The 237,100-nt window shown below is 39.4% G+C and overlaps 3 protein-coding genes across 21 annotated transcripts; 1 reads left to right on the top strand and 2 right to left on the bottom strand.

Moving 5' to 3' along the window:
* Window positions 1–10,396: 10,396 nt before the first annotated feature.
* Window positions 10,397–167,118, bottom strand: AK8 (adenylate kinase 8). 4 transcript variants are annotated; one of them, XM_020973470.2, is made up of 14 exons: window positions 166,790–167,118; window positions 165,001–165,085; window positions 156,926–156,975; window positions 142,437–142,550; window positions 133,573–133,641; window positions 104,018–104,099; window positions 103,834–103,905; window positions 102,212–102,270; window positions 102,070–102,112; window positions 97,328–97,459; window positions 93,958–94,047; window positions 65,997–66,138; window positions 12,813–12,893; window positions 10,399–11,461 (listed from the first exon to the last, which is right to left on the bottom strand). In XM_020973470.2, exons 1-14 carry the CDS (start codon window positions 166,871–166,873, stop codon window positions 11,221–11,223), a joined length of 1,344 nt encoding a protein of 447 aa, XP_020829129.1. In that variant the 5' UTR covers window positions 166,874–167,118; the 3' UTR covers window positions 10,399–11,220. The 4 variants fall into 4 exon arrangements, with proteins under 4 accessions (XP_020829131.1, XP_020829129.1, XP_020829128.1 ...); XM_020973468.2 differs by having other exon boundaries at window positions 10,401–11,461; window positions 102,070–102,270; window positions 166,790–167,117; XM_020973469.2 differs by lacking the exon at window positions 133,573–133,641 and having other exon boundaries at window positions 102,070–102,270.
* An 863-nt stretch (window positions 167,119–167,981) lies between these two features.
* On the top strand, window positions 167,982–181,779 carry SPACA9 (sperm acrosome associated 9). 5 transcript variants are annotated; one of them, XM_020973476.2, is made up of 6 exons: window positions 167,983–168,128; window positions 173,256–173,433; window positions 176,815–177,017; window positions 180,461–180,608; window positions 181,285–181,344; window positions 181,709–181,779. In XM_020973476.2, exons 2-5 carry the CDS (start codon window positions 173,290–173,292, stop codon window positions 181,294–181,296), a joined length of 507 nt encoding a protein of 168 aa, XP_020829135.1. In that variant the 5' UTR covers window positions 167,983–168,128; window positions 173,256–173,289; the 3' UTR covers window positions 181,297–181,344; window positions 181,709–181,779. The 5 variants fall into 5 exon arrangements, 4 of the variants coding, with proteins under 4 accessions (XP_020829133.1, XP_020829135.1, XP_020829136.1 ...); XR_013484719.1 differs by having other exon boundaries at window positions 167,982–168,128; window positions 180,461–181,344; XM_020973477.2 differs by lacking the exon at window positions 181,285–181,344.
* Window positions 181,780–183,133: 1,354 nt separating this feature from the next.
* TSC1 (TSC complex subunit 1) lies at window positions 183,134–224,098 on the bottom strand. 12 transcript variants are annotated; one of them, XM_020973452.2, is made up of 28 exons: window positions 224,014–224,098; window positions 223,272–223,401; window positions 219,566–219,725; window positions 215,537–215,672; window positions 214,963–215,025; window positions 211,769–211,845; window positions 211,313–211,393; window positions 209,172–209,353; window positions 208,680–208,783; window positions 207,443–207,595; window positions 205,359–205,503; window positions 204,028–204,182; window positions 203,482–203,555; window positions 202,686–202,861; window positions 201,846–201,958; window positions 201,222–201,333; window positions 200,802–200,914; window positions 200,472–200,541; window positions 199,797–199,901; window positions 198,953–199,508; window positions 198,265–198,308; window positions 197,447–197,613; window positions 195,228–195,410; window positions 194,757–194,867; window positions 194,024–194,146; window positions 190,795–190,982; window positions 190,529–190,687; window positions 183,134–188,963 (listed from the first exon to the last, which is right to left on the bottom strand). In XM_020973452.2, the coding sequence occupies exons 8-28, from the start codon at window positions 209,275–209,277 to the stop codon at window positions 188,444–188,446; spliced, it is 3,477 nt and encodes a 1,158-aa protein (XP_020829111.1). In that variant the 5' UTR covers window positions 209,278–209,353; window positions 211,313–211,393; window positions 211,769–211,845; window positions 214,963–215,025; window positions 215,537–215,672; window positions 219,566–219,725; window positions 223,272–223,401; window positions 224,014–224,098; the 3' UTR covers window positions 183,134–188,443. The 12 variants fall into 12 exon arrangements, with proteins under 12 accessions (XP_020829111.1, XP_020829113.1, XP_078006101.1 ...); XM_020973454.2 differs by having other exon boundaries at window positions 223,272–223,407; window positions 224,014–224,086; XM_078149975.1 differs by having other exon boundaries at window positions 224,043–224,077.
* Between the last annotated feature and the right edge of the window lie 13,002 nt (window positions 224,099–237,100).

Raw genomic sequence — 237,100 nt, 5'->3', positions numbered from 1 at the left:
ATATGCATATGTATGTGCTTAAGTATTTTTAAATGAACTTAATATAATGCCAGGTAAATTTATAAAACTTGGATAAATGTCTCCAACCCTGGATGGAGCTGGCATGTGGCTCAGTGAGACCTGTCATTTTCCAGAAATTTCATCAGACTGGACTCCCTACTGTGTTTAATCACTATTAAATTAGGTTTTTAAAAGAAAGAAAAAAAACATTTAATTTTGAATCTCTCTCTTAAGCAGTTAAAAAAAGAGAACATACTTGCCAATTGCCTTAGCCCAACTCATCACACTATCACATTGGTTAATGAGATGCTACCTTGCACTTAGGGGGATTAGAGGAGGAAATGGTGGGTAGCAATTTCCCCTTTTTTCAGCTTAAAACAAGCAAAAGTCCTAAGTGTATAGGAAGAAAGGGTAATGAGGTGGGTCAGGACATAGAAATGCATTTCAGTCACTAGCCCTTTTACCTGAAATTCAGAAATGCCTCACCAGATATCAGATTGTGGCCCATGTAGCCTAGGGTTAACTGTTATAGAATGGCACCAAAGGAGATTTTGTTGGGAAGACTATGGTTTTCTGTGATGTTAATTTCATAATGTTAGGGCATAGATTACAAAACATCCTGATTTGCCTTAGTAATCATAAACTACATTTAACCAGCTTGTAGTCACAAATATATTTAACCTGCTAAAATGGAGGCTTACTATTCTGGGTAGCAGTGACTCTCAAAGTACACTATAATAATTCACATCTGTAGTGCCTTTATCACAACTGCTTTGTGAGGCAGGTCACACATAAGGTGAGGCTCAGTAACATTAAAATATTTGACCATGATCACACAGTGTCAAATCTGGGATTAAACTGAGGTCTAATTCCAACCCCAACACCCCTTCCCACTCACCATCCTGCCTAATGATCTGTGTGTATCCTCTGGGTCAAGAGTTCTTAACCTGGAATCCACTGATTGCATAAATTTCAGGAGGTCTACAAATGTGCCACAAACTGCTAGCTGAAATTTTATGTTTCTTTCAATGATTTAAAAACTTGATTCTGAAGTGGAGCCAAGATGGCAGATTAGAAGCAGCCACCCTGCTGAATTCTCCCAACATTCCTCTCCAAACAACTTTAAAATAACTCCTCAAATCAAATTTTGGAGCAGGAATGCCAACAAAAGGTCAGTGAACATATTTCCAGCCTGAGACAACTTAGGAGGGCCTAAGGAGAAGTCTGTAAAACTGTCATGAGAGTTGGCACAAAGTGGGGCAGCAGCACCAGTGGTGGGCCTCAGAGGTGGCTGTGAAAACAGCCATAGAAACAACAGCTTCAGGAGCTCTCAGCCCAGAAACAGTAAGGGGGTCTGGTGACTGGTAAGAAACAGATTACAGGGACCCCATTGCTGGCACTGGTTGCAGCTGGCACTGATTGGCAATTCTATTGCCCATACACAGTTCTGAGTTGCACTTCCAGGGCTAGAGAAGAGCACTGGTGGTCAGTCACAATAGAGCAGGGGCCCAATCTAAGCTGGAGAGAAGCACTAGAACTTGTAACTTCAGGGGAGCAAAGTAGACCAGAGTGCAGACCCAGGAGAACAGTGACCACACCTCTCCTCAGATCATGCCACCTTGGAAGCACTGAAAATGTTTAGATCTCCAGAACTAGTTCTGAAAATAGCAAAACGAAAAAACCTAAATCTTGGGACAGTGCCTCTCCACTCCCAGGTGAGCAGAGCCCAACTTTAACAAAGTTCAGAGTGAAGAAATAGGCTAGAAAAATGATCAAACAACCAAAAAATTTTAACCATAAAAACCTACTATGGTGCCTGGAAAGGCCAAGACATATACTCAGAAGAAGACAATAATATGAAAACAGCTAAAAGAAAAGCCTCAGAGAAACTACTAATTGAGCCAAAGCCCAACAAGAATTCCTGGGAGATTAAAGAAATAGATAAGAGTGATACAGGAAAAATTGGGAAAAGAAATTAGAGCAATGCAAGAAAATTATGAAAGGATAATTAATAGCTTGATAAAAGAGGCACAAAAAATAGTGAAGAAAATAACACATTAAAAAACAGAACTGGCAAAAGAGGAAGAAAAATTCACTAAAGAAAAGAACATAAAAAAACAGAATTAGTCAAATGGAAAAAGAGGCACAAAGAGTCACTGAACAAAATAATTCCTTAAAACTAAAACTGGGCAAGTGGAAGCTAATAACTCCATGAGACATGAAGAAACAATAAAAATCAAAAGAATGGGGAAAAAAAGAAAATGTGAAATATCTCATCAGAAAAACAACTGGCCTAGAGAGATAATTTAAGAATTATTGGAACACCTGAAAGTCATAATTAGGAGGGAAAAAAATAGCCTAAAACATCATATTTCAGTAAATTATCAAGGAAAACTGCCTTGATATCCTAGAACCAAAGGGTAAAATTGAAATTGAAAAAGATCCACCAATCATCTCCTGAAAGAGATCCCCAAATGAAAACTCCTAGGAATGTTATAGCCAAATTCCAGAGTTGCCAGTCTATGGTGGCACCTGATTTAGCTGAACATCTTGACCCCAAATCTAATGATTTTCATTCAAAACACCTTCCTCACCAAAAGCAAACAAACCAACCTGTGAGGTATTAACTGTGCCATCACTGTATTGACCAAGTGCTTCTGCTCCAGTGTCCTGGTGGGCTGAAAGAAGAGGCAAGCCTACATTTTCAGGACTAATAAAATCACTTAGAATCTCAGTGTTTGGAAGGATTTCAGAGGATGTCTAGTCTACCCAATACCTGACTAAGAATCTCTCCTCCAGCTTCTACTTCAGACTGGGGTGGGGTGGGAGGTGAGGGGCTTGGAGATGGTATTAGACCAATACTTCCTAAAGCATATCATTCTCCTAAGTAGTTGATAAGTTTCTCCTCATCAATCCTCAATCTGCCCCTCCCAATTTTGCCCATTGTTACAAATCTGCCCTTGGGGGGAATCAAACAGAACAACTCCAATCCTCCTTCTCAGTATCCCTTAAAATGCTCAGAGATTATTCCACTCTACCCCTAAGCTTCTCTTTCTAGACTCAACATCCCTAGTCCATCGATTTAAAGCTGGAAGACATCATAGAGAGCAGCCAGTCCCACACCCTCATTTTACAGACAAGGAAACTGAGGCCCAGGGACGTTAAATGATTTGTCTGAGCTCTGAATCCAAATCTAGTGCCTCTGCCTCTTTTCCCATCAACCTGTTCTTCTAGAACATGGTCTGCAGTCCATTTACTATCCTGACCACTCTCCTCTCAAGCATCCATCTTGTCAATATTCTGCCTTATAATGTGGCACTCAGAAATAAAGCATACCACACATGCTCTGACCATGGCACAATATGACAGGGTTTTTATTTCTCTCCTTCTGGACATTATCTATTAATGCAGCCTAAGATTGCATTAACTCTTTGGCTGCCATGTCAAACTTCTGACTCATATTATATCTGCAGACCACTAAAACCCCAAATCATTTTTTGTAGGAACCATAATGGAGCCATACTCCCCGACCCCCATCCTGTACTTGTACAGTTGATTTTGTGAAGCCATGCACTTATCCCTATTACATTCTTCTATCTGGCCTAATATCCTACCACAGTGGGCAACCTGCAGCTTGAATGCGGCCCTTTGACTGAATCCAAACTTAACAGAACAAATCCCCTTAATAAAAGGATTTGTCCTGTAAAACTTGGACTTAGTCAAAAAGCTGTACCCAAAGACCTAGAAGGCCACATGTGGCCTCGAGGCCACAGATTCCCCACCCCTGTGAGACAGACTTAGACTGTTAGGATCTTTTTAAGCGATGATTTTGTCATCTAACATGTTAGCTAACCTTTGCATCTTTCTTTGCATCATATTTTTTATTCTTTGTATCATCTTCAGATCTTATAAACACATCATCTATGCCTTAACCCAAGCCAAAGATTTAAAAAATATTGAATGTCATAGAGCCAAGGACAGATCCTTGGGGCACTCCTCTAGAGACCTCTTGTGAGGTTGACTTCAACCTGTTGATTCTTTAGGTATGGGTATTCAACCAGTTTTTGAATCACCCTTAAAGCCCAGTTATCTAGCTCACATCTTTCTCATCCTGTCCACAAGGACAACATGAGGCTTTGTTAGACGCCTCACTAAAAGCCAGGCATACTACACGTAAACAGTCTAGAACTTTTGACACAAACTCATAACTGGTAGTAGTTAAGACAAAAGTATTCATCAAAGGTCCTTTCTATCTCTAAGTGTCTGATACCACGTGCTCAGAACCATGCTGGAATTATAAGGAATAATAAAATGGAATAGATGATAGAATTCCTGACTTAAAAGTTTGCTACCCAGTCTGAGGGACAGGTAGGCAGTTAGGTGGTGCAGTAGATAGAGCACTGCGCTTGGAATCAGGAAGACTTATCTTCCTGAGAAGGAAATGGCAAACTGCTCCAGTATCTTTGCCAAGAAAACCCCAAATAGGGTCACAAAGCATTGGGCATGACTGGAAAATGACTGAACCAAAACAACAACTGAGGAACAGGGTAGACAGACAGGGAGACAGATAGGACAAACAGACATAGCTACATATAAATGAAACAACCAGAGAGGAACACAACATAAAAAGCATACATGCAAGTGCTACATTGTGGAGTATAGACCATAGAGGATTTAGAAAATTAGAGAAAGGAGAGGTCACTTGGAGCATAATAAGGAAGTGTCCATGGAAGAGGTGAGACTTCAGCTGAGCTCTGTAGTATGAGAAACATTTGGTGAGGAGTAAGGGTATGAAGAAGGGATTCTGGGTGAGGAATATGACATATAAAAGGGCACAAATTAGTCTTTGGGTTGGGAGGAGGGATAGAAAGGCAACTGAAGTAACTCAAAGAGGACTCTGCTCAAGATTAACGGGAAATAACTTTAAATCAGGGCAGCTAGGTGGTGCAGCAGATAGTGTGCTGGTCCTGGAGTCAGGAAGACTCATCTTCCTGAGTTCAAATCTGGCCTCAGACACTTTTTGGCTGTGTGACCCTGGGTAAGTCACTTAACTCTCATTACCTCAGTTTCTTCATCTGGAAAATGAACCGGAAAAGGAAATGGCAAACCACTCCAGTATCTTCTTTGCCAAGAAAACCCCAAATTGGGTCACAAAGAATCACACGTGACTGAAAAACAACTGAACTACAACAAAACTTTGGATAGGTAAGGCAAGACTAATTCTGTAACACAGTGTTAAAAACTGTTCTTCCAAGGTCAAAGAATATTAAGTACCTACAATGTCAGGTACTATACTTGGTGCTGGAGGGGTAGGGTAGAAAGACAAAAAAGAAATTGTCACTACCCTCAAGTAGTCTACATTTTTTAGAGGGAGATCATTTGCGTGTGCATGTATTCATGTATGTATGTGTGTATGTTATCTACATAAATATAAAGCACATATATGCATTTATATTAGTGTGGAGATGACTTTGGGCTGTTGTTAGCTGTTCCGTTGCCGCACAAGCTCTGGCAGGTTCTGCCATGCTAGAAAGACCTCACAGATGGTCCCAGGAGCAAACTGTTTTCCAATAACCAGTCTACCTACTCACAGAGGCACATAACTAGTAAGCTGACCACTTGACGATAATTTTTTTTGGCCACAACAACCTCTGAAACAAATAAAATTTAACATGGCCCTTGACCTTGAGTACCCCTCCCCTTATGCTTCACCATCCCAAGAAAGAGGGCAGAGGAGGATGCTGCAGATCATAGTTTCTAAACTGTCAGCAAACTTCTCATTTTCAAATGAGAGAATTTTGGGAAGACACTGGCAAGAGCAGCACAAGATGCTCAGGCATAGATGGGTTGCCATTTACAGCAAGTGAACTCCTGGACTGATGAGATCAAAGAACACTTTGAGTACAGAATATATTTTAAAAAACACATAAAGGTTTTTTGGGGAAGGCACTAGCAAGACCTAGGGGGTTCAGGAAAGGTCTCCCATAGGTGGTGACACCTGAGCTGGGGGCTGAAGGGAAGCTGAGGTGAGGAGAGAACACAACTCCAGGCATAGGGGACAGCCTGTGGGAAAGTAGAGAGACAGGAGAGGCTTGTCACATGAAAGGAATAGCAGGACCAGTTTGTCCAGATTATAGCCTGCACAAAGATGATAATGTATAATAAGGCTGGAAAGGAACTTTGGAGCTAACCTACAAAGGGCCTTAAATGCCAAATAGTCGTTTGGTTTTGACCCTAGAGGTAACAGGGGGCCAACTGGAGTTTATTGAGTAGCTGTTAGCTGTTCGTCCTTTGTTCTCAAAGTGGACGGTGGCATCAGGAAGGTGATGCCATGATGTGCAAGTGAATTGGAGTTAAGTGAGGAAGGGCTGTGCAGTGAGGAAGGGTTGTGCAAAGTCACCAGCCTCACTTTCTCCTCCAGAGCCACCTGGCTCCAGTGGCAAGCTATAGATCAAGATAACTGGAGATGGACCAGGCTGTGGTGGGAAACCTTGGCCTTTTTTAGCTAAAGTCATACTCGTTCAGTGATTAAGGCTGGGTAAGAAATGAGGCGAAGAATGGCCTTTTTTACTTAGTCAAAACAAAACACAAAATCAATCTGGGAGGGGAAGACCCTCAGGGTTTCTGGCCAAAACAGAAACAATTTCTATTTACACTCACTCTGAGCTATCTGCCCAAACAATGACCTACCGAGTAAGGCCTGGGCTGGGGACCTATTGCTGGCCGATCAATGAGAGTCAGAGTGATTTGGGTTTAAGGCAAGTCCTTAAAAAAGAAATCTAGCCCTTAAACTCTAAGATATCTTGCAAGGTTTCAGGGATCAAAATTCTATTCCTTCAGGCAGAGCACCCAAAGATAAGGGAATGATTCCCTATGTAGACAGAGGGAGAGGAAGGAGGGAGTGGAGAGAAAGAAAGAAGGAAGGACAGCAAGAAGGAAGGAAGAAAGGAAGGAAAGAAAGGAGGAAGGAAGGAAGAGAAGGAAGAAGGAAGGAGCTGGGTTGCCCAACTGGAACTGGCCAGTCGGGTACCCAGTGGGACAGCTACTACTACTCACAGATTGTTGTTTGTCTTTTTGTTATCGAAGAGAGCCATGACATCAGGAAGATGATGCCATGACTTGCAAGTGAATTGGATTTAAGTGAGGAAGTGCTGTGCAAAGTCACCAGCTTCATTCTATCCTCTGGAGCCTTGTGGGTCCAGTAGCAAAATATAAATCAGGACAACTGGAGATGGCCCTCTTATTGAGTACTAGAATGACATGATCAGACTTTTACTTTAGGAAAATTGGTATGTTAGCTATAAAAATGATTGGAGAGGAGAAGAATTTGAAAGGAGATTATTTTGGGGTTGGGGTTCAGGTGAAAGGTAATGATGGCCTGAACTAATGTGAAGTTGAATGCTTAATAATAGAATTTACTGCTAATTAAGCCTCTTGTGAATTTTAACCATAGCCAACTAATCTAGAATTTAGCCAATTTAGCCAAATTTTAGATTTTTGATCATGACTGTCAGTGTCTCTAAACCAGTAAGTTCCCTGGGTCTCCAGTTCCCTTTCATCTGTAAAGAGATGGTCACTTCCCCAGCACTTTGGCCAGAAATGGATGCTAATAAAATCCAGTAAGTCTTCCAAATTGGGTTGGAAGCAGAGGGATCCAATTATAAGAACCTAATTCTTTCTTCCATCTCAGGAGCTGGTCGGTATTAGGCGGCTTTACTATGCAAAGTGCTATGAGGGGCTGATTCATTTGCAGTAATTAAATGAATGTCAATTGTTTTAGTTGTTTCTAAGGGAGCATTCTACATGAGTATTAGCATGTTCTGCTAACCCTGACGCTCTGCACTTCAGGCCCCCGACAAACCCGTGGGGGATGACCATTGACCTGAGATTCTATACACAGCCATGCCAAATGCATCTCAATGAGCCAGTCTTTTGCTCTCTTTCCTCAGTTTCTATGGAACCAACGAAGCGGAACTAATATCAAGGCTGCATGCAGATGAAAAGAACAGAGAACGAAGGGGGACTTGAGGGGTGGGATTGGGAGGTGGGGGTTGTGGAGAGAAGACGTTTATAGCTAAGTTTGTTAAAGAGATACCCCTCCCTAATGAGTAATGTTTGGTTAGGGGATGGCAGAGAGAGCACCAGACTTGGTCTAGTATTCCTCGGTTCAAGTCAGCTCTATCCTGAACAAGTAGCTCTTCATCCCTTCTCTGTGAAATGAGGGAAGTTCAGTTAGACGACCTCTAATTCTCTTTCAGCCCTGACATTATGGGATTCTCAGCCCTTTAGCCATTAGTCCTCCCTGTGAACCCCTTTTTAGCCATCACCTGACAAGCTTATCACCAGAAAGGCAGACTTCTGGAACGGACAGAACTCCCTAGGCTATCCAGACAATAAAAGGCTTCACTAATAGATAGGGAAGGTAAGTGTTCGTCTAATCAAATATAGCAAATAGAGGCAGGTGGGTGGCACAGGGAATAGACCCCTGGGCTCTCAAATCAGGAAGATCTGATTGCAAATCCAGCCTCAGATAGCTGTGTTACCAACCTCTGACTCAGTTTACTCAAATGTTAAATGAGGATAATAATAGTGCCTACCTCACAGAGTTGTGAGGATCAAACACGTGTAAAGTGTTTAGCACAGTGCCTGGCACATAGTAGGTACTTCATAAATTCTTCATCCTACTCCTATATTCTGGATTATCTGCATAAATGGGCAGGAATTGTGGCCCAGACAATTTGTAACAATATATAATCTAAAAAAGTTATGACCATTCTATTTTGGGGTGTATTATGATTTTTTTTTGCTAAAGATTCATTTCAATCAATAAATAAATGTTTATTGAATTCTTCAACAGGCACTGTGGTACTTGCTAGGGATATTAAGAAAAAGCAAAGTGGTCCCTACCCACAAGGAATTTATGTCCCCTAATGATGATTGTTTTTTTTTCAAAATATTTTGAGTATATTGTGGGGAGGGAGGCCATCAGCCTGAGTTTAAACATTAGGTGAGTCATCAACAAGATAGAAAATCCACACACTAATAATGGCTAGAGGGGGTGTAGTTGGGGGCCCCACTCTCTCGCTAAATGACGGTTCTGTGGACAGAACTCTCAGTGCCAAATCGGTTTGTACAGAGTTTCACTAGGCTGTGGCTGTCAGAAAGAAGCCTGTGTGAGGTAATAGAAGGTGCATTGTAGGGACAGGCATGGTCAACTGAAGCTGAGAACACAAGACAAGGGGCTGCCTGCAGTAAAGTGGACACCCCTGAGAGTGGGCCTATGACCCCTGTCATGAAAAATGGTAAGGAAATCTGCAGCCCAGCATGGGATTTGTCTCCCTACTGAGGAAGGCAAGAGGTTTTTCTGAGGAGAGTAGAACCTGGGGTACTTCTGTCTCAGGTGGGCCTGGAAACCTGGCCCTGAGACTTATATAAACAAGGAGGGCATGCCAGCATACATCAGGAAGCTTGTATCTTCTATACTACTAATAATAAACAGAATAGCTTTTTGTTGTTGTTCAGTTGTTTTCAGTCATGTCTGATTCTTTGTGACCTCATTTGGAGTTTTTTTGGCAAAGACACTGGAGTGGTTTGCTATTTCCTTCTTTTTACAGAAGAGGAAACTGAGGCAAAACAGGGTAAAGTGACTTGCCCAGGGGTCACACAGCTAGTAAGCATCTGAGGCCAGATTTGAACTCATGAAGATGAGTCTCCCTGATTCTAAGCCCAGTACTCTATCCACTGCACCCCAAAATAATAAACATAATAACTTACATTCTTATAATTCCTTCAAGTTTACAAACCACTTTCTCTTCCAACTCTGGATCTATGAGCCTGTGACCTTCACAACTACACTGTGAGGTAGGAGGTAGGTAGAAGGCTTACTGATAACTGTGTTGGGGGCTGATCTTTCAGGTGCCTGACAATGCTGGGCTTCTGTGGCTCCAAGGCCCATCTAGGGGCTTAGGTCCTCTTTGGAAAGGCTCTGCACATCTAATTGGGGTAAGGGAATCCAGGACCTGAAACTTTAGAGTTATAGGACCAGAAACTCCTTGGCCCTCTAGGATTCCAGATTGTTCAAGTGTCAGAATAAAGGATTCACATTCTCTCTAGTCTGGTTTTAGATGGAGACATCATTGTGTCTGTATGTGACTGGATAACAGTTTGAAACCAGTCATTAATTATATCACCTTGGGCGAGTCACTTCCTTCCTCTATAACTTCAGTTTTCTTACCTGTCAAATCAGCATACTAATCCCTATCCTACCTATTGCATAAAGCTGTTGTGGGAAGGAAATTAAACAATAGTTAAAATATATAGCACTTTACTCATATCTCATTTGACACAAGCTATAATTTGATTATAAGATCAAATAGCTTTAATTGACCTTAAAGATCACCTGGATGAGGAAACTGAGGCTCATTGAGGTTAAATGACTTGCCCAAGGTCACAAAGATGGTAAATGACAGAGTCTGGATTTGAATCTAGGTCCTCTGATTAAAAGTCTTGGCTTTTTCTACCAGGCTATGCAGCCTTCCAAGTCCTCTCATGGCATTTCATCAGAAGAGGGAGGTCATCCTGGGTTCTCAAAGGTTCTGAGGTGAAGTATAGTATCTGGCAGGACCTACTAAGTTAGAAAAGTCTTGAGTATGGGCCTGACCATGGATTTTGATACAAAGACCAATCCAGTTAAATTTAGAGCAGTTCCTTACCAGGTTAGTCACAGGACGTTAAGCTACAGGAACTGATGAAGACCATATATTAAAGCTTGAAGGGGTGACATTCTTTGAGGGAGAGAGGATATCACAGGTCAATATCAATGAAATTACAGGTCCATTAGCATTTGCTATGAAAGACAGTGGGCATGAAAGTCCTCCGAAAGGGCTAAAGCCCTATCAAAATCAAGGTATTATTATTAGTGCCTGCCAGGCATTCACCCTATAAGCTTTCCTTCCACTTACTATGCCCCACAGTAAGGTTTTTTTTTTTTTCTGGCTACTAAGTTCTTAGGAAAATCAAAACATCCCCATACACTTGTCTTCCTCATCTATTTGTTCTCAAGTCTCCTAAACAAGGGCATTTCCAGTCATTTTATTCTGCAAAGGAGTGATAATATGCACTATTTATTTAATTTGCCATGGCTCTAAAATATTCAGGGAAATTAATACATATTCTTGTGGGACGTTACTACATGAAAGTAAAACCCAGTAGTTTTTCTGCTTATAATGTGACTTTAGTGGGCAAAGGCAAAATGATCCCACTCTCTATGTACTCAAAGACAGTGTAAGGATCTTGATCCCCATTGACATAAATGACATCATCAAAGTAGTCTTCCAGCAAAGAAGAATTTCTATAGAACGAATCTATTTTGAGCTTCACTTTTTCCTCTGTATCCTCTGGGTGCTGCATGAGACGCTTCTGGATCTGCATGGTTGGAGGTGGCTTGTACATGAGGTGATATCTACAAAAGAGCAAGCATATGGCACAAGAAAGCAGAGAATTCATTATTTCAGGGGGCACTGGGAGATTTGGTCCATATTCTCAATGCATACTGAGCTAAAAGCAGTATATGGGCTTCAAGAGGACCCCAAACCATGTTCAGCAGCAGCACCAAACATTTACTTACCACATACAGAGCTGGTGCTAAGCCCTGTAGTGGCAAGGGCTAAGACATTGCCTCCCACCCTTACGTAGCTTACGATCATCAAGGTGAGGAAAAAAGACATGAACATAAAAAAGATAAGTGACAATACAACTGGTAACTTCTACAGTGTTGTAGAAATTCCAGAGAGAAAACATGGTGGGCTGAGGAGCTCAGGGAAGGGGAGGGGCTGGGATCTGATCTGGACCTTCTATAAGGTGATTTGGATCCAGATGGATGAATTAAGTTGCTGATGGGACCAGTCTCTCCAGGTGGTCTATCTACCTTCTGGTTGGAGCTAAAGCATTCATTACCAAAGAGGAAGAGGATGTCAAGCTGTTTTCTTGTAAGGGCAACTATAGAACCTGTCCTGTCTTCCTTGAGTCTCTAAACAAGGAAATGTGTCTTTGGCTGTCAGAGAAGACAGACAAGCCAATACTTTGTTGAAGGGATATGAGTCACCTTAAAAATGAAAATCATACAAGGGACCTTAAGAAATGAGAAGGCAGGAGACAATTCAACCTGTAGCTCCTGATAAGCATGGAAATAAAGGTTCAAAGCTATTCTCCTTCACTCTAGAAAAGGAGTTCCCCCCACACACACAGCTACAGATGTTACCAATCACTGGAAGACTAAAATCCAAATGGAAAGCAGCATTTTTCCCAGTTCTTAATTTCATTCCAGTATCCCCATTTCACAATAATGAGGAAGAATATTGCCCCCTGGAATGGAATTTATAGTCCTAGACCTGCCATTGATTTACTGTGTGATTTTAGGCAACTTAATTACTTTTTCTATGTCCCAAACTAGCTTCAGCCAAAGAAGGCCAATAAAATTCAGATAGATCCAAGGCAGCTGGTCTGGTGAATTCACTTGTTTAAGTCAGCCATCAACATTCAATAGGACTTTCACTAGGATAATTTGAGACTTCATCAAGTCAAACCTATTTTCCTTTCTTTAGAATTCAGATTAATGAAAGAGGGTAAGGTGGGAGAGGGAGAGAGAGGAGGAGAGAGTAGGAGGTGGGGGAGAGACAGAGAGAGGCAGAAAAAGAGACAGAGACAGGAGAGAGAAAAGAGGAGAGAGAGAGAGAGAGAGAGAGAGAGAGAGAGAGAGAGAGAGAGAGAGAGAGAGAGAGAGAGAGAGAGAGAGAGAGAGAGAGTAAACTGACCTTTCTCCTGTGGCTGGATCTGTTCTTCTTAGAGTTAACCGTTCAATGACAGAATCATATGGTACATTCAGAAAAAACACCCTGTGAAGGAAGAACAGGCCAACCATTAGCATGTTAGTGGATTCATAAGAACATGACATTCTCCTTCCACAGAAACCAAAAAAGGAGTTGTTCTTTATAAATGTCAATGACGGCATGAAATCATGAACTATACCTTAGAGACCTTAGGTCTAGTCTTATCTCCTTTTTTTCTATATGAAGCTCAAAGAGGGCCTGCAGGGCCCAAGCCTCCTGCCTCACTTTTTGCACCACTCTACAATCACTCCCAAAGTTCATTAAAAATAATACTACTTCCTTCTAGCAAATGTTTGAAGTCATCCGCTAGTAAGTGCCAAGTGTTTGGTCTGAGGCCGCAGTTGAACTCAGGTCCTCCTGACTTTAGGGCCAGTGCTCTATTCACTGTACCACCTAGCTGCTCCTGTCCCTAAGCTTTTAAATGAAATGTAATTTCTTCTTTCAAGAAAAAGTTTCTTCTATTCCTCTTCTCTCTCCTCTTCCCTTTCTATCTTACTCTTTCCCTCCTTCCCTAGCTGCCTTCCCCTCTCACATCTCAGCATGTAATTCACTGACATTTGCCTTTGCAGAGTCACCAGAGAGCTATTTTTCTGATGTTGGAAGGGATCTAATCTGATGAGAAGCCTGAGCCTTCCCTCCATGTGCATAGAGCAGTTTACCAGGCATCCTTGCAGGCCTGAACGTTATGAAAATCAGATAATCCCTCTTCAAATGTTCACAGATAATGATTTCCATTCACAACGTGCTGCAAAGTAACAGCCTCCAAATAAAACATTCCAGATTGGGAAGATTCCAAAGACAAAGGAAGCCAAGTTGTCTCCACATTCTTTCATCCCTTACACTCTGAACATGTTGTCCCCCCCCCCCTTTATTTGTGTGGCCTACCAGTTGTACCAAAATGTGACTGTCAGAACAGCTAACGCCTGCCGAAGCCTCTCCAGGTGAATATGCTAGTAGAAAGGAATCTGGTTTGGAAACCCATGATAATTGATGCCATTTCACAAACAAACAAAACCCCATTGAAAGAGTTTTAACCCAGCATATCAAGACCTCTTGTCGTCATTCTAGTGATTGGGCTCTGGGAGGATGGCGGGATTTGAAGTACAAGGACACAAAAGTGGTACTTGAAACGCCACACTTGGAAAGCGTTGTTGGAGAGTGACTCTGTTCTTACATGAGCTGGCTCTGATTACCCAGGCTCATGTCACCATTAAAGGAAGGTGTCTGTGTAAGATGGGGGAGGCACCAGCCTTCTCTGCCTAGATGTGAACATCCCTCTCTTATTTTCCCCTTCACAGTAAGAAAGTAGGAAAGACTGTACTAGGAAAACTAAGGAAAGCAATCACCTTTGAAGTTGGCCATGTTGGGAATCTGTGGAGTAGAGATTGGGGTGGGGCAGGGGTGGACTCAAAAAGGGGAAATGCTACCTATTGTTGGAACAAGAGTTTGAAAGTTGGCAGGGATTTCAGAGGTTACTTAGTCCAAACTCATTTTACACATTGGGAACTAGAAGCCTAGCATGGGATACAAGGGACTTGCCGACAGTCATATCTAAAGACAAAACACTAGAAGATTCAGTGACAAGAGTACTGGACTTGATGTCACCAAGATCTTCATGTTTATTTTTCCTACCAGTGTCCGCTCCCTCTTCCTTCTTCTTCCCTCTCCCTGCTCCCAAATGTCTTAGCTACTCATTAGCTTTATGATCCTAGAAATGCCACTTATTGCTTCTTGTCTTTGGTTTCCTCATCTGTAAAATGAGGAAAACATTAATGATAGCACTTAACTCACAACAAATGTCAGCTTGAAAAAAATACAAGACTTAGATTAGTCTCTTGGCTTTCTTTCCAACACCCTACATTTCATCAGTATCTGTTCAGGGAACAATGAAAAGATTTTGGATTCTAGAATCATGACACTGACATCTTGCACCACAGCTTCATTTTTAAAATGAGACCTCTCCCCATGTCTCTCTGGGCTAACTGACCTCTGAAGATCTCCAAGGAAGATGTAGTAACTATACAGCCAGTAACTGGAGTTACTTTCCTCTCTAGAAGTGGAAGGCTGGCCTAAATGACTCCAGCCTTCCATACTGAATGAGCCCCCTTTTCTATGAAATACCACAGTCAGTAAACATTTCCTAAGTACCTGCTATGCACCAGGCACTGTGCCGAGTGTTGGGGATACCCATAAAAAAAGGAAAGACAGTCCCTGCCCCCAAGGGGCTTACAATCTAAGGGGCAGGGGAGGCAAAACACAAAAGGAAGTGGAAAAGCAGAGGGAGAAGGGGAGGAGAAGGTATCCAATGATGGGGCATGGAGAAATCTCAGAGTAGTGCAGACAGGTGAGAAATGAGGAGATGTCTGAGATGAGCTCTCTCTTTAAATGGAGGTTTGGAGCTCATGACCTCACTTTCCAATAACAGAGGCAGAAGGTCATGATGAGGTGGAGTACAAGGGCTCACAGAGGTCTTATACTGTAAGCAATTATAAAGCCACTGTGGGGCATTACTTGGTAATGTGAAGGAAACACATTATTTGGCATTAGGGAGCTAGTGATCAGATCAGAATCTGAAGCAATTAAAAATATACAAATAGGCACCTAAATAAAAACAGAGGAACCATTTACACAAGTGACAGCTATGTTGTTGTTGTTGTTTGTCCTTCAGGGAGGTGATGCCATGACATGCAAGTGAATTGGATTTAAGTGAGGGACAGCTATAAAAAGGCACCAGTCTCACTTTCTCCTCTGGAGCCATCTGAGTCCAGTGGCCAGATACACATCAGGGTGACTGGAGATGACCCCAGATGCAGTAGAAGACCCGGGTCTTTTAAAGCTGAGGTCTTTAGCAGGTCTCAGTTTGACTGAGGCAAAACCTGTTCAGTGATTAAGGCTAGGTAAGAAATGAGGCAGAGAGTGGCCTCTTTTACCTAGTCCCCCAAAAAAAATCAAATTGGGAGGGAAGACCCTCAGGATTCTTTTGACAGCTACGTAGACGTGAGTATAAGTACTAAGCAAAGGCCCCTTCCTATCCTAGAACTCTATAAGAGGATACATAAATTGTGATTTCTTACTCCAGGAAAAATGTTTCTTGAAAACAGCCTTTAATAAACTGATTCCTTCAGAACATAAAGAATTCTTCCGTGTGTGTATGTGTGTATATGTGTGTGTGTGTGTGTGTGTGTGTGTGTGAGAGAGAGAGAGAGAGAGAGAGAGAGAGAGAGAGAGAGAGAGAGAGAGAGAGAGGGGAGAGAGGTCTAGAGTCCTACTTAATGGCAATACTCCTACCTTTGTTTTCAGTTTTGCCTTGGCCTCTCTGACACAGGGCTAGATTCAGAGGCAGAAATCCCCAGCACACTCATTCTTCATAACTCTAGCTGTATTGCAGTCAGGGTTGTCTTATGACAAGAGGAGTTTTGCAATGGATGCTACTGAATAAGGGAGCTGGACAGAATGGAAGAAAGGAGAAGGAGCTTCTGATAGAAAGAAAAAAAGAAAGGAGAGGAAGGAAGGAAGGAAGGAAGGCAGGCAGGAAGGCAGGAAGGAAGGAAAGAAGGCAGGCAGGCAGCAAGGAAGGAAGGCAGGCAGGCCACACTAGAGGAGCTTCTAGGAGAGCCTGTTTAAAGGCTGTGAGCTTCACTATGCATAAAGTGAACAGCCAGGAAAACAGACAGGTTATATCATATATTTAGTTACTGACAATTTTCTTTTCTTCTTATACTATCTGAGGATTACAAAGGTGCAACAAAGTAGAGGGTGCTATTTTTTTCCTAACTGCCAGGACAAGGTCTCATTCTGTATGTTTTTGTTTTTGTTTTTGTTTGCTTTTAGGCAATTGGGGTTAAGTGACTTGCCCAGGGTCACACAGCTAGTAAGTGTCAAGTGTTTGGTCTGAGGCTGGATTTGAACTCAGGTCCTCCTGACTTCAGGGCTGGTGCTCTATCTACTGTGCCACCTAGCTGCCCCCAGACAAGGTCTCATTCTAAAAGCAGAGATCTCATAATACCTAGCAGACACTATTTGGCTGGGGAGAGGGGGATGTGGTATGGCTGTGAAGAAGGTTGTTAGTGAAGGGCTATTCTATGTGAAAGGGCTAATGAGGTTGGAATTTTTTAAATTGAGTTCTACTCCTTCAGCTTTTTAAATCAGGTTACCTGTTGTAAGGTTAATTCTCCTTAACAACAACAAAAAAATTATACCACTTTATAGTTTACAAAGCACTGTCCTATACATTATGTCCTTTAAACTTGACAACTGTCTTGTGAGATATAGTCCAATATTCTATTATCCCTATTTTACAGATATGGAAACTGCTTGGTTCAAGGTCATATCCTCTTCTCAGCTGCCAGACTTATTTTCTTTTTTTTAAAAATTTATTTTATCAATTTATTTTGATTTATCAATAATCACTTCCATATGCTTTTAGGTTTAAAATTTTTCTCCCCCTTACTCCTTACCACCCTCCCCAAAATGGTGCACAAGATGATATAGGCTATACATTTACATTCTGATTAAACATATTTTCACATTACTGATGTTGTAAGTAAAAATTAAAACCAATAGGAGGAACCATCAGAAAGAGGAAACAAAACTCAACAGAAGAGAAAAAAATAGCAATTCAACTTCCATACTTCTTTCTTTGGATGTGGATAGCATTTTCCATCATGAGGCCTCTGGAGACGTCTTAGATCCTTGTATTGCTGGGAAGGGTTAAGTTTGTCACTATTAGTCATCACACAATGTGGCTGTTATTGTGTTCATTGTTCTCTTGGTTCTGCTCACTTCATTCAGCATCAGACCATACAAGTCTTTCCAGGTTTTTCTGAAGTCAGCCTGTTCATCATTGCTTATAGCACAATGGTATTCCATTACATTCATATACCACAACTTGCTCAGCCATTCCCCAGTTGATGGGCATCCTCTCAATTTCCAATTCTTTGCCACCACAAAAAGAGCTGCTATGAACATTTTTGTACACAGACTGATTTCCTTAAAGTTCTGACCATGTCAACTTCCTTCCCCTCCCGCCAGTTATTCCATTCCAATATATCTCTATTGCCATCAGCATCAAATACAGGGTATCTCAAAAGTATTGGTGAAACTTTAAGCTATCATTGGCTAAAACTGCACTACAAATTTGGGGATACCCTATATAAAGTCTTCTGTTTGGTATTTAAAGCTCTTCACAACCTTGTTCCTTCCTGTCTTTCCAGTCTTCTTTGCTGCCCTCTTCCACATGTCCCCCCTACTCTATGATCTAACCACATTGTCCTGCTTGCCATTCCTTGTACCACCCTTACCTAATTGTCTGTTCTTCCTACATGACACTTCATCTCCCATCTCCATGCCTTTGCAATGGTGTTCCCCCATGCCTGCATTACTTTTTCACCTCATTTCCATCTCTCACTTTTCTTGGCTTCCTTCAAGATTTAAAGCCCACTTTCTGCAGGAGACCTTTCCTGTTACTCCCAGATGATAATGCCTTCCCTTCTGAGATTGTCTTCCATACAAACTTTAGATATACTCTATATGGTATATGTATACATACATGTATATACACACATATGTGTGTATGTATGTATGTGTGTGTACAGTTTTTACTCTACAGTGTATAGATAGCTATAGACTGTGTATGTACTCTGTGCGTGTCTAGTTATTTTCATATTTGCCTCCCCGAAGCTCCTTGAAGCCAAGGGCTTTTTGTCTTTCTTTGTATCCTCCGCATTTAGCACAGTACCTAGCTCATAGTAAGTACCTAATAAATGCTTCAAATCCAAGTTTTCTCACTTCATGCTAGAGTTCCTTTTCTACCACTACTTCCAATCTATCTAGTGATTCAGGAATCAGTTATATTTCCTCTGGGACAAGTATAACATCTGGTAAAATCCAAAGGTGATTTGTGTAATTTAATTCAAGTACTCCAAAGTAACATGAATAAAAAAGTTGTTGTTCGTCCTTCATTCTTGAAGAAGACCATAATATCAGGGAGATGATGCCATGACAAGTGAGTGAATTGGACTTCAGTGAGGGAGGGCTGTGCAAAGTCACCAGCCTCACTCTCTCATCCAGAGTCATCTGGATGCAGTGGCAAGAAATAGATCAGGATGACTGGAGATGACCCTGAATGCAGCCGGAGACCTTGGCCTTTTTAAGCTAAGGTCTTTAATAGGTCTCAGTTTGACTGAGGCAATGTCTATTCAGTGATTGAAGCTAGGTAAGAAATGAGGCAGAAAATGGCCTCTTTTATCTAGTAAAAAAAAATATGGGAGGGAAAGACCCTCAGGGTTTCTGGCCAAAGCAGAAACAGAGTGAAAAAGTATTGTATAAATGAAAGAAGCTCTCTCTTCAGAGTCTGAGGACCCAGATTTAAATCTTCTCTATGATGCTTACAACCTTTGTGACCTTGACAAATCACCAAATCTCCCTGGGCCTCGGTTTCCTCTTCTATAAAATGAGGGGGTTAGATTAGGCAGCCACTGAGGTTTCTTTCAGCTCTACGTCTATGATCTTATGATCAGTATTCTTTGCCCTTCATCAGACTTAAATCACAGTGTGATCAAAACAATCCAGGATTTGATATCCAAGTATATAGATAACAGAATTACAAAAGACCAAAACCTGTTCCCCAATAGACAAGCAGTCAGAGTATATTAACAGTTTGCAAAAGAATTGCAAACGATTAATGATCATATGAAGCATTACTGAAAATCACTAATAATAAGAGAAGATGCAAATCAAAAATTAGAAGAAAAAACTCTCAGCTTTCACTTTTGTATCCAATAAATTAAGGTGACAAAAGATGGTAACAGCTAATGTTGAAAGGATTGTGGAAAGATGGATGCATTAATGCATTGTTGGTGGAGCTATGAGTCGGCACAACCATTCCAGAAAATAATTGGAATTTTGAGAAGAGAATCACTAAAATGTCCACATCCTCCGACCCAGAGATTTCACTAACCGGTATATGCCCCAAGGAATTCAATGACAAGAATAAAGACTTCATATATACTTAAATATTTATAGTAGCACTTCACATTTTTTTATTTTTTCAACTATCAAGAATTTTTTTTCTTTCTGCATATCCCCCTCCCATCAAAAGAAAAAGAAAAAGAAAATGCTTGTAACAAATATGCATAAAAACCCAAATTGGCACAGTCGGGCAAAACAAATTCCCATATTCTCATTTCCAAAAAATGTTGATATTCTGCTATTTACCCCATCACCTCTCTGTCAGATGGTGATTCTTCATCACTGACCCTCTGGAAACATGGTTGATCAGTGCATTGATCAGACTTCTTCAGTCATTGAAAAATGTTCATTTTACAATGGTGTCATAGTATAAATTGCTCTGGCTCTAGTAATACTTTTTATAGCAGCAAAGAACCAGAATCAAAGTAGATGTTCATTGATTGGGAATGCCGAAACATGTGTGATCCATGAGTTTAATGGAATATCACTGTGCTACAAGAAACGATAACTGTCATACATACCAGAAAGCATAGGAAGACATATGAACTAATACAAAGTGAAGTAAGCAGTAGCAGGAAAATAGAATACATGATGACCACACCAATGTAAAAGGAAAAACCAACAGCATTAAAACAATTGAAACTCAATGCTGTGAAATTAGAATGACATAAGCCCGGCCCCGAAAGAAGAGAAATGGGAGGGCACCTGTGCCCATGTCTTTGAAGAAGTGGAGGATTATGGGTGTGAAGCACTGCATACAATCTCAGACTTTCTGGATGCATTGGTTAGTTTTGCTGAGCTTTGTCCCTTCATTTTTTATTCCATGATATTGGGCCTAGCTTTTTGGGAGGGGGAGAGAATGGGATACATTGGGAAATGTAGATGATGTAAAAACAAAGATATCAATAACAACTATTTTTTAAAATCTAGGATCACAGATCACTTAGGTACAGAGAGGCAGGGGAATGGACTCACTGACCTTTAAAGGTCCCTTCAAGATTCTAGGGGAGGAGTGGATAGGTGCCATTTACAAGGCAGGGCATTCAGTTATTAGTTTCCCAAAGTGAGAGTCTGAAGAGAAGAAACTCTGGGGATGTGAGAAAATGTGGTGGTAGAATGAATCAGATGTTTGCCCCACTTGGGGTCTAGAGAATGTTTGCACAAGGAATGCAGACTTTCCCATTCCCAGATGGCCCTGTAACTTTAAAATCAGAAGGCCATACATCTCATACTTCTTTTTAAAAATGTCCTACGTATCTTGCTCCCTACACTCAGGTACCAGCTGCACTATTCCCACTCTCTCCACTACTTAGAAAGAGAAGCTCCCGGCCGGCGATTTCTTGTTTAAAACTGTGCATAATTGATAGAGGCAAATCTCCCCCAGCTGTGTCTAAAACCTCTCCAGGGGCATGAAAAACACTTTCTATGACTGTCATTAAGTACTAAATTAGCAAGCACTACTGGCAGTTTACAATACATCCTACAAAACACATCAGTATGGTTTAAGAAGAATGACCCAGGGATCAAATTCCTGCATAATCTATAGCCATTTTGGAATCATCCTTAAATTACTGCATGCTCTACCACCAGGAAGAAAAAGAACAGTCCTGATCAGCAGAATCAAAACGCTTACCCAGACAACATCTGAAATGCAAATCATGGGAAGCTAAAAAGTCCTGAAAACTTTCCCCAAAGAGGAAAAAAAAAATTAAAGTACCAAGGAGCTAAATCTCCTCTTACATTGATCAGGTGCATAGAAGAGCTTTCTGACCCATTCCAGATGGTCAAGATCATGGTGGCTACAAAAAGTGAAGAAGGATCAAAGACAAAGTGAGTGCCAAGCCCTTTGTAGCCTCCTGTAGCAGGTGATTCAATCACCTGAGCAGCCCCCTCAAGTAGGGAGGATTTACCATGTACACTTGAAAGTGAGGGGATCCTTATAAGTGAGACTAGAAACACGGAAAGTATGCATTATAAGAAATGTCAGGACATATATATGATGCAGACAAACACATCGAGAGAGGAAAATGCAAGACCATTACCATTTTTTATTACCATTTTTAACTGATGGGCTGCCCCTAATTATTAAACTCCTGAATACCAAGGGTCCACATCTCATATGTCAAATAACTGTTCAGATGATCTTTTATTTTGTAAAGATCAGATTCCATTTTGGTTACCTTTGATGAATGTAATCAAGGTTGACATTAAATGCACTCCCTTCCTTGTAGCTGCAGAAGGATTCTATTTTTTGGTGTAATCAGTGAGAATGAAGAGAAAATTTATTCAAACACCAGTGTTCCCCAATAGTTTGTTTCCCTATTCAAATTCTTATTCAGAAGATGGGGGGGGGGAATTCAGTAAATACACATGCTAAATACTAATACTACAATATATACATTATTTCACACCTATATTGGAGAGAGGTAAATTTTCCCATCTCATCTTTGAGACCAAACCTGGTTATTATAATTACAGTCTGTTCACTTTGGTTCAATTAATCTATGTTGTTGTCATTATATTGGTAGCAACATAGAAAAATACATTACAATAAATCAGAAATACTAATACCCCACCTGCTAAAAACATTTCAGTTCAAATAGTGCTGACCATTAAGGTATACAAACCCCAAATGTTCAAGAAATGAATTAAATATGCGAATACTTTTTTTAAAAAAATTCTTATTCACTTAAAAGTAAAATGAGACAGGTCACTTGGACAATGAGTTTCATTCCTTTTAAAAACTGCATATTCCTCACTAGTTAGCACCTCTAGTGTTTTATTCCTATAGAGATCTTTTTGATGGAGACAGTGCCAGAAGGAAGATTTGGCCAAATAAATACCCCAACTTAAAGGAATCCTATTGGAAACCAGATTACTAGGAGACACCTGGTCCCTGCTCTTGTGTCCAATAGAAAATCTTAAGACAGGTATGTCACAAAGAAAGAAGAGGAGATAAAGAGCTCTGCAAATACTTATTCATAGCTTAGAGGTAGCCAAGCCCTTTAGAAAGAGAAGGCTGAGATAACAAATAATTTTCTTAGTGCCCATTACCAGAGCTGCTAGGAATAGAACTGATTCTAAGTGGGGCTTCTCATCCTGGAGCACAAATGATTTGCTATAAACTCTGGGGGAGCACCACAGACAAGTTTATTGTTCAACTTAAGTAAATGCAATCCGTTCACTAAGAAGTGATTTGTCAGATCCTCACTGATGGTAAAGATTCTGGTTCTGACTTCTCTTCTAATCAATATCAGATGGATGTGATGAAAAATAAAAAAAATAAAATGGACATTTGATTATTTTTACAGCAACCATCTCAGATCCATCTGCTCTCTGGTACAGATTACTTCTTTTTAAAGAGACCTTAGCCTCTCTCCAGCTACAAATATTTAAAGATATTCTACTGTTGTTGTTCAGTCATGTCTGACTCTCTGTGACCCCACTTGGGGTTTTCTTGTCAAAGATACTGGAGTAGTTTCCCATTTCCTTCTCCAGGCTCATTTTACAGATGAGGAGACTGAGACAAACAGGGTGAAGTGACTTGCCCAGGGTCACACAGGTAGTAAGTGTCTGAGGCCAGATGTGAACTCAGGAAGATGAATCTTCCTGACTCCAGGTCCAGCACTCTATCCACTGTACCACCTAGCTGCCCTATTCTACTGTACTTTGTGTGGTGTGTGGTTTGTCCTTTCTTGTCGAAGACAACCATTACATCAGAGAGATGATGCCATGACTTGTAATTGACTTTGATTTGAATGAGGGAGGGCTATGCAAAGTCACCAGCCTCACTTTCTCCTCCAGCATCATCTGGGTCTAGTGGCAAGATATCAATCAGGACAACTGAAGGAATTCTTAAGGGTAATTTGGCCTATATGAGATTTTTGCCTTACTTCTTGATGTTTGAATTTAACTTTCATGTAAGATATTACTATACTGTAGGTGGACAGTTTTGAGTTAAGCCTGGGGATGAAAATACTAAAAAAAAAAAATTAAACTGTTCCTACCCTCAAAGAGCTCACATTCTACTGGAGGGAAAGGGGTTCCCCATAAATACCAATAAGTACAGTACAAGAAAAATCAAAGTGGGAAAGAATTTAGATGATCAAGGAAGACTTTATGGAGGAGCTGGCATTTTGGTTTTGCCTTGAAGAAAATGAGGATTCTGAGAGGCAGATGAGAGGAGAGAATATATTCTAGAAATGAGGAACCACTTCTACAAATGCCCAAAGGCAGGAGGTGCGGAATACCGCTGGACTGTAAAACAGGATTTGTGCAGGGGGGTAGTGTCACATAAGGCTGGAAAAGGAGGCAACGAGGAGCCACTGAGGATTTTAGAATGAGCAAAGTCATGGTGAGATCTGTGTTTTAGGAAAATCATCTTGGTAAATAAATAATTTTTGACAAAATTATTTTGGTGTGGTGAATAGATTGGAGAGGAAAAAGAACAATTTGGAGGCTATTGCAGTCGGCTGCAGGATGGTGGCTATGTGAATGGAGATGGGGTGGCATGTGAGCAATGTTGTGAAGACAGAATTGACAAGACCTGGCAACTGATTGAATATGAGGGGTGAAAGAGAAAGAAGAGTCGAGGATGACTTCATGGTGACAAACTCAGGTGACTAGGAAGATAATGGAGCCCTAAAAATAAATGTGGAAGCTTGGAAAAGGGAAGTTATTTTGGGATGGGGGAGGGGGGGGCGTGGTGTGGACAATGAGTTTCATTCTCCCTAAAGGCTACACATCCCTTCACTAGTTAGCACCTCTGGTGTTTTAGTCCTACAAAGAGTCCCACGGTGGGCAGGGAGGATAGAGCTCTGGATGAACTTCCACCTTTGCAGAATTTGGATGATAAAGATTATTTTCATGATCCAAGCTATTTTTCCTACTAAAGGCACGTAGTCAATGACTGCCAGGCTGCTAAGGAAAACCCTGGATAAGAAAGAGAGAAAAGAAACAGGGATAGCAGGGACACTGTCTCCTCTCCCTCTCAGAATCCTTGTTTTCTCTGAGGCAAAACTAAGATACCACCTCCTCCATGAAGTCTTCCCTGATCATCCAAGTTCTTGGTTCTCTTTCCAACCTCAATTTTTCTTGTACTCTTCTTATTGGTATATATGGAGAACTCCTTTCCCTCCAGTAGAATGTAAGCTCTTTGAAGGTAGGAACAGTTTGATTTCTTTTTAATTTAATTTAAATTTAGTTTAAATTTTTAAATGAAATGTAATTTTAATTTAATTTCTTTTTTATCCCTGTCCTTTATCCCTTTTTTATTCTGAAGATAGTCCCTTATATAAAAGAACAAGGGTGTTAATAAATTACGTATTCAAGGGGGCAGCTAGGTGGCACAGTGGACAGAGCACTGTCCCTGAAGTCAGGAGGACCTGAGTTCAAATCCGGCCTCAGACTAAGCACTTGACAGTTACTAGCTGTGTGACCCTGGGCAAATCACTTAACCCCAATTGCCTAAAAAAAGAAAAGAAAAGAAAAATAAATAAATTACTTATTCAAAAGCAAAAGTAAATGCCCAAATAAATAAAAGAGTTGTTCCCATCCTAGAGCTTCCCCATGCCTATTTTTAGTCCCCAAGACCTTTGCCCAGATGTCAGTTCTTGCTGTTTCCACCAGGTAAAGCCACCAGACACTATGTGGATGTCACATTGCCTTACATATCTTGATGGATGACCTCCATGTGGGCAAATCTTTTGCAAGAATAACCAATTTTACCCCAGGCAGTGGAATTGAGTACTCAGCCAGCCTTTGCTAAGAGAATCAGAAATGGTAGCTATTTTCATTTAGCATCATCTTGGAAAAGAGCCTTCAGCAGCTCCAGAAAAGAAGTATAGGCAAATAAGTACAAGTTTATGCCACCCAGGCTGAACCCAGCTGCCAGTTCTCACCCCTAAGAAGGAGAAGCAGCAACATGATGTACAAGAAAAGATCATCAGATTGGGAGTCAGGAGACCTGGGCTCAGGGGCTATCAGCACCACTGCATTGTACGACTGTGGGTGATGAGGCTCAGCAAATATTTCTCAAGTACCTGCTCTGAGCTCAACACTAGGGACACACACAAAAAAAGAAGAAAAAAAACGGTACAGAATCTGTCCTCCAGGAGATTAGGAGGATAAGGCCACACACAAGCAGCTAGGATACAAAGGAAAAGTGATAGATGCAAAGGAAAGATTTAGATGAAGTTACCTTAAAAACCTTGAGGACAAAAACCCTTTCAGCAGAGGGGATGAAGGACGGCTTCATTTACAAGGTTGCAGAAGGTGAACTGGGTCTCAAAGAAGAGAAGGATGTTCAAAGGCAGAGATGAGGGAGTGCATTTCAGGGATGGGCTGCATGGATTCGAGACAGGGCAGGATGAGATTCAAGAAACAGCTGAGTGTCCAGTTTGGTTGTAACACTCAATGCAGGGGGAAGGGCAGTGCGAGTAAAGGTGGGAAAGGTACACTGGAACCAGATTATAGAGGGCCTTCAAATGCCAGGCTATGGAGATTGTGTTTTATCCCGTGGACAACTGTGAGCCAGTGAAGGATTTGAACAACTGGCAATGTGCACATTAGGAAGATGATTTCAGAAGGCGTGTGAAGGATAAATTGGAGAGAGGTGAAACTGGAGACCACTGAAGAACCTATTTCACAGAATCATAGAATTCTAGTGTTAGAGGGCACCACAGCAGCCATCTAGTCTAACCCATAATACCTTAAAAAAAATTCCCATCAAAACAGATCTGGCAAATGGGCATCCAGCCTCTCCAATGAGGGTGGGGAGTGGAATGGACCCACCAGCACTAGATGTATCCCATTCCACTTTTGGATAGCTCTGATTATTAGGAGGGGACAGCTAAGTGGCAAAATGGATAGAGTACCTGGCCTGGAGTCAGGAAGATTCGTCTTCCTGAGTTCGAAGCTGGCCTCAGACGCTTACCAGCTGTGTGAACCTGGGCAACTCACTTAATCCTGTTTGCCTCAGTTTCCTCATCTGTAAAACAAGATGGAGAAGGAAATGGCAAACCATTCCAGTATCTTTTCCGAGAAAACTCTAAATGGGATCATGAAGAGTTGGATGCAACTGAAAAAACAACTGAACAACAGAAAATATTAGGAAGTTTTTCTTGATATGGAGTCTAAACATCCCTCTTTGCAGTTTCCACTTATTGATCCTGGGTCTGCCCTCTGGGGCCAAACAGATGGTTTTCCTCTTATACATGACAACCTTTCAAGAACTTGAAGCCAGTTATCATGTCTCACCTCCCCTATCCCTAAGGCTTCTCTTCCCCAGGCTGCACAGCTCTGGTTCCTTCAGCCTAACCTCATATGACATGCACTCAAGGCCCTTCATCGTCCTTATTGGCCTTCTCTGCATATTCTCCACTTGAGCAATGTCCTTTTCAAGCTATGAAGCCCAGAACTGAACACAAAACTCCAGATATGGTCTGATAAGGGCAGCGGACATGGATACTATGGCCTCCTTATTCCTGAAAGTTGTTCCCCTATTAATGCGGTCCAATATTGAATTAGCTTTTTGGTAACCAATCATAGGCAGCTAGGTGGTACAATGGAGAGGGGACCAGACCTGGAGTCAGGAAGGCCCGAGTTTAGATCCACTCAGACACTTAGTAACTGGGCCATCATTTAATCTCTGCCTTAGTTTCCTCATCTAAAAAATGGGGGTGACAATAGCACCTACTTCCCAAGGTAGCTGTAAGGATAACATGAGGTAATATTTGTAAAGCACTTTATAAACCTCAAACAACTTTATAAACTACTCTTTAAATGCTAGTTATTATCATTATTTCATACTGACTCATACTGATCTTGAAGTCTAATAGAACCCCCAAATTGTCATCCTATTATGCCTACCGTTTATCTCAGCTGAAGTCATGTGTAAGACTTTATATTTATACCTATAGGATTTTATATTTTATTAGATTCAGCCCAATGATCTAGCCTGTCAAGATATAATGTGTTAGCTATCCTTCTCAGTTTGGTATCATCTGGAAATCTGATAAGCATGCCCTCTCTGCCTTTATCCAAATCTCTGATAAATATGTTACAGAGGTACAGGGCCAAGCATAGATGCCTAGGACACTCCACTGGAGACCTCTTGCTGAGCTGACATCAAACCACTAATGACTATTCTGAGTCCAGTCATTCAACAGTTTACTACCTATCTAATTGTATTAACATGTAATCTAAATCTCCCCATATTTTCCATGCTTTATCAAATACTTTGATGAAATTAGTGGAAGCTCTAGCTAATAGCATTCTTCTGACTTGTTGGTTTGAGTAACTTTGTCAATAAAGGGAATAAGCCGAACCTGTTCCTGGTGGGGTTATGTTGGTTATCGGTAATCAGTCACCATCTCTTTCATGTCCCATTCTAGAATTTTCCCCAGGAATCAAGATCAAGCATATTAGCTTACAGTTTGCAGACTGTTCTCTTCCCTTTTTTGAAAATTAGGAAGTTTACCTTTCTCCAGTCCTCAGGTACCTCTCCTATTTTCCATGATGTTTAATAATAGTGGCTTAGCAATCACATCTTCCTGTTCTTTCAGTACCTGAGGTTATATAGTTCACCTGGGTCATGTGGCTTGCTTTCATTAAGCAGCCAAGCAGGTGGTCTCTCACTATCTCCTTGCTGATCTTGGGAAAACACTTCCTGCTAGCCCTTTTGGCTTCGGTCAATTCCAGACTGAAGTCCACCATCCTTCCCAAAGAATACCGAAGCAAAAGAACTAAGCAGCTTTGCTTTCTCTCTGATGTCAGTTACCATCATTTCGTCCATCCTGACCGTCCCTTCTTTGATCTCCCTTTTCTCCCAGTATTTCTAAAGAAGCCCCCTTTTTGGTCCTTAGCTTCACTTGCCAGCTTTAGCTCATCCTGAGCTTTAGCACTCCTAATGGTATTTTTATGAGACCTTGCCACATTCACGGTCATGCTGTTGCCTGTCCCTGATTTCATCTTCTGTGCAGATCTCTTTTTTAAAAATCTAAGGTGCAGGGTAGCTAGGTGACACAGTGGATAGAGCACTGGCCCTGGAGTCAGGAGGACCTGAGTTCAAATCCAGTCTCAGATCGGACAACTGACACTTACTAGTTGTGTGACCCTGGGCAAGTCACTTAACCCCAATTGCCTCACCCCCCCCCCAAAAATAAAAGTCTAAGGTGCCTGATGAGCTCCCTATGTACCAACATCAGTCTCTTTGGAAAATGCTTTCTCCTCACCGGTACTGTTTCCCTCTTTAAGCCAATTAATCAATAAATATTTATTAAGCACCTAGTAGGTGCCAGGTACTGTGCAAAGTGCTATTTAGGTCTTCAGAATTTCCTTCATCACTCTGGGCTGACTTCCCTTGTTGAATTTTAGTCCATGGGATTCTCTCCATCCTCCCTCTGAACTCTCCAAAATCTGTTTTCCCGAATCTAGGGTACATGTCTGCCCAGTTTTCCTCTCCTCTATCACACCCCAGCCACCATTCCACTTTGCTAGCAAAAATCAGATCCAATTTAGAAAAAAAAATTATCTCCCTGTTGTTTATTTCACCTTTTGAAGGATGAAATTGTCATTAAGGCAAGTCAATAATCAACAGGAGGGCCAATTCACCCCTCCTAAGCTCCATTTTCCCATCTTTAAAATAAGGGGTGCTATGCTACATAGTTTCCAAGGGCCCTCCAGCTCCTAGAGATCGTGTTTCTAATCCAGCAAGTATAAAATGTCTTCTGCACAGACAAATGCATGTAACTCTATTGCCCAGCCTAAGCTAACAACCCTAAATTCATGGTTTAAACATTAGTTTGGTAGGGCTAAAATGCAACTGAAATCCAAGGTCAGAGTCTGCTGGAGTCAGTTCCATCTTTCTCTTTTGAAAAAGACATCATACAAAAAATGATCCCACATAGGATACTGGGCAGATGTCCTGTTGGGGGGCCCTTTGCTCTAAGGCTCTGCAGGATCAGCCATGTGACAGATTCCATAATCATTTGCAGTGAAGCAGACCAGGACAAGGGCTTCAAGGACCAGCAGGCTTAATTTAATTTAATAGAGCGGTTTTAAAACAAATGATAGACCAGTGTGTCCTCAGATTAGTCACCTTGAAATGGGGAAAGCAAACGTATGTATGTGTGAATCAATTCAGAAGTTTTTTCCCCCAAAGCTATGTATTTTTATATGCCACAAATGCAGCATAAACAATTATCCATGGTGTAAATGTTACACAAGCACATTCTACCATTCCACCAACCCTTGGCCACCGCCACTCTTTTCATCTCACCCTCTCACCAACACCCTGAGTTCTCACACTTCGATTATCTACTTTCTCTGCTTTCTACAACTGATAGGCTAGAATTTTCACATTTAAATCTCTCCACTCAAGTCCATTTTGGACTTCATTTTTTATTCTTTGCTTCTTCCTTTCTTTCTTCCCAGATTTAATCCCTCTATACCACACTCCCAAGACTGTTGTGAACCTGGGGGGCAAGGGGATGAAGAGCAGCTTCAGAACATTTCTGTTTGGATTATTCACTTCTGCCAGTGTCTCCTCCATTCCACAGTAGAAGAATCAATCTCTCAGCCAAGGTTCCAACCTGTTCCAAGTCCTCCATCTTGTTAGAGATGGCCTGAGTTCCTCTAATGCTGGGCTTCTTTTCTTAATTTGCTTTCTTGGGACAAGTCATACATACTTCAGATTCCCAGGGTTAAAGGTGAATAAGCTGTATTCCAAAGAACCCTTTCTACCCTCATCGCTACTTTGCTGAGGAATCAGTCTGTAGCAGCAGCAGCACCTTCATTTATTAAACCAACACTTTAATTACTCCAAAATTATGTTAAATCCTGGAAGCAAATATTGAAGCAGAGTCCTCTGAAGAATTTCATTATACTGACAGTTGCAGTGAAGAGCAAATGGTTATAAGTAACAGCCAAAACGACACATAAAGATATATATTGTTTTTAAATTTTTAAAAAAGCAAGCAGGTTATCATTTGTTGGATCACCCAAGTGTCAAAGGAAAAGAGTTTCATAATAGCAGAAATTTTCCATTTTAAAAGACCCAAGATAAAAAAAATGCCCTTCAGCCCTCCAATCTAATAGGGTATACTTCTGGAAAAACCTAAACCAAATGAAATATTAATATATAGTGGTATTAATTAAGGGGGAAAGCCCATCAAGAGAACCCCAATATGTTTACAGTGTCCCCAGGAAGCTGGAAAATTTCACAATCAAGTGTGTAAATGTTCTAAAAAAGGGTCCTGAATATTTTATGAATATTTGTCATAAAACAGAAATAATAACCACTGTGCAGAGCTATTAGAATTAATATTTATGCTGCCAGCCATGAAATATTCATGGGGACAGAGAAAGGGGGGCCGTAAGACAAGAATTAATTTACATTGGGCTCGGTTTACCCGCTGGCTTGATGTTTAAAGACGGGTTGACAAGCCTCTATATGAATCCGCCAGTCACTTTCAGCAGTAGGTGGAGTGGAAGGGGAGGGGAGGAGAAAGGAGAGAAGGGGGGGAAATGGGTCCAAGCTGCTGACAGCTCACAGATTGAGTTTCTGACAGCCCTTAAAAAACCTAAACGGCCCCCCACCTTTTTTTCCCTTCTTCCATTGCCCAAGGCGCTCTGTACTGCCACCGTTCATCCGATCTCCCCTTCCATCTGCTGAAATTAACGAATTAATGAGAGCTATACGCTTTACTGTGGGGCCCTGTGAATGTTTACAGGCGATTAAATTATAATGCCACGGAGCTGTATAATTCATGAACCAATTAAAGGAAGTGTTAGTTGATTTGATGGGATGAGGACGTACAAAATGCATTTAACTAATAGGGAACCGTGGGCTGCCGATCGGCCGGGCGGGCTCTCTCGGATTACGCGGCTAATTGCTCTACTTTATAGGGCTGTCACAGATAGCCATGCATATTTCATTGTTCTCAAATACTTCAATTGTTTGCTTTCGTGTCGCTGCTGTAATATGTAGAAGCCCAGCCAAACTTCAGTGTAGTTAAGTACCATGCCACCAAGGCAGGCCGGCTGGGGCACCCAAAGTGGGGGGGGGGGCAAGGGTGGGGGATGGGAGGAAGGAGGGAGAGAGGGAAGGAAGTGGGAGGGAGGACCTAACCTGAGCTCACCGCCTTAAATGTCACTCTACAATTACATGATTAGAAGGCTGAGCATTCGATCCTCTTTTGTTTTTACAACTTTAGGCCACTAATTCCCTATGCAGACTTCTTAACAATGAAAATATTAGTCAAGTGGCAGCATGATTTGGTGAGAGAGGAGGGTGGATGGCCGACGTGCAGTGGTCCGAGGAGGCTGAGTAAGTTCCCTTAATTGATCCCAGCCCATGACTTCTTAGGCCTGTAGGCTGTTTCCAGCAACACCAGACAACTAATGCAAGCTGTCTTTTCTTCCCACCAAGAAAATGCCCCTTTCCTCTCTTGCTTACCTCAATTTGCCCATCTGTAAAGTAGGGTCATCGGGTGCTTCACAATCACATCTATTAAAAACTTATTCATGACAAGGACACATACTATTATCATCAATTCCCTTGGTTTGCTACAGGGAAGGAAAGAGCTGGGAGGACAAAGAATTGCCCTGAGAGACAGCTGAATTACCCTGGTTCTCAGGGAAAATATATAATGCTTTTACTTACATGACTCCATATGCTGAAGTACATAAGAGATGAAGGCAGCTGATTTCCCAGCTGGGAGAACGTGGGATGTCTAATTTAGAGAGCTGCCACATTATGTTCGCTCTTTATACCAACAATTTCAGTTTACTCTGCAAGGAACAGGGAACTCGACAGCAGGCTGTGTTGGGTTTTTTCCCCCAGCACGTCCTAGACTGACAGACCCCAGCATCGATAAACTATTAATTTCAATAACACAGTTAACTCTGATCATCTGGGCTACTGGCATCTTCCTTTCAAATGGTTATGCTCTTCAATAAAAAAAAAATCAAGAAGTAGTTACAGCTAAGAAAATAAGTGTGGCCACCATCATCAATTCCCTGGGTGCAGGTGGGATCTGTTTTCCTCCTCATACACACAGGAGGCTAAATATTCCACAAGATACTACAAGTCCCATCTAATCTGAGCAAGGAGGCTGAGCTACTTTTCTTAAAACTTCATTTATTTCTCTTCAGGAAAATGCAGGGGCTAGAGGATAATCTCTAAGAGCTCTTCCAGATTTAAATCTATGATTCAAGTGATGTATGAATGCTATGTAAAAGTGGTTGAGGCCTAGAACTTCTTTCTTGTTCTTTTTTTTTTTAATGTAATACTGCCAAATTAGAAATCAGTCAAGCCTGGAAGGATTCCCTCCTACATGGTAAGGAATATATGTAGTTACAACAACTTAGTTGATCATCAACTTGAATATAACTATATGGAAATAAAACTTGTATCATCATCTTCACCACAGGTGTAAATATTACCAAAGCAGTCTCTGAATGGGGTGGGTGGTGGTCCATGAAAGGAGGTTTTATTGACAATGAGCAAAAGTTGAGGAATCCCATATCTATATCTCTGGCTTGAGGATAACTGAATTTAGATCTATACTATGGTTGTAAGAAATAGATTGAACTGTGAGGGTTAAAGTCATTTTTAATACACTTTGGTTGGTCAAATGGTATTAGAACATATTACATAGTAGTCTTAGTTTGTGTGAGAATTAGCATCTATGTCAAGCACTGTATTTTTGGGTGATATTTTGGGAGAATATGAATGTATGGGACGGTAGGGACATTTCTTTTTTTCCTATGTCCTCTATCTTGCCTGTACTCTTCCTATACCTTTTCCCCACCCCTACCCCCATCCCAATTCCTTTCCTCTAAGTCTTCTTATCTAGGCCACAGAAAGTAATGTTCTTTAAACTAGACCAGCTACAAGCAAGCTGTACTTTTTCAGGCCAATTGTATTAAGCATGGGATTATAGTTGAATTCATATCATCCTCAACTACTGACCTAATATCAAAGGTCCCCCGAAAAAGTGTACATGCTAAAATAAACATTTCACTCTATGATAGTGTACAAAGTAGATAAGGACACGATGAATGTCTGGCTGCCCTCAGAGAAACTGTTTGAAGAAATGCATTCCCAATACTAATTCCTAACTTAGCGCTCTCAACGTGTAATGTCCTCATGGGTGCTAAGGATGAGTGAGAGTGACTGCAAGCAATTCAATACCTCTACTAACAAACAGTTCATTCAAATAAATGGAGAATGAAACTAAAAGCCAATAAAAGTGAAAGCCCCTGAAATGTGTTGCTAAATCATCATGTGAGCATCATGGATGAGTTTTAAACTTGACCTGATACCCAAACTACAAAAAAAAATATCTAAATAAAAAAAAGCTGTTTATACTTCTATTGTCAACTCTAAATCCATGTTCACATATTCATGGTGTTTAGTCTTTGTTACATTAATTACTACTCCAGAGAGGGGTGGGGGTGATATGGGGAGTGGAATGATTTGTTGAAATTTCTGCAAATGTCTGATTTTTACAACTTGTAATCCACAAAAGGCACCCAAGTTCAGTCAAAATTTTCTTACAAAGTTGTGACTTGAAAAGGTTTGATGAGCGATTAGCCTTTTCAAAAAAAACTGAACAAAGCCTTGATTCATGAATTGGTTAATTATCCTTTTTCATTTCAGATATTAAACTTCAGTAGTCCTTAACTGTACAACAATTACATGTATAATAATATACACGTAATTTTGTATGTGGTACAGATAGCATATATATAAAAGCATGAGATAACTGAAAATAATTGCCCTTTGTGCTTAAAGTCTCATTCATTCATTCATTCAAAGTTTTCACCACTGGTAGAGGTTTCAATATGTGCTCAGGTAAGTCTGAAAAGACCAATTTATGACTAATCACAGAAGTAAGCACCATAGAAGAAATGTGATCTTTCTGGTTTTGGTGGTTTGGGGTAGGGACCTTTTTCTCCTCTCTTGCCTTCTGCCCCCCTCCCTCCCCATCGAGGATGAATAGAACAATCCCAAATAATCAATGTGCAGACATTTAGGCTGCTGCCACAGCTGTAGTTACTAGGTAGCTCTGTGTGTGTGTGTGTGTGTGTGTGTGTGTGTGTGTGTGTGCATATACATATTTAGTAACCAATATTAATAATTTGATATTTGATTTTCTTAGGTAATGGGGAAGTTGGAAAATTCCCACTTTTAGAATTTCCCTTTGGGATACACTCTACAGTGTGTAGGATACACACTTTGGGATATACTCTACAGCTCAAGGTGACTTGACAGGAATTTTAAGGACAGTCTTTTTAATGATGAGTTGTGGTTTTTAAGAGATGCTTTTTAAAAAAAAAAAGGGATGATGCCAAAGGTGTATAATTAGTTTTCTAATTTACCTAGGATTTTATTTAAGTGTGTGATATACAAAAAAGAAATCATAACTATATCTGATGCAGATTTTCAAAAGGGCAGAGCTGTCAACAGTATTTATGTGCTATTTAGCACCTATCTTCTTTCTCCTGTATTGTCTACCTCCTTGATCTTCTTCCCCTTCAACTTCTTCCCCAGTCTACCTTCTGTTCTCAATCCATCTTCTGTTCCTGTTCATCTTCTCATCAGCCCAATCATCTGCCCACCCCTTTCATCCTCTCAACTTCCGGCTCTCTCAGATGCTAATGAGCAGCACCATCAGTCAAAGCTACACCTCCCTTGTCTCCTGCACTTTGAAAAATTACTAACAATTTGCTTAACTGGATTGTTGTTGTTATAAGGGCAGATGCTATGGAGATGACTGGGAAGTGGTGGTGGTATAAAAGGCAAAATGCATTAATAAAATATCAAAAGTCATTACCAAGTTTTCATTTCACAAATGAAATCATCTCTATCCCCAACTTTCTAAATACAACACATCTCTTTTATTACACAGCTTATTGTAACAGATTCAGGTAGGTTACAAATCAAATTATACCTCCCCAAAACACAACTCCAAAAAACAAAGGCCTGTTATAATGTAGCCAGCCTACAAGGTAGGTTGTTAGACTTATCCCCGATAATAGCTTCATAAGTTGGTTCCACATTCCGCTACACAATCCCTTCCTTTTTGAGACTTAGCATGCCTAGAACTTTAGTGTTGGGGGTGAGTTACTAATAGAAATGAGAACAAATTGAAACTTGAACTAGATTCTTTATCTTCAGAGTAAAACTCATCAGAAGGATAAAGGACACTAACTTTTTGGCTACTCCAACCTGACACTAATTCAATGGTCTAAATGTGCTGAATGAAAACTCAACTAATGTGCTGGGGAAAAAAATACTCAAGGTTAAACTGTTTATCAAGGCTATACTTAGGTTAAACTTCTTAAGTGGACACTGCCTAGGATCTGAAACCTGAATTTGTAGATAAGGCTTTTCTAAACTTTCAACTGGACAGTCAGACTCGCAATTTAAAACCAAGGCTCTTAGTCCAGAGCTTGAAAGTGATGACAGTCTCCAAGGACTGTTATTTGAAATCAAACTGTGACTGCCTTTCAGTGTTATCAAAGCTGGAGGACTTTTTGACTAGATCTTTCCCACTGAATCTTCATTGTATGTATCACTTCAGATAGTTGGGCCTATTTCTATGTGTCAGGCTCATAGCAGGCAATGTTAGTATGTGCCAGCAAGTCCACAAATTCATGTACCTATTTGTATAGGGCAGCCCTAGGTACAAAATGGAGCCTATTCAAAGGCCAAATGCTATTTGTTTTAGATTACCCCATGGGCATTCAAAAAAGTGTTGCACCTACCCAATGTAAGTTGGCAAAGCAGACTGGTGTGGTTTCTCAGTCACATAGGTGTGTCACAGTCCTCCAAGACATTACAATGGTGGAAACACCATAGGGAAGTACAAGTCCAGATACCCCTGGGGACAGGGGATTTTGGAAGGCCTAAAAAAGCATCCTCACTTTTTCTTTCCTTGAGGCCAACCCCTTACCTCAAGAAAAGGACTCCTAGGCCTCAGCAGAAGAGCTAACTAAGCTGCAATGGGGGTTAGTTCATGGCCTTGAAGAATCCATTCAGCACAGCAAAAACTGTGTAGAATAAAGAAAAGAGAAGATGGGTAAATTCACATTGAAATCTCTGTTGGCAACAGCTGACAGGAGACATCAGAATATGGCAATGTCAGAGAATCAGAAGCACAGCACGAATTATGTTCTTTGATGCTTTTGAAGCACCTTGGATATATTCAATCACAAAGATGTGTTTCGGTTCAGTATGGAAATGGCTATTTGCATTTCAATATGTTGGAGCAGGACTGCCAATACAAACAGGGACCCATGAAGAAGAGATCAGCTTACTGGAGTGAAAACCACAAGGTGACATCTAGGAGACCTTTAAGATGAAACAGAGCCCAGCTTGTAACATTTTTTGTTGACTTACCAATATTTCTGAATGATTGGGTTTTCAAATGAGATCAGTCAGCATGCAAATGAGGGAACAGGATTAAGACATCCTCTCTATCTGATTGGATGTGGAGTTTATCAAAAGACTCTTTTTTGTATCAAATTTCCATCACAAAAGGTCAAACTTTCAACTCCCATTACTCTTGCTAACTGCATTTCCTGTGACTGCTGGTTTATTCCCGATGGTGTTGCACAAAGGCAAAATTTAACAAAATGCAGACCAACACACACACACACACACACACACACACACACACACACACACACACACTACCGCATCTGTCAAATGTAGTGGACCGACATTTTCCAATCTGATTCCATTTTTCTCCAAACCATAAAAAAAGGCCTTACAGCCAAAACATCACCTCTAACCTGATTAGCTATTCCCAGCTGATATTTTTATCATCTCTTTTCCCTTTTCAGCTGACAGGAGCATTCACTGTAGTGCCAGAATATTTGGATTTTACAACTTGGTCATCTAAAATATTTAAAGGGTTTTTCATAGTTTCCATGTGTTAAGGACCTAGAGCAGTATCATGTCTCTGGCACTTCATGAATTGTTCCCTTGGCCTACAGCTCCTTTCGGGGGCCAGTCTGAGGTCTTGGGCAATGCTCTACCAGGAACAGTCAGAATCACCCCAGGAGAGACTGCTGCAGGTCTGCCTTTGGCACAGGATTGCAGACTTGCCAGGTAGTTTGCTAACCAAACACTTCCTAATCCCCTTCTCACCAGCCGGCATAGGTTTTAAAGAAATGTATTCAGCTGGAATATTGAGAGCTACAAATCGTTTGCTAGACTAGCAACAGAATAGGATTCAGGGAATCAAAAAGGACCTTTAGGAATCACCTAATTTTTTAGGCCAAAGTGCATTCCAATCATCCCAGAGGGCAAGCTGTCTCTTATCCTTAAAGATTCCCAAGAAAGAAGATTCATTCCACCAGCTCCTATGGTAGTTATCTGCAGTATCTCTCAACCATTTTAGGCACTACCTTTTTTTTATGTCTAATTTGAATCCCTTTTGGTTCATTTTATGCTTCTTTCCTATTGTTCTGTTCTCCTTGGAAAGAGAGAAAGAACATCAGCTCCCTTGTCCTCCATATAAAATATATTCTATGTATAGTGTCTTATAAGATGCATATATTGGATGCATGTATATATTTTTACATGTATGTATACATATGCAAATATATGTGTGTATATGTATATATGTGTGTGTGTATACACACACACACACACACACACACACATTCACCTGTAAGGGTATGGGCAGAGGAATTCTCTTCCTGTATTCTCTACAAAGGTCTCTAGACCATATTGTTCATGAGGCAGGCATAACACAGTACCTTTTCTTACCCAAATGAAATGTTCTTTCATTGTCCTGAGCCTAACTCTATCTTTGTAGGTTCAAACCAGAGGCATAAATAGGTGATAGAAAGATTACTACTTTCTTAAAATAATCCCATAACTTGTTTTTGGCTACTCCTAGGAGATTCAAAGAACCAAATCCTTGATACAATTTCTAGCTCTATATTTTCCAACTGCCTGACAGCTTCTCTGAAAAATGCATCCCCACTTAGTGGGCCCATGAAACTAGCCCCACTGGGTACAATGATTGGGGGTCAATGCCCAATTAGGTGTCTGATAAATGATATCAAATGACTGACCAACACCTTACTCCAAACAGTCCAGTCTACCCTTGTCTATAACCATGCTGTGCAGTCATACTACGGTTTTGAAAAGAACTCTGAAGGTCAAATGCTTGGGTCTTTGGCAAGTTATGAGCATTTGGTTTTATGCAATGAAGTTATTAATGTCACAAGCAAAAGTCTGCGTAAGCCAAATTGAAGTCAGTACGCTCATAAAATGGCTCTCTCAATATCATTAACATCACAGCATATATAACTCATCAGATTAGTACCTAGAGATTTCTATTCATCTGATTTTCTCTGTTCTTCTTATTACTCAACAACTAAATGTTTCACAAAGTCATTTCCTACCGAAATATTTATGTTCTCAAATGTTTATTATCCTCTCTATCATGATCAAGATTTTCTGAGCACTGTATACCAACTGTGAATTAAATGCATAATTTCGGATCCATCAAAATCCAGTTTGGCACTCTGTTTGTCTGCATTATATAGCAGCTGCAATGGTCTCTAGACAGATTATAAGAGAACCAGTCTGGACAGAGCACCCAAAACAACTGATATTTCTGGCCAGGAGGCTTAGTGGTCACCACTGTTAACTGGTAATAAGGAGAGAATTCATGGATTCCGCTGAGTTGTCAGAGACACTGTGTGATTATAAAGAAATCTTTTGATGGAATTTATAGCCAAAGATTTAGGTAAAATTTCTCAACAGCAAGAGAAGAGGGGGGGAGGGATACAAGAACACTGACATCCTGTGTCAACTAAGGGGCCACTTCCCAGTCCTCTATATTCAATCCAAAGGAAAGAGAGAATCTGCCTGCTTAACTGTATAAGTCAGAATAAATCACAACTTTTAAATATACAAGAAAGTCTAGGATTTTAACTAAGATACTTTTTTCTATCTGATGTTCAGGGTTAACTACCCCCAGAGAGCCACCAGGTCTTTACTTGGTGACTGTGGACTTGAAGCTCATAGAATATTAGAGCCAGGAATGAAGAATTTGAACATAATACATAAAACATTAGAGCTGAAATGAAGGAGCTCCTAGCTGGAAGACCTAGGAGGGACCTGAGAAAATGAAAGTTATCATATAACAGAATATAGAATACAGAATATCAGAACTGGAAGGGGACTTAAAAGATATCTAACCCAATGCCTTCATTTTACAGATGGAAAAATTGGCCTAGAGAGGTCAAGGGATTTACCCAAGGCCACAGCAGTGGTCCTTGGCCTAAAGACTTTCCCTGATGACCTAGCACCATAGGAATTAGCCAGCCTTATTTGGAGAAATGGTTTCACTTTGAAGATGTTTTTGCTTCTCCTGGATTCCCAGAACCATCTTTAGGTGATGCATCTTAGCTAGTTGTTTATTTATTTTTTTAATAGAATTTCCATGGCCTTCTACATGTTGTCAGACATGTGAACAATTGTCCCAAACCAACCTCCATTGTCCTAGAGCAGAGGTGGACAAGACGAGGCCCACACTCCAGATTAAAATGCAATTGAGAAATATTTAACAAAATAAATAAAAATACTATAAGACATAGATAACAATACATTTTAAAACTAAGTCAATATGTGGCTTAGTGACCCTTTTTTTATTTGAGTTTGAGACGTGTCGTAGAGAAAATAGTGGGGTCTAGTGGAGAGTGGTGAGGATCAAATGAGGTAGCTGTGGAAAGTGTGTTTTCTCTTGGAGTTGAAACTATTGATCTAAATGCCATCACAATAGCAGGTCCCAGATTTCCACCTAACAGAAGAAAATACTGTAACCACAGGAAAGCTAAGTGACTTTCAACTTCTTTCTTTTACATTTCCTAAGGAAGATGGTTGACGTGAGTATGACTTGCTTCCTTACCAGTGAGCATTGTTATTTTCCAGTTTTATTCAGCTACTCAGAACACTAAAAGATCGTAAAATATTCTCAAGCTGAATTCTAAATACAAGTTAACTGAGAGTCCCTGCATCACCCCAATATATGTAAAGATATGTTTAAGTGGCATTAGCATTCCTTTTATGAAATGTGTACCCTATGGTTAAGTTTTGTATAGCTCCACATCTGGAGAGCATATTTCTCAGTGTTCAAATTCTTTCATCGGTGAAGTGGGTTTATTCCATGACCATGCCAAACCATATATGATTCACCATCCTTTAGCACAATCCACTGGGTCCACCAATAGAACCTTGATTTCTAGGAGACATTGTAAGATATCCTGAGGCAAATGTTTAAAAGACATTTGTATTTCAGCATCTCTGGAAGGGTCAAAGTGAGAAAGATGGTATGAGAAGAAGCAATATTATTTTCTTTCTCATCAGATGAACATATAGGACTTTCATTCCATTTTGTAAAGAACACATTTCTACCTACAGAGCTAGCTTTTCATGGAATCATGGAACGATAGAGTTGGAAGGTGCTTTAGAAATTAGTGCCCAAAGAAGTGATGTCAGAAAATACCCCACTCCTTTCCACAGTTGTGGTACACTGCATATATTTTCAGACTTTAGTGGATGTATTGATTTGTTTTAAAACAGTTTTGTCTCTTCCTCTTTTTTTTCTTTAAAATATGGTATTTGTTATATGGGAGGGCTCTCTAGAAGGGGGAAAAAGGGATTCTGGGAGAAATTCTATAAATTCAGATGTTTAAAAAATGCACAACATATATCAACAACAAAGAAAAAATGTTTATAAAAGAAATTAATCCATTTCTATCATTTTATAGATAGGAAACTGAGGCCCAGAAAGGAAAAGTGACTTTCCCAGAGTCACCTAGCTAATGGACAGGAGAATAGAAGAGTAATAAATGTCAATGAAAGGGGAAAATTGGCTAGGAGTCCAAGAAGATAAATAGGTAGCACTAGCAGTTAATTTATGGGCCCCACGTTACAACAAGTATTTAAAATTATAAGAGGCACATTATGGTGTTTGGATAGAGGATCTACCTCTATCCACTCAGGAAGATTTGGATTCAAGTCCTGACCTTTCACACCTATTGGCTTTGTGACCAGTCCTGAGCAAGCCTATAACCTCTCAATGCACCTACACAATTCTCTAAATCTATAAGTTGCAGAATAGTTGTTACACAGCTGGGTAGAAGAGTCTCTTCACTGGGACTTCCCTATACCAATGGAATCCAAGGTATAGTTTAAAAAAAAAATCAAACAAAGGAAGAGGTCATAGGTCATTTAAAACATGAAGATAACATTGAAGTCAGAGCTGGGAGGAACCTCAGAGATTATCTTGTTGGGGTGCTTGGGTGCTTATGTTTGGGTGCTTGTACTCAGACCCCAATTTCTCCCTAGCCTCAGAAACACTGTCCCTGACAGTTTCTCTCCAGCCCAAGGACCCTGTGCCTAGCAGTTACTCATGAGTGCACCCCAGCAAGACCCTTATCTCTCTCCCTGGTGCAGTTCCAAACAGCACCTGAAGGATTTATTAGTTTAAACTGGCTTTGCACTGGGTCATAAAGACATTCTTACCCATTACTATCCTATCCTACCGCCCTACCTTATTATCTACATCCTGGGCTCCTCATTAACTGTATTCTAGACTTAAGACATGTGTATACTCCCTACATCTATCTTGTCAAACAAAACAGTGATTGGTGGCAAACTGGACAACTCTCAGTTACCCTGAACTCTAGTTGACTTAGTGACGTAGCAGGCCTAAAACCACACCTCCATGTGGCCCCCCTTGTGGGATTTTCCTAGTGAACTCTGGGTAAAACGCCTGCGCAGTAGGTACAAGAAGTGCATGTTCTTTTAAGAACTGACCACTCCTTAACCACTCTCTAATCCCACCCTAAATCCCCTAGTTAGCATATTTGGCACATGTTTTATTGTATTTTATCCTATATAAACTTTAACTGTACCACTCTAAGGCTGCAGGATCCTTAAGAATCCTTGCCCGCTGAAAAGCATAACAATAAACTTTGCCACCTTGGCTTAAAGAATGCTTGAGTCTGTGAATTCATTCCAGATGACCCATGTACTTCAGTCTTTGAGGGGTCACAACCTCTCAACCTCTCAGCCAGCAACAGTCTCACTAACCCCTACTAATGTTAGGACAAGGAAGCTGTGAGAGGGGCAAAGAAATTTGCCTAAGGTGACAGACAGTGGAAGAGCTGTGCCTGGGCAGAGACCCCAGACTCCCCATTATTGTTATAGAATACTCTGAAATGCTTAAAGAGCCTAAATTAGCAACATGAAAAATCCTCACAAGATATTTTATATTGGAGTCACTTATTTCTGTCTGTCTGTTTTACTTTCCCTCTTCCATACCTGTCACACCCAATCAGTTCACAACTCCTATTGGTTGTCTTACTAGCTGTGTGACCCTGGGCAAGTCACTTAACCCTGTTTGACTCAGTTTCCTCCCCTGTAAAATGAGTTAGAGAAGGAAATGGCAAACCACTCCAGTATCTTTGCCAAGAAAATCCCAAATGGGATCATGACTTGTCAGACATGACAGAAAAATGACTTAACAACAACAAATTGGTTTTCTGCCACATTTATTGTATTCATTCACTCCCTCCCACCCATTTTCAGGGCTACCTTCCTAGTCCAGGGCCTTTATAAACCAATGGGGATGAATTTTTTTTTTAAACTCAACAACCCACATATTAACAAATCTTCCTGCCCCCATTCCCTCCCCATTTTCCATCATCCATACTAAAGCCAAAAGAATATTTCTTACATGTCACTTCTCTGCTCAAAAATCCTTAATGGCTCCCTCTCAAGTGAAGTCTAGATTTTTTCGCCTGACATTCAATATCCTCATTAAGAAGCTGACACCCTAACCTTTCCAGGATGATTTCATATTACTCCCCTTCACGTAGTTAATGTTTTAGTCAAAATTAACTCTTCTTCAGGCCCCTTGTCCTCCCTCTGGATGGTCCCCTGTACTAGCCCACCTCTGGTCCTTTTCTCATTAGAACCTTCATGCCTAGAATGTCTCCTTTCCTCTTCATTTCTAGAATTCTTATCTGGTCTTTAAAGCCCAGTTCCTTGATTAAGTCTTCCCTGATCTCCCCCAGTCAGTAATGACCTCCCTCCCTCATACAGCCTTTAGTTTTGAGCTTCTTAATGCACTTACTGGATAATGTCCCCTATAGTTGTATGTATTTCTGTCATTCCCCTGCTACCTCCATGAAGGCAGCAGGGAATGGGTCTTATCTAATCTTTGTATCTTCCTAAGTGCCTAGCAAGGATTCTAGGTAGGGTGCTTACTAAATGTTAGGTAAATGTCTGTTTCTCTACAGTAAGGGACAAGTCCCTAAGCACACCAGGAAACCTTAGCTCAGTAAAAGCATTCACACCTCCAGAAATCAGCAAATGCAAATCAGGGCTTGATGCACTGTTCTGCTGATTGGCCAAACTTAAGAAACTGATGGAGACATTGAAAACTCAAAAGAGGATCGTGCATACACTTCCTCCTTCCTCCCCTTCACCCCAAGAGCTGGCTGTTGAAATTATACCAGCACACCCCTGCCTCAGAGGGTCAGAAAATTCTCCCTATTTATTTCTCCCCTAAAGTCAAAGTCCTAAGTGGGATCAAAGATATTCATACACTGTAGGGTCAGAGGAAGGGGATGAACACCAAGAGCTTTTCTCAAAATTCCTCTGAAGTGCTGTAAAGGAGAAAGCCAGCAAGGCAGCAGGGTTTGATCCTTGTCACAAGACATGTTTCAGAATCAATGTTCTAGATGCGTTGGAGGGTTACTCTGTTAATGACAGAAGGGAAAGGAGTAACAGGGCTGGGTGCACTTGGTACAGCACCTGGAATGGACTGCACTCCACACAGGTCCTTGCTTTATAAATTCATTGGATAAAGCCAGAGCGTGCCTTTTGCAGAAGGCTGACATACTGGAAACTGCTCTGGACTTGGAGTCAGCAGACCTAGGTCCTTGATCTAGCTCTGACAAGCTAGCTGAGTGACTTTGGGTCAATCATTGAACTCCTTTAGGCCTCAGTTTTCTCATCTGTAATAGGGGAAAGGAATCAAATGGATGAATCCTAAGGTCCCTTGCGGCTCTAAAATTCAAATGTAATAGTCAACAATAGAAATGCTGGGTCAGCATACTTACATCCTGATCTGGACACAATGGGGAAAATTTTTTAGCAAATGAATATATATATATAATATATATATAATATATATATATATATATATATATATGTGTGTGTGTGTGTGTGTGTGTGTGTGTGTATATGTATGTATGTATATATATCTGAGGTATGGAAACTTTCAAGTAAAATTTGAAAGGAAGATGCTTTTGCAAAATATAGGATTTCAAGGTGATCATTGTGATCATCAGTTCTGACATGGCCATAAATTATCAAGAAAATTAGTACTGTTCTCACATCACTCATTTAAAAAAAAAAGCCAGGCCATTCTGACCGACTGCCACTTGCCATGCCTGCTAGGTAATCAGATAGCTGTTAATTAATAAAGCTGTCAGGTGAATCACCCTACTCTGGTCATTATTATCCATTCAGTAACAGGATCCTGCCATCACCACCCCTATCTGCCCCATAGCTTCCAGCTCAATTAACTTAATGCTATGCAAATGAGAGGCTCTCCTCATCATTAGCTTAGAGTCCACGAATGTTAATAGCATAATTGGGCCTTCAACAGGGTAATTAGACACGATTTCTTCCATTAGTCTTACAAGGCTAATTATTGTTGATAGGAGAGAGGGGACAAGTCCCAGGGCTGCATGCAAAGAGGGGCATCTGGTCAAAGCAAATATAGACAAAACATCAACAAGGTAATATAACAACCAGAACCCAAGGCAAGCTAGGCAGAAGGGAAGGAAATAAAAAGGAAGAAATCTTACCACCATGCACAACGGTCATGGCAATAACAAGAAGAACTGGGGACAGCTAGGTAGTGCAGTGGATAGAGCACCAGCCCTGGATTCAGGAAGACCTGACTTCAAATCTGACCTCAGAGACTTGACACTTACTGGCTGTGTGACCCTGAGCAAGTCACTTCACCCCATTGCCTCACCCTCCCCAAAGCATACCCCCCAAAAAATAAAAATAAGAACTTTTAGAGAGTTTTACAGTTTGGGGAGTTTTCCTGGCAAGAACCTTTTGGTCTAGGGATCATACCCACTTTACAGATGAGGAAATGAGGTTCAAAGAATAAAGACAACTTGATCATGACTAGCAAGATAGAGAGTTAGGACTAATAGCTAGCCTTCTGACTGTTAAGTCCAATGCTCCATCCACTGCACTGCCTCAAAGAAAGTGAATAAAGGGAAAATTAGATTAAACACCAATATGAGAATTCTGACTTGTCCTTTGAAAGAATGAAAAACCTTATGGCATTGAAAAATGAACCTGAGAGAAACCAGGCATACACCAACATCTCACGCTGTATGCCAAAATAAGGTCAAAATGGGTACACGACTTAGACATAAATGATGATATCATAAGCAAATTGGGAGAGTATGGAATATTTTACCTATCAGATCTATGGATAAGAGAAGAATTTATGACCACACAAAAGCTAGAGAGCATTATGAGATGTAAAATGGATAATTTTTATTACATTAAATTAAAAAGGTTTTATATGAACAAAACCAATGCAGCCAAAATTATAAGGAAAGCAGAAAACTGGGAAACATTATTACAGCAAGTGTCTCTGATAAAGGCCTCATTTCTCAAATATGTAGAGAACTGAGTCAAATTTGTAAGACTATGAGTCATTCTCCAGTTGATACATGATCAAAGGACACGAACAGGCAGTTTCCAGAAGAAATCAAAGCTATCTATAGTCATATAAAAAAAAGGTTTAAATCACTATTGATTAGAGAAATGCCACATTAAAACAACTCTCAGGTACCACTTCACACCTATCAGATTGGCTAATATGACAGAAAAAGAAGATGACAAATGTTGGGGGATGTGGAAAAGTTGGGACACTAATGCATCGTTGGTAGAGTTGTGAACTGATCTAGCCATTCTAGAGAGCAATTTGGGACTATGCCCAAAGGACTATAAAACTGTATATACTCTTTGACCAGAAATATCACTATTAGGTCTGTATCCCAAAGACACTTTTTAAAAAGAGAAAAAAAAACTTATACATACAAAAATAATTTATAGCAGCTCTTTTTGTGGTGGTAAAGAAATAGAAATTGAGGGGGCAGCTAGGTGGTGCAGTGGCTAGAGCACTGGCCCTGGAGTCAGGAGGACCTGAGTTCAAACTGGGCCTCAGACACATAATACTTCCTAGCTGTGTGACTCTGGGCAAATCACTTTACCCCAATTGCCTCACTAAAAAAAAAAATAGAAATTGAGGGGATGCCTATCAATTGGGGAAACTGAACAAGTTGTGGTACATGATTGCATTTGAATACTATTATGCTGTAAGAAATGCTGAAGGGAATGGTTTCAGGAAAACCCGGGAAGACTTGTATGAACTGATATAAAGTGAAGTTAAGCAGAACCAAGAGAACATGGTATAGAGTAACAGCAACGTTGCAATGAAGATCAACTGTGACTTAGTTAGCTAATACTCTGATCAATAAAATGATCTGTGGCTCTTCCAAAGTACTCATGATCAAAAATACTACCCTCCAGAGAAAGAACCGATCAGATTCTGAGTGCAGATTGAAGCGTATTTTTTTTCTTGTTTTTTTTTTTTTGCAATGTGGCTAATGTGGAAGTATTTTGCATGACTTCATATTATAATTAGTATAGCATTTCTTGCCTTCTCAGTGGGTGAGGAAGGAATGGAAGGAAAGAATTTGGAAGTGAAAATAAACATTTTAAATAAAAAAAACCACAAGTAACTTTAGGTCCTGCGAGAACAGAATTCCATTTACTTCATAAAATGAGTTATACCTTTCTCATCTTAACCAATGCCTACAATTTCCTAACATGAACAATAAAGCCAGGCTGTCGACTTAGACATAAAACAAACAATAACAACAAAAAAACCCCACACTAATGCTTTTCCAAAGGTTCCAGGATTTAAAGTTTTACTTGACTAAAATCCTGGAAATAGAAAAAAGAGTGGAACTGGATTGGGTTACTTTTGATATAGCATTTAAGAATCCTCAAAAGAATCCAATGCTTCTTTGGCTCACTGCTGAGACATTAATTTCACTACATTAATATGCATTTTTAATGTATGTATGATAATGTACTGGGCATCAATATACTTTTTTATGTTCTGTGTTGAAATCTATATCAAATAATACAGCTTAGACACCACTGTGATGTAGGCAAAAACTGTCTTCAGGGGCCCTAACTTACAAGCAACAGATCCCCTTACGCTTCTTCCAATTGTCCGAAGAACATTGGAACTACTTTCCTGGACATTCTCCAATATTCTCTACATCCAGATTTCTCTGCCTTATGTCTCACTCCTGAAGCTACCAGATGCTCTGTTTCTAAAGAGGTATTAGGTTGATTTGCGAAGGATAGCCCATCAAGCGTTTGTCCCTTCCGAGGGTAAAAATATTTGTGGATTTTTAAAGGATTGTAGGAGGTATCTGGGTGGTTCAGTGGATAGAGTACTGGGCTTAGAAGCAGGAAGACTCATCTTCCTGAGTTAAAAGCCAGCCTCAGACACTTACTAGCTGTATGACTCTGGGCAAGTCCCTTAATTCTGCCTCAGTTTCCTCATCTAGAAAATGAACTGGAGAAAGAAATGGCAAACCACTCCACTATCTTTGCCAAGAAAACCTCAAACAGGGTCACAGGAATGTGAAATGAAATGACTGAACAAACAAAAAAGGGGCCTTCTAGACTCAATGTCTTTCTCAATAAATGATCCTCCTAGACAATACATGATTATCAGTTCTTATGAAAAATATTGAAGGGAAGGGAGGATGTGATAGTGGCCTTCAAATACTCTTAGGGCTTTCAAGTAAAAAAAATAAAAAGACTGGACTTGTTCCACCTTGCCCCAGAGGACAGAAATAAAAGCAGTAAGTTACAAAGGGGGAAATGTGGCTTAACTCACTAATGAGGAGAGCTGTCCAAAACTGTAATGGACTGCCCCGGGAAAAGTAAGACTGAAGTGATATTTCTGAAAGGGTATGGGGAGGAAGTTTTCACAATATCAGTGATATTTAGGAAAAGGCTTTTCAAGGTTTTAAACATCTGCAACCTGCATCTGGCAAAGCTCCAAGCTTTTAAAGAACAAAGCAAGGTTCAGCAGTTCAGTGCTTTATTTATGCCTCTGAGGAAAATGGGAAATTGAAGTACAGTCTGAAGTCTCCCCAAGACTCCTATGGGTAAAGAAAGACAAATATGATTTCTCCAAGTCATCTCTGCGTCTTAGTCCTTTTGCCTTTTTCCAGGAAATGAGTTTAAGTTAATGGTCTGGCATCAGGCTTGCTAAAAGTAGTGACATCTATTCATCAGGGTTTGAATCAAATGCCAACTATTCTGTGCTCTGGCACTGTTAAAGGTTACTCTGTCATTCTCTACCCAAGGAATAAAGAAGTCTCTGAATTTACTGATTCAGCAAGTCCAGGGATCAAATGTTGATTTTCTCTCATTCCTTATTGGTTTGTCTTTAACTTTTACTGCTGGATACAACCTATTGCTCTGCTTAAGATTACAAATGAGTAAGAGATCATATGAATCAGTATTCTGAACCCTGAAGAAAAGAAGGAAAAACTTTCAGAATACAAAAGTTATAAGACACTGAAACAAGTCATTGACAAAATCTGTCCTAGGTTTGAAGATCTAATTTCAAGGGTTTGGTGATCAAGCTCTTCCATCTATTCCATGACACTTAGCAAATGCTCTCTAAATGGATAGTTAAGTGGCAAATATTACTTCTGTGCCACAAAAAGGTGACAGTGAGATCTAATATATAATCCACATATATTTCAGTGGGTTTCGTTAATTTCATTGAATTTTTTTTTAATTGAAAGACACTGTGCATACCCTTTGACCTAGCAACAATGCTACTAGGTCTATACCCCAAAGAGATCAAAGACAAGAAAAAAGGATCTATACATACAAAATATTTATAGCAGTTCTTTTTGTGGTGGCAAAGAATTAGAAATATTGTATTGATCAATACAGCAATCCATACCAGTTCCAAAGGAGTCAGGATGAGAAATGCTATCCACTTCTACATAGAGAACTGATGGACTCTGAAAACAGATTAAAGCATGTTTTTTCCTTTTATTTTTCTTGCTATTTTTTCTACAATATGGCTAATACGGATATATGTTCTACATGACTTCAGATGTATAAACAGTATCATATTTCTTTCCTTCTCAATGGATGGGGGAGGGGTAGAAACAGGGAAAGAATTTGGAACTGAAAATTAAAATTTTAAATAAGGAAAAAAAAAAGAAAGCTATGCAATAGTTGCCTGGATCTTGGATGGATGGTGAGTGTAGGAAACATGAAAGCTCCTGGGACTCCTTCAGGTGGTACTAGTTGAGGAGCTCACCTTTTCAGGCTTGTAGAGTTCCTGGTCCTCCGTGAGCGTTCAACGTAACAATATAATACTAACAAAACCAGCAAGCATTTACATAGCACTTTGAAGTTTGAAAAAGCACTTTACAAATCATATTTCATTTAATCCTCACAACAACCCTGGAAGGTAGGTGCTATTATTATGATGCCCATTTTGCAGACTTTGTGAGGGTTGCAGCATGAATCTTCAATGGCAATGCACTTTGATCCTGGATCATTCTTGCTTGCATAGAGAAAAGATTCTGCTTCTGATGCCCACTTTTTTGACCAGTCTCATAAACTGAGGAATGCCAGGTGGCCAGGGCACATAGAACTCCATTCATGGACAGTCTTTTCCAAAGTCACGATTGGTCTCTTGGGCAATTTGGCCTTAGAACACATTCAAGACTCTCAACAGCTTTAGATACAGGTGGCTGATATATGGAGGAGAACCTGTGATGGGAAGGTTTCCATAATTAGGCTGAGGTCAGTTAGGCATACAGTCAGTGACCTTAAGAGGAAGTGGTCTTTCTCCGAGTAGACAGTTCATTCAGTTCAAATATTAATGATTATCCCTAGACATTCTTGGAAGAAGTCATTGTTATCTTATGAGTATGTGTGAAGGAGAAAGGGGGAGCATACTCATTTTCTTGCAAAAGTCACATGAAAACAAAACATTGGACTTTTAGCATGCAAACTATGAGATCAGAAGCACCTATACTTCAAAGAAAACTATGAACTCTTTACATGCAAGCAAGAAGGATTACAATAGACTATCCTTAATACAAATGCTTCTTCCACTTAAGAGTTGCCCAGTATTAGGATTGCACTTGCATTTCAGTGTACAATAAAAGCATCAGATGCATTTAGCCTTACTTCTACTGGTGACTATTTATCCATCACTAATACCTCAAATCAGTAAGTGGATCGCAGGGATTAGATGGAAGGGAATAAACATTTATTAAGCACCTACTATGTGCCACGCTCTCTGCTAAGCACCTTACAAATATTCTCTCATTTTAACATGGCAGTGACCACAAGACTATGGCTAATAAAAAAAATCAACCTCAGGCAAGAATAGAATCTTCTTTTTCTTAATGAAGAAATGTTTCTGTCCTTAACAGTCTGCCTAAAGATAGGATGATAAACTAAATGCCCTGTGGAGGTCTCTCAGATCAATGCTTTTGGGACAAGTTCAACTAGATTAAAATCTCATAACTAGGGTATACCACACCCAATGGAGTGTTACTCACAGAATTCTTAAGAGCATAATACCACGGAAATTAGAAGTATTCTCTGCATGCACCAATACCTATGATGATGATTCTATTTCCTGTCATCAGTCTTTAAATGGAAAAATTGCTTTACAAGAAAATACTGAACTGAAACTTGTTATAAAGCGAACTTCTACATATCCATGGGTGTCTTCATAAAAATTAAACTGCCTCATCCTTTCTCGCAGGTTAAAGCAGCCTACCTTCTACAGGTAGCTTCTCTCAAGAGTTCTTATTCTTATTCTTATCAACTCTCTTACAGCTAGGTGGCACAGTGGGTAGAATGGAGTCAAGAAGACTCAGATTCCTGAGTTCAAATCTAGCCTCAGATGCTTACTAGCTGTGTGATCCTAGGCAAGTCATTTAACCTTGTTGGCCTTAGTTTCCTCACCTGTAAGATGAGCTGGAGAAGGAAATGGCAGACTGCTGTGGTATCTTTGCCAAGGTCACAGAGAGTCAGAAGTGACTGAACAACAACAACAATTCTTATTAGCTCTCCCTGAAATTTCTTTCTCACAGCATTCTGCATCTCTCCAGATCCTCAGTGCAGACAAGATGATCTTGGTTGGCAAGGGGAAATCTGCAGATGCCCTGGGGTCTCCATGGAATTCACTGTATTTTTCTACTCTCTAAGATCCTGGAGACTGCAGCCAAGAGGTTCAAAGGTAATGTACATTTTTTGCTGTCTTTGCTTCAGAAGTAATTGCTATTGTGCTCTCAACGACAGACAACAAACCTAGTAACAGACTTTCATAAACTAAGTTTTAACCCAGGGAGAGTAAAGCTGACCTTCCACATTTGCTCAGAATAATATTCACCAGACTTTTTCTTACACAAACATTAGAAGTAAGTGGTAAAATGTCAACAGTCCCTAGGCAGGAAGATAATGGAAGAGATTTCCTTTTTCCTTTCTAGTTCTTCTTTACTACAGGATTAAAATGGTACAACTTCATGAAGCACATATTGCTAGCCCTCGCATCACCAGCACGGACTTTAAGCTCCGAGACTTGTAGCCGCGGGCTCCAGCTGACTGTTTGACGCCAGGCCCACTACTTGCCTGTCACTACCATCTTCATTTGCAGCCTCTGAAATCACATTAGAAAATGCTGGCTTCTTCTGCAGAGGCCCCAAGAACAGGGAAAATGGCAGAAGGTGAAAATACCTATTTTTAAGACTGGCTATTGTCCCAATATAAATAGATATGCGTTTTCAGGTCAGATATTTCAGTTTGCCACAGATATTCCCTTTTCCTATCTGCTTAAAGTATCATTCGCATAGCACATGCAAAAACCCTGCTAGGTGATACCAGACATTTCAAACATCTCCTTTCTTAAAGCCAACTTAATTGAGAGCTATTGGTTTGTCATGGTAGATGCAAATTATGCCGCAGAAAGTGGACAGCTCTTTTCAGACTGGGATGGCTCTAACTTGAGGGTCAAAAGGTTTCTTTTCATTAAGACCCAAGGAGATAATACTACTCAATGGGCATATGAAATGAATAGGTGTGGATCCAGTGGTTCAGTCAGATGCCACCTCACCATCCAATCCATAGAACTCTGTGGGATGCCACATACCTGATCTGTTGAAAAGGACATCAGTGTCCTTTTCTGTTTGGTTTGTTTTGTTTTGTTTTTGGTGAAAAGGACATCAGTGTCCTTTTTTGTTTGTTTGTTTGTTTGTTTTTGGTGAGGCAACTGGGGTTAAGTGACTTGCCCAGGGTCATACAGCTGTTAAGTGTTACGTGTCTGAGGCTGGATTTGACATCAGTGTCCTTTTAAGGGAAATAAAAAGATATATGACTGCAAGGCACTCATAGACATGAAAACCCATAGGAAAAAAAAGGCTACAATATCCCTTTTTAGCATCATGTATCTATGGGGTTGGGGCAGCTAGATGGCTCAGTGGATAGGACACTGGGCCTGAAGTCAAGACCTGAGTTCAAATCCAGCCTGAGACACTTAAGAGCTAAGCAAGTTATTTAACCTCTCTTTGCCTTAATCCACTAGAGAAGGCAATGGCAAACCTCTCCAGTATCTTTATCAAGAAAGCTGCAGGGATGGTATGGTCCAGGGGGTCATGAAGGGTGAGATATGACTGAATGACCAAACAACATCATCATCTATGGGGTTGCTTTTTGGGGCAGATGGAAAGGTCTTCTTTACGAGAAAAAGATCATTTTTTTCTGTTATTTCTTGGGCAGTTTTTTGTAGACAGACTCCCATACAGGTCTCATTGTCTTTTTTTCAAAGGAAAACACTTTCACTAAGTTTAACCCTTGAATCCAGATGTGCTTGACAAACTGATGACTATTTCAAATAACTGGCAGGTTTAAATCTGAAGTATGAAAAATTAGAAATCACATTTGTTCGATGACATAAATGAGCACACCAGGTGTTTGCTACATCTGTTTTCCTGGAACAATTCAGAAATGATACACCTGGGATGGCTCACAGGATCCTTTTAAAGACAGGTACCTGGCTGCCAAAGGTAACAAACCAACGTTAAGAGGGGTACTACCTAAAAAAAAAAAGTCTTTTCTTCCAATATAAAAGATGCATCTATGGAACTATGATATGTATTCCAGTCCATGTCTGGTAAACTCTCAGATAATAGCAGCGTGGTAGGGTCACTGGGGTTCTATTAGCTCAATTAATGAGGAGTAAGATAAGGCTAACACCCAGCTCTTCAGATGGCTAAGGAATAGAGCTGGTAGTAATGGAGTTATTAACCTGCGTCAGCCAGTAAATTTTGCTGCTGATTCCAACTCCATTTCCTAGTTCAGGTCTCCATTAATAGGCTGTTTATTATCTCTAATCCGCATAAGGATCAGCTGCTGAAATGTGAAAGCTTCCTGGAAGGACCAAATGGTCCCCACCCACCTACCCAAAATCTCCCTGCTTTGCATTTTAATTTTCCCCTTGGTCCTGTGGACTTCCTCTTAGGAGACTGTAACATCGATTTCACTTTTAATTACATAGGGCTCTATAGCCTACTGAAAAGAGAGTATCACAGGTACCTAAAATAAGGCTCTTATAATCCAATCAGGTGGCTCTGTCGTATCTAGAATGGGCTATTTTAATTGCTGATTTCATACAGTACCACTGTAAATGAGCATTTGTTTGTCCTCAATAACTAAGAAATTCACTAGAATTTAAAAACTAAGATTAGCAAAGTGGCACGATGTAGAACTTCCACTGTGGGAGTAAAAATGTCTCCCCTAAAAAAAAAAGGACAAGAAAAAAAGGCAAAACAAGTGATATTTAAGGAATAAGTCATGCAGACATTTAGGATGTCTATGTTATTTATATGATCACATATGGAGTCAATATAATAAACATGAGTTGACATTCTTGTGACCAGCCATTCTTCTTCAAATCCTGCTTCTGAAATCCTTCAATGCTCAGCTCAGGGGCCCTTGTCTCGGTGAGGCTTTCCCTCGTGTCATCACCCTCTAGGTGTTGGTGTTCGGTCCAAAATTTTCCATGCACCATACATGTTTGTGTATGAGTTGTAAGGTATAGTTAAGGCAGGTTCTCTGTTCGCTATGCCATACTCCCTTGTGCACATACTAAGCACTTAATTTGTTGAATTGACAGCAGAAAGAGCACTTAATCCTGGGGTCAGAGGATGTGGGTTCAAATCCCACATTGGATAATTACTACCTGTGTGGCTTTGTGCAAATCTTAGCACCTCCTTGGGCCACAGCTTCCTCCTCTGATGAGGAGAATTGGGCTAGTTGAAATTCTGCGTTCCCTTCCAACTCTACATATATCATCATCTACGGTCCTGTGACCCAAGAAATAAAGGGTATCTCCATTACATTAGCTAGTTTTATTTATTGTTGTTGAGTCATTTCTAGTCATGTCTGACTCTTTGTGAACTCAGTTGGAGTTTTCTTAGCACAGATACTACAGAGGTTTACAATTTCCTTAGGCAGCTCATTTTACAGATGAGGAAACTGAGGCAAACAGAGTTAAGCGACCTGCCCAGGATCAAATAGCTAGTTAAGTGCCTGATGCCAGATTTGAACTCAGGAAGATGAGTCTTCCTGACTCCAGGTCCGATGATCTATCCATTGTACCATCAAGCTGCCCCATAGACAGTTTTATCTCCATTACATTAGAGTGGATTTCAGTAGCCACAATAGAAGCTTTATTTTAATAAATAACCATTTTCATGCTTCTTAATCATGGATACAAACTTGTAATAGACCCATTTTTCTTTTCTAAATTGTGTATTTGGCCTTTTAGTATTTGAGTACAAGACATAAAAGACCACACTTGGTTTTCTGAACTACTACATAGAGGTAGTATGTAAAAGAAATCATTAACATACAATTCCAAATGTTTTTGTTCAAAGGATTATATTGGGCCAAATTACTTCCTAACTGTGGTATTTTAAAATCTATATTCAACATGAACAACCTACACACTGATAGGTCTAATGTGACTTCTGGCTTACTTGTCTGTTGATGAGAAGACACCCAGCAGAGATTCTTAGAGCAACAAAAGGCCAGACACGTGTACAGGTACACACATAAGCAAATACAAAATAAATCCAAGGTAATTGAGGGTGGGGAGGGGGAAGCCACATTGGTAGTTAGAGAGACCAGGATCATGTAGAAAGAAGGTAGCAACTGGGCTGAGCTTTAAAGGAAATTAGAGATTCCAAGAGACAGAGGTGAGGAGGTCGAGCGTTCCAAACACGGAGCAGAGCTTGTTCAAAGGCAGGAAGACAGGAGACAGAATGTCCTGCAGCAGGAACAGCTAGAAGGCCAGTTTGACCCAACCACAGAGAGTGTGAGCCAGTGCTCAAGAGAAAGAGCAGCTGGGAAGAGGAAAAGAAATCTTCTTTATGTCACCACCAGAAAAATTAATGTTTATATAATGCTTTAAGGCTTATGAATCACCTTCCCAATGACAACCTTTTAAGAGAGGTCATATAAGTATCATTATTGCTCCCCACCCTCACTTTTTTAAAAAGGAAACAGATTCAGAGAGGACAGCATTTGGCCAAGAAAAGATAGTGAAGAAGTAGAAGGTGAATGTCAAAATTACAGGTAGCATTGAATCAAAAGGCTGTTGTCGTCATTATTGTTCAGTCATGACCCCACTTGGGGTCTTCTTGGCAAGGATACTAGAGTGCTTTGCCATTTCCTTCTCCCTCCCATTTAACAGATGAGGAAACTGAGGCAAATAGTGTTAAGTGACTTACCCAGGGTTATAAGCTGGTAAGTGTCTGAGGCCAGATTTGAACTGATGTACATGTCTTTCTGACTCCAGGCCTGGCACTCTATCCACTACGCCCCACCTAGCTGCTCTAAAAGGCTATAATACCATTAAAATAACTTAAGCCATTGGTTGCAGAATCAAGATTAATTGCCCATGTACTAAATGACAGTACTAGACTAGTCTAGTAATAAGAGTACAGATACAAAGACATCCTCTTGTAACAATTTTGAAGTTGTTTGAATCTCCTTTGCTTTCAATACTTTTATCTTATCCTGGAGACCTTGAGCTTTTATGTTAGTTTAATGTTATATGATTTAACATCACAAATTAATCTTTGACTTGTTTTCTATTTCTGCTAAATAAATACTCTGTCCTTGAGTTTGGTATTATAATGCAAGATATATATTTATAGATAACTGCCTGAAATTCTCTAGAAGTCCCCAGAAAGGTATATAAATCCTCAAGCTTTTTTTGTTGGTTAGCATTCATGGTTGGTATGGGGAAGGGAAACCATGTCGGTCAATAATAATAATAGCTAACATTTATATAGTACTTACTATATGTCAGGCACTGTGCTAATCACTTCACAATTATTATCTATTTGATCCTCACAACCACCCTGGGAAGTAGGTGCTATTATTATCCTCATTTAATGGATAAGGAAACTGAGGCAAAGAGAGGTTAAGTGACTTGCCCAGGATCACACAGCTAGGAACTGTCTGAGGCTGGATTTGAATTCAGGTTGTCTTGACTCCAGGCCCAGAGCTCCATCCACTAAGCCACCTGGCTGCCTCCTAATAATAATCTTCCTAACAATGATTTAACAAATTAATATATGTGTTTCTAATAGGTCTGATCCCCTAAGCCACAGTGTGATTCAACTTACTTGCTTCAGTAAACAGTAACAATCATCTGTTTTGGAATCAATTTGGAGGAAACAGTGACCATCCCTTCTCTCTCTCTCTTTTTCTCTCTCTCTCTCTCTCTCTCTCTCTCTCTCTCTCTCTCTCTCTCTCTCTCTCTCTCTCTCTCTCTCTCTCTCCCCCTCTCCCTCTCTCTCCTCTCTCTCTCTCTCTCTCTCTCTCTCTCTCTCTCGCTCTCGCTCTCTCAAAGATAAACAGCTCCACAAAAGACTGGCCAAGCCAATCCACCTCTGTCTCCAAAACATGCCCTTTACTCTCCCACTTCTGTAGCATTGTTCACTCAGCTTGCTATGCTTACATCCCACCATTTATTTGTTCGATCCCTATTCATCCTTTAAAGACCAATTGCAATGTCATTCTGGCTGGTAATGACCTTCCCCCTTGGACTTCACATATTGTTTTGTTTTGGAGTTCTCCTGTAATGTAATGTCATATACTATGCTCATCTATTTTTCTAAAATGTTATTCCCCTACTAACTGTAAGTTCTATGAAGGTAGGATTTGTGTCGTGTTTTCTCGTGCTTAAGAAACAGTTGATGAATGAATGGCAGAGTGAATTTCATAGCCACACTGGATTTGGGTTCAAAGGATCTGACCTTGAATCTTCCTCATCTATAAAATAAAGGAATAAAAATAATCTCAGTGTATCATCTTGTACCTATTACGCTGGTTAAAAGAATATTATAAATTAAGTGTCCGTGGGGCTGCAGAGAAGCATACCCTATATAATACATAAGTGAACATCAATCCTACATCACCAACTGCATATTGGACCTTTCCAAATGGATGGCCTGTGGGCATCTCAGTCCCAACATGCCCCAAACAGAAGCGATTTCTTTTCCCGCAAGCTCCTCCTCTCCCCTCCTCTTCTGAATGTCACTATTGCCATCAAGAAGACCGACATGCTTCCATTCACCCAGGTTTGCAGCCTTGGCATCATCCTCAACTCCTCATTCTCCCTTCACCCCACACATCCAGTCAATTGCCAAATTTTGCTGTTTCTACCCCCACCACATCTCTCCCATCTATTTCCTTTTTTCTGCTCACACAGCCATCATCCTGGCCCTGCTCATCTCACAGTAGCTTTCTAATGGATATCCCTACTTCAGGTCTCCCCATTCTAATCTATCCTCCACACAACTGCCAAAGTGATATTCCTAAAGCACAGGTCTAACCATCCTATTGCTCTGCTCAATAAACTCCAATTTTACTCTCCAATATTACTATGATCATACATCATTGTATTCTATATGTGACTATTATAAATAACGTGGTATACATAATTACATAAATATTCATATACTATTACACATAATTATCATCTTATCAAATATGAACCTGCTCTGTTGGACATCAAAAGGCCTTCACAATACGACTCTAATCTACTTTTCTAGCCTAGTTATTTATTATTCCCTCTTCCTCTTATTGTTTCTTACACACCATCCTCCATCATCCATCTTCATGCCTTTGCCTGGGCTGCCCTCCATACCTGGAATGCTCTCCCTCCTCACCTCTGCCTCTTCCATCACTGCTTAACCCGAACACCACCTTCCATAGGGGCCCTTTCGTGAACTTTCTGGCTACTACAGCTACTGAAGCCTCCTCCCCCTCCAAATTACCTTGTGTTCCGTTGGAGGTAATAACATGAGTATGCATGTTGTTATCCCCAGAAAAGCTTTCTGAGAATCAGGACTGTTTCATTTTCCTCTCTGTATTCTCAGCACTTAGCACAGTGCCTGGAATACAGTAAGCACTTAATAAATGCTTGTTTGTTGGTTAGTTGGCTGGTGGAAACACTTTGGAAAGCAACAAGGTTGCCAGGAAGAGTCAGAAAACTGGCCCATTCTTAACCCAGTGATTCCGTTGCAAGGATTTTAGTCTACAATATTACAATAAGGGAAAAAGGAACCCAGCTCTACAAAAATATTCATAGCTGTTATATTCCTAATAGCAAAAAATGGAAACCATATATCCAACAATTGGAGAATGGCTGAATAAATTATGGTATATGAGTTTAACAGAATATTATGGTACCATAAAAAAGATCAATATGGAAAGTGCAAGGAAATATGGAGAGACCTATATGAGGTGGTACAAAGTGATCTCAGCAGAATGAGAACTGTACACACACTGACTGTAATTCTACTTTTTTTTTTTTAAGGAAGAAAGACAAGATGTCCTGAAGTAGTAGATTTTCAGATGGCCCTGGAGAGGGACACAGAACAAAAAAACATTTTTAAAAACTGGTTTTTCGTTGAGTAATTTATTTGGTTCTATCTTGCTAAATGCTAATGGTTTTATGTAAGATCATTTTTCATTTGGTTTGTTTTATTATTTGCATTTTTGTAGTGGTTATCTTTATGTTTTGCTTTTAAATAGGGAATGGAGTAGACTAGATGATCTTTACCTCCTAGCTCTACACCTTATTATCCTATGACCCCAAGTGTTATTTACCCAATATTTCAGAAGCCATTCATTGTTGCTTATACAAGGTTCTGAATGAAAGTTCATTTGGGGAATGTAGCTCCAGTTACCTAAAGGGCCTTCAGACTCCCTTATCTGTCGAGAGGCACAAAACCCACAGCCCACTTTGGTGTGCGATTCCCCACTGCAGGGGTCCGTAGGTGAGGTGACAATACTCAGGATCTTTTAGATGGTTGGAATTTGCCAGCGTTTGACTTGCTGTCAACACTGTCTCTCCCTTGGAGGCAGCCCTTCCATGTAGACACCAGTTCTGCTCTCCAGCAGGCTGTTTGTGATAACTGTCTTTTTGTTTAGTGAGGACTGAAATAACCCTGGCATAGTCTAGGAGGCAAACCTAATGACAAGAGATCTGTCACAGTTTTCCCAGTGACAATGAAGATAAAGTTCCCCAGCAAATGTGGGTGTGGAGCTGCATGTCTGTCTTACTTGGGATGTCCTTTTAGGGCACAACCAACTCTGTCTTAGCCTCTTCCATTTTGCAATTTCCATTTTGAACCAGGGTGCTTGGAACACAAATTAGCTAGTCCAAATGGTCATCCTTGAGGGATTTATTTAGACCCACAAAAAAAAAAAAAAGAAAGTGGGGAGAAAGAGCCATTTTAAGGAAAATAACAATTATAAAATGCCTGGTAGCGCTCTGCTGTATTTGGCTGTCATAAACTCATCTAGCATTTTATATATATCTTGTACTGCATGACTCCTTTCTATTTTTCACCCAGGTACTTTCGCAGCCATGCCTGCTGAACTAAAATAAACAGGATTCTGTACCTGCTGTCGATGAAAGTCTCTGTTAAACCTTGACATAAGTAAACCAGAGTCTTTTATTTTAACCATCCAATTCTTGCAACCTCCTGACATGAGAGGTTTTAATGGTCCTTTTCTTTCTTTCTTTCTTTCTTTTTAATGTCCCCACCATGTGCCACCATCACTCAGAGACTATCAGAGAGATTTGGTTTCTCATTCACCTTAAAGGCTTCCATAATTCAACATAATTAAGATCACATCCAGATACCCAGCAACTTCAGCAACAGGGAGGATTTTCAAAACGAGTTTGCCTCCTCGTACCACAGACATAAAGGAGGCAAGATGACATTTTTGTCTGGTTCATGGCAAACTTACTGATGTCAATCTGAACTCTATTCTCTTTCTATGGTAAATATTAATTCTAAAGGAAAATACCATGCTTCAAATTTGCAGCATGAAATGAATTATTTTCCTGTTAGGCAGAGGGCAGAATTTTGGATGAAGCAGTGGATTTTTTTATATCATTATTACTGTGTTTTAACAAACTTTATAGCCCATATTGTTTGTTCTCAAATAACTTTTCCCCCCTTCTTTTCTGCCATCAATTACCTGGTTTGTTCCCTTCACTGTATGATGTTGGAATCAAGAGATTGATACTGCTCAATGGTATATAATTTAGGATTATGTGCATTGGGTTTATGCAGCGGGAGTCAGACAAAACATAGCATTTGAACAGTATCCATTTATTAGCGCTAAGAAAGAGATTTATACTGTGACAAGTAGACAATAACTCTGTTTTCTGATAAGCCAAAGAGGTCTGCTTTGGAATCCAATACACAGAGTGGCTTACCCTTTCACCAATAATTCTGTTTACTAGTGTGAGTATATTTTAATAATAAACTTGATATATATATGTAAATTTATTTTAATCTAATTTCATCAACCGAACCCTCCTAAAAATGAGCCTTTGTAGATTGTTTTCATATCTGAGTTATAGATTTCTGTATCCTATTCCCAGATTGATTTCTAGGCTATAATTCTGTCAAGATTTCCTCCTGGTGTCAAAAACAGCAACACCACAGCTAGAGTGTTTTATAATTGGCATCACACCTCAACCAGAATTATAGCCCTAATGTGCTTTCCCAGGGTGGGTGGTTTGATTTTCGAATCTCTCTTTTTCTCAGTCTATAACTGGACTTCAAGATTTTATGGCAAAAAAATTGTCTGCAGGATTAATCAGGAAATGTTTAATTTAAAGCATATGTTTGGGTGGGGCAGAGACAGGAGAAGGAGGGAGAAAAGACAAGAAAGAGAAAGCACTCTCTGAGCAATGTGAGAGAAATGTAGAAGAATGATTAAACACAAAACATATGAATTAATCAGGGTTGTAAGTGAATATTTTAAAATGTATCTGCCTTCCTTCTGCTCTGAGGTCAAATAAATTAAGTTGCTATTCCTTACTAATTCTCCGGGCACCAATCCTTACTACCTGGGCGAGTGGGCTCTTTGCAAGCCTAAATTAAATCAAAGTCATATTTGTGAAGTGCTTTCTTGTCCATTTAAAAATAAATACTCCACCCCAAACAGCAGGCCTGGTTCTTTGAAGCTAGCATAGTATGCGGGGCTCAGCAAATATAACATTTTGACCTGGGGTTTGGAAAGTTGGTAACACATACCTCCTCCAGCCCACATTGATTCATTTGCTTCTTCTACAGGTATGATTGTCTTGAATATATCCAAAGCGCCTTTCATCCCCAAACATTTCATGCACTTAAAATAAGGTACAGTCCGGTCATGATGAGATTACTCATCCAGCGTAGGAACAGAACAAAAAAGGTATTGTGGTCTCACAGAAATCATAGCTCCAGAATTTCACAACTCATGTTAAAGGTTAATAAGAGGGCCAATTTTAACAGTGAACAAAAGCCCAGAAAGCAACATTGCTTGGGAGTTATTATGGAAGCCAGAGAGGAATGAGGACTGATATGGGGAGAGCCAGCAAAGTTTAAATTATAAGGAGGCAAGAACAACAGGATATTTGACATGAATTACTGTAATCTATGGCAAAGTGCTCCAGAATAAGAATGGGGACATTGTTATTGGGAAAAGAGAGCGAGAATAGCAAAAAACACGGCCCTATGGGAGATACAAAAAAGTATGACACATTGGCCCAGCTTCTCAGGAACCTTACAATTTAGTTGAGGAGACAAGACATGTACAGAAAGTTAAATAACAGTACAAGAAATGTCATGAGGCAGGCTAAGTTAAATGCTACTCCAACAATTGTCCTGACTGCTGCTTTGAGGATCAAATGAATTAATGCATGTGAAAATGCTTAGAAAAATATTTTTAAAAAACACTTACATTGCACTGTGATAGCATACTGTAATATTAATAGTAATAATAACTTGGTGTTCTATTCTGAGCTCTCCACTCCTGAGCACAGAATCTTGGAAAAGTCAGTCAACCTTAGGCAGAATTTTCCCATTTTAGAAATGAGAATATTGTTTGAATATAGTATACTTGAGAATTACTTTAAGAACTATGAGGTAGATATCGACTACAGAGTTCTAATGAGACAGCAGCTACAATTTAGTCCTGGCTACTACAATACCAGGATAAGATAGTTAACTGGAAGTTTTTCAAATAAAAGAAAGGAATACATTGTACTGATATTGAAAGATAAAAGAAAAATAGCTAGAAGCTAACTAAAACTACATTTATTCCATATTCCTTTAGCCTCCATTATGATTTTCTCTGTGATAATGCTGCCTGTTCAGTCATATAATCCTAGAGGGCAAGGATCTTACTTATTTAATTCATTTAATACCATAACCTAAGGAATGCTTAATAAATATTTTTGAATAGAAAAAGGAATTGAGTGGGTGGAGGCTGATATTAGGCAAAAAATTTAAAGTGATGTTGTAAGAAGTAAGGTCCCTAACACCAGCCAGCTATGTGTGCTCGAGCAAGTAATTTCATTTCTCCCGTTTGTAAAAGGAGCAGGATGACTTCAGGATCCCTTCCAGCTCTAACAATCCATAATTCTATGACTCCGCATGCCAAGAGTGAGTGACCACTTGTAGTGGGCCAGTAATAGAGAATGTTGATGTGATTAATTTATAGTTTAGCAAATTAAGGGAAAGGATAGGCTGGTCCATTTTTGTAAGCCAGTAATTTTAAGAATTTACCTGCAAGACTGAATTAAAACAACTAAATGCACATTGATTAACAATGTATATAACAAATGCATTCACTAATTTGTTCATTGATTGAACAAACTCAGAAAAGATATGGTCAAAGCTTTGGGATTAAGCACAAAAGAAGAGTGAGAGCCAAACCTAAGGATAAGAAAGAAAAAAATAATGAAAGCTACCCATCATCATTATCATTATTATTCTTGTTGTTGTTATTGTTGTAGTTTTTCTCATCTCATGGGTACAAATGGTCCCAGGACCAGTTGATATCCTGCTATTATTCTTTTATATTTGATATTCTATAGATCAGTGCACTGGTGGAAAAAATGATAGCTTTTTGTAGTTGAATAAAATTATTAAAATGTAAGCTCATCCTCTGCAAGCTCACTGAAAGCATTCCTGATACAACACCAGTAGCAGACAGACAAGAGTAATGCTATTCACCTCATCCTGTTCCCACAGGATTTTGATCTCTTCTAAGAGGTCTCTGATAATAATGTCATTTATATAGCACTTTAAGTGTGTTATAAGTACTGCTTTATATTTTGAAAGTTTTAAAATCTTGATCTCAAGGTTTTTTTAGATCCTTGTTAAATCTACGTGATTATGAGCAACAGTTCATTCTGTGATGACGGTCCAGTTCTAATATAATTTATTGGTTGAATTCTCCTGAATAGTATTATTATCCTCCTCCTCCTCCTCATTATTATTATTAGCATTGCTCCACTAAAGTCTTACTCCGATACTTACCTCATGGTAGGGTGGAAGTGACCTTGGTATTTCCCAGGCTATACCAACAGAACACAAGTTATTGAGGGTCTTACATCTTACCAACACAGGAAAGCTTTGAGTGTGAGCCTATCTAGGTACTGTATCATTCAAGAACTTTAGTCTAACTAAGTTGGCCAGTAGGTGAGGATTTTTTGGACACAGAAACTCACTAAATTGCCTGCTAAATTATGCGGGTGGGGATGGAGTGGGGGAGAGTGGGGGTGTTGCAATGTGCGCTAATGGAAGACTCATAGAAATCCCTTTATCGCTCTGGGCTTCCGTTTCCTTGTAAGTAAAATGAAGGGACTAGACTAGATAATGTTTAAGATCTTTTCTATTCTATTCTGTGAATCCAAGTACTAATCATACTTCCTACTTGGGTGGTATTTCACAATTTCCATAGAATTTTCACATATTTTGTTGGATCTTCACAATAATCCTGTGAAATAGACAAAGGTTATTGCATCTATTTTATAGATGAGAAAACTGAAGCTCAGAAAGGTTCAGTGATTCACCCAAGGTCACACACGTAGTAAATGGAAGAATTAGATTTCACATCCAGGTCTTCTAAAGTCTTAAGTCCAGTGCTCTGTACTATAGGAAGACATAAGAGCTACAAGATCCTCCTCAGTATCTTTGCAGAGAAGGAACAGAACTCAACACGCAGAAAGCACTGAAAACTCATTAACATGAAGTAGATGAAAATATTCTATGACAGCTCTCCAGTGGGCATCGGAAAGTATAATTAGTTCTAGTTTTAGAGTCAGAAAACATGGGTTCAAAGCCTGACTCCATCACTTTCAACCTGTGTGTCTCTGAGCCAGTCATGTCTTCTGGACTTTAGCTTCCTCATCTGTAAAATGACAATGTTTTAACTTGGTCATTTATAAAGTCTCTTCTAGATCAAAATGCTGCATCCCAAACTGCAGGGAAGTCCAGTCATGGAGACACTCACTTACCAAGCTTCAAAAATTCTTGCTACAACCAATAGTGTACCTGTTGGGCATGAATCCCGCATTATCCAGGAGAGTTGCTTGATTTAAGTCTTGAGGGAAACCGTGAAGCACCCATCCACAGCGAATGCAATCCTGTTTACTGAGACGGTTTATCAGGACTCTTATGATGATTTGATCAGGAACTAGAAGGAGAAAAAAATGAAACCGTGTTTTGGACAAAAGTAAAAAACTGAGTTTATGAAATCTCTCTTGGAAGATTTATGTGAATTGATGCACAATGAAGTAAGCAGAACCAGGAAAGCAATATACACATTGACTACAGCAATTTAAATGGAAAAAAACAACCACAACCAAACAATCCAAATTGAATGCTGTGAAATTATAATGACCAGCTTCCTATTCTCCTAAGTGAATAGCACAGGGCTTTATATATAGCAGTCTCCCACGAAAGGGTGGCTGGACTTTATATGAATATATATATATACCTTTCTATTCAATTAAACTGAGGGTAGAGTCTGTATTTTATACTGCTTAGTTTTTCCCTCAGGTACTTCAAGTTTAGATTTATATTTAGATCTGTTGACTGATTTCAAAGCTTTTTCAACTATCTGTTTTGCTTTGTAATAGTTTTCAAGTTTTTTCTAGCGTGTTTGGTTTGCTTATACACCTCCTTCAGGGTAGGAATATATGTCATTCATTTTTAAAAGACTTACAACCATTTCAAGTTTGTAGATCTATACCCCAAGAAGATTAAAGAAAAAGAAAGAGGACCTATATACACAAAAATATTTATAGCAGCTCTTTTTGTGTTGGTGAAGAATTAGAAACCCATCAATTGGGGAATGGCTGAACATGTTGTAGTATATGAATATGATGGAATACTAACTATTGTGTTGTAAGAAATGATGAAGGGGATGGTCTCAGAAAGACCTGGGAAGATTTATATGAACTGATGGAAAGTGAAGTGAGCAAAATCAGGAGAACAATCTACATAGTAACTGCAATAGTGTAAAGTTAATCAACTGTGAAAGACTTAGCAACTGATCAATATAATGATCTACCACAACTCCAAAGGACTGATGATGTAAAATGCTATTCACTTGCAGATAGAGAACTGATAAAGACTGAAGTATATTTTTCCCCCTTTCCTTATTTTTCTTGCTTTTTTTTGGAACATGAATAATACGGAAATGTTTTACATGACTTCTTATGTATAATGGGTATCTTATTTCTTGTCTTCTCAAAGAATGGAAGAGGGGGTGGAAAAAGGAAGAAAATTTGCAACTGAAAAAAAATTAAAAAGAATAATTTCCAGTATGGCACCATGATGCACAATGCACAATCATGTAAATGTTTACCATACTTTTAATTACAGAAAAATCAGAGAAATGGCAATACTTTCCTCCTTAATTTAGAGAATAAAGATTATGCTGTCTGGTACACTGTCATATGCTTAAAGGTATTATTTTGCCATGTAAAATATTCACTTACATGAAATCAGTCTCATAGCTAATATGTCTCAAAGGCAGGATTTGAAGCCAGGTCTTCCTAACTCAGAGATTAGCTCTCTAACTACTGCAACATATTGCCTCTCAAATTACAGATGAAAAAACTTAACCTGAGAGGTTAAGTAACAACAACAATAATAGCTAAAATTTATATAATCCTTACAGGTTTATAAAGCACTTTACATATATCACTTCATTTAATGCTCAAAACAACCCAAACTCTGTGTGTGTGTGTGTGTGTGTGTGTGTGTGAGAGAGAGAGAGAGAGAGAAAGAGAGAGAGAGAGAGAGAGAGAGAGAGAGAGAGAGAGAGAGAGAGAGAGAGAGAGAGAGAGAGAGCGCAAGAGAGAGCCTAGTAACTTGCCAAAGGTCAAGCAGCTAATAAGTAGCAGAGATGGCACGTGAAGCCAAATCCTCCAACTCCAAATCCAGTGCTTTTTTTTCTTTATGCCACACAATATTTTCACACTACTAATACGTCTCTCATAATTCTAAGCATTTATGGAAGCAGGATGAATTTAGCATTAGAGAAGGCAATTGTTTCCATAATCAGAACCGTAAGCATTCAATTCAAAGGCATATACCTAAAACCAGAATCTCTGCAAACTCATGCCCACGAATAGCCAGATGCAAACACAGGTGAGAATGCCAGAGAAGCAAGAGGGGTGAGGGTGGGTTGGAAAAATTAATCACAGAACAGTAAGAACATTGAATGTGAGCTTTATCCATCCTCCCACTGGAGTTCTATAAAGCTATACTATGAAAGTTCTCCCAACACTTTCAATGGTGTTCAGAGAAGCACAAGGGAGTTCTGTAGCAAGCCCACAGATGAGACTGTGTTAACAAGCTTTCTGTTTTTCAATTAGGTGGGGGATCCCCTGAACTGGCATACAATTATTTAACAAGTTGGCCGCAGTTTCAGGTGTGTCAGGTTGCATTGGCCAGCCACTATAGGTTTTCTCTAAAGGGACACATCACACAGGATGACCCACCTCAGTTTCCAAGACTCTCTTAAATGTTATTTGTCAATCTATGATCTCCTAAAACTTGCTTTTCTCTAGTCTTCACCTCACATTCTTTTCTGATTCATATTTAGAACCAACTATTTCTCAAGATTCAATGTTTAAGGATAACTGAAGACTACAGGAAACGTATATAGAAAATGAAATATTACACTGAAACCTCTTATTTACATTGACACAACTGACATTTTCCTGAAATTTATACCTTCTCCCCCAGACTCATTAAATGTCCTATGTGGGTGATGTTCTGAGTTCCAGCAATTTGCACTGCATTCCCTGCAATTTGCACTCATTTTTCAGAGATGATTGGTAAATATTACCATTGTTTGCTGTGAAATTAGTTCTCAAGAGAAGATAGTTTCCTATATAGTTATTATAACTGACTGCTTCACACCTTCTTTAGAGATGCATAGCTTCCCTGATACAATATAAAAGAAAATCAAAAGTAAGTGCTTATCGAGGCCTTACAACAATGGGAACACAAAGAACAATAAAAACAAACCTGAATGTTTTGTAATGATAATGACCAAGCTCAGACCAGAGAAGGGCTGGGGAAGGGCACCTCCCTCCCTTTCTGGTAGACATGGGGAACTATGGGTGGAGAATATTGCTTGTATTTTCAGACATGGTTGATGCTTGTTGAATTGACGTTTCTTTTAAATTTCTGTTATAAAGGAAGGCTTGATGGATAGGGGAAGGAGGGAAGCATATATTCGGAAATGCACGTGATATGTAAACAAAAAGCACCAGCCAAAAAAAAATGCTCACGTACTTTGAGCTGGGCCTGAATGCTGGCTATTATTTCAATAGGTGAAGCTGGGGAAAAGATGTTACAATCATAGGGAACACTAAAGAGGGGCACAGAAATGGGGAGGTTGGGGAGATATTTGTAAAACAGTGAATAATTTATTTGTCAGAAACAGAATTAGTCTGAGATAAAGGATTGGAGCTAAATTCTGGTGGTTCTTGAACGTCAGGCTAAGGAGTCTGTACTTTCTGTTCAGGAGGAGGGGTAGCAGAAAGAGCCCTGTACTGGCATGTGGGATTCCTCCCTCGTCTGGGCCTTAGTTTCCTCCATTGTAAAATGAGGGCATCTAGCTCTAATCCAGTCACCAATGGGGAGCCACCAAAGGTTTATAAGGATGGGAGGAATGAAATCAGAGCTACCCACTAGCAAGGTTAAGCTGTCAACTATATGTAGGATGGCTCTGAGAAAGGGCTAGATTAGAGGCAGGGAGGCCTGGGAGGAGACTGAACTCTAACAGGTGACAACAGGAATAGAAGAAAGGGGATATGTGTAAGAAATACGGAGACAGCAAATTTAACATGACCCTCACTGATTGTACTGAGAGAAGGTCTCTTTGTTTTAAGAAGCAACATGTTTCATTCATAGCACTGATTTAAATATGTTGTTGTTCGGTCGTTTTTCAGTCATGTCCACCTCTTCATGACCCCATTTGGGGTTTTCTTGGCAAAGATACTGGAGTGGTTTACCATTTCCTTCTCTAGCTCATTTTACAGATGAGGAAACAGAGTTAAGTGACTTACTCAGGGTCACACAGCTAGTGTCTAAGGCCAGATTTAAACTCAAGAAGATGAGTCTTCCTGATTCCCAGCCTAGTGCTCTATCCACTGGGCTACCAGCTGCTTGATTTAAATATAGCCACCATCATCATAGAGGTTCTTTAAAGGTTAGCAAGAGGGGCAGCTGAGTGGAGCAGTGGATAGAGCACGGGGCCTGAAGTCAGGAGGACCTGAGTTCAAATCCAACCTCAGACCAAACACTGGACACTTACTAGCTGTGTGACCTGGGCAAGTCACTTAACCCCAATTGCCTAAAAGCAAAAAAAAAAAAAAGCTAGAAAGAACTGCGTCACAACTAAATTCAGTTCAGTTCTATGTACCAGGCAATGTACTGATGCTTTGGATACAAAGGGAAAAACCAAAGTCCCAGCCCCCCACTCAAGGAGTTTAATTATAAAATCAATAAAGAGTCTAAACCTAGTGCTAATCCACAAATATTAAATGGTGATCACTTACAATTTTTTAGGACTTGACATCACCTTTCATTCACTTTAAAAACTCAGAACCCACAATGTTCCAAGAGGATTGTGAAAGGAAAGCAACATGATATTGTAATTGAAAGAGGACCTGCCAGTCAGGTCCAATACTTTGTATAGTTGTTTGTTTGTTTGTTTGTTTTTAAATTGAATTGTCTGTGGACATCTTGTTTCCCTCAGAATATAAGCTTCATGAACACAAGAACTTTCATTATTATCTTTTTATCTCTAGTGCTCAGTCAAGTTTTCAGTACACAGATGGCGCTTACCACATACTTATTGAAAATTGAATTTAGTTTTAATAATACCAGCTCTGCAAGTAGCTGACTATATGAATCTTAGACCAGTCTTGGTCTCTGTTTCCTTCCTCATATTTAGAATGAGGTGTTAGATTCAAAAGCCTCTAAGGTCCTAGCTCTGACATTACATGACTATTACAAAGAAGCAGGTAAGAACAGATTGTAAAGATGATCTCAAATATAAGTGAAAATGTTCTTCCAAATACAATGGTGACAACTGTCTTTCCTAGTGGGAGAACTATATTAAGTGCAATTCTTTCTTTCATTCTTCCTTCCTTCTTTCCTTTCTTTTTAAACTCTCCTCATTTGTTGCCTTAGAATAGAATCATAGAACCACAGAATCCTAGAATCCATACATTTTAGCTGGCTAGGGGACTTGAGAAATCATCCGGTTCAAGCCCCTCTGGGCTACCATTCCCTCTACAACTTTCAGTTTAAAACTCAAACCTTCCATCTCATACCCATCAGACGGGTACAGGATGACAAAAGTGGAAAGTGACACATGCTGGAAGGGCTATGGGAAAACAGGCACATTGATGCACCATGAGTAGAGCCATAAATTAGTCAAGTAATTCTGGAAAACAATTTGGAGCTCTGCCTTCAAAAGTTACCAAACTATACTTGTCCTTTGACCCAACTATATAACTCCTAGTCCCGTACACCAGAGATCAGAGGAAAAGGACCTATACATACAAAAAAAAATTATAGCATTTCTTTTCATAACAGCCAAAGCTGGAAATCCAAAGGAGTACCTACCTATGGGGAAATTGCAACACAAATTATGATATATGAATATAATAGAATAAAAATGTGCCATGAGAAATTACTAAATGGCTGTTTCAGAGGAAACTATGAAGACTTCTGTGAACTGAATCAGAGTGAAAGAAGTAGAATTAGGAGAAAAAATTTAATGATGAAAACAACACAGAGAAATACAACTTTGGAAACTCTAATCAAGGCAAGGCTAAACCAATGCAAATCCAGAGGACTAACGATGAAACAGGCCATCTACCTCCTGCTAGAAATGTGAAGAACTTAAAAATATAGAATGACTAGGTGGCATAGTGGATAGAGCACTGGCCCTGGAGTCAGGAGGACCTAAGTTCTAATCTGGCCCCAGACACACAACATTTACTAGCTGTGTGATTCTGGGCAAGTTACTTAACCCCAATTACCTCACCAAAAAAAAAAAAACCCAGTAGAATGAGACATACATTTTAGCCATGGCCAATATGGGAATTTGTTTTGCTGTAGTATGCATATTCAGAATGAGGGTCTTATTTTTCAGTTTTAAAAATTGTTCAATGGTAGGTGGGAGGGGATTTGGGAAAGGCATATACAAAATTCTTGTTTTCAAAAAGAATTTTTAAAAAAGAAATCAAACTTTGATAATTCAACTAATAGTACAGAATATGACACATTTTCACACATGAACAGTACAACACAAATTTGTTTTGATTAACTATACTTCTTTGTTACAAGGGAGGCTTTTTATTTGGGATGAAGGGGAGAGTAAACCCCCTTTAAAAAAAAGGAAAAGAGCATCAATGAATCATCTAAAAATACACAGAAGAGAATAGAAGGAAAAAGGAGGCACAGACACCAGGGCAATGATTTTAAAGGACAAGTTGACATGTCATAAATTCATGATTTCAAAAACAACCCTCTTTTTCTGTTCTTCTTTCCATGCAGAAATACTCTATATTGTTCTGTTAATATTCAAGAATTAGAATAACATAAGATAGCAGAACCAAAAAAAGATGTTAGAGACCATCTAGTTCTTTCCTTTCACCTTACAAATGAGGAAACTGTGACTTATCCAAGCCCACTCTGCAAATGATTGGCCAGGCAAGAGATTCAAACCAAAGTCTTCTGGGAGCTGAAATAATGCACCACCTGCTTGAGTCAATTTTTAAAAAAACTGAGCAAAGATCAAAATGCTTTTCAGGTCTCCATGTATTTGTAGGGCAGATCACTAAGAGGTACTCTTCAGGCAACCACACAATAAAATCTTGTGAGAAGAGAAATAAGAAAACAATGAAAAAAGTTACATTAGGATATCAGAGCCCTTAAGAGACCACATGGTTCAATCCCCTCGTTTTACACAGATTAGAATTTTGAAAAAAAAAACATTGATTTCCCTAGAAGCACAGAATTGGTACCAGAATTGGTACCAGAACCCATGTCTCCTATTTCTTAGTCACTCGCTTTTTGCTCTATACAAGACTGCCCCTCATTAATGCCCCTTTCCCATAGATAGCCTATCTTATGCCAACTTTCTGGATTCACTCATTCCATCAACCAATCAACAAGCATTTTAAAAGTACCTCCTGCACTAGGCACAGGGGGAGAATACAACGTTTAGGTAAGACACTGTCTCTGACCTCATGGAGTTCATAGTCTAGTAGGAAGGATCAGTCACTAACTGTTGGAGGCACCTGGGGGGCGTGGTAAATAGAGTACTGGGCCCAGAGTCAGAGAGAACTGAATTCAAACCTGGCCTCAGACACTTTCTAGATGTGTGACCCTGGGTAAATAATTTTACCTCTGTATGCCTCAGTTTCCACATCTGTAAAATGTAAACTATAATAACAGCACCTACCTACCTCTCAAGGCTGTTGTGAGAATCAAATGAGATAACAATTGTTAAGTACTAGTGCAGTGCCTGGCATATAGTAAGTGCTATATAAATGTTTACTATCATTATTCTCATTAAATATGATCCTATTTATAAAGTGCTTAGCATATCATCTGGCACATCACAGGCACTTAGTGCTTTTTTCCTTTCCCTTCCTTATACATTTAGCATAGCATGCAATGATACTTGAGAGTTGCATGATTGTGGCACAAAACCAAGCACTCTGTGTATCACCAACTCGGGGGGGGGAGTAGCGGGGACAACTCATGGAAGAGGTGGCATGTGAATTGTACTTTAAAAGATGGCTAGAAATTCAACCAATTAAGGTAAGATATTCTAGACATATGACATCAGGGTTAGCAGGTGCTATGTAGCAAATATATGGTGTCTAAGTGGAAGGATGGATTGGATCCTATTAACACATCTTTCCCAGTCTCCTTAATCTTCATGTCCATGGAATGAAAGAAATTGACACTAATGGGCCGTTGCTGCATTTGTGTGCTATCATATTGTGCCTCAGATCCCAAATAAATATGGTCATAGTATGCCCATTTATAGCACAATCCATGAAGAATTAAAACGGCAGGTCATCCAAAGGCTGCCATCTGACTAGACGCATTATGTGGGTAAAGAGGTTGCAACATATTACCAGAAGCATTCAAGGATTGGTATAAAAGAGTTCATCACTAAGATGGCTGGAAAAGGAGGCAGGCTAGGATGATGGTGATGGACAGAGCAAGAGTACAAGATGACAAGCTGGCAGCCTGAGTGTTGAGCCGATATCCCTGTCTTGTGAAGAGATCTCAGTGAAAGTCCCCAGGATATTGGCAGAAGCCATAGAACAGGGTTTAGAAAAGAACACAAACAAGAACCCCACAGGATGAAAAACATATGCATGGGTTGTGACCTATACCATCGGAGAGAGTGCCCACATTGAGGAGATCATAGATTCATTGAACTATAGATATCAATTTACATCAATCAACATGTACTCTCTAGTGTATCTCACACGGTTGTTGTGATGAAAACGCTTCGTAAACCTGAAACCACTATGAAAATAAAGGTTATTGAGATCAACATGAATAAAACATCAAAATCATATGCATTGGGTGGCAAATCTGGCTGTGAAATCTCAGGTCTCGGAGCGGGATTCTAGGCAGTTCATACTAGCCCTTACCTATAGATGAAGGTAGCTAGGTGGCATAGTGTTGGGCTTGAAGTCAGGAAGACATCTTCCTGAGTTCAAATCTAGCCTTAGACACTTACTAGCTGTGTGACCCTGGGCAAGTCACTTAACCCTGTCTGTCTCAGTTTCCTCACCTGTAAAATGACCCGGAGAAGGAAATGGTAAACTACTCCAGTATCTTTGCCAAGAAAACCCCAAATGGGGTCATGAAGAGTCAGACATGACTGAACGACAATAATAGATAGAAGAGTGCTATAGCTACTTTACCTAAGCAAAAATGGTTCTACTCTTCTTAACCTCATTCCCCCAACATATATACTTCCCTTATCTGTGTCTATTCATTGTTCAGTTGCGGGTTGAACTATACAGTGTGTTTGACTCTGACTCTGAAGTAAACCCCACATTCCCCACCCCTGGGTATTTGCTAAAGCTCTTGGGCAAAGAGCCTCCAACCTGTGCATCACCAAAGAGCACTTGACAGGTGGATTGTTACTCTGTTCTTAAAGATCTCCAAAGATTGTGGCATGAACTGATGAGCTAGGTGAATTACAAAAGCAAAGTCAAAGCAATTCCTGTTTAACATTTTTCTCACACAACATTAGGGAGCTCCCCCATAGAGCAGTTCTGTGGCACTTATCTGGGTTGAGGTGAAGAGGGGTGGGAGATATTGCTAGAGGCTAAAGCAAATTATAGATGACTCTGGGTGCACTGACTTGAACTGTTTCGTCTGAGGTGGAGGAAAAACTCTTGCCAAATGAGCTTTTCTTCTCACCCTCTAGAAAAATTCCCTGAAACATGTGAGATCCCAGGATACGGCCCTGGAGAAGACCATGCATTTAGCTAAACTGACCAAAAAAATCTATCTCCTCTCCTATCTCCAGTTAGTGTGCCTTTACTCTCTTTCAGCCTCTTTTTTAAAAAAACTAACTCTTTTTTTTCCCTGTGAAGGCTATCGACTCATTTCTTCCACCTTGCCCTATCTGGCTGGCCAGTTCAGCACAAATGCACTTTTCGGAAAGGATCTCTGCTGTTGTGCTCTGCCAAAAGTTTAAAGTCCCCTTGATAATACTGCCCATTTAGCCTTTATCCTCTTCTCAGATAGAGATTTTTCAGCTTGGGTCTAAAGTCTTTCACCATTAATTCAGATGCCTAAGGCTTGATTTCAGTGCTTGACAGTTAACATCTTACCCTGAGCACTAGCTGCTGCTAAGGGCTACCTCCCCGGAATGTCCTGTCAACCCTAAATTTAGCAAAGTGCAAGATGTGAATGTCCTATTATTTTAGGAGGCCACACTGGATGACTTCACTTGCTTGCTCAAGATCTTCCATGAAAGACCTGAATCTTCACAATGACCTCAAAGTAATTAAAACTTCAATTCACTTGTTCCCTAATGGACTCAGTTACTGATTTAAATAGTGGCTTAATGTAGTTTATCATCATCGAGGCTAATGAGTCCTTGAGGCATGCCATCCAGCCTGGAATAGGGCTGTGCCTAAAGACTGGGTTCCCCCCAAACCAGGAGTGATCAGCTGGAAGTCTAATGAGGAAAAAGGGTCACTGGGATGGTCGCCACATGCCACAACTGACGGATTGTGAAAGGGCTCTGCCTTTTCACTCTATGCCAAGTCACAGAATGTGAGAAAGGGACCATCTTAGAAACCATCTCGCCTAACCCTCTAATTTTATGTATAAGGATCCTGATGCCCAGAGAGGGAGAGTGATCTTCCAAAAGTGACACACACAGGTTGCCGCAGTCTCAACCTGTGGGCTTTACGTTTCACCATGCTGCCATCTGTTGTAGTGTCTGTAACTAGCCCCTCCTCCCCCACTTACTTTCAAATGAGTGTCCTCTAGATGCAGAATAATTAGACATTAGAGCTGGAGGGGACCCGAGACCTGAAGGAATGTTACAGAAAGGGGGAAATACCATCCCCAAGGTATAGGAATTTGGGCAAAATTACCTTGTTTCCCTTCCTGGACACTACCTTCTCCTCTCTCTTCTAACACCCCACCCACCCCGAACTTTTCCTCTGGCTGGGCAATGACTCAAGAAAACAGTCATTTGGTGTTATAACAAACCTGGGGCCTATATGAATTTAGATTAATTCAATTCAACAAACAATTAGCTCATGACCCTCCTGGCTGCTCCCATCTGACAATTCTCAAAAAACTGTACCTCCCTCTGCTACAATCCCTCTTGTCAAGTTTCATTTTTGAGACTTCTTGTCCCCTTAAAGGCTGCCTCAATTTCATTTTTATGCTGCTAAATATATAGGTGCTGGTCGGGGTGAGGGAGGAATCACAGAATTTGACAGCTGGAAAGGACGTCAGGGGCCATCTAGTCCAACCTATACACTGTTGTAACACAGCCAACAAGTGGTCATCCAACGTCTGCTTGCGGACCTCCAAGGAAGGGGAATCCACCACCTCCTGGGGCACATCATTCTGCTACACTGACCCCTGTGCAATGTCCAGCCATTGCCCTTGGTTCTGCCCTTTGGGACCAAACAGAACAAGTCTAATCCTTCCCTTCATGTGACAGCCCCTTAAATACTTAACCATGCTCCTCCCCACCCAGTGACAAGGAGATGAAATAATCAATGTACCACTGCTAGTCACTTTCAACAGAGAGGCTAAAAACAAAGCAGAGTCTTATACACAAAAACATTTATGGCAGCACTTTGTTGTAGGAGCAAAGAATCAGGGGAAATGCAAGTGTTTATCAGTTGGGGAATGGATGAACAAACAAACTGCTGCACGTGAATGTGTTATGTATTGCCATGCTGTAAGAAATGATAAACAGGAAGAATTCAGAAAAAAAACTTGGGCAGTGCGAGCCAAGGGAAAAATACAAGGAGCACAATAATGTCAAGGAAAACTCCACTGAAAGACTTCAGGATTCTGATCGAGGCAGTGACCCAGCATGACGCTGGAGGACCGATGGCATGAAGTCAAGTGGGGCTGGATTTTAGGGATAAAATAAGGCACGCATTTTCAGACACAATCAATGAGTCTATTCCTCTTTGTTTCATTGTGCTCAGTTGTTACAAGGGACGGTTCTGTTGCTATTGTTGCTTGAGGGGGGGTGGCGATAATCCCTGGGAAGTGATCATAGTGTTAAAAAATAAAATATTTTTCTTGAAAGACCTAATGGTTATGTGTCCCCCAGTACCTCACTAATAACTCTGAGTTGGGGAATGCTGTCCTCTTCAGGCAGCTAGTTGGGCAGGTTACCATTCTTGGTAAGATCTTTTGGGAAGCGATGGGATAGGAGAATGTCAAAGATGGTAGTGATAGGGTCTTCTTTTTAATACCCCAAACCAACTGGTGCTTCTTAAAAGTGAGAAAAGGGAGCTCTAGAAAGCACCCAGCCTTTGCTTAGAGACATGAGGTTGGTCCCTTTTAGGTGACACCTGCTATTACCATCAAAGAAATTCAAGAAAATCTAATCCATACTCATTTCTTAAAGACTATGAGTGCGCAAAGCGTGGCATCGGTTCCTGGCAGTTGCCAGTGCATGCCTGCCTTCTTCTCAGATGTAACTGGAAATCATGACTGTCTTTCCAAGCACCTATAGCTCTAAAAGACAAGCAAGGGGGCTCAGCAGTCCTGCCATCACCTGGTCTTTCCACTGTTTGTTTATTATTTACTGCCACCTGCTGGCCAAAGGTATATCTTGCATGCCCCCAGTAGCCTACTCAGAAATGCACAGAGAATGAATTCATATAGAATTGTCTAGGAGGGCCAGGGAATAACAGAAGATGTTCTTTACCTTCCACGATCTGCCTTGGTTATACCCTGAAATTCTCCAAAGAAATTAATCTGACTTTCTGATATACTCAGGCCATAGGTAACAGAAACTCACACTGCTTAACAGTTTAACAAAAATCAAACAATTTTTTAAAAAAATCCCTCTCTATAAAAATACAGAATCAAGATGAGAATTTCTTAGGTATATATATAATTTTTTCCATTTACACGGCCCTTGAACCAATTAAAAGCATATTTAATGGTATTCCCTGAACCTGCTTTTTATAAAGAAGGGCCAATCCTTCCAAACCCCCAAACTTAGGAAATCTCATGTCTCCTCTCTTTGCTAATTCTGCCAAGGCAAAAGGCTTGGAAAAAGCCAAAGAAATCTAGTCCTAGAGTCAAGACCCCCAGGCCTTGTGGAATCCTTGCTAGCATAGCAGATAAGTTCCTGGGATCTCTGCCAGGGACTTTTTTTTTTTCCATTTGGACTGAATAATTGATATCTTTTTGGTTGCTGTTTTTCTGTTTTGCATTTTGTCAATATAAATGAGGCTCGTTCTTATTTAGGAACATTGCCCTACAAATGCTGTGAGATGAGGATGATGCTTTCAATAAGATCATTGAACTGCTGAAGATCTTGCAAAATGGAAGTTTGGATCTTTTCATCCCATTTTAACATAATTAAACGAAGCCTGATTTAATCTCCAGTACACAGAGTAACTTAGGAGGAACATAGGTCAGACGTAAGCAAGATGAACTGAGTTTTTATTTTTAGATTTTGATGCAGTTCCAAATGTAAAATTCCAAAACAGTATTACAGCTGTAGAAGTTTCATGTCTACTGGAAAGGTACAGTGCCAAATTTTTTTAAAAAATGGCTTGAACCTTTCCGGAGGCACAGTTCAAATATCACTCACTGAAGGTGGGAGAAGGGGTGTGGGGGTACTTCAAGTAACTGCCCAACTAACATCTCTACATGGTTAAGTGGGAGAAAAATCTCAAGCTCTATCCAGGACAGCACCCTGAACTAAGAAGGTCTCCAATTTTGGGTTCCATTCTGGTTGCCATTTAAAAGTAGCCATTTAAGACTAACAAATGCATATGAGTGTTCCCATGGTGATGTGAAATGAGCAGCTTTCAAATGGATCTTAAATAAGTGTGAAGCATGCAAGCAGACTTGCTTTTGATTTGGTGAAGTATGAGGGAGGGAGCTGTAGAAACCAGGCACCTGAGATCCGAGGGAAAAGGAGGAAAGAGTGTGAAAGAGTTAGTGACTTGGTATTCCAAGTAAAAAGGCTTCAAATTCATATACATAGATGGAAGAATCCATACATTCCCTCAAGGAAATGCAGAGGCCAGCTCCCTAGCTTCAATGTCTCCTCCCGGCCCTGCAGACATTCTTCAAGCTGCAAGTGGCCTTTTTGTTAATTTGGGACCAGGAAGATCTTGGGCTTGTAGATCTAGAGTTGAAAGGGGTCTTTATAAGCATACTCCATGGCTCTGATGAATAGCCTCCTCTAGAGGAAAGGTTGGTTCACCTGAATTCCTACTGAGTAACTTTTGTGGATGGAGCAAGACATTGCATAGAGCCAAAGCTTGAGATAGGGAGTGAAAGTAGAGGGAAAGAATTGGATTGGTGGACAGAGAGTGGTCCCCAAAGCCAAAAGACCTGGGTTCAAATCCTACCTCTGATGCATACTAGCTGTGTGACCCTGGGCAAGTCACTTAGCGTCTCAGAGCACTAGTCAGCACTCTAAAACTGTAGGTTACACCAAAGGCTGATACCAATGCAGGTAGAAGGAGTTTGCTCAAGTGGAAGTTTTCTATATTAATGAAATAAGAGGTCCAATCCTTATTCCTTATGGCTCTTCTTTTTCCACATACACCATCCCTATCCACATAACCCTAAACCACAATAGCTTCCTTGCTCCTGGAGATGTCAGGCCAGATAATAAATGGCAAATTCTCGTTTTCACTTTTAATAATGGGGAGGCTAATACCTCTCATTTGTTGTTGGGTCATTTCAGTCTGTCTGACTCTTCGTGACCCCGTTTGGGGTTTTCTTGGCAAAGATATTGGAGTAGTTTGCCAGTTCCTTCTCCAGCTCATTTTATAGGTGAGGAACTGAGGCAAACAGGGCTAAGTGACTTGCCCAGGGTCACACGGCTAGTGAAAGTCTGAGGCCAGATTTGAACTCATGAAGATGAGTCTTCCTGATTCCAAGCCCAGTGCTCTATCCACTGGACCATCTAGCTGACCCTAGCTTTCATTTATTATATTCTGATACTAGTGATAGTAAAGTTAGGTTGTATAAATATCCTGCCTACATAATTCAGGCTCAAATTTTTGAATATTATAAGTTACTTTGGTCACAATCGCAAATTCCAAATGTTTAAAGAAATGTTGATAATTGCCCATTCTTCCCTTCCCTTTCTTTTGTAACTTTAATGCTGTACAAAAGATTTTGGCAGTAATTACCTACTATTGTCCTCTACCTTCTAATATGCCAATTCATAAGTTTGTGAAATCACAATACTCCATGTATATTTACTAATCTATGTGTCTGCACTGAGTTTTCTACATAACATCTTCAGTGTCATCTTCCATTCAACAAGATCTTACTATCACTTTTGTATTCTTGAATGGTTCTACAGATGTAAACCCATTTTCAGAAGAGAAACCCCTTTGAATTTCACCTGCCTGGGACATTGTCAGAAGCCAGGGGAGTTTTAAACAAACCAAGAATTAGAAGTCTGAAAAGAGATCTGGAGGGCATCTTGAGGAAGGGCCTGGTGTCATATCTTTGTGCTCTGCCATGGGACTTCCAGGCTGGAGAAGACAGTATTTAGTCCTCTGTAGGCTACCGCCTGTCAAGACCAATTTCATAGCTGAATAGATTGGAATGATATTCTTTCTCCATAGCCACTGTGGCCGTGGAGAAAGAGGGAAGAATTTCCAGGGCATCTCCAATTAAAACAAGGAGAAAACTACATACTCATGGATTATTCACTTCAAAGGACCAAAAGTATGGCCGGTTGTTTCATGAACAAGACAATGGTCAATCGCTGCCTCAGTTTCCCCCAGCCAACGCTGATCTTTTTGATGACCATTCCTAGTAAATCACGATTTGAAGAAGTAAAGAAAGCAACAATAGAAATAGTCCAGTTAAAAGAATAGGAAAAGGACCATCCTGCCATGAAACAAGGACCTTCAGTTCATTAACAGAATTTTCAGCATTTAAAACATGCTGCTACTTTCGACTACCCTGGCCACAGATTTTCTTCAACTTGAAAAAAAAAAGACTCCTACCTATTTTCCATAAAGAAATCTTTGTAGCAATCCCAGTGGAAAAGTCAAAAGTTTGACTTGAAAAAAGAAGCTACTTCAAAAGCATTGTCAAACAGAGGTGAGGGTTTCTTTAAAATGCATAAATTAAAGGGGTGTATGTTAATACACCTATAGGAAACTTTACATTGGGGGTTCTGTCCAGGGGCAGGCAAGAGGATGTGTATCTGCATGTGTTGGGGAGGTGAATAAAATATATATTTAATAAAAGAGCAAATTAATCTGTTTATTACTTACTGTTTGGACTGCCTCTGTGCGTGTGTGTGTGTGTGTGTGTGTGTGTGTGTGTGTGTGTAGAAAAATGAAAGAAAAATGTAGAATTTTCTCAATAATAAAAAGGGAGTTGCACTGCGGGGCCCCTAAAGCTTGTGAAAAATTAAACTCGACGGATTCAAACTGTCCTATTTCCACTTCAAAAGAGAAGAGGCACTGAGCTCTTCCCAACTTATCTTCAAACGCCCAGCACCCTAGAAAGTTTCTTTAAAAAAATAAAGTCTCCTGTTCCCCCAAGCACTGTACCGGTTACTGTATCCACTGTCTCTCCCTCTTCTAATTATACCCATGTGAGTCTATTAATCAACTTGTAAATTATTTAGAGAGTCATGCGCTATCTTCAGCTAGTACAAACACGCTGCATGCAAAGACTTGCTGAAATCGCACAGAGGTCCCTACGGGTCTTCCTCCCGTGTAAGACAGCTTGCAGCTCGCCAATACAGCGCCGTTAAAAAACAAGGAATAACATTCAGCTTTACCTCCTCAGATAGAAAGATTTACTTTGCCTTTCAACTCAGCAACTCTTTGCAAGTTTTTAACAAAAGAGAAAAGCTGGCCTATTGTCGAATCTTTAGTTCGCATTTAGTGATGAGAATATTAATTCACCGTCAGAAATGAAGGCTTTGGCAAAGCGATAATCATTATCGTCCTAGGGGCTGGTCTTTGGGAAATCAAATTTGAAAACCTTCATAATCGTTCAGAGTTAAAATGCTCGTTTGGTTTTTTGATTGCTAGACTTGTAGCACTGGTGGAAATTAGGATATCCATTTCCCTTCACCACATTCGCCCCCCCCCTTTTGTGGGTGTGCCACATCATTAGGGACCCCTCTGATTGGAAATATCTAATAAATATAGGAGGAGGGAAGATATCTATTCTGGTTCACCTCCGAGGGATTTGAAACAGCGACATAGATCTGTTGATCTATTTTTCCATCTATCTTCTATGTGCATCGGGATCTGCATTTTAATGAGAAAAGCCATTATAGCAACTAAACAGCTGTTTTCCCAACCAAAAATAAGTATGTCTCTACAATATTCTCAGAGGAATTCAGAGATTTTTGTGATTGCCTTCCTTTGGATGAGGGTAGGGGGTGAGGGATGAATATGGGGGATGTGAGGAGGTTTGGACTAAAGACTTGTTGCAACCTGGCAAGAACAAAAACAAAACAAACAAACAAACAAAACTCAACAAACCTGTTTTGCAAGGGTATGAACATGTTGATGTTGTCTCCTGCTCAGCTCTTGGAGAAATAGATAATCTGTGAAAAGCCAGAGCCTAACTCAGAAATTCCTGGCTAGATGAATTCGGGCATTCTCCTGACCTTACTGTTTCAACAAGTTTGAAAGTATTCCTCTCATTAATAAAGACAAACATCTCACACACTCAGAGCAAAGACTTCAACCAAGAAGGACAAGATATGCCTTTGGCTGTTTTTAATATCTTCCCTGGGCAGCCACTCTCCAGAGATAGTCAAGCAAAGTGAGGAAGAGAAAACAATTACCACCGTTCTCAATGGAAGGTAACCTTTCTGAGCTAAAGAAAGGTTGAGGTGCAGCTAATTGGACTCAGAAATTTGAAGGTAGGGCTCCTACCTCCTAACAGGGTCTGGACCACAATTTATGGGTGAAACTCCTTGACTGTAAACTAGACTCATATCAAGGGACAGTGGATTTCTTTACGGTGTGGTGACCACAGTGTGATCTGGTAGATTATGTTGGCTTTTATACTCAGTACAAATAGAGAAAAAGAATTTTATGATTCAAGCCTTCACTCTCCCCTAGGAAAAGTGGAGTTAGGAACACAACACCCTAAAAGCAGCTGAAAGTAGAGCTCAGAAATGGCAAACAGAGCAAATGTTTGAGATGAGAAGATGAGTAGGACTCGATGACTAGGACATTATCTCCACTTCCAAGAATGGGAAAATACCAACTTGTGATATCAATAGTCCAGACTTGCTAGGAACCTATCAATGCCAGGAGCTTAATTTTAAGTGACACATAAACTGCTGAGTACTTAATTCTACCGAACACCTGGAGTTGGTATTAACTCTGCACTCTACCACTGTACAAGTGACAGAGATGTACAGCAATGAAAATTGCATGATTTAAGACTTAATACCATTATTCATATGCAGACCAAACACCTATCGACTTTAATGGGGATTGTCTGCATAAAGAGCATGTGCTTAAAGCCTTGGGGAATAAATTTGCTATTCAATCTGCAGCTATAGTCAGAATGAGTTTAGGAGGTCAGACCTATATATTTCAAAGTCTAGGACACACATACTCAGGAAAAGAAAAAAAAAACCCAACCATCCTTCAAACACTTTATCCACGCTGCTGTAGGTCCCATAACAGAAGATTTAAGACGAGGTTAAGGTAGGACCTTAGAGTCTTCTTGCCAAATAAACATGAAAACATGGGTAAGTGGTACAGTAATTAGTTTTTTAGTTGATACTAAGTTGGGAGGTATTGGCAATACCTATGAAGACTAAAAAAAGAAAAGTAAGCAAGACAAAAGAGGTCAGAAGAGGGTTATAACATTATGAGACCAAAACTGGAGGGGAAAGTAACAAATCTTTCTAAGGAGAATGATGAGACAACTGGTTCTATTCAGTAGCGGAAAAGATAATGATTATGGTGATGGTGGTGATGATGATTTTATATCTATATACACACACAAATATGCATGTATGTATATATACATACATTACAAAAATCAAGACTTTGTCTTCAGAGATGAGCTCTCAAAAGTTTATTCACTTAAATCATATAATCCTATGAGACCAGAGCTAGATGAGACCTTAGAAAATAGACTTATAAGAGGGGCAGCTAGTTAGTGCAGTGGATAGAGCTCTGACCTTGGAGTCAGCAGATCCCAAGTTCAAATCCAGCCTCAGACACTTAACACTTACTAGCTGTGTGACCCTGGGCAAGTCACTTAACTCTAATCGCCTCACCAAAAAAAAAAAAGACTTATAAGAACACAGAATATAACAGTATCATTTATTCACTCAACAAATATTAAATGTATTGTATTTATCTTGTTCACAGCATTGTGCTAGCTGTTATAAAAGTTTAGATAATGTACAATCTCTATCCTTATGCATAGGGTCTATAAGGGAGATAAGACACGGTACCCAAATAACTATAATATACAATAATGCAAAATAAGTTTTCCATTCAATAATGCAAAACAAAGTCTGAGGGGGAAGGCTGTTACCAATGGGAACAATCAGAAAAGACTTCATGGAGAAAAGTAGCACTTCACTTGGGCTTTAAAGAATGGTTAGGAACTCAGCAGTTGAAGAAGAATGTAGAATATATTCTAGGCCTAGAACAGCACGAACAAAAGGCACAGAGGCCAAAGAACAGCGAGGAATGTTTGGGGACAGAAAGTGATCCAGTATAGGATTAGGGTAGAGAACTTGGAAGGCCATACTATGAGATAAAATTGGAAAGGTGACACGTTGTGGAGACCCTTGAACTTGAATGCCACACAAAGGACTTTGCACTTTCCTCAGTGAGCAACAAGGAGCTATTACAGGTTTTAGAGCAGAGGAGTGAAGTGGAGAGATCTATAAGTAAAGGAGATTATCTCCAAAGTAGTATGAAAAATGGATTGGAAGGGGGAAGACAGTGGAGGCGGAAAGACCTGTAAGGTCCTGTGAGGGTCCATATGAGTGTTAATGAGGGCCTGTACGAGTGATGGCAGTGGAAAGAGAGGAGGGTTTGGATGTGAGCCGCATTTCAGAAAGGTGTGATGTGTACTAGTGATATCAAACTCAAATAGAAATTGGGGCCACTAAATCTTGCCTAAGCATCCTTGCAGGCCTCAGAGTGACTTTGTTTGAAAATGTGATGTTATCTGCATTTTCATGTATTTTTATTTTGCTAAATGTTCCCCAATTACGCGTTAATCTGGTTCAGGAGGTACTTGGTAGTATTACGGGATGCATGCAGCCCTTTGGCCAAGTTTTTGACACCTCTGGTCTACGAGACTGGGGAACGGGTTGTTTATGATAGTGAAGAGAGAGGGAACAGTCAAAGGTGACTCTCAAGGTTTTAAACATGGCAGAACAGGTGAACATTACTCTAGGAGAAAAAAATTGTGAAGTCAGAAAGAGGAGCAAGTTAGCAAGTCGGAGCGCTAGAAAAGAAGGTCAGTTGGACAATGTTAGAGCATAAACCATATAACGTTGCACAATAGAACATGGAGTGTTAAAAGCCAAATAGACCTTTGCAATTCCCTAGTTCAGAGATTCTTAAACTAAGGTCTGTGAACTTGTTGTTTGTTTTTTAAATACCACGATAACCATATTTCAATATCATTGGTTTCTTTTATAATCCTATGTATTTCATTTTATTCATTTAAAAACATTATTTTGAGAAGGGTTTATTGTTGTTGTTGTTCAGTCATGGCTGACTCTTTGTGACCTCATAGACCAATACTGTCCATAGGGTTTTCTTGGCAAAAATACCAAAGTGGTTTGACATTGTCTTCTCCAGTGGATTAAAGCCAATAGAGGTTAAGTGACTTGTCCAGGGTCACAAAGCTAGTGCCTGAGCCTGAATCTGAACTCAGGTCTTCCAGACTCCAGGTCTAGAGCTCTATCTACTGAGCCACTTAGACACAACCTTACCATGACACCCAGAAAAGCTTAAGAATCACACATGATACATACCACTTGGGGCTTAGTCTTGGACCCCACTTATTTCACAGACAAAGGAGCAATTCTAGAGAGGTCGAGTAATTTAATCAAGTTCACACAGATAATTGAAGGCAAAACTAGGACTAGAATCCAGGTCTCTTAAGACTCCCAGACTCTGGTATAGAGTAATCTAGAAAAAAACTAGAGAGTAGAGATATCAAAAGAGGCTGTGGTAGCAGGGAACAAAAATTTAAATATAAACATATGTAGTAGGATGTAGGAGACAGCCTTACTGTCATCAGGCCAGCGTCCTTTGCCAGTGGCAGGAAAAAGAGACGTTAGTCCTGGGACGGGGTGGAGAACTCAGCCTTGGAAGGGAATGAAACCAAATGGGTAAGTCCAGGTGAATTCACAGACCTAGAGCTGGAAGGGACCTTAGAGGCCATCTAATCCAACGCACCAGGTTTACAGGTGGGAAAACTAAAGCCCAGGTGGGTTAAGTGACTTGTGCAAGGTTACACAGGGAATAATCATAGAAGTCAGGATTTGAATCCACTGCACCACACAAGCACCTACTATGAACAAGGCACAGACAAAATCCAAAGCGACCTCGTCCGATAGCAATTTAGTCTCTCTTGGAAGATACAACTTGGATACAAGTAAGTATGGCACAAGAGAAATGAAGAAGAGGAAAGAACTACTAACAGGGGAGATGATCGGGAGGCTTTGCACAGGAGGTGGCAGCTGCATGGCGCTGTGAAGGAAGATAAGATTTCTGAATTACCACACTCAGTCCTCATTCCTACTGTCAGTTCTAGATCTGAAAGCACATTAGCAATTTAAAACAATGGTTGAGCAATCTCTTAACACAAGGCAGGGTTCAGGATTCTAGAGTTTAAAAAAGTCCATGATGTAAAGGGATTGCCTTGATGCTTTCCCCCCAAGTCCCTTCATCCCACAGTGGCAGCTAAAGAGAATTCATATGGGCCATATGACTGGGATTTTAGGAGAGAAGACTTTGGCGACTTCTCATCATCTAATGTGAGATGACCCTCAGTGATGCCATGGAAGAAAAAAGGGAGAAATGAGTCATGTGGAGAGGGAAATCTACTCTGTGACCTTGGGCAAGTCACTTCCCCACCTCAGGCTTCAGTTTCTTCCTCTGTAAGATGACAGAATTGAACCAGATGGTGTCTAAGGTCCCTTCCAACACTCTATATTCTAACCTGGTGCACAGCTCTAGCATTGTGATAACTAGGATCCATCAAATGTCTAGGAAGCTTGAAATGAACATGTAGCACGATCCATGAGAATGACTTAATTTTTCTATTTTTCCCATAAGCTAGCAGAGTAGTCTATGCATAGTAAATACTTAACAAATGTACATTTAAGAAAGAAGTAAATTGAATATTATGGAACAATGAATGAATCAGTGAACTTGGGTAGTAACTCAGGTTACTTACAGCAAGTACTCTACCTCAGTAATGTTGTAGTTGGTTAAATAGGTCAGCAGTTTTCAGTCTGACTTTCTCTTCAAAACTAAATTCTATTGAGGATTGTTTTCAACTTTCTTCCTGACTTAAATGGTAACAGAAAAGTTTCATGCCAAACGGATATTTTTCCCTCTCCCTCTCTTCTCAGCACATAAACCTTTTTAGTTTTCTCAAAGGCTTTTGTGAGGGCCACTAATGAGATCATGTTAGTATTTACTAATGTAAATTCATTCTTTGTTATTCCTTTGAGAGGAGGATTAGTGAAATGACAGAATGTATTGCAACTGTTACTGAGCTATGATAGTCGTAGTTTTGGTATCTTTAATTTTGTGGAGATGTACGGTTGCAATAAACAAGCTTGGGGGCACATTTTTAGCATAGAACACAAGGGCTGAGATTACCTGATTGCTACTAACATTTATGGAAAATGTTTCTTCGTGTTTCATTTAAAAAAAAAATACTATCCAACTGAAGCTCAAGTTGAAAGAACTACTCTGGATTTGCTTTGGAGAAAATTCAAGGAATCATGGGATTCCAAGACCAAAAGAGGTCCTCCTCCTCTCCCTTTTAAAGGTAAAGAAACTGAGCTTCAGAAAATTCAAGCAACTGGCTAAAGGTCACAGAGTTTGGCAGAGATGGAACTCGAACCTAAATTTCATGGTGATGATGATGACTAGCATTCATATAGTACTTCAATGTTTGCAAAGCACTTAACATTTGCTATCTCATTACAGATGAGGAAACTGAGGAGGAGAGTGGTTAAGTGACTTGACCAGGATCATATAGCTATAAATGTTTAAAGCAGGATTTGAAATCAGGTCTATTTGACTCTAAACTTAACAACCTTGGCACCACCTGACTGCCTCCAAGTTCACTTGATACCAAGTCCAATGCTCCCCCTCGCTTCCTCAAACCAAAGTAGTACATGTTTATTCTCCTTTAAAACAAGACATTTTGCTAAGACTAATCTATAAAAAGGGAGTAACTGGCAAATGGATTGATAATATAGAACAGAGGTTGAGTTACCAGTATTTCTACAAAGAGGTTCACAGCGCCCACTAAAATTAAGCAATGTATTTTGGCAATAGCATCAGGGAGGGAGGTATGATGTTTTCTTAAGTCATTGTGGCAATGAATGCAGTTTAGGGAGCTGTCTCCAAATAGTCCCATGGAACCAACTTTTAATTCATACTCCTATCTTGACTTCACCTTCCGTAGGTCATAACTTAGAAGATCATCTCTCAGGTTCAACAGCAGCACCAGCCAGCCCACACACCATTTTTCTCCTTACAATTTGCCTGCTCGTTGCAACCACCTTACAGTGTCCTTTCCTGGGTCAAATCAAAGGTTTTTTTAGATTTAAAATGACCCACTTACTTAAGAGAGAGGGGAAAAAAGTCAACTAACCACATCAGTAAGACTGAGGATTAAAAACCCCATGAGACCACAGGTTTTTCAAGGTCCGTAACGTCAGCAACTTACATACGGACGTTGACGTCTTTCATATCTCAATCATCACTCTACTGGCCTCACTGACGCTCTAAGGGTTTGAGAACTAGTGGCTGCTAATTTATCTCTTTTCTAAGAACTACGAGATAGACTATGAAATATACATGTGTAAAATAATTTGCTATTCAGGGATGTAAAGATCTACAAGTATGCAAGATGGGAGAGGAGGGAACAAGCTTTTGTTAAGTGCCTACTATATGCCAGGCACTATCTTAAGCATTTTACTAATAATACCATCTCATCTGATCCTCACAACAACCCTGAGAGTTGGTGCTGTTATGATCCCAATTTTACAGCTAAGGAAACCAAGGCAGACAAAAGTTAAGTGATTTGTCCACGGTCACATGGCTACTCAGCATCTGAGACCAAGTCTGAACTCAAGTCTTCCTGACTCTAGGCCCAGTGCTCTATCTATTGAACTGCTTAAATGCCTCATTGAAGTAAGACTTAAAAGTTTACCTCAGCTGTAAGGTTCTCATATTTAGCCTGAGACTGTCTTTCACATCCCAGTTGCTACAGCATTTCCTCCTGAATAGGTGTGAGATACTTTGATATCATCCAGTTTGCCTGCGGTACACTGTGCAAAGGGTGAAATGATACTCAAAAGGTAGGTTGGCAAAGGCCTTAAATGCCAACCTAAGGAGTTGGTATTTTGTCCTCTAGGCAATGGAGAGCCACTAATGGTTGGTTTTTCAATGCTGGAGTGACACCATGAGGCCTATACATTCTAATGTCTTTTGGCAACTGTGTGAAGGTATCCCTGCAGGGGCAAGAGGTAGCCTCAACCTTCAGGGCCAGTTTGCTTCAGTTGCTTGCATATGTTTTATTATCCCATATAAAAAGCTAAGCTTCTTCCATGTCACTTTGTAGTTTTCAGTCTTGCTACTAAAGGAATGAGAAATCAATCTATACCTCGGAATAAAATTAAGAAAAACAACCAAATGTGGAGGGCTGTGTTCGGCAATGAACATCTTTGCTAGATAAACACCAGAATGGGGAAGACAACACGACATAAGAGAGATGAAATGTAACAGGGAGAGGCTTGGGAAGAACTACTAGGTGGGGACTGCGTAGAACAGTCAAATAAATTGTGGAAAGGAGAATGATGTCTATCTGGACTGATGCTTCAAGGTTATTCCAAGACAATATCCTATGAGTGACTATCTCTGGAAAGGAGAATCAAGATGAAAGGAAAGACAAGAAATCATACTATTTCTTTGGTTCCATGGATTATTTGGAACATGATCCCTAAACCACTTTCATGTTCAGGGTGACTTGAGAAAATATCCTACCCTGCACCTTTTTGTGGTTATCTCAAAAAGCACATCATGTAATTTCAGAGAATCCTATTTTCTCTCTGTGAAACTCATCCTGGAACCTGGAATCTCCAGCAAAGAAAGGCTCTTTAGGCTTTTCTGTTAACCCAAAGCTTTCTTTGGGCCAAAGTACAAATTAGCAGAAATATCTCTGTTCTTAGAGAACTTTTTTGAGTAGTGAAAGAATAAAAAGGCAGCCCATTTTCAGAAATTTGCAATGTTAGTTATTCTATCTGGCAAAAAGAGAAAGAGAAAGAGAGAGAGAGAAAGAAATCTCATCAAAAAAATTAGTAGACTGAGATTTACAAGTTATTTTTCATACGGACATTATTTTCCTGCAACACTTTTTCCTTTCAGCAAAAATTTATCACCCTCAGTGGATAGAGCACCGGCCCTGAAGTCAGGAGGACCTGAGCTCAAATCTAGCCTCAGACCAAACACTTGACACTTACTAGCTGTATGACCATGGGCAAGTCACTTAACCCCAGTTGCCTAATTTAAAAAAAAAAATAATAATAATAAATGTATCCCCATCATTAACCTAAGCTCATATTAAAAAACATACAGAAAACATCTCTCTACAACATCCCCAACAAGTAATCATCCAGCTTTTGCTTCAATTTAATAATAATGATGATGATGATAATAATAATAAGCTTCCATATAGCCCACTGAGGTTTATAAAGTGCTTTACAGATGTCTCATTTTGTGCTCCCAACAACCCTGGAAGGCAAATGTTTTTATCATCTTCATTTTACAGATGAGGAAATTGAGGCAGAGAGAGGTTATGTGACTTGTTTAAGGTCACATAGCTAGTAAGTGTCTGAGGTAGGATTTGAACTCAGGTCCTTCTGCATCTTAAGTCCAATGCTGTATCCACTGTATCACTTAATTGACTCTTTAAGATGAGAACTTCCTCAGCTAGTCCATTCCACTTTTGGACAACTTAAATTTTTAAAAAGCTTTTCTTTACACTAAGCCCCAAGTTTTGCTTTATGCGATTTACACCTTGATAATTCAAGCTACTGAATCATAATACACTTAGTTTTCATTACCCAAACTACAAGAATAGAAAAACTAGAATAAAATCTTGGACATCGGCAGACTCTGTCAGATTTCTTGCCACAAAAAATAAATACTTCTTGCTTCATAGTTATGAGAAACTTTACTTCCACTTTTCACAACAGAGAAAACACATAAATTATCTAGCAGTTCTTAATCTCAAGTTAACAGTGGCCATCCCTTTCGGGGAGCATGTCTGGTATCACATGTATTAGCTCTAGAGTTAGGCCCCTTCAGGCAGTGACATATTTCTAGTGGACTCCTAGATAGAAGGCATGTCAAACTGGAAGCCTCCATATTGGTCTCCACGTGCCTCCTTTCTCCCACCCTCCATGATGAGGGGAGAAGGAAGAGAAATCCATCAAAAAGGACAGACTTTGAACGGTAAGAGTTATCCATTCAGCAGACTACAGAGGGAGAGACAATTCTTCAGTTTCCTCTTCCTCTCTTCTGAATATGCAGCTTGGGACTCTGACAGCTATCCCTTGGGCTTCCTCAGAAGAAGGAAGTGGATTTCTTCTTATTCTCTCAGCATCTAGAGAGCATGCACTTGTTTAGGTGAACCTGAGACTGGATCTCAAGGTTTTAGCAGCCTGTTGTGCTCTGTGGGTTTTTTTTTCCTGAGCACAGGTGACCAAACAGTGATATTAAGAGAGGAATTTTTTAACCCAATGGCTCCTTTGGGAGTTTTGGAAATCCTGGATTCTGCATTTGGTACCAGCTGCCCTGTGGGAAGTGTTCCTTGTAGCTACTACAATGCTTCTTGGAGAAAAAGATGTCCACTGAGAGGAGAATGAGGCAAAGCCACACCTTAGCTTGTCAAAAGATAAAGATGTTTTTAAAAATTGTTTAGATAGTTTTAGACAGTTCAGAGCTGAGGTGAAATGCCTGTTCCTGTGTTAAGTATTTGTATGATGCTTTAAGGATTTATCAGTGCACGGTTATGAGTCTTTTGTGTGTTAAGCATTTCTTTTCTGGTAGAGGAATTAAATAGCTGTCCTATACCTGATCAATCTACTTTGTCTATGAGTCTCTTTTTAGAAAGGAACCTGTAAATCCCTCTTGGGATATGAGCCAAACCTAAGCTTTGCTGAAAGTGTTGTTCTCCAGAGTTCTATTCTAGGATGAGGGGGCATAACAAGCCAGAAAATTTGAGAAGAACCTTCCTTGTCTTCTGCGGGAGGAGTTATAATCCCCACCAAGACTGACCCTGGTCTATCTAACCCCATGGGCCACTGCGTCTGTTACACTAAATGTCATAGCTCTTGAGGAGAGTTTGAGTGATCGTTTTACTCCCTCTGCCTTTAGGAAAATGAATATCTAATCTACCTAAAACAGATAGTCAAAAATCAAATTTCAAGTTCATAAAGGAAAACGAGTTTTAAAAATCTGTTTGAAATAGGGAGATAGCTCTCTTCCACCATTACAATCTAAGTGTGTTATGGAAGAAAGATTATTAGAGTAGGAGTTAAGAGTCCTGGGGTCTAGGACAAACTCTGCCACTACTAACTCACTCAATTTTGGGCAATTTCCTTCCATTCTTTGGACCTCCATTTCCCTGTGAGTAAAATGAGGGGCACTGGCTTAAATAATCTTTAAGGTCCTTTCTGGTTCTAAATTCTGAATGACATGTTAGGAACGATCAACACTACTGCATAGCAGGTCAGTATCCATAAACTTGCCTCAGTTGGGGATCAGTCTTAAATACATACAGAAGCTACTCATGAGTAAAGCAAATGAATCTTTGCTTATAAAAAGGTTCATCTTTAACTCACCTGGATATTGTTCCCCATTGTAAACCCCCAGAGTATCAGAGATTTTCCACCCTGGATTGTTTCTAATCAGAACTTGTAACCCTTTGGTGGTTAGCAGGTAATAGGACCTACCTTGCATTTCCTGTTCAAAAAATGGCCGGATGTATTCTCCAATATTTGAGTTGCTTGCAAGTGCTTCTTTCAGCAGGTGCCCACAGCAGACTGAGGGAAGAGAGGAACAGAAAGACATAGGTTAAATTTTAAATAAAATGGGAGGAAGAGAAAAATAAGCCCCAAAGCTGCTTGGTAAAAAAAGGTCACTGTGGACAGAAAAAAATAAAAGGGCTTTTCTCATATGAGAGTATGGCCAAGCAAAAACAAATGTCATACAGAAACTGAGCAGCAAAGGCTGTGGAATGAAAAAGAATGCATTTGGTGAAGAACATATTAAAAATGGAAGGCAAGAGAAAAGACACTAATAAGATATGTCACCAAAACAGGAAATCCAGGAGGGCCTAGTTTCAACTTTCAATTTGATACTCTCTGACTTGTTGGGAACAAACAACATCCAGGAAATGAGTAAGCACAATTTTGAATGATGGGTCCCAAATTGTGTTAATGATGCTATTACGTAGGAACTGTTAAGTGCATAAGAGCCAGGATCCATCAACTGTTGGTCATAGGGATGACCTTTTCTATCGGCAAATCACTTCTACGTCAGGGTGGTCCCTGGTGAGTCATTTTCAAAATATGGCGAATGTGGTCATGTTTACACTGTTTGTTAACATTTAAAGGCATGATACCATCTTTAGAAGCAGTGCTTCCTATTAATAACAAAGGTCATTTGGTTATTAAGCCACGCAACTCAATTTTCACATCAGTTGTTATATGCGTAAGCCAAACCTTCTTCTTACCTTTGCCACTCATGCCTTTTTCAACCTGAGCCTGAAGCAGATAGTACTAATGAAATTACATGCAAAAATTGAGGATTTCTTTACCAACAGAATTAGTTACCCATTATTTTGTTCATCATGAGTATGTACTGATAACAATTCTGTCCAAAGCAATCGCATTACAACTAACTTACTGTAACAGTAATAAAAAGGACGCTTCAGCATCATATTTCATCATAAAGATTCTGGAAGTTTGGAGGGAAAAAATAAAATGATATTTGTAATGAAGAAAAGAGAGGTCAAGTAACTTTGTTATTGTTATTATTGTTATTGGCCGTAGGATTTCATAAAAGAAGGCTGTGTGATATAGTTGGATGAGTATCAAGTTAGGGGTTCAGAGACCTGAGCTCCATCACTAAGGGTCATGAAGTTGGGTAAGCTTCATAAGTCAGCTTCCCAGTCTTTCAAGTGGGAAAGTTGAAATAGATGATCTTTAAAGTCCCTTCCAGCTATAAAAGTCTATATATCTGTGTGACCCTAGGCAAGTCACTTAACCCTGTTTACCTCAGTTTCCTCATCTGTAAAATGAGCTGGAAAAAGAAATGGCAAACCACTCCAGTATCTTTGCCAAGAAAACCCCAAATGGGGTCATGAAGAGTCTGACATGACTGAAATGACCCCAAAACAACAACCCATACAATAATAAATATTAACTGTTCAAATATTAGAAGCAGTGTCTACAGAAGACTTTCAAGCTTTATCTACTCCATCTCCCCATTTCTGGAGCCTGATATGAGGTTCTATAGACAGTAGTCACTCAATATGTCTAGACTGACTGGCAGAGTTTGGTCTTGTTGATTTCCTTACTTTTTAAGGAAATGATGAAAAGTGTGGTTTGGTAGTTAATAAGTGTGTATATGGAGACAAAGCAAAGGCTGGCACAAAAGACAAAGCTTTTGCCCCTTAAGACACAGAAAAAATCCTTTTAGCTTGCTATAGCAACTCTGTATCTCAGCAGAGAAATTCTGTAAATGTGTTAGCTACCTGCCCAAATCTTAGCTAGCTGAACTGAACTTACTTATGTTGTCTTAAATTGATCAAGGACATCTCTGTAGATTATAAAATTATAGATGCAAATCCTCAGTTGTCCAAGATAACAAAAAGATTTCTATTCTAACATATAATCAAGAAATGATGGCATGAAAAGGAAAAATTATGATGGGTCACCTTCAGCTTCTTTCTTAGAAAAATCTCACCAGCTAAGTTCATTTCTGTGCAATTAGTTTATGGGAAAAGAATTCAAATAAAAACATTACTGAAAGAAATATATTGCACAAGATAAAAATAGAGCACAGTGATAATTATCTAAGGATAAACTAACATTTCATTAATCTACTCATTTTTTAAAACCTAGCACAATTTGTTTGTGCTTTGTTTATCAGATCTTAATTCTTTAATGTGTTTGCTATAATAACTGCACTTGTGCAGATGTAATAATAAATACAAACAACAAAAATATCTTCAAAGCAAGGATGACTCTGCATTTGCTTTTTATTTGTGACAAAATGCCAATACATTTTATTAATTGCAACTAGGATTTTAGTTATAAAAAGACTTAAAAGGCTGATTCTATCAACAAAATTAAACAGAGGACATACTATGTAGACAAATTTGGCTTACAAAAACCAAAAACCCATTACTGTGGGAAAGAAAAGTAAAAATTTTGGCCAGACTGTGTATCTCTTTTGGTCAATATAATAGATAACTGAGCAGCCATTCATTTCATACATGTAACCCAGAGACACTAAACCTGGTTATTCTGAGTAACTTTTGTGTGTAAAGTGAAAGAAATTGAGTTTTTTAATGCCTTTATCAAAGGGAAGATCCACTAGAAACTTCCAAGAGTTGAAAGTGGGGTAGGGGACACAGGTTGTGTAACTACATTTTACCTTTAAAAATAAAATGGAGGTTACTTCAGGGTTGCAAAGAGTTTGAGGCAGGGCCTTTAACTCTCACCAACTGCGCTGCCTTGTCTAGTGCTATTTCCTCTGACTTTCAAATCCTTTATGCTTTTTAACACATGCTGGCATCTAATGCCACCTGGGACCACCCTGTGAAAGGCCGGGAGAGCTCATTTCAATATTTTCTCTCCTCCTGGTGAAATATTTATTGAAATGGCATACAGGAAAAAGTCTCCATCCAGTTCGAAAATTCTTGGCCTGTAAACACGACCCTGGGATGGGGTTGTTGCATGACACCAGAAAATAAATAAATAAAAAAAAAGAGAGCCCACATTATGCAAGGCCCATGGTTTCAATGGAGAACTCAAAGCATGAGAGCGTCTCTGGTGTTAACACATGAAAAACTACCACTCTAAAGGTGTATGAAAATGACGACTAGGAAAATGTTCTAACTGGTTTGGACTTGTATATATGGTTTTATCTGATTGATTTTTATAGTGACATTTTTTAGGGAGAAAACTTATTCTGCAGTGATGGACTAACAAAAATTTTGTGAGCATTTGGGCAGGAAAGAAAAAAGATAAACGATCTCCCCTCCCCCAAAAAAAAAGTTGGAAAGGGGTTGGAACATATTTACTGGAAACTTACCATTGATAATGCCATATTTCTGAGCAAGGAGAGCTGCCTGTAGACTTTTCCCACTGCCCGTGGGTCCACAAAGCAAAATCTTTGGAGTAAAAGGAGCATTCGACCGGTGCTGGCTTTGGACATAGGTTAGAGCTAAAGAGAAAGAATATAGGGATAATAGATTCAAGGTCCCAAATAAAAAGAAAACCATCTTACCACACCTTGGCTTTGCTATCTTAATGGGAACAATTATTCCCTTCTTTTCTAACACCATGGAAACTCTGTATCTCTGCTGAGTAGCCATCAGAGCAGCAGGGGAAAATAATTATATTTCAGGGACTCTGCCCTCCATGGAAAGACATAGCAAAGGCAGAGGGGCAAGGAGGGGAGTAATTAATTTCAGGAGAAGCCGCAGAAGCACCTGAGCACTGCCCAGCAATCTCTACAACATACAGTGGCTTCCATTCTTTCCCACATGTTCAGACTACTTGTTATTGGTATGCGGGCTGTACATGAATGGCATTGCACTATGATTTCTCAAAAATCAAACAGGATTGTGGACTTCTTCATGCTTTATTCCTATTATTATTATTTGCATGAAAAAGAGGGGTGGCGTGAAGCCCCCAGACTGATTCTGTTCTCCCTTGTCAGAATCTGCTTTTGATTTCTACTGATCATGCCTGGTATTAGATGGAGGGTTCTAATAAATTTATTAGTCCGAGGGCCTATCTCCTGGGAACTTCTAAAGGACGGCAGGATTTGTGAAGAATAATCCGTGCAGCTGCACTCCAGTGACACAAACTTGGTTGCAGGTCCCCAAAGAAATGATGATCAAATAGGTCAGGGAGACGGTGGGGTTTAGCTCCACAGGACTGACTAGGGTGTGCATGGCATCTGATGAACAAAGAGAAATGGAAACTCGGAGGTGAGATACTCCTGGAAATGAGGTGACTATCACAGCAGTGTGCTTCAGGGGCCAGGAAGTCATGAGAGAAAACAAGTGAGACCACCTGAAACCAGAGGGACGAAAGCTTGGGGAAGTGAGACAGGCTCATCAGTCCAATGAAAAGGCAGACACTCTGGAGATCTAACAGCAGGTATTTTACAAGGTTGCAGGACCCCCTGTTGAAACCAGATCCCCTTCTCCTTAACCAGGACTTCTGAGGGAACGGGGACTCTGGCTTTGCAGGCAATTTGCAATTGTAAAGACAATTAGATTGCAAATCTGTATGTAAGCCTTTGGTCCCAGAATACTTTCTTATTTCCATGACCCTTCTAAACAGAGTTTCTAGATTCTGCCCGATGAAGGAACATAAGAAGAGATGCAGATGCCCCTGATTTCAGGAAATAGGACACTTCAAAAGGGGAAGAACTGTTACCTAGTGTTGAAATTGTGGGAATTTTATAGTCAACAATCTTCACAGATCCATAGAACCCAGATGGGGATTCAGACTGAAACTGAGAACCCAGAACGTTAAAGTTGAAAGTCATCACAGAGTAAAGAATGTTAGAATATAAAATATTAGAGCTGGAAGAGACTTTAGACCAAAGATTGTTAAAACTCAGAACAGTGAATCCAGAAGAGTTCTGAGAATAAAGAATGCTAGAATAGAATAGCCTAGTCCACAGAATGTTAGAACGTGAAGCCATTAAAGCTCAATGGAAAACCTTAGATCATAGAATGGCAGTATTGGAAGGAATCTGAGCCTTAAGTCTACCTTAGTCACCTTATTTTTTTTTTATTAATTTATTTTGATTTATGAGCAATCACTTCCATAAGCTTTTGAGTTTTAAATTTTTCTCCCCCTCCCTCCCCAACCTCCCTCTCCAAGACAGCGCACAATCTGATACAAGCTATACATACACATTCCTATTTACCAGTCACCTTATTGATGAGGCCCAGAGACATTCTGTGAATTGTCCACCCCCCAGGTCACATGGCTAGTAAATGTCAGAGATGGGGGTAGAACTAAAAATACTCTTTTTCACTGTAACATATTGTCTGCATCCACTTCCCAAACAAGAAAAAGCTGGAGAAAGCTTGCCAAGTAAGATTCTTTATCCTCAATCCTTTTCACAATCCAAAATGTCTAAAAGCATACACGCTACAGGCAAAGCAGCCTGCTTACAAATGGTGCCTAATTTACAGTAAATAACTAAGTTAATTAGAAATAATGATCCCCCAGACAGTCTCAATATCTAATTATTCTTTTAAAAATATCTGGCTGGTTGATACACTGCAGAGAGGAGAGGGGAAAACAAACTAGAGATTATTTTTTTATTCCAATTTTCAATTTATCTCTCTACATTATTAATTAATAATAATTAATATTCAGACACATTTTTATTTACAATTCCAAGCATGAATTCTTTATGAACAATCATATGAACTTTTAAATTTAATTAAGTAATTTGGAAGTAATTAATGTATAAATTCAGAATCGTGGCATAATATAAACTTCTTGGTTGTTTATCTTAGAAGTACAGTGCTTGTTATTAAAGATCCTTTTGAGATGCAAAATAACTAGAAAATTTAAGTGATCACAAGACTGGGATTTTTTAAAGTGTAGTATTCTCTGGACTTTCAGCTGCTAGTTGTTTTTTTTTTCTTCTTCAGTTTCAAAATATGAGATTGTACCTCAGGTATCACTCAAGTAAAATCAAGTTTCAGAAAAACTCATCAAAGCAAAGCCAGCTTACTCATCACACTCCTTCATACACTAGCTCTTCTTCAATTAAATGCCCTGAGGATGGCTGGCAAGACTCTGCCTGGGTCCTATCTAATAGGACCCAGGGTGATTGCTATGGGTCTGACCTGGATAATTTAACCCCTCAAAACCTAAATCTCCTTTTCTTCAAGAAGTTTATTCAGATAATTGCCTCAGTTTTCTGCATTGCTCTGCCGGTGTTGACAGATTACAGGCAGACATTCCTCAGGCATCCAGCACCTTTAGGAAACTGGTGAATTTTCTAGATAACTGAAAGTTGAGCCTTTAAGCACAGGAAAAAAAACTATTATAAGATGCTAAACCTTTGAGATGGTAATATTTCTGAAACACATTACACTCTTTTTTTTAATAAACAGGATTGCTGAACATAATTTTCCTTTTTCTTTATGACTCAGGAAAATCATTAATGACAGCAATTATTGAACTATAGAAGAGTCATAGTGATGTGTTCAGGGGCCTATTGAAGTGTACAAAGCTTCTTGCCCCCAAATTAAATAACCCCAAACTTTTTAGAGAGGTTGAGTCCATTTTTTATAGTTTTTTTCCTAGTCTATTCACTCCCTCATTATCATTTCTTTTTAAAAATTTTTTTTAGTAAACAATTGGGGAGCAAAAAGAAAGAAAATGAAAAATGAAACTTATGTAACAATACGCATAATTCAAGCAAAATGAATTCCCGAATTAGTCATGTCCAAAAATGTACGTGTCATTTTGCATCTCCCTGCCAGGAGGTGAGTGACAGACATCATCTTTGGGCTTCTGGAATTATAGTTAGTCTTTGCATTGATCAAAGTTCTTAAGTGTTTCAAATTTGTTCCTTTTTATATTATTGTTATTGTATAAATTGTTCTCGTAGTTCTGTTCACTTCACTCCGTACCACTTTATATATGTCTTCCTAGGTCTCCCCAAAACTATCCCTTCCATCAATCCTTATAGTACAATAGTATTGTTACACTCATGTATCATATTTGTTCAGCCATTCCCCAACTTGTAGATACCCTGTTACTTTCCAGTAATTTGCCACTATAAAAATGGCTGCTATAAGTATTTTGGGACAGGTTAATCCTTTTCCTATTTCTTTATTGTCTTTAGCGAATGGGCCTCAGAATGTTATCTGGTCAAAAGGTTTCGGGAGGGGGCCGGGTATAGTTACAAATTGCTTTCCAAGATGGCTGAATTGATTCACAGCCACAAACAGTGCCCAACTACATCTTTTTTTTTTCCTGAAGCCTCTCCAACATTTGTCATTTTCCTCTTTTGTCATTTTTATCAGTTTGATGAGTGGGAGGTGAAACTTCACAATTGCTGTTATTTGCATCTCTCTTAGTGATGTGGAACATTTTTTTTAAATATGTTGTTAATTTGGATTTCTTCCTCTGAAAACTGCTTGTTCATAACTTTTGGCCATTTATCAATTGGGAAATGATACTTATTCTTACATTGGAATCAATTCCTCATATATCTCGGAATTAAAACCCGTGTCAGAAAAACCTACTGCAAAGATTTCCCCGCCCTGCTAATTCATTTCCCTTCTAATTTTATCTAATCAGTTTTGTTCATGCAAAAATTTAAATTTTATATAATCAAAATTGTTTATTTTTCCTCCTTGTTCCCTTATTTGGTCATGAATTCTTCCCTTATCCATATATTTGAAAGGAAATTTCTTCTTTGTTCTTCCTATTTATTAATGATGCGACCTTCTACATCCAAGTCATGTATCCATTTGGAACTAATCTTATATAACATAGTTCAACATTTCTTGCTGTTGCCAGTTTGGCTGTCTTCTCTTCAATCAATCAATCAATCAACATTTATTAAGCAATTACTATTGCCAGGGACTATGCTAAGTACCAGAAATACAAAAAGAGGCAAAAAACAGTCCCTGCTTTCAAGGAGCTAAGATATATAATACACACAATAGCCTCAGAAGTTATTGTTATAAAGACACCGGATAAATAAGATGTTACTATATTTTGGTGGTCATCTTGAACAGCTCTGGAATATTTCAAATGATGCTATGAGTTTCTATTTACCTTGGTAGAAGACATCCACACACGGCTGATCAGAACTGATAACCTTCAAAATTTTAGGATAAGAAGGGAGAATCCTATTAATGTTCTTGTGATATTCCATTAGTCTCTTGGCAGTTTCCTCCTCCGAGATGCCCAATGGTACCTTCAGCCGGCTCTGTACTTCAGTATCCGAGGGCCAGTCAAAAGTTGTGTGATAAACCTCTAAGGAAAAAAAAGGGGGTGGGGTGATCTATTAGAACAAAGACCACTGCTCCAAATCACCAAAGCTCTGACCATTGAAGACCATATATATACACCATCTGTCCACACTTTCTATATTGGACCTAAATTTATGCTAACATAAAGCTTAGAAATCTTTCATTTATATTGTTGGGTTATGATCCAACATTTATTCATTCAATAAATATGGGACTGAGTGCACAAGTTCTTACTTCAGTCCCCAGGTCTTCTATTGGGAAAGATGAAGCAAGAATTCAACTTATTTGTGCCTCAGTATATTTGGAAGGGGTGAACAATCACAGACTACAACTGAAGAAAACACAGCCCTATCTGAAAGATAGCCAGAAGCCAACTCGACTCCTGAACGAAGACTAGTACAGACATTCATTGTTAAGCAAAACTTAATTAAGAAAGTGATACAAAACAAAATTAACTGTTGTAATATATTCCCAAGCCAAATATAAATGATTTTGTGAGTTATTTACCACTTTGGATCATCTATGCCACTGTTCCCCACTTCTCTTAGACATTGGCTGTCCAGGTAGAAGGAAAGAAGAAGCTATTTCTCTTGGTCCCTAGAAGGTTCCCTTCCTCAAAAGATGGAAGAGGCATCTTCATGTATTCCCTTGCTCCATTCACTAAGGTAGATGTGCAGTTGACTGTTCAACAATAGCCCACAGACATAAAACCACACCCCTGAAATCACAATCTCACATCACTGATATATTCCCCGAAGTGCCACCAGCTGTTTATGCAGCTACCATGAGTTTCTTGCTAATAATATGGTCCTGAGGCCAAATGAAAAGGAAGTCCTCATCTTTCTGCTCCATAACATAAAGTCAAAATGTTGGAGTGGAAGGATGGATGAGGTCCTAGACCTGATGTAGACCTAATCCTGAAGGAAGGAAGGAAGGAATGAAGCATTTAAGTGTTTACAATATGCCCCCAGGCTATGCTAAGACCCAGAGACACAAATAGAAAAGCAAGACTGTTCTCAAGGACTTCACGCTTTAATGGGAATTTGTCTCAAACCCAGAAATTTTCTAAGGCCAATCTGGACTACTAGTTCCTCCCCTAAATTCAATATTCTATCTCCCAAGTCTGTGCTCAAGCTGTTTCCCAATGTACTTCCTCATCTTCACCTCTCAGAATTTGGTAGCCAGTACCAAAAACCACACACAGTAGGTGCTTAATAAATATTTGTTTAATTGAATTGTCAAGTAAGTTTGGGAAGTGCTGAATTAGACTTGTGTCTCACATTTAATGAGTCTATGGATTTATGAATCTAAGAACAGAACCAGGACAAAGGAAAGAAAGGTTACCATAACACGGCTATGGTTTCCTTAAGACTGATTCTACCATCTTGGTATGATTAGCATCCACCATACTATTTTTTTAAACTCTGTATTAGAGACGACTCATCTGTAGAAGTAAGTTGGTCAGTTAGTCAGTCAATAAATAATGATGAAGCATCTACATTGTGCTGGGGATACAAAAAGAGGCAAAAGACAGTCTCCATTCACAAGGAGCTCACAGTAACATTACCTCCATTGTAAGGATCAATCCGTTTGCCCAAATTTCTCTCAATCAGGACGGTGTCTGGAGCACTCAGCACAACTAGAAAGAGAAGGAAAAAAAAGAAAAATAGGTTAAACATATGACTTTCTATTTTGTTTCTGTATTGGAGAAATGTGGATGTCATGTGAGGCTGAGACCAAATGCTACTTACTGACATGCCTGGGAGAGATTCCACATGTCTGTATCATCAATGCCTGTTCTCGAGTTTCAGGAATGCCATCCAAAATCCAGCCCTAGTTAGAAAAATCAGGAAAGGCAGTTTCTGAAAAGGACAATCTCCATCTTTAATTAAACCTGAAAAGTCATATGGGAATGAACAAAACCCTAAGGCCCAGATAGAATACCAAGACATTCCCCTCAACCCCTACCCCTGCTTCTACCATTACTTATGCCCCTCATTCTTTCCTCATTCTCTCTTCTGTAGAGACATCTTTTCTCCCTTTTCTACTCTCTTTTCACTGTTCTTTTCTTTTTTACCTTTTCCCCCCCTAAACTATAGCCTAGGTTTATCAGTGGTCCCCATAGGTTGGTGATCTTCCCTTTCTAGTGTATAATTTCATCAATTGAATTAAGGGAACTTGATAAAGGGTCCCCTGATCAACCCCCTGCTAACTTTACAAAAATACCTTTTCTTTCTCAAAGTACTTTCTTAACTTTAAATTCGACTTGAGCTATTGTTGCTACTCTTTATATTCCCGGGATTGTTGACAGCCTTCTGATTTCCTTTGGCCATGTGAAGATGACCAAATATGTGCAAAAAGGAACCACGGACATCTAACAATAGAATTATAGGCTTTTCGCATGAAATTATCTTCATTCTGGAATTAAATAACTATTCTTAACTTGTCATCATGAATTACTTTCCATTTCAAGCTACTCCCTGCCAAGTTGTTCTCACTATTCAGAAATGTATTTCAATAGCAATGGAAAAGTACATGATGGGTATATATAGATTACAACCTGCTGCCAACAATGATTTGTGCATAAGTATCATTAAAAAAAAAACCCACTGGTTCTGAGAACACGTAAGACATGTGGATCAGTCATGCACCAAGAATGAGGAATAAGAGATAGATCATCTGAATACTACTGCATTGATATCTGCTGTTTTTTTAATCAGCCAAGATTAACCCCACTGAAAACACAAGAAAAACAAAGGCCATTACACCTATGTATAGTCAATCAAAACAAACGTCTACATTGGCCATGTCCTAAAAAATATTTGTCTCGTTCTGCATTCTGAGTCTTTCACCTTTCTATCTAACATGTTTCATTATTAGTCTTCTAGAATTCTGATTAGTCATTACACTGATAAGACTTCAGCTCTATGGTATTCTGTCACATCCATATACCATGACTGGTCCATCTATTCCTCAATTTATGGGCAACCCCTTAGATTCCCCATTTTTCACCACTTCAAAAAAAGATATCAATATTTTTGCACTTCCTTAGAGTTAGTTTTGCTAAGGACTAATCTCTCCCTTAATCCACCATCCAATTCCTACTCTTCTCTTCTCCCCTTTCCCTCTTATTTCCCTGTTAAATGAAACATGTTTCTGTTCTCAGTTGTGTGTGTATGTGTGTGTGTACATGCGCATGCATGCATGCATGTGTATTCTTCCTTCTTTTGACCAGTTCAGATGAGAGTGGGGCTCAAGCGTTAAGTGCTCTCCTCCACCTCCTCCTCTTTGCTTGTAAAAAATGTCTATTTATGTACCCCATTTTGTGAGACAATTTTCCATAACTTTCCTTTCCCTCCTGCCCCCCACCCCCACCTCCACCCCCACCAACTCTCAATGTATCCCTCTTCCCCTCTCTCTCCATCCTGCTCTAAGTTCGTCAAGACATAACAGAACCACTCCCAGGCCCAGCCTAATTGAATTCCCTCTACGACCTGAACGACGATATTGCTCATAGGGTACACGCATATTATCTTCCCATATTTGAATGTAGTTTGTCCTTGTTTAGTCTTTTATCATTCTTCATTCATGTTTATCTTTCAATGTTGCTCCTCATTCCTGAGTTTGAACTTCAAAGTTTCTCTAAGTCTTTGTTCTTTTCATTAGGAACCCTTTGTTGTTGTTGTTCAGTACTGACCGACTCTTTGTGACCCTTGGTTTTCTTGGCAAAGATATTAGAGTGGTTTGCCATTTCCTTCCTTCCAGATCATTTTACAGATGAGGAAACTGGGCAAACAGGGTTAAAGTGACTTGTCCAGGGTCACAAAGCCAGTAAGTGTCTAAGGCTGGATTTGAACTCAGTGAGAGGAATCTTCCTGATTGCAAACACACAGTACTCTATCCACTAAGTCACTTAGCTGCTCCCTAGGGATCATTGGAAGTTCTCTGTTTCATTAAAGATCCATTCCCCACCTCCCCTTCCCGCCCCCAGTTGCATTATACTGAGTTTTGCTGGGTAAATTATTCTCAGCTTGTAAACTCATACCCTTTGCTTTCTGTAATAGCGCAACTCCAAGTTCTCTATTCCTTTACCATGATGGCTGCTAAATCGAGTGTGATCCCAACTGTGGCTCCTTACTTAGTACTTCAATTCTTTCTTCCTGGCTGCTTGCAGTAATTTCTCTTTGACCTGGGAGCTCTGGATTTTGGCTGTAATGTTCCTGGGGCTATGATGTTTCCCTTTGGGGTTTCTTTCAGGAGGTAACCAGTGGATTTGTTCTAGTTCCCTTTTGTCCTCTAGTTTTCAGAGTTCTAGGTAATTTTCTTTTCAGGTTTCTTGAAATAGGCTATCTAGGCTTTTTTTTTTAATGATGACATTCATAATATAATGATTCTTAAATTCTTTTCTCCTCAATCTGTTTTCCACATCCATTCTTTTTCTGGAGGTGTCTTTGATTTTCCTTTTTTTTTTAGTGCTTTAAAAGACTTTGTTTTAATATTTCTTGTTGTTGCTTCATGAAGTCATTGGCTTCTACTCAGTCCATTCTAATTTTTAAACAGTTTATTGCTTGAATAAAATTTTATACCTCTTGTGCCAAACATTTAATTTCCTTTTCCATTTCTTCCTTCCTTAATTCTCATTTCTTTTCCCATTTTTTTCCCTCAAACGTTCTCATTTCATTTATTAAATTTTTTTTTAGCTTTTAAAAAAAAGTCTCACTTCGTCTTTTCCAAGAATTCTAATTAGTTTTGTGCCCAAGCTGTGTTTTCTCTCTGAAGCAATGCTTGCAGATGTTTTGGAGTCATTCTCTTTTGCATTTGTGTCTGGAGTGTCCCTGTCACCATAATAGCTCATTATGGTAGAGAGTTTTCAGTTTGTTTGCCTGTTCTTCCAGGGCCTTGTTGTTAGTTTGGGCTAGTCTCTGTGTACTCCTGAAGGGAAGGTCGAGGCTGGCCCTGTTGCTACTTTCTTGGGGTATTTAGTCTTGTGTTATTCCAATACCTCAGGGACAGTCTGGGGACCTGCAAGCTTTCAGTGCTCTGAGAGTGATCTGATTCAAGGCAAAGTCTGATTACCGGCCCCCAGTCTGAGCTGTACAAGTTTCTGACCTGGGTTTAGGTCTAAGCAAGGGTAAACTGCTGCTGGGATTTAGCCTCTATTAGCTAATTGGAAAGCTCCCAAACCACTGACAGCACAGCAGTTAATACAGAACAATTCAACCCAATTTAATTTAACAAACATTTATTAAGCACCTACAGGATGCAAGACACCGCATGAGGTGATACAAAGACAAAAACAAAAAATTGTTGTGCTGATTGTTTTTTCCTCTCTAAAAAATACTATTTGTCATATAGGGTTGGCTCTTGGGGCAAAGGGGGGGGGATAATTAGGATAACTATGATGGTGTAGGAAACAGAAACATAGATCAAAAACATTTTAAATGTAATTAGGAAATGTTTATAACAAAATAAATAAAAATACAATACAGCTTAAAAGAAAAAGAAAAACAGCCTCAGTTTTATAGGAGTTTACCTTACACTAGAAGACGTGCATAAGTAAACAGATGACTAAGAACAAAATAATTTGAGGAAGGAGAGAGAACTAAGGAGGAAGAGGAAAGGCTTCCCATGGCTGGTGGCACATGAGCTGAGCCAAGGAGAAAGCTAGGGATTCTAAGAGGTGGAGGTGAGGAATGAGCACTTTCCAGATGTGGTGAAAAGCAAGCCTGACGCAGGGGCACAGAGACAACAGATGGAATGTCGAGTCCAGGAAACAGCAAGTAAGCCAAGTAGGATGTGAAGTGGGAAAAATTGAGGAATAACAAGTCTCTCTTGAAAGACAGGCTGAACACGTGATGAAAAATGCTACCCACATCCGTGGAGTTTGAATGTAGATTGAAGATTCCTATTTTTTCTTTTTTTTTTTTTGGTGGGTTTTTTTTCCTCTTTTAGAGTGTGTCTTCTTTCACAACATGACTAATAGGGCAATTTGTTTTGCATGATTGCATGTGTATAACCTATATCAAATTGCTTACTGTCTCAGGTAGGGGGAGGTTGAAGGAAGGAGGGAGAAAATTTGGAACTCAAAAAAAATTTTTAATGAATGTTAAAAATTGTCTTTACATGTAATTGGCAAAAAATAAAATATTATTTAAAAAAAAGAAAGAAAGAGTGGATCCAAATTCTGAAAACTTTAAGGGCTAAGCTCAGGAGTTTGCATGTTATTAAAGAAACACTAGAAATCTCCTGAAGATTCTTGAGAAGTGGGTGACTTCATCAGATCTGGGCTTTAAGAATATTGGTAGCTGTATAGGAGAGGGGATTGGAGAGGAGAGAGCCAAAAGTCCAATTAAGAATTTCAGTAACATAGGCAAGGGCATGAAATAGAGTGGTAGCCATGAGAGAAGAGAAAAGTAGGTAGATGCAAGAGATGTTATAGAGGTAGACAATCCATAAGATTTTGCAGTCAAATGAAGTCCATGACGTCAAAGTGTAGTTCTTCTTCCAAGGCTGTCCATGACTAGATTCACATTGGATTATGAACTGGCCCCTTCCAAAGGGTCATATTCTCTTATGTCTATTTCCTCCAATCCAGATTTTACTCTGGGAAAATCTCCAAACAATATCCCAAGTTCAGGTTTCCACAAACGTGAGTAAGAGAGATCATTACTGGCTCCATATGTTTATCCTTCATTCTCGAAGAGGACCATGACATAAAGAAGGTGATGTCACAACTTACAAGTAAATTGGATTTAAATGAGGGAGGGCTGTGCAAAGTCACCAGCCTCACTTCTTCCTCCCAAATCATCTGGGTCCAATGGCAAGATACAGATCAGGATGACTGGAGATTGATGCATGGAAGACCTTGACCTTTTTAAACTAAGGTCTTTTAACAGGTTTCAGTTTGAGTGAGGCAATGCCCATTCAGTGACAGAAGCTAGGCAAGAAAAGAGGCAGAGAATGGCCTCTTTTATCTAGGAAAAAAAAAAGGGAAAAAAAAAGAAAAAAAAACAATCTGGGAGGGGAAGACCCTCAGGGTTTCTGGCCAAAGCAGAAACAATTGCTATTTATATTCACTCTGAGTCATCAGAGCTCAAACTATGACCATGTGAGGCTAAGGCTGGGACCTGTTGTTGGCCAATCAATGAGAGTACTGGCTCCCATCCAAGCATTCAGGGTAGCAAAGGCATATGAGTAAAGGACATACTTTATTTCACACCACAGAAAACACAGAATATGCAAAGGATTCACAGGAACCAACCAAGGGATAACAAAGAAAAAAAAACCATTAGGTACTTAAAGCACGCAAAGAAGTACATCAGAGTTTTTCCCTTTAAAAGGAACTGAACTTGGATTACCATTGCTGCAACAGCGATATTCTGAAGAACCCCACACTCTTCAGTGGGTACTTTACGCAGTTACTCCTCCAAGAATCATAAAGCCTCCGCTCCTAGAAGATAGAAAGAGAAGAATTTCCCTCCTCCTGCCCCATCTCTCCCCTACTCTGAAAACAGGTATAAGGAAAAAGGGCCAATAGCCATCTGTCACTCATTTACATAAGCCAACATTATATAAGCCAGACCGACAAGGGTCCATCTTCTCAAGAGGCCTAGCCAGCTACTAGTCACCTTGGGAGATGCCTGAGTCACTGTAGATGAATAAGGAGCTCGTGTCCTGTCCTCTCAACAAAGTGCCAATGGGCATGTCCACAACTGCCAAGGAGAGGTGCTCATCAGGTACCCCAAAGGCTCATGCCCTCTAAGCACATCAAGGAGCTCATTAAATTGATCTGGGAAACTCCTACTGTCCCTTTTTTTTCCCTTTGCTTTTACAACCTCCTTCCCCTAAAAAAAACCCCACAACTTTTTTTTAGAAGCAATGTAATGCAGAAGAACTACTGACCTAGAAGTGAAGGGATCTGAATTTTGGTTCTAGATCTGCCACTAACTTGCTGTGTGACTTGGAACAAGTTACTTGCTTTCTCTAGGCCTCTTGGTCTCTCCTAATCCATACGGTGAAGTGATCGGACTAGTTGGTCTCAAATACCCCTCTTCTAGCTCTGTCACCGCTGAGTTGTTGTTTTTAAATATTTGTGCATGTATATATACATGCGTGCGTATAATATATGGGTATACACACATGCGTGCGTATAATATATGGGTATACACACATGCGTGCGTATAATATATGGGTATACACACATGTGTGTGTATAATATATGGGTATATATACATGTGTGTATAACATATGGGTATACATACATATATTGTATATATATGCTATATACATTCACATATTTATTTATATTATACTCAAAGCACCTACACCTACACAACATACATGGTATGCTGCTTTAATCTAATAGTCAATTAGTTCAAACAGGATCAGTTTTGGGGGACTAAATTAAGCAGATTATTTCAACTCTCCATTTTGCAATTGGTAAGACACCTTGCTATTAAATGAAAACTAGAAATGAATTGTCAGACTTTGGCTCATTGCACATATTCCTTGCAGGAGATCTCACTTTAAACCAGATACTTAACAGAACTTGGTAGCTCTAAAGATATATTTGTTGGAGCCACACAAATACAAAAATTCCCACAAAGGTCAGAGGGTAGATTGATAGGCATGAAGCAACAGTCAAGGTCATGCACAAAGAACAACAGTGGATTTACAGAAAGAAGTCAACTTTAACCTACCAACAGGGTGCGGGTTAACAGAAAACAAATGTCTTTCCCAATGTGTTGTGTGGAGAGGAGAATTTTTCCAATATTAAAATATTTAGGTTGCTGCAGCAATCGAGTGAAGATAAAAACAAGCCAAAGAGATTTAAAAAGCAAAGAGCACTGGCAAAAATCAGGCTTGCTTTCATTATTTTCTTAAATTATACAGCAAAACTCAGAGTCACTGAACCCCTCATTTCTAGGGCTAATGAAGCAACAGTGTTAAAAAAAAATGTTAACAGCCTTTTGCTCCCTTAAGTCCTTGTTATAGCCAGCTAAGTGTTGGATTGCAGATCTTAGAAAAAATAAACATCTACAAATTTAAGCAATACTATAGGAGTAGAATAGAATACCTCCTTTTTTTAGAGGCATGGTATTTGATATCTCTCCCCTTATAGATCTTGAATTTGAATCAAAAATTTCTAAAAATTTATCAAATTCTTAACTCATTTTTCTTTTCTTTGAGATATGTAAGGGGGGATGTGTGTGTGTGTGTGTGTGTGTGTGTGTGTGTGTGTGTGTGTGTGTGTTTTATAGAACAACTGCTTGTCATCATGCTTCAAATCACTTTTGGGGAATGAAGGAGGTTTGTGTAACATCTTCACTCAGTACCTAAAAAAAGACCTCTGCTTTTAATATTGCATTACTGAGCAATCATTTTAATCTCTCCCATAAATTTTCAGCTGATAACAGTATGTGGTCCAGAGCTTTTAGAACTATTTCAGGGGAACATATCTCACTGACTTCTTTGGGGGAAAGTGGGACATTCCAATTACACAGGAAAAATGCAGCAAATGAGGAACAACTCCCTAATTAGCCTGGCTTCACTGATGCACCATTCTCCAGGTGCAGGAATGAAATAAAAACGGAATGGAGCAAACCAGCAGTCAGCCGTTCCCAGGGTCTGCTTTCTCGGGCTGGGATGAACGAGAAGGTCACCCAGGTGCCAAGAAATGAATTATTCCCTACAGGACTCGCAGAGGAAAGAGAATGCTAGCCCACATAATGGCAGTACGAATAGCATCAGAAGTCCAGAGTTCCACCGCAGAGGCAGGCTGTTTAGCCAGCCAAGTGAGACATTTTATCACCATGCCTGCCCAAGTCAGCTGGCATGGATTCCAAAGAACTAAAGGGAGCCATAAAGCAGATCTCTGGTATCAAGGCAGTCTCAACATGGCAAGTCTCCAAGACAGAAGCTCTGACTCCAGCAGTGGAGCTCAGAGAACATCTTTCTCTTTCAAGTTGCTCTTAATTTTACAGAAATTGTATGCAACTGCCCAGCTTCAAAATGGACATCGCTTTCCAGTCTAAAAGGAAGCACTTTGAGCTAGGGAACAGACAGCTTAATGCCTGTAAATTCCAGCGAAGCAAGAGGTTATATAAATGAGGAAAGAGCAGCCTATCACTAGCATTATGGGGCACCAAACACATGTGGAATAACAGCTGTACAGTTAGGTTTATAGGTCGGATTTCCAAGAGTCTCTGGATTCTAAGGTATCAGTCCATTCCTAATTAGAATATATTATCCATCTTCTTGACACTTCAGTGAAATGTCTATTCCACTCCAGAGCTGCAGCTTTGTTCAGAACAGGTTAATTGATATTCTGATGCATTCTCTCACCATACCCCCAGCGGCTCGGTTCTGTTTTATCACACATCAAAAAGGCCTTCTGCTCAGGGCACCCCATGCACCAGCACGGGGCTGGAGGTCTGAGCAGCTGCAAGGAGTACGGTATCACAGGAGGGACAAGCACTGAGCAGATGTCACAGATAAAAAAAAGAGACAGAGAGAGAGAGAGAGAGAGAGAGAGAGAGAGAGAGAGAGAGAGAGAGAGAGAGAGAGAGAGAGAGAGAGAGAGAGAATAAAAAGGCAGGAAGACTTGGGAACCAAGCAGGGGGAAATAAGGCACAGCAGAGCAAGACCTGACTTCAAAACATTCCTATCATGCTTCATGCGAACACAGGTCCTTTCTGCCCTCATGATCATTATTAAAGTGCAATTAGCAACTTCACATGATAAGATTTTGTTGCTCTCTGAATCTTCTATTCTGATGAGTTGCTCTTCATCTCATATCCCCTCCTTTGAAGGGGAGATTGGATGTGTTCCCTTGTGTTTTAAGCTCCTTGAGGGCAGGGACAACCTTTTATTTATCTAACTCTCCTACAAGTACCCAGCGTAGCACCTTACACATGGTAGGCTTGAAATTGTTGGTTAAATGAGCGAATGAATGCCCAGGTTTTCTCCCAGCATCACTACTTCGCCCTACCCCAAATGCGATCTGCTATAGGTTTTCAATCAGTAAACACCATGTTATCTCTTTAGATAGAGTCCCACACCCACTCTTCTTCAAAATCAGATCTGGATCTATCATTGAGTGCCTCCAGAACCAGATTAAAATGTAATTGGGAAATGTTTAACAAAATAAAGAAAAATACAGTATAGCAGAGATAATCTTCATCTGTGGTTTTGTAAACCAATAGGTGACCTGAAGGGATCCGTTTTTATTTGAGTTTAACACCACTGCTCTATATTATACAATTAAACTGGTCACCTAATTTTACTCAAATGCCATGCGAAACTCTTTCTGACCACCTAGGCTAGCAAAAGGGTCCTTATTTTGAATTCAGGCCTTCAATTTAGATACTTCACAATGTTTGAAAATAAAACAACTAGGTGTTTATGAAAACATTCAAAGCTACAAAATAGTTACTACAACAGATAATCCAGATATCCAGCAAAAATCAGGTAATGTTTAAAAAAATCAAGCCTTATGTCATACATACAGACATATAGATAGACAGATAGATAGATAGATAGATAGATAGATAGATAGATAGATAGATAAATAGACACATACTAAAAAAAGATTCTGGGAATGCTCTCTAGACCTAACATATATTCTCTGTACATTTATTACATACATATAATCATAATCCCAGGTATTTTGTACTCTTCCACCAACATTATATTAACACTGAGTAAGTATTGTTTAGAAAAACAGGTCTATACAAAAACCACACTCTAAATTTTTTAAATGATAATAAAAGTGCAACTTCTTGGCAGGAGGAATAACGTATTCCTAATCTGAAGAGAGTTATTAAAGTAAGACTTGAAAAATATGTTTCAATTATAACTGGGGCAAACCTAACTAGGGCATCAATCACTAACTATTCAGTCAAAACCACTTCTTCAGGCTACTTTAACCATTAATTTTACATCAGCTAATCTCAGCCCATGGATTGTAGAGATCAAATCCAATGCTGTAAAACAGTGTTTTCTTTATATGGAAAGCTAGGCTCGTGACTAGGGTCAGAGAGAATGCATGTCTGACAGGTTCCACATTCCTACTATGTTTGCTGGACTGAATTGAGTTGGACCCATGTTAAATCATATTAAGGTAGTAATTATACTTTGAGAGTGCTCACTTATTTACCTAAGAGCCACTCATTTAATGAATTTTTTAAACACGTACCTGCGTTTTTCTTTTGCAAAGTAGAAATCTGGTGTGATACTGCCTTTATTTTACTTAGATTTTTATGAAAACCCTCAGTTAATCTCCTTCATTATTTAATGCCTCTATTGATCACCGCATGACCTTGGTTAAAAGTCATTTCTGTTCTTTAAGTCTCTGTTTCCTCATCCATAAAATGAGCTGGTCACATTCGATGACTTCTAAGATTCCTTCAAGCTCTGATACTCTCTGTTCTATGGTCCAGTATCAGTAAGTCTAATCTTTAGTAAGCCTACTTCCATCTACAATGAGCCACATCACATAAAAACCAATTCCATATATCAGAGAATCCAGTCCACATCAGCAATTAAAATATTTCATTTACTGAAAGTATCTCCAAGAATTCCCTTAATTATCGATCTGGTGGTAGATCATTTGGAGGGATAAGGAAGCTCAACTGGTTTTCCAGTATCTTTTACTTGGGTTTCACAATTATTATAACTATTTCAACAGGATCCATCCCCTTTTCTCTCATCTCAAGACCAAATCTTCTGACTAGACTTTCCTTGGTCATATCATGCTGAAAAACAGGGCTAGTCCATGACAACTTTGTAAAGTTGGGGAAATGCGTCTTTAATATACTCTGTCCTCCTCTATCAGTGCCTTCTCTATACACCCTCCTCTGCTGCCCCTGGCATCCCAACATAAGCATCTATCTTGATCTCAGCTGGCTGTCAACTAAACCCTGATAAAGTATTCACTGGTTCTGGTTTATGGTGTTTCCTTCCCATGGGTGCTTGCATTTTAATAGGTGTCTTTGTACTTCAGCAACATTTTCCATTTTCCAATAACACTTTTAAGTCTCATCTATACTGGTCAAATGTCAAACAAAATTCTTTCCATTTGGATTTCCTAATTAAAAAACAAAACCACAGATTATATACCATGATACCATATCATTAATGCTGAGGGGTGATCTTATCACACAACAGTATAAATTACTCTATTTTATCTGCATTTATGTTTTATAAGTATTAAAATAGCATACCAAATAAAATTTATTGAGACTCCTGAGCTATATGAACCAACCAAGGGTCTCTAAATCTCTAGCCTCAATAAACAACACTGTGGTCTGGTAGCACCAAAAAAAATAAGGAAATGGTCCTGGAGCCACTGAGCAACTCAGTGTGCACTAACCCTGGGAGATGAAATGTTCTTACAAGTCTCTGCTCCTAACATAATGCTTGCAATAAGTTTTCTGTGTACACACTAAGACCTCCCCGTCTGATCCCCTGCAATCCTAACTACATTTGTATTAGAGGAACACACAACACACAGTCTCAGCAGAGTTGTTGATCAATAAAACCATACTCCTTAGAGGATGCATGTGACATCTATAAACCTGTGAGTGTCAAAACAATGGCAAAAAAATTCAGTATTCCTACTGTCAGTGGGATGAAAGCTATGCAATTAATGCTGGTCCAATGACACCACAAGGAAAAATAAAACAAACAGCTGGTGGTACTGCGGTCCAGCACACGACTTCTCAGCTCTGTTAACATTTTCAGTATAAAATACTGACTCATGTTATGGGCAAGACAGCATAAATCTGTTACCAAAAATAAAAATAAAAACTCTGGAAATCTTCCAACTATGAGCTTAAACTTTTGGTTCTATGGTTAAAATGACAGCACAAAAGTAAAGACGCTGAACATTTTCTACCTATTTTCTTCAGGAGGCAGCCTTGGAGTAGTGAAAACTAGATAGGGATATATTCAAGTTTAGTCTACATGCACTGAAATCAGGATACCCACTAATACCAAAGGAAGCAGTGAATTCAGGTGCCAAATATAATCATTTCATTTTATCAAGTGCTAAATGTATGAAAGTCCTGTGCATTCACAACATATATATGGGTATATACATTTATAACATATGTGTATGTTACAAATATATATACTGTGTATAACATATGAGTTATATGTGTGTATAAACATATATTGTGCATATCTCTGTGTGTACATACTGTCTGACCAGCTTATATTCCAGATAACTTTGCCAATGAGTGGTTGGAGTATTTTTGGATCCCTAAAACATCTCACCTTCTCAAACTGGAGTCCCTTCGCTTTCTAGCTGTATGAGTAGGCAAGTCCCTTTATCATCTTGGGCCTGAGTTTAGTCAACTGTGGACATTAATATTTGGAAAATTTGGCACAGGGTTTTTGTATGGAAAGCATTTTATTAGCCTTAAGGTGCTATGGAAATATCATTATTATCCTGAATCATAGATATGTTTGTGATTAAAGGCCTTAACATAAAGCAAGATTCAGTCAAAAATAAACTACACTATGAACCCTTTGGTGATAATTTTTCACTTTCACTAAAACAGAGAAACTACTCCAGAGCAATATATGTGTTTATATTATATGCATATATATATAATATATACATATAATATACTTTACTCTTCAGGTAACTGTCTCTTATTGCCACTTTTAAGATTGTCATGGCTGATGAATGTCTTTACCAGTTTATATTCTGATATATACAACATACATATGTCAGAAACACCTAGGAGTTCTGTACACTGCACATTTGATGAAACTAAATGATCTGCACTAAAGCTCAATCCATTGCTTCCTTTAGCATTAGTGGATGTGTTTATGCCAATGGGCCAAATTCTGATTTCCATTATATGTGGATAAAGGTTGAATGGGGTAGCTACAAGGTTCAATAGACAGAGCACTAGATCTGGAACTAGCTGTGTGACCCTGAGCAAGTCACTTAATTCTGTTTTTGCCTCAGTTTTCTCACTTGTAAAATGAGCTAGAGAAGGAAATGACAGACCACTGCGGTATCTTTGCCAAGAGAATCCCAAATGGGGTTATGACGAGTCAGACACAACTGAAATGACTCAATGACAACATCAAAAGTTGAATATAGCCCTGTTTGTTTCTTATCTATTCTGAAAACAGGCCCATAGATATGTGGATTCATAGAATCAATTAGAATAAAACAAACCTAGTCAAATTTTTTTTTTTACGTTCTGTAGGAAGCATGAACTCACACCACGTTTGACAATAATAGTCAGCACAGGTGGGATATCTGACGAGGAGCCAGAGTGTGGGGAGGAAGGAAGAGAGGTTCCTTTTGAACAGGTAAGTGAAATGGGGTGTTTAGAATTCATTAAATAGGAACACATACTTGAGAGAATCTTCCTCTGTAGACGGAAGAATGTCTTTCATTTAACAGCACCACAGGAAGACACAAAGATGTAGCATGTATCTTTTTATTAGAGAAAATATGATTTTAACTGGGGGGACTCAGAGTACCATGGGGCTTTCCAAAGTGTTTGGGAAAGAAGAAAGAAAAGATACTTGAAGACAGAACCATGATTGAAGATCATACCAGCAGAGAAAGACAGAAGGATAAAGTGACCTCCACAGTTGAACATCAGCAAAACTAATTTCTAACTCAATCACACTAGAGGCCCTTCCCTTAAGGCATAAGTATGTCTTACAAGCAGGATACAGAGAACTGTGTATACCCTGCCTTCTTTCATTCCACTCAACAACTTTTTGAACTAGGCTTCACCTCCAAAAGAAAATGAGCTCAGTCCCAAAAGGGAACTCACATGAATGAAAGAGAAAAGAAGAAAGAAGATGGAGGGTGGTGGAGAGAAAGCAGTTTATAGCTGGTCTTGCAATTTTATTGATTTTTTTTTTGGGTGGGAAATGCATTTAATAGTCATACATCTGGTACCTGAGCTGCTCAGACTTCTTTGAGGCATGTAAGGATGAGGGACATCAGATACTTATGGTATGAGGACTCAGAAATGTAACGGTAACATTGCTCTGTGGATTCCAGGGGGCTAGAAGCTGAAATGCCCCATTTGCCTTAACAGGTTTCTCCCATTTGTTTCCCTTCTGCATACTCCCTTAACTGTCATTCTGCTGCCTGGATGTATAAGGCTTGTCCAGTTCCCTTCACCCAGACTAATTGCTCCTCCTTGGCCATCTGAGCAGTTCCATGAAATGCTGCCTTCTTGATGCTATAGAGAGCTGTGGCCTTCTGTGGGGGATAAAACACTAGGGCTCTGATAAGTCACCATAACTGTAGACAAGTCATTGCTTTTGTGTTTTCATAAGTTTAAAAAACACCACCTTTTTTTTGTTTCCTATTAGTCAGATATTACCCAGCTCACCTACCCTGACACAGTCTAAGGGAAGGGAACATTTATTAAGTGCCTACTGAGTACCATGTTAAGTGCTTTACAAATGCTGTCTCATCTGACCTTCACAACAATCCAAGGAAGTAGGTGCTGTTATGATCCTCATTTACACTTGAGAAACTGAGGCAGATGGTGGTTAAATGACTTGCCCAGGGTCACCAAGCTAGTGTCTTCCTGTCTCCAGGTCTAGCATTCTATCTACTTGTGCCACCTAGATGTCTCTAATTCAAGGAAAGTTCAAACAAGGCCTTTGTCCAAAAACCTAAAACCAAAGAATATGAAATATATAAATGTGTAAACGTGATCTAGCTGAGTCCATTTTCACAGCTAAAAAAATGGTTTTCAAGAAGAAAGCACTATGGTACTTTAAAATGAAGTTCTAGACACAGCTCTTCATTTAAGTATGTCACTTTGGACAAGTCACTTCCGACAAGTCACTTCCCATCTCTGTGTCTTAGTTTCCCAACCTGGATGACTTTTTTTTCAGTGTTTTTTTTTCTTTTTTGGTGAGGCAATCAAGGCTAAGTGACTTGCCCAAGATCACACAGCTAGTAAGTGTCATGCGTCTGAGGCCAAATTTGAATTCAGGTCCTCCTGACTCCAAGGCTGGAGCTTATCCACTGTGCCACCTTAGCTGCCCCTGGATGACTTTTAAGATCCCTTCCAGATCTGAAATTCTATGACTTTATTTTGATTGTGTTCCTGTCTTTTAAATTGATTTGCAAAAAAAAAAATGGAATTCACATAGAAGACAATATTTTTATTCTTAATTAACACTAGTATTCTTAAATAAGTTTAGGTATATAAACCACACTTATTTCTTCATATAGAAGCAAATATATCATCTGAATATGAATACAGCTGCTAAGCAATTAAATTCTGGTTACAATGGGTAAAAGAATGAAGAAAATATAAAAAAATGTTGGTGAACTAAATGACAAGATTAGATTGGAAGATTAATTGGTTCTCTAAAACATGGACCTTGGATATCATTGAATAATGATGATGATACACTGTGGTTGTTTAATTTGACAAAGGATCAGAAGACCAGAAAGAGATGAAAAGAAAAAAGCATTAATGACCATGGAATCTTACAAATGCACCAGGGGGAAAGTGTATCTATGGATCTGTATTTCAGATAAATAAGAGGAAGGCCACTATGAATTTTGTTTTAATGGAGCAATAATACAAAAAATTCTCACTAAAAACAAAAAAAACCCCACCCTAGTCATGTGGTGGAAATCTTTAGGAAAATAGATTTGAAGTTAAAGCACCTTATTTCCTCTTTCTTACCCAAAGCAATTTTCCATTGCTTATGATGAAGCACAAAAAGGAGATGATCATTTAGGCAAATTAAGCCTCTGTTTCCCTTTCCCAAAAGCTATTTTTGTTTTACAGGTAATTAATTCTCATTTTGCAGGCAATTAATATTTAATCAGGCAGCTAGCTGGGGCAAATGAATACAGAACTGGATCTGGAGTCAGGAAGACCTGAGTACAAATGTGACCTAGATACTTGCTAGTTGTGTGACCCTGGGCAAGTCATTTAACCTCTGTTTGCCTCATTTTGCTCAACTGTAAAATGCAGATAATAATAGTACCTACCTCAGAGGATTGTCATAGGGATCAAATGAGATAATATTTGTAAAAGCCTTTAGCACAGTGCCTGGCACGTAGCAGTTGCTATATAAATGCTTATTCCCTTTCCTCTTCTGTAACGAACCAGGCAAAATGAAGCACACTAACTGTATTTAAAGAAATTGGATTTGGCATTGAGCTTTTTCCATGAATTATCAAGATGATTTCTGAGCTGTCTGCCTTTAAATAAGAGCTTATATTAATAACTAACAAAAATTCAAATAAAAGGTTCTTAAAAATTTTTTTAAAACTTTGATGAGATTGGAAACATAGTAATTCATGTTTTTCTAGCAAATTAAGGATAATAAAGCACTTTCCTCACAACAAAACAGTAAGATAGGTAATATAAGTATCATTCTCCCCATACTACGAATGAGAAAGTAGGAAAGAACCCAGAAAGAAGTGACTTGCTCAGGGTTACACAGGTAAGATATTTAAGTAGCATCACCAGAATCAACATCCAAGACCTCTGACTCCTCTTTCTACACACTGTGCTGTCCGTGGAACTCTCTTGAGCCCATCTATTCTGAATGTTCTGAGGCCCCAAGCCTCAAAGTCATTCTCTTCACTCTTAAGAATGGTTAACCAACTTAGTACTGGTAGAGCCCAATCTCTTTTGATGTTTCCAATACAAAGTGCTAATTTCTCTTTCTTGAACTTATTTGATGGTCACTTCAAAGAAATTCTTCAAAGAGATTGTGTTATACCAAAATAAAAGTATTATCTACTGAATCCCGATGAGTTACATTCCCAACATTTCTCCCAGGAAAGTTATCTATATCTTTTGCTCTAAATTATACATTGGTCTTCCTACATAGCCAAATGGTAATAATTAAGAGATAATTAAAAGTGCATTTTTATCAGTTTTCTGAAAAGAGAAGAATATACTTGCTTTACCTATGTGTTGAGGGACCAAAATACACTCAGATTCTCATCATCTTAAACTGGACTGTTTTTCAAGACCCTCCTAATTGTTTCCCCTGCATCCAGTCCCTCCCTTCCCCAATAGATGATCTGTAATTACAGTCAATCCTCAACATTCACTCATTTTAAATGTTGTAACTTCAGGCATTCATGTGATTTTATCAGTAACCACATTTTCATTTTTGTTTTGGCATTTGTGCACATCCATGGCTATACACAATAGAGAAAAAAGCGAGAGGCATGATGTCTGCAAGTTTATGGAGCAGCTATTATGCTACTAGGTGATTCACTGGTCTTGTTCACCCTACTGTTGTAAAGAGCTCCCTGAGCATCTGTTGCATTTTTTCATTGTTTGCCTTAAAAACTCAAGTTTTGTGTTGTGATTATGCCCCCAAAGCACAGTGCAAGTCCTTTGGGTTCTAAGGTGATGTTGAGACCCTGCCAGTCTCAGCTCTCCCTACAGCAGAAGTTTAATTCCCAGCAACCTCTCCTTTGGTTTTCAGAAAGTGACCAGGGTTGAGAGGTTTACAGGAGTATAGTATATAGTACAATGCCCTCAAACCACTATCTGATGCAGTGGAATTAGGCAAGATTCAGATTAAAAAAAGCTTTAGTTTTAAGAATTTTAATTGCTGTATAGTATTTATGGTACTGTAGATTGTATGTGTTATAAGAGTGAATATTGTCTGATATCAATGTTTTCTTTGAGATGTCAGCACAAAACATCACAGAATTCTAGGGAATTGCTAGCAAGAAAAAATGTTTTGCACGTTACCAATTTTATTTTGTTTATTGCATTTTATGGGTTATTTCATGGTTACTGTGTTAGAAAAAAGCATATTATCAGAATTAATGTTTTGTTACAACAAACTATATGCAGAAAAGCATATTTTCAGTAATTTCTAGTGAAAGATTATAATTTTTGGTGGTAGCAGGAACCTAACCCCCTATTTCCCATAGGTTCAATGTATCAGAATTCAAGTTTCTGACTTTCCAGCCATTTTCTAGCTGCAAGAGTTGAGGATTGACTGACATTCCTAAAGGACAGATCTGATCAATCCACTCCACTGCTCAAGAAGTTTCAAGGGCTCTCCTTTGCCTTTAGGATGAAACACAAACTTCTCTATTTGGTAAAGTTCTTCACATTCTGTTTCCAATGTTTTTGCAATAACTCCTCTTTACACGCTCTATGTTCCCCTACCCTATATTCAAGGGTTGCATTTTATGCATAGTAATGTGGAAGGGTCGTTGATCAGGGCATCCCAGATCAATTGATTTTTACCCAGCCCTGGCAATTACATTATGCTAATAAATAGCAGTTAAGGTTAAATGCTAAAAAGGTGGAAACTTTTTACGTTTACAGAAAGTGGAAAGAAGTCTTCAATCAAGCCTGTTGGAATTAGAGTACAGCTTTCAATACGTTGGCTCTTAAGGACCAGTTACCCAATGGTCCTTTTAAAAGTGCAACACATTCTCTACAGAAGTGAGTCAAGGGAGTTAGAGTTTGAGTTAAGCAGGAGTCAGAGTCTATTACTCAGTAAAAGAAACTGAAGTCAACAGGGAAAATAGGCTGAGTGAGTCAAAGAAGGCTCTGATGAATGAGACCTCTGGCAGAAGAAGAAGAGAGCCACAGTTATATAAAAAGAATCCAGTTCTTGAGAAAGAGCTCCCAGGTCAAAAAAAACAAACACTATAAGCAGTCAGAAAGAAATAAAGTACAAACAAATCACAGCCAGGATCACTATGTTGCGTCTACCATAAGGGGAAAAAAAGCTAGGAATTCAATATTCCAAAAGTCAAAAGATAAAGGCTTATAACCAAGAATAATGTATCCCGCAAAACTAACTGTAATCCTACAGGGGGGGAAATTGACCATTAAAAGTAGGGGTCAAGTAAACTACTGCTGGAAGGTCAAATCTAGCCTGCCCTCTGTTTTTGTAGCAACCATGAGAAAAAATGGTTTTTATATTTAAAAACAATAAAATTTTATTTAAAGATGTAAAAATGGTTCTTGATTCTCCTGCCCGACAAGGATAGGTAGCTGGCTGGATTTGACCCACAGCCTCTAGTTCGCCAATCTCTGTTTAAAAGAATAAAGGAGTTTTAAACATTCCTGATGAAAAGGTCAGAGCTGGGTAGAATCTTTGAAATGCAAACCTAAGAAACAAGGGAAACCCAGAAAGGTAAACACATTTGAGCAACTGGAAGGGGCTAAAAGGTGATGAAGGATGACTTCCATTCTATTGAGAAGGAGAAGACATAAGTATACCTTCAGAATACCATTTTCTTTAAGGGTCTTAAAGAGTTTTAAGAAAAACAAACACGGGACCTGGGTAGATTTTGGGTTTTTTTAAAAGTCAGTAAAAGGGATGGGAAAAGGTACTCAATGGAAGTCTTATGAAGTTACTCTTATCTGAACCAAAAGAAGGCTAAACACATGTGTACACACATACACACAAACATGCCTGTGTGGTCATATTCCCTTATCTTTTAGCACTTTCTTTTTTGTAAAGAGTGGGGTAAAGAGCAAAGAAGTAAGTGCTTAAAGAGAACAACTAGCATCTTTGCCTCTCTCTCTTTTTCTAGCTGTGAATCATGTTAGGACTGTGCCAAGTGGGATAGGGACCAAAGAGAGAAAAACCGTAAATCTCAACCTCAATCTCAACCTCAAGTTCTTTGTAGCTGTGAGCTCATGGTATCTAAAGGTTATATCCTGCTGAGGAAATACTAAACTTAGGGTTTTGTCAGCCTCTTTTTGGATTTGTTCTTTCCTGATCATAGACAAAGGAGCACTTATCCTGAGATGAGCATATTCAAGTTTGAAAGAGAGTTCAAGGAATCTCAATTTAATTAATTGTGTTTATTATACCTAGAATATAGGGTTTGTTCTATATTGGGAAAACAGACATAATAGACCCTATTAATTATGCAAACAACAAAAATCACATGATTATATCACCAGACACAGAAAAGGCTTTTGAAAAAAAATATATGCCCACTTCTGTTCAAAAAAATGTTTGAAAGTTTAGGAACAAATGTACTTTTCCTTAATAAGATATATAATAGCTATTGAAAACCAAGAGCTAGCATTATCTGTATTGAAGAAGTACTAGAAGCCTGTCCAGTTATGTCAGGGGTAAAGGGCAGCTAAGTGGTACAATATAGAGCATGGGGTCTGGAGTCAGGAAGACTCATCTCCCTAAGTCCAAATCTGGCCTTAAACACTTACTAGCTGTATGACCCTGGACAAGTCACTTAACCCTGTTTCCTCATCCGTAAAATGAGCTGGAGAAGGAAATGGCAAACCACTCCAGCATCTTTGCCAAGAAAACCCAAAATGGGGTGACAAAGAGTCAGACATAACTAGAAGACAACAACAAAAAGCAAGGATGTCCACTGTCTGAACGATTATTTTATATAGTTTTAGAAATGCTAACTATAAGACTTTAAGAAGAAATTGAGACAATGGACATTGGCAAAGAGGAAATAAAACAATCACTTTTGTAGATGACATGATAGTTTACTTACAGATTCAACTAAAAATAACTGAAGTAATTAATTTCTTCAATAAAGTAGCAGGATAGAAAATACACCCACAAAATCATTAGACTTTCTATATGTTACCAGCAAAACCCAGAAGGAAAAAGAAAAGAAAAGAAAAAAGAAATTTCATCCAAAACAACTTCAGATTGCATAAAACATCTGGGAGTCCACCTGCCAAAACACCTGCCCAGGAATTATATGACTAGAACTGTAAAACACTTTTAAGGAAAAAAATAAGGAATAAATGTCAGGGTGGAGTTGATTGACTAAGTCAATCAATCCCACCTCACTTAAAGCACTATGGATACCTTAATGAGATGAGAACAATCAACCAAATCAACCAACAAAGTACCATAATGTGTTAAATGTCCTTGGAGGAACGAGAACAACAGAAAGGACGTACGGGTTGACTGAAGAAACTGTAGAGTTGCGCTCTGCGAATTATCTATAAAATAAAATAACAGTTTGGAACCCAAGTTATCTGAGCACCTAGCAGAGAGGCTGATTGCAGTGAGCTATGAATGGGGAGATCAAGTTCTCGCTAAGCCCTCTTAGGAGGAACTGCTTGGGGCATAGAGGGTAGAGAATGCCTCGGCTTTGGGCTTAGTCTCCTTCTCCTCTCCCCCACTGACCAGAGGAGGACCTAGTGAACTTTGACGGTCTGCAGCAGAGGTGTGGCTTGCAATAGGCAACACTCTCAAATGCTACCTAAATCAGATTAAAATGAAATTGGGAAATATTTAACAAAATAAATAGAAATACAACAGAACATAGACATAGACACAGAACATAGATAATGTTAATATGTAGTTTTCTAAGTCAATATTCAGTCCCTAGGGATCATTATATATGGTTTAGTTTAAGTTTGACACCACTTGTCTGGAAGACTTCTCATCTTCCCATCAACATCCTAGCTGTACCCTTGTAACAGCTTACAGTCATTTGCATAGAGAACCAAGACCAGATTGGATGCTGATTCTACAAATCATCCAGGAAAGAGGCTATCCAGGGGTGGGGCACCTGTGGCCTTCTAGGTCCTTGGGTTCAGCCTTTTGACGGAGTCCAAGTTTTACAGAATAAATCCTTTTATTAAGTACTAGTACTCGTAGTACCACATCCCAAAACACATCTGTTGTTCTAGTAAGCAGTGAGGCATATATGAGGAAGTTAGGATATTGGGGTGGAGGGAGTGGCTAGGTAGGGGCAGTGGGCCAGCTATTCAGTGGGGCCTGTAAGGAAGTTAGAATATTGGAGCTGGGCACAGCTTTATTAGGATTCCATCACCAAGACTGAGGGAAGTATTCACTATTTATTGGACATTAAGTACTTCATGTGTCTGTTTCCAACCTTCCCTCTATTAATTATTTCCTATTTATCCTATAAATAGCTTGCTTTGATTATAGCTGTTTGCATGTTGTCTCCCCCATTAGATTGTAAGTTCCTTGAGGGAAAGGACTATTTTTGCCTCTTTTTGTATCTTTTGTATTTTGCTTAACATAGTGTCTGGTACAAAGCAGGCACTTATTAAATGTTCATCAATTGAGTGAATTGACGTAAATGTATGAAAACAAGAGACATTACCAATAGAATATGACACCCTGAGTACATAGAGACAGACATGTCTGAGGGCTGGTAACTGAATGAGGCTAGAGTCATGAGCCCCACCTCTCATCAGGAGCTTCAGCCCCCTTTCTCTTCTAGGTCCAAAAAGTTCTGTCCCTCCTCCCCCTTGTTTCCTTCTTACCAGCTTCGTTTATGAAGAAGACCAACGCCATCACCAGGGTGCTAAAATCTAGTGGAATATATTCCTCCTGAGGGCAAGGATTGCTGAGTTTTTGTCTGTGTCCCCAGTGTTCACCTGGCCTTGCTCTGTATTTGCTGAATTTAATAGAACTGATGTGCAAGACTGCATATAGCTGAGCTTCTTAAATTCAGTCTGCATATGTACTGATGAGTTCCATCCCTGAATGAATCTAGCACATTTAGGCAAACGAAGTAAACACCACTAGACATTTGGCCTAATGGGACCCATCGCTATTGCTGATGAAAAAATAAAAAGTAGCTCAGCTTTAAAGGGCACTGAGAGACATGAGGCAGACCCAGATAATTCAAGCATAGTGATTTGCAATGCAAAAGTCTAATTCTACTTGGAAAATTCAAAATAAATTATGGATTAAGGCATACAGCATTTTGTAAAGGAAACTGCAGACCATTTCCAGTCAATAAGACTTTTCCCCACCCTTTTTATTCCAAGGAAAATTGTTATTTCCATTCTCTTCAATGAAAGAGAAAGACCTCCTCTTGAGATATAAAAATGAGATTAGTACATTATAAGAAAAGAAGATCTAAGGTCTTTTGAGCAGAGTGGTCATTGCATGATATTTTCAGTTGAGAAGGTAAACCACTTTGGGAGGCCAGAATTCACAGGGGAGAGTTTGGGTTAAAAGAAAATTTAGCCTTTTCTGGCATTCATTTTTTGCCTTAGCCTTTCTTTTGACAATTTTGTAACCTAAGCTCTGCTACTTCTGACCCAGAAGACCCAGTTATATGCCCTGACCTTTGCTTCTCTTTATCTGCATAAATTTGGTCAAATCACTTAACTTTCCTGAGCCTCAGTTTCTTCATCTGTAAAGTGGAGATAATAATACTTCACTTGGCTACTTCCCTGAAACATCACGAAGGTCATTGTGAAGATGACTCTGTGAGCACTACAGGATGAACCCCATCCTTAGCCTCAGTGTATGTGTCAAGTGACTCATCACAAGCTGCTGTCTTAATAGTCAGCCTTTTCAAAACCATTTCCCCAACACTATGCTCACCTGCCCTCCTAGTACAACCCCCAGTATTGAGCTCTACTCCTTCAAGTAACACCTGCTACAACCCTGCCCGAGACCTGTGTTCTCTACCCTGAGAATCAATCAACAAGCATTTATTAAGCACCCACTATGTGCAAGGCACTGTGACAAGTGGTAGGAGATACAAAGACAAAAACCAGAACAGTGCTTCCCTTCAAGAAATGTACATTTTATTAGATGTAACAACATGTACACATAAGTATATACAAAGTATATATGTATCAGAGCAAATGAGAGGGAGGAGCACTAGTAGCAGAGGTAGTGACATTTGATGTGAACTTTGAAGGAATCTAGGGATTCCAAGAGGTTCAGGTAAGAAAGGAGCACATTCTACGTATGGGGGACAGCCTATGCAAAGACGTGGAAATGGGAAATGGAACGTTACATATATAAGGAACAGCAAGGGCAATTTGGCTGGAATATAAGAATGTATGTAGGTAAATAATGAATAAGAAGCCCAGAAAGGTAACCTAGATCCAGGTTGGGAAGGGCTTTAGAAGTCAAAAAGTGAAAAAAAAAATGTCAAAGAGAAGAGTTTATAGTTGGTCCTAGAGATCTTAGGAAGTCTTTGGAGCTATTAGTAATAGAATGGAGAAAGGACAGACTTGAAAATGGGAGATCAATTAGTGGATTACGGTCTTTCTGAACTAAGGGAGTGTCCACATGAGTGAAGAGGAGAGAAAGAAATAGATGCAACAGACGTAAGGAGGTTAGAATGAACAAGGCTTGGCAACAGACCAAACTTGGGAAGAGAGAAACTGGGAAGTCAAAGATTATTCCCAGGTTGGAGCATGAGTGACTAGAAGGATGTTGGTGCTTTTAATAGAAATATGGAAATTTGGAAGAGGAGTAGGTTGAGGGGAAGATAACATGTTCTGTTTTGGGCATGTTGAATTTGAGATGGGGCATCCAGTTTTAGATGTCCAATAGGTACATCAGAAGAGGGGTGATGATCAGGGCCGAGCCAAGATGGCAGAATAGCAGAATCAATGTAGCTGAGCTCCCCTCCACAACTCCTTTAAACACATCAAAAAGTCACAGTGAATCCTTTGTCCAGCCCAGGTCAGCAGAGGGAGACAGATAAGAGATGACTGCTGCCACTGGCGACTGAGTCAGGGCAGGAGCACCCCAGAAGTCAGGTAGAGGCACCAGAGCAGGAGGTCACCCCCAGACCCCTACCAGGGCACTTCATGGGGACAGATACCAACTTCAGCTTTGTTGCTTACTACCCACTTCTGGATTACAGAACCAGGCTGGACTAAGAAGGAGAACCTAAGTAGAGAGTGGGTAGTATACTAAGATAAGAGGAAATTCAGCAGCAAGCAGCAGGAGTTTGCCTCAGACGTCAGGAACAGAAAAGGATCTCAGTTATAGCATGTAGTACAGTCAACAGAGGAATCTCGGGTAAAAGGGGAACCTGTAGTTTTCTCACTCTAAACCAGCAGAATTACTTAGCTGGCTAATAGTGACTAAGTACAGTAGCAGCCTACTATTGCTCTAACTGCAACCCAGGTCAGGGAATTACAGAGTTTAGACTAGGGGGCTAGCAATCAACTTTGTTCTAGATCAGACCATTCTGAGAGTACTGAAAGGAACAGGCCAGCCTTCCCTCCAGAAGTGTGTCACAGCCCAGTCCTAACATCAAGTCCAAAGTTAGGAAGTAGGGTGGAAGAATGGGAAACAAACAAAAAAAACCCAGAAACCTACCATAATAAGCTATTTTGATGGCAGGGATGCTTAAGAAATAAACTAGAAAGGGAGAGAATAACTCCAAAACATCTACAAGCAATGCCTCAGAGGAAAATATAGCTTGGGGACAAACTCAGTTAGAATTCCTAGAAAATATAAAGCAATTTTTTTAAAAAGTTGCAATGTGTTTTATAAATAAAATGAAAGCACTTAAAGGGAAAAATGGAAAAGAAATGAGAGACATGGAGGAAAGAATTAGAAAGGGAACTAGCATAAAATGTACAAAATCTTACCCAAGCAACAAACTCACTGAAAATTAGGATGGATCAACTAGAAGGCAATGACTCCATAAGGCAACAAGAAATATTAAAACAAAATCAATAGGCTGAAAAAAAAAAACAGAAGAAAATGAAAGGTACCTCATAGCAAAAACAAAAACAAAACTGAACTGGAAAACAGAGGAGAAAAAGTTTAAGAATCATTGGACTACGCGAACTCCATGACCAAAACAAAACAAAACAAAAAAGCCTAGATATTCCATTTCAAGAAGTCTTAAAAGAAACTTGGAGTACCAGAGGGCAAAGTAGAACTAGAAAGAATCCACTGGTTACCTCCTGGAAGAAATCCTGAAGTGAAAACTCCCAGAAATATCATAGCCAGGTCAAAGAAAAAAAAATACTTCAAGTAGCAAGAAAGAATTCAGGTACTGAGAAGCCACAGTCAGGATCATACATGATTAGCAGTCACTACTATAAAGGAGTGAAGAACTTGGAATATAATATTGAAGAAGGCAAAAAAAGAAAAACTGGACTTACAGCCAAGAATAACATACTCAGCAAAACTAAGTATAATGCTACAGAGGGAAAAGTGGCTTTGTAATGAAACAAAGCACTTCCAAACATTTCTGATGAAAAGAACAGAGCTGTTTTTGAAACTCTGAAGTTCAAACACAAGAGTTAAGAGAAACATAAAATGATAAACATGAACAAACTGATAATTAGCTAAAAAAGAATAAAGTGCTTACATTCTAATATAAGAAGATGATACATTTATTCCCTATGAACATTATCACAGTCAGGGTTCATAGAGGAAGTCTAATTAGACAAGCACTAAGAGTGGTTTTGTTATGTCTTGATGATCTTAACAGAAGAATAGAAAGAGAAAGGAAGAAGAATACACTGGAGGGTGAGGAGAGGGAAAGGAAAGAGAAAATTATCTCACAAAATCAGGATATACAAGTAGACATCTATTTACCCAAGGAGGAAAGGATGAGGGAGAGTGTCTGACACTTGAATCTCACTATCCTCTAAACTGGTCAAGGAGGGAAGAATATACACTACACATACACAGACAGAGTTGCACAGAAATACATTTCATCTAACAAGGAAATAGGAGGGAAAGAAGAGAAAGGGAGAAATAGGAATTAGACGATAGATTAAGGAGGGGTTAAGCAAAACAAATTCTAAGGATTTATAAAAATATTTATAGCTCTTCTGGGGTGGCAAAGAATAGGAATCTGAGGGAGTGCTTATAAATTGGGGAATGGATGAATAAGTTATGGTATATAAATGTGACGGAATACTATTGTATTGTAAGAAATATAGAGAAAATGGCTTCATAAAAACCTGGGAAGACTTGTATGATCTGAGAAACAAGAGAACAATTTATACAATCACAGCAATATGGTAAAGGAAAACAAATTTGAAAGAATTAGGAACTCTTATCAATGCAATGACCAATCATAATTCCAAAAGACTAATAATGAAACATACTACCCACCTCCTAATGGAGAAATGATAATGGAGAAATGAAAGAATTCAGAGTACAGAATAAGACCAAAAAAAAAAAATCAGACACAGCCAATTTGGAAATTTGCTTTGATTGACTATCCATGTTTCTAAGGGGGTTTGTTTTTCTTTATTTCTCAAGAGGTGGTGAGGGATGGGGTGGGAGGGTTAGAGAGCAGATTTTTGCTGATCGAAAAAAAATAAAATATGATTTTTTTAAATACATGGTTGGTTGGTTGGATGACAAACAATTTGAATGGAAAAAGCCAGTCAATGTGATATCATAGCTCAGTACAGCATCTGGAAATCAACACATTTGCCCCAGGAGGAAGCTTGGAGTTGTAGGGAGGTATTTTGGACAATGACTAGCAAAATCCTGCTCAGTTAATACTTTGATCTTCCAAGCTCATCAGCCCAGGCTCCATGTTGTGGTTTCTATTCCACAAGCACATACATCTGAGACTGAGTTTCTCACAGAACAAATGAAATAATGTACCTTAAAAGGCTGCATAAACTATAAATAACTAACAGTACAATGAAAGCCCCTTAAGGGCAGGGATTGTTTCATTTCTGAGTTTGTGTCCCAGCGGTTTCAAATATACCTGGCACACAGTAGGGACTTAGTAATTACTCACTGAATAAGTGATTGTTATTTCCAAACTGTTGATCAAGCTATATTTCATTGACTTTGGCATATCATAACACACTGACTTAAAAAGAAATGTCTTATCTTTGAACTCATATTCCAACATGTATACTCTTCTCCTATGGCAGATTAGAGAATTCCATCCACAGACCAATATCTGTATTTATGCTACTTGTAGTGCCCGAAATGGAATGATGAAGTAAGAAATGACTGTGCAGAGAAGTAGAGCTATTACTGAGTCATAAGTGTACTCCCCAGCCCTGACACATCTATATAGAGTAAGAGATGGGTAAAGATCAAATTCTGCCTTGTACAGAGCCTCTCTTACTTTTTGGTTCCTCCTCTTACACTGGGAAAAACTTGGTTTCTAATGCCTTATGAGGATAAAGAAAGTGATAGTGTTAGCAGAGGGGCCACAGACTTAGAGACTTAGAAAAGTCACACTTCTCAGCCATCAGAAACTTGAACTGAACAGTTTGAGGTCAGAGACAGAGGAGGACACAGAAGTTAATATAGCAGGCAAGTAGAGCTGAGAGAGTTTCTGTCCACTCCAACACTGGTCTTGTCTGTCTGTACCTCTACAACTTGAATCATGACCTAGTTGTGAAAAGAAACCATCAGACATCACTTCCAGTGACAGGACACTGAGCTTCCATTTATACCCGGTCCCAAGCCCATATACCGTTATTGCTTTGAGGAAGATGGGCTAAGTCCTGGGAGTCCAATTTCTTAGCCTTCACCTAATGACCAGCCCTATTGGATGGCATGAAAAAAAAAAGTAGATGGCAACTCTATGCTCCTTTGCCAACTCCAAGGAAGACTAGCTACTGGGGGCTAAGCAAATTGAACTGTACCTTTCATGGGTTCAGAAAAGCCTATGTACTCTCTGCATCTGGAGAAGTAGCCATATGGTAGGTGTTTTATTATGTGCTATTTATTGTTTTTATTGTTCCTATGCCAAGGGTAAAACACTGTATACAGAAGAACTCTGGCTCTTTCTGTGGAAGAAAACTCCATTATGCCAAGGTCAAGTGACTACAGCACAAAGAAACACTGACACAGTGCCTGGCACATTATAGGCACTTAATAGTCATAGATTGATTGACACATTGGCATGGTTACCCAGAAAAAGGCAGAGATGTAGACTAGCTGGGAGAGGCAGAGCTGGGCTCCCTCTGAGAGCAGTAGTTTGGCCCCTGCAATTCCCAGAACCTAAGGCTTCTTGTTAAAAAGGATCAAGTCAGTTGTTAGCCATGATACCTAAGGGTAAAATTTATACAGTTTATCTGAATTATAGTCATCTGAGCTCTGTTTAGTTTTTGTTTCCAAAGGAGAATACCTTATGGAGAGGGGAAAAGGGAAACAAGGATTAAATGACCCAGAGACAAGTCACTACCACAATGTAAATAATCCAATCATTTCTAAAGTCATATAGGTCTCTGTAAAGAAAAAAGAAAAGAAGAACACCAAAAACTAACTTCTCTTTTCTTCTTCATCAAAGGTGAAATGCAAATCCAACCATTTGCTTTGTATATGGCTTATATTTATCTGATTTGCCCATCATCTTTCTGGGCCTGCTACAGGCCACCGGCAAAGTCTTCCATGTTCCGCCTTTAATCGTCTCTACCCTAGAAGATTAGCATATACACAATACTCATCCTTCTTTTTATGCTGTTTATAATACACTATACTCTCCAGGTTGTTGTTGGAAAAGGCCATGAGATCCAAAGACCCCAAGCTGATTCCTTCCTCTGTTCCCATCAGGTGAACTAATGGTACTCCCAGATTATCCTGTTGCTCTCTAAGGAATGATTCTTACCTTTGAGACACACTCATCATTTGTCAGACGTTCCTCGAGCAATTCCATCAGCATTGAATCAGGAATTGCCTAAAGAAAGCAATGTACAAAAACAGAAGAAAAAGAAGAAGGACTGAATATTTGCAGGAAAGGTAAAAAGGCATTTTAATAGGCAAGAGCACTAGTTAAAGTGAAAGTACTACCCTTTTGAAATTAAAGTTTCTCAAATCCCAAATCAGTATCATACAATTCAGACAGCTTTAGGAGTGACAAATAAACTCAGGTAATTAAAAAAAAGAAGGAAAGAAAAAGAAACTGGAAACACATTTCCTCTGACTTTCCCTTTGTTCTAACTTCTCTTTCTCCCCTGAAACTGATTGATATCCCTCATGTGCACTGGTTTCCAGATTAGTATGAATTCAATAGCACATCAAATTGCAAAAAAGTATGTGCAAACACTATGAAAATTATCAAGTGCCACATATATGACATAACTATTGTTATTATCATCAACTAGGGGATGGAAATATCTCAGTAAAGAAGGCCTTGTGTCAACCTCCAAGTCCAGTTCTGGTCCATCCACAGGGGCCAGAGACACCAGCTTAGCTCAATATCCATTTATACTCCAAAGACACGTAGAAGACTGTCCGTTTCTCAGTCTAAGAAACTTCTTCATTCAATAAATAAGCCACTCTTCAAAGGGCTGCCATGCTGTAGGATGAATGGTGTAGGAGCTCAGTGAGAGAAAATAGATTTCAATGAAGTTTCTAATGTCTATTTTACTACATTTTTACTACATTTCCCAGGAAATCTAGAGTCCTAGGAGTTTTTCAAACAAGAGATATCCAGTTTCCTTCAGTAATTGCACTAAATTGGTGAAAAAGAATCCCTGCAGTGCCTACACCTGCACTCACTCCCATGGTTGAGTTAGTACCAGTCCTGATCTAAGTGAAGTGCAAAGCCCTTTTCTACGGGGCTTTCTAGAAGTGTGTGTTACTCCCTTCCTTGAACACTCATAACACCATAATGATGTGGATTCTGTGGGAAATGAGAAATGTACTTTGGAGTAGAAAGCTTTGTTTCTAATCTGGCACAGCCTTTTCTTAATCTCCTGTTGATCATTTGGAATGGGTTTTATTCATGTATGTATCAAAGTCTGTTCAAGCTAAAGATCTCTCAGCATTTCCTAAGTGTACATATGTATTAAAATCTACATTTACTTATAGCTCACTTGAGAAGAAGGCACTACAGGGGCAGCTAGGTGGCACAGTGCATAGAGCACCAGCCCTAGAGTCAGGAGGACCTGAGTTCAAATGTGGCCTCAGACACATAATACATCCTAGCTGTGTGACTCTGGGCAAGTCACTTAATCCCAATTGCCTCACTTAAAAAAAAAGAAAGAGAGAAGAAGGCACTACAGTCAGAGTGGGGGCAGTCTTTTTTAAATACTGGAGAAGACGCAGATACACAATGAAAATGTGGGATCTGCTCTATCACAATGCCTCCAAACAGGACAACTGAGCACCCACACTACAGACATTGCCAGAAACTTGCGTATAGTTAGTATAGAGTATAGTCTATAAGGAACCTCAAGAGGACTCACAGAAAGTCCTGAGAATCTAGAGAATGTGGATCTTCAGGGACCTGAGACTTAAGAGAGGTAATTAAAGAGGAAGTGAGCTGAATGCATTGTCCATAAAGTTTCTCTGGATGGAATAAGATGTATGGGCAAAAGATATAAAATTTCCAGGAATTTTGAAGTAAGAAAAACAAAATAAGGAAATTTTTTTAAAGGAAACTGAAATGTATATACTTTGTTAGTTTAGGAACATAAAGATATGTTGTGAATAATTTGGTTTACTTATACAATGTTTATTTCATTTAGAGAAGCAAAGGTTTGGGGGGAGAGGATTGGGAAGATACAATTTTTTTTTCATTTTTTTATGATTTTGAAGAGGAGAGTCTTCCCCGCCACGCCTCAAATGTGGGCTTTTTCTCCTGATTTTTTATTTTTTCCAAATTTCTTTTTCTCCCAGCTTTTACATCCCTAATGTGGTTTGCAATATGGTGGAATAGAGGATAATTAGGTAAGTGATGGGAGGAGGGGGTGAAGTAAGGAAAAAAAGGCAAATTTTTTGAAAACCTGTAACTCTGCACGGAGGAACTTTATTTAGGGTTCAGAAGTAGGTAGCTGCTCAAATCTCAGCTCACCATCAGGGCTAGGTGGGACCTAGGAAAGGAAGCCCAATGGGTCTCCTTTCTAGCAGGAGCATTTTGCCTAAGATACTTTGTGGGGAAGGGCAGGAGAAAAGAGAAGGGCTTATGGAAGGGCTCCTTCCATTCAAGGCGTCTCCTCTTTTGGTCCATCATGTTCCTGCCAGGTCCTCATGTCCTCCCCTCCCAAACAGCCAAGTCCAGGAGGTAGGTGCCCAGGTCAGAGACTAAGGAATGCAAAGAAAGATGATAAACTGTGATTCTGAAAAAGTTAAACTGCCGAGGGCCCCAACTCCCAGAGCAAGGCTGGGATTTTGCTCCGACTTGATTTTCTCCAACTCTCTCTCCCCTCCCCTGACAACAGCCACCCTGGAGATAGCATTCAAGAGGTGAGAGTGGGGATGGGGGAGGGGATTGGAGGGAGTCAAAGAAACCTGGGGCTTGAAAGACGACAGGTTGCTCAGTGTGGTACGTCAAAGTCTCCCGCAGCCTTGCGCAGCTGGAGCGTGGGGCTGTGGCTTTGAGTCTGTCACCTTCCAAAGGTACGTCATGCTGCTCCCTGAAACTGCTAGTGTCTTGCTTAGTTCTTTGATGTGTCATGTCAACAGGGGCTAGCAGTTTCCAGGGGGTCCGCTCCTCCAAACCCTGCCAAACCAAGCTGAACAGAAATGAGACGAACTCCTTGCAGAGTCTGCAATAAGATCCTGCCCCACCAGCCCTGAAGGGAGCGAGGGGGGCACACGTTGGCAGGAGGCCGCAGTCAAGCCAGTTAACTGCTGTCCCTAAGCACCCCAGCTCAGTGCCAGGTTTTCTGCTGCTCAGGATGCTCAGACTACAGCCAGCCTGCAAACCCACTGGTCTGTCTGCTTTTTCTCACAGAAAACTGCAAAACACGGAGACTACTTCATCCCTTTAAAGAGCAAATCTGTTGGATTTCTCTAAATTTGGAAATCTCTCACTTCTTGTTCCAGGTCTCCAAATGTTGGAAACAGCAATGTCCTAGTGGGATCGCGCCCCATACTCACCAAAATCACTGTTAACTCATTCTTTCCCCTCTTACTGTGATTAAAAAAGCACCGGTATAGGTGATAAATCCGGGAGCTCCCGGAGGCAGGGATTTTGCCTCCTTTTGTATCCTCAGCACTTCACACAGTGCCTGGCACATTGTTGTTGTTGTTCAGTCATTCCCAGCTCTTTGTGACCCTGTTGATCATATCTGTCCATGGGGTTTTCCTGGTAAAGAAATTGATTTGCCATTTTCTTCTCCAGACAGAGGTTCAGTGACTTGCCCGGGGTCACACAGCTAGTAAGTGTCTGAGGTTGGCTTTGAACTCAGGTCTTCCTGACTCTAGGCCCAGCACTCTATCCATTGAGGCACCTAGCTGCCTTACCTGGCACATAGCAGGTGCTTTATAAATGTTTATCAATTGATTAATTCTCCATAGGCATGGTACCTTTGATCTGCAATTATAAACTTCTTAAAACTTAGGTTTCTTTTTCTTTTCTTCTCTCTTTTTAAAAAATAAATAGAGGCGAAGGATTTTGGTGAGTTATTCAGAGCTGCCTCCAGGCCTCTCCCTTTATGTTGTTCTCCTGGAATGAATTCCCCCATGCCTTCTGCCTGTTTGATTCCTCCCCATTCTTCAAGACTCAGCTTATCATAAGATTTAGAGCTGAAAGGTACCTTAGAGATCGTCTAATCTAACTCCCTTATTTGACAGACAAGAAAGCTGATATTCAGCTCAAGTCATTCATTCGGTAAATATTTACTGAGATCCTCCTATGTGCAAGGCTCTATATTAGGAGCTATACAAAGGAGTGGCTCTATTAGGAGAGTATATTAGGAGCATTACAAAGAAGTAAAAGATGCAGCTCCTTGTCATTAAGGAGGTGAAATATAATATAGGAACTACAGATATGATATGATATGATATGATATGATATGATATGATATGATATGATATGATATGATATATGATATATGATATATGATATGATATGATATGATATAATATCTACAAATATAATATAAGAACTACAAGCCCCAACTCCTCCTTGGAGCATTCCTGACCACCCCAGCACGAAGTGACCTCTCTGTCCTTTGAACTACACACTTGGGACTTACCATGCACCATTTTGTACGGTTAATTCTTCTTACATTCAATTCGGTTTTTAAAAATATATGTGAAATACCTACTATGTGCAAAAGACTATGTTAGGCACTAGGATTACAAAGACAAAAACCAGTGAGTCCCTGACTTCAAGGAGTCTATTCTACTATAGGCAGTTAGGGAGACAAGATATAGACATATTGAGTAGAATATCAGCTGCTCAAGGGGAGGAACCATGCCTAGGCTCTTAGCATGGTACATCGGAAAGAGCAATGGTTCTGGAGCCAAAAGACCTAAATTCAAATCCTGTTTCTTATGCTGACAGCCTGTGTGACTTTGGACAAGACCTTCACCTCTCTAGGCCTCAGTTTCTTCATCTGTAAAATGAAGGATTGAGCTCGATGGCCTCTGAGGTCCCTTCCGGCTTTAAATCTATAAACACACACACATACACACACATATATATAGTTGTTGGTCGGACACAAAAAACTGAACAACAACATATATATGTGCATGTACATGTATATATACACACACATACAAAATCTTATATATATGCATAGTCATATATGCATATAACCTTATGGATAAAAGAATCATATATATTTGCATGTATGTATAATCTCATATATATAGAAGATTATGATTATATACACATATACGATTATGGCTTTAAAACCAGAAGGGCCTCACATATATACATATATATATATATATATATATATATATATATATATATATATATATATATATATATATATATATATATATATATATATATATTATATATATATATATACACGCACACATATATATATGCACTATATGTATATATACACATATACAAATGCTATATATGAGATACATACATACATACACATATATATAGCTTTTCTCATAGTACCTAGCATAGTTCTCACAATAATAATCATAATAGATAACATTTATATAGTGCTTAGTGTGTGCCAGGCACTGTGGTAAGACTTTACAATTATTATTTCATTTGATCCTCACAACCACCTTAGGCAGAAGAGGCTATTATTATCTTTATTTTACAGATGAGTAAACTGAGGCAAACAGAGGTTAATTGACTTGCCCAGGGTTACACAGCAAGCGTCAGGTCTTCCTGACTCTGGGTCCAGGTCTCTATCTACTGTACCACTTAGCACCCTTCGCATTTAGAATATATTTATCAACAAATTTTTGCTGACATAACTTTTTGACTGAAAATACTGTGAGACACGTAGGTATATTACAAAGGAAAAGGTCTCCCTTTCCCGCTCAGTGGACAATCCAGTGAAAAGGCAGGTTCTTATCTCTCTGGTGGTCTTATGAACCATTAGTGTGAAGGGAGGAGAATACATGAGATGACTCGTCATGAGAAAAAGCTGAAAGTAGGACAAGCACTGCTGGTCTGGGTTCGAGTCCCAGCTCTGACACTAATTGCCTGATGTCAGCACCAAGTGACTTGAGCTATCTGAGCCTTGGTTTCAACTGCCATCTACCCTCAGGGGACCACCGGGCTTTGTAAATTCTAAAATACGAGTATGTGTCAGTAAGTGGGTCAAGGTCTCCCCCCACATCAACACCTGCCTTACTAAAGTAAATTCTGGGCCCTCATTACTTTGATAGAAGATTCTTCTTCAGCTTTCTTATTGAATCACCTCATCTTGCACATGGGACCTCAAAAGAACACATGAAGGTCCTAGCAAGAGGACAGAGCTGTTGTATAACCATGATCAAAGAATGGTGGTACTCAGTCTTTACAGGTCATCCTCTATGAAGGAAGACAGACATAGAATGGGAAAGGAGAAAAAACAATACCTGCCTAGCCATCCAGTCCCCAGTGATCAATCATCCTCAGAGTCACCTCACCCTATCACAACCCAAGTCTTCTTTTCTCTCAACTAAATCCTTTTGGTTCCTTCTAACATCTCCATATGGCATAGTCTTCTCACTCTTCTGGTTGTCCCTCAGGCTGCTAATTTTCTCCTTAAAATATAGTGCCCAGAACTGAACACAATACAGTTCAGATGTGATCTGACTAGGGCAGAGGAGAGCAAGACCATCACTCTCTCATAAACCTCGATTAATGGAGCCTAAGACTGGGTTAGCTTTTGGCTGCCACGAAACACCTGACTGACATTGAGTTTACAGTCACTATTACCTAGGCATGACTCCCCTTTATAAAGTTCCTTGATGTATCGTGATTGCATATTTGTTCCCATGCCCACAGTGATGTAAAATGTGGGTCTCTCTCATTATAAGAGAGACAATCTACATTTCAGGCCCTATCTTTGTTTTAATGTCTATGATGTAACTACCTTTATGCAGTTCTACAGTCCATACAGATATACATATACACTAAGCTGAAAGGACTGAAAGTAGCAGGAGAAAAATAACATATTTGTGAGTATTGAAAAGGTTTGCTATTTCTTCTAAAAGAAGAGCCACAAGGAATCCCAATCATCCAAAGGATTTGGATTGTAACTAATGGCTGTTTACCTGGCAGGCAACGTTCTATAGACTTACAGTCAACCACCAAGACCTCACCAATTTCAATCCTTCAGAAACTCCTTTAGCTATCTGATTAGTCCTGACAGCCTTGCTTTTCATCTTCCCTCCCATCAGTGTTTCTGAACCAAATCATCCCAACAAGGCACCCTTGAACGTACTTGATAAGATCTGAAATATGTTGATAATTAGTGTAATTAAACCCAAGAGAGTTCTCTTAAATTCTGTCATCTAAGTTGAATTTTATGAACCTAATAAAATCATCTTTACAATAGAAATAAACAATTTTTCCTCATAAAAGCTCACCGTAGTATATAAAATTAGACAATTTTTTTCTACATTTATGTTAAGCCCAAGGATGTTTTCCAGTGCCCCAGGGTAGGAATACAAACGGTTAATATTGCAAATATACATAGACATTGGGGCAAGATGGTGGGGAATTCCAGTACCCCTTATCTCTTTCATGTATAAATGCTGCCAGAAAAGTAAAGAAGAGTGGAAAACAGAGATAGCTGGAAAACTGCAGGTCATGCCTCAGTCACATCATCTGCTTTGGCTGGTGCTGACCCAAAAAATGCATTCTTTCCTGTCTGTCTTCCAAAGAGAGTGGCAAGTCTAAGTGTAATATCACCAGCTGCCCTCTTTTAGATGATGTCTGGACTGGCCCAACAGGGCAAAACAACCCAGGTGCAATGATATCTGAGGAATTGCATCCGTACTTCAGTGTAGATTAACTTTGCCAAGTTGTTTTGGATTGGGATACAAAGATATTTGCAGTTGCAGCTATCATCAAAAGGCTAGAATGGCCCCAGATGAAAATCAATTTATCTGCAGTGACCAAAAAGATCTGAATATGTAGATGGAAGAAAGCTTCTGAATAAAATCTATACCTACATAGGTGCAAAGGTTTATCACTGTTTATGATGTATAGATATATAAATGGAATTAATAACAATTCATGTGTATATAGCACTTTAAAGATTTAAAAAATGATTTCTTCAAAATAAACCTATAAGATAGTTAAGTAGTAAAAGATAGTTACTTGTTACACATGTTTCTTACGTGTGTACCTCACTACTAGTATGGTCTAAGTTTAAGATTACTCCTTCCATGGATGCTGTGTATATTTGTGGGAAGGAGTGAACCCGAACATTTTGTATTAACTGTCTTTATCATATTATCTGAGAGTAGTAGTAACTGCCCTCTAAATGCTTCTTTTTTTTCTTCTTCCTCCTCAAAAAATTGAAGTCCTTTGCCCAGGGTCCCATAGCTAGTAGGTACTAGCACTGTCCATTTTCCTGATTTTGCTGCCTTTTGGAAGCATCTATTCATACAGTACTCAAGAGGAAACACAACAACCAAATCCTACAGGCACCAGAGGATTTTTCCCTTAACTTAATCCTTCAACATAGGGTTATGTTGAGGATTTTAAGGCTTAGAGGGTCCGAAGCCTGCTAATTTCACTCATCTTTTGCCCGTGGTATATATATAGTGCTAAAGTGGGCCACAGAGCTAAGAATACTTAGGTAAGTCTAAGACTAGTCTTCCCACAATGCTGTACTAGATTATAAGTTCCATGGGAGCAGAGAATGAGTATTTATCTAAGCTCTGAAAGTAAGCACCTAATAAACATTTAAGAAATGTTACTGAATGAATCCTCACTCCCTCTCTGCTCCCTGTGAGAGTACGTAAAAGAGATGAGAAAACTTGTAAAAACAGCACTCTGAGACTTTGCATCTATTCAAAGCAATTCTTTTATCATTATTTGTTATTTTCTTCTATCTACCAGCTAGTATCATAGAAATCTTTCCTCAATTCCAACCAGCCTTAGGGGATGCCTGAGAATTCTCTCCCCATCTTTTTCGCACTCGCTCACCCATGACACCTTAAATATGCCTTCTTTCCACCCCCTGAAAAGAACCACTTTCCTTCATTTGATGCAAGCAGAAATCAAGACTAGTGTGTCTATAAACTAGTACTTTAGCAGCTTTACTACCCTATGCTACCCAGAGAAAGCCTGGGGTGAGGGACAGTAAGAAGGCATACCTGGTTTGCTCCAAAGACTGTAGCTGCTTTAGCAGCTATTACCGAAAATTCATTTCTTATTAAGTTCTGCTTCGTGATGAGGCTGGCATTTAAATGTTTACAAAGCCACATTGCCTGAAGAAAGAATGGAGAAAAGGAAAACATCAGTAAAGAGAATGAATATATTTACCAAATTAAAATTCTATGATGTTGTAAATTATATTAAAATGCTTAGATCCTTCTACTTTCTATCTTTTGTAAAAGAGTTTTTAAAATGTGCTTATTTTTACATAGCCACTGACTTAGAAGTTTTAGGTACAATTATGGTTGAAGATAGGAAACTAGACTACATGAATTCACTAGATTTAGAGCTAGAAGGATCTTTAGAGATCATCTATCCAACCCTCCTCATTTAACAAATTAGGAAACAGATGCCCAGAAAGATGAAGTGAGTTGCCCAAAGTTACCCAAGTAATAGGTAATTAGAGCTGGGATTCAAACCCAGGTCTTCAGACTCTGGGTTTAACTCTCATTCACTGTACCTGCTACCTCAAGGGTTCTACTTATCCCTCATTCATCTCTTGAAGTATGAACTGATTGCAGAACAGAGTAGAAACCCGATAAATATACTGCATCTTGGGTCTAGTGTCATGTGCATTAGCTTTCTGCATCTTTCCTTTTTTTTCCTTCTTTTTAAGTTTTATTGATACCTCTCATTTCCATACCACAGTAATTCCCTGTTATATCCCCCCTACTCATGTAATAAAAGAAAAACAGTTAGGCAAAGCCACCAAAACAAATAAACAAAAGAAAAAGAGCAACCAAAAGAGCTTCTGCATTTCACAGACTTTGTGTCTCCCACCCCAAGGGCTTTATGCCCTTGGTTGTCTAAGACTGAGACTGTTCATTACAATCACACAGGTCTGGCTGCCTTTTAGCTTCTTTTCATTTGTATTATTGTAGTCGTGGTTGCAACTATTCTCCAAGTCCTGATTAAGTGCTTCACTGTGTATTAGTTCATAAAAAATTTTCCTATGTTTCCACATTGTGTTTTCACTTTATTTTAAGGTATTTCTTAAACCTCAACAGTATTTCATCACATTTATAAACCATAATTGTTCAGCCATTGCCCAATTGATGAGCTCCTAATCTGTGTTGTTTTTTGTTACCACAAAAAGTGCTGTGATGAATATTTTGGAATACATGTAGCCTATGATCTATATGGGAAATATATATTATATATATATATATATGTACATATATATATATATATATATATATACATATATATACATACATACACACACACATAAAATGTGTACATACACATATGCATACATGCATATACATATTTTATGCACACATACACATATCCAGTAGCTAAATAGCTGGATTAAAGACTATGAATAGTTTAGACTTTTCTAGAAGCAACATCTACTACTACTAAGAAGGTTTTCTAGAAAGTCTCTGCTATATAGGCTAGTTTTTCCCTAAAAAGACAACCAAGCTGTTCTTAAGGTTTAATTGGTCCAGGGCACGGGTGGGGAACTTGCAGCCTCAAGGCCATATGTGGCCCTCTAGGTCCTCAAGTGCAGCCCTTTGACTGAATCCAAACTGTGAGGTTTGGATTGGACACACTTGAGGACCTAGAGGACCACATGTGGCCTCAGGGCTGCAGGTTCCCCACCCCTGGTCCAGGGGATTAAAGCTGAACCATTGGCTAAACATATGAGTCGCCTAAGGCACAAAAACTAGTGGGCACTCCTCAAGCTTGATGACTTCCCACTGCTCTTCAAGTCAATCCACCATTCCTTCAGATCTGGTGAGCCATTGTGGCAAATGTAGAGGTAAGGTGAGCCACATACAACTAATAACACTATATCTTAGCCCAAACTACTTGCCATATTATTAGTGAATAAGCTTCTTTATATTAAAGGTTGTATGTTCTACTTATACTTGACTTCTTCCCAGGTGAAAGAAAACCCACAGAGGAATGGAGAAAAAGCATTGGCAAAAACAATAACTCCACACCACTTTCCTGGGGCCTGGGCTACCTAGTCCACCAGGTTGATAAGGTCAGAAAAGGCCACAGCAATCAGTATAACCACTTTATTCCACTCTCAAACTGCTGCCACCAGTTATCACCTGCCTTCTTCACAAATCACTCAGGGTTATTATAAGAAGAGTCTGTATAGAAAAGTACTCTGGCCTCCTTCGTCTTCCGTTACTAGGAAGGAAATAATTTTAGCCCTACCTGGGACCTGATATTATTTTATCTATCTAGGATGGTTCAAACAACTCGACTCCATTCTAACCACAACAGCCAACATAGTGGCTGTCATAGGCGCCCATACAGGTACTGACTCCCAAGAGTTCATGATATTCATGCCCATGACTAGCCATAATAACTGTGACCCAGATTGGGGGAGGGGAGTGGAAGGAGGAAGAATTGATGAGGTTTAGATGCTAGGGATGCTGGGACCCCAAAATCACAACACACGGGTTCTGTCCAAAAGAATTCAACCCAAGCCTTCTTTCAGCCAAAGACCAGGTTTTATTAAAGATCATCCATAGAGGCCAGATTCTTAAGGGATCTGACCATTTGTGATGCTGGCAAAGACAGGTAGGCATGAGGAATTCTCAGCCCCTAAATGGCAGCCAGGATGGATCTTATACAGAAAGACTATGGGAGGGATCTAGGAGTGGCCAAATAGTTTGGGGTGACTGGAGGAGGGGCTGGGAGAAGGGGTTTCTTGATGGGAGTGGCCAGTAAGCTGGGGTGACTGGAGGAGGAGTTTAGGGAGGTTGAAGGGGATGTAGATAGAATCAAGGATAGGAAGCAATAAATAAGGGACAGTGGAAGGCTAAGGTAACAAAGAATTGAGAGACTGGGCCTATAAGGAAAGGCCAATCGAACGGATTATAGAGTCAGGCAACCACTAGAGACTTCCTTCACCAAGTAAGTGAGTTCAAGGAAAGTCTACTGGGGGCAGCAGTAGACAAAGGGGACCCATAGACAAATGGAACCCAAATTCTTTTAGGGGTGAGAGGAAAAGGTCCCGGCTTGGGCTCATACCTCATTAGAATGAGCCTTCCACTCACCTCCACCTAAAAAGGGTGTTCCTTCTCTGAATAGTCTTCTCCCCCAAGTCTCCAGTAGAAATAAGGGTACTCAAATGGACCTGTTGAAGGTCCCCTGGAATAATAGTAACCTGGCTGCCAGTATCTGCAGCCTCATATATTTGGTGACTCCATCTCTCCAAACCTGAATAACTGACACATGGCTTCCAGTTCCCTTAAAGACCTGCAGTCAAACCAGTCCAAGCCTAAAAGGATCCTTGGCCCTTAACTAAAGGGATTCATTTCAACAGTCCCTCAAATCTAGGTACAAAGAACTGAGTAACTTGGAATGACCTGGTGAAGATGGGGCTTTCCAGGAATGAGGCAGAAAAAATACTTACTAGGCCAGTCCTAGATAACCAAATAGAATTTTACTAACACTACCCTAGGCCAATGATCAATAATCTTGTCATCTCTATATTTCAAGAGCTCATCAATCTTCATCCAACTAAAGTAGCAGTCAGTCAGTCAATAAACATTCATGATAAGCACAGGAAATACAAAGAAAGACAAAAGACAATCTCTGCCCTTGAGGAGCTCACAATCAAATAGAGAACTTAAAAAAAGCTAAAAAGCAAGGGGGGTGGGGAGACAGGTATCCAGTATGACTGAGGGTTAAATTATGAGGCATCTGCCCTGGGAACCTTCCTTAAATATCAGATCTGGGATGAGCTCTCCTATATCCATCTTCCACCCTCTCCAATCAGAGGGAAGGAGAGGCCTAAGGGGCAAGGAGTACTAAGGACATGTGAATTTCAAAGTTGAATTGATCTTGCTGGAAAATTAATTTCTGGAGACAATGATTAAGTCCAGGTGAAGAGCCAGGTGAGAAGTGATAGAGCAGGCACGGTGCCTCTTCCTATCATCCCCAGAGTACTTATTTGTGTGGACAGCCCAATTTGCCCAGACAGCCACTGTCTCTTCTTCACCAGTTGATCTGCCCAAGCCTGCATGGTGGCCTGGCAGGGAAGTCCCATAGATAGCATTTGATATCATTCAGGTGGGGCTCAATCCAAGCTCTAACTGCACCCAAAGCATAGAAAGCATATGTTTCGGGGGTAGTCAGTCAATCAATATCAGTCAAACATTGATTAACCCTTTAACTATGTGTTAGATACTATGCTAAGCACCAGGGCTCAAGGAAGGGGCATAGATTCAATATACTGATGGGGTACTGGGCCCTAGACTTTTGCCCTTCACCCCAAAAAGAATTTGGGTCCCATTTGTCTACAGATTCTCCTGGAACTCTCCCACTTGGTCAAGGAAGTCTCTAGTAGTTGCCTGAGGCTATAGTCCTATCAACTGGCCTTTCATTATTCCCCAATCTCCCAATTCTCTGTTACCCTTAATCTAGCCCAGCCCTCCATTGTCTATTACCTCCCGATGGCCCCTCCTACTTCCCACCCTTGATCCTATCTAGACCCCATTCTCCCAGTCACTCCCATCAAGATCCTCCCTAGACTCCTCCTCCAGTCACCCTAGTCTTCTAGCCACTCCCATGAAAATACCCCTTTTCTCCCAGACCCCTCCTCCAGTCACCCCAAACTACTTGGCTATTCCTAGATCCCTCCCACAGTCTTTCTGTATATAAGGTCCATATGGCCTCCATTAAGGTGCTCAGATTCTTATAATCTAGCCAAGGCTCAGATTCTTTAAAATCTGGCCTGCTTGCATTAGTGATACAAATGCTTAGATTCCTTGGGAGTCTGGCCAATATGGAGGATCTTTAATAAACCTTGTCTTTGGCTGAAAGAAGGCTTGGGTTGAATTCATTCAGACAGGACCCAAGTGTCATGATTTTGGGGTCCCAGGACCCAAATCTCTAAACCTCAACAATACTAAATCCAATTCTTTGAAGAATGTAATTACCTTGATTGCTTTCCCCTATGTGTAACCAGATGCAGAGGGAATTCATCTTTGTTGGATAAAATTTGCAGAAGTTCCCAGAGATAAGCAACAATCCTTATTCAGGGCCTCCAACTGATAATTTAGCTGATTTTGTAACAGGAAATCCTTTGTAGTTTCCCCAAACAGATGGATTTCTCTACCAACAAAAGCCAGCATTAGGCCACACCATCACACTGTTTAAACTTCTCTTCTGAGAGAATTATGGGAAGGGAGAGCAGGTCAGAAAAGTCCAAGCTCTCCAGATTTCCTACACAAACAATACAATATGTCACCATAGAGTCAACATGGAGCGGCAAAAATAAAGAGTTGGGACAGAACAATGGTCCCCCTGGGACAACCAGAGAAGATCTGAAGAGAGATCCCAGGATGGAGGTTCAGCTGAGTGAAATGTAAACACCTCCAGGGTAGCTCCTTAGCTGAAACAGTAAGCAGAGAGCCTTGATGGTAGCTGGGTTGGGAGTCGACCTCAGTCACAGAAATTTTCATCTCCTGGACTGTGTGAGGATCTGAGCATCTGAGTAGGGGAAGATTGAGAGAGCATCTGTTGACAAGGGAAGCCAGGCCCAGCTATGCTGCCAAGCTACAGTCCTGGGTGAGAAGGAACCAGCACATGTCTGGTGAGTGTAAAAGCAGGGGGGCAGGGATGCTGCTTGCTGTGGGTACTTACAGGAAAGCTGAGTTCTTGGTCTCATTTCCAGGCCAGAGGGGAGAACTGAAGGATATAGCCACTGGAGGGTTCTCATAAAGCAAGAGCATTACCAGTATGGGGAGAGGGGGAGGACAAGGCCGGTGCCTAGCTGTGGCTTGGAGGGGGAAAGGAGTATAGAGGTTGAGCCCAGTACAAAACAAAAAATAACAGTAAGAAGGACCTGAGGTCAGAGGCACAATCCCCCACACCCAGAATTAGAGGTGATTATAATAATAAGCTGCTAAAAAAAATTTTTTTAAATAAGCAGGCAAAGGAGAAAGAACCCAACCATGGACAGTTACTATGGGAATAGAGAAGAATGGGGTTTGTCTTCAGAGGAGGATATTGAAGCAAAAGAAGCCTCTCCTACCCCAAAGATAATGTCAAATGGTCACCTGCCCAAAAAGAATACATAGAAGAATTCAAAAAAAGACTTCAAAAATCAAATAAGAGAGATTGGGTAAAAAATTTTTTACAGTTAAGAGCAATCCAAGAAAAACAAAATTATGAAGAGAAAGTCAACCAACTAGAAAAAGAGATCCAGGATCTTAAGGAAGAAAATGACTCCCTTGAAAATTAGAATTGGGCAAGGGAAGCCAGCGAATTACAAGAGACCAAGACATAATAAAACAAAATATAAAGAATGAAAAAAATAGAAGATAATGTAAAACATCTTATAAGAAAAACAACAGATCCAGAGAACAGATCAAGAACAGAAAATATAAGAATAATCAGAGTACCTGAAAGCTATGATCAAAAAAAAATAGAATCTTGATACAATAATATAAAATAATTATAGAAAATTGTCCTGAAGTGAGAACAAGAGGGGAAAGTAGACAGAGAAAAAAATCTACCAATCACCACTTGAAAGAGATCCTCAGAAGAAAACCTACAGGAATAGCACAGGCAAATTCCAAAACCTCCAGGATAAAGAGAAAATATTATGACCACCAAAGAAAAAAAAAGATTCAAATGTGGTAGCACCATGGTTAGAATTATGTGAGACCTAGCAGTGGCTACACTAAAAGACCACAGGTCTTGGAACATTATATAAGAAAGAGCAAAAGAACTGGGGTTATGGCTGAAAATATCATACCCAACAAAGTTAAATATAATCCTGAACCAAAAAAAAAAAAGACATTCAATAAATTGACAGACTTTCAGGATTTTATTGCAAAAAAAAAAAAACAGAATTAAATAGAAATTTTGACATACAAGATCCAAGAGGAATATAAGGTAAACATCAAAGACTAATTACAAGGGACTCAATAAGGATAAATTGTTTACTTTTTATACATGGAAATGTAAACTGTATTTCTAAGATTAGTAATTAGGTAGTTTGGAAGAAAGAATGGAGTAGAGATGAGTAAGATGTGATTCTAAAAAGCAAAATGATTTAGGAAAAGGTAAAAAAGTAATTATCTCATATAAATGAGGTGTGAGAGGAAGAACTGATACAGAGGAATTAGATGGGGGAAGAGGGTGGGTAGTTCTGGAACCCTACTCTCTTTGAGAATGGGTTAAAGAGAGAACAATACATATACATCTAGCAGGGTATAAAAGTCTTCTAAATTAGGAAAGAATAAGAGGGCAAAGGGATAAGGAGGTGGAAGAGGATAAGGAAAGGATAGGGAATAGGATAAGAGGGGGTATAGAAGGGTGCGTAGATTAATGGGAATGGGATAAAGTGGGAACAACATACATATTTAGAAAGGTTTAAAAATCTAAATTCAGAAAAAAAAAGAGGGTAAAGGGGATAGGGTGGAGAGAGAGGATAAGGGAGGGATTTTTGGAAAGGGGTAGGTTAAGGAATAGGAGGGCAAGGTAGCAAGGAGGAGTAAGGTGAGAAGGACAGTGAAGCAAATAGGAAAGACGAAAATACACCAGTAATTATAGTTTAGAATGTGAATGGGATGAATTTATTCATAAAATGGAAACTGATAGCAAGAAAATTTTGAATTCAACAATATGTTGATTTTAGGAAATGCTATAAAAAATAAGAGATATACACAAACATAAAATAAAGCTCAGAAGTAGAATTTATTATGTAAAAAAGCAGGGATAGTAATCATGATCTCAGACACAGTTAAAGCTAAAATCAGATTTAATCAAAAGAGGAAAACAGGAAAATTACACTGTCAGCCATATTAATCAGTAATTTTAGACCATATAAAATAACTACAGCATAAAAAAAAATGGGAGTATACCTGCCAAAACAGACACAGGAACTATATGAATATAAACACAAAGCACCTTTTATACAAATGTATAGGAAATGATGAGCTGGTGGATTTAGAAAAATACAGAAAGACTTGGACTTACGAAGGAAGATGCTATCCACCTACAGAGAAACAGATGATAAGTGGAAATAAGCATAATATGGTCTTATGTATATGTGTTTGAGTGTGTATGTGTATATATGTGCGTGTTTATGGATATCTGTGTATATATGTATGTGTGTATGTGTGTGTGTGTGTGTGTGTGTGTGTGTGTGTGTGTATTCGTACTTAATTGTAGCTGGGCGGGGAGGAGGAAAGGGAAAAAAGAAAGTAAAAAGTACGCGGCAGAGGACGAAAGAAAATATGTAAAGAAGCAAGACAAGATGGACAGCTTTGAAAATAATATGTAGTATTCATTATATAGGTTTTCTTGAAGTGGAAATGTATTGCTTTATATTGAATTCTCTCGTGTTCTGCTGTATACTTGACAATGGTTTTTTTTTCTCATCTTATTTTGTATTTAAGTTTAAAATAAATTCAAATATAATGAAAAAAAAAGAAACTTCTCTTCTGCCTCTCAAGTTCCTAGGTGGTAAATTGCTACCAATCCTCTAATTTCTCTGCTGTGGAAGTCACTCCTCGGGAATTAGTATTGGGAAAGGAGCCACAGAATAAGCCTGAGGCTCTCTTCCCACTGCTGCCAATTCCCAATTCTTGTCCTCACTCCTCTTCCTATTCTCTTTCTTATAGACCTAATATCAGAATACAACACATTTTTTCATCAAAACCATTTGGTCAGAGATCTTGCTTTCTAACTGCATCTTATTGGTGTCTTCCAAGATGATACTTGTAACTCATGAGTCCTTTGTCAGTATTAGAGTAGTTGGAGGGGAAAAAAATTTATATGGAGAGAGAGAGAAGAGAGAGAGAGAGAGAGAGAGAGAGAGAGAGAGAGAGAGAGAGAGAGAGAGAGAGAGAGAGAGAGAAAGAGGGCACAGGGTGAGTTGAAGATGAAGGGGTCGTATCTGGAAAATAAAATTAAGGGGTGAGAGAGGATTATATGAAGAGGAGAAAGGGAGAGGTAGAATGGGGTAAATTATCTCACATAAAACAGACAAAAAAAGTCTTTTACAGTGGAGGGGAAATGGGGGAAGGTGAGAGGGAATGAGTGAATCTTATTCTCATAGGATTTGGCTTAAGGAGAGAATAATATACATACTCAATTGGGTATGGAAATCTATTTTACCCTACAGGAAAATAGGGGAAGAAGGGGACAAGAGAGCAAGAGGATAATAGAGGAGAGGGCAGATTGGGAAAGGGGGTAATCAGAAGCAAACACTTCTAAGGAGGGACAAGGTCAAAAGAGAGAATGGAATAAATGGGGAGTGGGATAGGATTAAGGGAAATAGACTTAGTTTTTCACAACATGACTATTATGGAAGTGTTTTGCATGACTACACATGTATAACCTGTATCAAGTTGCTTGCCTTCTCAATGAGAGTGGATGGGGAGAGAAGGGAGAAAATTTGGAACCCAAAGTTTTAAAAACAAAAGTAAAAAAAATTTGTTTTCACATGCAATTGGGAAATAAGATATACAGGCAATGGTATAGAAATCTATCCTGCCTTACCAGAAAATAGAAGGGGAAGGGGATAAGAAAAGGGTGGGGGGAGATAGAAGGGAGGGCAGATTAGGAGAAGAGGTATTCAGAATGCATGCCATCTTGGGGTGGGGAGAGGGATGAGATGGGGAGAAAATTTAGAACTCAAAATCTTGTGGAAGTGAATGTTGAAAACTAAAAATAAATTAATATTGGTCTCTTCCAGCATTGCCATTTTAACCTATGCTGTTACTAAATCCATAAGCCATCTCTTTTCCTTTAAGGGAGACACTCCTGGGAACTGCATCACTGGAATTTACACATGGGACTTGAAGTAATGAATCATGCTTGATAATCCCCTTTTCTTCTGTTCCAATAGTTGAGAGTAGTCAGGAGTAGTTTGTCTTCTCCACCTGGGAAGTGGTACAGTATACCTTCACCATTCTTCTTCAGGGCTACCTGAACCATCCCTCATACTGCCACAGTCAGGTGGGCAGAGAATTGAAAGAGGCCCACTTCCTAAAGGCATTAAAATTAATGCCCATTGATATTATATTTATATCATTGATATTACATTTATATCATTCACTGATACATATGAAGACACAATGGGAGAGGGTCTAAATTGGCTGACAGCTTTTATAAGAATCAAGGAATAGAAGGTCAACCTCAAGAAAATCCAGGTGCCAGTCCATATGGTCAAGGTTTTTTTGGGGTTGTTTGTTTGTTTGTTTGTTTTTGGAATACATTATATGGGAAGAACTCAGATGATTAGACAAAGTCCAGAATGTACTACTGATACTCACTTTCCTATAGTTTTAAGAAAGCCCTGAATCTTATTGGGCTCTTGAAGTTTGGAAGAATCCACATTATCCACCTGGGCATATTGACAGGCCCTCAAAAGTTTGCCTCTTTCTAATGAGGTAAAAAAAATAAAAAGGAAGGGCAAGGGGGATAAACCTATCCTGCAAAAGGGAGCAGCATGGGTCCCAGAAGAATTGGCATTGATGCAGGTAGCCTGAGCAGCACTGTAGGCAACAGTGCAGGTAGGGCTGTAGGAAACAGCATGGGCAGTGAAAACAGAGCAACAAAGGCAGCAAATACAGGTCCTGATGCAGGCACCAGCATGGGTACACATGCAGCTGTCCACATAGGGCAAGTGGGGCCATTGTAGCCTTTCATTAACTGTAATCTTGGCAATGCTCAGGCCCCTCCACACTGCTTCCAGTACCATACTTAGGGATCAGTTCCATGATTTCCTTCTTTTAATGGATGAGGGGACAGAAGAACTCCATGCAAATACTAGAATGGAATCTTGAAACAGCAGCCACAAGATTATGTCACTCATTACCAGGGCTGGGTGTCTCACTTCCCAGAAACAAATTGAACTCTCCAGTCCAGCCTCCAAGAAAACTTACCCAACAAGGACAGGCTACTATGAGACATTTTTATGATTAACCCTTTCTATCCCCTTCCATTTTCCATCCTCTGTGAAATTGTGTAGGGCTTTAGGCCCCTCCTCCTTGGGAGGATACCCTAGGAAAATGGCTTAGATCTTTCAATTGGCAGGTCCCCTTTTCCCCTAGGATGGTTCAGATAACTCCTTCTTAATGAGGCTTAAGAGATCAAGGGTTAAAATTGGGGTAGGGGCAGGGATGCACTTTCTAAAGAGGGATGGGACTCTCTCTTCATTACTATGGTATGAGTTTACCAGAAAATAGGGATCCCTTAGCCAACTTTGTGGCAATCTGAGTCACCAGATGAGAGTACTAACCCAATTCTGATGGAAGAGGAGGGAAGTCCCTCAGAAGAGGTCTTTTTAGATGACCAAGGATTATTTCACTGAAGAGATAGAATAAATCAAGCTATCACCTTCTAAGCTTTGAAAGATGACAAGACCCATAAAAAATCCCCTCAGCAATAAAAACTGATAGCAGCAATAGCTGAGTCTAAAGAAAAGATATCCCTAAAGAAAGACCTGTTGGATCTACCCAGCTGCTAAGGCCCTATGTCCTAAGAGCAAAAGAGTAACCTTGCAACATATAGAAATGAACTTGTTAGAGACTCGAAGAAGGAAAAAAAGCATTCCCAAATCCAGGAGATACAGCTTAATCACATATATTCCCTCCATGTGTTTCATTCAGTACCTATGCACAAGAGGGAGAGTGTGCCCCAGTTTTTTGAGAAATATCTTAGTGACATCTATCCTTACCAAATCTCAGTAAACAGTCTTTTGTGAAGGCTAATTGGTATCAACTGGCTAATCAATATAAGGAAGCCTACTCCACATGGGGGCAATACTAATAGAAAACTTCTTAGTCATCAGTCACTCTCTGGGGCCCATCTGCCAATACAAATAGGAGTTAAGAGAATGAAGCCAGAAGGGATACAACAGGAGCATTTTTCATATGATTGTTGAGAGTCTGCAATTTTTCTTTTGGAACCTGTTTATATTTTTTTGGCTCCTAATCTAATTGGGAAATAACTTCTTATGTTATTGTGTCATATCTTGGATATAGCTATTATCAAGATATGGGATATGAATTTTCTAGCTGCATTGATTTTGCTCATGCAAAAGCTTTTTAACGTAACTGAAACTTTTTACTTTTTTTGTGATCACCCCTGAGAGGCAGCATGGAATAACAGAAAGGTAGCCATGGAGACTGAAAGACCTGCATTTAAGTTACACTTCTGACATCGACCGTTCGACCCCAAGAGAGTCACTTAATCTCTCATTGTCCTAGACAACTTTTTATGACAAGTCACAGATGAGTTGATGATCTGCACTGGGAAAGGGAAATTTTCATAAGAATTACTATGCCCATGAAATAAAAAGGCCCAGATTAAAAAAAAAAAAGCACAACACTGTGTTAGACCATGTAAAGATAAACCTGAGCATTCTTACCTTCAAGGTATTACATTGCACTGAGAAGACACAATGTATGGGGGGGAAATATACATAATATGTACAATTTAATTTGAGGACAGACATAGCAGTAAGAACTGGAGAAGAGGAAGATGGGAATGGTGGGAATATAAGGAAGTTACATGAACTTGGAGAAAGACATAGGATTCTGAAAGGCAGAAATTAGGAGTAAGTAAATTCAGATATCAGTGCAAATTAGGCAAAAATGAAACAATCTTTGTCCCCAAGGAATTTACATTCTGTGGGGGCTGAGAAGGGAGGAAACATAACAGGTACATAAATATATTCAGAAAACATACAAAATAAAAACAAGATAATTAGGAGAGGGAGGGTACTAGTAGCTGGGACAATTGGGAAAGGCTTTAGATAGAAGTATTTTAACTAAATCCTGAGAAAATGAGGGGACATCCCAGGCATGGGAGGCAGTCAGTAAAAAGGAGATGGGAGGCAGCATACCATGTGTGAGGGAATGCAAGAAATCCAGTTTAGTTGGAACATAACAGTGTAGAAAGGGAAGTAATGTATATATAAAAAAGCTGGAAAGATAGGTCCAGACTGGATATAAAGGGCTTTAAATGACAAAGAGAGGAATTTACATTTGCTCCTAGAGGCAATTGAAAGCCACCAGAGTTCATTGAGTAAGGGAGTGACATACTCAGACCTGTACTTTAGGAAAATCAGTTTGGCATCTTTGTGGAGGATGTATGGCAGGAAGAAGAAGAGGCAGAAAGACCAATCAGGAAGCAATATATTGCATAGTCCAGACAAGAGGTGAGGAAGGCTTAAATTAAGATGGTGGTCATGTGAATAGAGAGGAGTCAGATGGGAGCAATGTTGTAGAGTAACTATAAATGACAAAATCTGGCAACCAAATGGATAAATGGGTGAAGTAGGGTAAGGAGTTAGGGATAATACTGAGACTCTGAACTGTGGAGACTCTTAAGATAGTAATATCCAGGTGAGAAAAAGAGAAATATGGAATATGAATAAGAATTTAACTAAGTCCTGAGTTTGGGTCAATAGATAATGAGTACTGTTTTGAACATGAAAACTCTGAGATATTTATAGGACATTCAGTTAGAAATTTCCAATAGGTAGTTGGTGATCTGTGACTGGACCTCAGGAGAAAGAGAGAAGCTGGATATAGATCTAGGAACCGTTTCCTAGATGACAATTAAACCTATGGGAGGTGATGAAGTCATCAAGTGAGAAAAACATGGCAGTTTGGAACCAGTTAGTATAGAAACAAACAGCTCAGTAGAACTAAGAACTACATTATATGGCAGCATAGCATAACAAATGATATAAAACAAAAAAGTTCAGCTAGATAATTCATTCCAGTTACAAAATTACAATCCTATATTCAGAATGATGGCCTTGAATCAACAAAACAAGCTCAAATTTATATTCAGCATTCTCTATTTAAGAAGGCAAGAAAATTATTATTTGAGAAAAGTTTCAATCAACACTGGTCAAAATTTTTTTTTAACTGAACAAATATATAAATAAATGGGTAAGACCCAATTATCTCTATGATCCAGCTAACTTGAACTCCATTCTCTGCCTCCAAAACATATCCTGCGCTTTCATGTTCCTGTGTCTTTTCTGATGTTGTTTCTTATACCTGGAATACCCATCTGCCTTTTTCTTCCTCTACTGAATTCTTAGATATCCTTTAAAGCATAATTCAAGTGTCACATCCTGCAGAAATGCTTACATTAACTACAGCCTACTTCTTCTCCTCCACCAATAATGAATGACCTTTCCCCTTGGACCTCAGGTACCATTTTTTACATCTTTCATGTAATATTGTGTACTTCATCACAACTAGTTATCTTTGCAACTTATCCCCTTACTAGACGCCTTTGACAGCAGGAACTTTATCTAAACGTTGGAGCTCCCTCTGTGCCTAGTACAGGGCTCTACACAAAGTAGATACTTAATAAATGTTGTGTCTCAAAAATTTACTCATAGGGAATGCCTAATTCCCCATCAATGCTGGGTGAATGAGATGGTACTGTAAAATAACACTTAATACAATGCACTTACAATAGTTGTTTTCCCAGAGGCAGGTGGGCCCAATATAAAAATCCTTGGCACTGTAGAATGAAAAGATTTAAATATCAAATCTCAGCATCACAAAGCATCCTCCCATGTCTGCTGTACTCTGGGTGTATTTATTCCTCTCCTCTCCAGGATTTCATTTTCCTTAAATGACACAACCATTTGTAACAAGGCTACGCTGGAGATACTATTATCGTAGAACATATTCTCTGTGTTTAGAGAGGTAAGTGATCACTGAGATGGTTTATTTTTCTTACTCCAAGGGGACACAGATAAGGTAGCTTACTTGCTAAACTAATAAATATCAAGAACAATTGGGATTTCAAACAACATAAAGCATTTTAAACAGGAACTTTGTCTCTGAGACACTCACCCAAATAAAGCTGTATTTTATGTAAATCGACCTTCAAAAGCATTTTTATATTTATGCTTTTTTTATTTAGCAAATTGTATTCCACATCATTTTACCGAGAGAAATAATAGGAGGGAGTACATAGTGTCTGAACTAGATTTATAAAACCTAAGATAAGAATGTCTTTGTTTTCATATGTGGGCATTTCTATGCAAATAGGAATCACTGCCTGAGAGTTTCTGTGTCATACTCTGATGCTCCCTGCCCTAAAATAATTCCAAAATGGCCACAGAATTAGTTTGGGGTCTCTGGTGGTTTTGAAAGGAAAGACTGCCTTCTTAAGAGTTGGAATAGATAGCTGATTAACTGCAGTCTGGAGTAAAGGAAGAAGGGACCAGATGTCCCCTGGAGAGCCTTCCCACACCAAGGTGCTACATGGATTCCCTAGGGAATGTACTCTTGACTGTATCACATCGTTGTTGGATTTTTTTTTCATGCCCAGTGAAAGGAGGGAATGTGTCATACACTAGCAAAGGACAGGGGCATTGGAGATCCACCTTCCGTTCCTTGCTTAGTGACTGACCCAGGGAAGATAGCCAACCTAATTGAGCTCTCTGCAGGCCTCTTTTTTTCCTATCATATTTACACAATATTTTTAAGGTTTTCCAAGCATATCCTCAAAGGAAACCTAGGAAGTAGAAAGTGAAAATAATAATTATTACTATTTCTATTTTACATACAAGGGAAAGTCCTAGTGCCACAGCCAGCTCCTGAGCCCAGGTCTTTTGGTTACAAATGCAAAGTTTCTTCCACATCCCCATGGCTACCTCTGTCAGGTAGAGCCAAACTGATAGGCAAGGACCAATTCTTCAGTCAGGTATGGATCTCACCTGCTTTTGCAATCCAAATCCTTTTATTTTCCTAGTAGCTTTTTTGAGGGGACATAAAGAAGGGACTGGATAGTACCCCCAGTGAGAACACAGGGAAGGAAGCATGGTACCTTTCAAAAGAGAAAACTAAATGTTAAAAGGGAATGCAAGTGACTTCCTCAGCTCCCAGGGAGATATTCTCTTTCAGGCAGTTCATTGTCCAAGTTCAGTGTCCTTTCTCATCATTTCTAGGTAGGACTAAGGAAACTGAATTAAAATTACCTCTGGGAATGCTTTCCCTAGGAAGTCCTGTCTCCCTCAGTCTTCTTTTTTCAACATCTTTCCATCCTATTATTTAGACAAACAACAAGTTCCTCAGTCCATACTCCCTACTCCATTTAACATTAAAGGGAGGCCCCTTCTTTGTCAGTTTCTGTGTTTTTATAGTATCCCTGCATCTTATGCAGTTAAATATCCAAAAATAGACTTTGGATAGATTGACATCCACAATAAATAATGAAAGTGACTGACTACTATAGATCATCGCTCTAAACTCAACAAGACCTCTGGTTAGGCACATGGATGCTGCCTTTAGATGTGGATACAATAGTGTTGTCCTCTCTTTACTCTCTCTCGCTTTCCACATTGAATGGAGTTGGATGAGATGTAACATGAATAGGAAGGACCCGTAAATAAGATATGACTCCAGTACAAATAAGGCCAGAATTTAGACTATTCAGAAGGGCCCCAGCATAGAGGACTTTACCTAATTTATCCCTGTAAGCTGATCTAACCCTGGCAAGGGGAGCTGTTTCCTTTGTTCATGCTATTACCTCGACCTGAAATGCTTTCTACAGTCCTGCATCTAGCCAAACACTTTCCAGAGTTCAGTTCAAGTCCCATCTTCTCCATGAAACTTCCCCTGAACACTTCAGCTTTTGTTATTTCCCTCTCCTCTGAAATCCTGGAATACCAATCATTAGTACCACTCATTTTGATGCTTAAATCTATATTGTGCCTTGTTATTTAGCTTTTCATTTGTGCCTATTTTATCCCATCTAGACTGATTTTCTTGGGACAGGGATCATGTCTTAGACTTTTTTGTACATCCTACAGAGCCAAGAATGAGGACAGAATGAGGATATTCAATGAATGAAAGAGGTATAGTAGTAGGCATACCATGTTCCACTCATTTTTTTTGGTCACCCATTTGTAAAGCTGTTAAAGTCCTTCTTTTTCTTCCCCCTTCTCCTCCTTAACAACATATATATTGGCTGGTCACCTACAATACAGTTAGTCTTTCTGCCCCTGGTCTCTGATCTTTTCAATCTATTTCACATGGCTACTAAAATAATCTTCCTAATGCACATGATTAATGACACTTCCTTTCCTCAAAAACCTTCTGTGGTTAATTATTGACTATCAAAAAATAAAGACTCCTCAGGTTGGTATTTAAGGTCCTCTACAATCTGACTTGGAGCTGCCTTTCCAGACTTATTTCATATTCCTCTCTTTCATGCTCCTCTACATTGCTGCCAAATTCGACTATTAGTTGTTTCCTGGTCTCTTTGGGTATTCTTCTGCTTCTGAGAATTTGTGCAGGCCATCCACCAAGCCTAGAATCCACTTTCAGTTCATCTTTGACTACTGGACATCTTCTCTTCCTTCACATGCCACCTCCTCCATGAGTCTTCCAGGATCCTCACAACCCAAAGTTATCTCTCCTATTTCTTTTCCAATAGTCCTTTGTCTGGACCTCTTTTTTCCCTAACACACTGAACCTTTGATGATACTCATTTGTGTGTGTGCTATATCTCCCCAGTAGACTGGAAGCTTGAGGCCACAGACTCTATTATTCTTTTTCATCTATACATCACCAGCACCTAACACAAGGCTTTGTACATAATAAGTACTTAAAATAAATGCTTGCTGAGTGACTGCAAGGCACTGTGTCACATACTAGGCAAATCAGGACAAGTCTAAGACTAAGGCTCTGTCTTCTAGAAGCTTATAAGCTTACCAAAAGAATTCTCTAGATACTGAATCCTATAGGAATTGAGAAAAGAAAGATTAGCATAGGTTAGTATGGCCAGAGAAATCTTCATAGGGAAGATGGGCTTTGACTTGGGCCTTTGGAGGAGGAAATTTGAATAAGGAGATGTGCAGGAGGAAGGAGGCTATTCTGGGAGGAGAGGAGAATGGTCCGTCCAAAGGTCCAGAGGAAGGAAAGAGTAGAGGTTTGTTCAGGCAACAGCGAAGGGGAGTGCATAGGGGAAATGATGAGATCAAAAGCTAATTTTAGCATGAGCTGTCCATAACCTCTGCCTGCTTCTACAAAGCTTTAGTTCAGATGAGTTGGCCTTGTGTTTCTGTGTACTCTTCCTCCAACGACCTAAGAGATGGATCTCTCTCTCTGTCCCTCTCTCAGTCTCTCTCAATCTCTCTCTCTCAATCTCTCTCAATCTCTCTTTCTCCCTCTCTCAATCTCTCTCTCTCCCTCTCTCAATCTCTCTCTCTCTCTCTCTCTCTCTCTCTCTCTCTCTCTCTCTCTCTCTCTCTCTCTCTCTCTCTCTCTCTCTCTCTCTCTCTCTCTCTCTCTCTCTCTCTCTCTCTCTCTCTCTCTTTCTCTCTCTCTCCCCCTCTCTCTCAATCTCTCTCTCCCTCTCTCAATCTCTCTCTCTCCCTCTCTCAATCTCTCTCTCCCTCTCTCAATATCTCTCTCTCTCTCAATCTCTCTCTCCCTCTCTCAATCTCTCTCTCCCTCTCTCAATCTCTCTCTCTCTTTCTCTTAGAGGAAAAGGAAGATGTATCCAGGCTGGTGCACTCCTAGAATAATCCTGAGACCCAAATTACACATTCATCTTGACAAAGTTATCTTACTTGGAAGGCTTCAGGGAAAACCCTCCCCTTATTGGTTTCTGTAAGTGGCACCAAAATTGTACACAATCTATGAAAATGTTTTAAAAGGGGAACATCAGCTGCCTTTCTCTCCACCTAATTTCTCTCTCTCACATTATGTGATTAATTCTGGTTTCTTAAAATCTAACACCTTGAAACTCCAGCCCTGCTCATGAGTAATTATTTATAAACAGTGTCATAAAAGACTGCTTGAGTGCCAAGAGTAATCAACTTCTTCAAACCACTTCAAAGGAAATCAAAAAACCTTTCCATCCACAGATTCTTTTGAGGTTGAACTAGGAGGGTGATTTAAAATTCACAAGAAAACCCTTAGGTATTGGAGCTTTAATACACAGCTTTCTTGGACAAACGTTTGATAAAAAACGAAACATACCATTATATACACCATCTCATGCTTTAATATTGCCCAGGGCTACTGTAAATGCTCACTTTGTACTAAATCTGCTTTTCTCTGTGCTTAGGGGCTGGCAGCCAATGTGGCAGCGGGCTAGCCTCCTTTGCTCATCTGCACACTCTCCAGGGATCTGTCTGAAGGCCTGCTCCCCCTTTGCACCTGACACTGGGCATGTCGCTGTGTATTGTGTTTAACCCCCACTCACCCAAATCCAGGACCAATTAGCATAGGAGTTGAAGGCTGGTATGCCAGTTAACAAAGGCCCCTTCATTTTGCCCATGGAGACATGGTAGTCTAAGGCAATGGCCCAGATAATTCAAGCCCCTTTAAAAATGCCCTCAAATTACAGTGGAAAAACTGCTCAATGGATAGACAGAAGACCTGAGTTCTAATCCCAGCTGGACTACAAACTAGCTGCGCGATCTTTGATGAATCACTTTACTCTTTTGTGGCTCAGTTTCCTCACCTGTAAAATGAAGGAATAGATACAAATACTAAAATATTCATAGCAACTCTTTTTCTGGTAGGAAAGAATTGGAAACAAAGCAAGGGGCCATTCATTGATTGGAGAACCATCAAACAACTATGGTATGATATGGTATGGTATGGTATGGCATGGTATGGTATGGTATGGTATGGTATGGTATGGTATGGTATGGTATGGTAAATATAATGAGTTATTACTACTATCCCATAAGAAATGAAAGATATTTAGAATTCAGAGAAGCATGGAAAGACATATGAACTGATAGCTGCAGAATAAAGGAAGCAGAAGTGGGGAGGAGGGGAAAACTATACACAAAGACTATAACACTGCAAATGAAAAGAACAAAAACTGAACTCTACGTAAATTAAATGAGCTTGAGCCTTGAGAAGAGAAAATGGAGCTCCCCTTCTTCCTTAAAAAGGTGTTGAACATCATATACACTATCTGATTCAGTTGAAATGGTAGTTAGTTTTACTAAACTGCTTTTTTCCCTTTTTATTCTTTGTTACATGGGATGGTTCACTGCATAAGGGAGGGGGAAGAGGGATGTATTCAGAAGGTTATATAAAAACAAAAGACACCAGTAATTTTTTTTCAAATGAAGGAAATAATTTTTGAAAACCCATCCAGCTCTTGCATTTTAGTCTAAGATGTCAAATAAAGGAAATTTACAATTCCTATAGGATTTGGTGTCCAGAGTATTATTTTGGTACTTATCTTTTTTTTTTAATGTGTTCATGTCTGTCTTCAAGATTGTAAGCTCCTAGAGGACAGGAGCTTTGTCTTAGACTTGTCCTATTTCCCATACTGTACAACGCAGGGTCTTGTAATCACACTCAGAAAGTGGCTGGTTTTTTTTTCCCCTTTTACTTAGATGATGACCTCATTTCTCAGCTTGTCTGTCAGGGCAGCCCTATTTAAAATGGTAATACTATCTCACTTTTGTGGAATGTTTAAGGTTTACCAAAAAAAAATTACTCTAATAGGAGAATGTCAAACACTATTCCTTAGGTAAGAGAGACAAACATTTTTGAAGGAAAGAAAGGTGGGACATCTTCCTGGTGACACTTACTAGTTGTGTGACCCTAAGCAAATCACTTAACCCTGTTTGCTTTAGTCTCCTCATATGTAAGATGAGCTGGAGAAGAAAATGGCAAATCACCCCAGTATCTTTGCCAAGAAAACTCTAAATGGGGTCTCTGAAACAACTCAACAACTCCTCCACTTAAAATTCTACAAGGGCTTTTTATTACCTGTGAAGGAACCTTCAAACTCCTTTGCCTGGCATTCAATGCCTTCCCCAATTATGGGCTACACTAACTTTGTAACTTTTTCCTCAATCCACTCCTTGTCATGTCTTTCACAAACATGCCCAGCACTTTCCTGCCCCCATATTCTTTCTCATGCTCTTCCCTATGCCTAGAATATTTTGCATGCCCCGCTTCATCTTTTGAACTTTCATCCATTTTTAAAGCCCAGTTCAAACACTGCTTCTTCCATGAAGACTCCCTTCTGTCAGTAACAACCTTTCCTTCCTTGGGACTCACACGGCAATTCATTTTCACACTTTTCTAATGCAAGAACTTTGTCCCATCTCCTAAAGGAGTATCAGAGTATAAATACTTCTTTGCACTTAAGTAAACATATATTGTTCTCTGTTACCTACCCCTTATGTCCTATAAGTTCATCATTTGGGCTCGGGGGAGATCAGTTGATCAGAAGTCTCCTGATAACCTACCCCTCCCACTATACTTTTATCATGTGTTATATAGTTCCCAACTGGGCCCTAAGTTCCATGAAGAAAGAGCTCATGTCTCATATGAATTTCAGATCTCTCCCAGTGCCCAGCACATAAAAGCTCTGCTCATAGTAGGGGCTTAGTAAATGATTATTGAATCGGCACACAAAAACCTTTTTTAGGAGGAGTAAGGTCCAGTCAGACCTAGAAGCAGCAAGATGAGCTAGTTTCTAGATTAGAAGAACTTTCCTGCCCTAAGAGTATAAAATTAATTTGATAGGTGATGATGGCCTTGGGTTATGCTAGAGGCCTGAAAAGGAAAAGAACTTGGTTTTCTCTTTGGACCACACTTTGAAGAGACACGAAATAGAGTTTGGACAATTGATAATATCAAACTACAATTCCACCTAGGCCATCCTGAGACTACATTTGAGCTGGGGCACAGAACAAATTATGTAGGCCAAGCATGATAGAGTCAGCTGGACACAATCTGCATGGTAAGAGAATTTCTCACTCTCCCTTGTTCTTCCCCCTCTACCCACTACTACTTAAGAGCATTTCACATTGACAGCCATCTGAACACCACCATGAAGCATCGATGCACAAAGTCCCTCTCAGAATCTCTAAGCCCTAATTTCACTGATGCTCTGGTAGGTCTTTCATAATGGCTTATGTTCTGATTTGAAAGAAACATCAAAGCACCATGACACCAGTTCATCCTGACAGCTCATGCAGAACAGAAATGATAGTTCACTTGTGCGTAGCCAAATATAATCTGCCTAAGGGTGAACAGTTTGTAAATCAAATAATTTGAGAGAGTGTACAAGCATTCCTTGTTCCGGGTACATCTTTCCTCACCAATTCATCAGCTTTGGATTTCTGCTCATGCAGATATGTTCTTTAGCAGAAGTGCTCCAAGCATTGGAACTCATTAACAGATAATGAACTAATCAAAAAAGCAGAGATGCTGCCTATCCAGGTAGGACAGGAAGCCAAATTTACACCTGACAAGAGGGGTAATTAGAGAGCTTTAATGACAACAGAAAATATCAGATGGGGCACCAGAAGTATTAATAATTGATACCATGGAAGGCTCCAACATTCTCATTTTTATAACTGTTCAAGTGCATTTTACTATATGTGCTATCAAAGAAGTTAAAGCATCTAATTAATTAGCCATTCCAAATCCCCCCATTCCATGCTCCCTTTAAACATAAGAAGGAAAATTAAACTCTCAGTTTTTCTATCTAAGATAAATCACCATAATTATAAATATTGAGTTGTAGCTCTTAAGACCTTACCCATGTCATTGTCTCGACGCAAGTGATTCAACATAAACTGAATGGGTTCCTCTGGTTGGTGAATCAAGAGCTCCTGTAGCATGACCTGCAAAAAATTGGGGTTAGATCAGAAGAAAACAAAGTTAGCATCTCATGAAGACTGAAAGAACCAGGATTGTAAAAGCCCAGCCACAGACTCTGGGAGGATCTAGTCTGGCAGATGCTGCCACAGATAGAACTGATCATAATTTCCTATCTTGTTACCAAACTCTCCCCTTCCCCTACCCCCTACAGGCTCACCCAAAATGCCTAGGGCCCAACATGCCAGTTGGCAACTATTTGTGTCCAGATGGGCAGAATGACAAAAGAGATGGCTCTTTCAACTGAAATTTTGTGTATTTTGGATGAGGTGGGGAAATGGGGACCAAGAGACAAAAGTAAAGTGGGTCTACTTCTTGTCCAGCAAACCTTTTCCAACTTTAGGCCTGAGCAAAGTTTCTGAAGTCTGGTAACAATGTACTGAGTATTGTTAGTGGGATAGGCATAGGAACAGGGAAAGGAATAAGCAAATATTGTTTTATCCACCAGGTCTCTGTCTGTGTCTCTCTGTCTCTTTCTCTCTGAAATTCTCCAGAGCAGTGCTGTCTACTGAACTTCACTACAGTCTGAATGGTGTCTCAGATTATCTACATGTGTCCAGAAAAAAAAAAAAACAAAGGAAAGATGAAAAGCATGAAAATTAACAAAGTTTCTGATGGAAGCTGAATATGCAAGTATGTCAACAAGGTTTTTGTTTTTGTTTTTTTACTTAAGATAATTACTAAATAATTTTAAGTTACATCCTGGAGAGAGCTAATACAATAGTTCTAGAGATTACTCTGGCCTCCAAGGTAATGTCCAACTTTGGACAAATCACTTCTTTCTGGGCCTCAGTTTCCTTCTCTATAAAATCATGGGGTTGGAATAAATGGCCTCTAAGGTCCCTTCCAGCTTAATATTCAATGATTCTAGTGTTTCCACAATCATTCTTTACCCCCATAAGTAGTATACTAAAAACTCACTAAATATAACATTTCCTCTTTTTCTAATAGTTTAAATTCGTTCAGCTGTTCATAAAAGTTTATTTCTTTAGCTCTTTGTCTCTTCCTAGTCTCTTGGTGTTTTTCAAAGGTGATGGCTGTTTTTGTAAATTATCTGTTTGCAGATAAACTTTTCCAAAGCCAAACTCTTATTTTAACTGTTGTCAAGAGCAATCAGTACTAATTACTGCCAACTTCTAAGTACTAATTACTGCAAATGGGGGTGGAGGGGAAGAACCCTATCAATCCCAATTCCCCATTGGAGAAGCGTCTAGGAATCCAGGTTGAGTCGAGACCTTCACGCCCCTAAATTTGTCCTGAACGTCTCTGATGGGAAAAACCTTTTCAGTGGAACCTATTCCTCTGGGCTCTGGGCCCTTCGCTAACCCTCTACTTGTGTGACCCGGGCCAAGGCCAGAATGAGGCAAGCCCTTCTATCTTCTCTGTCCTGACGATCAGTAGAGGTGAACGAGGCGGAACAATCCTAGGACTTTGTCTTCCAACCGAGGACTCAGCTGCAGAAACCTCACCTACAAGGAATCGCGATCCCCACCAACTGCTAATGCCATAGAGGCTAGTAAACGAGACACCGCTCCCACCCAGTCACTCCAGTCTATCTACACCTGTCACGATACACAAGATGTGGGCGGCCCCCGAAAGTCTCTATGTTGCCCACACCCTAGTCGAGACAGGGGAGGGAGAGGTAGCCCTGGAGCAGCTTCCCGAGGCACCTGCATTATCTCGAAGATATGATGTCGCTCCCCATATTGGGGCATTTCCACTGGGATCTGATGGGGGGCTGTGGTGGCGTCCATGTCGCCGACAGTTGCAGAAGGAAGAGTTTTAGCAACCTGCCCGTCACTAGGGACGCGAACGCGCAGCCCGGTGCGTCATCAACCCGCGGCCGCCGCCCCGCTCCCGGGCAGCCACGCCACTTCCCCCTCCCCAGTGCCCCTTCTCCGCTCTGGCTGGGCCGAAGGTCGGGAGGGCCGCGGGGTGTGCACGGGCGAACAGGGGCACTCGAGCCCCAGACCCTGCGAACTGATCTGGGCCTGCGCCCACTGGCTGACACTAGTTCCCTTCGCCGTCCGACTGCCCTGTCTTTTCCTTTCTTCCGAGTGTCGCCGCTCTGCTCTCGTGACACCCTCCCCCCTCTAATTCCGCAGGGCAAGGGCCCTTGTCTGGGCAGCTGACCCCTTCCTTCCCCAGGAACCGAGTGTTGGATAAGGAATCCCCAACTCTGCCGGCGCTGGCCCCTGTGCAGTGCAGGAAAAGCACATCGGATTTGGACGTCAGATTTCGTAGAATACTGTTCTTTCAACTCTGCCACTGTGGAAACTCGGCCAAATTCCTGTTCCTCTCTGGGCCTCTATTTCCCCATCTGTAAAAGGAAGTTGAGGTAGATGGTATCCTCCCAGAGTAACCTTAAGCAAGTCATTTCCCATCTGGGCCTCAGATTAAATGATGGAGCTGGACTAAGACACAAGATGATCTCCAAGATCCATCTAGTCCTAACATTTTAGAATTAGGTGTTTAAATCTGGCATTTCGGATTAGCTCAGAGCTCAGGATGATTCTCCTTTTGGGGAGGGTTCCAGGCGGGGAGGGAGTTCCATACATCTCATGGAGGGTCAGAACTAGAGTGAAACGTTCGAGATCATTTAGTCTAATTCTCTTGTTTAAACTGAGGCCCTGAAAGATTCAGTGACTTGCTCAAGTTCACACAGGGAATCCTTGGCAAAACTGGAAGCTCTGCTCCAATGGAATCTCCTGTGCACACAGGCGCACAAAAAGAGACCATCCTCTTTCCCTACACCCAAATTCAGAACCAAGATCCTGGAGTAGGGTTGCTTACTGCGAAGGGGATTGCCTCGTGACCCAATTGCCATGGCACCCAAAGTAACAATAGCCCTCTAGCCCCACCCCCTTCCTGGGTCAGTCTTTCCCCTTCCCTCTTCCCTCCTCCCCGCTCCCATCCCGGGCAGTGCCCGGGGCCCATAAGCACCGGTGGGGTCGCAGCAGCTCAACTGACTCCAGGCAGGCGGCCGCAATTTCTGGACATGAAAGCAAGGTTAATGAAAATAAATGGGGGTGGGCTTACACCTGAAGGGGGCAACGGCTAGTCCCCAGCAGCAGTTTTCCTGCTCCTCTCTACTTAGTGTTATTACCAACAGGGCAGGGTTGGCTGGTCTTATAGGATTAATGAGAGAAGGGGATGAAGATGCAGATATGTAAGGTGTCCCTAGCTGACCACTAAACCTCCTCAACTGGAGGCTTGGTTTCCATGAGTGCTTCAGGCCAGTGGTCTCTGAGTCCTGACCTTGGGCAAATCATTTCCTCTCCCTGGGCCTCAGTTTACCGATCTTATAGATCTTATAGAATGAAGAGGTTGGATTAGATAATCTTGTCTCTAAGGACCTTTCCCTCCAAATTTTATGGTCCTGTAATTTCCATATCTGTTGAGGGGATGAAGGTGAAATCACCACAGTCAAGAAGTGGCCCTGTTCTGGGGAATCAAGCACAAGATTGGATGTGGTGGCCCCTGTAAGCCTGGGGAGACACCTTTGGGAGAATGAGAATTAGAATCTCTCCAACCAGTCCTTTCGAGATAGCCGTTTGGCTCCATATCCTGGGCAGGGGTTGAAATCTTGGGGGGGGTTTAGTTGACTGTTAATGCTTTCTTCTTGCAAAACTGGGCTCCCCCCATGGATTTTTTGGATTTTGCAATTGGCAATGTAATTGTTGTGCCTGATCCCCCGGGGGTTTCCATAGGATCTAGACTTACCCTATGCCAATTTCAAAGCAGTTTCCCCCAAAGCATTCTCTTTATAGTAATTAGGGCAGTTCTTTCATTATTATTCTACAGACCAGCATTTCCCAGTATGGGAAATATGGGAGCTGTTCCCAGAAACTCTGAAATCGATAAATGTTTTGTGGGAAAAGTTTGATGCTGGTAGTTTTGTGTCCCCTCCCACCAATTTTAAAATGAAAAATAGTGTATAATGAAATTCCACTTGTATCAGGCAATTTTTCTATATGAAAATGTTTTCTACATGTAATATAGCCTCTATTTTGTTCTAAAATTTCCTCAACTCTTATTTTTCCCTTCAGGGAAGGGAGGAGGGGCATTCCTGGCACCAAAAACTGCATTCTTTTCCCCCTACTGCCTTTATTTAGTTTGAAATTGTTGATGCTTTGGGCATGTCATTTATGCCCCAATTTCTGAAAAACTCAAATCCTTCCTGTTATTCCTCTGCTCTATTTATTAGGAACCTATCTACTGTGTGTAGACACTGCTCTGAGGGGTTGAAATCTTCTCAACCAAATTGTTTCTGATAAGCCCTAGTCAGCAAAGATATTTCTACTGAGGGCCTACTGTGTGCAAGACAGAGTGAACACAAACTTAACTCCGGCATTGAGCTTTAGTCCTGTAATATGGGCTTAGGGTTTCCAGTATCCCAGGAAAAACTTTCTGCTATAAATCAAATCATGAAGCCAATGCTAACCCATGAACTGAGAAATGTAGAAACTCATTTCATTTCTGAGTTGTGCTACTATGTGTATATCTACTATTTTTTCTTTTAAACAAAAATTGTTTAGGGGATTCATTTTAAGATTATGTGACCTATGTTGAGTATTGTCTAACCAGTTCAGCAGACCCAATGTTCCCTTGTGTTACTAATAGCTGAGTAGTCAGGGAGTTAACTTCTTAATTCAATAGCAGAAGGTGAATTCTTATCTCCAGTTATGGAGCAAACAATTTTCATTAAGAGCAATAGTGTTTGATGGAACTATAAGGAGGTTTTTTGTTGTTTGTTTTTTGTTTGGTTGGTTTTTTTTGGTCTAGACTCTGATTCTTGAAGACTTTAGCTGGTGGTTCTTCATACCAACAGTTGCCAGCCCCAGGCTTGGGTCTCTCAGCACTCAGACAAGATTTACAAAAGAGGGCCCTTCTGCCAACTCCCTATGTGACCTTGGGCAAATAAATCACTTCACCTCTTTGGGTCTCAGCTTCCCCATCCGTAAAATGACAGGTTTGAATGAGATATCCTCTAAGCTCCCCTCCAGCTCTGACCAGCTGGAGGTTTGGGGGGTTTCTGGTCCTGGCTCTGGCATGATGTAAGGAGGAATCTTGACTTCTTGGGTTGTCAGTTTCTTTATATACAATTTATCTCTAAGGATCTTTGCAGCCCTAAAACATCATGACTCTTTAGCAAGTTGTTTTCTTAAAGTGTACCTAACTTCATGGGTTCATCAAACCCCAATGAAGAGCAAAAAGAGGGGAAGAGGGGAGAAGATGCCATTGCCACTAGCACCACCACCTTTCCTTGAACAAAGAACAAAAGAAAACCTGCAGTTTGCACTGGAGAGGTTCACTTCTCTCCCTGGACATTTCTGAAATGGCTTGCCTTTCTCCTCGTTTATTTTAGGCCGTAGGCACTTTTCATACCATTATTTAATCTTCTTTTGCAGCCTGGAAAAATACAAATCAATTAAAGCCTAAAACCTATTGGGTAATCATTTTTTCCTCACTCACTTCTCCCCACACATTCCTCGCTTTGTGACTTTCATCCATACTAATTTGGTTGCAAGTGACTCTTGTACAAGGAGACATCACTTTGGATAGCTTATTACAGCTGCTCTCTTGACATGGATTCTGTGTGCATGTCATAAGTCACTAGGATGAAGAGCAGAGGCAGCTTCCCTCTCCAGGGCTTCTGGAACCACTAGACAAGGTGGCTTTTGCATCCTGAGAGAATGTGGCATCCAAAGGGGAACATTGTTGGGACCTACGCTTTTTATTTGGTAGCCAAAATTGACCCCTATCTCTTTTAGAGCTGGGCATTCAGAGGCACAACATAAGTCAATTCCAGCCATAACTACCATGTGTAGGATTGGGGGTAGGGGTAAATTTCACTAGAATGGACTGATAGGGCAAGAAATGAATCCTCTGTGTAGGTATAGAAGGAACTCTATCCATGTGCAGTCCATGGCCTTTGTCAGCAGCCAACTGGAGGACCAACATAACTTTCTCTCCCACTTTTGCCTTTAGCCCATCTAATCCTGGAGGTAGATTTGGGTAACTTTTCAACCTTACCACTACTTCTGGGATCCACTTGTATCTGTGGATACATTTACAGAGCTCATATGCATGGAAATGCTACCTTCATTCCACACACATTAAGGGCTTAGTATATTTTCACAGTTAGGCTTGAGAAGATATGTTCTCAAGTAGGTTATAATCTAGTTAGGAAGACAAGATAAGTGCAGATGAATGGAATGCAAACCAGAATATGCAGGCATTAAAGTCTGAAATATTATGAACTGCAGGTTGCATGTTTCTTTATTGCTCCTGCACACACACACACACACACACACACACACACACACACACACACACACACACCCCATTCAGATCAGAAGTGGCTAGAGGAAGGGAGAGAAGAAAACATTGAAGACTTTATGGGGTATGCAGAAAGGGAATGAATGAATTTCAAGTTTTATAATTTCTATATTTCCAGAATACAGGGTGAAGATGGGGGGAGGGGGGAGGATGGAGTTGGGAGCTGAGAAAGATGAATAAGGTTTAGGAAAGCTACTGGGGAGGGAGGGAGCAGGATGCAACAGGTAACTGAATCCACAGGAGATGAATGACAGAATTGATAAGTAACTGAGTCAGATGGCTGTCCCAGAAAGTGGGCAACCAAGAAAGCAAGGTCTAAAGTAAAAGACAATTAATTTGGTATCTCAGCTTTACTATATACTAGAATGGTATTCCCCTCACTGGTTCTCAGTTTCCTTATATATAAAATAGACGAAATTGTTCCTAAGGTACCTTGCAGCCAAATATTTTATGTTCTGAGAGCCCTAACTCTAACATTTTATGTTCTAAAGTCCCTTTGTATGCTAGAATATCATAATGATGTTTTTTTTCTCTTTCATTTTAATGCAGACAGCCTTCTCTCTGTCAATCAGTCAGTTTGTCAACAATTGACAAGTTTTTATTAAGGGCCTGTCAGGCACTGTGCTAAGAAATGGGGCCACAAAAAAAAGTAAAATTAGTCCCTGCTCTCAAGGAGCTCCCAGTCTAATGGGGGAGACTGACATGCAAAACAACACTATACAAATATAAAATATATAGGATTAATTGTCAATAGTCAACAGAGGGAAAACAGTAGCATTAAAGGTGATCGGGAAAGGCTGTTTATAGAAGGTGGGATTCTAGCTGGTACCTGAGGGAAGCTGGAAGGAGGCCAGGGAGGTCAGTAGACGAAGAGGAGGAGGGAGAGTATTCCAGACTTGGGGGCCATCAGGGAAAATGCACCAAGTCAAGAGGTGAAGTGGTTCGTTGCTGTTTTTGAAGAGCAGTAAGGGAACCAATGTCACTGGATTGCAGAATATGGAGGAGTGGGGGGAGAGAAGTAAGGGATGGAAAGACTGGAGTGCTAGGGGTGGGGCAGGTCATAAAGCTCTTTGACTGCCTGATGATTATGTATTTGATCCTGGAGGCAACAGGGAGCCACCAGAATATACTGAAGGGGAGAAAGGGGAGCTGAACACAGTTACCATTCATTTCTTCACAAAAATAGAAAAGAAATCTAAATACATGTGTGTATAATGAACAACAATGCAGTCTGTTACTATGTAGCCAGTAAATCCCCTGAGGACAGGGATCAAGTTAGCTAATCTTTGTATTTCCCTCCTAGGACATAACTTAGTTCATCCTAGAATAGGTGCTCAATAGGTGTTTATCAAATGGGTGAATGAAATTTTTTTTTGGTGTGTGAATGAATTTTTAAAAGGTTCAATTTACAGGGCTGCTAGGTGGTGCAGCAAATAGAGCTCTGGCCTTGGAGTTAGGAGGACCTAAGTTCAAATTCAGCCTCAGACAGCACTTACTAGCTATGTGACCCTAGGCAAGTCACTTAACCCTGATTGCCTCACCAAAAAGCAAAAAAAAAAAAAGTTTAATTTAGATTCTACTTACTGGAATCCTCCAGAAACTATTCCTCAACTCCAGAAAACTAAAGTAATGCCTTGGGCCTCTGAGATTCAGAATTCAAGAACCTCCCAGAAAAGAGGGTGTGGATGATTTTCTCTCTTTGCTTTTGAGCACACGTGGGGAAGATGCCCACTATGTAAACTCAAGGCTCTAGCCAATAGAGGACTTACCCCCTCTTCCTTACTGGTCCCCTAGGATTTTACGACTTTTTAAATGAGCTTCAAATACAATGAATGAGGTGAAAGAATTACTCAGGAACATCGAACAGACTTACAAACTTTTCCAGCAACAGCAGTTCACTTTTATTGCAGCCTTGGAGCACTGCCGGGAGAATGCTCACGACAAGATCAGACCCATCTCAAGCATCGGTCAGGTATGGGGGAGTGGTGGGTCTCCCCTAGGAAATGTTGGGGGTAGGGGGAGGTAATGAGGCAAGGAAAGGATGAAGAGGACAGAGAAAGTCACAGAGAACAGCACCAGATTCGAAATCAGGCCTGCACAACCTACAGTGCAGCGCAGGCCTCTTCTAAATAGTAGGGGCAGAGTGTCTGCTGCAAGCTCAAGGAATCCAGAGGGATCTAGGCAGGAAGTCCCAGGAGCACGGTATTTGTGGTGAGCTCTTAGAACCCTTGGCCAACTCAGTGTTTGTTGGAACTTCAACCATTACTCCTTCTAGTTGAACCTTCTAAACTTACAGGAAGGGAGGGCCTCACTTATTGAAAGATCTATTCTGATTAGGGACAAGAGATTGGTGGGCTTTGTTCTGCAATCTCAAATCATGAGGGGCAAGCCTGTTAGCTCTCTACCCACTTTGTGGGCAGACAGACCCCTCATAAAGCCCTCAGGGAGTTATGATCTAGTGAAAAGAACATAACTGGAGCCCAGGGACCTAGGTCCAAATCTTCTCTTTGTCAAGTTACCTTAGGAAAGTTCTTTTCCTTTCGTGGGCCTCAAGCCTATCCTTTTATTTGTAGACTAAAGGGGTTGAAATAGATTGTTTCTAAGGCCTTTTGCAGTTCTAGATCTTATGGTCTCTAGGTCACTAGAGATCTGTGAGTTTGGCAACAGAGTAAGGAAGACACCCTATTTCTTAGCTCTGTGTACCTTGTCTAGGATCTCTGTTATAACATCCCATCAATGTTCAGACTTATACCCAACCGATTTAGCCTTCACAAGTGCCTAGACTTCAGATAGGAAATAGCTTTGAGTATTTCGGGTATATTCTTGGTAAATAATGTTTGGTTCTATTTCCAACAATGTTCAACTTGACAAGCCCTGCCTTTCTTAAACATAATGAGGCGCTTGGGAAGCAAGGTTCTTCTTAATCACAGACAAACATACACACCTGGATACCAACGACCTCTCCTTGTAGTTACAGGGGACTGGTTTAGGTTCCCCCTCTCTTCCTCGCCCCGCCCCATTCCTATAGGCAGGGATGTGTTGGAACCTGCCCCAACAGGCCTGAGAGTTTATTGTTAAGTTTTCAATGTGAGCATTTACACCTCAATGGCAAACACTACAAAATCTGGGTTTGCCTTATTGTGTTTAGTGGTTTGTTTAGTGGTGGGGAAAATGTTAACAATGCAGATTAAATTTAAAAGTGGGTAAAAAAAAATTTTTTTTTAAGTGGGTACTATGTATACTCCACACCCCCACCCTCACTCCCACCCCTACCCTGGTGTTAAACTTTCACCTGCACTGCACTGGCTGTAGGTATGGTGTTTGCTTTGTGTTGCAGCACTCAGGTATGCTTAGAGCAGACGAAGACTGGGGCAACGGTGCAAGGTTATATTCCACTCAAAAAGTAAAATCAGAAGGTAGCTGTTTTCTGGAGGAGAAATCAGAAGGAATGATCTGAGAAGAAAACAGCTTTCAGTTAGGAACAAAAGGCAATTGCATTAAGAAACAAAGAAGCTAGACTTTAAAGAGAGGACTTGCTGGGTTAGGGGAGGTTGGGCCACCACCCTTCCTCGAGATGAGCAGGAGTAGGAGAAACTCTTTGTGACTCTGGAATGGTGAGAATAGCAGAAAAGAGAATGGCCTGCTTAAACTCTGGAGTCCCATTCAACCAGACCAGCTCCAACAGCCTAGATGATTGTTAAATTTTCAATGTGAGCATTTATACCCCAGAAATCGCAAATGCTAAAAACTGTGACTTGACTTACTGTTTTGTTGATTGCCTAGACTTGAGAAATTGATGGAGAAAACGTTAATAAATGCAGATTAACCTTCAAAAGTGTGTAGTGTTTAGCCGGATGTTAAACATTTACCAGGACACTCTTGCTTCCAACCTCGCATGTCTCTCCTGCACTTATGTTCTATTTTGTATCATGGCTATTGATGTAGGTGGCAAAGCACACCTACCAAGTTGTGCCTTGTCTTACCATTTTTGTGTCTTCTCCAGTGCCTAACAGAGTTCTCTGACCTGAGTATGTATTTTATAAAGGTTCAACTGAATCTTGTTTTAGCTACGAGCGAGTTCCTGAGTTCAACCACGTGCAAACTTAATGGTCTTTAGCAAATTTTTATGACCAAGAAAAGATTGTCATCCAATATTACTGTTCAGTAACCAGAAAGTGAAAGTGTTCTCAAATTTCTAGAGAAAGAGGGGAAAAAATAAAAATTTCCCCCATTCCAACTTAAAAATACAAAACTTCTATTGTTTAAAGTTCTTGGCTCCATATTGCCAGAGAGAATGCCATTATTACAAAAATGATATTTCTTACTTTAAAACATTTGGAAAACATTGGAATTGGAGGCTGCAATGCTGGACATGTCATATTGCAAAAATGTTTGAAAACCCAGATGATTTGTGGTATAAAATTTAAATCCTGGAGTCCGGATTAATGTCTAGCCCCTTACCGAAGTATTATCCACATGAGGAAGCACTCTGGAGTTCATAACTGTGTCAATTGCATGAGTCCCTGGTCCTTTGCTAAACTTCAAGACAACCCCACCACTGAATTGGGCTGACATAGTGGTTCTCAAAGTGTAGCCAACCTGCTAGAAAAATTCCCACAGCACTCATAGTAATGACATGGCAATTTGTACTTTATTTCTGGCCCTAAATAATTATTTGTTTAGGATATTAGAGGTAGCTAGGTGCACATCAGATGCAAGGCTAGAGTAGGAATTAGAAAGGGCTGAGTTCAAATACTGTTTCAGGCAAATTATTTAATCTCAGCCTGTTTTCTCCTCTGCAAAATGGAAATAATAGCACCTACCTCCCAGGTAGGTACAACACAACCCTTGTTGTGTGAATTAAATTGAAAACATTTGTAAAGCCTTTTACAAACCCTCAAGTATTATATAAATCATAGCTATTATGACTATATTTTAAGAAAAACCTCTCAACTAAAGCAGAATCATTCATTGATTAACACCTGGGAGCAGATGTATGCCCTCATAGGATTTAGAGGTAAAACCACCTTATAGATAATCCTGTTCAACCCTCTTATTTTACAGATATGGAAACTAAAACTTAGAAAAGTTAAGTGACTTATCTAAAGTCATTTAATTACTCAATTACAAGGATTCAGATACAAGTCATCTGACTCCAAAAGCAATGTTCTTTGCATTATGCCACAAAAGGGATGGAACCAAAGTTTGAGCCTTCCAAATTGAAAAGGTTTGGGCTGGAAAAATACCAGTTGGGCTCTTTCTGGATGGCCCTAGCTGAGGTGTGGGTGTGGGGAGGAAGGTGTCAATGGCTGGGAACACCACTGACCTGTGTCACACCCACATACTCCTGCAGGTGCAGAACTATATGGACCACTACTGTAACAACAGTACCGACAATCGGATCCTTCAAATGTTCCTAAAACTCTGCACTGAGTTGAGCAAGCTCTGCCAACAATTTGAGTCCCTGCATCCTGGCACCCCAGCCAGCAACAACATCTTGGAGAAATGCAAAATCCTTGTCAGCCAAAGCAATGATCTGAGCTGCCTCCGGGCAAGGTAGGGCCTTCCTCATTCTCACCTCTGAGACTTTGTGAGACTTCTGCAGAGTCCTGCAAAACTAGCCTTCATTCTTCCTTTCCAAGGTTGCAAGACACAGGATGTGCTCTGAGCAATCCAATGATGCTAGCTGTTGTCTTGAGTGCTGGATGTAAGAGACCTGGATGCAAGGCTTTTTTCTGATATTTACTAGTTGTGTAGTCAATTAAAACTCCACCAGACCCCAGTTTTCTCCCCTAAAAAAAATAAAGCTAATACTTTTTTGGGGGGGGGAGGCAATTGGGGTTAAGTGACTTGCCCAGAGTCACACAGCTTAATACTTTTAATATTTGCCTCCCAAAGTTATTGTGAGCCAAGCATTTTGCAAACTCTAAAGGCCTACACAAATACTAAGTATCATTAATTACCTGGGGGTAATCTCAGAACTGTCCTCCCTCATTCCCATTTCTTCCATAGCACTGCATAGTGGAATTACCCAAATAACTTTCTAGAAAACCACAGACTAAGAGAGGGACCAACTTGGAATCTCAAATTCACTAAAGCCACCACCACCCTGAGGGGGAATGGAAAATAGAACCCTGGGAAATAACCCATTATAAGTGTTTCAAAGGGTCCCAGGTCCTTAGAAAGTAATAACATTCTTAGATTTCTTGACCCACCTTCATTCTCCTCAAAGGGATGTCTATAGCATAGGTTTGAAAATAAAGCGAATCAAAACAAATTTGATTCTGAGAACGATCTCCTTTGCTAGATCATCTAGATCTTACTAACCCTGGGTATACTAAGGTTCTGTCTTGGGCCCTTGTCTCTTTCCCCAGTCTCACTTGGTGATTTCAACAGCTCCCTCAGGTTCATTTATCATCTCTCTGCAGTTGATTTCCAGATTCCTACATCCAGCCAGCCCTAACCTCTCTCCTGAGCTCCAGTCTTCTGTCACCAACTCTCCTTTGGACATCTTGAAACTAAGTTCTCAAACTCAATATGCCCCAGACATATCTTTGCCTCCAAACCTCCCCCTCTTCCAAACTATCCTATTGCTTTTAAGGGGTCTATGATTATCCTGCTCCTTCAGACTCATAACCTCAGTGTCACTTTCAACTCCTCACCCCACATTAACGAATCTGGTGCCAAATATCTATGAGATAACAAATGTAAAATACTTTGCAAACCTTAAAGTGCCATTGAAATGCTAGCTATTATTATCTTCAAAATGTCTCTTGTATATGTCCCCTTCTATTTACTCTCACAGCCACCATCACAGTTCATCGGCCCCTCCTGCTTCTTCTCCCTTGGATTATTGCAATAGTTTTCTTATTGGTCTGCTCCCTTAAGTCTTTCCATAGTCCAATCCATCTTTCACTCAGTTGTCAAAGTGATTTTCCTAAAATGCAGGTCTGCCCATGTCACCTCCCTACTAATCTTTTGTTTGGCATTTATAGTATTTTACAACCTTGGCCCCTTCCTTTCTAGTCTTTTTACATTTCACTCTTCTCCATGTATGCTACACTGGCCCTTCTTGATGTTCCTTGCACGTAACCCTCCATCCTCCTGACTCTATGACTTTTCACTTCCATATGCTTTTGAGTTTAAAATTTGTCTTCCCCTTCCTCCCTACCACCCTCCCCGAGATGGAGCATAATCTGATATAAGCTATACATTTACATTCCTATTAAATACATTTTCACATTAGTGATGTTGTGAGTAAAAATTAAAACCAATAGGAGGAACCACCAGAAAGAGGAAACAAAACTCAACAGAAGAGGGAAAAAAATGGCAATTCAACTTCTATAGTTCTTTCTTTGGATGTGGATAGCATTTTCCATCACAAGGCCTCTGGAGATGTCTTAGATCCTTGTGTTGCTGGGAAGGATTAAGTTTATCAACATTAGTCATCGCACAACGTGGCTCTTATTGTGTACAAAGTTCTCTTGGTTCTGCTCACTTCACTCAGCATCAGACCATACAAGTCTTTCCAGGTTTTTCTGAAGTCAGCCTGTTCATCATAGCACAACGGTATTCCATTACATTCATATACCACAACTTGCTCAGCCATTCCCCAATTGATGGGCATCCTCTCAATTTCCAATTCTTTGCCACCATAAAAAGAGCTGCTATAAATATTTTTGTGCATGTGGGTGCTTTTCCCATTTGTATGATCTCTTTGGGATATAGCCCTAGAAGTGCTATTGCTGGGTCAAAGGGTATGCACATTTTTATAACCCTTTGGGCATAGTTTCAAATTGTTCTCCAAAATGGTTGGATCATTTCACAACTCCACCAACAATGCATTAGTGTTCCAATTTTCCCACATCTTCTCCAACACTTATCATTTTCCTGTTTTGTCATGTTGGCCAATCTCATACGTGTGATGTGGTACCTCAGAGTTGTTTTGATTTGCATTTCTCTAATCAATAATGATTTAGAGCATTTTTTCATGTGACCATAGATGGCTTTCATTTCTTCCTCTGAGAACTATCTGTTCATATCCTTGGGCCATTTATCGATTGGGGAATAGCTTGTTGTCTATGACTTTTCATTGGCTATTCCTCATGCTTGGGGTGCCCTTCCTCTTCCTCTCCATCTCTGGGATTCCCTTGCTTCAAAACTCAGCTCAAATCCTACTTTCTGCCATAGGTTGTCTGCTTCACACCCCCTAGCACACAGTATACTACCATTCATTTCTGCAAAATGTCATCCTTATTACTAGGCACCCCTAGTCCCCACCTCCCTCACCCAGTACACAATTATCTAGACAATGGATTGGGAAGCCAAATATAAATAAGGACACACAGAAAGCAGCCTAGGGGCCAGTTCCCTTATACATGTTGTTCAATCATTTCAGTTGTGTCCAACTCTTCGTGACTCCATTTGGGGTTTTCTTACAAAGTTTCTCTTAATAAAAGTTTAGGTAACCTTGACCCTTTCTAGCACCTACTCTCACCCCCAAATCCAGCTCAATGAGGGAGTGAGGTTGTAGGTATGAAGTATTCTAGCAGAGAGGTAAATGTAGTCTTGGATCTAGTTTCATGCTTGCTTGCTACCTTTGTGACCTATGTCACAACTTCTCAGGGCCTTTTTCTTCAGCTATAAAATGAGGGAATCAGAAAAATTATCATCTTTCTCAGCTCTCAAGCCAGTGATGGGATTGATCCATTCCTGCCCTGGGGCCACTCTTCCCTCCCTAGGGTGCTCAGCTATTCTCAGGCAGGCTTTTGTGGATCACTCCACATCCAAATCTACATGTAGGAGCTCTGGAGCCTTCGCCTGTTCTCCAAAAGCAGGGTTCTACCCAACATAAATGAATTACATAGCACGGAGTGACTATTGTTTGGCAAGATCAAGTGTTAACCAGGGCTAAACAAACCCTTTGCAGCAAAAGCTTGGGACTGGGTAGGAATGATTGACTCCTGCTTACTGATCGAGCTCTTTTTCCAACCCTACAGATACCCGCATGATGTGGTCAACCACTTAAGCTGTGATGAGGCAAGGAATCACTATGGAGGAGTTGTGAGTCTTATTCCTGTGACATTGGACTTAATGAAAGAATGGATAGCCCACTCTGAGAAATTACCACGAAAAGCAATTCAGCATGTGAGTGACCAGGAGGGTGAAAAGAAGAGTGCAGGAGGCAAACTTAGCTGCCATTCCATTGCCACAAAGACTTTGGCTAGGAAAGAAAGAAATAGGGACCCTAAGAAACATTACAAATCTAGAGGGAAAAATGAAAGGAAAGTTTTCATTCCTCCCTGGAGACCACCTGGTGGACCTAACCTTTAAAAATTAAAGCCAAACATTTTAAAATGGTTAAGTTGGGGGTGGTTTCTTACTTAATTTGGTATCCACTAAGTTTTCCACTTCTATTGCCTCCCTCCCCCCATAGTCTCTGCCATATTTTGACTTGAAAATGGGCTGGCCCAGACAGTACTATAAGCCACTTCCCCTTTCCTTTTCCCTCTTACTCCACCTTTTCCCAGCCTATGAATAAGGTCACATACCAACAGAAGCAGGTCTCAACTTAGGTGAGGAATAAAGTGGTGTAATGGAAGGAGCTCAGGATTAGGAGTCAGGGGACTTAAGTTTAGTCCAGCTTTGCTGTTATATGACCTACAAGTCACTCTGGGCTTCAGGTGTGGAGGCTCATTCTATGAATAGATTGGAGGAAAGCATGATGAGGGGGGTGGTATTCAGAATAAGGGGAACAGGGTGGCTCCACTAAAACTTTGTGAGCTGCCTCATCTTGGTCTAAAATTCCTCCCTTCCCGTACAGGTGAACAAGTAGGAAAGCAGGGAGTAAAGTGTTCCCCATCTCCTCCATTTGACATACCTGGTGAGTCAAATCACCTGGGTTCTGTTCTCTACCCCATGACTACCATGTACCTTTAGTCAAGCCACAATTTTTCTCTGCCTTTAGTTTCTTGCCTGCAAAACGAAGATGCTCCTTTGCTTCTCACTTTACAGGAATTTATGTGATATTTGTTGTGCTGACCTTTTAAAGTGCTTTTAGTTCTTTGGAGTAAAACTAGTAACTGAATGGAATCAGTTCCTACTGCCTATTCTCTATTCCTACTACTATGTCATATTAGCAGATTCACACTGTTTCAGAATCATTTGTAGTCCAACTTTTTTTAAATGTGCCACTAGCATCAAGTTCTACCAGTACTGATGTCTGACTATTGATTTTCCCTTTACAGGGGGCGACTTAGCTTCTGTACTCTTGCTTCCTCGGGGGGGACACTCAAGAATTAAAGTGCTCCACCAGCTATTTTTCTGGCTTGGTTTATTGGGATTTTCCCCTTACTGTACCCCTCGATTTATCCTAAAATATCCAAGGACATCAAACTGTCATCAGACAAACAGAAACTATTAAGTCAGGTCTTTTCAGTGTAATCCAGATCATTACTTGCTCAATTAGTATATAATCTTATTAAACTAGCCACAGGTGTTAAACAAGAAAAAATCCTAACTTTAGGTTAGCTAGGGTAAAAAAAGGGGGGGGGAGAGAATCCTTTTTATTTTTTTTAAATAAAAGCCTTAATTTTAAACAGCAGGGCCACTGAAGGGATTGGGGAGGTAGGAGGTGGGTGGAAGAGACGATATAGGCAAGGATGCAAAATTTGCTGAGATCAAAGAGTCACGATCACATAGCTTGAATAAAATTTCAATTTTGAGATGCCATTGTTAGGGTGGTAGTGGCATATAAGTAATTCTTCATATACCTAGGGGAAAAAAAGTTCAAAATGGTCACAAAGACAGAAGAGTTCCTTGGAAAATTAAGACTTTTCAGTTGTCTAATGGAATCAAATTACTGTACATTTGAGTTGTCAGAATTTTAGTTAACTTTAGTTAACTTATGTTAAAAACCTTAACATAAATCAATTCCTCCATAATCTTTGAGGTCCACAAAAGAAGCAAGTCTTCTGAAGTGATAGACAGTTCTTCATAGGATAACAAGCTACAAATGTTGCAAATATTTTTCTAATCACTGGTGTGCTGACTCTATCCAGTGGACCCTAAACAAAATAAGGACAAAGGCAGACAAAGAAATAAAATAAATTTTTATACATTATTTTACATTACTATTGTTGCTTTATTAGTCACCTTGTCTCACCTAAAAATTCCTATGAGCAAGGCTCAGTACTGAACAAAAAATCTGACAACTCAAGCATATAATTTCATCTACTAAAAGTATTCCAGGTAAGTTTTGAGAAGTTAATAACCTTAGGATACAAGGATGACACTCCTGACCGTTTTCAGCTAGTTGTCTACTGCTGATAGTGTTTACACCAAGTTATCCATTCTTGTCTGGTCCCTTTTTGGTCATAACCACAAGGTATGATCCAGGTACATATCAGTTTCTCTGCTATAGATTCAATTAAAAGAAACACTTATTAAATATCTATATATGAAACCCTGGGCTAGGCATTCAGTATTAGCAAGCAAACCCCAAATCTTGGACTTGGTAACATACTGTCCCTAGCCAAGTTAGTTAAAACTGAAAAGGATTTTGTATATTAAAGAGAATTAAAACCGTTTTGTATTATTTAAAAACCATAACCTTTGCCCTCACATCCTCAGAGGCTAGCACATGTCCCCCATCTCAGTTTAACACAGGAAAATAGTGCAAAACAATAAATTTTTATTTGTTCACAGTTAGACACAAGCAACTGCCTTGACATTTTTAGAACATTCTAGTAAGGACAGCAAAACCTTTTGATTCCAATTCTCATTCACTAAGATTGTACCATTTTCCTTTGCAGTTCATATTTATGGCATTTACTGTGGATTGTTTCTGACATGCTTACAAGCGTGAGGCAGGGAACGGATTGAACCTTTTTGACAAAAGATGACATTTTTAGATTTGAACTAAAAGCAGTTAAAAAAAGAAGTGTTGCCACTTTGCCAAAGGATCCCTTTAAACTGCAAGTTCACTCTATTATTCTGAAGTTCCATAGTTGAGGTTTACAAAACTAGATTATGTCTTTAGCAAAAAATTTGTTCCTCCATAATCTTCATGGTCCATAGAAAAACAAAGTCTTCTGAAAGTGATTCCCAATTCTTCCTAGTGTAAAACACCTGGTGCTCCTGGGTAAACCCATATTGGAATCAACAGCATATGATCCTGCTATAAAGAACACCCCCTCCCTCCAAACATGGCACCTGGACTCAGCCTACAGGTTTCAAATTCTCGTATCCTCTGAAAGGAGATCTAGCTCAGTAGGTAAGCTAGTCTGTTTACTCAAGGATAATTTTTGTGGTTTTAAAGTTACATTTATCTATTATCCACTGAGCAATGGGGAAAGAAGGGACAAAGAAAGACACTCTACCTTCATTACCTCATCTCGGGGTAGTAAAGTTATGTTAGGTAGACAGCACTGCCCATTTACGGTGGTGCCAGCTTAACTTTGTGAACAAACCAGAATTCACTTTCCCCCTTATATTATTAGCACATATAGATTGCAGGATTGTTTTAGAAAACTGAACCGTTATGTTTTCATTAAGCACACATGTAGCTAAACAATGGATTCTGGAGCCAAATATAAGACAAGGGCACACAGCAGCAACTTGGGGGCCAATTCCCTTACATAAACCCATCCCTTATTCAGCTGGACAAAGTTCCTACTGGTAAAAGCTTAGATAGGTGCAATTAACTTGCAAGTGAGACTATTCTGAAAACTTACAAAAAGATGTATACACACATACACACAGCTTTGGACAAGATACAATTTCAAACACTCATTATGGGGCAACTATAAAGCATGTACCATGAAGAGTGAAGAATGCAACAGGCTAACCTGTCCAAAACACTCATTTCTCCATCAACTATTTGAAACATATCATCCTTGGTCAGACCAATAATGATCCACTCGGCCCAGTATTTTGTCTGATATTGACAACCAAAGGCCATTGTGAGAAAACATGGCTATTCTTGCTGAAGCAACTTCAAAAGGCTAGGGACATGCCCCAGCCCTAGTTTCTCTTAATAACCTATTATGGATCAACCTTTCATAAATTAATGTTAATCTTTCTTGAACCTGTACTTTTTACCTCCAAACCACCTTATTATTATGTTCCAAAAGTTTGCTAGCCACTATCAAGCAGTACTTAAGCTTTTCTAAAATTATGTCTTTCTAGATTCAAAAGGGTACCTCTAGTTATAATTTTCCAAGATTTGGTGGAAAAGGCCACCTTTTCCTTTAGTAATTCTTTCCATAATTTTATAAATTTTGACCACATCCACTCAGCCTTTCTTGACAAATTTTATTTTTCATTTTTGTCTGTCCTCACAAAAACTCCCATCATTGCCTGCCTCGTCCTTGTCACCCTGTTGCCTAGTCTTTGGCTTTATCCTTCCTAAGCAAATCAAATTGCATATATTGCATAAGCAGAAGAGTCATGGTTTGGATGTTTGTGTTTTCAATTCCCTTCCTAATAAAGTTTGTTTCCACTCTTCAAAGACTTTTCAAGCTATAGCAACATTGTTCTCAAAAAAGGTAATAATTCTCAGATCTTTCTTAGATGTTAACAGCTCATCTTTTAAAGTATGATTTGGAACAAGTACATTATTGACACTTGCTCACACTGAAGTTCATCTGTCATCTTTTTCCCCCACTTAGACCTCATGAAATTTTCCTGAAGCACATACCCACAGGCTTGTTATTCCACTACCCAGAAAAGCTGAGTGTCACCCACAAACCTTTGATATTTATTTCATTTGTAAAAATGTTATATGATTGCTTCTAAGAATCCTGTTACTATCCTATCCACAGAATCATTGACCATTATCCTACACACTTCGGTTCACTTCTCTAAGCAAGCTCCCCATCCATGGGCAAACATTCTTCCTAATCCAAGAGTAACTCAATTTTCAACTTTCTGATAAGACTTTTGTCAAAGGCATTGGGAAAGCCTAAAATTTACACCTTCAAATTTGAGCAGATTCAGGCATGATTTCTTCCTATTGTTAGCACATAATTTCCCTTCCTTCCAACTCTGCCATGCAAAGGTCCACTGTATTCTACTTATGTTCTTGTTACTATCCTTCATAATTGATTCTACCAGCTTCACAGGCACCAGACTCACTAGTCTAGAGTTCAAAGTCTCCCCAAGGAATGGGAATCAGTGATAATCTAGTAGTTCTCTGATCTGGTGAACGTTTCTTACTGGTTGCATATCTGGCCGAAAAGTTCCTTAATTTTTACCATTTAGTTTTTTGATAACGCTTTGATTCTTTTATTTATACTTAATTTGATATTGGTCTAGGACACCCTGTGCTTGTGCCACTATTTGTTCAAATAATTCTGATCCATTTACTTTAAGAGAATTCAGGAATGGAGAGCAGCCTCTCTTCTACATCCTTATTCCCTGAAGAACTTTTTGTACTATGATCCAGTGTTCCCACTGACTTTCTAGCTTAACCATGTAATTAAAGAATTGCACTATTGGCTTTTAGCTCCTTCAAAAAGTATATGCAGAATGATTTCTTTTAGCCTATTTTATATTTGATCTTCATCCACTGTAGACTTAAAGTTTTATTTACTTACAGAATATTTGACCTGAACGGGACCTTGTAAGTTATTTAGCCCAACCTTCCTTATTTTACAGAAACTGAAGTTCAGAAACCTAGCCACTGTCATAGTTTAAGTTAGTGGAAGAGCTGGGATTAGAACTGTTCTGACTCCCAGTCAGATATTTATACCAGATCACCTCTGTTTTAAAAATGAGCGTTTGTACAATCTCTCCAGATATGTGTGTGTGTGTGTGTGTGTGTGTGTGTATGTATGTATGTATATATAAAACTATAAAGATAAAAATCTTTTTTTTTCTCCTTCCAAAGGCCATCTTTAATTCACTTGTTAGCCATACAGGGCTTTTGTTCAAGTACCTAGTATTTTTCAACTTCTAGCACATGTTTTTCCTGGGCTTTGTAAGAGGGTATGTTTAAGACATTTCTAGGGTTACCATAACTTTTCAGTTAGAAATGGTGTTTTGTCTTTGTTGCCTCTCCTAAAAATGAATGACCTCTTATTAAAAGTTTGGGGCTTTCCTTCTCCAACCAGAAATATCAAACTAAGTGTGTTGTGATAGTTACTGAAACATTGGGTTGCCCATGAACAAATCCTAGACAAGTTTCAGCCTACTATTCTAAAGTACTCTCTAAGCCAACTCATTAAAAATACCAAACACACATCCACAAACAACAACAATAAAACCCCCTTACCTCCACATCTCGTCCTGATGAAATATTCAACCAAATTAGGTGTGGATATCAGAGGTCCCCATATTATTAGCCAGCCTAATTTTGCCAATTCTAGTGCAGTCACTTCCTGCTCAGTCTCAACATGGGAAGGGATACTAGAGTTAAGTCTTATTACCACTTATTTTTAAAGCATGGAGTTTCCTGCATTTCCTTGCTCAGTAAGATTTAAGAATCTTCATCTTCCCCTGGCTTCCCCCACACCTCTATTCTTTTTATAATTATCTGTAGCCCATGGGTCATCCTCTAGGCTTCAAAACATTATTTGTAATTCCAGTCTTCATTTGCTACCTAATATTCCAATTGAAGCATTTCTTAGGTTTCTAACATTTTCAAGGCTTTGGCAGAGCTGGGTTTTCTGCCACTCTCCCCTGGCAGTTGTCTGAAGTACACAGTCATCCCTTGTCCACATATGTTTGATCATCCAAATGGGACCTGTGTTGATCCGTATTGGTTACAACTTCACAAATTTTCCCTCAAAACCCATCACCACTGAAACTTGGAATTCATTAGTTCCATCCTACCTGCAAACCAAGTACCTAACATACAAAGTTACAGTTAGTATGGAAAAAAGCTGTAGCTATTATGTTGGCCTAAGCCATACTGAGGCCAGACCTAAGAAAAGATGGTCACATAGCTACATAACAAATGACATTGAGGAGATTTCTTTGGAACTTCTGATCATTTCTGGTGCAGTATTAGAGACTGAGATGAACAAGGAGAGAATCACAAAAAGAAACTGATAAAAAAACGGAAGGAAAAAGGTTCAGCCAGCCCAAGATTTGCCTGGGGACACATTAACTCTTCCACAAGGGTTCCTTAGGTAAATTTCCAGTCTCCATTCTTTCTCTCCCCAGAGTTTGGGTTTCATCACCTGCACACCCCCCCCAGTTGTAGTCAGAAGAGTACCAGCTTTTCAGCCAACACCAAATAAATAAGAGGTAGAGGGGAAGGAGGGATGGTGCTTCACCAAACCCCACAGCTCCAGCTCCAGTTCTTTGAAATGGCCAAAGAGTGTGTTCACACCAAACTTTCTAGGAAGCATTATCAGAGCCTCCAAAGAACATAAGGGTGAATAACACACCACTTTTTTTCTTGATCCACTGCTTTGGGTGCTGAACTTCAGAACCAGAAAGCAGGGAGAAAAAAACATATGCATTTAGAAGCCTTCACCTGAAGGCAACTGGCTCTGTAAACTGCATCCTAGAAAGGAAAAAAAAAAACAGACTTACCTGTACCACCACCAATTAACTGGTTCTGCACTGAAAGCTGGGCAAGCTACTTGAGCTTCAGTAAAGCAGAAAGTTGTGTGCGTTAGATTCAAAGATTAAATTTGGCCTCATATTGCACAGGTTTATAGGATGCAACCATTTGGGGAAAGGAGGAAGAAAATAAAGATACTTATGAATGCAAACTGGCCCTTGGGTTAGCACACACTGCTAGGAAAGAAAGGAGAGGTTTAGATAAGAGTCAAGAGAAAGGTCAGAGGCATTTCAATGCCAGATCCAAACACCATTCTGCATTCAGTCTTTTGTCAAAAGGAGCTCAGTCCTATTTCCATGGCAGGAGCTAGCTACTCACAGCCTGGAAAAATGAAAGCTTTTACACTTGCATTCATGCCTCCCATTCTATGCCAAGAATATGAAAGTTAACACTGATTGACCATCATCCTTTAACTGGGTTCATGCTGAGTCTCATTGTAGTCCATGATACGAAGCTGTCCAACACTTTCCTGGTTTTTGGGAGAGGGGTGAGGGTTGTCTAGGCCCAGGGGGGCTTTTGCTTCCGTGCTTGGATCTTTGTACAGTTCAGTCTTTAGTGTCTCAGAAAGGCTGTTGTTGGTCAAGCCATCCTCATCACACTGGCTCTCACTTTTATTACGAAACAATTCTCGAGCCTTTATGGCTAGGAAGCTCTTTGAACTGGGAAGTGAGCCAACAGTCACAGGGATGCTGGTGGAAGTTTCTAAAGTTGTTTCCCACCGACTGCTGAATGGCCCTACCCTCTGGTTTGGGGGTTTTTCGGGGGTAGAAAGCTCACTGCTGCTGCTGCTACTACCTCCACCTCCTCTGCTGCCACTACTGCCCCGGCTGCTACCAGACTTGGGGGTCTTAGTTTCACCATTTCGGCCAGCGGCCTCTTCGTTGTGCCCTACCAGTGAATCGGGGCAACCTTCATTACAACAGTCAAGCCTGTTAATGACAAATGAAGGTGGGGGAAAAAAAAGATAATGGTTATGATTTGCATTGTCATCTAAAAGCTAACTGTTATAACAGCACCAACTCAGAAATGGCTATTGGTTCAGATCTGCTAACCCTAACCAACTCATCTAGTTTGTGACGCACTTTATACAACACAGTGGGGGCAGAATCAGGAATAAGCATGAGCTCCCAGGTCTTTGTGAAATTTAACTCAAAACTTTATGAAAGTAAATGGAGATTTAAAAATTATTGCTGACTCCTACCATCCTGGAGTTAAGGGAGGCTATGCAAAAATATCTTAGGAACTTAAAATGTCTTAGGGACTCACACAGAATTTCTTCTAGAAGGGTGTGAGTTGAAAGGGGACCTCTTTGACAAACCAAATTGCCTTGGTACATAAACAAAAGGTTTAAATGAGGAAACAAATTATAATCATTAGTTAAACTGTTCAAACCCTTTAATAAAAAGAAATGCTTATTAAATCAGTTAGAGACATTTTCACCTCCCATTAAAATGGCAAAAATTGTTTAAAAAGATAAAATTTAATGTTTCAGTGTGTGTAGGAAAAGGCACTATTATATTATTGGTCGAATTTTAAACTCATGTAGTCTTTTGGGAAAGCAATCTGGCAATATAACAAGTTTTAAAAAGGACCACGGGGCAGCCAGGTGGCACAGTGGATAGAGTACCAGCCCTAGAGTCAGGAGGATCTGAGTTCAAATGTGGCCTCAGACACAAGCTTTGTGACCCTGGGCAAGTCACTTAACCCCAATTGCCTCCTCCCCCCTCCAAAAAAAGGGATCATACCCTTTGATCTAGTAGATCCACTATCAAGACTATATTTTAAGGATCTTATTTATGTTTTGTACCAGACAGGAGATTTAACTGATACAGGGAATTCACAATAAGAAAACTCCTCCTTATTGATGCATAACAGCATCTGCCCTGCAAATTAAATCTTTAGAAAGTTGCCTGGGCAACTATTTAAGAGGTTAAGTGACTTGCCCAGAGTTATAGTAAGTATATGTCAGTATACACAGGCACGATTAAACCCAGGATGTCCTGACTCTTGAGGCCAACTCTATCCATTATGCCATACTATCTCTGAACACTATTTTTAAAAAAGACTTAGCTATATAAAATTTAATACAAAAATATCCCCCAAAAAACTCACTGCCAAGAAACTGAATATCTAAAGATCCAAAGAATCAACAGATTATGGTTTATCATTAAAATTAATTGTTGCAATATTTAAATGAGGAACAAATAAATATGGGAAAACAAAGTAATGTAAAGTGAAGAATTAGAAGAGGACATGATGACTATGACTATTAATAAAATTAGTACACAGATGGAAAAGAAATGGAAGCTAGCACAAAGTGCATTAAGTTTTTTGTTAAATTTAAGACTATGTGGTTTTATTTGGTTTAAAATAAACTATTGCCCTAGCTCTTTAGTTCCAAGTATAAATTTAGCTGCCAAATATAAATGGATATAAATGTCAAATCATTACCTCCAGAACATGGAATCCCACTTTCTTCCCAACCTATCCTTACCTTTCCTCAGCTGCCTCAGCTGCTTCTGTCTTTTCTTCAAGTTTTTTCAGGAGGCCATCCTTCTCCAGTCTGCCATACAAATCTAAGATTTTTAATTCAAATGCCTGGGCAATCCTTTTCTGAGCCTCATACCTGCTCTCTACTGCCTGTAGCTGTCCTCTGAAATAGGGTAAAAAAAAATACAAGAAATCACCACAAATTTGAGAGGCTTCACTTTTAAGTAGCACTTAATACTGCTAATGCAAAGCCTCTCTTAATGAAGCTACCTAGCCTGAAGTTTGACATCCTCCAGGTATTTTTTCTGTTCCAATAGCAGATGGTCTTTTTTCGCCAGATGAGATTCTAGTTCCAGAATCCTTTTTTGGGAGGTATCAAGCCGCTGATTCTGCTGAAGGAGATGGCTTCTATTTTTCTCTAGTTCCTTTCGATAAGAAGCCTTCATCATTTCCACTTCCTTAAAAACAAACATAAGTTAAAAAAAAGAGTATGAGTCAATGCTTGTTAATGAATTAAGATTTTTTTTAAATGAAAGAGATAGATCCTACTTGTGTCATGCACTAAGAGCTAAAAAAGTAATTGTAATGCCAACTAAAACAAAAAGACTAGACACTAGCTAGAATGTACTACACCAACCGGAGAGGTAGGCTCAGGCAAAGCATTTATGGCACTTTTAATCCAAAAGCTTTGGCAAAAACCATTTTCCAAATACGCTGAAGGAGATAGCCCTGCCCTGTTCATTTTATTTTATTTTATGTTTGGTGAGGCAATTTGGGGTTAAGTGACTTGCCCAGAGTCACTCAGCTAGTAAGTGTTATGTGTCTGAGGCTGGATTTGAACTCAGGTCCTCCTGACTCCAAGGCTGAATGTCCTGTTCATTTTAGACAAATCAAATAGCCTGTAATCCATTTATTATCTCCAGTGTACTTAATATACCACAGTGAAACAATCATACAAGCATGAGATTCTTAGGGAAAATAATTCAAAGTTTTCTAAAGTAAAGGAAACTAATGAAAGAGAAAAAAATTTTCAGTGACACTTCAGGAGTTGTATTATCTGGAATGTTATGTATCAGAAAACTCAAATGCTTCTCTGAGATTGAATACATTCCAACATTTGAGCACAGAGCTATGCCTATGGTATCTACGTGCTTCTCAGCTGTAGCTTACTACCAAGGACTCAAGTATGATACTTATGTTAGTTTTGCCTTTCTGATCAGTATGAATGGATTTGTTAAAGGGCTCCAAAATATTCAGATATATGTTCTAGGGCAGTCCTGAAAGGCTGTGCTAGACCCTCTTCTCATTCCTCTCTAGCATCTTTCTTGGCAACCTCACAAGCTCTCACAGGTTCAATTACCATCTCTATGCAGACGATTCTGCAATTTTTATATACAACTCTAATCTCTGAACTATAGTCCTGCACTACCACCTATTTTTTAGATATTTTGAAATGAATGTTCTGTGGACATACAACCCCAAACAGAACTCATTATACTTCCACTTATTCACTCCAAACTTCCCTAATTACTGTGGAGGGCTCACAGTCACCCAGGCTCACAACTTCATCATCTCTTGATTCCCTCCCTCATATACCTGCTTGTTTTTCATATTTAAATGTTTCCCTCAGTTTCTCATTCAACTCACACATCCATCTCACTGAAAAATCTTGTTGTTTCTACCTCCACAATATTGAGTATATTGTTCCCTGTCTCCACTCTCACAACCACCACCTCAATTCAGCCCGTCTACTTACCTGGACTATTACAACAGCCTTCTAATTTGGTCTCCCTGCCTCAAATCTCTCCCCACTCCAATCCAGGGAGCTGAGTTTCACTCAGTTGCCAAACTGCTTTTCCTAAAGTGTAGCTCTGTTCATGTCACTTCCCTATTCAATAAAGTCCACTGGCTCTGTATTAACTCCAGGATCAAATATAAAGTCTTCAGTTTGCCATTTAAAAGTCTTTACAAACTAGTTTCTTCTGATCCTTTTAATCTTCTTATATTTTACTCTTCTCTACTGATTCTACAATCCATCTACACCTGCCTTCTTGCTGTTCCCTGCACAAAGCACTCTTATCTCTTAACTTTGTGACTTTTCACTGGTTGGCTCCTGTGTTTAGAATACACTACCTTCTGGAAGCCCTGGCTTGCTCAAAGACTCAGTTCATATCTAGGTCTTTTCCTGTCTCCTCTCACCCATCTCCACCCCACCAAGTCCTGGGTAGTGCCTTCCCCTTTGAAATAACTTCCTATCTACTCTGTATATATCTTGTACGTATCTAGTTTTTTTTTCCATGTGGTTGTCCATTAGAGTACAGCAGAGTCTGCTTCTGTCATAGTGCTTGGCACATAGTAAGTGCTTAGATGTTTCAGTTTTTGTTTTTTTTTACAGCCCAAATGACTCCTGAAGTTTCACTTCAGTGCTTCTAATAACTAGCATGTCTAAGTATAATAAGTACAACTGAGACTGAATACATGAAGTTCTCTACACAGCATCTACCCAAAGCCATTTTTCCCTCCTGTGGGTTTTCCAAAGCCCTTGAACCATTCAGATAAGAATTTAGTTCATTTTTCTTTTTTTTTTTTGGCTAGGCAATGAGGTTAAGTGACTTGCCCAGGGTCACACAGCTAATAAGTGTTGCGTCTCTGAGGCTGTATTTGAAGTCAGGTCCTCCTGAATACAGGGCCCATGTTCTCTCCACTGTGCCACCTAGCTGCCCCTAGTTCATTTTTCTAAAATTAGGATTGCCTTACTTAAAAAGAGTTTTAAAGTTTGTCATTTAGCAAGTGGCTGAGATACAGCAGAAGGCAACTTGGCCTAATGTGAAAATTATATTTTACTCCCTAAGATTATTTCAGAGGGTGGAAAAATGTCATGCTTTGAAAAGCATAGTTCTTCAAATCCTAAACAAAACTGTGGATGATGAATAACTTAGTGACAGGAATCATTTACTATTAAAGTTCTATTCAATACAAAAACATTAATAACATTACTCAAGTCTATCTATAAAGTTAACATAAGATATTTGCTTTAACAATACTGGTGAGTCACAAATTAACATAAGGCCAGGATCAAGATGATCTTATTGACAAAAGTAAGCTCAACAACTAATCAAAATTAAATTCAGAATTAAAAGCTAAAGGAAAATGAAAATACATGCAATTACTAAGGAAACACATAATCCAGCATACACCCATATGCCCCCAGGTTTGACATTTAATAGAACTGGCTCTCTTTCCTGTTCATTTTTTTCTGACAAAGGGTGTTTGTAGGGGTCCAAAAGCATACCTGACATCTAGGAAGTGCTTGTGTTGTTAGCCTAGGGAACAGCAGACACTAGAGCAGGGAAAATAATTCTATTACATAGATTCAGGCTTTACAGTCCATCAACGAGGCTAGTTTTCTCAACAATATTCATTTTCAAAGCCATCTGACTGAATCCCACATGTCAATATTCAATATCAAGAGTTTTCATTTCTCCTGACCCCAACATACCTGTGTAGTGTCTGCATGCTTGTTCTGCAGTTGCTCCAAATATAGCTCATTGACCTCCCCAAGAACTAACAGCTGCCTGTTCAAGAACTCCATCTGCTGCTGGACTGATTCGCTGTTTGAAAGCTAACCAAAACATGAACACACACAGATAATCAGGTACAAATTCTGCAGAGCTGAAAACTACTAAAGGGAACCTTACAAAGCAGAGCACAAGGTAGACACATACTATCTTCAAGAGTAAAAATCAAAGGCTTGACACCTCATCATCACCTGGTCTCAGAAGTAAGGGGTTAGAAGGGAGGCCTACTATGTGGTAAAGATAAGAAAAAACGCAGGCCAAAGAGCTCATGCTCAAAGAGTAAAAAAAAGTACAAGTGAGCTGTAACAAATTCAAAACTGAAAGGGGAATTCACAAGGAATGAATCTCAGGACTTAGACAACAAATTATTTAATTATGTACAACCACCCCAGCTGAGATCTACAGGCCCAGTGGAGTAGCAAAGCTAGAGGAAAAACTCACCCATTCCTGGGCAAAAGGATGTTTTCATATCTGCAGTGAACCCCAAAGGAAGACACACAGCTCAGGAACCTAAAGGTCAAACTTATTCCTTTTCTGTAAAAGGCTGCAACACTGCAAGCATCTTATGGTGGGCAGAGGAGGCAAGTCTCCACTTGAAAGGAATGGTGCTGGGCAATGCTGTCAAAAGGGCTAAGAGTTTACAGCATTTCCTACCTTTTGAGAAACTTGGCTGAGCAGCAACTCTCTGTGACACACCTTATTATTGGCCTTCTTTAATTCTAACCTCAGATCTGCAATCATATTCCGGCAGTCTTCCAGCTTTGTCTGTCCAAGCAGATGTTGGCAGAAGATTAGATAGTGACCGACTGTGAGACCAGATTGTGTACCTACTCCAAGGGCTAGCCAACCTTCAAGTAGTAAGAATCAATTCTTCAATTATGTTATTATCCTTTGTTCCTTAAAATACAATTTCTTGGCTTCAAAAATTATAATCCATTTGACTTACCAGTCCTATATTGTTTTAAGAACACAGATAACAAAAAACTGGATAAATTATATGTGCTATGATCTTGGAAAACAGTACTTTCGTTTAGGCGAAATGAACAAAGTAATTCTCTTGCCCCATCCAGTTTTCAGTTTGTGCTGTTCCCCCTGACTGAATTTTTTCCACATTGTGGTTTATACCTGCAATTCCTGGCTCTGATTATAGAATTCCTCCCGATCGTGTTGCAGCTGTCTGATCTGGCTGTGGAGCTGGGTCACCACAGTGTCACGTTCCTCTTGGAGCTGATTGTATCTGGCCTGTTCTTTCTGCATGCTAACCTTCCACATCTGGATGTCCTTCTCTTGTAACTTCAACTGATCTTTCTATCAGAAACCAAAAGCGGCATGACGTTTTAATTGCCTAGCACAGGACTTTGCACACATGAAGTACTTAAAAAATATTTGTACTGTAATGTTTTTTATCCCCCCCAAAAGTAACAAAAGCTAAAGGTTTCCCAAAGTAGATGTGCATCAAACAAAGAATGCCTAAACAAATTGTGGTACATGAAAGTAATGAAATACTATAAGTACTATAACACATGACAAACATGATGAACACAGAGAAACATGGGTAAGTGCACAAACTGATACAAAATGAAGTAAGCAGGATTGGGAAAACGTATACAATGGCTACAAAAATAGAACAACAAAATAACTGAAACTAAATGCTTCAAACTTATAATGAACCTGTCAAGTTTGGCTCCAAAGAGGAGATATTAAGAAAACACCTTTCCCTCTACTTTGCAGAAGTAGGGGACTATGAGTATGAAACTTTTTTAGACTTTTTCAATGTGGTGATTAGTTTTGCTAAACTATTTTATCCCTCCTCTGATTTATTTTTTATCATAAGGCATGGCTCTCTTGGAGAAGATGGGAGAACACAACGAGAAACATAGGTGATATAAAAACAAAAGTTATTAATATTTTTTTTAAAAGTTTAAGTTTTCTTCCTCTGCAAACACTTCATTTAAACAATCATGAGTAACCAAAAAAACTTAAGAGTTGCTACTGATGAGAGATTGCAGACTGCTTATTTTATCTGGTAGCTTCATGTGACCAATTCACTTGGAAAGCTTTTAGACAAAATACTTCAGTCACTGTACTCAGAATGAATGTAATTTGCTTCAAGAGACTTTTGAAGGCAATTTTCTTCAGTTTTTCAAAACTCAATACTAGTAGCCAGGGTTTGACTCTAAAGCTTTTGTATCAAATACCTTCAAAAGTAGAGTAACAATTAAGTTACCTAGGGATTATAAAGTGGACCATTCTAACTACACTTCCCCCCCCCCAAGAGAAAATCTCAAGTATTACACCATCACACTAAGCTTTATAGCATGAAAATAGTTTATTTTTAAGGCATCCTTTTAAGAGGCCACTCCCACACCCTAATAAATTTTCACCTTTCAGTCACTCAATAAACGTTTATTAAGCACCCTCTCTGTGCTAGGCACAGTGCTAAACTCACAGACTAAAGATCTGCTGTTCCATCATCAACAATACAATAAATGATCTTCAACTGGTAAATATACAATTTTAGAACTATAAGGACTCTGAAGATTATTTAAGCCTGCATGCCCACCCCTACTCCCCTTTTCAGCTGGATTTTTTATCTCATTAATGTACACAACTCCCATTGAGAAAACTTTCTACTAATGCTGAATGCCAACTATTATGCAACTTACAGTCTTAGAGAGTTGCCTGTGGCACTGAGAGGCAGATCAGGTGAGTTTCCCAGGGGTTACAGAGCCCAGTGTTGTCAGAGGCAAGATTTGCACCTAAGTTTTTCTGACTTTAAAGCAATCTCTCTATGGATTAAATCTCACTGCTTCTACTCTTTTTTTTTTTTTAAAGATATGGACACTAAGTTTAGTTACAAGAAGCTCCCACAGTGACCACATTTAGTCCCTCTATTAAGAGAGCTACCTTGAGAATTGGGAGTAAAGGTTCTTGCCAACTTCTTCCCCTAGTCAGTCTTAATTTTTTTTGTCTGAAAAATACTAATAGTAACTCCACTTCAACTACAGTATGACAGGTGAATAAATGAAATCTGCTACCATTTACTCATTAATGGATTATAGGGACAAGTTTGTTGATAAATGAGGGAAGAATCTCATTTTACTCTACATTTGGGGAGGGAAATATAATGATTCGTATAAAGAATGTTGTTTAATTTGTTTAAAAAAAAAGATAAAGACACCAAGGCTTAGAGAAGAGAAGTGATCTGCTTCAAGTCATGAAACAAATGATTACCCAGCCAAGACTAGAGCCTAGTCGGCTGACTCCTAAGTCTCATGCTCTTTCAACTAGCCCACTGCTACTGCATATTCAGACCAGGGTTGGGCACCTGCACAAAGCCTCACCATAGCAGCGTTGTGTTCCTCCAGAGCTGTGGCTTTGATCACCTTCCGTAAGAGCCGTCTGTTCCGGAGAGCATGCTGCTGCCTTTTGAAGCGCTCATAGAGTAACTGGTTGTGCAGTAACAGCAATTGGTTCCGAAGGGTGTGAATCTCATCTGAGGGTGGAGAGCCTAAGCCAGGAGTGAAAGGTAGGGAACAAATGCTTGAGCACCTCTTTTGAACATTTCAATCTTGAGCTAACCATGAAGATTTGGTATACTTTAGTGGCAGAAAAGCTTAGGGAACAAAACTAATCACATAATCTTTGGAAATATCCCACTGGCTACACAGAGCCAGCCAGTTCACTGGATAAGAAGCAAGACTTAACTGTCCAGTACCTATGTCCCCTCTCTTAAAAAGACTAGCTGGACAAACATAGGCTGTTCTTTTGGGGGTATTTTTTTGCCAATGAAGATTACAGCTACAAACTCAAGATTCCTATTCTACTTATCCAGACATTCCATCAGTGTACTCCATGTTTTTTTCTGTGAAAATTCTCCATATAACTTCTTTCTCCAGGGAAACCTGCAGAGAATATCTGCTATAGCCCATCAATTTTCCTAATGACTGAATTAGTGGCACTTACCACATTTCAAAAACAGGAAAGGCCTGCTTTGCAATACTACAGGAACTCACTGCAAGTCTGATGACTGTATCTTAAGGGGTAGAGGTCATCATCATTTTCCTACCATGTACTTCTGTGACAGAATAAGCACACAGAAATATCTGGGGCCTTTTGAGCTGGTTATTTTTAGTCTGGGTTTAAAACAAAATAAGTTTACCTCCAAAGTGGGTCCAATCGACAGACTTACTGGGCAAAGACAACCTACAAAGAAAGATTTTACTCAAGTGACTGTTTAGATTGGAAGCTAAAATTAAGTACCTTGCCTTTAGGAGACAACTCTCCTAGAACATTTTATTTCATCACTCTGAAGTTCCCCTTTCCCCTTTATTTGAGCCATTCCTCCTATTAAGAATTCCCAATGATAACATTTAACTCATGTTTTTTTTTTAGAAATTGCCTTATCAAAGGTAAATAGAAGAGCCCTTTGAGACCTGGTAAGGTTTATTGCTTATGAAGGGGTATCCCGTTAGAGATTACTTTTAATTAGTGCTCCTATATCTAATTCTAAGCACTGATCAGACTCAACATCACAATCTGTTTTCAAATGTCTACAGTCACAGGATGATCAAACATACTGAAATCAACAGACTCAAAACAAAGAAATAAGTAATGAAAATCACTATTCAATAAAATTTGAGGTAATGAGTATTTAATTTATTAGGCCTCCTAGACTTCCAGAAAAGACAGGCTTGACTTATTTTATATTCTATATCAAATTCCAGCTCATACAGTCAACCAAGCTTCTCCATACTTTTCACTTACTTTCTGTCCCTCCTCATGCTTGAGTAGAATAATCCCAATGAAGACAATAAAAGGGGGTTTAGAAACAAGTTCAAGTCACTTACTTGTTCAGCTCCTTTGTATGTGCATCTGCTCCCTGCTGTATCAGCCTATCCAGTACCTCCATTGGGGAAGTGGAAGGCATATAATCTTCCTCTGTGTTTCCTTTTACTTTTTTTAACAGCTCTTCAGTCTTCTTGCTGACAAAATGATAAGCAGTCTTTGGCAGTGCCATCTCAAAAAGGTGATCGTACGGGGGAGATTGTCCACTTCCAAAACCTACTTTTCTCTGAGATGGAATTTTAGGGCTAGGTGTGAAAATGTTTGTCTCCAGTGAAGTCTGGTTTTCCCTGTTACCAGCAGGGCTTTCACTGGCACACCCACAGGGCCGATCTATGGGTGTAAAGGCTTGCTTTGGTGTGTCAGGCCCAAGCTTGTCCAGAGAGGAAGTTAGAGGTTCAGTGCTCACACTGGGACCTTGAGTGTTAGAAGATGTTAAATGGGACTTTCTCTGAGAACATGGGAGACTGTCTCGATAGAAAGGGGAGTCAAATCCTCCTCGAGGCACCACAGGCTCAGCATCTGAAGTAGTGATCTCAGAAAGCTCCTTTGATATTGCAGCTAAAAGGAAAAGAGGGAAGAAGAAAACTCAGAAAGTTCAGTGACTGTAAGATGGGCAGTTTTAGGGTATGTGCTATAATTTAGCAGTGTTTATGTATGGCTCAAGATGGGAGACCAGTATCAATTTAACTAGTAGGAGACCTGAAATGAAGAGCTTTTTTTTCTAAGACAAAATTAAGTGGGTACATATACTAATATTAAAGTAGTTTTATGGCAGAATAAGGCCATTTAAATTTTGCCATTTAAGGAGCACTCACAGTTGACAGGCCAGAGTTCTGTATGCATTACCTTCTTCCTTATCTTTCTCAACACTATCTTCTTCAGAGTCTAGATCAACTAAAAACCCTGGAAGATCCCTTAAAGTGACAGAACCCTTATTGTCAGATGTTTCTTCTAAAGAAAAAATGGACAAATTAGTTTACAAAGATAACAACATTGACAGCTATAAGCCTACTTCCCTGCAAGACAACTAAGGATTTGCAACATCTATCCCACCTGTTTGAGAAAGCTAGAAAATACTCACTATGGAGCTAATCTCTCTGGAGCTCCCCCTACCGACTGCTAAGAACTTTAAAAATGATCTAGCTACACTGTTTTCAAAATTAGTGATTCAACACTAAATGAAATACACTAAGATTAAGTTCCCAAGAGAGGTAAGATAAAAGGCATTCATGTAGCTCTGTTCATCAAACTACTTAAAACAGTTCATTGAAAATGAACTTGAAAATGAAAAATGAAGCTTATTTTAGACAAGTTAGACTTGACTGCTGTTAACTTACTATGGTGCCCAGGGTCCCTAAAAATGCAATGTTGTGAATTATTTCAAAATTTCATTTGTCTTTCACTTGCCCCATTCCAAACCCCTATCTTTTAACTTCTGGAGTTATGCCTCTGAAGAATCTGGTTTGACTCAAGGGAAGAAAGATAGACTATAAAATATCATTGCCAAATGATAAATTTTACCTAATCCTCTATCATTAGAAAGGTGTTGTTGTCTATGTAGACATGGTCTCACAGAATCCAGTCTGTCCTCCTGAAGGAAAAAAAAGCCATTTTCAACAGAGAATAAGTTTATGTATATACTCACTGATGTTTTGAGAGAAGAATCCACAATTACACCATATAATTAGGCAAAGAATTTAAAGATTAGCCTAGCTACCTTGACTCAAAACTGACAAAATATCAGGCCAAAGTCATATTTGGTATAATTAGGCTTTATAAAATCAAGTTAAAAGCAACTCCTCATGATTAGGCAGGAGAAAAAGATGGCAGCTAGGCAAGCCTGGCATTTACCTTCTTGGGGGGCATGACTATAGCCTGAGGGGGTGAAATGTGCACGTAGTCATCTGAATGGCAGGGAGGAGGAGGGGAGGTTGCTGGTGTTCCCAAAGGAGTTCCTTTCCCACCTGATCAAAAGATAAGCATGGAGGAGTTATGAATCCTTTGCTAAATTACTTATGTGAACTTCTAATTATTTGTAGCTTCAACTATTACCCCACAGTTAAACTTTTATAATTCAATTCTTCTTTTGGGAATGCCTGTCAGCAGTCATCACATTTGGAAGTTCAGTTTACATGCTTTGAAAACCCTAGTAGCTCGCTTTACCAATGTCTAGAGATTCACTTCTCAAATCTGCAGTAAAGCTACACATATTAGATATTTTATAAAGTTAACTTTTACTAACCTATAAAAAATAGTCTCAGATATACATACCAGATGTACCAAAGACTTTGCTATAAGGGTGTGACAACTCAGGTGGGACATTTCCAGGTGAGGTTGGAGGAGTGGTCATACCACAGACTGAAGAGGGGCTCCATATAGTAGCCTAGAAAGTTAGTAATGTTAGGTAACTATAGTGAAGAAATAGCAAATCCAAAGGTGGTGTGTCTATTAAAACATTGTCTGTGCCTTCTAACAGCATCAGGTAACCTTGACATGAACAAGACAGAGTAGTTAAAATTCAAAAGGCACACTGTAACTAAAACAACTCGATCAAAGCAGCATTGTATTTGGTGGATTTTTAATTGCCAAAACTAACAAAAGGGGCAAGACCAAATTAGATATTTACGCCATTTTTTTTAAGGCAATTGGCATTAAGTGACTTGCCCAGAGTCACACAGCTAGTGAATGTCAAGTGTTTGGTTTAAGGTCGGATTTGAACTCAGGTCCTCCTGACTTCAGGGCCAGTGCTCTATCCATTGCACCACCTCGCTGCCCCTATGCCATGGATCTTAAGAATAATTTCTGATATCAGTGAAATATTCTATTCACACATTAAACTTCTAACCCAAATGAGCCAGCTTCAACACAAAGAAAGATAGATAATAGGCACCATACTTGTGACGGCTCAGTTGACAGCCGTGTTGTGGAACTCAGAACCTGAGGTAGCTGCCCTGGCGTGTTTAATAACGCCAGCCGAGGAGTGGAATAAGGGGTAGAAGTAGCATTCCCTAAAATGAAAGACATAAGTGGGATTGACATCTGGTTTTAGATCACTTTAAATGAACACAGTTCTCTTAAATCATCTAATTCTCTATCTCCTAAAAGGTCCCACTGCCTCATTAGAGACAGAGTGCTAATATTTTCTGCCTAATATTTAACAAGTTCTTGAAATAAATATTATAAATAGGATTTAGTGATATTCAGTTCAGTTAACCTTCAGAATTCTTTGTTATGAGTCTAATGAGGATGACAGTTTTGATTAGTGCTATGGTATAAATTTATGGTTTAATAAACTCTTTCTACAAGTATTAATCCTATATTAAGTACACTAATTCCATAGCCAAGCGGATCCTTCTTTATTGTGCATAACTGGATAAAAGTGTTTGGAAAGTAGATATTCCCTTGTAAGCAAGAACAAAGTTGTTTTTAACATTTCAACATATTTTCTTCTAATAGTCTAAGATATTTATTCTTGAGTCTGGCGATATCACTGGTAGTCTGCCATATAGGGATCAAAATGTAAGACCCTGAAATTATAAGTGCTACAAAGCCATTAACATGGCATCAAGTCAAGGGAGTAAGGAAGTTGGTTTGAATTAGAAAGCTTTGGGAAGACCGCCCAAGTTTTTGATAACCCTTATCACAGACAAAAAATTAAATCACCAGTAGGAGTAAATGTTTTCTAGAGAAAAAAGTTTTAAAGTAGATAAGCAGTAGAGTTCTTTCTCTTTTTACCATAACTATTCTGTGTGTCAACATGAGGGCTGATGGTGGCATCAGTTGGACGATGATGAAAACGTGCTGAGATCTGCTGAGACACAGAATAGCCATCTTCATATGAGGCTTCGGTGGGGTCCAGAGAAATTTTGGCACATTCTATTACAACATCATGAGTTTCTAATCTCTTCCACCTGTAACAAGAGAATTGAGAATTGAAAGTCATGAAACACAAGTTCAACCCAATTGAGATTTGGAAGCACAGTAACAGCTACATATTTGTCCTGCAAATCTGTCTCTCACTAGCTTTAAAAAAACTATATTAAGTCAATTCCATTTTCAAAAGCCTAGGAATATATATGAAATATAGTTTGGAAAAGCACACTCCACTTGATTAGAGTGCACTATAGGAGTCTGCTTATCAAAGAAGCAAACAGGAGACTTGGAAACTCCTAAGAAGCAACACCAAGTGGCAAATCTAAGTTCTCGTATCAAAGCCTAAAGCTTCTCCCAATTCATCCTCAGTTTATCGTGGAAAATGTTGAATCTAGAAAACTAGCTAAAATACTCTACTTCATCTTTTTAAGCATATTTTCTACCTTTTCAGTGTCCAAATAACAAGGCCTTATCAGGAATAAACATTTTCTTCCTAATGTTCCAAAGTTCTAGGAGAACAGTGTAACAATAACTTCCACTAATTAAAGGAAAAGCCCATTCCACAAATAATCCAAAGGATTTTATTGCTAGAAAAAGCTTTCAATCTCTAAAGCACTATTTAAAAGGTTTGTTATCAGTCAGCTTAAGTTTCCAGTACCTGCAAGGGTCCAGTTCATGGTCCTTAGATCCAGTCACTAATTCTGGATGAATTCGAACATGTTCCATCATTGGCTAAAAGAAAAAAAGACAGATAATTTTGACGCTTCCATGTGAGAAAAAGCTTAACTATGTGTGGTCAATTCTAGGAGAATCTATAGGTATAGAAAACTTAGACTCTTCTTAAGGCAATAAAGCCCACACACTTCTTTTCAAAAGTATCTCTATCATTTGAACAGTTGCAGATCAAAGCTACATATAATTTATTTTATATAAGTAGGTCTGAGGCAGCTAGGTGGTGCAGTGGATAGACGGCCAGGACTGGAGTCAGGAAGATTCATCTTCAAATCCAACCTCAGACACTTACTAGCTGTGTGACCTTGAACAAGTCAGGTAACCCTGTTTGCCTCAGTGCCTCATCTGTAAAATGAGTTGGAGAAGAAAATGGCAAGTATCTTTGCCAAGAAAACCCCAAAAATGGGTTCAGAAAGAGTAGGACATGACTCAAATAACTGAACAACAAAAAGACCAGTAAAACATGCTTTACCTTTACCACTTCTTCAAATGTCTCCAAGTTTTCCTTCATACTGTAGTGAGAACGTAGAAAGGAGACAAAGTTGCAAGGGTACATTCCATAAAGGCGATGAAAGAGAGCATAAACACTGGCATGAAGATGGACGAGATAAATTTCTGTCACATGACCTAGAGAAATTAAACTCTTTAGAAAGTACTAATAGTGGGGCACATGAGAAAAAGCAGATAACACACACATTTGTCAAAAAATCTCGCTGAACCAAAAGTTTTGACTGAAAAGCACCAAGCTTAGAGACACAAACCCAGAACAGACAAGAGTCATCCATAAAAAGGGGCAAACTGTACAAAATAATGACTCCCAACTTCAAAAGAATATTCCACTAATAAAAAAAAAGCTGGCATCACAATAGCTGTTTTCCACGTTTCCACTGTGGAAAAAAAAATTCTACTCCTGTGTAGGATATTAAAATGTTACACATTCTATCATTGCAGTGCTAATGTCTCACACTGGGACTGGTAGAAGACTAAGAATTTATCACATGCTTATAAGCTTATGAGTCACTTTGATGGAGTCGTGCTATCTGCAGATATGTAGAAAATTCTATAGCTCTTGAAACCACATCTCTAATTAGTACATACCATTTCTCCCCCTGTTCTCTTTACATATATAAATATTTCTTTCTTTTTTTTGTTTTGTTTTGCTAGGTAATGGGGTTAAGTGACTTGCCCAAGGTCACACAGCTAGTAAGTGTCAAGTATCTGAGACTGGATTTGAACTCAGGACCTCCTGACTCCAAGACTGGTACTCTATCCACTGCGACACCTAGCTGCCCCATAAATAAATATTTCTTAGCATTAAAAGACAAGGTTTCTTCTAAGGGTATCAGCAGGATAGCATACCAAAAAGGCTCAAAGCTGGGTCTTCTGTACAGTACAAAAATGCAGAGTAGTCTCAATTAACTCCATTTTGTAATGGCTTAAGTTGATCAACAAGCATTTATTAAGCACCTACTGTGTCAGGCACCACTCTAAGTGCTGGGGATCAAAGAAAGTCTCTGCTCCCACACTTGTCTATTATACCTAGTTTAACTACTAAAAAAATCAGGTATCTTGTGCTGTACCACAGATTCTCATCTGACACTTAACCTTTCTGGAACAAAGAATACTAAAAGGCAGGGATCTCTCAGTGGCTTATCAGATGTCTATTTATTGCTAATTTCCAAGAGCATTTGTAAATCACTCAAATTGAGCTCATACCAAATAGATGAGAGACCATAGAATAAAAAGGGAAAAAACTCATATGCTCCACCTAGTGTCTGATATGCAATTCTACAAGAATCTTACCTGGGTTCTTCAGGCACCATGATGAAAGACGGCCAAAAATATCAAAGAAGTCGTGAAGGTACTGTTTGCCTGACTGTGGAATCATTGGCAGCATGGTTATTAAGACTAAAACTCCCGTTGTGAGTATTACTACATCTGTATCAGTCTGCAGAGAGGAAAAGCCAAATGAGAAGGGTGAAGACAACCTGCTAGAAACAAGACTAGCACCAGCACTACATACTACCTGATGAGGATCTAAATGAGTGAGCTTCAAACTAGAAAACCATTCATTACTAGCTTAGAAACTTTTCCTTAAAGATTTAGAGATAAACTCAAAAGAGACTCAACATAAATAACTTTTAACAGCTCTATGTTAATCGTCTTAAGTTCTCATCACACCTCTATAGCTTTCAGGATGAGTGGTTAACATCATATAGTGAATTTCAATTCCTAACTCTTTAGGACTTATTTATGGCATTCAAATGAAAGCATAAAAAGTTTTCACCACTAGGCCTTTCCAATGTTACATCAAAACTAGATCATATGTTGTTCTCGGGGTTGGTCTACATATCTCAGATTCCAGTCAGTGAAATCCTAAACTATGTAGTAGTAATTTACTCCATGTTCACTGATGGTGGTAAATGTTACCATTCATAACCAAGTCATTCATTACTAAAGAAAAAAGTCAATACTTTTTTCTCTATTTAAAAGACTATTGAGTTATAAGATCATCTAAGAAGAAACCAATTAAGACAGACAAAAAAAGGATATCAGGAGAGTAAGGCCACCTCTGACAAAATCTCTGGTTTTCTAACATCACCAAATAACTCAAAAGAGTGCAGTATTTAACTGAACTCATGAGAAAAGAAATCAATTCAGAGTGTCACTAGGTCTCAAATGAGATATGATTACTGCGTAAGTTATAGGCCAAGCAACTGAAGTTAAATATTCAAGAAACAATGTTAGGCAAGAGGATATCAATTCAAGACTAAGGAATCTAATGATTGTTATCATACTAAAGAGTTCTGAATTACATTTCTAAAATCTGTAACTTTTACTCATAAAATCACAAATGTAGACAACCCAGAGATCCAGAGCTCAGAAATCACCTAATACCAAGCCTTTATTTTACAAATAAGGAAACTGACGACCAGAAAGGTTAAGTGATCTGTCCAAGGTCAATAAGCAGTGACAAAGCCAAGATTCAAACCTAGATCCTCTGACTCCAAATTCATGGATCCTTTTATTGTACCACAATGTCTCCTCTAAAGGCTCTTAGTCTTCTATTACCAGAGAGGTATCAAAATATATCTTTCCACAGTCCTGCCCAGGCTACAAAATGCTTCTTTGTGTACATAAAAAAATATGCTGAAATTCATCAAGTCATGCCATTAACAAATGTGAATAAGAATAAAGCCTGGATAATTAACCAAGCTGTGAATATATAGCAAATACTTTAGTAAGGTCTTTTAAACTCTTTTATGATTAGTCCAACAGAGCACCTACATAAAATGTCATTCATTTTTACACAAGGGATAAAAAAGATGAACTAACCAGCCAGTTTTTAAACAACTTAAAGAGTATCAAGTTTAGAATAAAAACTGCTTTAAGTTATAAACTTTTGAACAGAGATAACTAATAAGTTTTATTGTACTTGGCTAAGAAATTCAGACATCAAGCATCCACAGTATTCCAGGTATCATAAAATTCAATGAGCACAAGACATGTTACACTATACTTGAACAAAATTGCTGAATTTTAAAGAACAGTCTGGCTTAAAATAAAACTATCTTATTTTTATAGTACTTTATGGTTTACAAAGTGCTTCGTATGCATTTTTATTTAAACTGAATAGTCTCTTGAGATAAATAAGGCAGATATTGCCTTTATACAGCTGAAGAAACTGAGGTTTACAGAGGTGAAGACACTCGTTACACCAGCAACAGAACTGTGACGAAGATCAAGGTCTGACTCTGATTCCAAAAGGCTTTCAACTACGATGCATTACCTACTATAATTATTAACGAGCTCAGTGGTTCCAAGTTATTCAGTATTTCAGAGACTAAGCTCATAGAACAAATCATTCAAATCTTCAGGATGCCTACCTTGAGACACTTAAGCAAAGAAGGCAAGAGAGGCGCTTGAGAGAGCTTATGCTTCCACGGGGGTTGCAGTCTTATGACATGCCCCAGTAAAGAGAGGACGGGTAAACGAGTAGCAGCTTTGCCCACATATTCATTAATTTTGTCCATGAGGTGCTAAAAATGGAAAAGACAAAGTTTATTTCATACATTCAGATGTGAACTAATAAATGTGACACCCTTAGAAAAAGGATTACTTTTATTAGCAGTCTTCAAGTGTCTAAATCATTCTAATCTGTTTTTTGATGCAAAAGACAATAGAGAGAGAGTAATGATTAAAAATATCTTTTCTTTGACCTTCATTTTGGGGACCTATCTCATATTTTAACCCAAAATAAGCATCATGAATCACCACAAATTAAAATTACAAGAATACACAATTTCTGCAATAAAAATTGACAAAAGTGGCATGTTATTAGAATCCTTTAAAAAATATTAGAAAATTTTCTCACACTCAAAATCACAAAGTTCCAAGTTTTGCAAATACAAAAAAGTTTTTATATTCTACCAACCAAGGAAAAAGGAAACAGGTATTGATACAGTAGAACCCTCCTTTGTTGTCCTATCTTTTGGCACCAGGTTTAACAAATGGCTTTATAGGTTAACAGCATCCATAGGCTTTTCTTATATAAGAGTCTATCCATGCAAAATTACGAAAATCTGAATTTACAAACAGGAAATTTAAGAGATGATTTATTCTTTACAAAAGGATCATAAGATTCCTCCAAACAGCAAAGTGTTTAGTGCATTTTAAACATGCTTTCTGACAACTTTTCAATTAATTTGCATTAAAAAGTTATTCCTGCATGTAATTAGTCACAATTTTACCTCTGATAAGCCAAATGTGAAACATTTAGTGTACTGAATGTAATAATAATAGCAAACATTTATATAGCACTTACTACATGCCAGGCCCTGTGCTAAGGCACTTTACAATTATTATCCCATTTGATCCTCATAACAATCCTAGGAGGCAGGTGCTATAATTATCACCCCTATTTTAGAAAAAAAGAAACTGAGGCAAACAGAGGTTAAGTGATTAGGTGAAACAAGGGTCACACAGCTGGTAAGGAACAGAGGCTGGATTTGAACTCAGATCTTCCTGACTCCAGGCCCAACCTCTATCCACTATGCCACCTAAAAATTACGTCATTATTTAATAATTTCTTCAGTGTTCTACCATCAAATATCAAGAAGTTACCTTATCATGAGGCTCTTGCAATGTAGTCAGGATGCGCAACACCTGTTGAGAACTGGTTTCCAGATAATAATCCACCAACGTATTTACAAGCATAGGACCACGGTCTAAATAAACGGAAATATGGCTTAAATATGGCTTTTTTTCTTAAATACCTAAATTATACCTCAATATCTTCTCTTCCCACCAATGTGAAATAAGCTCCATTCTGTATTTAAGTTTTATGAATAATTTTGTGGCAAATTATCATGCAAAATTGTGTGAAATTTGTGCTACTTCAATTCAGATCATATAAACTAAACCAATTTCTAGTTTTTTAAAATTCTAACTTTAGTAAGTGCCTAATTGTTTGCCCCCGTAGAAGCCATGAATCCTGAATTCATAAATACTCTTAGGAAGGAGACTTTAGAGGTAGGCTGTTTTCTCCAGATTGGCACAAAGAGGTGAGACTGGGAAAAAACAAAAAACTATATACTATTCACACTGGCTACTTACCAGAATTGAGGTTCTCTTTAAAGACAGTTGTTATGTCATCTAACACACCCAGAGCCGAGGAATCCAGCATGGAGAGGAGTTCACTAATATTTGCTTGCTGTGCCATTATCTTATATGTATGTGCTCATACTAGTTTTGGTACACACACTAAAATTTCCACAGGTTCTTCATTTGTGACCAGACTGAGGAAAAAAGAGAAAACTATTCATGTGAAAATGGTACCATTACCCACTAGCTCCTCATTTCCAAATGATTGCTGAAACACAAAACTGACGCTGATGGTCAGTAGGGAAGAGAAAAACTACTGATAATCACTTTTTTTACATGACATTAGGGTCTATGTGATTTCATTCTTTTCAATTTTATGACCAAATATTAGTTCCAGTTAATGAAATAACTAGAAAAAGATCATTAGTGTTAGGATAGTGAGTTAATGACAGAAATTTAGATGGGCATGTTTTCCCCTCGGCAGCTAGGTGGCGCAGTGGATAGAGCCCTAGGCCTAGAATCAGGAAGACTCATCTTCCTGAGCTCAAATCCAGCAACAGAACACTTACTAGCTGTGGGATTCCAGGTAAGTCACTCAACCCTGTTTGCCTCAGTTTCCCCATTTGTAAAACGAGCTGGAGAAGGGAATGGCAAACCACTTTAGTATATTTGCCAAGAAAACCCAAAAACGGTCACAAAGAGTTTGATACAACTGAAAAACGACTGAACAACAACAAATTTTCCTTCAATATCTATCTCAGTCTCTGTGCTTGGTTCCCTGTTGGTTAGAACACTAAAGATACTGAGACCACAGTCTCAGGTTAATTGGGTCTACCCTTTTTGTTTTTTTTTTACCTCATACTCTACTTCCTTAACCCTCTTCAGACATCTCAAAACACATCTGCTGCTGGTCAAATGAAACAAGACAAGAAGATGGAAAAATCTCAATACTCACACCTTATCAAAGGTAGAGCACATAAAAGACACACTAATTATCATAAGAGTCACTACAAACATCTATAATCATACCTGCCTGCTTTAATCTTTAAAGTTGTCTGTTTGGCACCAATTATTGTATCTCATATAGATTTGTTAATAATAAAAATATAGCCAGTATATATTGCAATGATTCCCTGAATAAGCCAAGAGTAAACATTAACTAGCTTCTCTGAACAACAACACCATTTCATATTAACGTTAACTTGTAAAACAGTCAGTTGTAATTGACTACAACTAATATAGTATTCCAATGCAATGATGCTAATCCAAGAATCCAAATTCTTTAAATTCTCAAGCAAAAACCTTGTGGCATTCATTGATTTATTCCTCTGAATCAGGAGTTAAGAAGCCAGAAAGTCAATTAAAATATTTAGATGTGTTCCTGACTCCAAATCACGATGTGGGAAGAAACTTAAGCCCACCTAGAAAAGTGATCACAAAGCCATGTCACAATTCAGGTATGAATCAACTCTATAAGACTCAGTTGCAGAAATGGTTCTAAAAAAGCAATAACTCCATTATAAATGGAGTACAAGACTTACATAACTTCTAGGGCACTCATTTCTATTCCGAAATGTTACACTGGAGACTTTGAAAGAATTGCTAAAAAGGCTTAAATCAGAAGCCAAGGAAAAAATCTTACTCAAGTCATTTAGAAATTTCTGAAACGGGAACTTATTTCTGCTTTCACCAAAACAAGCATTTGGGTAAAGCAGGAAGAGGTCAGTTTTTTAATTTTTAAAAATCTACAAACTCAGAAACAAGCTGGCTAGTCCAAGTCAATTAGCCTTGACGGTAGTAGGCAAGATAACTGGATACTTGCCATCTTTGTTTAGGGCTTTGCTGATGTTTCTCTGTGCTTTAGAACTGAATATATTCAGAAGAACAAAACTGAGAGCATTTCCTTTTAATTTCACATATAAAAAAGAAACCCTCAAATCTAATTTAAGAACTATAGAATTACAGTACAAAATTAAGTCAACGATAGCATAAGCAAGTCAATGTATATAGATGCCATCAAATCCAGGAACCATAGTACTAACTGGAAAACAATCCTGAAATTTACCCCAAAAAGAAACAAGAACCTCATCACCATAACATTAAATTTTGATGGTACAGTGTTTATAAGACTGTCTATTCCTACAGTATTTTACCAGAGAGGTCACGACTGGCTTTGATGGGAGAGGTATGTTTAGTCACCAGGACAAATGCTGTGCCATGCATGTAACAGTCACCTGAAAGTAAGTGATGGTTCAAAAATTACTGGTGTTCAGATATAAAACTTTTAAAAATGAAGCTTTAAAATGCCAACTAATCTTACTAGGCACCTAATATCTTGCTAGCTAATCCCAATATATAACTAAATCAAAAAATTATCCTAGCCTTCAAATTTTTCAAAGCATAAATATCTAAACTTTATGAAACTATGATTCCAAGTACTACAAACAGGGATTTACATAATAATCCTCTAAAAGAATACAATGCTCTTTTTGGGTATGGTCCCAAATTCTGCATACTCAGATACTAACTTTAAAAACAGAACATCTGTTGAGCATTTTAATAAAGTAAACAAACAAAGCCAGCCAATAAAACTAACCCAAAATACTTACAGAGTTTAGTAACCAAGGAAAAAGGTGAATTTTCTTTTCTGTCTTAAAAAACTAGTATAAAAATCAGCTGAATTTTCCTGTGAAATCAAAAGCATACAGTATTTTAAAAAGCTGATTGGTAAATGCCCTGGTCACACAAGCATCTGAGATTCACAGATTACACAAAAAAGCCTGTAATTTCAAGGGCTCTAAACTTAAAACTGATGACTACAGATTTGAAGGATTTTAAAACTGAAAGGGACCTTATAGGTCATATAGTGCAAACCCTTTATTTCACAAAATGAGGAAAAGTTAGATCTAATTACAGAAGAGACAAAGCAGGAAATAGAAGGTCTTTTGACTCTAAACAGAATGTCCATTCCACAAACAATATTCATTTTTATAACAACATCTGTACCCCTGAAAATTAAATACTTTTGATATTATATTCTAATAAACACCCTGTCATAGCTACAAGTATATCCTAAGTCTTAGAGATGAAAAAAGTAACAATACAACAAGCAGCACATGACTTGATCAAGATTTTTACATTACTCATTTAAGAATTGCATGGTTGAAGGATGTTCCAAGTCTAATAGCCAAGTACAATGATACTTACTGGCCTTTTAACCACATATAATTAGAGAATAATAAGATGCTGTTTAGTTCAAAAGAAAATGATTGGCTATTGCCAATCATGAATAATAAACAGTAAATCGTGGGGTGGGGTGGGGTGTGTGTGTGTGTGTGTGTGTGTGTGTGTGTGTGTGTGTGTGTGTGTGTTACTCACTCAGATCAATAAACCTCTTCCAGCTGTTTGAAAACACCAACTTGGAGGTAGAATACAGCAGATCCAGATCACTAATGTCTTACATATCTGATAGCATCTGATAAGTATACAGCAGAGTGCTAGGTATTTTAGGTATGTTTTGAGTCGTCAAAGTTGCAGTAAGTGATTAACTCAGAAAATCTGACAATGCTACATTACTATTTCTGAACACTTAGCTCATCTAATTACAGCATTCTGTTCAACTCAAGTAGCCCCTCATCTACTACATAGTCACATTGTCTTCAGGAACAGGTCCCTTGCACATAGGTTTAGATCTTATTTTTAAGCCCTAAGTAAAAAAGATGTGAAGATCATGTGCATTATCTAACACTTAGCCCCAGCTAACACTTGTATATATAAAAATAGCTATGACATTTGACTGATCTTCATTGTACTAACAGTAAAAAACATAATCATTGTTGCCCCACGTACACAGTTTGGACTAGGAAAGAAACAACTCCACCCAACTTTTAAGAAAAGGAAGGTAAAGCAAAAGTAGGGTAGAAGTTCTGCTTAAGTAGGATATTTAAACCAGTTCTAAGAAGATTAAGCACTCAACTCCAACAGTTGTCTATCTAGTTTTTTAGGTCACTTAATTATTTCCAAAATGTTCCTTTCTGTTCCTGGGAAATCAACAGCTAGGTTAAAAAGTAGTCAAGTATATATAACTGAGCTTCCCAGTCACAGAAGCCTTCTAATTAGGAAATTAATTTTAAATAAATTTTAATGGAATGAGATATTTGTAAAGTGCTTTGTAAATTTTAAAGCACTACTTTTAATATATCCTCTTTGTAAACCTTAAAACACTATATAAATATTAGCTATTATTTTAAATATATCCTCCTTCCATCTTATTCTCAAAGCCCTTCTTTAACATGTTTTCCTTACAGTGCTGTCCATCACAACCATTTTACACTTTTATAACACCTAATATCTGAACTCTCCATTTGCTATGTATAATGCGTTTTACTACGTATTTTTCTCTGTGTATATATATCAATCTATACACATACATACACATATCTATATCTACATACATATATACACACATCTATCTACATATATATCTTATTCACCTATTCAGATTATAAACTAAAAGATAGAAACTATATATTTTATAAAACCTGTTCCTACGGTGTCTAATACAAGTTATACACAGTTGGCATCCAAATATTGAATTTGTTATTGAATTTGCCTTCTGGCGCTTTTTCATTCATTTTTTAAAAAATCTGATTTTCCCCATCCCAAAAGAATTAAAGCCTTTGGGCCAAATGTTCTTTGTAAATCAAACGGAAAACTGGATTGAGTTTTAAGTTAGCTACTTATCACCTTGTTGAACATTTAGACACAATTCCTACTAGCATTCTTAATACTACAAAGATTTGTGATTTTATTGTTGTGAGCTCTCCCTTCACTGACTCAGACCTCAGGCTCTCTACAACTATATAACAACAATTCAAGAATTCCTTTGGCTGAAAAATTCAACACTTTGCAGCCAACCTGCTCGTGAGCATCAATCTCAACTAGTAGAAAATCCCTTTTTCTGAAGCACAGAAAAATAAGAGGCTTGCAAAAAGAAATGACAGAACTCAGAGAAGCTTCTTAGTCTGATAAAAAGAAGAAAACCACCTATTTTCACAGGGGGCAGCTAGGTGTCATAGTGAATAAAGTGGCAGGCCTGGAGCCATAGACACTTACTAGACCCTGGTCAAGTCACTTAACCCTGTTTGCCTCAGTTTCCTCATCTGTAAAATGAGCTGGAGGAGGAAATGACAAACTACTCCAGATTCTTTGCCAAGAAAACCCCAAATGGGATCATGAAGAGTTAGACATGACTGAAAACAATTCAATAACAAAGATTTTCACAGAATCACAAATTTGAAGCTGGAAGAGACCTCAGAAGTTCTCTAGTCCAACCTCCTCATTTTACAGATGAGGAAACTGAGGCCTAGAAAGGTCTAACAAGTACTGAGAGATGGGATTTGAACCCCTGTCCTCTGACTCAAAATCCAGTGTTCTTTTCACTGTACCACAGTGCTTTTCTTAGTGTATAATGAACAAAATCCACATAAACAGCAGAAATTACTAAGGTAAAAATATCAGGTTTATTACCTCATAGGATCATTACTATCCACCTGAGCTTAGTTACATGAAGGTAATAAATGTCACAACATTAACACTACTGGGTGACTTACATTAGCAATTACCAACATATATATTCATACCAGATACAATTTCATTCTCAACTCCTTAAAATATATACACACTATTCTACTACAGATGACACCCTAACATACTCCCCCTTAGTGGGGGAAGTGAGCCAAAATCAACATTAAGCATTGTGCCCCCAAATGAGAATGACAAACCACAAGAGATTATGCTCTACCTGTTCTATGGACAATTAGTACTTCAGTTTCCAGTGCTGCCAACCTGGTGTCTTTCATGATCTCTAAAGGAAAAAAACAACAACAACAACAACAAAAACACTAAATAAGCATGAACACTAATCTTATAATAAAATGTGCTCATAGAATATTAAAGTTGGAAGGGACCTTAGAAGTCATCTACTCAAGTAAGTAACCTTTCTTCCAGATGACAGCCTTATAAACGGTGAAAACCAGTTATTGTGCCCACCCTCCTTGCCCCCACTTTCCTCTTCTCCAGGCTAAATATCCTAAGTTCCTGCAACTATTCATCACCTGACATGTTTTCCAGACCCTTCAATGCTCTGGTAATCCTTCTTTGCACAAGATCTAGACCTTCTTAAAATGTGACAGCCTAAATTGTTCACAATGCTCAAAATATTGTCTTATCAATGTAAAGTATGGTAGGGCATGTGTTTCCTTTGAAATAGATTTTACTTCTACTCATGTAGCCTAGGATTACATTAGCTTTTTGACCCCTCATGTCACATTGCTGGCTTTCTCTCCCCTCTTCCTCTTCCCCATCTCACCACTTACCCAATGAGTTAAACCCTGAGGGGCTCTCACTTCTGATGTCTGGTACAGTGAAGACTGAGGACTTTGACTGGGGCACTATACCCACCAGACTGTAATGCAGGTATCCTAAGTCAAGTTCAGGGAGGACAGAAATAGCCTATGAAGCAGAAGGGCAAAAGCTTACTTGGTGTATATTTATTCAGTATGAATAAACCACTGAAAGTGGGGTTCTATGAATGATATTCTATATTTACCTAGTAATTAAGCCTTGAAGAGCAGTAGGTTGGAATCAATTAAGTTATTAAAAAATAACCAATGTTGGTCAAAACTAAACTGACTGCAGATCTTTAACCATTTTAAACCTACTGATCCGGTTGATAGGAAAGATTGTACATCAAGGTTGTACAGACATTTTCTAGTACTCAAAATAACAATTCTCTATTACTAGATGATGTACATAAGTTATTCTACAATACTATGAGGCAGGTCCATTTCAATAGGGCAGACAAACATTCAGATAGAAAAAGCTTCTATCCCAGGTAACTCAATCAAGTAGATAACTAGGATTAGCATACAAGACCTCGAGTCTATACGTAGCTTAGTCAACGGCTTAGTCTACTCTACTGAGTTATACACACTCCTTATTTATATTAATCCCAGTCTATATCATCAACCTAAAAAAATAGCAACAGAAGGATGAAGTTGTGATCATTTATACACCACACCCGAATCTTTTCCAGTTTTGTCTCCCACAATCCTATTCCACATCTCCTCCTAAACTCCTTCAACTGGACTATTCACCACTATCAATTCATCCTGCCCTTCTCTGACTGTTAGTGCGGTTTCCTCTACCTGAAAATGTTCTTCACATCCTGACTTCTATCTACCTTTCAAGGCCTAGCTAAAATGCCATCTATACCACAAAGCTTTTCTTGATTTTCTCTCCTCCAGCAATCTCTTCTGCCTCTTAATTTCTATACCCCTCCTCTTATTGCACTTACTATACATTCACATTATACTTTGTGTAATAATCATTGCCTTATTCTCCTCTACAAGACTAAGTTTCAAAAATCAAGGATGTTGACAATCTTTGAATCCCTCATGGTATGTAACATAGTGCCTTGAATATGATAAGCACTCAATTTGTTGGAACAGTGAATTACAGAAATTTACCTCAACAATAAACAGGAGTTCTTAATCTTTTTTGTGTCACAGACCCCCTTGGAAGTTTGGTGAAGCCTACAGACTCCTTCTCATTATGTTTTTAAATGCATAAAAAAATACATAGACTTCTAAAGGAAGCCAATTATAATGAAAATTATAAATATTAAGAAAAAAGTTCATGAACCCCCAGGTTAAGAACCCTGAACTCTTTATCGAGTGCCTAATACATGCAAGGTACTGAGCTAGGTCTTAGGAGATTAAAAAAAAAATCTCAATATATTGTCTGTACCCTCAGAAGCTTGTGTTTTAGTTATGGAGAAGAAAACTACATTAGAATTTATAATGTGAAGCTACCATAAGAGAGATGTTAGCAAAGTATTATGGGAGGTGGGAACGGATGAGGGAAGAGCAACATTTTCTCTAGTTTTAAAGCAGCCTCATGTAGGTCTCATTTCTGCGGTTCATAAGTGGATTGTTTTCATATCTGAATGCAGAGGAGCTATGAATTTTAAGGTAATACCTATTTATTCATATATGACCTAAATATAATCTTGGGGGGGGCAGGGAAGGAAGACTGGGTCTCCCTATTTAGTGTACGCTGGAAGTACAGCTCAAAACTCTGAGCTCAAATGACCCATCAACTTCAGCCTCCCCCAGTACCAGGGATCATAGGCACATACCACCACACTTGTCTAGCAGTATGAACTTGTAAAGTCTTTTTCCTACATCCTTACTTACGAGAAGATAATTTTTCAACTGCATGAGTTAAGTAATAGCTATGAATTTTGAACCTATCAGCTATCATTTGCAGTTCAAAAAAGGATCTCAAATGCCTTAAAAAGTGTTTTATGTGGAAATACTGTCATGGAGCTCTTAGGATTCAGGGAAGAAAGTTTCATATGTTCCTTAGAAAGAGCTACTTGTCAAAGTTAACAGTACCTAGAAAATCATTATGAGGTAGCATGGAAAATGCAAGTTATAGATATGAACTTTACTCTCCCCTAAAATCTTGTTTCTTCCTTTTTTTAAAAAAAATTTTTAAAGGGTCCACAACATTTTTTGAGTGGGGGGGAGAGGAGTAAGGCAATTGGGGTTAAGGGACTTGCCCAGGGTCACACAGCTAGTAAGTGTCAAGTGTGTGAGGCCAGATTTTTGAACAGGTCCTCATAACTCTAAGGCCAGAGCTCTACCCACTTCGCCAGCCAGCTGCCCCTGTTTTTTCCTTTCTTGCCGAGTATAAATATAAAAGAGCAACTCACTCGATGAAATGAGTTAAATTGATACAATGGAAAGGAAGGGAAAATTACTCTGTTATGTCAACACTTCTATTAAAGGCCAAGGAAAATTTGGATATACTATGATAATCAGTGTGTTGTACTGTGTACAAAGTTCTCTCATATTTCTCTTTAGCAAAAAAGAATGCAAAAGCATAAGATATCATTTGCCCTGATTATATTCCCAAAGATACCAAGTATCTCGAACAGTACTGAATGATCCATGAAAGAGAGGAAGAAAAAAAAGACAACACTGCTTGCCATAGAGTAAAACAGCTGTTAGTTAAAGCTGCCAAAGTTTGTGGTCATGTGTTAAAGTTGTCTCTTCAGCTGTAGTACCTTCCAAGGTCACATTAATAGGGGCAGTAGAGAGCTCCAACTTGCCAGTTTCTAGGTTCAACAGTATACATGCCATTTTGGCACAGTAATCAGATAATTTTGCTCCTTATTTTAAGAACTCAGAAACACTCCAGTCAACTGTCTTAAGGGGCAAGAACTCAACAGTTTTGGCCATATTATTAGTCAGCATTGTCACATTCTGACAATTTGCTAGCACCAAGAATGCTTCGCCCCTTCCTTATCTTCCCCCCCCCAACACGAGCGCACTAAACAGGTGACTACTGTATGAACTTGAGAGATTATTTAGCATTGTGTCCCTTGAACCAGACATAAAAAATCCTGGAGATCTTATACGATGTCCACAGAATCAGAAATGTAACTTGTCATTTCAATATGTTGAACATATTGAAACATAAGTGCCAAAGGTGTCAAGTTAATGTCCATTAAAGAAAAAAGGTTGAAAGCAAGGTACTGGAAATACTAAAATAAATACTTGCTTTTAGGTTCAAGCAAAGAAGAAACTCAGTATTATATAATTCTTGAAGAGTAGTCCTGCAACACTCAAATACACCAAAAATGGACTAGTTTCCATCATAAGTGTATTGTAAAGTTTGACAATTATTTAGAAGCTGTGAAACAGATCCTATTCTTGAAAGGTAAAGTTCTTCACTCTTCAAAATATGATTTAAGTGGCACCTTGTTTAAAAATCAGAAGCATAACCAAAAATTTAACTGCCAGGGAAGAGTGAATTAATCTTTTAGCCTAGGGGCTTAAACAAAATGGTTTACAGTCTTTGCGGTCCATAGGGCCATCTTTAAAAGAAAGCTGCCAGCTACAAACCAACTGGGGACTTTCCTGTCTGCTAGTCATTCAAGAAATTAATTTATGCTTATTAGAGCTTGCCAATTTTTAAAAAATAGTAATATATCTAGAAGTTATTACTACAAAGATGCATTAGGAGTGCAAAGTATACTTGCTACTTTATAGTATTAGAAACATTTACTTCTTAAAAATGCCTATAATGATTTAACATCGATACACTTCTGCATTTTTACCATTACACTGTGTAAACAGCTGAAGTCAAAGCAGGTAGTGATGGATTACTGCAGTATGCCTGAACACATTACTTTCCCTAAATCTGCTGCTATTTAACTTGCATCTTCTCCTATACCAGATTTGACACAATGAGTATCCAAAATGCAAACTTGCTGCTCACACACAAGATGAGATTACTATTAAGACACCATTTTATTTATTTTATAAGACCCTTACCAATGGGTTTGAATAACTATCATGCCTGGCATGTATCCAAGTTATGTCTTTAAGAGGAGAATGTGGAAGTGCAATGCTGAATGCCCTCCTCACTCATCTGACACAGAAGCACTCTTTACTTTATGACTCCCTCTTCTGCCCTTTATTGACACTGAGGCACCTATACAACAAAAGACAGGATTACATGAGGAAAGGACATGATTTTGTGAACTTTTATTAAAAATTAGAAATGACTACTAACTTAATAGCATTTAGACTCTAGAGGTTTAGAAAGGTAAATTCATTACTTATTTTATTACCTGAAATAACAGATGTTAAAAATAACAGAGAAACTGGAGATTATAACATTGTTTATGATTAGGCCTGTTTTCAGATCAATTTAATGGAAGCCTACATATTTGTTCATTTTTGCCCATGTGCACTTTAATATAAAATGAAGGTCATATACCTCTGTCCAGGTAAGTCATTTGGGTCACATTTTGGCTCATTCTGGAAACCTGATTTTAGGAAGGTTATCTACAACTACAAAATAACCAGAATGATGAGGGGACTCTGTCAAAGCACTTTGGGATGTTCAGCCTAAAAGATTTAGGAAGAAGAAGACTGCTTTTTCAAGTATTTGAAAAGCTATTTTTTAAAAAAAGGTGGGAGTTGATTTCTTTTGCTTGGTCCCACAAGTTAGAATTAGGACCAGCTGTTCCTGGGAGTAAGGAGAAGGGGAGAAGTCATAGGAAGGCAGATTCTTTTTGATAAGGGATAAATTTGCTAACAATTTGAGATGGTCTCTATCACTTAAGGCATTTAAGCAAAGGCATAGCTACTCAGAAATCTAATGATGATAAAATGACTTCTGATGACTCTTCTCATTCAGATTGAAGAAAATTGCATTGTATTAACTTGTGAATACTTAAGTATGGAAAAAGGAAATTCTATTTGAGTACACACCACATATAACCATACTCCTAATTCCAATGAAAAAACAACTAGTCCCTTAAAAGATAAACACCACAAAATAACATCCTAAAAAAAGGACTACAAAGAATTCACAAATTAGTAAGAAAAAGAAAGTTAAGCAATAAGATTTTAAAGAGGTTCAGAGCAGTGAATTTTTCTAGGCCATTAAATGTATAAAAATATCACCAACAAGTAAAGTCTAGTGTTTTTGATATAATAAAGCCATTAGCAGTTTGATGAGGCAAGCTAGAATTATGGATTCCTTCAAGTCAAGAAGCATTTATTAAGCACTTACTATGTGTCATGCAATATACTAAGTGTTGAGGATACAAAAGCAAAACAGTTCTGGCTGTCAAGGAGCTCACATTCTAGTGGGGAAGACAATATACAAATGAGTATGTACATACAAGAAACAGATAAGGTAAATTGGAGATAATCTCAAAGAAAATACATTGGAGTCGGGGTGACCAGGAAAGGCTTCTCAAAGAAGGCAGGATTTGAGCTGAGAATTGAAAGCAGTCAGTGAAGCCAGGAGATGAAGAGGAGGAGTATGTCAGGCGTGAGGCAGCCAGTGAAAAGGCAAGGAATCAGGAGCTTTGGTGTTGTGTGTGAGGAATAGTAAGAAGACCAACCTCAGAAAAAATTAAAATCACAGAATCTTGGAGCTGGAAAGGACCTCTTTGTTGAATTAAAAATAATTTGGTCCAACGCTCTGACTTTAAAGATGAAGGCAGGAAAAGTTAAGTGACTCAACAAGTTCACACAGCTAATAGGCTTCAAGGAAAAACTGATTTATTTCATTGCAAGGTTTCCAGTATGCCACTGGATTGACTCTTTGGGATACATATGAACTTAAGATAATACTGTAAGAATATGTAAAAGCTTTAATCCACTATGGCAAGGTAATAAAAGGGTACATTTGCACCTTGGCAGTTTCCTAGAGGAGTCTGAGATAGTGTTAGGTTCCCTCTAGCACCAAGTTTAAGTTAAAAAAAAAGCCTCATTCACAGTACTCTGCATGCAAGTCACTTATTAAATGTCTGCTGATGAATGAAAATCAAACTAAGATTTCTTGAGTATCTATATCCAAGTGCCATATTATAAAGATTAACCTAAACAAAAGACAAATACAAACTGAAAAGGAAGCCATGAAAACTGTTACTGTAGGCATAACTGGATGGCTATTAAGTTATTCATTTGCCCTGATATACTGATGAAATTGAGCAGTTTCACTGGATAAATGAGACACTTAAGCTTCAGGGACTTTCCTAGTAATACACTGCATAACCACTACACCACACATACCAGAACTGTTTTGATATGTCAGTGAGAGTTCAATGATTTACATGATGAGCCAGTTTATGGGTTCTCACATCTAGAATGAACAGGTTAAGTAAGCTCACAAAGGCATTCTAACTAAGGGCTTAAAAACATGCCATGTGCTTCATGCCACCAAGAAATGCATGAAGCAAAAAAAGGTGACATCATCTGTCTTCTTAGAAATGACATACTACAGTTGTTTTGTGTTTTGGATAAGATATTAACTTTAGTAGGTATGGAGAAGGTGGTATTTTCCATTTATATCTACTATAAATACCCCATAAGCTTATACCAGGTGGTTATAAGAAGATTCTGTAGCTCCCCAGGGCAATAGCAAAGAATGTTTCAGTGTTGAGTAGCCTCATTTGCCTGATGCATGACTGTTAAAAGTATATTTCCCTACACAGCCCCAAATCAGTTTACACATTTGCATATTCAGGGTTTATTCAGAGATGTTCAATTTAAGGATCACAGGTGTTCACTGCATAAATCAAGAGTTCTCTGAAGACTGGGTTTAATACTGCCTCCTGAAATTTACAATTCCATTTAGCCAGGATGTATTTGAATTCGGAAGACTACAAGTTTATCCCAAGATTACAAAAAACAAAACATCTCAGATTAAAACTCTTCATATATTAGTAAATACATATCTTGACTAGCTATGAAAGTCTAACACAAAAGCTTATTTAATCTTAGAAAAGTATTCTCTCTTTGGGGTACTTATCTATAGAATCCAAATAGTCTAGTATAAATATATCCTCCTGCATTAAATTCTTTATACTTCAAGCCAACAAACATTTATAAAGTGCCTGTGACCTGCTAAGCAACGGGAACACAAGGAAGAAAAAGGACAATCCCCACTCTTATAACTTAACAGGAGGGATCCCATATGTACACAAATGAGTATAATACAAGACTTGATAAGATATGCAAAGGAGGCATCCAGACCTAACCTGTTAAAAAGGTCCTGAATGTTTTCTACATAATACATATTTACATAATACCTACAGAATAGAATGTTTATGATATTGCCATTTTATGTTTTTGGTGGAGGAGTAGCTTATTTCTCCTGTAAACTGACAAGAAACACACCCCCTCCACCCAAAAAAAAAGGAAGAAAAGAAAAAGAAATACAAAAGATTAACTCCATCTCCTCTGAATGACAAGAATGGGAATCTAGACATAAGCAAATATATGAGCTAGACTTAGGAAACCCAGTAAAGGTTTCAGAACTAGAAAAACAAAAGATTCACTGACACCAAAGAAAAATCCTTTATCACTGCAAGCAAAGAAAATGCTTTTAATAAAGCAGCCACCTCCAGAAAGAGGTCTCCTTCACCCTCTACTCCCTTAAATGAATGAATGGGTGACCTGTGGTTGGTTCGAAGTCACTGCAAATAGCATTTTAAGTATTACTTGTGCTGACAGTTACCTTAACGTCATCATCAATTAACGGGCAAAACCACTTCTCCTGTCGGGCCTCAGTTTCCTCATTTGACAAATGAGGGGGTTAGACTAGACGGTCTCTAAGGTCTCTTCCAGCTTTAAACCCGGTGGATGCGCTGAAGCTCCCAAAGTGCAAAACATTTAATTAAGATACACATCAATCGAGGCAGAGGGTGGGGAGGAAGAGAAAAAATGAGGCTGAAGTAAGTGCAACAGGACACTTAACATCCCTCCATTCATTCTCTCTTCGACCCTTCTAATAGGGTCCCCGGCCCTTTCCCCTAGCCACCCCTTAAAGAGTCAAGAGCCCTGATCTCCTCAGAAAGGCTGTGAGTGCTTCCCACCCCCGGGGAAACCATCACTCCCGGAAAGTCAGGGAGAGGAGGAGGTGCAGGGAAGAGGGCCCATCATCTCAGGGTTCCCCTCGACACCGGGGCCTGGGGGGTTAGGGGGCCTGGGGTCAGGCGCGGTCCGAGGGGCAATCCAGGGGGCCCGCCCCCCCTCTTCCTAGAGAGCTGCCAGTCCCCGCAGGGCCCGGCCCCCAAAGAAAAAGAGAAGAGAAGGGGAAAGAAAAGAAGGAGGGGGCCGCCAACGAAGCCCCCCTCCTCCCAAACGCCCAGCACCAGCGCCCCCTCCTTCTGCAAGGACCCTCCCTGACAAGCCCTCCAGAGCGCGGGCCACCCCTGGATCCCCGGTGAGAAGGAGAAGAGCGACACCCTTATACTCACCCACCGCCTCCTCCCCCTCGGCTGTTTACCTCTCACAGCTCCTCCAGCCTACAGGGCGCCGCCATCTTGGACGTACAGCGCCCCCCCTTCCCCCTCCCCTCCCTAGTCCGCGCGCAGAGAAAGCCTCTGGAGACTTCCGCCACGAAAAAGAGTTCCCGCCGACATCCCCCCTCCCAACTCGACCGTGGAGGTTTACCGTGGACATCCTCCTGCAGTTAGACCTCCCGCAAGAGATGAAGCATACCTATCTGTGCAATGGGAATACGTGTAAGGGAATTAAAGAGCGAGCATAAAGTATGCTTGCTGCGGAGGGGGGGGGCGGGGCGGGAACTGGCGGAAGGATTGGGAGAGAAGGCCATGGTAAAGTCTTGTGACTTTGAAGGCGGCAGAAAGAAGCGCCGGCGCTGCGGGAGGAGCCACGAGAAATGGGGCGGGAGGGAGGGGGGAGTGGCGTCACGTGACTGATTCTTTCGAGGGGGGGTGCTGCTAAGGAGGGATAAACAAGTTCATTTTGTCCGGGTGTGGTTTCAGCCGAAGGTTCCTATTTTCTACCATTCTGTTTGTTTGTTTTTTCCTCTCCTGCTTCTTGCAAAGCTGTAGGATTTAGGGCTGAAAGGGGCCTGGGGACTACTTGTTGAGACCCTGTTCCCAAGGGAATGGAGAGACCTAGGCCAGGCACTGCTTGTTACAGGCCTGATTCTGAACCTCAAAGGAAACGGTAGCTCACCTACTTAAGTAACATCCCCGCTCCCCACATTTAAAGGGCATTGACAGCCATGATTCCGTTTAATTTCTCTAACAACCCCGTAAAATAGAGCATTTTACAGAGCAGGAAAGAAAGGCTGTGAAGAGGTGTATACAGACTTAAAAGATACATAAGCAAAAGAACAGAGACTGGAACCCAAAACACCTTTGCTCAGCCCCTCAGGCTTGAGGAACCTTTCTAAATAATTTGCCCTTCTCTCCCACTCAGTTAGATTAATGCCTTTAATCACTATGGACTCATGTCACATTCTTTTATGGACTGGTTCAGGTGTGATTCACTAACTGCCTTTTGTTCATCTCCAGTTGGCTATTCCATAGGCCTCTCAAACTCAACATGTCCAAAACAGAACTCATCTTTCCCTCCAAAAACCTTCCCTTTTCCCAAATGTTTCCCTGTTATAAATTGAAGGTACCAGCATCTACGTAGTTATGCAGGCTTGCAATCTTGGTGTCAACCTCTACTCACACTCGTCCCACACCCATTCTGCCACTGCCTTCTCCTTTCTACCTTCAAAACATCCCTTATAGACATCCCTTTCTTTCTATTCATAGAGCCACCATCTTGGTGCAGGACCTTATCACCTCACAACTAAACTCTTGAAATAGCCTTCTGGTTGATTTCCCTGCCCCTACACTCTTCTCACCCCAGTCTAATCTCCCCTCAGCTTCAAAGGTGACCTTTCTAAAGCTTGTTAGCCTCCTACTCAATAAAGTCCAATAGCTCTCTTTTACCTCCGGCATCAAAAATAAAGTCTTTAGTTTGGTATTTAAAGCCCTTCACCACCTGAACCCTTCCTACCTTTCTAGTCTTCTTGCACTTTTAATCCTCAGCAGGTAGTCTATGATCCAACTACACTGGCCTGTTTGCTTGACACTTCCCACATGACACTCCATCTCCTGGGTCCCAAGCCTTTTCAGGCACTTCCCCATGCTGGAATGTTCTCCTTCCTCACCCCTACCTCCTGGCTTTCCTGGCTTCCTTCAAGCCTCAGCTTAACTCCCACCTTGTGCAGGAGACCTTTCTTTCCTGGAACATCCTTCCTTGCTCTAATGTCTTCCCTCTGTCAGTACCTTTCATCTATGTTGAATATATACGCAATATATATGATATATAAAGATCTTCTCTAGATGTATAAGCTCATAGAAAGAGAGAGCAAGACAGACAGACACAGTTATTTACAGGATGTCTCCTGATTAGAATATAAACTCCTTGCGGGCCAGAACTTGTCCCCCTTTCTTTGTATCCTAAGTGCTTAGCACAGCATCTGGCACATATTAATTGCTTGATAAACGTTTGTTGATTGACTAAAGGCATTCCTCCACTAAAGTTTACACATGATTTGTTTTGGACTTTTATTTTGGAGGTTAGGAAGAGATGAAGATGGTAGGATTTGAGGCAGGGAAGCAAGAAGAACCTGTGGATTTTTAAAGCACTTCACCAAAGAAGTCTTTCTGTAAGGATACCGCATACATATAAGTATTTGCCCTTTGTTCAGGGAAGAAAGGGAAGCCTAGTTGTGAGCCCCTTGGACATTTGCCTAGCCTACTTTGTAAAGTTAAATTTACCTTTTTCTTCCCTTGATCACAATTTGTGACTGTAAAGGCAGTTATTTGTTCTACAATTATTTATTGTACATCTGCTATACAAGCCCAGAACTGTGCTAAGAATTAAGAGAAATTTCTAAAAAGAAGGCTAAAACATGATCCTTCCTGAAAATACTTAAAATATATTTGAAGACACAACTAAAATCCAAATTCCTCAGTCCAACACTCTTAACCATCAATAATGTAAATAAAATATAAGGCTCTGGAAATCAGAGCCTTTTTTTTGGTCTTTTTATCACAGTTCCTAGCATATAGTAGACCTTTAATACTTGAATATAGAATCAGAGGAGTTATGGTTCTTATAAGTATATGAAACCCATAATAGCTGTAAAACTCCCATTTTCAGATTTGCTTCTTTTCATTACCACCAGTGCTATGAAAAATGGGCATGCCTACACTTGATGCTTGTTTGGAGTCAATTCAGCATTTATTAAGGGTCTGCTATGCAGAAGGCACTGTACTGGGGAAGAATTGGGGGAGAAGATGAAACTCAAGCAGCTTATAGTCTAGTAGGAGAATGTTACACAAATGTAATACAAATTAGAATATAATAAATACAAAGAATAGATTAGAATATGATAAGTGTGACACATTAAGCATCTACTATGTGCAGGGCACTGGATATATTAAAGACAAAAATAAAACAGGCCCTGTCATCAATTAGCTTCTATTATAGAAGATGAAACATATACACAAATAGCTAAATACAAAGTAATGCAGTATAATTTCAAAAGAGATATTAATGGAACTTGTGAAAGTTATGAGATCATACAGGGAGAGACTATATAGCAAGAGAAGAGAAAGGGGCCCTGGACAAAGCCTGGGGGAATGACTATTCTCGTTGTTGTTGTTGTTGTTGTTGTTGTTGTTGTTGTTGTTGTTGTTGTTTGTCCTTCCTTCTCAAAGAGGACCATGACATCAGGAAGATGATGCCATGAACTAGCAATTGAATTGGATCTAAGTGAGGGACAGCTGTGCAAAGTCACTAGCCTCACTTTCTTCTCCGGAGCCATCTGGGTTCAGTGGTAAGATATAGATCAGGATAACTGGAGATGGCCCGGAATGCAGTGGGAGACCTTGGCCTTGAATGTCAAGGGATGACTGTATAACAGTTGTTTAATTGTATTGCCACTCTGCTTTGTTCATCTTTCAGTTTGGTTGGTTTTTATTTTCTTGTGAAGTTGTAGTCATTTCCCTTCTCTTTGATGTTTCTAGTATTTATGTGTTTGTAGAGTAGATGAGGAGCCTGACTTTTTTCAAGTCTCTCAGTCCACCATCTTGACTATCTACTCTTTAACCCAGGTTCCTAAAGCCAATGCAAGCAGAGCACAAGGTCCTGCACATCCTGTTTGGGTTGGGAAGGTGTTGAATATTGGCCTACAATACATTATGAGTCTGTCTTGTTTTAATAGAATGGTCAAAAAGGCTCATCCCAAGAAGTCTGGCCAAAGGACGGGTGGGAAGGGGGTGGGTGTGTAGAATGACAGTACCTAATGAAGAACACCATTTCACTTCTAAATCAAAGGATTTCTGTGGTATGGAGGGAGTATCCAAAACAATGAAATCATAGGTCGTTTGAAGTAGTGAAGGATTCATTGTTAATAAAATTATTTTTCATTCAGGGAGACCTTTAAAGAAGAAGTGGGAAAAATAATTTACTCTTGAATATTGGACTACACTTAGTGAGAAAGAGGAATCTAAAAAGGAATGGCCAGATATGTAGAAGGAGAATTAAGAGAGTAAAAAAGAGAAGGAGGAAGTTTACAGGAGGAGGAACTGATCAGTGATATCAGAAGTTCTTCAGTCTTCTGACACCTTACTCCCTTCCATGCACTCTACAATCCAGTGACTCTGACCTTCTTGCTCTTCCTCTAACAGCAAGCTCCATCTGCCTGGAATGTACTCACTCCTCATCTTCACCTCTACTTCCCTTCCTTCAGGTCTCAACAAAAATCCCACCTTCTAAAAGAAGCTTTTCCTGTTCTTCCTTAGTGTTAGTGCCTTCCCTCTAATATCATCTCCAGTTTATCCTGTATACATCTTGTTTGTACACAGTCGTTTACGTGTTGTCTCACCTGAATGAGGGCAGGGAAAGTTTTTGCCTTTCTTTGCCTGGCACATAGTAGGTGCTTAATAAATGTTCTCTCATACTGCAGAAAGGTAAAGAATAATAAGAACTAAGGACAGACCATTGGATTTAGCAATTAAGAGATCATTGGTGAGCTTGGAAAGATTTAAATTGGGTTAGGATGCCCAAAAACCAGATTGCAAAGGATTGAGAATTGAGTGAGAGGCGATAAGTGCAGACAACCTTTTCAAGGAATTTGACTGTGAAAAACAAGAGATATAGAACAATACCTGGAGGGAACGATAGGATCACATGAAGTGTTTTTAACCATCAGAGACCTGGATGTGTTTGTAGGCAGTAGGGAAGGAGCCAGCCAATGGATGTGGTTGTTCACTTCTTTTTCAGTCATGTCCAACTCTTGGTGACCCCATTTGGGGTTTTCTTGGCAAAGATACTGCAGTGGTTTGCCATTTCTTTTTCAGCGCATTTTACAGATGAGGAAAATGAGGCAAACAGGGTTAAGAGACTTGCCCAGTGTCACACAGCTAGTAAGTCTTTATGGCCAGATTTGAACTCAGGAAGATGAGTCTTCCTGACTCCAGGCCTGGCACTCTATCCACTGTGACACCTAGCTGCCCTTAGCCACCTAGCTAGTGGATAAAAAGTGGTAATCCCAAAAGCTGTACTACTACTAAGTGAGAGTAGAGGGATTAAAGACATAGTTGATAAATAATTCTAAGCTGATCTCAATTTCCAATTCACAGAACCTTGCTGGATCTGTGATCAGTTTCCCTCCCAGGTCACTTAGTAATCATAATAGCTGATATTTATATTTCACTCTTTGCCTGGGATTACATAACCTTTAGGTGTCTGAGGCAAGATTTAAACCCAGATCTTCCTGACAGCAGATCTAACATTCTAGTCATACCACACAGAACATCAGTATTTCCAAGAGAAACATGGGAATCCAAAGCTATTTTATAGGAAGAATATTTGAGGATATCAAGGATTTCTAACTTAGAGAAAAGATTTAGGAAGTGGATTAAGATTTGATTCCCACCTCCAAACATCTCATAGGCAATCATATAGGATCATAGATCTAGAGATGGAAGACACCTCAAAAGCCATGGGCCAAAATGAGGACCAATATACTCATTTTACAGATGAGAAAACTGAGGGCCAAACTAAAATGACTTCCAAGTTCCTATGGGTAGTAAATTGTCAGAGCCAGGTTCTGAACCCAGGTTTTCCCTTTCTTCAACTAGTGTTATTTCCAAGTACCATATAGAATAGACTTGGCCTGGATAGCTCCAGAGGACAAAAATTGGACTACCAATTGGAATTATTAGGAGGAAGATTTCAACCCAACATAAAGAGAAACTAATAGTTAGAATTTTTTGACAATGGAATTGACTACCTCAACAGATGGTGAGTTGCCTGTCATGGAAAGTATTTGAAGAGATTAGATGAACAACCACCTTTTGGGATGCCTTAGAAAAGAATCCTGTGTTAGGTAGACGAATGAATGACTAAAGAAACCCACTTATTTTGCCAAGAACTTCGCTAGAGATAAAAATCTCAAAATGATATGATCCCTGCCCTCAAGGAGTTTCTATTCAAATAGAGGGACAACACTTTTAGGGGAGTAGTAGCAAGAGAAGGGTATTTTTATTTAAGAATTCAGAGTGTAACTTGGGAAAGTCGACTGACAAACTCTTTCCGTGATCTATAATATTTGTAAAAGCACTTAGCACATTGCCTGCACATAGTAAATGCTATAGAAACACTTATTCCCCTTCTGTCTCCCCCTTGCAACAGCAATATTGATTTTATTTCGGTTCCCAGGGTAAGAGGTAAAAGTAGTGGGTCAAATTCTCCCAAACTGAATGACCTCTGAGGTTCCTCACAATTCTAAGAATGATCCTGTGGAAAGATTGTCAATATTCACCAAATTTCTTGAAGAGAAAGGATAATTGTTACCATAATAAATATATACCACTAGGGGGACCTGAAAACTTTCAGAAAAAAAGCAATAAAATCTGTGACTGTATAAGGGTTTTTTTTGTTGTTGTTGTTTGTGAACAGGTTGGTTGATGAAGGGGATAGAAAATGAACATTTGTGTAAAGGAAACTGACCATGTAGCACAACTATTCAATAAAATTCGAAGACTTCTTATTACCTCTAGGATTAATCCCTAAATTTGAGACATTTAAAATCCTTCACAACCCTTCTCTTTCCTATTTTGTCCTTCGTATATATTACTCCCTTCTATTAACTCCACAATCCAGCCATACTGGCTTACACTGACATGCATATTTCTCACACACAACACTCCATCTCTCATCTCTGTGCCTTTTTATTGACTATCTCCTACCCCACGAATTCTCTCTCTTCTAACCTGTTTTTTAGAATTCTTAGCTTCCTTTAACACTCAGCCACCCTAAAATTACCTTCCATCTACTTTGTATGTTGATTTATGCGTATGTTATCTCCCCTGTTAGAATGTAAGATCTTTGCAATTTTTCTTTATATCTCCAATGCTAAGTACAATGCCTGTGTATCTGTTTAATAAGAGTTTGTTGATTGATCACTATTCTTGCAGTCATGCACATTCAAAATCTTAGTCATTCTAAACTGTTCTCATTTTATTTCTTCCTTTCTTTTGGTGTAAATCTGTGACAAATGAGGTAACCTCTCAGTCCAGAAATTCCCTTAGTCTTGGAGTAGCCTGAGGCACTGAGAAGTTATGGGATGCCCAAAGTATGTGTCTGAGGCCATCTGATTCAAAGACCTTTTATCCATTAGGCCACACTGACTTTCTCCACCCTTCATTAGAGGCATTGCAGTTTGTCTGTCTCTATCCACCTTTCCCACTCCCATCCTCTTTAATCCATCTTGTATGCCACCTGTAGACTTGTCTTCCGATTTAGACCCTACATCTGAATTCCTCTATATTTCAAGACCCTTCATAATCAGATATTATAGGCCCTGCCAACCTCATTTTCCAATTCATAGATCCTCTCATAAGAATCTTGTGTTATTCAAACTAAAATGTTCACTGCCTCCTCTGAACCTCAATGATACTGGTCCCCCACCCCACTCCTTTTTACCCCTTAGAATGCCTTTTTCTTTTCCCTCTTCCTATCCAAAGTCAACTAATCCTTCAATGATAAGGCTGTGGTCTCAGTCAATAGGACCTGGATCAACTCTTGCCTCTGACTGACACTTGTTAGTGATACTGGACAAATCACTTTATCTTGCTAAACCTCAGTTTCCTTATCTATAAAATACAGATTATAATATCGCCTATTTCATAAGGTTGTTGTGATGATTGAATGAGAAAATCTCTGAGAAGTACATTGTAAACCTTAATTGCACTGTGTAAATGTGAATTATTATAATTATCTCATTTGGATTTTTTTCAAAAGAGTTCAGATAAAAACAATCCTGGGACAAACCATATTCTGCTATTATTCTTGTATGTGTAATATTCTTCAGACAGTTACACAGGTGAATAAAGTAGCTGTTTTTTGAAACTGAATAAAAGAATTGGTATGAAAACTCATTTTCCCTAGGCTCACTCAAAGCCTCTTTGGGACAGCTCTTATATCAGACAGGATATTTACCTACTCCTTTCCCCAAATTATTTTAATTTCTTCTGTTAGATCTCTATGGTTTAAAAAGCTTGAGTTTTTGATGTGACAATATCTAACTGAAAATATTCTTAAATTTTTATAGATCAGTGACATGTCTCAGTGATTTGGTCAGTAGTTCTGTTTCTGATAATGGTCTAGTTCCAGTAGAGTTTATTTACTTAATTCTCCAGTGTACTTTGAGATCTGTATTTGTGGTGGGCAGATTTGTCTTCTTTTATTTTGTGAAAGATAGCAAGTTTCTCATGTAGCCATTAGGTCATGTCTTACTAGGTATTTGGTAGGTACTAAGTGTTTTCAGTCTGCAATGATGTATTGTACAGTTTCTACTATTTTCTAGCATTTGATCGATCAATCTGCATTTGATCCATAAATCTTTAAGGCTGGTCTAACGGCTCCTTTAAGATAACCTATTGACAATTTCTAGTAGTGATGACATTGAATAGGATGTCCCAGTGAAGACTTCTCAGTGTAACTAAAGTTTGGGTTAAGACTATCCTAAATCTGGTAATAAGTTCAGGAGGTAAGATAGGGTTAAGTATAGATTTCTGTAAGTTCTTTTTTTCCTAGTGCCGTATTAGTAGTTAAAGTCTGAAACATCCCTTCTGCATTTTGTAAGCTATATTTCTGTTATGGTGACCTGGCTAACATCTAGCTTGACTGCACAGTTTTAATTGCTTCTTTGACATTATCTCAGCAAACTAAGAAATATAGAGATGTATACTATTTCCTTTGTTCTATGGTAGCGTTTCGAGTAATGGACAGTTGGTGGGAGGGGGGATTTGCCCATTAGGGCTATTTAATCTGATTCTTTGTTTCTGTGTTTGTCTCCCCTCATCGGAGCATACTGGTGGAGGGACACCCAAATCTTGAGATTTGAAATAATAAATTAACTTTCCATTTCTCCAAAACTCTGTGTTTTGTTTTTTAATTTGAGTGGCATCCCACACAACATGATCCTGAATTACATAAAATTGAAATGATATGGCAATTGATCAAAAGTGAGGAATGAGAGAGAAGAGTTGACTATGACTCTCAATTCTCTCATCAGCTTCTACATATTCAGTTATCATCTCCATGCAGATGACTCTCAAATCTGTATATCCATCTTTATCCCCTCTCCTGAATTCTAATCCCACATCACCAACTGCCTACTGGACATCTCTCCCTAAATATCCCATAGTCATCTCAACCTTAGCATGTATAAAGCAAAAGACATTCTCTTTCCTCAAAGACCCACGCCTCCTTCAAACAATTTTTATTGGGGCCATCACCATCCTTCCCAGGTTTGAAGCCTCAGAGTCATCCTTCACACTTCACACTCTCTCATCCCCCATATTCAGTTATTTGCCCAGTCTTACTGATTCTTCCTCCACAACATTCCTCATATCCCTCTCTGTATCTCCATTCACTCAGCAACCACTCTAGCCCAAGCACACATAACCTCTCATTTAGACAATTGCAGCAGCCTCCTAAATAGTCTCTCTACCTAAAGTTTCTCTCCTCTCCAATCCTTTCAACACCAAATACATGCATACATTTATATATAAATATATATGTATGTGTGTATATTTGTATTTGTTGTTGAATCTTTTCAGTCATCTCTGACTCTTCATGACCCCATTTGGCATTTTCTTGGCAAAGATACTGCAGTGATTTGCCATTTCTTTCTCCAGTCCATTTTACAGATGAGGAAAACGAGTTAAACAAGGTTAAGTAACTTGCCCAGCTAGAAAGCATCTGAAGTCAGATTAGAACTCATGAAGATGAGTCTTTCTGATTCCAAGCCCAGTACTTTATCCACTGAGCCACCTAGCTTCATATACATATATGTACATATATATGTGTGTATGTGTGTGTCTGTGTGTATGGATATATGTATGCATATATACTATACTTATATATACATATACACATATATGTATGTGTGTATGTATGTACATATGTGTATATGGCAAAGGCAGCTGTTGTTCATCCTTCCTTCTTAAAAGAGCATCAATGGCATCACAAGACTGATGTCTTGACTTGCCTGACAGCTAGGTGGCAAAGTAGATAGAACACTGGGTCTGGAGTCAGGAAGACCTGAGTTCAATGCAGCCTCAGACACTTTCTAGCTGAATGATCCTGGGCAAGTCACTTAACTTCTGTTTCTCTCATTTCCTCATCTGTAAAATGGGGATAACAATAGCACCTACCTTCCAGGGTTGTTGTAAGAATCAAATAAGATGATAATTATAAAGCTCTTAGCATAGTTCCTGGCATGAAGTAAGTGCTATATAAATGTTAGCATAAATGTGTGTGTGTGTGTGTATATATTACATATATACACACTCACATATACATATATATATGTAAAATACTTACCATCCTATATTTTATATTTACTCGTATATGTAATATCTATTTATCTATGTATTTGCTTAGAGAAATCAGAAAGAGCACTGGCTTCAGAGACAGAGCACCTGGGCTCATAGGCTGTCTCTGTCATTTAGTACTTGTGTGACCTTGAGCAAATCACTTAATCTCTCTGGGCCTCAATTTCCTCATCTGTAAAAATTAAGAGAGGGGAGTGGACTAGATGGCACCTAACATCCTTTCTAGCTCTAGATCTATGATCATATGTCATTTCCCCTAATAGAATGTAAGTTCCTTAAAGGCAAGGACAAGTGTCATCTTTGTTTTTATATCCCCAGCACATACCACAGTGATTGCGATATTTGATTGATTGATTAATAGTGTTTACTAATATTTCATTTTCTCCTCAATTAAATTGCAAACTACTTGAGGAAAGGGATCTTGTCTTATAGTTCCATATCCCTGACTCTGCTGGGCACACTGCTGGAAATATTGTAGGTACTCAGTAAACACTTGTTGAATGGACTCTCTGAGTGACTAGAAACAGAAATATCTAAGTTTCCAAGTCAATAAACTATTCTGTGGTAAAATTCTCCCTTTCTTTAGTGAAATTTAAAATCTGTATCCCTTTCCACCCCTACCGCCCACCTTTCTTTTTTTTCTTTTTTGTTAACAATTTTATTTATATTTCATGTTTTCTATCACCTCCATTTTCCAATACTATATATCATTCCCCCACACCCAGAAGAGAGCTATTCTTTATAACAAAGGATAAAAAAGAATAAGGAGGAAAAAACAGTTCATTGAAACTAGCTCATATTTCAATTAATTCTGGCCGTATATGCAGTTTCATACCAATCCTTCATATATCCTCTTCAGGGCCAAGCTTGGTCATTATAATTATAAAGGATTCAGTCTTTTTGTGTTTTCTATTCTTTCCTTGTATGATGTTGTCAATGTGTGTATTGTGTGTATTTTGCTCATTCTGCTTTATTTTGCATCTAAAGTATTTCCATTCTCACTGTATTTTTCACATGTGTCATTTTTCTTAGTGTAGTAATTTTATATTCCATTCATATACCACATTTTATTTAGTCGGGGAACCTGAAGCCCCATCCCCTCTTCCCCCCCCCTCACTCCCAGGATAAGCTGATTGCCTGAAATCTCATCACCACTAAGAATGGCCCAAAAATAGATTTTTGATAGGCAACACCTTCCCAACCCCTCCTCAGTTACCTCTTCCCTCTGATTGGTGGGCTGGAGAACAGAGCACTAAACTTTTCCCAGAGCCTTCTTTTACCAAGGGGTTTCACCACCTTCCTGGTAACTCCATTTTCTATCCACAGTTCTATTTGGCTCTGACTGCAGAGAACAACATGCCCCCTTCTCCCTTTTTTAGCTTCCTTTTGCATGTTGTCACGCCCCCATTACATTGTAAGCTCTTTGAGGGCAGGAATTGTCTCTTTCTTATTTGTATCCCCAACTTAGTACATAGCTTGGCACATAGTAGGTACTTGGTAAATGTTTATTGAATTGAATAAAAAGTGTATCCATATATATTTGAGTATATATGAGACTTTTCTTTCTTTGACTGCTTTAGTATGTATGTTCTCTAGCAACCTCTTCACCTTTCTTTAAAAGTGAGATTTGGGGAAGGGGGGAATCCTGGGATCCCTGGTCAATTGAATCTTCCAATACACTTGATGAAATTAAGGGAATCAGACTTTGAGTGGTCTAATGACTTTTGAAATTTCTATTTGCATTATAAAGGAACAGGAAAATTGATTAAAGATAAGAAGAGACTGTAGACTTGGGTAGCTGGGTGGTGCAGTAGATAGAGCACTGAACCTGAAGTCATGAAAACCTGAGTTAAAATCCAGCCTCAGACACTTATGACCCTGGGCAAGTCATTTAACCCTGTCTGCCTCAGTTTCCTCATCTATAAAATGAGCTGGAGAAGGAATGGCAAACCATTGCAGTGTCTGCCAAGAAAACCCCAAATGGGGTCACAAAGAATTGGATATGACCAAATAACAAGGACTTTCCACCTTTTCTCCATCTACTCATTCAGATGGTCAAATGAGAGAGTGGGAATTTTTAAATGTAAGGCCTGACCATGGTGAATCAGTCAAGAAGAAAATGTGCTGTGAAAGAAGAACTCAGCTCATTGTACTTTCTGCTTTTGAAGATTCAGTTATGCCTCTTGCAGAGTGCAGCAAGATGGGGGAAGATTTTCTCTTCCTCCCCACAACATATGCCAATTAATCCTGCAATGGTGCATCAAAAACATAGGAGAAGCATATTTGTGTGCAGAAGGGGATTGTGAGAAGGGATTTAATTACATCACTTCTTGAGCCTCAACCTTCAGTGTTGAAAGAAAGTTCCGCAGCTAGGGCAAGGATCTTACTGAGATTCTGGGAGAATGGAAGTGGGGAGGTTTCTCAACAGTCCTGCAGTAAGGTCTCTGGTACTCCCTGAAAGAGCCTGGAAGTGCCCTAACCATAGGCTTTTCTGCACTGCCAGAAGCTGGAGGAGGTAGATACTGTGGCCAAATAGTGGAGATACAAGCCTAGTCCAGTAGAGGTGCTGCCCCCGGGGAGAAATAGCTTAAGGAAACCCCAGTACAGGTCCTGTACAGTA

The sequence above is a fragment of the Phascolarctos cinereus genome, unplaced genomic scaffold, assembly GCF_003287225.1.
Source record: "Phascolarctos cinereus isolate Bilbo 61053 unplaced genomic scaffold, phaCin_HiC Scaffold_2;HRSCAF=192, whole genome shotgun sequence".
NCBI lineage: Eukaryota > Metazoa > Chordata > Mammalia > Diprotodontia > Phascolarctidae > Phascolarctos > Phascolarctos cinereus.
Note: the sequence above shows the minus strand (reverse complement) of the source record. Positions and strands in the feature narration are given on the sequence as shown.

Coding starts and splice junctions, on each gene's coding strand:
- AK8 (XM_020973468.2), bottom strand. CDS start 166,873: ATGGACGCCACCACAGCCCCCCATCAGATCCCAGTGGAAATGCCCCAA. Junction 156,976..165,000: donor GCGTCGAGACAATGACATGG/GTAAGGTCTTAA, acceptor TTCATTCTACAG/TGCCAAGGATTTTTATATTG. Junction 133,642..142,436: donor CAGTCTTTGGAGCAAACCAG/GTATGCCTTCTT, acceptor TGCTTTCTTTAG/GCAATTCCTGATTCAATGCT.
- SPACA9 (XM_020973474.2), top strand. CDS start 173,290: ATGAATGAGGTGAAAGAATTACTCAGGAACATCGAACAGACTTACAAA. Junction 173,434..176,814: donor CCATCTCAAGCATCGGTCAG/GTATGGGGGAGT, acceptor ATACTCCTGCAG/GTGCAGAACTATATGGACCA. Junction 177,018..180,460: donor CTGAGCTGCCTCCGGGCAAG/GTAGGGCCTTCC, acceptor CCAACCCTACAG/ATACCCGCATGATGTGGTCA.
- TSC1 (XM_020973452.2), bottom strand. CDS start 209,277: ATGGCACAGCAAGCAAATATTAGTGAACTCCTCTCCATGCTGGATTCC. Junction 202,862..203,481: donor CATGAACTGGACCCTTGCAG/GTACTGGAAACT, acceptor CTCTTGTTACAG/GTGGAAGAGATTAGAAACTC. Junction 201,959..202,685: donor TGACACACAGAATAGTTATG/GTAAAAAGAGAA, acceptor CTTTCATTTTAG/GGAATGCTACTTCTACCCCT.